At 37.9% G+C, this 260,171-nt stretch overlaps 14 protein-coding genes, 1 non-coding gene and 2 pseudogenes across 37 annotated transcripts; 4 read left to right on the top strand and 13 right to left on the bottom strand.

The window, feature by feature from the left end:
• Positions 1-5,170: 5,170 nt before the first annotated feature.
• On the bottom strand, positions 5,171-27,332 carry LOC149013637 (ATPase GET3A-like). The gene is made up of 8 exons (XM_089158475.1): positions 27,208-27,332; positions 26,771-27,088; positions 26,341-26,465; positions 25,625-25,775; positions 24,843-24,953; positions 5,988-6,123; positions 5,756-5,871; positions 5,171-5,678 (listed from the first exon to the last, which is right to left on the bottom strand). The coding sequence occupies exons 2-8, from the start codon at positions 27,029-27,031 to the stop codon at positions 5,502-5,504; spliced, it is 1,077 nt and encodes a 358-aa protein (XP_089014601.1). The 5' UTR covers positions 27,032-27,088; positions 27,208-27,332; the 3' UTR covers positions 5,171-5,501.
• Positions 27,333-27,872: 540 nt separating this feature from the next.
• Positions 27,873-30,921, bottom strand: LOC149013636 (protein HOTHEAD-like). The gene is made up of 6 exons (XM_089159567.1): positions 30,728-30,921; positions 30,436-30,553; positions 29,705-30,346; positions 29,232-29,626; positions 28,524-29,089; positions 27,873-28,434 (listed from the first exon to the last, which is right to left on the bottom strand). Exons 2-6 carry the CDS (start codon positions 30,518-30,520, stop codon positions 28,380-28,382), a joined length of 1,743 nt encoding a protein of 580 aa, XP_089015693.1. The 5' UTR covers positions 30,521-30,553; positions 30,728-30,921; the 3' UTR covers positions 27,873-28,379.
• A 2,516-nt stretch (positions 30,922-33,437) lies between these two features.
• Positions 33,438-49,713, bottom strand: LOC149013635 (SPX domain-containing membrane protein At4g22990-like). 4 transcript variants are annotated; one of them, XM_089158211.1, is made up of 12 exons: positions 49,264-49,713; positions 49,105-49,162; positions 47,343-47,416; positions 46,500-46,620; positions 44,914-45,225; positions 44,595-44,699; positions 43,976-44,430; positions 41,325-41,626; positions 40,930-41,114; positions 40,187-40,377; positions 35,222-35,355; positions 33,439-34,564 (listed from the first exon to the last, which is right to left on the bottom strand). In XM_089158211.1, the coding sequence occupies exons 3-12, from the start codon at positions 47,393-47,395 to the stop codon at positions 34,326-34,328; spliced, it is 2,097 nt and encodes a 698-aa protein (XP_089014337.1). In that variant the 5' UTR covers positions 47,396-47,416; positions 49,105-49,162; positions 49,264-49,713; the 3' UTR covers positions 33,439-34,325. The 4 variants fall into 4 exon arrangements, 3 of the variants coding, with proteins under 3 accessions (XP_089014338.1, XP_089014337.1, XP_089014336.1); XR_016173919.1 differs by having other exon boundaries at positions 33,441-33,882; positions 34,017-34,564; positions 49,105-49,713; XM_089158212.1 differs by lacking the exons at positions 49,105-49,162; positions 49,264-49,713 and adding an exon at positions 48,960-49,085 and having other exon boundaries at positions 33,438-34,564; positions 47,343-47,418.
• Positions 49,714-68,476: 18,763 nt separating this feature from the next.
• On the bottom strand, positions 68,477-72,643 carry LOC149013634 (sorbitol dehydrogenase-like). The gene is made up of 6 exons (XM_089158587.1): positions 72,343-72,643; positions 72,100-72,165; positions 71,734-71,972; positions 70,987-71,277; positions 69,181-69,368; positions 68,477-68,832 (listed from the first exon to the last, which is right to left on the bottom strand). The coding sequence occupies exons 1-6, from the start codon at positions 72,452-72,454 to the stop codon at positions 68,640-68,642; spliced, it is 1,089 nt and encodes a 362-aa protein (XP_089014713.1). The 5' UTR covers positions 72,455-72,643; the 3' UTR covers positions 68,477-68,639.
• An 830-nt stretch (positions 72,644-73,473) lies between these two features.
• LOC149013633 (zinc finger CCCH domain-containing protein 63-like) lies at positions 73,474-87,614 on the bottom strand. Its single transcript, XM_089158160.1, has 10 exons — positions 87,357-87,614; positions 86,465-86,925; positions 86,259-86,354; positions 84,931-85,020; positions 84,665-84,766; positions 84,355-84,501; positions 83,756-83,875; positions 83,566-83,625; positions 74,177-74,274; positions 73,474-73,992 (listed from the first exon to the last, which is right to left on the bottom strand). Exons 2-10 carry the CDS (start codon positions 86,921-86,923, stop codon positions 73,851-73,853), a joined length of 1,314 nt encoding a protein of 437 aa, XP_089014286.1. The 5' UTR covers positions 86,924-86,925; positions 87,357-87,614; the 3' UTR covers positions 73,474-73,850.
• A 2,110-nt stretch (positions 87,615-89,724) lies between these two features.
• NRPD1A (nuclear RNA polymerase D1A) lies at positions 89,725-173,160 on the bottom strand. 17 transcript variants are annotated; one of them, XR_016174151.1, is made up of 24 exons: positions 172,992-173,160; positions 172,775-172,894; positions 172,331-172,506; positions 172,055-172,182; positions 169,830-169,965; positions 159,234-159,354; positions 159,008-159,132; positions 144,092-144,160; positions 143,786-144,016; positions 130,967-131,113; positions 130,737-130,835; positions 128,660-130,552; positions 125,606-125,775; positions 125,451-125,517; positions 125,248-125,363; positions 117,617-117,762; positions 115,524-115,783; positions 115,255-115,428; positions 115,002-115,139; positions 112,146-112,459; positions 98,442-98,553; positions 91,171-92,467; positions 90,677-91,039; positions 89,726-90,581 (listed from the first exon to the last, which is right to left on the bottom strand). XR_016174151.1 is itself a non-coding variant. In XM_089160288.1 (22 exons), the coding sequence occupies exons 5-22, from the start codon at positions 169,914-169,916 to the stop codon at positions 92,303-92,305; spliced, it is 4,434 nt and encodes a 1,477-aa protein (XP_089016414.1). In that variant the 5' UTR covers positions 169,917-169,965; positions 172,055-172,182; positions 172,331-172,506; positions 172,775-172,894; positions 172,992-173,160; the 3' UTR covers positions 89,726-92,302. The 17 variants fall into 17 exon arrangements, 1 of the variants encoding a protein (XP_089016414.1); XR_016174153.1 differs by having other exon boundaries at positions 90,677-91,284; positions 91,428-92,467; XR_016174150.1 differs by having other exon boundaries at positions 90,677-92,467.
• A 10,681-nt stretch (positions 173,161-183,841) lies between these two features.
• Positions 183,842-187,985, top strand: LOC149013631 (calcium-dependent protein kinase 26-like). 2 transcript variants are annotated; one of them, XM_089159967.1, is made up of 5 exons: positions 183,842-184,012; positions 184,625-185,348; positions 185,448-185,744; positions 186,174-186,593; positions 186,686-187,985. In XM_089159967.1, the coding sequence occupies exons 2-5, from the start codon at positions 184,760-184,762 to the stop codon at positions 186,949-186,951; spliced, it is 1,572 nt and encodes a 523-aa protein (XP_089016093.1). In that variant the 5' UTR covers positions 183,842-184,012; positions 184,625-184,759; the 3' UTR covers positions 186,952-187,985. The 2 variants fall into 2 exon arrangements, with proteins under 2 accessions (XP_089016093.1, XP_089016091.1); XM_089159965.1 differs by having other exon boundaries at positions 184,620-185,348.
• A 269-nt stretch (positions 187,986-188,254) lies between these two features.
• LOC149013630 (SET domain-containing protein) lies at positions 188,255-207,118 on the top strand. 3 transcript variants are annotated; one of them, XM_089157908.1, is made up of 16 exons: positions 188,255-188,629; positions 188,712-188,802; positions 188,891-189,065; positions 189,141-189,246; positions 189,521-189,603; positions 191,136-191,162; positions 194,710-194,840; positions 195,014-195,127; positions 198,226-198,306; positions 199,118-199,182; positions 199,675-199,731; positions 199,947-200,018; positions 200,780-201,028; positions 201,732-201,844; positions 202,910-203,005; positions 205,826-206,478. In XM_089157908.1, exons 1-16 carry the CDS (start codon positions 188,579-188,581, stop codon positions 205,830-205,832), a joined length of 1,518 nt encoding a protein of 505 aa, XP_089014034.1. In that variant the 5' UTR covers positions 188,255-188,578; the 3' UTR covers positions 205,833-206,478. The 3 variants fall into 3 exon arrangements, with proteins under 3 accessions (XP_089014034.1, XP_089014033.1, XP_089014035.1); XM_089157907.1 differs by lacking the exon at positions 205,826-206,478 and adding an exon at positions 206,513-207,118 and having other exon boundaries at positions 188,264-188,629; XM_089157909.1 differs by lacking the exons at positions 188,255-188,629; positions 188,712-188,802; positions 188,891-189,065; positions 189,141-189,246; positions 205,826-206,478 and adding an exon at positions 206,513-207,118 and having other exon boundaries at positions 189,603-189,922.
• Positions 207,119-207,287: 169 nt separating this feature from the next.
• On the bottom strand, positions 207,288-207,359 carry TRNAG-UCC (transfer RNA glycine (anticodon UCC)). The gene has a single exon. It is a non-coding gene; the product is annotated as a tRNA-Gly (tRNA).
• Positions 207,360-207,640: 281 nt separating this feature from the next.
• LOC149013628 (ATP-dependent Clp protease ATP-binding subunit) lies at positions 207,641-208,862 on the top strand. The gene is made up of 2 exons (XM_089159465.1): positions 207,641-208,251; positions 208,335-208,862. Exons 1-2 carry the CDS (start codon positions 207,766-207,768, stop codon positions 208,608-208,610), a joined length of 762 nt encoding a protein of 253 aa, XP_089015591.1. The 5' UTR covers positions 207,641-207,765; the 3' UTR covers positions 208,611-208,862.
• A 623-nt stretch (positions 208,863-209,485) lies between these two features.
• PHIP1 (phragmoplastin interacting protein 1) lies at positions 209,486-213,521 on the bottom strand. The gene is made up of 4 exons (XM_089159463.1): positions 212,874-213,521; positions 212,567-212,738; positions 210,284-210,330; positions 209,486-210,205 (listed from the first exon to the last, which is right to left on the bottom strand). The coding sequence occupies exons 1-4, from the start codon at positions 213,368-213,370 to the stop codon at positions 209,698-209,700; spliced, it is 1,224 nt and encodes a 407-aa protein (XP_089015589.1). The 5' UTR covers positions 213,371-213,521; the 3' UTR covers positions 209,486-209,697.
• A 3,725-nt stretch (positions 213,522-217,246) lies between these two features.
• On the top strand, positions 217,247-223,383 carry LOC149013626 (uncharacterized). Its single transcript, XM_089158843.1, has 5 exons — positions 217,247-217,796; positions 221,296-221,557; positions 221,643-221,839; positions 222,200-222,387; positions 222,854-223,383. The coding sequence occupies exons 1-5, from the start codon at positions 217,702-217,704 to the stop codon at positions 223,138-223,140; spliced, it is 1,029 nt and encodes a 342-aa protein (XP_089014969.1). The 5' UTR covers positions 217,247-217,701; the 3' UTR covers positions 223,141-223,383.
• Positions 223,384-223,543: 160 nt separating this feature from the next.
• LOC149013625 (uncharacterized) lies at positions 223,544-225,063 on the bottom strand. Its single transcript, XM_089158844.1, has 3 exons — positions 224,667-225,063; positions 224,285-224,505; positions 223,544-224,200 (listed from the first exon to the last, which is right to left on the bottom strand). Exons 1-3 carry the CDS (start codon positions 224,875-224,877, stop codon positions 223,817-223,819), a joined length of 816 nt encoding a protein of 271 aa, XP_089014970.1. The 5' UTR covers positions 224,878-225,063; the 3' UTR covers positions 223,544-223,816.
• Positions 225,064-225,606: 543 nt separating this feature from the next.
• LOC149013624 (UDP-galactose/UDP-glucose transporter 2-like) lies at positions 225,607-227,887 on the bottom strand. The gene is made up of 7 exons (XM_089159174.1): positions 227,267-227,887; positions 227,042-227,070; positions 226,740-226,941; positions 226,396-226,638; positions 226,172-226,273; positions 225,960-226,067; positions 225,607-225,863 (listed from the first exon to the last, which is right to left on the bottom strand). Exons 1-7 carry the CDS (start codon positions 227,390-227,392, stop codon positions 225,633-225,635), a joined length of 1,041 nt encoding a protein of 346 aa, XP_089015300.1. The 5' UTR covers positions 227,393-227,887; the 3' UTR covers positions 225,607-225,632.
• Positions 227,888-231,717: 3,830 nt separating this feature from the next.
• Positions 231,718-235,329, bottom strand: LOC149013623 (uncharacterized). Its single transcript, XM_089158875.1, has 3 exons — positions 233,912-235,329; positions 232,762-232,879; positions 231,718-232,673 (listed from the first exon to the last, which is right to left on the bottom strand). The coding sequence occupies exons 1-3, from the start codon at positions 234,746-234,748 to the stop codon at positions 232,105-232,107; spliced, it is 1,524 nt and encodes a 507-aa protein (XP_089015001.1). The 5' UTR covers positions 234,749-235,329; the 3' UTR covers positions 231,718-232,104.
• Positions 235,330-244,678: 9,349 nt separating this feature from the next.
• On the bottom strand, positions 244,679-245,405 carry LOC149013622 (dehydration-responsive element-binding protein 1A pseudogene; annotated as a pseudogene).
• A 4,792-nt stretch (positions 245,406-250,197) lies between these two features.
• Positions 250,198-250,934, bottom strand: LOC149013621 (dehydration-responsive element-binding protein 1A pseudogene; annotated as a pseudogene).
• Between the last annotated feature and the right edge of the window lie 9,237 nt (positions 250,935-260,171).

The raw sequence follows: 260,171 nt of genomic DNA, 5'->3' as shown, positions 1-260,171 counted from the left end.
CTTGAAAACAAGAGATTCACATTTTCTTCCGATCACAGGTTTGCATTTAAGGTTGCGATGAAGACAGATCCAGTATTCAATATAAAACTATTTGTTGATATTGACCAGCATGGAAGTAATAAGCACTACCTGAGCATTGGATTCCAATGAAAATTAAGCTTGAAACAGTCAAAGCAGAGTGATCATCTCTTTTTGATCACCATCATCATCACCTGCTATAGAAAGCTACCTACAACTGATTTGCTTAGCAAAATTAACTCAACCAAGCTCATGCCTAGCTCGATCCACACTTCATCGCTTCAACTGGTTCTGGGTTGTGCCAAGGACCTATCATGCGAGATGAGCTTCATATTAGAAGCGCACCTGGCCGAGGTGGCAGATGGGAATGAATGAGCTGCACAGGGAACAAGGCAGCGAAAGCAATGAATGACGTACCCTTGAAGGTTATACCTTTGGATATCTGTAAATCTGTAATATCAAACCACTTCGAGACTTTCGAACCTGTGCGAGCTGGTTCGGCTTAGTCATTTGTCCAGTCGCTTCGCTCTCCTCGGAATTTAGCCTAAGGACTGGCCCCTTAGTTCTTTTTGGAATCCGGATTTTGGACTAGCCTCTTGGATCTGGATTAATCTTTCGGCACTCCTCGAAAAAGGGTTATTGGCCCAACCACTAGGCGGCAAATATTTTTCAATCACATCACTCAACTCATCTCTCGGCCACCACTCGTCGGCAAGACCGTACTCAGATTAGAAGATATTCTTATACAATTGTACGATGCTGAGGCATTAAATTCAACATTTAATACGCCGTACCTATGCATTTAATGAACTGTATTTATCAAGGGATAACGCAGCATGCCAAAGTTCCTCTGGGAATTGCTTCTAGCCATTTTTTCGGGGGATTAGAGCGAAATGTGTCACATTGGAAGTCAGTCTATGATAGAGATATTTTCAAGATCCTTAAGGAGTGCTTGAATTCAATTGCTTAGCACACAAGCAAGCCACTTTCGCCCTGGTTCTCCCCTTGGGATTTGGATCTAGCCATCCAACAGCTGGCATCCATACTCTCTATCATATCTTCTTCACCTATAAAATGGTCAAACAGAACCTTGTTAGGTAAGCTATGTTAAATATGCATTGACTCCGGCATCTACTAGAGAAAACTTCACATCTTCGGGCATGATGGGGCTAAACAATATGCTAGTGTAAATTAAAGAAACAAACGCAGCTGTAATGGATCAAGCATTCAACATACAAGCCACAATAGACACATAGGAATTTTTAACGTGGAAAAACCCGCAAGGGAAAAAACCACGGGACCGTTATCGGAGTCCACCCAAAACTTCCACTATCACTAAATGATAATAACAATGGGTACACAATCAATATCACATCTCTAGATAACGCTAAAGGAATTCAAAATCAGAAGCACATCATCAAATAAATGAAAATCAGATAGAATTGAGAAAAGTCATCCAGAGAAGCTTCATGAGAACTATGGTAGAATGATATTCTGACAGTTGGATATGAAGAGCTAGGTGTCACGACCATTCCCTTCAAATCTCACTTCATTTCAGCTTCCCTTCAAATCTCACTTCATTCCGGTAATGTATCACTCTCGGATTTGCCGAAGAAATTAAAAAATCCCTTCTTCCTTTTCTACTCCCGCTCCGGCTCTCTCTCCCTCTATTTCACGACTCTTTTTTCTCTCTCTCTGTTTTCTCTCTTTTTCTGTTTTGGCTCTGTTCTTCTCTCTCCCTTTTATAGTTATGTGGCTGCCTCTTCGTTCTCTCCTATTCTCTTATGCAGCAATAGGTTTTCAAAAGAAAAACCTATTGCCTTTAATTCACTTAAAAAACTCTTGGGCCCCACATGGGCCATGGGCCGGACCCAACAGGGCATTCACTCATCTCTACATGGATCTGTGTTATACAAAATCTAAATTTACCATCGAAGGCACCTTCCCGTCCACAGAGATAGCTCATTTTCACTAATTTCTTTTGATCCTCAGGTTCCAGGTTTGATACACTTCTCGCTGAACTGAAGCTAACAAATTTTGGAGCACACGGGCGGACCGGAGAACGGAGGGAGGCCGAAGAGGGGCCAAGGGGCCAGGGCCACCAAAAAAAAAACGAGAGCACAAAAAAGGAAAAAGAAAAACGGAGAGGGAGAGAGAAAGAAAAGGAAGAGAGGAAAGAGGGAGAAGAGGAAAACAAAGTGCAACACCAAGGAGACCGGAGGAAAAAGAGAAAAGAGGAAAAAGAGGAAACAGAGCGAAAAAAGAAAGAAAAAAAAGAGAAAAGGAGAAAAGGACGGAGAGAGTAGTAAAATTTAACCACCAAACGGAATGAAGAACCAGAAGAGATAAAGACATGCCCATCACTAAATTATTTTTGGGGGGGCAGGGTTCTAAGTGAGGGAAAACGGTTTCCGGGGGCCGGCCCCCCGCAACAATATCCATCCTTGATTAGCACCCTTCCGTTATCAAATGATTCATATTTTGCATTTTTGATTCTCTCCGTTTTGTGTTGCCTTGGATCTTGTCGGTCTGATTCATCATGGTTATAGTTTCAACCATTGAAAGAAAAAGCTGAAATCCGAATCAATTTGTTTAGAAATGGCTAAAATGGAATTAGTTCATTTTTAAAATGTATGTTTCATTTCTACTTGACGGTTGCCATCCTCTCCTTTCACATGTCATCCATCCAATGGTTGGACAGACGAGACTAACTAGAAGGTTGGACGATCCCATACTCTCTATGATATGAGAGTCTGGATTGTCTCCCCCGACAACTATTGACCACAAATTACAGAGGGCCAATAAGATTAAGGTGATGAAATACGAAGAGAGCAGTTTCCAAATCCTCCACACAAAGTTCAGATGTCAGCCAATGGAGGAGTAGTAGGATGGTTAGAAACCTACTTCTCAATGGAGAGGTCATGAGTTCAACTCCTACTGACGGCATATGTATTATCCTATTCTCATATATATGTATTATCCTATTCTCATATATAAAAAGCGCCTTTGTACCCAAAAAAAAAAAAAAATTCACATAAATTTGGTCCACTTTGCAAGGCGGATAAAACTGAAATCTTGATAAACAATCTTCATTGACAAGTGTGCCTTGTTTTGTCCCGCTCGTAAGGTATCAAAGTTGCCACGTGTCAAGTGATGGAATCAGAAATCTAGCATCAAATCTCTCACGTCCAGGTGACCGACCAGGCAAGTGCAGGTGCACCTTCCGCTCCACTCTCCTGCGGACCAGAATCCAGAAACCAGAAACCAGAATTCGGATAAGGATGAAATGACTCAATCCATCAACCCCTTTATTCCGGATAAGGTGGGGATAAGACTAGTAGGTCCCACGGGGTCCACCCATTTAAACGGTTTGGATTCATTAAAGACTCCGCATACGGTAATGGATAAATGAATGAATGAATACCTTTGACTCGCTTTACGACGTAAACGAACAACCGTTCCACTATACAAGTGGACCACGACGTATGAGAAAGTGACACGTGTACTCGGTAACAAAAAGACGGGTTTCTTTCACCGACCCAAGATCCACGCCTCCGTTCCGATTCCACTACCCAGATATGTATAAATTCTATAGTTTTCTTAACCCAAGCAACTAAAATTCAAGGGACGCAACTTGATTGCGAAGCTCTCAAAGCCTTGAAGTGTCGTTTGGGGTTGTTCTCAGAGGAGGTGGAGAAGACATGGAGACACAGAAGGTGGTGGCGGCGGCGGTGAAAGGGAGGTGTGAAGCGACGCTGATGGAGAAAGCACCGCCAAAGATCATAAGCTTCAAAAGGGTTAACTCAACGGAGCTAAAGCTTGACACTATATATGAAGATAGCACCACTTCTCAGGTGACTGAGAACATCTCTTGTGTGGTATCTCCAGATTGGTTGAAGACCAAGCCTACCATGATCGGTGTTCACCAAGGTGGTGCCAGTGCCACCTCTGCTTAGTTCTTCATTTGGATATATATATATATGTTTATGTATATCAGAGAGTGGCATAGATATCCCCAGATGGTCAAGAGAGACAGAGAGGCACACATATTTGTGTTCACTTATTTAGATGTGTTAGAGAAAAAAAAATGATGCTTCTCTTCTTCTTTCCAAATTGTCTTTGATTTTGCTTTCTTCTATCTTGAAGCTTCAATGGTTGGGGAAAAGAAAATTCTGTCTCCTTATCTTCTTCTTCTTTCTGGGTTCTCTTGGCTTCAAAACTTTACAAGGATTAACGTTTCCAGGAGTCATAATTAGGAAGAGAGAGAGAGAGAGAATTTAATTGCTGTGATTAGAGATGAGCTTTGTATCAAGGAATGGCATTTCCGCTGATTATTTTTTGAAGTGACCCAGAAGGATATTTGACAAGAAAATTACCTCTGTAGCTTATATCTAAATATTATTGAATATTTAAGTGGGAGACCAGCCATGAAGGCATGAATCCATCCATGACTTAACAGTTAGAAAGTCACTGTCATTGTTGGCCTAAAAGGCTCTGTTTGGTTAAACGGAATCAAACCATTACATACCAGATCAGTTTGCTCTGCCTTTTACACTAGTTGCTTTAAAAGACTATGACCTTAAAATAAAATACAGTACAGTAAGATTTTCCTGGGCAAATTTTTTAATTTTTTTAATTTTCCATTCCTTCGTTTTGAAGGAACAGCGAGAATAAGACAAAAGTAGATGGCTGAGAATGGAACAGTAAAGATAAGTTATGCTTATAAAAAAGATCATGCACACGTAGGGTGCTCAAGGTGCCAAGATCCTCTTCCTTCAATTAGTTCAAACTGTTTTTTTTTTTATTTTTTTATTGAATATTCTAGAAAAAAAAAGTTCCATCACTTGATGTTAGAGTGGCAACTAACTAAAATCCTTCTCACACCATCTGTCTTTTTCTCGTGAAATCTTGTTGTTCACAAGGAACAAAGGGGTTTTCTCACCCCTCATTGACATGCTCTCCGATATGTTTGTTTAGATATCGTTTTCTCTAATATCACTACCTACTGAAGTAAAAGATTGTTTTTTTATATGACATGAATTCAAAGATACAAGCTTTTTCATGGAAAATAATTTGATTCTATCCAATTTGCTACTTTCTCATTTTGCATTATTCATGAATAGTCTGAATTTGCTTTTTGTTCAAAAAAATCTGAATTTGCTGAGATACAGACTGAGAGGGTAATAGGATTCTACGTTTGCACTACTGTAGTACCCATATGAAATCCATGCAGAGTTTAGAAGATCCAAAAAACAATATTACAGTAATCACACTAGTAATGAATTTTCATTTGTTGATAAAAAAATTTAGCAATTTTTCTGCATCCGAAGTGTGATACAAAATTTCTTCTACAGCCATGAAATCATCATACCGAGAAGCAGAGAAAAATAATCTCTCACAGTGCCAGGCAGATGCAACAGGGCAAGCCAATGTTTGTGCAACAGAAATAAATAAATTGAATCACTGGCAAATGGAAAGATAGATCAGGCCTTTTCCTTTCCTTTTCTCACTCTCTCTAGCTCTGACTCGGCTTCTTGTAACTGTTCCGTAAGTATGGACGTTCTTTGCTCGAGCTCTTCAACAGTCCCTTTGGTCACAGGAGATTGATATGGAGTTAAAAAGTGATCTGAAAATGTTTTCAGAGCTTCAACTCCACACACCTGGAAAAACAACTGGCTGTCAATGAAGGTAGTAGAGACTGGAAGTGGAAAATGCATAATTTAGGATGGACATCGACCTCTCCCGGGAGTAATGGCAACTTGGTTATGTAGAAGTCATCATACAACATGTAGAACTGATCGAGATATTTCTGTTGCATCCGCATTCGTGCTTTCAGCAACTTGGATTCAATGGCTAAAGGATTAACCAATTCACTATTATTTCCTTTATTTTGAGACAAATATATTGGCACTAACATGTATGGCGAGCACAGGTAAACCATTCATATAAATAAAATGAAGAAAGTGCACCTTCATCAAAGAGTACTTGGTTGATGATAATATTGTGTGCGTCGATATCAAACTTCGTGAGTTCTTGCACCAACCTCTCTGTTTCATAAAGAGACAGGAATTCCGGAATGCAAACACAGACGAAAGTTGTCAAGTCCTGTTCAGGAAATAAAGAGTACCATAGGATTACAAAAGTATTTATACAAGGTAACAAGAATCAGGCTGGAAAGACCATACAAGTAACAATATTTAGATGTCAATCAGTCAAATTTGTTGACATTCCATGTTCACAAAGAATATTTGGAAAATTTTGGAAACATGCTGTAACATTTCAATCGCCAACTAATCCCTTTTTTTACTTGAGAAAAAAACACACAATTCAAACATTTTGAGTAAACAAAACCAATAGGTTCTGTAATGAATTCTGGCTACCTGTGTCCAGACACATGGAGGCAAACAACTGCCCTAACCCCCATGAAATGTGAAATGACAACCCCCTTGATGCTTCCATGCGCAGGGGCCATACTCGCCCACAAGAAACAGATCCCCTCTGTCTCTGTGTGTGTGTGTGTGTGTCTCTGTGTCTTTGACATTTTCTTTCTTCTCAACTCAAAAGTTATAACGTGAAATCAACCCTGAACGAATAAACCAGCAAGAGATGATAACAACAGCATCACCTATTGATAACAGAGTTTTCTTTACATATGAAAGAAGAATTAAAAGGGATACAACCTAGGATCACGAGTAGGCTTGGGGGACAGCAGCACTACCAATCCCAGCTTAACACTACCCCACAATAGAGCTGGAGCTGCATCAGCACTAGCCTAAAGAGGCAAAAGCCCAGTCTCCCATCCCTCAAAACCACAGGGCAAGTGTTCTTCCTGCCTGTACTTGTACAGTTAGAAGCCGTGTTACAAGAAGAGTAGATTTTCGCTACTAGGTAGCTCGTAAAATAGCAATTCTAGGAACGCAAAACTCTATACAGAACCACCAGCTTCTAGAGCACTCAAACACAGACACACAGAGGACACCACTAAAATCCTGAATACTAGGAGATTTAGGATTGGCCATTACAACAGTGAACCAAAAAACTTAAACCATTGGCCATACGACTTACCGGCGCTCCAACTTAACCATAAGTTCAGTTGGACTCAATAGACCATAAACCATATCGAAAAGAAGCCAATCGTATTCTTTTGCTGGAATTCTGCATCAAGTTTCATTAGTCCTCAAATTGTAAGGCCAGCAATGCCCATTAAGAATGCTGTTAAACTTCCTAATATAGAACGATAAACATAACTATAACTCTATAAGCTTCAAACAAAAAAAATTGATTCAACAGGGAAAAAGTTGATCATGGATATAACTCAGGCACTGTTACATAGGGTTTACTAGCAACCAAACTAGGCACTGATCCAAAGGGTTTCCTAGCAACCACACTAGGCACTAATGCATGGGGTTTCCTAGCAACCACACTAAGTTGAAAAGATGCAGACAAAGAGGACACTAGGTGTTCAGGACATCACTCAGATATTCAAGTCACATTAGAGGAGATGCACACACACAGAGCCACCCATCAACTCATTGTGGCCAGATGTCCCTTGTTAACTTGTGCCCAATGGGGATGCATATATTCCTGTTCAATTATATTTAATTTGTTTTAATTTATTTTATTTAGTGTCAAAAACTCTTTCATACAAATGTTTTACTGCTCAGGTAGTTATTTTGAAGCGACTGATGGAGTAGTAGTTATTGCTGGAAAAGTACCTTTCTGTTTTTGGATGAATTAAAAATTCATTACCAAAAGGAGAGGAGAAAAAGGGGGGAGGGTGATTATAGGGAGGGCAGAACCCAGCAAACCCAGCCGGCCCAAAGCAAAACAACACAAGGTACATCAAAAGAGAAAACTAAGGGCTCAAACCGTTGACCAAAAAAATGGTCTCAAACCAAAGAGTCCAGCCTAACGCAGAAGTGAGAACTATATGTTTTTTATTTTTATTCTTCTTCTTTGACTTCGAGGAATGGAGCTCAACCATGGAATGGGATCTCAGGAGATCTCGCTTTTAAAGGCCCCAATCTCATACGAAAGAAGCATATCTTGCCTCTCTCTCGCTGCTATGTCGCCCATCTAGCTGGAAACTTGAGTTTTGGTGGGTTTTTCTGGGGGATTCAGCTGCATTTCAATTTCCAAGCACCTTTAGTACATCTACAGCTTCAAATTAGCAACATTCAAGCTCATTTCAGCTTCATCTTCAACAAAGGTAAGATTCTTGCCCAAAATTTTAAATTTTCAAATACCATGTTGTACAATAGGTGCATGCATGTGATGTAAACATATGTTGATACTATTGCAGATCTACACTTTCACGGAAAAAATATAATTTTCTGATATTAGTTTATTTTTTGAATTTTCGTATTTAAAAAATATAATTTCTAAAAAATATAGAAAAATAACCTAAAGGGCACTTTGGTCCCTTCATGTTTGAAAATTTTGAATATACTTAACAATGACTAACGGTGTTCATCTGGTTGGGACCCACATGTAAGATGTTGCACTAAAGGGACCCAACATTAGTTTATGGTCCACTAAAGGGACCCACACGTAAAAAACTCGATAATTTGTTTTTACATGTTTTTACTTATGTAAAAATTATTCTAACGATTAATATGGAACATACATGTATGTATTTGAGTGTTGTCGCTTAAACGACAAGTACTAGGAGTGGCATTGGCAGTGGGGTCCATGACATCGCTTGAATGCTTGGCTACATGGGAAGCCATTGACTAGACAAGAAAATCCCGATGCAAGTATTGCCTAAAACAATTGAATTCTAGTGGTTCAACCAAATTGAAGCAACACTTGCCTAGTGGCTACAAAGATGTTGCCAAGTGTGCCAAGGTTCTTTATGAAGTGCAACAAGCAATTGCAGCAAGTTTAAAGGGAGGGAGACAAAAAAAGAATGAGAGGGCACAAAAGCAAAGGAAATTTAAGGATGTTTTGCTACAAAGACCTTCTCTTGATGTCAATGAGAAGAGGAGGAGGCCATGGGTATTGAGTCACAGACCGAATGTAGATAGATGAAGGCTGTAAGGGAAGCTAGCAAGTAGTCCTTCTATTTTGAGAATGTGAGGCAATACAAATAGATAAGAGGAGCAGGTGGTTCGGGGTTAGGGTCATTCATACCACCTAGACATAGTTTTCAGGGAAGTGGGGGAAGTGAAAGGACTCAGAGGAGGAGGAAGATTGCTCATTTGGATGCCACATTTGACCAAGACCTAACCTTCTTCAGGCATCGACACCTATCAAAGAAGCATCCCATATATGTTTGTTGGAGGTAACAAAGGCGGTAGGGCAGGTGTAGGGTTAAAGGCCCAACAGCCTGGGAAGTGCTGCATAAATATTTACTAAAGGTGAAAAATGAGGTGGAGGAATACATTGTTTCATTAAAGGAACCATAGGCAACATATGGTGTTATTGTGATGGCAGATGGATGGACTTGGTCCTACTAGACAGTCCATCATTAATTTTATAATGAACTGCAATGGAAAGACAGCCTTCCTAAAGTCAGTTGATGCCTCAGATAAAGTGAAAGATGTTGATTAGCTTTACAAGATTCTAAGGCAGGTGGTCCTCGAGGTAAGGCCAGACAACGTTATCCAAATTGTCATGGACAACATTGCTAACTTCAAGAAAGCTGGTGAAATGTTGATGAAGAAGAAAAGTAGCAGGATCCACCTCTTTTGCATACCATATGCAGCATACTTAATTGATCTCATGTTGAGGGACTTGGGGAAGAGGAAGTCGATCTGCGGTGTGGTTGAGAGGGCAAAAAGGGTCCGTAATTTTATTTATAACCATGGTTATGTGCTGAGGATGATGAGGAACCACCAAGGTTGATCAGATTGACTAGATTCACCATCAACTATGTGGCTCTGAAAAGCTTTCAGAAGAAAGTGGTGGGTCTTCAGCACATGTTTGCAAGTGAGGAGTGACTTAGTTCACCTAGATCTAGCCATCCTGTTGCAGTAGCAGTCCAATGAACCATTACTAATGATTCCTTCTAGAGGGAGCTTAATAGGATAGTGGGCATTTTAGAGCCTATTGTGTTTGTTCCGAGGTGGCGGATTCAGAGAAGAAGCCCACATTGCCCCACATATAAACTCCTCCAGTAAATGAAGGAGTTGGTTAAAGCTGTTGCCCCAGACTCCTACAAATCCTACTCGAGGATCATTGATGATAGAGGGAGATGCACTTAATGAATCATTTGCACCTGGTTGGTGAGTCATTTAAGTTTTTGTTGTATACTTTAATTTACATTGTTATAAACAAGTAAACAACTAAGTCACCAACCCAAACTTTTTATTTCCACAATATAAGCTAACTACCTCAACCCAAAGTACCACTACAAAAATAATCAGGGGTTTGATGTCAAGTTGGTGAATGTGTTGCAAGACGTGGTGGAAAAGCTCATATCAGATCCCATCATACAAGGGACAATTAATGGAGCGGTGAAAACTTATTCAATTATTTCTTCAACTTCTTGCATATACAACATAACGATTAAACAATTAGTATACAGATCAGGGAGTTTAAGGATGCCTCTGGGAGTTTTGAAAAGCCTTCTGCAGTTGCGACTAGGTATAAAACTGATCCTGGTAAGTAGTCCATTACTATAAATGATAAGTTTATAAGATTATAACCTATAAGTTAATAAGTATTAAGTATTAAGATTTACTTGCCCAATGCATTCTTATATTTGTTCATGCAACTGACTGGTGGGTGTTATATGGATCTAGTACACCAAATATGAGGGACATAGCAATTAAGGTCCTCTCACAGACTTGTTCATCCTTTAGTTACGAGAGGAACTGAAGCACCTTCTCACTCATCCATAGTAAGGTACGTAACAGATTGGGGAGTGAGAGGCTCAAGAAATTAGTGTATGTGCATTACAACATGAGGTTGAGAGTCGGGCACATACAAGATAATATGGATGACGACATTTGGGACCCAATCAAGTTAAATGATATATTCTATAAGCCCCCCACAGAGGATGAGGAGGAGGATGTCATACATTAGTGGGTTAGGGATCGGGGTGGCCCAGTGCTGAATGGGCTAGGAGGGCAGCCGGATCCTACTATTTCTGCTACCATGGGACCAGATGTTGTCCCTGAGCACATGCCTTCTGATGAGAGTCAAATTGTTGTAGATGCGACAAGACCAAGCATACTATTTGTGGAGCGACCTGGTAGACTTGATACAACTAGGTACTTTTCTTATGGAGGTTATGCTATTCCTTAAGACCCTGCACCTCGAGAGTTTGATATGGGAGTGAAGGGGGGCTATTGAGTGAATGGTTCAGAAACCCCTATCCATATATTCGACAACAATACGAACAACAAGAGTAGCAATGGCTCTGTCACCCCACCCACGATTGATGGTTTCCCCAGAGTGCTATTCCTCCAGTATTCTGACATGGAGACATGTTGGAGCCACATAAACCGATATGAGACATACTACAGTGATGAGTTGACTTAAGCGTTATATGTGGCCACCGTTCAAAATCAATTAATGGACAATGCTGAGTGATACCAACCAGTAAACCAGTCATCAATTTTCAATAATTAAACTTTAGACTTTTACATGTGTAGTTGTGTTAATTGTATACAACTAATTTAGTACTTTGAGTCATTACCATTGATTTCAATTGAATATGAGGTTTTATATTTCTATTTATACGCATAAAGGACAATGATGTTGTGCGGCAACACAATGTCCCCATGGATCCATGAGCCAAAGAATCACATGCAACTACTGGGAAAGAGCCCTCTATAGAAAAAATGCTGATTCACGTAACACTTTGCTGGTGGGAATTGTGATACACCCATGTGCTGTGATGTCCCTACTCCTGTGAGAGAATATATGGCAGTCCACCTCATGGAGATGGAGGGCTGACGTGTAGCTGCTGGTATACATCGTGGTTGTGGACCTCATGGTCATAGCGCTGCTAGAGCTGGTGGTGGAGCTGATGCTAGAGAGCCTAAAGTTGGTGGTGGAGCTGAGGATGTTAATTGAATTTTTATGATGTGATCTCATTCCATGATTGTCTTGTACTCTTGTGAACTTATAACTTATGGATTATGACTTACTAAAACTTCTAATCATTGTAAAATTTTGAAAACACTTTAAGTTCTTTGATAGTTTGATGTATTTGATAGTCAATATACTAGCTTTTCATTTATATGCCTTAAATGTTCTACATTATATGTTGTCTAACCTTGCATTCCCTAATCCTGCAACATTTCAATTTTGCACATAGAGTCAACTGAGAAGACATACTTAGGGTTATTTCATCACAAATCCAAGGCCACCAGTGTGTTCAACGGGCCTTAAATAGGCTATATACAAAGTTTGAGCCCAACTGGGACCCTAAAATCCACCGAGATGGGCCATCGAGTTGATGCAAAAAAACCCCCACATCTCGACCGAGATTCCATTTTTTGGGGTAGTGAGATCTTGCTCAAGAGCAAGGTCTTCTACCATGATCTCAACAACGAAGTCATTGCCAAGATGGTGATAGCCTCTAGTAGACCAATTGCTTCCCCTAAGATCCCGAAGCGGGGGAGAGTGAGTTTCAGAAGAGGAAAGGTCCTCATGCTTGGAGAGTAAGGTTGGAGATTTGGAAGATGGAACAAAAGGGCCAAGGGCAGGAAGCGGCACATGGGTGCGACGGCTGGAAACGTACTTATTATGGCGTTATTTCTCTTTTTCTAACTTAGGGTTTTAAAAGACTATATTTTGGGAACTCATTATATTTTCTCCCATTTCCTAAAGCACAAGTGATCGCTAAAACCCTTGGAGTGAATCTATCTTGGTTGAAGCCATGACCTTTTTCATCCCTAATTCTTCTCTTCGAATATCCACTCTCCATCTTGTTGTAAATGTATACAGGGGGTATTTTTGACCTTTTACTTGTCTTTAGGACTAGGCTGTCTTATTGATTAGTTTCAGGGGCAAGGTAGTCTTTTCCCTATTCTATTTGTATACATGAGTTGGGGGTTAGGGCTTTGTAACCTCATTCGATCATTCGGTTCTCTCTCCTCACTTTCTCTTCTCTCTTCTTCTCTGGTTCTCGGTTCTCTCAAGCTCTGCTAGCATCTTGCTCTCGGTTCTTGAGTGTTGCTCTGGTTATGCCCTAGATTCTCTTCAAAATTGATGCGATACTGTTGGATAATAGCTTCAGCTATTGTATGCGTTGAAGGCACTGTACAGAGGTGTTCTTGGCTTGCGCAGGAAGGAGAAAAGCTTCGGTTGGACTGTGCTGGTTACAGGTGTGGTCATTCCAAGTCTTGTATATTCTCTCTTGGTCCATGTATAAAGTCTTCTCATCTTGATTAGGGCTGTAACTTTGATTTGGCTATTTGATGATTACATGAGCTTGGTGAGTGCTCAACTCATCCTTGGATGTAGGTCTCTGACCAAACCAAGTAAACTGTGGTGTCTTGTCTCTGATTTCATACTTCTCTTTCTTTCTTGGTGATAATCCGCTGCGTATATTAGAGATTTCTTAACAGCTTTGGCATCAGAGCCTGTTTCGTTTCTTGGCTGAATCTGTTAACTCTTGATTAACCTGAAATACTATGTTAGTATGTGTTTCTGTTAACATTGAATACTATATGCTGTTTCATTGAATGATTCTTGAACCTCTCTTGCTTCGGTTATAATTTCTGCTAAACCCTAACTCTTGGCCGAAACCCTAATCTAGGGTTTTACCTAAACTAGTTTAGGGCTTTGTTGTAATTGATCAATTGAAGTTGTTTGCATATTAATTCCCTTCTTTATTCACTGAAATTGATTTTCAATTTGGCTATATAACCTGTATACTGGTTCGGCCTTAGGGTTCTCTTGAATATTGTTTGGGATTTTATGCAAGGCATATTGTTCATATGAAATTAATGATTGATTTATGATTATAATCTCAAATTAATCATAGTTTTAATTTCCGATTATAAGTAACATATGGTTTGAAATCTGATTCTCTGATTTGTTGCTTATTGTTAACAGCTTTGGTTAGTATTATTGGAGAATATTATTTTGTTTTAACATTAGTGATTTGTTATATAATCTCTTGAAATATATATGATTTTATCATACTATATATTTCAGAAAGTGTTTGATTAAATTCTGAAATTTATCAAGTTGATAATTGTGGAAAATCTTAGAATCATATCATAATATTTTATTAGTATCTTTAATCTAAGTAGATCAGATTGTAATATTCTATTACAGATATTTTTCTTATTATTGCAATCTTCTATTCTAGGTAGATTACTCATTGATTATAATCTTCTATTCTAGGTAGATTTCTCATTGATTGTAATCTTCTATTCTAGGTAGATTTCTTATTTATTCTAATATTCTAGGCAGGATATTCTTTCCTATTTCATAGACAGCAGTTGTGTATACATTGATTGTAAAGTTCTGAATAAGATACTGAAGAATTAAACATTTCAATTCCTATTTCGTCATGGTATCAGAGCCAACCAATCTAGGGATTGTTGTCCAGCTTTCAGGCCTTCATTGCCTTTAATCTCTGGTGTTTCCGCCACACAGAGATTATTCTTCCTTTGGCCTTTATCGCCATTCTTTATTCAGCTCTGTTCTGTTTTTTTTCCTTACCTGAAAAACAGATTTTTTATTTCTCCGCCTTATCTGTCATTCTGTTGCATCTTTGGTTACTGTTTCACATACTATTTTTAAGCACCTATAAAGAGTATGTCAGAACCAAGAGAGGTTACTTTCGGGACTGCATTTGATCAGAAAATAAAAAATCTGCAGAATGGAGAATTGCAAAACAGAGACAATCTATGGTGTACCTACTGCAAGAAAGCTCGTCTCACACGGGAAAGATGCTGGAAACTTCATGGTAAACCTCCTAGCCGAGAGTGGGGGCACAAAGGAGAGCAATCTGGAAATAATGGTCAGGCGCATGTTACATTTGCATAGCAACCTGAAGTCACTAATAAAGAGGTTGCTAGCCTTAATCAGGAGGACATAGAACGTGTAAAAACTCTTTTGAGCAACCTTAACAAAAAACTAGGTACATGTTCTTTGGCATATTCAGGTGAGTTTCCACTTTCTATTGGATTAAATGTCTCTAGTAATTCTCTTCCAAGCCCCTGGATCATAGATTCAGGTGCAACTAACCACATGACACACTCACCAAATCTTTTCACCAAATATTCTCCCTGTCCAAGTAGTAGGAAGATAGCTACTGCTGATGGCTCGTTAACTACTGTGGCTGGAACTGGAAATATTGAGCTTAACTCATCCCTCACCTTGAAAAATGTTCTACATGTTCCTAAACTATTTATAAGTCTTGTTTCTGTGAAGAAACTCACCCAAGATTTACATTGTAATGTAGTCTTTCACCATAGTCATTGTATATTTCAGGACAAGGATTCGGGGAGGACGATTGGACATGCTAGAGAAAGGGATGGACTCTACTACCTTGAGGCACCAAGCCAATCACATGCTACTAATGGTAGTCCTTCTCAAACCAATAAAGAAAAAATCTAGCTTTACCATCACAGACTTGGACATCCTTCCTTTAGGGTAATCAGTCTTTTGTTTCCTTCTTTGTTTCAAGGCATACATGTCGATGAGTTTCATTGTGATGTGTGTGAGCTTGCTAAACACAAGCGTGTACCACTTCCTTTAAGCAAGAAAAGAAGTTCCATCCCCTTTTATCTCATTCATAGTGATATTTGGGGTCCTTCTAGAATTCCTAATGTGTCTGGGGCTAGGTGGTTCGTGTCATTCATTGATGATTGCACTCGTGTCTCATGGATTTTTCTACTCAAAAACAAATCCGATGTTAGTTGTGTTCTTCCCAACTTCCATTCCATGGTTAAAAACCAATTTGGAGTTAGTATAAAAAGATTTAGATCTGATAATGCCATAGACTATTTCAATCAAATTCTAACTCCATTCTTTCAAAGGGAGGGAATTATACATGAGTCATCGTTCTTGATGTAACTAGAGCCTCCATATTCCAATACAATGTGCCTAAGTCATTTTGGGGGGAAGCAGTCCTCACAGCAACTCATCTCATAAATCGGCTACCTTCGAGAGTCTTAGGATTCAAGAGTCCAATGGATGTCCTTTCCCAGTTCTACCCAAACCTAAAAACGACAAATAACCTTATTCCTCGAATTTTTGGGTGTGTCTCATTTGTTCATATTCATGGACCACATCGGGGTAAATTAGATCCTAGAGCACTCAAAATGTTTATTTATAGGATATTCCTCCACTCAAAAGGGCTATAAGTGTTATCACCCTCCTTCAAAAAGGTTCTATGTTTCCATTGATGTCACTTTTCATGAACATAAGTCTTATTTTTCCACACCTCATCTTCAGGGGGAGCATTCAATAATGGAAGATAAGAATGGGAATTCCTTACTTGACTTAGAGTTCACTCCCAAATACTTCACTATGTCACCTAAGTCAAACTGTGAACAACCTAAACTTGTGTCAGACTCACCTGTGTCAAACTGTGAACAACATGAACATATGTCAAACTTTGAAATGAATGAGCCTATTTCTGATATTGAGCATGTGAGATTTGGCAAAGGAAAGGTGTACTCAAGGAAGAAGAATCTTGTTCCAGAATCAGTGCAAGTTCAAGACTCCAATCCAAATTCTGGAAATGAGGTACAAATGACTAATCCTTCACTAAAAACCGGTCGATGCCCACGAAGAATGAATAGACCTCCACCAGACCCCCGAAACCCAGACCCCGCCCAACTTGTCCTTAAACATCCCCATCTCATGGCCGTAAGTTAACACCAGCCATCCTAACACCTATCCGAGGCTTTATCCAATAAGGAGTGGAAGCAAGCATGAATGTGGAGATGGAAGCATTAGAAAGCAATGGAACATGGGAACTTGTAAGATTACGGAAGGGAAGAAACCTGTGGGGTGCAAATGGGTATATACATTAAAGTATCGAGCAAATATATGGATCTTTAGAAAGGTACAAAGCAAGGTTGGTAGCCAAGGGCTACACCCAGACTTACGGGATTGACTACCTTGAAACATTTGCTCCAGTTGCAAAAATGAATACTGTCAGAATCTTACTATCCTTTGCGGCAAATTATGGTTGGGACTTGCAACAGTTTGATGTTAAAAATGCATTCTTGCATGGTGAACTAAAGGAAGAAATTTACATGGAGGATCCACCGGGTTATGAGAAGGATTTAGCTGCTAATATTGTATGCAAGTTAAAAAAGGCCTTATATGGACTCAAACAGTCACCGCGGGCATGGTTTGGCAGATTTACTAAAGTCATGATTAGTATGGGTTACAAGCAAAGTCAAGGAGACCATACATTGTTCATCAAGCACTCATCATCTGGGGGAGTCACGGCACTACTTGTGTATGTTGATGACATAATAGTGACAAGAAATGAAGAAAAAGAGAAAAAAAATTTGACTCAATGCTTGGCTAAGGAATTTGAGATCAAGGCTTTAGGAAGATTAAAATACTTCCTTGGCATTGAAGTTGCTCACTCTCAACAAGGCATTTTCATCTCTCAACAAAAGTATATCACTGATCTTCTTAAAGAAACAGGAATGGCAGCGTGTAAACCAGCAAGCACTCCAATAGATCCCAACAGTAAACTTGGGAATGTAGAAGAAGATGTTGTTGTGGACCGAGAGATGTATCAAAGACTAGTAGGAAGACTAATCTACTTGTCTCACACAAGGCCAGACATAGCATATGCAGTTAGTGTAATCAACCAATTCATGCACAATCCAAAGGAAATTCACTTACATGCAGCTCACCGTGTGCGACAATATTTAAAAGGGACGCCAGGGAGAGGCCTTTTATTTAGAAGGAATAAAGGAATGATACTATAAGCATACACTGATGCTGATTATACAGGGTCAGCAGTAGATAGAAGGTCGACCACAGGATATTGCACATTTCTTGGTGGCAATCTTGTGACATGGAAGAGCAAAAAGCAGAATGTTGTGGCTCGGTCAAGTGCAGAAACCGAATTTCGTGCAATGGCTCAAGGAATATGTGAATTACTTTGGTTGAAGATTATCTTAGAAGACCTAAAGGTTGAATGAGGTGGACCAATGAGACTCTACTGTGACAACAAATCAGCAATCAGTATAGCACATAACCCTATTCAACATGACCAAACCAAGCACATTGAGATTGACAGACACTTCATCAAAGAGAAGCTGGATAGCAGACTGATTTGTACGCCATATGTGTCTACACATAGTCAACTTGCTGATGTACTTACTAAAGGATTGAGCAGCTCAGCCTTTCAAAAATGCATATCCAAGCTGGGAATGGAGAATGCCTATTCACCAGCTTGAGGGGGAGTGTGGAAAATCTTAGAATCATATCATAATATTTTATTAGTATCTTTAATCTAAGTAGATCAGATTGTAATATTCTATTACAGGTATTTTTCTTATTATTGCAATCTTCTATTCTAGGTAGATTACTCATTGATTGTAATCTTCTATTCTACGTAGATTTCTCATTGATTGTAATCTTCTATTCTAGGTAGATTTCTTATTTATTCTAATCTTCTAGGTAGGATATTCTTTCCTATTTCATAAATAGCAGTTGTGTATATATTGATTGTAAAGTTCTGAATAAGATACTGAAGAATTAAACATTTCAATTCCTATTTCGTCAATAATATCTAGTGTGTTATTGTTTAATAAGTTAGATATAATCTGACTACATTCTTTTGTCATGGCCCCAACCCGGTATGAGTTGGAGAAATTTGATGGCAAGGGAGATTATATGGTATGGAAGAATAGAATGCATGCTATTCTTGTTCAAAACAAATGCCATAAGGCTTTAAAAACTGATAAAGAGATCTCCTTGTCCATGACTGATGAAGAAAAAGAAGATATGCAAGATATGTGCTATAGCACTATCATTTTGCACTTGAGTAACACCTTGATGAGAAGGGTAAGAGATTGTAAGACTACAGCCTAGGTTTGGCTTAAACTTAAACAACTCTATATGGCTGCATCTATATCTAATGTTACCTTATTGAAAAAACAATTATTTAGTTTCAAAATGGATGCTTCTAAGTCTTTAACTGATAATGTAGAGGACTTTTATAAATTGTCATGTGATTTGGCTGATTTGGATGAAGAGTTATCTGATAATACCCTTGCTGTCCTATTATTGAAATCTTTGTCTGATTCTCATGTTAGTGTTAAGAATGCTATAAAATATGGTAGAAAGTCTATAACCCTTGATGATGTGTTGGAAGCATTTAAAATTAGGGATATAGAATTGAAAACTGAGAGGAAGGTAAAGCATGTTAGTGAGGGTTTGTATGTTAATTCTGATAATAAAAGTGTGTATGAAACTAAGAAGAAGTTCAATAATAATAATAAGAAAAGGAAGAAGTTTGTTGCAAAGAACACTAATTCAAGTGTAAATCAGAATTTTAATGGAAAGTTTAATAATAATAAGAGGGTTTGTTATTATTGTAAGAAAGAATGACATATTAGAAAGTATTGTAGAGAGAGACTTCAAAAGATGCAAAATGAGAATGGAAATGAGAGAATGGAAGCTACACATGTAGTTGATGTGACTAGTGATGCACTAGTGGTTTCTCCTTGAAGTTATCATGATAAGATCCAGGCTGTACCTTTCATATGACTCCTAAAAGGGAGTGGTTTATCACTTTTGAGTCCATTAGAGGTGGTAAAGTGTTAATGGGTAATGATCATGCTTGTGATGTTGTGGGGATTGGATCAATTAGACTTAAATTGAATGATGGAACTGTTAGAGATCTACAAAAGGTGAGACATGTATTTGGACTTAGGAGAAACATGTTGTCCTTGAGTCAGCTTGATAACTGGGGTTTTCATTACACCTCTAGGGATGGTTCTCTTAGGGTTATGAGGGGTAGTAGTGTAATTCTAACTGCTGATTTGAAGAATGATTTATACTTCTTAAATGGAAGTGTAGTTTTAGGGGTTGCATCAGTCTCTAGTGGGGTTCTTAGTGAGGTGGAGCTTTGGCATAGAAGATTGGGTCATATAAATAGTAAAGGGCTTGGACACTTGTATAAAAGTGGTCAGATAAGCCTTAAGAAATTTAGCCCTTTGACTTTTTGTGATGTGTGTGCCATGGGTAAGCTCCATAAGACTAAATTCCCTCATTCTTCATATAAGACCTCTCATATGCTTGAATATATACATTATGATTTGTGGGGAAGTCCAAATGTACCCTTGTCTCTTTCTGGTGCTCAATATTTCTTGTATATTATTGATGATTACTCTAGAAAGACTTGGCTATATTTTCTTAGGGATAAATCAGCTGTCTTTGATAAGTTTCTAGAGTGGAAAGTTTTGGTTGAAAATCAAACTGAAAAGAAAATCAAGAAACTTAGAACTAATAATGGTCTTGAATTTGTGAATGAAAAGTTTCTGATTTTTTGTAAGGAACATGGTATTACTAGACATAGAACATGCACCTATACTCCTCAGCAGAATGGAGTGGCTGAGAGGATGAATTGGACAATTATGGATAGAGTTAGATGCATGTTGATTGAATCTGGCCTAAGCAAGAAATTTTGGGCTGAAGCTACTAATACAGCTTGTTATGTCATTAAAAAATCTCCTTGTTCCTCCATTGACTTTGAAACACCTGATTTTAGGTGGAGTAAAGTTCATACTGATTACAATATGTTAAAACCCTTTGGTTGTGTTTATTTTGTTCATCAAAACAAGGGTAAACTTGAGCCTAGGGGTAGGAAGTGTATCTTCCTAGGGTATCATTTAGGTGTTAAAGGATATATGCTTTGGTGTTTACAAGATAAGAAAATTGTAATCAGTAGAGATGTTAAATTCAATGAACTTGAATTTCTGAAAGTTGATTCATCAAGCGTTAGATCTAACTCCCATGATCTAGACAAGACCATATTTGAGGTGGAGTTAGAGGATAAATCTGAGACTGAGATTGATGAATCTAATCCTAAGGTTGAGGATGATGATCTAGAAGCTGGTAGTGGTTCTTTAGAGGTTGAAGAAGAGCTTAAAGATGAGGATCCTTTAGATGGTTATTTATTGGCTAGAGATAGGTCTAAAAGAGAGATTAAGAGACCTTCTAGATATACTAATATGTGTGAATCTAATGCTAGTCCAAATCTGATTTCTTATGCTCTTAATGTGGCTGACCAGCTTGAGGGATGTGAGCCTAGAACCTATAAAGAGTCTCTTAAATGTGGGGACAACAAACTTTGGCTTGTTGCCATGGAAGATGAAATGGAATCTTTAATGAAAAATCAAACTTGACTCTTGTAGATAGACCCAAAGGAAAGAAACTAATTGGTTGTAAGTGGGTTTATAAATTTAAGGCTGGTATCCCTGGTGTAGAACAACCAAGGTATAAGGCAAGATTAGTAGTTAAGGGGTATTCTCAAGTTGAGGGAATTGAATATAATAAAGTGTTTTCACCTGTTGTGAAACATACTTCTATTAGAGTTCTTATTGCCCTTGTTGCTCTCTTTGATCTTGAACTTGAACAATTGGATGTTAAAACTGCATTCTTGAATGGTAAGTTAGATGAGCAAATCTATATGGTTCAGCTTGAGGGCTTTGTTGTGAAGGGGAGTGAGACTAAGGTCTGTTTGTTGTTAAGGTCATTGTATGGCTTAAAACAATCACCTAGGCAATGGTATAAAAGATTTGATGAATTCATGCTCAAGAATAGTTACAAGAGAAGCTCTTATGATAATTGTGTTTATTATTGTGAGTTTAGCACTAATTCTTTCATTTATCTTTTACTTTATGTTGATGACATGCTTATTGCATCAGAGGATAAATCTCAGATTTGTAAACTTAAGTCTATGTTGAAATCTGAATTCGAAATGAAAGATTTAGGGGCTGCTAAAAGGATTATTGGCATTGATATTCATAGGGATAGGCCTAGTGGTGTTTTGACCTTGTCTCAGATTGGTTATATTCATAAACTTGTTAACAAGTTTGGACATGATAATATTAGAACTATTAATACTCCTCTTGGTGCTCATTCCAAGCTCAGAATGGATTCTAATGTTGTTGTAACTAATAGACCATATCAAGAATGTGTTGGTAGTCTCATGTATTTTATGGTTTGTTGTAGGCTTGATATTGCTTATTCAGTTGGCTTTGTTTGTAGATACATGAGTAGGCCATGTGATTCACATTGGGATGCAGTTATGTGGTTGTTGAGATATCTGAAAAATTATGCATCTTATAAGATTGTTCATGATAATTCTTATGTTAATAAAATAGGCATTGTTGGATATTGTGACTCAGATTTTTCCTCTGATCTAGATAAGAGAAGATCCATTACTGGATACTTGTTTACTATTGGTGGGAATCTAGTGAGTTGGAAGTCCACACTCCAACATGTGGTGGCACTTTCAACCACTGAGGCTGAGTACATTGCCTTGTCTGAGGCTATGAAGGAATGCATGTGGCTTAAGGGGGTTCTAGGGGAGCTTGGTTTTCATGACTTGCATTCTCTTGTTTATTGTGATTCCCAGAGTGCTTTGTGTCTTGCTAGGAACAGTGTGTTTCATAAAAGAACAAAGCATGTTGATGTAAAGTTGCATTTTATTAGAGATATAATTGCTAAGGGTTTAATTGATATTTGTAAGATAGATACTTTTATTAACCCTGCAGATATTATGACTAAAGTAGTACCTGTTGATAAGTTTAAGTCTACTTTAAACTTGTTGAAATTATTATCTCTATAGTTTGCTTTACATTTCTTTTTGTGTTTATTTGATGGGTTGTGTTTACTCTCAGATTTATGCATTGGCAAAATAGCTAAGTCAAGGTGGAGAATGTTGTAAATATATACGGGGGGGTATTTTTGACCTTTTACTTGTCTTTAGGACTAGGTTGTCTTATTGATTAGTTTCAGGGGCAAGGTAGTCTTTTCCCTATTCTATTTGTATACATGAGTTGGGGGTTAGGGCTTTGTAACCTCATTCGATCATTCGGTTCTCTCTCCTCACTTTCTCTTCTCTCTTCTTCTCTGGTTCTCGGTTCTCTCAAGCTCTGCTAGCATCTTGCTCTCGGTTCTTGAGTGTTGCTCTGGTTATGCCCTAGATTCTCTTCAAGATTGATGCTATACTGTTGGATAATAGCTTCAGCTATTGTATGCGTTGAAGGCACTGTACAGAGGTGTTCTTGGCTTGTGCAGGAAGGAGAAAAGCTTCGGTTGGATTGTGTTGGTTACAGGTGTGATCATTCCAAGTCTTGTATATTCTCTCTTGGTCCATGTATAGAGTCATCTCATCTTGATTAGGGCTGTAACTTTGATTTGGCTATTTGATGATTGCATGAGCTTGGTGAGTGCTCAACTCATCCTTGGATGTAGGTCTCTGACCGAACCAAGTAAACTGTGCTGTCTTGTTCTAATTTCATACTTCTCTTTCTTTCTTGGTGATAATCTGCTGCGTATATTAGAGATTTCTTAACACGTCTCCTATGTTCCTTTTCTACTAGTCCCAATTTCCCCACTTTTGACTTAAATTATAGCCTAAAACACAATGGAAATTTATCAATTAACAGCAAAGGAATGTAGTGGAGTACAAGTGTCCATTAAATTTCCATGAATCTTAGAATAAAACTTCTGCACTCATATTGAAACTTTTATCATTTATGACTGTTGTTGCATCTGATTTTCTGCATACATTGTATTAATTTTTTGTTAGCGAACCTTCTCAAAACCCAAGTTCACTTAAGCCTTGAACTTGCATTAGATTTGCCTACCATGTCCTGGAACCAATTGGCCACAGCCCCAGGAAGAAATAAATAACATACAAGTACAAAAGAAATTGTAGTTGTTAAGTATTTAGACGACAGAAAATTTCTTTTAGAACAATTTGCACATCATGATAATGTAACATTACTTGGAATTTAATATTTAACAGCAACTCATGTGGTGGGACCTGTAATGTTGTACAGATCTGGGGGCCACTTGCATCTGTATATATGAGAGGATACAAGAACCACAGTAAATATTCACAACTAAAAGAATAACAGCAAATTTGTATATTTCTACATCAACTGAATGGTTAACAGAGTTTTTGAAGAGCTTCAAAACTCTTGAAATTAAAAGCTTAGGTCAGATGGTTCAAAATCATTTGTTGAACTACTTGTCTCTTGTACCATGTCTGATTTTGAGGTCAGACTCATTTACAGGTGTTGATTTTTGTGATAAGCAACATATGACAAGTATTCCCAAAACCAGGTATTCCCAAAACCAGTGTGCAGGTCCGCTGACCAGAGACAATCCCTAATTCAACAACAATAAGAACAAAAACAAGCCTTACCCCAAAAAAATGGGGTCGGCTACATGGATCCTTGCCTAGCGATCATCTCTATTTTAGGCTATACTATACACAAGGCCTAAGCCATGCATATTCTTTCCCACCACGTCTCCTAAGGTTACTTTAGATTGCCCCTTGCTCTTTTAGTGCCTTCAGTCTGATCAAGTCACTCCTTCATACAGGAGCAATTAAGGTCCTCCGTCAAATGTGGCTGTGCCACCTCAATGACTTTCTCGCAACTTAGAGACAATCCCTATTTCAACCATGTTAACAGTGATCAAGCATTCTCTGCTATACCACAGTCTGCCCAGATACTGATGGGAGCACGTAGGTTCCAACTAGCTGTATTCAGCAGTTTCTTAGTCCAACAGTTTAACTTCTCTTATTCAATCAAGTAGTTCACTAGCCCATATGCATAGAAAAATAAACAACGGCGTATCATACAGTGGGAAATCCATTTAACTGTAGAAATAAAATATAGGATGTCTCTTACTGGATCCTTGAATTGCCTATTCACTTGTTCAATCACATCTTTCATGCCTTCCAGCTTTCCCAGAATTGCATCATCACCGAAATCACCATCAATGCCGAACATGCGAGTCATCTGCCATTAACAGCTTGACATTGTCATTTAATGCTACGGGTAATTGATATAGATAAATGATCATTGATCACAATTATGAGTTTAATCATGACTTCAAGTATGGGTTTGTATATGACTCCCAATATGAATCAGGGTCTGTGATAGAAAAGATGAACTGAAGGAAAAATAAAGCCCAGATAAACCATGAAACTGTTCAATTGTTTTCATCTTAATTTGGTGAATAAATATGAGGATCTCCTTCACTACGAAAATCCAGAGAGGAAATAGTGCGTGACATGAATCTAGTTTTGAACACAACAAAAAGAACTAACAGGAACATGAAGGTGGCCAGATGTGTTATGACAGACATGAATAAGGTTTGGATAATATATTCAAGGAAACAGTGTCCTAGCAACAAAAAGAAAAACAAAAGAAACACAATATAACTCCCAACGTGAATATGTGATGGACACTCGATTCACCTGACAAAACTTGAAATGCACAAAACTACAGATATTAGGACATTAAGGAAATTGAGAATTATTGTTGCTCCACAAAAGTAAACAACAATATGTTCTATTCTATTCCCCACCCAAAAGGCAGAATTTGCAGCATTTCAAAGAACAAATTCCCTTCTTCAAATGATACAACCAAAGTTTCCAAGTAAAAGTGAGAGGATTTAAAACAAATACCTGATTCAAAAGGCCACCGAATTTATTTTTCAAGGCCATCATATGTGCTAGGCCCTTCTCTAATGTTGATGGAAATTGCAACAGCCGAAGTGTATGACCTGTTGGAGCTGTATCAAACACAATAACAGAGTAATCCATTGTTTGCACCAATCTGCAGGAAAAGAAAACAACTCAATGTAGGAGTAACATCAGATCAAGGAATGAAAAAATGCTCCAAGGAGAACACAGCCACAAATACTTATAAATGACCCAAGAACTGAAACCGAAACTGAAATCACCAAAGACAGACTATTTGTGCTTGCAAGTCACAACTATTCATAAAGAAAGAAAAGATCTATTTCATGGGACAAAGTTGATTCTTTCACACATACAGTCAGGCTCCAAAAGGGAAAGTCAAGCAAAAGCGTAGTGTTGGTTTTCTTAATAGTACAAAAACATTGTACATGGATATATGGCCCCCTCTATGCGTATCACCCAGTCAAATAATCCGGGTTTATACAAGAAAAATCAATAGTGTAATGATTAACTTCAAATGGAAGCTGTTGGCGAACTGTATTACTAAAACAAACCTAACATATGCAAAAAATAAATAATAATTAGATTATTATAATTACACTTTGATCCAACATAAAATATATGTAACTGGAAGAACTTAATCTCAGAGCTAACTAGGATTGTTGTTTTGCTTATCTAATGAACTTGAAAAGATAACCTACTTGAGCATCTCAGCAAAGCTCATAGCTTCATCAATTCCGGGAATTGCATTCGCCACCTCAGAAACAAAACTGTCCATTCCTTCCGCATTGGGCAATTGCTCATTTTCTACATTAGGATCCACCTCCTATAAAAGAATACATTTCTATTCTGATCAAAAGTCAATTCGATACATTTGAGAGCTTCCTACAACTACCAAAATTCTTAGGTGCCAGTTGGAAAAATATGAATTAAAACAATAATTCACAACAACTTCATCAGGAAATAGATCCTGAGACGAGAGAGAAAATATTCCAAATTTTGTACAAAGTTAAATGAATCCCTCCTCAGAACTACAACGAATAATGGAAGGTATTAGTATGCTAAATAAGCTTTTAAGGCCCCCAAATCCAGAGGGGAGAACAAATTATTTTTGAAGAACAGAAACATTACCATTGCGTAAAGATTCGGGAACCCATTGACTAGAGTGGGCATTTTGGTGAAGCGCTGCTGAAACGCATCGCTCAGATTATGAGCAGGGTCGGTGGAGATAATCAAAACAGAAGGTCGAACCTTAGAGAGAAGGATTGAGAGGATCGAACTGCAAGTCGTTTTGCCCACACCACCTTTCCCTCCAACGAAAACCCATTTCAGAGTGTCTTGCTCCAAAATGTTCTGCAACGTTCCTTCAAGCAAGTCCGGCTCCGTCTCCATAACCAACCTTCTTTTCTTCTCAAATTAAATTGAGATCGAAGAGAAAACAGCCACAATCTAATCAAACAACCATAAAAACCGAAAAACTGAAGAGATAGGAAAATAATTATTCGAAGGAAGGAACGATAGATGTGATTAAACGAAACTAATCAGTAGCTTAGTCGTTATCAGCATACATGCTTTGCCCGACGTGGTCGTATACGTGCTAGCGAAGCTCGAAATGCTTTGGCAACAAAACGAAGAAGTTTGAGATGGCATAATCGTCCAAAATCCGAATCGAAACCCGAAACGAGTCGCTACCACAATAGATCCGATACGAGTATCAAATATCACAACTGAAAACCAGATCTCATTCTCTTGTATAGAGTCCGGATCCGGACTTTAATGGCACAGGAAGGTGCTGCCGGTACTGCCGGCCGTCGGATCAAGTCTGGTCAAAATTTCTATCGAGATTTTGGTCCGAAGGACCATCCTATGCATTGAAAGCGCAGAAGCTAAAGCAAGGTCGAGAAAAATGTCAAAGGAGAACTCCGAGGGGTGACTCAGTAAAAGACCAACGCTTCCATATAGGAAGTTAATGTTCGAATCCCCTCAAGCCCAAGGGCAAAGCCTCTTCAATATTAGATTAAAAAAAAATTGTTAAGGGAGAAGAACCTTTACCAAACACCTAATATGTGGTGGAATGTAGCCATTCTGTCACTTGAGAAACCATCACAGCCATTGTGTCACTTTGACATCTAAAAATATTTTCCTTTCTTTCTTTGGTAGAGCATTGAGAACTAATCACTTGATATTCTTTTGCAATTTAATAGAAATGATGAATATTTATGAAAATAATTATATCAAGTATTATTTTTGGTGGATAGAATGAAATTACTTTATTGAAAAAACTGAGGAGAGAACCTCATGCTCAAAACTACAACAGGGCTTTACCAAAAAAAAAACTACAACAGGGAAGGAATAAAATACTAGTGGAACAGTTTAAAAGGCCCAATTGCCATGAAGTCTGCGAGAAGGTTTTCATTCCTTCTGATAAAAAGAAACATAACTTCATCAAATGCTAAAGAGAGAACAGGGATCTCCTCAACCAAAGCTGAAGCGTACGGTCTGAAAAACACCTGTACCTTGATCAGGTAATTTAGCTCTAGAGTCGAATAGAATTTCAAACAATTACAGTTATGGTTTAATTAAATATTGAGGTCCATGTAATGCAAAATCTTCTCTTGCACACACAAAGCCTCTTCCTTTTTTTTTAACAATTTAAAGTTGGACACAAACTAATCCTAATGCACTTAAAATCTATCTCCATAATCAATAGAGGAAATCCAACACTCCCTGTGACAATCTCTTAGGTCCTTCTGTTCATGGCAAGCCTCTCGTTTAAAATCCTGACTCCCATATACCTGCATCACCCAAATCAAACATTAGCAACAAGAACACACAGTTAAGACTAAAAAGTAACCACTGATCTAACCAAACCAAGTTTAATTACCTTCCAAGCATCATAACAGTGGCTTGAGGATTAGTACCAGGGGAGTCATGGAAGGTGGAGCCATCAATAACCCTCAATCCATCTATCCCCAAAACCTTGTAATCCTGATCAACAACCCTTCCCGTCTGGCAGCCACCATGATAATGCCATATGGTCATCACTGTGTCTTTGCAGAATTGCTCCAATGAAGTTGAATCGTTGTCGTGCTTTGGCAACAAGTTCACAGGGAAACTTGATGTCATGTTGAGGAGGGATTGAATGGAGAGGTAAGGGTATCTGAAATTGGAGAAAGCTTTGGATTGTATCACCTTCTCTATCACTGAAATCCCATCAACACACCTTCTTAAGTCCTCTGGTTCTTTGAAGTAATTGAAAGTGATCAATGGGTTGACTTCTGGGTTCTTATTTCTGAGCTCTAAATGCCCAGTTGACAGAGGCCCGATGATTTTCTCTATGATGAACCCACCTCTGAAAGCTTCATCAGGGAGTGCGTTCATGGCTTCTGTTGCTTTTCTTATGGCTTCTGGAGTTCTCTGCTTTGGGGGTACAACCGATAACTGCCCAGTCTGCAAAAACAGAATTCCATTTTGCTCTCAAGATTGCACAGATTTTTTTTTTTTTTGGTAGGAAGATTGCACAGCTTTGAGTAATGGTTCATGAGAATATTGAGTAATTATATTACCAAAAAAAAAAAGGGTAATTACGAACCTGTGGGGAGAACATCCCAAAGTCCCTTTGAGGGGCTGAGGTTGAAGACCCAAAATTGGAACCGCTAGCAGCTTCAACATAAGTTCCTAGGTGAGTAATGCCCACCACTTGTATGAGAGAAACCTCAACAGGGTTGGGAGAAGGAACGAAGATAGCATTCATGGGGTTGTCTGCCAATCCTTGACCCACCATTGGTTGATCCAAGTTCACCTTAATGTTGTGGTCCCTAAGGTGTTCTGCTGGTCCAATCCCACTTAGCATCAACAGTTGTGAACTTCCAATTGCTCCTGCTGATAGAATTATCTCATTCTCTGGTCCCTTATTCAGGTAGGCTTTGTGCTTCACTCCTGCTGCATCTCTGAAAATTACTCCATGTGCTCTGGGTCTCAAGTTTCCTGTAATACAGATGCAGTTAAAAGAATCATTCATGAGGTGTTGAGGGAGAAATTAAGATGGGTTTTTAGATTTCTTGCCTTTAGTCCTAAACAAGATCCTGCTAGCTGTGGCACGTAGAAGAACTGTAAGGCCTTTGGGGTTGGCATGTTGAAGCAGATCAGCAGCAGTGTGTCGATGGTTATTACGATCAAAGATGGTTCCACCAACCTTAGTTCCATAAATGTGATCATAAGTGAATCCATTGTAAGGCAATACACCAGCTTCAACTAACCCATCTCTTACTGCGGATTGCCATTGAAGCATGGGTGGTTCAAATGCAACAGTCTTCTCTACCCATTGGTAGGATTGGTTCACAAGTGCACCATCCCAACCAACGTTTCGGACATAATCGGTGTCGGCTCTGGTGTAAAATCCGGCGTTCAAACAACTTCCTCCACCTAAAACTCTTGCACGAGCGTTTATGACACCGTCCTCAGAGACGAAACGTTGGGAAGCTGAAGTAGGGGAGGTATCAGCCAATGTTGCACCGAAGGATGCCAAGTTGCTTATGTTTTGGTTGCCATAAGGAGAACCTCCTCTCTCTATTAACAAGACATTGGCGTTCTGAGAGAGTGTTGCTGCTAAGGGACAACCTGAAGTTCCTCCACCCACTATTATGTAGTCATAGTATGACACAGGCGGTGCTGAAGTTGCTTCTTGAACAAATGTGTAATTTATAACTGCAAATTGGAGAGCTCAAAACAGAGGGAATTTTAGGTACTACAAAGATCAAGTTGTCATAGAAAATGAAATTGTTAGATAGCCATACCTTTCTGGGCGTGACATAGACAATTAATGCAGAGAATTCCAACTAGCGCAGCATTGATGAGTCTCCACCAAAACCCAGAACCCATGATCGATCTTTGAGATGGTGATGAGCTTCAGAGCTTCACCAAAAACAAAGCAGTTCTTGCTCTTAGGACAAAACCAGATGCAAAGCTTTTTAATATCAACCAAAACCAAACCCAGAATCTACTAAATAAATCAATACAAATTCCAAACCCAGCTACATTAACGGCGAAATATCACATACGATGCAAAGATTCCCTGTTTTTACTCACTCGTCTTGAATCTTGACTCCAAACTTGGAAATGCAGGACGTGTGACACCACTTTCAGCACTCCTTTAACACTCTCCGACTTTGAAGCGAAGCAGGTGACCACTGTATGTCTGTATACATGGATAAATGAAATGCCCTTTGGCACGAGCAACTTTAATATCTGTCTCTTCAGAGGAAGAGAGAAGAAAAAGAAAAAAAGAAAGAAAAAAAAAAAGGCCATGAGAAAAGAAAGACAAGGAATTTAATTTTGATACGTAATCGAGCAGGAGTTAGTGTGATCTGAATTCAATAAATGAAAGGAAGCAGTTGGAGTATTAATGACCCTGCGAGCAGTATAACTCATCACTGGTTGAGTGTTTCTCTCCACTGCCATTAGCAGTGCTTATTTCCTCAAGCTTTTAATATTTGAAGAGAATCATAATGGTTCGCTCTTCAAAGAAAGCTTCCAGGGTTTCGCTTAGCTCTGGTCAATTTACGTGTGGTTGGCTGGTCGTTGCATTGTGCGTCAAGATTCAAGAGGGTCAGAGATACTCAAATGATGATGTGCTTCAGATTTGGTGAACTCGAAAACTGGGTCAGACCGGTGGAACAGGAACGATTGCATTGGTCCTTTTTTTTTTCAATTCTATTCTGAGATTATAGAAAAAAGATTATAACTTGAAGAAAAATTAGGGACTGTATAAGATACAATCCTCAAGATCCCATAGATCCGCATGAGATAAAGAGATAATATTAAGATCCTACAGCTTGGATTGCCTGGAATTGGCATGGCCGATTCAATCCAAACCCAATTCCTCAAACCTGGTTCGACTTCAACGTTAGTGGTCTACATGTGACTTCCCCTCAAGGGGTTTTGGTTTTATTCTAAACTTTTTTTTTATTATAAATTTATAATAAAGAGGGGATGCAGTAGTGGCGCTTTGCAACACCTGCTTCACAATGTTCGGACTTTCACTTAAATCACTATTTATTTTCAAAAAATATTCTTAAATAAACAGTGTCTCAAAGATTTTCAGTGATAAATTGGACAAATATATATAATGAAATGCTTTTTAAACATAAAGTGATGTGTAAGTGCTTTAAGGCTACTATTTTGGGGTGCCAGTGCAATTTGCTTTAAAAATTATACTTCAACAATTATCTAGACTTTGAATTAGATGGAAAAAAATTACAACCAAAGTGAAAAAATAAAAAATAAATATTAATTTATAGATTTGTCATTTCGTGTTCCTTTTGCGGGAGGGAAGTAAATGAATAATCAAAAATTCAAATTCGATTTGTTTTCGTATCCATTTAAGAGCATCTGAATTCGATTTTTTTGAAGAATTCAACTCAGATGATACAATTAATAATTGGATTCGAATTCAGATCTGCCAATTTTAAATTGGATCTTATCAAATTCGATGAAATATTCAACGAATATTATCTGTATTTTAATATCTATATCCAATTTAATTTTAGGGAATACATTATTATCCCATCTTTAATAGTAACTAATTACATTAAACTACCAATAGTTATTCTAATCGGATGTCGGTTATTCAAACTACATTTGGAAATTTTTATCCATCCAATTACTTTAAATTTGGATCGGATATTATCCAAAAATAGCGGGGCGTAAATGGATAACCGAAATCCGCTTCGAATTCGCATCCAGCATCCGTTTAGGGGTATTCGAATCCGTCCGATTACTAATAGGATGCAGATATGGTATACCTCCTTCTTACCAATTATTATTTGTCCAATAAAATTATACAATTAAGTTACTTATTTAAATTTATTTTTCTTATTTTTATAAATTTTTTACCCATGATATGTGATTATTTTTCTAGATTTTCTACTATAATAGCTACCAAAGTTGCTAAATTCTTAAATTTCAAACTTAGCCCTCACAAATAAAATGGTAAAGATGTAAATAGGTAGTCGAAAACTTGTATTCAATCTGTATTCATGCCCATTTAAAAGAATCTACTTAAGAAAATAATTATCCGATTATCATCCGAATCCGGTTGAATCCGTTCGAAAATCAATAGGATATTATCCGAATCCATCAGAAAATAATATGATGCAAATATGGTATTACTACTATTTGATCCGAATTTGGTCCGTTTACACCCCTAACCAAAAATCTTAATTAAACAAATTTGAATTCAGTTATAAATTTACACATCGGACGGATATGGTTTTGAATTCGGATAGGTCACCTCATGCCAAAAAAAAAAAAAAGAAGAAGAAAAAAGGTGTAATTTATTGGTACTCTTTGGTGGTAAGGTCAATTTTGCTAATAATTGAAATAGGGCCCTTTTCTTAAAAGTGAAATAGGGCCATTAAGTGTGTAAAGAAAGAAGTCAGAGCAACCCTTCCGTGGACGTTGCTTGGGTCCACCGTCAAGCCACCCATTGGATAGAAATTTCGATCAAGATTTCGGATTTGACAGAGCTTAACGGTAATGCGCGTGATCCAAGCAAAATTACCCTTCCATCGTCTACCAACTTTCCCTTTCTCACAAACTCACAGCCACCTCCCATAGGCGTGTGGCTTTCCCCTCCAAAATCACTATTACCTGTCTTAATTGGAAAAGGAGGTATTACAAGAATGAGATGGCAGTCCTTGCATTATGGAACACGTTGGGTTTTTAATTCAATTTTTCTTTTTGGCTAGGAGTTTGGTTTAATTCAAATTAATGAGATCCAACTGCTCTGTAGGACCGCATATTAACCTCTCTCTCTCTCTGTGGGGTCTTTGATTAGGTGAGGGGACCTCAAAGTGTTTTGCTTAACGAGCATTTCAATGGTCACAACTGTGAAATGTATCTCTATAAGAAGAAAAAAACTGTGAAATGGACCTCTTATTATTTTTGCCCTTTTGAAGCTGAGTCTCGACTTAAATGCATGGTCTCGTACGCTTCATCTCCAACCAAAAATCCATTAAATGATCCCAACCGCGCTTTAATTTTTCTTCTTTACCATTATATGAGTGGACCTGTGGTAAGAACTCTGGCCCATGAGAATGAACAAAGAGGTAGTACCAGAATTTATGAGTGGGCTCTGAATTAGGTGTTTTCTTAGGTTGGAATTTTTCTCTGCTCCTTATCACTTTATCACCATGGAGGAATGGTTGTCCAACCACAAAAAAACATCTAAAGCTCTGTAGGTCCTGCCACACCACAAATGAGTGCAAGAGAATAGATTCTCTATGAATAGCCAAATCAAGGGAGGCAAAAACTACTCTCCGTGGTCACATATGAACACGGCAGACGGTCAATGAATGCATTCTGGATGATTTTTCACCTTGTATTGATCACTGTAGTTAAGGTTGCGTGACTCCCATTGGATCCAACTTTCATGCCATCTGATTCTGAGCAGCCAGAAAGCAGCATTCCATATAAATAAATGAGTAGGTGTACCATGATTTCACAGAAATAACTGAGAAACAGCTAACTGAAGGAGGGCGTCCATAGAACCTCTTGAGAAATTATTATGATCCAAATCTGACAATTGGCTGCCAGATTAACTATACAATATGACTAATGAGGAAAAAAGCCCTTTTGGGAAAGAATTGAGGCAAATTCAGATGACTGGGAGAACAAGAGAAGTATATCAGTACAGGGAGTTGTAGGTGAAGCATGTAGCAGCTATGGAGGAAATGCAAATGACGAGTGAAGGAACTAGGGTAACATTCAATAGCCTACTCTGTCCCAAGTACCCAGCCAGTGTTATAGTGCCATCTGCAATTACCCGAGCCAAAGTCCCAGCTTCCGTTGAAAGTAGTCCACCGTTGTAGGTTCCACGAGCAAGCCTGGATGACATGACCCGGGATAGGAGTGATAAGTTCACACCTGCATGGATCGAGCAAATGTTAGTTCCGACTCAAGTAGTTGAGGGTGGATCATGCAGGAAAACTGATTCAGCAAACAATTATAACTAGTAACCCAGACTGCAATTCTTTGATACTCAATTCTTATTTCACTGTAAATTTCACATTGTTGAAAAGTGAAATGTTTGTTTTTTAAAAGAAACAAACACGGGGGAAAAATTGTACGTACAGATTTTTACAGTTGCGAAGTATAAAATAATTCATAAAAATTTCAAGCTAAAACAAATGAAGCCTTAATATAAGTGATTGACAAAAGGAAAGCAACCACAAATGGGGAAGTTGATGGATGGTAGTTAATACTGTCACTGTCTGGCAATAGCATAGCATCAAGAATGTTACTTGCCACATTTAGAGGAACTAATTCTCAAATTCCAGCGGAGAACTGATTCTCCATTATATCATGTATCTACATTAATTTTCATTCTGTGACTGGTATTCTTATTCTTTTCTAGTTGTAAGTATCTTGCACCAGATAGTAAGACTAAGAATAATCTTTCAGCAATAAAAATGATGGCCAATAGCATCTTTTTCAAATAACTATAAACACCAGGGGCTAAGCCAGGTAGAATAGATGATGAACTAAAACTTTATCAAGAAAAATGACGGATTTAGGATTTACCTTCAAGAACCTCTGCAGACACGAATGTGATAAGTGCAGAACATACATACTGTGGTACAGAATATGGACCTACTACATGGAAACTCAGGAGTATGCCTATTGCTACTATAATTTCTGATGCCAGTAAAATTTGCCTGCAGAGAGGTATACAAGAAAACACTTTAGTTAGTGATCCAAAGAAAAGGGGGGGGGGGGGGGGAAGACCTAGAAGAATATGTGTTATGAGTCAGATATCATGCATAGGATCAGAATTCAATAATTACTCTCTAAGCAACAAATCAAATTCCTAAAATTGCCATCCAAAGGATTTCTAAAATAAATTGTTTATCAGGAATAGGGGTAGAGTTCCATAATAGATCCAGCTCAAAGCACTGCATCCTCATTATTTCAATTGCATGCCATGCTGATCCCAAAAATAATGACAAAATACCGACACTGAAGTATAGTTTTTACTTTAGCTACAAACATTCTCTGTGCATGTAAATCAGGAACAACTAGTGAGTGCAAGCATATCAAAATTTGAAAATTTTCAACTGAAATGTACTAAAAGCATTTCCATGCTGGTTGTTAACACAGACTAATGGCAAAACAAGTCTTGAGGCATACCAATTTGTGAAAGGCATAAAACTTAATGAATCATAAGATGAAGGTTAGGGGGAAGGTTATTCAACAAGAAAGCACCAATTTGGCTGATGCAAGCTATTTACTTGTGAGACTTGGAAACATTTAGAGAGGGCAGGAAGGGTATCCATGTAGTCCATATTGACCAAGAAAGAGCCTACAACCAGATATTTAGGGAGCTAGTCTAGTATATACTAGAGAAAAGAATAGTGCCACGTAAATATGTTGACATAAACAAAGATATGTACAATGATGTGGTGACTGCATCAAGGTTCAGCCTTTAAGCCTTCTGTTTGTGCTGATCATGAATCACTTAAACCAAACAAACACATACAAGGTTCCTTGGTGTATGCTTTCCGCTGACAATATTGTATTGGTAGATGAGACTGAAGCAAGAACTAATACAGAGTTAGAGATATGGAGATCAACCTTTGAGTCAAAAGGTCTCAAGTCAAGTAGGACAAAGGAGTATATGGTGTGCAACTTTAGTTATATGATGACAGTAATGGAGGAGGTTAATAATTAAAAGAAACAAATTCTTCAAACTGACTACTTCAAAGTTCAGAAATCTGGATTCTGGACCACGAATAAAGAAGGTGACATAGATCTGTTGCCTAGGGAATCAAAACAGAATGCTTGAAGCAGAGAAGTGTGACCAAAGTGTTGTGACCAATGCATACCTTCAAAATTCAGAATGAAGATTTCATAGGACAGCCCTTCAAACAGCTATGATGTGTGGAGTAGAATGTTGGTAGCTAAAAAATGGCATATATAAAAACAAGATAGAGGAGATTGATTTACTTTAAAAAAAACGGGGGGAAGGATAAAGTTAGAAATGACTAGATTAAAGATGAAGGAGTTCCCCAATTCAAGATAAACTCCTTGAAATCCCGCTCTATTGATGGGATTTGGAAGGCCATCTATTTCGATGTTTCTTCCAAATTGTTAGCTATTCCCCACCCCCCGGTTGATGATACCCCAAGAACAAGTGCATTGTTGTATCCTGGGGTCTTAGTTCTTCATTCCGGTCTTCTTCTTGAAGGCCTTGTTTCTTAATATATTTATTTATTCATCAAAAAAAAGAACTCCTTGAAATTTGTTTGACATTGCATGATCATGTTTTATGGAAGCCCTAGATGCACTTCTGACAATGGACATTTAAATGCCCCTCAAAAGTAAGTTAATAAATCCGAAACATATAAAAAGCAGTGAATCCTACTCCAAAACAAGGGATTATTGCACTAGTACAAAATTTCAAATTGGTTCTAAATGAACGAACTAAAAGAGCCAAGGATGGGCCTAAAATGACCCTAGAAGAAGTTAAAGAAAGATATGTATGATTTAGGCCTTGTGATGTAAGCATGAAATTTCCCCCTGGCCAAAACCCTAGTTTGGGCCCCAAGGCCCAACCAAGATAGCACAATTAGGGGTTGGCTGAACCCCTGTAAGGGCAATTTGGTTGATTATTTTATTCCCCATAATTTTGTTTTATTTTTGTAAGTCCAAATCTGTTTCTAGTCCCTTCTTTGAGTTAGCTAAGTGAATTCTAGTGCCACTGTGAATCTATTTTGAATTAAGATTACTTGTGGATAATTAGGTCTTTTATTGCAAGTTAAATTCTTTAATTTACGTGGCTATCATTTAACTAAGCAAGGGGATCCTAGTCTATAAAGGAAAACCCTAGTTGAGTCTATTTCTAGTTCCTAGTTAGAGTCTAATTATTTATTTCTTTCTTTACATAAGGCTACAAATAAGCCATTCCCCTCATTGTGAACATAGACTGAATTGAATAAAGAATTAACTCTTGTGGGAAAACAAGTTGCCGCTGGGCCACGGCAGGATTCAAGGTTTCTTTCTTCAATTTCAGCAGACGTCTTCAAGTTCCAGCAACAGTTATTCATCTATGGCAGCCCTATCCCCTTCCTCAGCCTCCTCTCTCCATCACAGCCTTTCCCCTCCCCTTCTCTTGTGCAGGCCCTAGGAACCCGTCCACTCCCATCTCAACTCCCTAAGACCCCTCCCCCACCCATTGCAGCACCTTAGGAACCCTTCCCCATCCCCAGTGACGCCACTAATCCCCTCTCCCACCACCCTCAACCCTTGCGGCACCCCCTTCTTTCTCTCTTGCCCCCTCTCTTTCTCCTTTGACTTGCAGCAAGTCTGAAAACAGAACAAAATAATGAAAAGAACAGAAAGAAGAGAAAGATTCAAGAAAGATTGCCCAAGATCCATTCAAGAAATCCAAGAAACCTCCCAACCAAGGTTTAAAGTATCGGCATCAAGTATCGTATCCGTCAGGTGATTTTAAGAGACGTATCGTCATCTTGTATCAAGTATTGAATCGCTCTAGCTAATGTATTTTAGTGTAATTCAATGAAAAGACGTATCGAGATGTATCGTATCGGTTGGGTCAAATATGGATACGTATCGACAAGTATCGTATAGTATCGTGGGATACTTTAAACCTTGCTCCCAACTTTTGATCCAACCCTTTTCCATCATCCCTAAAACCTTCCCTAGCCACTCCCAACTATTTTTATTAAACCCTTTTCATCCCAAGGTCGATCCTCACTATTCTCTTTCAACCCTAGGGTAATTTTTGGGCTCCCAAAATCATCCCATGGGAGATTGTTAAAACCCTAATATCCACAAACACTTCCATAGCCCTTCCCATAGGATTCTTTGTTACCTTAAATCAACCCGTTAGATTTTTGTTAAAACTTTGACATCCCAAAACATACCCATAGAAATTATACATTGCTTTCTGATTTAATAGTTATTTGCTAGTTCAACAAAGAATATTCTAGGCTAACCCTAAATTCCCTGGAATTATTTTAAAGAATCCTTAACCCTAGAGTTGGATTACATCACGTTGTCCCTAGTCTGACTTCAAATAGAGCTGACTGGAGAGGCTAAGATTCATGTAGCCAACCCACTTGATGGCTTTGTCAAGTTGTTGATGTTGTAGTGTTCTCCTTTTTCCCCCTTCCCAGCTATCTATGAAAGCCAATACCATTTTAGTTGGGATAAGGCTCAGTTGTCATATTTTTGCAATATAAATGGAGGTAGAAACCTTTCCCCTTGCATCAGCAGCAAATTGAATACCATTGTGCTTGTCAATATACAAAAAACATGGAACCAAATAAATAAATCAAGAGTTTTACCCCCAAAAAATAATTAATTAAGTGAAGAGGAAAATAGCACTTGAAAAATGCTCAAATGGTAAACTACAATAAAGCTGACTGAAGTTGCTGGGTGAATAGCCTCAACTTCCTTTAGCTATGAAGGTTTAGAAATGCCTTTTTTTGTAACTGGTTACCCGATATTTCTTAGACCCCCCCCCCCTTTCCTTCTTTTTGATGGTGAGGGGAAAAAAGGACAAAGTTGAAGCCTGCTGCTCACGGGTCTGCCCCACCCTCTTCTGCGATATATTATCGGAGTGGCAACTGATCCACAATCATCCCATGCTTTTCCCAAACCTCTTCCAGGCTTCCGCCAAAACCTCTTGAGCCTCCTCAAGGAACAGGCACATTGTAGTTACCTGGGGATTAGACTCCTCTCTTTTGTCTCAGCCGCAGCCCTACTAGCTGGTCCCTCCCCTCTTTTCTCCCTTTCTGGGTTTCTTATTATATTCAACCCAAAAAAGAAAAAGAAAAAAAAGACCTCTATGCTGAAAAAGAGTTGACACCAAATTGCAAGCCTCATTTCAAGATGGCTATGTTTTGAGAAACACAATCGACAGGAGGAACCAAAATATTGGTTCCTTAACAAAAAGGAGTTTGTTTTTATGTGTTACTCAATTTCTCCATTTTGAGGCAGTAACAGGTGTAATCAGTGGTTAGAGTTACAGGGCAAATAGAAATTGATGGTACAATCAAATGACGGAGTAAACCACACATTTCTAATCCACGAATGTAAGAAACCTTTGCCCAGTTTCTATCTTGCTGCACAGATTCATGAAGGTTAATTTCTTCAAACCCTAGTCAGACTTCAATTTTTCTCCTACAATTTTATTTTGCATTTTCTCTTTTGACATGCAGTCACATGCAAGATTTGATCAATTTTTGCAAATTAGAACTCCCAAATCCATCATCCATACATTTAAGTTTTGATCAAGGGCTTCCAAGCCAATGATCCAATAAATCTGAGTTCCATTTCATTTATGGTTAAGTCCAATTACCATGAACTATTTATCAAGCTAGCCAAACTACCTTAAAATGTCCAACTATCTTAATTGAACCTTATCTTAAGTATTTGGTTAGAGCGTCATTAATAATTAGCAACCAACAATAAAGCAGAAACCTCAATGAACTTATAAAAGGCAACATCATTTAAAAAGCATACCTGTCTTCAAACATGTTGCTAATGTAGCTTCCAACAACAATGTTTACTGGAAGTACAGTAAGCCCAAGACAGGCAAGAAATATTGCAACTGTGCTGGTTGTCCAACTAAAGTAATAAGTTGTAACCACACTGGACTCAGCAAGTAATATCTCCATAGCGTATTTGAGCATAAAGTATATCAACAACTGCACCTGCACAGTTCAAAACGGGGGGGGGGGGGAAAGAGGGAGAAAAAAAGGAATCAATGACAGACCTGAAATTAGATACAAAAGGAATTTGATTAAGATGAATGACAACATTCAGGTTAATAGTGCCTTAGTTTCAATAAGAAATGGCAATATACAGGGTTCGTTTGGTTTGCTCCTAAGCTAATGACGTTAAGTAAAGCAAATACATATATGATGTTGCAGAACCAAAAAAAAATTTACAACAGCATATCTAAGTTTTTCTTTTTTAAGGGGTGGGGTGTTCAATACGGGTATCCAGTCATGGGCATTCAATATGGTCACCATTACACATCCACATTGACAAAAAAAACAATGGTATGATCATAAAAACCAGAATGATGGAGATGTAATTTCTCTTATTTTTAATATCACAGGTAATCTATCCAGAAGAGACAAGGGATGCAAAGCACACTAACTATAAAAAGATTTTTTGAAGTCTATCATTATCAAGAATATGCTTTTGTGAAACCTGGAAACTTGTCCAGGTGCAAAACAAACTTGGAATGTATTTCAAACCTTTACTGATGGTGTAAGCAAACGATATGCTGATGCAATTGAAGTAGCTGGTCTATGTGATTCCTCAGAAGCTTCTTCACTGCCATCACATTCCATTTCACCTTCTTCATCTTGTTGCTTCTCTTCTGAACTCAAAAGCAAAGGCTGTGCAAGACCTTTTTCCATTGTGTCATTTTCTGCTGGTCCTGACACAAAAGAATTGATTTTCTCTGTGTCAATGCTTCTATCAGAATTAAATGTCATCCTAATACCTAATTATCATTGATGGAAAATTAAAGTTTTTTGAATAATATTTCAGAATGAGAGGAGGGTTGAGTAGTATTAAAAAAATATGAATTGATTCATACTAATCTTCATAGAAGGAAAGAATAAGTATCAGCTTTAAGAATACATACGAGCACTAGCTTCCTGTTGTACATTTTTTGCCTCAGTCTCACGAATAGGATCTTTGAATGAAATCGACAACCATATTAAATAGATGAACCATGCTAGTGCCATAACCCAACCAGGTAAGGTGTTCTGATTAAATGTCAAATTGAAAATTTTAAAATTAGTTTGAAGTAGTCCAGCAAGAGCCGGGCCACATGCCATCCCAAGAGCACTAGCACTGACGAAACCTGCTGAAGCCTGCATTCGTATTTTAAGAGGCACCCAATCACTGATATAACGCCGGTTAACAGCTCTTGCAGAACCGAACCTGAAATATTGCACCCAAAAATCATTTTTGAAGGAACCCAGTCTTACCCAAAAAAAAAAACAACATACAAAAAACCAAAAAAAAAAAAAAAAAAAAAAAACACTGAAAGAGTTCTTTTTTTTCAACAATACTTCCTCATGATAACAGAATTACAAAGTGGAAGTGTGAAACGGAATTGAAAGGAAGTACGCAACTTCACAGTATAAAGGGCATGAAATAAATAATAATTAGAACAAAAGAAAAAATAAAACTTATTAAAATTAGTTATCAGATTACATTTCACTATTTATTTTAAAGGAAAAGTTACAAATACGGTCAAAGAAATAACAGACCAAACAAAACCATATAAAAGCTGTCATTTTCTGTATTTAGGTGCAACGTTTGTTCATAATTCTAGGCCAGAAAATAAAAAGGAAATCAGATGTAACTCTAGGTATTCACCAGCCCTAATGACTAACAATTATAAATCCAAAAAAGTGCACATAGAAGGAGTTGAAATTTAATTTCATAGATTGTGGGAGAACTGTTTCACATAAATGTCTATACAGATGTTCAGATCAAATCAAGTACATCTCAAGCTTTGGAGTTCTAGTATCTTACTTGAGTTGAGTTCCTCATTTAAGAGCAATCCTATTGGCTTTAGATGTATCTTGTTTGAATTAGAACTCTTGTGATGTCTATATAAGTCCAAGTTTAAATCTAGCAAATATTTTCAAGTATCTGTTGATCCTACGTAAGACCATCTCTATGGCATTGGGGTAGCTATACTTACTCCCCAAGTAAAATCATCATCTGCTTGTATAAGTCATGAATTGACTATTTGCTACACTGTTGACTTTGTAAATAAGTCCTTGAGCATAAGCATCTAAGTGGAGATATCAATCCTCCTGGGGTAAAAAAAGTGAGATATCAAACTATTGAAGAGGCTTTTGTCATGGAGTGGTGAAGCATAACTTGAAGATCAAGTGAAGCCTTGCATGTGTTTCAAGCAAGTAAAGCCAAGTCTAGAAGACATTCCAAGTTTGCTTCAATATGTCCTTGAGATTAGTTGTCATCTGTGAGTTACACAGATGATCCTAGGTTGTAAAGAATACAATTTCTCACAATCACCTAAAGACAAACAGGCAAAGCCAAGGTAAGTGGCAAATAGTGCAGACTGACTAAGTCAAACAAAGGTCATGGTTCATATGAACCATTATCCTTAGCTCTTTAGTATCCTTTAGGGCAATCGGATTGATACTTCAATTTCAAAGTGATATTTGTTGATACTGAGTATAAGGCCCAAATAGCCTGGCGGTTAATTAAGTGGCCAACTAATGGGAATGCAAGCAGTCAACTGATGAGCATGCAATGGCTGACTGGTACACTACCAATAATACCATTATATAGATGGTCAACATAGCAGTCCTTGTCTGGTACCGGTGAGAATACAAAAGGTCTTTAGTTTTAATTTAGATGATTGCAGTCGATTAGTGATTTGGAAATAGAGTGGCTAGAGGGTTAAACTGGAAGAAATTTTACTCTTGGAAATGCTCCTCCAACATAGGAGAAAGCTTTTCCTTTCCTATAAAAAATTAGAATAAAAAATATAATAAAAAGAAGAAGAAGAAAAAAGAAAGAAAAAAAACTTTCTGGCAAAGTGTTGGGAAACACTGCTAAGCTAAACTGCTAAGTTTTTCATAATGGACACAATACCCATCTAAGCACCTTGTTTTTTTTCTTAATTTGTCGTAAACTCCTACCTTCTACAGTTCTAGATTAAGATTATCTGGGATCCATTCAGAAAGGACTCATCATCTTGTCCAGTCTTTTTGAATATCTTTTGCATTATTCATCTTGAATAATCTGTGGTAGTTTCTTTCAACTCTACATAAAGAACAAAGCTTGTCAAAGTAAAGTTCCCAACTCCAGTGTCTTAGAGTTCATCTCCTTCAGTCCTTCCAATGCATGCTCCTGAGAAAGTAGAACTTCTATTCCCCTATTTCCTTTCTTCTCTCAATAAAATATGCATTTTCATCCAATGAGAAACCATAGGGCATGCTAATAAACCTATTTCTTCTTGAGAAAATATAACTTTCCAACAGCTGAAAGGGGGAGGTAAGACAATATGGCATTCAGGTATTTACTACACTCACATGAGACAAATTTCAAAATTTTTAAAATGACTTATAAATGCCACAGTAAACAACTTTGTGGTTCTGCAACTACGCAAACATTTGCTTGCTATACTCATCCAAAGAAAAATATTGCTATATGCCAAGTGTAAGTTAGTCACGAAATTTGGATAACCATAACCTAAATCAGAAGTTCCATCCATGAAGTCACTGGAAAAATAGAAGAATCACTTACCCACAAAATAGACGACCAATAAGAAGAACTGCAATGGAATCAAGATCCAAAGCCAGTGCATACAAAATATTTCCCATAAAAAGAACAATACTGCTAAATATAAGTGGCCTGAAGTACGACTTGTTTGACCATGCACTGAAATACACTGAAGAAACCACCTGTGCAACAGCCATGGACCCAATCACAACACCACAAACTGTTGCTGCCGCTCCTAGACTTAATGAGTAGTCATCCGCCGTTGGAACAACAATATATGTATTGACCATATAGAGGAAGGTGTTTGCTAAGTTCAAAAGAAGTGACATGAAATGATAATATTCATTATCAACATGATCCTCCAATGGAGTTGGTAACTCTTCTTGCATAATAAGTGCATGTTGTCCCAGAAAATGAAGGAAGTTCGTGGAATGAGTCAACCTGTCTACAGCAGCTTTAATTGAATCAACAACAGGATCCTGCAGAAAATACAATTAAATGGAATTAAACTCCGAGTCTCCAACTCATTATGATCTATATTCTAAACACCATCCTGTGAAAAGTAACAATAAAATAATAATGATGATAATAAAGTGCAGAGTGAAACTTTAACTAGTCATATATACATATATACATATATAACCTGGAAAGGAACTGTTGGCTGATCGTAAATTGACAAGTAGCTTCCCTGACGGTCTTCAAGATCAGCGAGGTTGCGTGAAATGGCTCCTGCAACAGCCCCTATCCCCTGCACGTACCATTGTCAATCAAAAGTGCTTTAAGTCAGATTAAGTAACAAATGCTATGACACATGGTTGAAATGAGAATTGACTCTTATTGTCTTAAGGCTAGAAGAAGTTAAGCACTAAAAACTGCATCATCAAACACTAAAGACAATAGAATCTCAAAATAAATTAAAAAGGAAGAAGAAAAAGGTTCACCACGTTAGATGAAAATATTACCACTTGTTTGAACACTTGCTGCAGCTGGGAATAAGGATGATTTGCACGAGTTGTGACATAATAATCAGTGAATCTATACCCAAAGCGTTTATCGAACTTCTTCAGTATCTTACGCAAGCCAATAGCATTCATCTCAACAAAAAACAGAAGCTTTAAAAGGTCCTGCCCTACTGCTCTATATGATTCTCGCAGTAGAGCCATTTGGGATATGTCTGGCTGCTGTAGGAAAGCCTCATGCTGTTTATTAAGTTCAGATATCCTGCTTGCAAGTTGCCCTTGTTGTTCCAAGAGAAACAAAACAATCTTTTCAATCTGTAAGCATAACAAACAGAAACAGGGATGAAGTGAACTTTGAAGTCAACCTCAACAACAAGATGATTCATTGTAATTTCTATCGGAATGCATGAATGGGAAAAGCAAGAAGCCCATATCAATGAAAGCACAACAGTTTACTCGAGTTACAAGAAATAGATAACTAACTCTAACAGGCCAATGCATCCTCAAAACGTGTAGAGCATTTGAACTTTGAATCATCAGGCGTAATTAAATCAGCAAACAGTATGATTTCCACGAAGTGCAATACCCATATCAGAGTAACCATGGTCACCTAACCACAGCCATTCATTTTTTTCAAGATTGTACATTTGGAGGTACTAAACACCTCTTACAATGAAATGATATATAAGCTACCTAAGGTCTTAACCACAAATGACCATTCACCATTATTATGTGATAGAATAGGTGAACAATATGACTTCACATAAGCTACAGCTGGTAAAAGGCTAATAATGGCTCCTCCCCAGTCCCCATTATTACATTCCCAATCGTAACTGTATGTAATAAAATGATGACCCATCAAGTGACTCTTTAGTAAGGCTAATAACATTGTCTGCCCTTGACAGACTATCACTGTGTCAAACCCCCCTCCTAGATGACATGCATAATAGTAAACTTCATTAGGGAATCTTAACATAGCATAAAAAAATATCACCTAAGAACCACACTAAGAGATTATTAAGTATCCCACTTAGTTCTTTTCAGATATTTGGTTAGATAAGCAGTGCCTTTCATGACATTTGCAATAATTTCTGATGATACAGAGATGAAAGTTAATGGAATAGATGTTTAATACATTGGAATAACCAATCGAAAAAAGTAGAAAACCATGAAATGTCTGGTCATTGTGGGACAATGGTATGGTTGCATATTTCAGATTAATTGAACACTTCTATCATTGCATTGATATCCTTTGAGTTCTCTTTCAGTCTGAATAAAAACACGTAGTCTGGCAGTGGCGCAAGCCGTCAACCAAGAAGCACAATATGAGACACAGGCCTACCCTCAATAGAGTTTATCAGATGCCACAAATGATCAAATTGAGAAGCCTACCCAACTGGCGTAGCAAATCAGATAACTATGATTTCTTTCCAATTTTAGACAACTATAAAATACCAGGCAGATTAATGCAATAGAAATACTAATACACAGGAAGGAATGGAGCCATAACATCTACAGTGCATTTAAACATAAATATATTTTCAGTACCACTGTGAAGATGAGTAATTTCTGATCTATAATTTTAGTACCTGATTATCAAGCATCCTTGAAAATTCTTTGAGAACATGACGGCGATCTTGTATGCCAACCTCAATTTGTTGAGCGTACTGCTTTACTTTCTTCTTCATTAATTTGTAGTTGATGTAATATCTGAATAACGTTAACAGAATCAGGCGTCAAAGTTAGATTTCACCATTGATCTGGTATCAAACTTACAAGCAACAGTACAGGATTAAAGGTGGAGGTGATGAGCCTAGAATAACAATTAAAAGCAAAAAGGACACTAAAGCAGATCTGATTTCATGAAGTGGCTAACCTCTAGGCCATTTTCTGTTAAAACTCTGACATTGGTTTGGACAGCAAAATTTAAAACCAAATATCCAATGTTCCATTACCAAACATGCCACATGCTAGTCCACTTAAGCATTGTAACACCACATAGACTCCGCCACAGTAATGATGATAGGGGATAGGAAATGAAGCATCATTCTTAGGGATACAGACATGAATGAGAAAGGAACCATTCACTCCAAAGCCATTTCCTTTAACAAAATTGTTTTACCTCTTTAGGATAGATTATTACTCAAATGAAGCAGTTCAATACTTTGAAGAGCGGAAATGAATATGCAGAAGAAAATACTAATGTCTGCTTGAATTCCAACAAAAAAATTTCTTCCATAACTTTCACTTTGCTGTGCTTCTACACATGTTGCTATTCAATAGTGTTTTTAAACCTAACAGATATTCAGATCTGGTTTACTATTTGAATAATTTCTGAAGTAAAATGGGGGTAAAAATTTCACTGAACAGCTTTAAAATTAAAAAAATAATAATGATATAATTAAAAACGTTACAGATATAACAAATTATACCTTTGCCATTCTTGAATATGAGTTTCTTTCAGCTTCTTCCCAAAGGAAACCATCTTAGAGTAGAATTATAGCAACTGTAGACAACAGAAAAGGGAGGGTGAAAACCCTTGGTTATTATAAGATTGAACAGAAAAAGGTAAAAACGATAAAACAACAATGAATTTCCAAAATGCAAATGAATATTCCAGAATACCAATAAATAATTTATGCCATATATAACATAGTAGCATAAGTTCTAGATATGAAACAATTTTAACCTTAACATTTTCTGCCGTGGCATCCATAGATGTTAATATAGAAGTAGTGAAGCAATTATACGGCTTCATTCCAAAGTGATATTATTAAGAACTTATTACAAAACTGAAAATAAAGATACATCACCAAAATTTCCCCAAGAACATCACTTGGATTTGGAAGTACACAATCCTAATAGGTGCATGCAAATGAAGCATGGTAAGTGAACCCTAAAACAGAAAGAGAAAGGAACTAAATTACCCAATCTTAATTCGTAATGCTCATATGCCAAAAGAATTTTGGGTGGGGACGCCGCATGAAAGAGGAATAAATCATAATTCCATGACTCAATCATACATTCAAAACTATGGAAATGCATCAGAGGATATCATTTCAGATAAATCTCATGGTTTCTTTTATTACTGCTTTATTTGCTGATTCAAATAGCAATCAGACACTTGAACACTATAATGGCTTCCTTCAAACAAATGTTGTTAGTTAGTTAAGACTCAGGAAGAATCCAGATGACAAAGAAGTTACACTGGAGCCAGTTAGTTATATGTACTCCAGTAGAAATCACAGAGGACGGAATTCCAGAGCACAATGCTTCCACTATTGCAGGTTATGGGAGAGGCACATGCACACAGCCTTACCCCCTGACTTTTCAGGAGAATGTTTCCAAGACTTGAACCCACAACCAACAGGCGAGATAGTAGAATTAACTGGTGCACCAAACCCTGTCCACTAATCACAAGCTACCACAGATCCTAGTTCCAGTTCTTTGGCCTAAAATGAGCACTAATTATGCAACTCTGTTACTGATTCAAGTTCCACACTAATTCCAAAATGCAGGAACTGAATCTCAATCTTTTGGGGCTAATGGTCCTGAAAGTCCAATGGCATTCACTCATTGTTAGAAGAAAGGATTGTTAAAAATCATGACGTTGCCAGCTTTCCATAACCAATTTTCACTGCTGACCCTTCAAACCAAGTTATACTGATGTGAGGCACTGGCTGACTAAAATATTAAATATATTCTCCGCTTCTTAGCTCTACCTAGGATTGATAGGGATCTAAACTAAGTATTTCCAAATTCAAATAGATAAACCAAGTCAATCTCCGGCAACAACTTCTTCTTCTTCTTCTTCTTCTTCTTCAGAGTGTAAGCACCCCGCTACTGCTGCTATTTGCATATAAGCACAGACTGTAAAGAGCATGAGCTAAAATAATCAGCAGAAGAAATGAAAAATCTAGAAATATGTAAAATGTCCGTTCAGACAAAAATCAGATCTTAAAGTTGCAGCACGCAACATTCTGGTTTACGAATCTAGAAGTTAGCATCAACAAACAGAAGAGATAAAGATTCAAATTAGAGAAACAACTCTTTACCGAAGCTGAATTCGCCATCTATCCGAGTGAATCCAAAACTTTGAAAACAACTTAGATGAACATCGACAAACACATTCTGGTTTACGAATCTAGAAGTATCAACAAACAGAAGAGGTAAAGATTCAAATTAGAGACACACCTCTTTACCGAAGCTGAATTCGCCTTCTATCCGAGTGAATCCAAAACTTTGAAAACAACTTAGAAGAACATCAACAAACACATTCTGGTTTACGAATCTAGAAGTAAGCATCAACAAACAGAAGAGGTAAAGATTCAAATTACAGAAACAACTCTTTACCGAAGCTGAGTTCGCCTTCTATCCGAGTGAATCCAAAACTTTGAAAACAACTTAGATGAACATCAACAAACAAATAAACCGGAGAGACAAAGCTCCTACTGAAACGGAAGAAACAAAGCGGATAGCTGACAATAATAACGGATCCTCCTGGTTTCACCGGACCATATGAATAACTTTCTCCGTGTCCGTCTGAGTTTTGAAGCTTTTCAATCACAGCAAGCGAGCAAGCGAGCCAGCGAGCAATGGAGAAAAAAGAGAGAGATAGAGAGTAGCACAGGCGGAATAGCTTTGAATGAAGATCGACAGAACGAAAGGTTTTTGAATCTTGATGTTTGAATCAGTTATCTTCAATATGAAAACCCCAATAAAATTCCGAATTCTCTTCGTCACAACGAAAAATCGGGATCTTCGGCAAAAGAAGTAAAGCGGGAACAACGGGATTATATAGGAGAATCAAGCCGACCCGCGGGCGATTGTCTCTGGTCTATGTGGAAATGATTTTTTTGAACCTTTTTTTTTTATCATTATCTTTCCATAATCAAAAAGACAAAAGTTTTCATTGTCTTTCTTTTTCTTTTCTGTTTTTTGCCAAAGCAAAGTAGCTTTAATAATAAAGAACACGTTTTTTAATGAAAAGGTTGCAGATTTAAGTCTACGCTTAGGTGTTTCCCCTTGAAACTGAAAATGTAATTGAGATGCATGCAAGCTGGTCTGGATAAATCTCAGCTAGTCTGCTAAAAGAAAAAAAAATAAGCTTAACATTTGATAGTCTAGAGATTTCAAATTATACAAGAGGGAAGATTTTTGAAAATGAGACATTATTTTATAGCGTCTCTCCATCCCACCTTCTCTCACATCTACTCGAAGTGAGACTAAAACTCTCAATAAATTTTCACTTCTTTTCGATGTGGAACTAAAACTTTCAAACATTTAACATTATTAAGAAGCCTCAATGTAGAGTTTTTAAGTATACATAACTCTTATCGTAACATTCAAATTTATTTAAATATCACTATAAATATATAAATGATAGGTAGAAAAAGTATCCATTCATTATCGTTGAGATATATTTAGTAATTTTACCAGCATTTAAGATAAATTATGATCAACTTTTATTACTTTACATTAAGATTTTTGAATTGAGATTCATTTGGAATTTTAGTCACTCACAATGTCTAACCTATATAATCTCACGTAACAAATGCTAGAACTTTATGACACCGACTTGTTTTTTTGTCGAAAATTGGAAAAAAAAAAAACTGACATTATGGATTATACACAAAAAAGAAGATAATAATTTTAAAATGAAGCTATATTTGATAATATAAATAGGATTTTGCTTGATAGATGATAAGAAAATGTAATGAAATATTTTTATATTTTTTAATGTAATAATTTAAAAGGCAAATGTCAGTCATATAAATGTTTTTTTTTTTTTTTTTGGTAATCACAGTCATATAAATGTTTAAACTATGACGTATATTTTTTTTTTTCAAATTTAATGATTGTGGTTTCTCTTATCTATGTAATCATACTAAGCTTTGAAAATCACATTTGGGATATTGACTAAAATAGCAAACAGAAACTAATTTTTTTTTTTATAAAAAAAAAACCTTAAATTTAAGTATATTCTCTGCAAATTTATTACAAAAGTACCATGAAATCGATAGGACCACAGCTACGATGGAAAGCGAAGAATCTATTGCAGTTGTTTGATAGATAAAAAAATAAAAAAAAAAACCTAATTGTTATGAAGTATAATTATCATTTAAAAGTATTTATGAAAGTACTTCATCACATGATTTTTTATTTTTTTTGGTAGGACACATGATTATATTTTTTCAAGAAAGATCATCTCTCTTGATGATTTTACAATCACAAGTTATGTGGGGTACATAAGTAAAAAATAATAAAAAATTTTAAAAAATTAATTACTTTAAATCTGTGGGTTCCCCTGTAATATATAGTCAATAGCCGTCGGATAGCACTCTGTATTTTTCATCAGAGGAGATGATCTGAACTCAGAAAAATATGGGCAGATGCAAGATTCTATAAAAAATGCAAAGGTCCCTTAAAAGTTGGGAAAAATAAAATATTGAATTTGAATCTATATTGAATTATTTTGGTTGAGATAAATCGTAGTATTTATTACATAAATGAGTGGATATACTTCTAGCATATTGTTGACAGTCTCTTATATAAAGACAGTAAGATCAAAGAGATTTTGGGTCTTTTTTTTTTTTTGTTGCCAACCCCGGTTTCCAAGGCTTCGCCTTGACTAATCCGGTGTTTGACCCGGGTCGCACACCTGGCTGTGGTGTGTGAGTCTCCCAGCGGGGTTTTTTGCATCTACAAGGTTTCAATATCGGAACCTTGCTTAAGCGGACCAAGCTACTTACCACTTGGGACCAACCCCTATTGGTATTTTTGGTCTTTCTACAAGAATATGGTCTGCAACCTTTTACGAGACATAGGTGGTTCTTTTTACCCTCCTATGTCTCAGTCTTCGTGTATACATTCTTCTGCAAAAGTTTCTTTGTGATGGCTGTATTATGTGGACATCATCAATCCATGTATAAAATTTTCATCTTTTGTCGGGAAAAAATCTACAATAGTCATAGCTTCTTGTTTCACACTAAGATTATTTCACAACCTTCCAATCCACCCATCCTACACATCACCCTCAATTATCAAATTGTCCAATCAATGGGGTCGGCTTCCGCCCCCTAGACCGTTGAAACCTCACAAACCAAAATGTAGGTTTTAATAAACTAGACAGTTGAAATCGAAATCAAAACGAAAAAATCACCGATAAAATTAATAGAAGTAAATGGAACAACACAAAAAGATTTGACGTGATTCACACATAAAAGAAAGGAACTTGAAAAGAGGATTACAATAAAATTCTTTCAGATTTCACAATAATGTTATAAAGACAACATAATAGATTTATAAAGTATTGAGTAAAAACAGATTGGTGCAAGGTAAACTCTCTGTTTTCCTTTACAGGTTTCAAAAGCAGAGCATTCCAATTGTCAAAAAAATGTTAAATGAATCGATCTTCAATATTGTGTAGAAAAATTCTAGTCACACATTATGGAAAGATAAAGAATTTCAGTGGAGTTACGGTCTCCAATCAATAGGACCACACTTCAAGGCAAAGATAAGATGTCAAATCATTTTGATCAAATTTGGCAATCGATTTCCAGAAGATTCAAGATCAAAATCTGGTATTTCCACTAGATTAAAATAAAAGAAACTCAGGAAAAGATCCCAATCCCCTCTTACCATGATCATCAATTTATAATTCAATATGAGCAATCAAAATGAGACACCATGCATGGTCCTTGAAAGTACTCTTTTAAGTTTTAAGCACTTTACAGATGAAGCATCTAATGCATCATGTGTTACAAGACTCAACTGGGGCTCTGATGAGGATTGCGATAGGTATTGAAACCCAGGTGAAGATGCTTCACTGTTGTTATTCTCTCTGTCGACCTTTATTGAGAACTGGACAAAAATAAGATGAGCTTTAACTAGTTGACAATAAGCAGAGATCTTGACTTACATATTGAGATCAAGAGCCTTGAGAGGTAAAACTGCAGAGGACTTCAAATCTCTAGAACCAGAGCATACATTCAAATAGGGAAGTTGGGTCCCTCTTCAAAGCAATTATTTCATATATAGGGAAGTTTGGTCCCTCTCCAAGTGTTCATCCCCCAAGTTATCAACTAACAGAAAAAGATTCAAGAGAATACAATCTAATGAGAAAGTGACATATGCTTACCAACAAAACCCAATTAACCAATTTTCAAGTCAGCTTACCTATAATTTTGGTGAGGAAAACTATTTCCCTCTCACATGAGTTTTTCTATAATTCTCTTTCTATCTCTAGTGATGAAACAGTTTTTTTACATGAAATCATACTTTTATCAGCTTTTAATCTTGAGGTTATCCTAATTAGCTAAAGGGAAATGCTAAACTTGAGAGTTGAATCCTTTCTTTTATGACTGTGGATATGTTTCTAATACAGTGGGGACATGCACCTCTTGTGCAGAAACAATAAATCTAAGAAGGTCTTGACCGAGTTCAATTGGTGGGAGAAAAGCATAACTCCATGCTTATAGAGATGAATAATGACTAAAAGTAAGATGTGACTTCCACTGCTTTTCTTCGATAGTGGAACAAAAAGTAAAGAATCAACTAGAAGGAGAAAAGAACACCCTTAATTGTCTAATTATGGGTTTGATTTGGTCAACCTTAAGAGTTAAAAAGAGCAAATTAATCTGAAACACTTCATCCAGGTTTGGTAAAAGGCAACTTTAAGGCACTAGTTGATAGATTTAACTAAACTTTCATATATTGCCTAGTATCTTTCACCTTATGTAACATTAATTGATGTTAAAGCTGGGTATGATCATGTCTCCATCTTTTCCACCATTGTCTGTTCTTTTTGCTTGGAATTGGAATCTCAAATGGCTAAATCTGAAAACATCAAAGTGAGAAGTAAAATTTTGATTGTGATAATATGACAACATTACAAAATTTGATTGCGACAATATGACAACATTATATGACAACATTATATGACAACATTATAAAATTATAGTGTTGTCATATTATCGCAATCAAATAAACCATTCTCCTGATAGTGAACTAGTGTCCAACAAATTGATTAGATATAAAATATACAAATTTGGAGTTGATTGAGATGGGCAAGCCTACTTTTGTTTCAATAGTGAAGTGGAATAGATAATTATGATCTATATGGTAGGTAAGCATACCAGACAAACCTGCCATTGTCTATTCCTATCAGCCAACCCTCACTAATATCATATTTACTTTTCTTTTCTAATGGAAGCCTACCTTCTTATGATCATCACTTACATGAATATTGTGACAAATTATATTAAACAGAGAACTAAAGTGTTCCTAACATGGCTTAAACAAACAAAAAATCCTGGTGCAAAAGGGTTTAGGCTCTCCTTCTCTTCTATTCTAAAGCAAGTTGGCCTTTGAAATATTTCTATTGCGCTTGAGATACTCATTCTCCAATTCCACCCAAAAAAAAAACATTCTCCAATCACCCTGAAAATGGGAATTCAAGATCAAAATTAGTCTAACCATGATTATTTTGTTAATCAAGAGAGGAGAGATGTTGGATGTAATCTGTGGAGGGAGTGTGGCCAAGAGGAAGAAACAATTACACATTGTCTTCTTTAATGTGACTTTGTCCGAGCGGTTTGGTTTGCATTATAGAGATATTGAAGGAAAACCAATGCTAGTAGTGTCAATTATCCCAAAGTCTTTCAGGGAGATGCTTCTGCGATAAGGGTAGGTCTTCTTGAAGCTTTGGCAAATTGTATCGACTACATTGAGGTGGAATCTGATTGCCAACAGCTGGTTAATTCAATTTTAGATACAACATTCCCTATTCCAACTTGGATTTTGCCTATTGTGAAAGATATTAAGTATCTCTCTACCAAATTCTTAGGCTTTAGACTTTGTTTTGTTTATAGAGGATCAAATGTTGTAGCTAATCTTCTTGCAAGGAAGGCCTTCTTGGTTTAAAGCCCGAGATATAGGCTGTGGTCCACTAACTGGTTGCTTGAGCTTTGCTTCAGCACCCTTTCTAGCATGCGTTGAATGAAGCTATTGATTAAAAATAATAATAATAGATAATTTAAAGGTTTTAATTCCCTTAGGGTTAGGGGGCAAAGACCTATTTTCTGTAATAGATATTCTATGAAGATGCAATCAAGGTGTATATAAGCTAATTGGACAAATTTCAGCTTTAAAAAAGAAAAATTAATGAATTTGTAAATTAAGACCTAAACTTATATAGTTACAATGGCTTCCCTAATGAGGAGAAAGAAACTCATGGTGAGTCCAGATTGTTTGTATTATGGCAGGGTGTCGTCCATTTGTCTAACTGTTAGATGCCATGCTCGTGGTATGTATCATTGGCAAAGCATCAAATAATCGAACGTATGGACTAATGCCTTGCCCAGACGCAGGGGTTGACATCCTCTACGGCCCGCATAGGAGCGGCCGCTCCGGATGTGGGCCGCGTGTTACAAACTTTAATCAAAATCGTTCAATTTTCATACAATGGTTCTTGTTGAACCACTAATAATAAAAGCGGTTTGGATGGAATGAACAACATGATTAAACCGAACTGGTTTTTTATACTCACTTTTAATAATTAAACAAAGAAAACTGAAAACCTAAGTCGGTCCAACTCCTCTGCATCATCTTCAATATTGACCTGAAAACTTGAATCGATCCAACTTTTCTGCATTTTCTTCCATTTCAAACCTAGTCTAATATTTGAGCTTGGATTACATAGTTGATTTCATCGACATGTGATGCATCCCGATCATTAGTTCTAAAACATAAATATTTTCTCATTGTTCGGATGAATGAATCAAAATCTGGAAAAGCATATGGAGAAGCAGATGGGATGCATGACTGGACCCAGCTCCTTTGATCGCCCCGACTTCGAAAAACGCCTTTATGCTACCAAACGTCTTCCTCTATCTCTGGTTAAAATTTCTTAAATATTTTTTCATTATTAGATGAATGAATCAAAATTTGGAAAAGAAGGCCTAATGAAACAAAATCTAGAAAAGCAGATGGAGAACCAGATGGAATGCATGACTGGATTTTTCCAGCTCTTTGACCATCACCAGATTCAATTCGAAAAATGCCTTTATGCTACCAAACGCCTTCCTCCATCTCCGATTAAATTTCTTTCTTCCTTATCCTAGTTAATCCACCTCTATTGGATCTATTGGAATGAAAATCATGAGGTGCGATCGGCTAACATGCTTCCTTCCTTTGAAGACTTTAGGTGGTTGATTCCACACCCAGTTTGATATATCAATCGGATCTCTGGTTTAATCTGGAGAGCTGCAACAGCAGCTACCACAGCTCTTTGATTGTACAAAATTTGAACGATTCTGATTAAAATTTGTGACACGCGGCCCACACCCGGAGCGGCCGCTCCTATGCGGGCCGCAGAGGATGTCAACCCCAGACGTAGAGGATGCTAATTCGAAAGTTGCCGTAAACAAAAATAAAAAACACGTGTGAAATAAAAAAGGTCCTAATGGTGGGGTCGGGCCGTTTTGGGTCCAACTTGCAATTCAAACAAGTCCAGCCGTAGCCGCCTCAATCCAAGTATCCAACATGTCGGCTGTGAATCTTATGATCTTATCTATGTTGGTTACCCTTTCCATGGACCCCATTGACTTCACTTGAGTCCACAAGTCCATTAGAAGCCATCATCAATATGTCGGATGGTGCTTATCCAAATGTCGCGGAGTCATACGAGGAAACAAATTAGTGGGTCCAGCCAACAGTTCTGCTGCTTGTCTAATGGCTCAACCAATAGATGGATAGGACTGATTACCCGGGAAAGAAAGAAAAAAATAGATGGATAGGACCAATTTAAATATTACTGTTGCCTCGTGAACATTGATTTTAAGTGAAATCAAAATATCATTGCTTATGCAGGATTGGTAGAGTGGTAAAGATTCACACTTCTCAATGAATAAGTTATAGGTCCAAACCTTGCAAAAGCATATGTAATGCCCCTATCCTCTATATTGCTTAAAAAAAAAAAAAAATCACAAGATCTAATTAAAATTCAAACTCGATTTGGATTCACATCTTCTCCTCTTTGTTTTTTTCATTTGAACTTGCTCTGAAAAGAAGAATTGAAAAGAAAACTTTCAAACTTGTTGAGGAATTTGCATGAACACTTGAAAAGTTATTGTAATCATGATGCTTCTTCAAAGTTGAAATGTACCAAAGGTACTTTCTTTAAGGTATTTAGACACCCTGATTTGTGCAATACGGGTTCCAAATGTGTCTTTACCCCAAGATCAGTCAATCCAAACCTTTAAGGGTTACTTAAGGTATAATCAAGTTATGTTCACTGCTTAATAGAATAACAAAGAGAGAGAGAGAGAAAGAGGAGGAGAAAATTAAGTATTAAAAATCAACACGAAAATGGGTTTATATAAAGCCCTAAAGGCTGTGGGTGAAAGGGTAAAGTCACCTCCCTTTGTGAGGGTATCTTTTAACTCAACTCCCTACAGGAGGGTACCTGTTCAGTTGACCTCCCAAAGGGAAAGTGCCTCTCTAATGGCATCTCCACACTTTCATCCAACAATGGGCTTTCAGGATTAGGGCCTATGACAAAATAGGCCTTTAGAATCAAGGTCTATGACCCAAGTCCCAAATCATATAGAATTATTAATATTAATTAATATATAGCTATATAAGCATAGTTGGGTCACACCAGGGTTCAAACTTAGTTTGGCGTCGCACGGGTTCGATCCTTAACCCTAAAGTTATATTAAGTAGGGCCTTACTATATATAAATGTGATAATTAGCTCTTTTTTGTCCGATGTGGGACTAAAAGTTTCCATTATAGAAATCATATAAAAAGACATGATTAAAAAATATATTTAATAAAATATATAAATAACATACATAAAATTTTAAACATATTTCCAACAATCCCCTACAATGGTTAAAACTTCAAATACAAAGAATGAAGACCCAAGCAACAATGAACACATTCGACACGGACACACAGTAGAACACTTCATTGTAAATGTCTTTCAAACTTGAATTATACTATAACTGATAAAGCACGAGCACGCTACAAAGTACCGATGAAGTCTGATTTTTTGAACCTATCATTTTCAGTGTAACTGGCTACTCCACCATTCATATCCAACCGGTCGACCTTCTTGACAACCCATTTACAAAGAAAAGTAGACATTTTATTGGCCATGTCTCGAATCTTGGTTTCATAGATATTTAAGAAAGTTTGCTTGTGTGAAATTTCCATCTAAATGTGGCATCACCTTCTATATTTGTTTAGGTCAGCATTAGGTGTGCACCACATCTAACACACCTTCACATTTTGTTCAGCATTAGGTGTGCACCACGATTACATCCTCAAGAGAGCTTTTATATAATTAATGCCGTCGAATGGGTGCGAACCCAAATACCTCCCTAGGAAAATTGGGCCTTTAACCGTTTTACTAATCTATCATTGACATTATTCATGTAGATTTTAAGGTAACAATAGTTTCACCACCATTAATTAATAAGATAATAACAATTAGGCACCATCAAATGAAAATATTGAAAGAATTCCCAGACCAAAAAGAAAATGTTTTTTTATTAAAAAGTAATTGATAACAAGTAACATTCAATTTGACATATCGAAGTCAAGATACTTGGTAAAGTGAATAAATGATTCACCCAATTTTTTGATTGACACATTTTGCAAAAGGAAATAAATGATTGACACATTTTTCTGGGATTAATGATGGATACATTGACTCAGAATTTACGTTAGCAAGTGGGGAGGAGTGGAGTGGAAGGTGCTTTATATCTGCGACCACATGATTTACAAAATGGAATTTACTATTCACACAGGACAAAAAGTCACATCCAAATGAGGCTTAATTTCTCCTCAATGTTATATCATTAACTTGCGAAATAGATGCATGAGCTCGGTAGCTAGTAATGGAACTTATGGGATAAATCAAGGGTTAATATCTAATCTATATGGATTGACCAAGGAACTTCCAGTTTAAATCACCATCAAAGGATTGTTTCACTTGATAATGCCTTATAGATCATAACTCATAAATGAAGATTACTAAGTTTAGAATCTCCTAAGAGTTGGGTTCATTTCGGGCACTCATGTACCAATGATTAGTTGAGCTACATATATGTAACTAATTTCATACGATAGGGGATATAAATTCAAAAGTTTACATAAGTTTGTGTTATGTTGTGACTCAATTTCTTGTACCTGTTTCGAAGATAAACTTGCACTGACATAATTTAGTGGATGACCCCGAATGACTCATTTTTTGAGTCAATGGCGGAAGTGGAGGGATTTTTGTTTGCGGCAGAGTGGATATCATTCGCTCGCTACCGCAAATGTGACATGTGTTCTTCTAATATTCGACGGTCAGAAGTTAAAATTGATATAAATGTTGATTTACACTTAAGGCTTTAAAGTTTTTTAATTTACACTCAAAATCCATCCTCATCGGGTTGTTCTTCGACTTAGCCTCCTCGTCTCATCCTCTGATTCTCCGTCAAGCAAACTTGATTTGGATCTTCGAGATGTTCCCTGATTTTAAGAAATTATGACGATTAGATTTTTCAGAGATATTCTGAATTTGCATTACTGATTTATCACAGATGCCAAGCAACCGAAAGACTGAATTTGAGCAACCTGGAAAGCTTGGTTTAGCTTTATCAGTCTAAGGTCAAATTTCAAGGATTTGGCCTTCTTTCTTCTTTCTGGCTGATTTTTTTTTCCAGTTCTTATCTCGCCTTTGAGATCTAGTCTTCTGATGAACGGTGACACATTTATTCTATTTGGATTGATTTGTATACAAAGATGAAGAACAAGTTAATGGAGCCCGAGGTAGAGTGTTGAATCTGTTTGTGCATGCTAAATGATGTTAACAATCTCGTTTGTTTCTCTTAATGTTAACTGATCCAATTCTGCTGCGTATCCATGGTTTCGAACCTATTGTTGATCATCGTCTTCATCTTTGATCTAATCGCCTTTGGTCTCGCCGTGGCTGCTAAGCACCGTAAAGGTAAGGTAGTTTAAAAACCTAAAGTGTACGATTGTAAATTTAAAAACTTTAAAACTTAAAGTGTAAAACAACATTTATATTTATGTTTATATCAATTTTAATTTATGACCGTCCGATATTAGAAGAACACATGTCGCGTTTGCGGCAGCGAGCGGATGATATTCGCTCTGCTCGCAAACAAAAATCCAAAGCGGAGGGCTTGAGACCCGATGGATTCACCAGTTTACCATATTAGAGTCTATGTATGTATTTTATGTTCGCTTACCACATTATTGAGAGATTTGAGAATTTTGGTTATTGTTTTGGGTGAGACTTCTTGTAATACCGTTTTTGACGATTGTTTGTGGGATCTCCTTTTACTCTTTTTCTACACAATGAAAAAACTCTTTCTATTCGCTCGTTGATGTAGCATACCCCATTTGTGTGTGAACCAAATTAATAAATCTCTGTGTGAGTATATCGATAAATCAAATCCCAATCCCGGCTAACCTAGGTTGACATGTTCATGTTGAGTTTCTAGGGCTCAAGCCAATTCTGACCAGTTCCTGACTTTTTTTTTTTTTTTTTTCCTTTTGGGGTCATCAAGCCCAGTTCCTGACTGATTACATCAAAGTTCACGAGATAAGGATTCTCTCACGTGCATGGTGGGAAACTGGGAATTGGATGTGAACCTACTACATCTCAAATCTGTTAGGTTAACAACTAATCTTTTACGAAGGCTCATGTGAAAATTAACCTATTCAGGTATCAGAATTCCTTGGAATCTCATAATCCAAACGGAAACAAAAAGAGAAGGGTTGTTTCATGTTTGTTTTTAGAGGTTCCATTGACTAATACCCAGGGCCCAGTAATAACGCTTGACCATTTGGCTCAGGAGAATTTTAGCCCATGCCCAGTTTCTAACCTTCTGGGCTTCGAGTCCAAGCCCAAATTCCCCTTGGTCACAGGTCCTAGAAGTTAAAGATGATTGTTCCCAGAAATTTTAGTGGCAAAGAGGATTCTGATGTGATAAGAGACCATCCAAATAAACCAATAACTGACCAGGTACTTCAGAGAATTGGGTTTCAAACTTCAAAGCAGAGACTGGAAAAGAGATCATTCAAAGTTTTAGGTTGGAACTGGATACTTTGAACTTAACCATCAAGAGATAAGTAAAAGTAAAACAGTGGTTGGCTAGTCACTTCTTCTCTTCACCCATCACCTTCTACTACAGAGTGACTCAAGTCAATAGTCATTAGATATCAGTTGGTGGGAGGGAGGAATCAAGGTAGTTGTTTCTCATAGTCTCACCAAGTCCGGGTATTAGGTCTACGTTTTTTTTACACTTTTTCATCACATATTAAGAGAAGAGTTCACATCTGCGTGATAAAAAAGTATAAAAAGAGTATATACCTCTATTCTGATGGATAGAGGATCTCAACTCGTTCACGCATATACACGTAATTTGTTTTTTACTAATAGTGGTAAGGTAGTCCTTATCTGTGGAACAAGCCCTATAAGTCAAATGCATTTTATGGTACTCAAAAGACTTTTAAAATAAATTCTTACCATTTTCCACTTTTCACCCTTCATAGCTTCCATGACTCTTTAAAATATCTGGTGATTACCTGATCTAGTGATACAGATTGGCTTTTATCTTATCTCTATTATGGTAAGCCCCAAAGGAAATCATAAGGCTGCGTTTGTTTGCAAAGGTGGGGTGGGAAAAAAGGGGTGGGGAAAAAAAACATGTAGCCCCGGGGGGGGGGGAAAAAAGGAAAGGAAAGGGTTTTGTGGAAAGTGATCGGTGGGTCCCACTTTTTACTTTCCCAACTTTCCCACAAAATCCCACCAAATATGTGGGTAAGGAAACTTTAAGGGGTTAAAGAAAGAAGAAAGTTTATCCAGAAACAAACGTGAGATGACTCTCTTCACCACAAAGAGAAAATGATCTTATTTTTTTAATTTATTTCTTGAAAAGGTTTCTTTAAATTGGTCAACTATCCTGTTCATGACTTCTCCAGATTCTCCACCATCCACACCCACGAAGAATGGCCACAACATCATTTTATCATTATAGAAGTTAAAAAAAAAAAAAAAAAGAAGAAAAAAAAGACACACGTCATTGGGATAATCTCTCCCAAGTGGTCATGCTGTAGACTCTCTTGCTTCGAGGGTTTGAAGCTTAAATTAATTTTAATGTATCTGTCTAGTATTAAAAAAATTATTGAAAAAAATAAATTTTTTGTGCCTCGAAGGATCCATTACTCAGAATATAGTAACTGAACATTCCTGAGTTCCTCACCAAGAACGCAACCAACACAATCTTGACGTGATCATCAATTATAACTTACTATATTTTAAACGTCTCTTCCACCAGCAACACAACCAATTCGATGGTTCACAAAAAACAGGGCAAAAACAGAGCACTGAAGAAACAGAGTTCAAACTAAGTTGATAGTCTTTGTTTTTCTCTCAAGTAGAGAACAACCAATCCAAAGAGTCAATCGAAACTGTAAAACAAAACCCATATGATGTTCAAGATCATTATCTCTTCTATGTAAAACTTATTACAGAAAACTGAAGCAAAGATACAGAGCAGATGAACTGAAGTTGTGTCTTTGACATCCTATATCCAGTCATAATACATATGATACAAACATGAAAAACTAAAAAGATTTTTGTATAATTCGTTTCTACCTCTGTAAGTGGTTGATGTTTGGTTCAGAAACAGGAGTGATCTTGATGACGAGACCAGGGAAGACATCATCAGGGTCGTGGATATGAGGATTCCTTTCAACTATATAAGGATCGTTGCACTTATCGCTGATGGTGTGAAGAGTCTCACCTTCTCCAACAACGTAAATTTCATCACAGGGTTGAATCAAGATCTGTTTTCCTCTAAGGAGTTCTTCTGTATTTGAACTTTCCCTCACGGAACCGAATAAGATGATGGCTACAAGGAGAAGAGAGCAGTACCAAGTAGCTGCATCAGCTATGGCTATGGCTGCTGTTATCGATTTCTTTGAGAACTTAGAAGCCATGAGAAGAATTGAGAGAGAGAGGAGAACTGGTACAAGACAGAAAGGGTGAAGGAAGTGGTTATATATTAAAAGCACAGAAGGGAAGTGATGGAGAATCCAGCCATGGAGGGTGGGGAAGGTGAAGTGCGTGAGCAGAAATTTTGGGCTTTTCTCATTGGGGTTGGGTTCGCTAGACACGTCGACGTGGGTACGGTGGAAACGACAGTCTTTTGGGTGGGTCGGTTACATACCTACATTTAGGAAACATGGATAACCTTCCCCACTCCAAAACCACTTCCATCTCTCATGATAAGTTATTAAAGTCTATTATGGTCATAAATAATCTAGGGATTAGTCAATTTGAACCGGGTTTAATTAATTTTAATCTGATTCTGTTCCAACTTTCGCTGGTATCAGTTACGGTTATTATTTGTGGTGCCCATCATTGGATGGTCGTCACCTAATCTTCATTTAATCCTAACCCTAAAAGCATTGTTTGCTTTGTTTTGAAAAAAAATTGAGTTTTTCCACGTTGTTTATATGTGCGTACAGTGTTTTGAGTATCTGAATTTTAATGAAAATTAGGTGGCAAACATCTAATGTTGGGCACCATAGGCACCATGATGTTATCGCACTAGTCTAGCAAAATCTCTTTCTCAACACCTCTCTTAAGCTTATCGTAGGTTTGCCGCTAGTTTTTTTAATTCCTTTAACCAGAATTATATCATTTATTTGTATATAAGCATTTATAAGTCTTCATTAAATATAGTCATACCACTTCAAACGACTTTTCCATAACTTATTACTCATCAGAATTACTTCTAGATTTTTTTGTAAAAAATTACTTTCAAATTAGTTCCAATATCAATCAGACTCTAAGATGTTGAATGATCATATATCGAATGATTTTGGGATTTAAGGTTTGTATATATGGGTAATTATATGAAATTCCACTAAACTGAAACCGAAAAATTAGGTCAACTAACACTTTAGAAAGCCCGAAATTCTAGAAGGAAAAATAATATATTATTGAATTACAAAATACAATATGCTTTTCAGTTTGACGTGGATTTTTGAAGCACGAGCGTAACAAGTGGACAGTAAGGATCGGTTGTGCGTTTTGAAATTTGAAGGTGGGTGGACGTCGGATCATCTCCCCTTTACAACCACAACTACATGAGAATTTACAATAAAAAAATATTAATAAAATTTTAAAAGTGAGACACATCATATCGGACTAATATCAGGTCCATTTCATTGCAGATGTGTACCATGTGTCTCAACATCACATCAGATGGTTGAAATTCATTTATCAGTCACATCAATGCATTTCCGACAAATAAATAGACTTGATAAATTTCCACATCACAATGCCCTATGAACCTTTTGTAGTCTATGGTTGACAAGCCAGGATAAGTACAGAGGATTTAGACTTAAGCGGAGTGGGTGGTCGTGGTGGTGACTTGTAAGCATGCACCAGCGCCACATAGCATAGAATCATCGTGATCAACGTGTCATCTTCGGAGGAACTGTCAGCAACCACTAAGTTGAAAATGAAATAATTTAGTTGCTCCTTATTGGGCGGCTCAAGACCACCTAGGGTTGCCCAAGTGTGAACACTAACATGGCTCAAAGTCATTAAACCAACCCAATAAACAATCCAATTAAATTGGACCGGATTTGAACTCTGGTTTAACTGTTTGGTTCACTAACATTTTTCATATAATGAAGTATTTTTTATAGGTGGGTCTCCTTACCGTAAAGGGTCCTATGTGTGAGTCCCAATCAGACTAATACCATTAAGAAAATTCAAATTTCAAAGTAGAGGGATCAAAGTGTTTTTCAGATTATTTAATGATTTTAAAAAAAGAGATAATTGATCATTAAACATTAATTATATGATTAAAAATATATATGCAAATAAATGGAAGAAAATATAATAATACAATGTATTAAATAACTTGAAGGACATTTTGGTCCCTCAATATTTGAAATTTAAATATCAACATTACAAGTAAACTAATAAGGATTAATCATGTTAAAAAACTATAAGGTTGTCAATGGTGGGATATTACATTAAAGCAGACTCCCAGGGAGGCGTTAGTTTGTGATCCACTAAAGGGACCCACATGTAAAAAACTCTATAAGGAATTATGTACATGATCTAGTTCGATCTAATGTACAATAATTGGATTGAACCGGTCTAATATGAAGTGATCTAGGTCCGATTTATGATTCCTTGAACCATGCCCTAGTCATCCACACCACATAGACCATCCTACATGACATGACCTAACTTCAGGTCCACCGAAGGTTGAACGAACCCAAGTCTAAAACCATGTCAAGGTATAGGAGAGTAAAAGCTGTATTATTTGATCATTCATAATAAATAAGGAAACACATATATTTAAGCAACCATTGATGGCACTTAAGGAATCCAACTATGTCACGGATTCACTAGTTCGGAAGGTATTTTCGGTTACGTATCGAACTAAGTGGTTCTGTTCTCTAAGTGGTTATTAGAGTTTTGTTGAACTACGTCTCTAGCATGTTCCCAATAAATGACTTCATTACCCCCCAAAAAAAAAAAAAAAAAAAAAGTCATTCATGGTCTACGCATGCTTCTTGTAAGGGAGGGCAATAACCTAACACTGACATGGACTGGTTTGAATGTTACCCATAAAAAAATGCATACATATGTTGCCCGAGTTGACCACATAAAGATATATTTGGACTTTGGCCCACTTTGGCCGGTTCATGTTGTGTTTGATTTGTAGATTCATCGTCATCAATTCAACTACCAAAGAATCCTTAGATAGGGGTCCAACAAATCCTTCCAAGTAATGATGGTTGAAGGGTTAACCACCACCTTAAGGGTCATGATATTCTCTATAATACTAAGTAGATAATATTTTTTTTTTCTTTTTCTTCTGGGAATTGATGTGTTTGAGTCAGTTACACGCATCTTCCTTAACCACTCAAAAACATGTAATGACAAATTTTCTCACTTGTACTCTTTGCTGTTCTACAGTAGTGGTTGTTAGGATGATTAATCACAATGCTAATATGTAGTGGGGAGTTTTCCTCGTTTGGAGATCCAAGGTTGAGATGTTGAGCACAACCTGTATATGTGCACTTCTATTAAGGATTAGAGCGATCAATTACATACAATCGAATAGAAAACAAGGAAGAAAGATATATGAATTTTATCCTGATTCACCTCAATATGAGACTATGTCCAACTTTAGGTTTTCACTATATTATTCTCAAAACAATTATTACAGAAGTTCTGTTCCAAGAGAATATATATATGCACTTAGAAATCCTAAGTCACAGCTATTCATGAGCTTAAACTGAAAGAAACTCTGCGGCCCAAAGAGATGTGGATCTTCTACAGGCTCCGGGGGCACTACCCCCACACCCCTGCAGAGGCGGACTCCCCGGAACCCATGTCCGTCGCAACACAATGTAAAGCATGAGCCATACTCAACAACTTTAATTACATCATTAGCATAGCTTTTATATACATTTTTTTTTTAATTTTATTTATATATACTTAGATATACAACCAAGAAGAATTGAACCCACGAACCTGTGTAGGAGGGAGATTGAAGTACAAGGAATTCAGATTATTGATCCTGCTCCTCAAACTTGGTTGAGTACAGAGTGCACAGTGATAAAGCTACACTCTTTTTGATAAGCGAGACAGTACTGTTCCGGAAGATTGGATTAGAACCGGTTAACTTATTCTAGAGGATTGGAATTGACTGTGATTGATCATAATTCTGGCAGATTGACACAGCTGATTCTACAGTTCTTGTTGATAGAATTTGAAGTCTCCATATATGAACACTGAATCTAGGGTTTTAAAACTGAAATTAGTCAATTTCAATTCGATCCGTATCGGGAATAGATGGGACCAAAAGCTGTTTTAAAGCACTAGAAAGCACCTTACCTTTGCGTATAGAAGATTGAAAGCACTAGTTTGAGCAATTGACAGCAATTGATAGCAATGTGAGTGCCAAAACGAAACGTATAGATGTTAAATTTCAAAACTATCATGCCACAGTTGATTGAAAGGCAGTTAGTGCACATTAATTCAAACCTTTCGCTAACAAGCTTGTAAATCAATCAAGAACAAAGAGAAATACCTAAATATGTTTTTCGTAACGTTTCTGTTAGTTCTGAGAGACCAGTTCCTATGCAAAACCATTTTTAATGTTTCTGAGCTAAAAAAACCGTTCTTTGCTTTGATATGGGCATTCGATAAATCCATTTTGAAAATATTTTCAAAACACCATTAGAATAAGTTGAGCTTGATAAATTCATTCTAATGTTTCAATTTGAACCAATTTTACCACTTTCGTTTATGTTTTTTGGTAAAAACATCTTTTTGATATTCTGTAAAAGCGTTCTTTAAAACATGACCTGGTTCATTCTTAAAGAACAGAAAAATGAACCATTTTAACAAGTGCCTCAAACCTATTCTTCCGTTTCCAAAAACAAACCCAAAAACGGAATGTTACCAAACAGCCCAAGCACTTCTATATACCACCCAATTTCCAAAAAAAAAAAAAAAAAAAAAAAAAAAAAAAACCCCCCACTCCTTTTTTCTTGGATAAACTCCCAAGATCCTTATTCCCTACCAGCAATAGAAGAAAAACCTCATCCACCCAAACATATTAAATTAAATAATAGACTCACATATATGGGCCACACATATTTGAAAAAAATAAATTATTGATAATATTTTTTTTTGACAAAATAAAAAAAAACCCCAACCCCCCAAAACCATTCCAATCATAAACAACAATATAAAAAAAACACACCTCAACACAAATTAGATGCAAACCAAAATCAAATAACCAAAAATTATCATTACACCACAACTATAACATTATCACATCAAAACAATAACAAAAATCAAAAATAAAAAACAAAAATAAATCAAAAAAAAGAATTACAAAAAAAAAAAAAGAAAAAAGAAACAATAAATAAAAAAAAACAAAAAATTCCAAATTTTAACCAAAAAAAAAAAAAAAGGAATAAATAGGATAAAGTTTTTTAATTATAAATAACATATTTTTAATCCTAATAAGATTTTTTTCAAAAATTTCCTTTACCCAGTTATAGAATTAGAAGAGAACTAAATAGGAAGAAAAACGGAGAGAAGAGGAGAATAAATAGTTGATGAATTATTTTTTTATTAGGAATGAGTTTATACCCAACCTTTAAAGTGTCCACAAACTAAAGGACTTTACTTCGGCAACGGGTTGGAATATGCCTCAACTTCTTACCACTCGGGGCCCCTCCAGCCCCTTCATAGGTCCTCCCTTCCACTCTTTCCATTGTCTCCCTGAGCTTGGGCCTTGTGGGTCCAAATATCCAACTGTACTAAACCCATTGGACTGGGGTGGAATGGGTTTTCTCTCCCAACCCATATGCAAACTGAGAGGGCAAATGGGTCCAACCCATGACTCTCCAGTAGGGAGTGGTGGTTTAAAACCATAGTCCTGAAGAATTGGTCAAATAAGAATGAACTCCACAAGGTGCATCATTTTATAACCAACAGTGAAGAGAAGTTGTCATCTAAAAGAAGTACAGGGATCACAAAACAAAGCAGAACAATGGAATTATTATTTATTTCTCAACATCCAGAAAAAGCAGATAGGATCACAGGAACAGTTCTAGCACAATACAAGAAACCACGGATGTGTCTCTCGTCTACAGATTAAACATCACTTTGATGGCATTGCCTCCAGCAGCACTGGTTTCAAAGGCTTCTTCTACCTGCTTTTGGGAAAACCCAAACCTGTGGGTAATGAGGGGCTTCACATCAATCTTTCCACTCCTCAGAAACTCAAGGCAAAGAGGCCAAGTGTTTTTATACCGGAATATGCCAATGATGTCCACCTCTCTAACAGCAAGAAAGACCAAAATCAACCATTATCCATTACAAAAGCTAAGTAAGAAACACATAGACTGCTGAGGATACATAGCAAGTGCTATCTTGTATTTGTACGGTCTATATTGTACATAACCATTGCTATAAATATCATACTGTAATTCTTATTAGTTAATGTGAATCATATTTCTCACATGGTATCAGTTTTGGTTTCTCTGAAGAGATTTGGTTCCTAGGGCTTTTTGTTGGGTCAACATAGACTAGTGCCATACTGGACTTTGAACCCAGGCAGGAGAAAACATTTCCCCTTTTGAGATCAACAGTTAAATCTAGTGAAAAAAATTAGAGAGTTAAATTTACCTTGCAGCTGCTGGAGTAAGAGGAACAGTCATCTCACTATGGCCCATTCCCACAAGACACACCTTGCCACCTGCACGGGTTGCACTAAGAGCTGTAGACATAGTTTTGTTGAAGCCTGCACAATCAAAAGTCACATCCACTCCAGCTCCCATAGCCTTGTTTATTTGAACCACTTCTTCAGAAATATCCTGCAGAGCAGAGCAGGTTAATTACAAACTCGTGACTGAAGCACAACAGCCCCACTGGAATAATAATCAGGCTTTATGTACCTAATATGGTAATAAATTTATGCGAGGCCAACGTGTCTTGCTGCAATGGTAAAAGGCTGCTCAGTTGAGAGCAACTGGTAATGGGTTTGAGTCTGAAAACAGTCTCTTTACGAGAAAGTCATTTGGGGGGGGGGGGGTAACGCTGCATACGTTATGATCCTTCCAGACTCCCAAGATGATGGAATCCTCGTGCACTTGTATGGTAATAAATTTTAGTAGATTATAGAATAATGTGGGGCAATGATTACAAAAGTTCTTTATCAAATTTAAAATTTTTCACTTTTGTACCCTTCAATTCCCCTTGCAACCAAATGGAGCCAAAGGTAAGACTCTGTATAAGAACTGTTATTCAAGAATTTTTTTGGATCTTGGTTACTATTTCATTTTTTTTTGAGTTCCCAAAGTGTGGAAAAATAGGTAGCTGAAACTCGAAACATGATATAATAGCATACCCAAGACAAACTATGAAGAAATGAGAAGTTGAACATGAGGGATTACAGGCAGTTCCAACAACTACCAAGTGCTAGTTACTGATCTTTCTTCTAACAATTAGAACATCTTTTCCTTTTAACTCAACCACAGATTTGTTGTAGTAAACATGCATCCACAACTCTAAAGTCTAAATAGCACATTAATACTTTGGATACCACCAAAACTGGTTAATACTACAAATTACTCCCCGGAGGCGAGAGAAACTTTGGGAAATTTAACTCTTCTGACGAGCCATTCTACAATAGAAGCATAGGCTACTCCTAAAAGGGCGAACCCGGTGCCAAAGGCTTCCACACAAGAATAGGCTACTCCTATGTATACCTTAATGCTATCTGTTTATTCTTTAAATTCTTTAGAGATGAAAGAATCCCCTACTTATTTCCTAAATTCTTGAAGTAAGCAATATCAAGGCTCCCTTTCAAGAAATGAATTCCTAATCAGTTTCATAGGATAGCATTGCTACCTTTGCTGCCTAACTCCAGCATCGCCCTTCCTGGGTTTAAGGACATTCCCCTATGCTTTCACCACTAATCTGTTTACTAATATAAACCTCTTCTGTCCTTGATAAGATTCAATCTTACTTGAGTACCGAGTTTCGGAAGAGGTCTCTAATATATAAATAAGTACTCATTTTGGTAGGGCATTCAAAGTGGCTGTCTATCTATTTATCCATAATTAAGAAACTAAGGCAATATAAATTAAATCCCATATACACTTCCCAATCTTGTCATTAACTGTAATGAAATGACCACTACTTCTCCAAGGGAATAGGGTGATTAAAAGTTACTCAGTAACAATCTCAATGGTACTTTACTGTTTTTACCTTCCTCAGCAATAAAATTTAAGGTTAGATCATTAAAAAAAAATTACTGGACTGATATCTCAGCTTGCTAGTGCCTTGCATAAAATGCAAAATGGATAGTCCAGCAACCATTAGTTGACTTGGTATACGTTGAGCATCTTGGGTAACTCATTCAATCAAAAAGCTGATGCCTTAACTGACACTTCATACAATGAGGAGTGAAAATTTAACAAGTAAAAATACCTGGATATTTGTTGAAACCTTAACAATTTCATCTGCACCAAGTTTCTTTGCAACTGATAAACGGCTATCATCAACATCCACAATGACAATCCTAGGGGCTCCAAAAGCTCGAGCAGCTAGCATGGTAACAAGCCCAATGGGGCCTGCTCCCATGATCAACACATTCATCTCGGGCCCAACATTAGCGCGGCGACAAGCATGGACACCAACACTAAGGGGCTCACACATTGCCCCTTCTTCTAAGGTTACGTTATCGGGAAGCTTGAAACATAGGTCTGCAGGATGCACAATCTGTTACAGGTAAAAACAGCATTTGTAAAACAATCTATGACAACCAAGAAACAATGAAACTGATGCTTAAAATGCACATTCCACATCAATAAAATTTTGTTTTTCTTGAAGCCCAAAATTTGAACCAATCTATTAGTGATACAATTTCAAGCATATGGTTTAGTCTGGACATGTCCATATAAGTGAAATTTCTAACATCAATGGAGTAGTCGCAACAGGCTTAGAAGAATGTCCGTTTGGGGTTGAAACAAGGGATATGGAAAGAAGGGAGGGGGAAGATAGATCCACTATAGTCGACTATACTGAAAAATTGATCAGTTTACTTGTATTACTTCAACATGGGATAGCAGGAATTAAATCCTTTCATTTAGCTAAGCATTGATCACTAGCCTAGCATCTGACCGAGTTCAAAATCTTATAAGTTTTTGTTTAAAATGCTGAAAATATTGTGAAAACCTGATCAGCCAGAGAACCATGAACAGGAGGAGTAGCAAAAAACTTCATTTCCGGGCATAGATTATAGCTGCCTTCTTTGCAGAAGTTGCAACTCCAGCAACTGATACCAGGCTCTATAGCAACACGGTCTCCCACAACGACATGCTTCACTTGAGATCCAGTTTCTTCTATTATCCCAGCACATTCATGCCCAATTACCATGGGCTCTTTGACCATGAAACCTGCACAGCTCATGGTCTGCAATCATGCGAAGCCAGTCATCAGAAAACAACAGATCATCACCAAGAAATAGAAGAATTCACATCAAAATAGATAAACAGATTCCTCTAGATATCAAAAAGGGATGCATAGATTTGAAGCATAACTTGAGGTAGTGAACATCACTTCCACAGATACCCACAGCTTTAATCCGAACTCTAACATCATTGGGGCCTGTGAAATCACGAAGAGAAAAAAGATCAATCTCTAAGCTGCTAAATAGACAAAAAGCAAATGGAAAGACGAACCGAGAGGGATGTAGTTTAGTAAGTAACATGTAATTGAAAAGAATAACAAAAAGCCCAAGATCAATGCAACATTTAATCTAGAAGAAAATGGATCATAACGGACCGATAGCTGGAAGCTTGAAAGGCTGAATTTTAAGATTATTGACACCAAGAAGCCAAGCGGCCATGTTCACTTGTCCATCGTCATCACCTTGGGACATTCCTCCTTTACCCATCTTCAAGTATCTCTTTCTCTGTTCCTCTGAGTGAAGTGAAGAGCGGAAGCGAGTTTACAGTCTCCGAGACCCGATCAAGCGATACCAATGGAGATGGCAATGGATTGAAGATTAAATAATATTCTGGGTTAATAGAGTTTTTTTTTAGGAAACGAGTTAGTAGAGATCAAGGATCACACCATGAATGAAATGACGTATGGAATCTCCAATAAATATATTTTCCACCTCAGCTGGTTTCGTCGTTATCATAAAATACTGCAAAATCCTTATCGATATACATACAGTTTACTGAAAAAAGAAATCATGTGCAAACTCCCCAACCTTGATCTAGGATGTCCCTGGCTAGTTTGGGTTTGATGGTGGTTTGGCTTTTTTTGGAATAGATAAAGTGAAGAAAATTATATGTACTATTGGAAGCTTTAAATCTATGACCTCTTCAGTAAGAACTGCACATCACTACTCATTGAACAACCCTTCCATGGTGTTGACAGTCATTAACAATTTCATCGGGATAAGCTAAGTTTACATCTGACCCCTTCTATCATGAAGGTGTGAAACATGATTTTAATACGTCAAAATTAGAATCTCTACAAGTATCATCTATCCATGAGACGCCAATTCTTAGAAACCATAATGTGAACTGTGAAGTTTTCCAATACTCAGAATCCATGATACAAAGTTTATCAGTATCAATATACTTGTTAGATGCTCCCATCCGCTTGTGTAGAAATACAAATATCTCTTGGCATCACGTTGTGCCCAAAAAGAGGTGAACTTCGAAAACAAAAGACAAATTTTTTCTCTCTATATAAAAAGAAAGGTTTTTCAAGAAATTTATTATTAATTGTGAGTTTTTTTTGCCACCTCCAGCTAGAAGCCTAGAATTGAGTTTCACTATTTCACTCTAACCGAGAAAAGAGAAGGAAAAAAAGCTCCACACAGTGATTACAGAATTAGGATTGAGAAGTAGATCAAACACAATCTTAACAATCCACTAAAAAAGAGGGGGGGGGGGGGGGGGGAATTCTTTGCTCAACCCTCCGAGATGATTTTTATTTACTGAAGTTTTCTGAAGCTACATGGAAAATGTTTCCGACCTTGTTCTAATACAGAAACAGAAGGAAAAGAAAAATTAAATTAAGGTACAAAACTCTGCTTCCCTCTAGCTGATTCTACACCATATGGCCCATAATCCAGGTTTTTCTCGAGCAACACCTCTGATAAGACCACCAGGGGTGCGAACCTTAGAACCGTGTTATGCAGGACCAAGACTTGCAATTTTATTGCGTTTGTGCTGCTCTCATACAGCCATACGGGGCTAAAACAAGTGTGAAACACCCCACCAAAAAACTTTTACAGAGATGGGGCACACAAATAATACTACTGTAGGTTTCACTCAAGATACTACAGCCGGTTCAGTAACCCATTTCCACACTCGGAGTTCACCCGTTCCGTCACCGCTAAAGAAAAGCCCACCTGGACCTATTTGTATAGCCCGAACCTCTTCTTTTGAGAATATCTTCCCCCTCTCGCTGAATCTAATCCACAGAGAACAAACGGGTGTCATTTGGTTTTTAGGCAAAAGAAAGATATATAGTTGCTTACACTTCGAAAAAGGACGAACACAGTTTACTATCCAAAAGGAAAAAGAAAAAACCTGCAAACAAAATGCCCATTCAAAAGCCAGAAACAAGATGGAAGTTGAAGGCTTGTTATACTCACGATGGTAGATCATAAAGCTGAACAGTGTTATTGTTATTTGCAGACATCAGGACAGGCTTTGCTTGTGCGTCATGCATTCCACAGAGAGTGATCACACCCTGCGATGAAGGAAAACCACATGATCCATAAACAATCTCATTGAATGGGAAAACAACAATCTGATTATGTATCAAGAGCTAAAAAATAATTCACATCAGCAAATGATGACAAACGACCAAAAGACAAAAGAGGGTGTAACGTTGACTAGGATTTTAAGTTCCTGATGAGGCAGCGTCCAAACCATTAGGAGTGCAGAAGAAACGGTTCCACAACCATGCATGTAATATCCAGTTACTCCTCGACAAGAAAAGCACTCAATCCTGACAAAGGGAAATCTCTTCCTCGCGACACAATCTACCCAGAACCAAATTTTCCAAAACCAACCATGCAAGTTTGAATCCCCAAACTGAGCACAGTACTGGGCTCAAGTTAAATAATTACGTTATTTTAGTTTACTTTCGACTTTAACCAGTTTTAAGTGTTGAATAAAAGTATAGCAGATTCTTTTCTTTTCCAGAAAATGGTCACAGGTATAAGCAAGATTTTTGAAGAGCATAAGCACAAAGGCAACCGCAGGACATCAAAACACAAAAACTAATTTCAGATTTGAGTTTACAAATCCCAAGTGGATGAGCCCAAAAATCTATCACAGATCACAGGGCTCCCTCGGACAGTAAAGGTTTACAAGATCTCCATAATCAAGGCATTTTGGTGACCACGGCGTTAAAGGGCCTTCTTAAGTGCCTTGGTGATATGGTGGCGGAATGGCATCATCTTGGTGAACAAGACGATCTAATTTTACCTTTTATATATAAGCATTTCATTTAGCTCATTTAGTACATTAAAAGTAACATAATTCTACTTACATGCTAGCTAAACATTAACAGAATCATTAAAGAGATCCTTAAGACTCAATACAATAAACTTTAAGTCAGCAATCCATACATAGAACATTAAAATAAGGTCAACAATCAAGGAAATATATAATCATATGCCCACAATTTTGCAGAATAAGTAAAACACAAAATCAGATAATTTCAGATTATGTAATCATATAACCTTTTTCCCAGTAGAAGATTATGTAATCAATAACCAAAGAATGATAAACTTAAATGAATTATTTCAGATTATGTAGCCTTTATTTCGGTAGAAGATTACGTAATCAATAACCACAGAATGATAAACTTCAATGAATTATAGTAACAGTTGTATAATTTGATTTGAATAGTAAAATCTTATACAGAATTAGAGCAAGCAGCCTCTATTGCTATGGAAGTGAGGGGAAGCAACAACAGTACATGCAATGTAACCAGCCAGGACCATTCAAGAGAGGCCGAAAGAAAGCAAGGACAGAAGCCCCTTTTCCGTGGCACCTCAAGGAAGGCCGAACTTGGACAAGCTCAGAAGTCCTAATGGGTCTGGTTGAATGTAGAATAATTTTGGGAGTCCATATCTACTTTTGTTTGTTATTTGAGTCCTTGTTTGTCAAGTTATCATAGAGTCCTGTCTAAGCAGGAGTCCTTTCAATTGTTAGCTTAATTCAATTAGGACTCTTTGTTTGATGAGTCCTAGTTTTTTTTTTTTCACTGAAAAAAATAATCTTAGTCTATAAATTCAAGGCCTAGGCTTGTAAACAAGTCAGTTATTGATGATTAATAAAATTGAGATGAGAGTTAGCAGCCAAGAAAGTGCAATGGAGTGGGTTTCCAAGTCAGAGGAAACCCTGCATCACCTTGTTATGAGTGTTTTCCTTCAGCAAATTTAGATTTCCAGCAGCAATAGTCAATTAAGCTATCACCCCACCCCACCCCTATCTCCTATTCCCTCTCCTTTCTCTCCCATTCTTCCCCTCCCTGCTTGTGGCATCTAGAAACTCTTCCCCAAAACCACTAGCTCCATATTCCCCCCTCTAAATCCCCTCCCATCTTGGAATTACCATCACCCCATTCCCTTTAACCTTCGACCCCAGCATCATCCCCAACCCTAACCCCAAAACCCTAGTTTCTCATCCCCTTGTTCCCCTCAAACCCTAAACCCCAGAATTAAATCTGAAATTGAAAAACAGTAAATTCATAATTAGTTTTACAATCAAATATCTTCATAACACTCCCTCCAACCTTAAACTCAACTCTAAGCCCTAGCAACCCCAGCCGTAGCATTTAGAAGTCCATTCCCTATGGTCGCAGGGTATAATCACCCCTAATTTGCTGCTGTTTACCTGTGAGTTGCCCTAATAAGGCGTAGTTGTTGAGTTTTAAGAATGCTAATTACTGCTGAATCCAATTGAGGTGATCCTGAAGACTGGCCCTCAATTTGGGGGTTACATCAAGATGGGTTTCTTTTGTGAAGAGAAGAGTCACTCTTTCAGTTTTGCTTGTTTAGATAATTCTAGACGACGCAATGTACACAGATAATATACACAGGTTTATATTTTTAAATATAGACTAAACGGTTACATTATTTTATTTGTTCCTTCATAGAGTATGAGAAGGACACACACAACCAATAGAAGAACAGTAAATAGAATAACACCCCCCCCCCCAAAAAAAAAAGAAGAAGAAGAAAAGATAATTAAAAATGCATCCACAAAGAAGTGCTTGCCTGTTGTGACAAGTGCTACAGTTACTTCAGTTCCCACAACATTCTGCCATCAAAACATCATTTAAACCCCTCATCAAACCTGAGTTGCAACCCAGAACTAGATTTCACAGTGGCAAGTGCTTGTCTGTCATTTTTTTCAATATTATACAGGGTTGAATTCATTATCTCTTACTCGCAAGGTTGTTCGTCTTCGCCTACCGTGCAACCCCTGTACCAACTTGGAGGTTCGAACTTGTGACCTTGATTGCATCACTCACGACAGTGATCAGTTTCATTCCACTGTTCTTCCTGGTTGGTACTTGGTAGTTATAACAACATAATGTTGGATTGATCTCCACCCATCAATTCTCTTCCCTCTAATATCTGGGCTACGGATGCCACTGGATGGGTGACCCACTTCCTCTAGCAGGTATTGTGTCAGCTCCAAGGTCTTTGTCTCTCAGTTCCCTCATTAGTTTCAGACCTGTTTCTCTTTTACCGCTACAAGTTTCAGATTTAAGAAATTGTCCTCAAGCTAATGCCTGATTTCTGAAACTAGCACAGGTTCTTCCCAAGTATAGGGATTAAAAACCCAGCCCAAGAAAGTCATTAGGATTGGCTGCATATGGAGGAAGCATTATCAAACTGTTGAGGGACTGGTTGTATTGTGCTTGTTCTTAATTGTTGCTATTAAGACTAATGCTTACACCCACCCACCCACACAGGGGTAGAGCTACATAGCGCCCCCCCCCCAACACACACACAACACACCAAAAAATATATATATTAAAGGTAAAGATGACATGTAAAAATGTCATTCTCAAATAATATCCAAGGGTTACAATTAAAACCCTATCTCAAGGAAGAAAAAGTTAAATCCCAATTAGAAACTAACTCATGAATCTCTAAATTTCTCTCTATTTATTCTCTCTTCATTTCAACTCATGAATCCCTAAAATATCTCCCTATTTATTCTCTCCTCTTTCCTTCCCTGTTTCTCCTGTTTTCTCTCCTCTTTCCTCACAAACAGTTTAGGGAAAATTTGGAAAAGCTAAAGGTTAGGGGTTTGTTCCTAAATCTTCTCCACAATCAGGTATTCACTCTCTCTTTCTCGATTTTTTTTTGTTCTCTTTTTGATTTTATATTCTCTCTTTCTCAATTTATTTTTGGTTAATATTTTTATTTGATTTTATATTGTGAATGGAATATCTATAATTTGTAGGGTAACAAACTACCATGATTCATTTGATTTGCATGCAGTCCTCATGTTTAATTTACCTTTATTTTGTAAGGGAAAAATGTCATTCTCAATAAGTTGCCTATGTTTAATGTGTGGGCCCACATATGAAAACAAAAAAATAATTCAGAGGTAGGACCCCCAATAGGTCCCACAGAATATGCGTGGGGTGAAAAAGTCGGTGCTCCCTTGACGGGGAGGTGATCCAGACTCTCATTATTTGTGCCACCCCCATGTTGAATCCCAGCTTTGCCCCTACACCCACCACCTCCTCTCTCTCTGTTTCTGATTATATTCTGTTTTATCTATCACTTTGACATGCCCATAGAGACTCAGGAAGTAGGATTTTTGGAAGATGGGGCTGTATTAATTGGCAATAGAGCTGAAAGTCCTTCCTACCTTATAGTGGTCTGTAATGAGGTTATCAGCAGCTCAACTTCCATGATGAAAAGTTCACAATACACTAAGCCCAACACCCAGTGAGGAGGATAAAATGAAGAGGAAAAAAGAGATGGTTTTCTTTGTCTCCACTCCCCCCCATCCACACCTTAGCTTTCAAATCATTACATTCTCTATTGGCTTATTGTTTGACCCTTCCACTTCTTTTTAACATGTACTGTTCACCTTCTTTATAGCCACCTGGAGTTCTGGTAGAAGGTGATTGCATGCAGGTAAGGATGTAGCCTTGGGTCTCTGCAAATTGCCTGCTCAAGTGATGGTCCAGTTAATCCCTTTTGTAGTCTTCATTTATGTCCATCACTTCGTCTTCCTCTCCCTCTACAGCTTTTTGTGCCGTAATGCATTGATGGAACTCCCAGTTTCTCTTTTCTTTTGTAGCTTCCCATTGGACTGTACTTATCCCTCTACAATAGCTCCTCTTATTGTTGGGTTGCTATTCTCGGTAGTGCTATACATCCACTGTATGGAAGAGCAAAGTCTTGTGTGTTTCCCCAAGGGGCTGCACTTTCCCTGGAACCCCTCTGTGCCATGCAAACCGTCTGCTGTGGATTTGAGCTTTGTTCCGCATACTGCTACCCAATGTAACCGTCACCAACCAGTGTGAATGTACTCCCCTGCTACTGTTGTTTGGCGTGTAAACACAACCTCTGGAATCTAATCGGTTTCTGCCTCTGATATTCAAAAGTCATGCTTTATCGTACCCAGATCCTTGTACGGGTACTGATAAGAACCCACGAATCAAATGCAAAACTGATATTATTTAATTGATAGAATAACGATGAACAATGATAAACTGATTACAATGGTGCCAATCACCCCCTCAGCCTATGGCTGCCCAAACACTCACATAAATAATCCTTTCTACTACTCACATCTTACCCCTATTTATAACCCATAATCAACCCAAATCTCCCCCCAAATCTCTCTCATTTAGTAGTAAAATAGTCTGCAATATTCTGCAAATCATTCACAATATTCTGCCTATCCCCAAATCCCTCTTATTCAGTAGTAAATATTCTGCAATATTCTGCAAATCATTCTTTATTCAGCAACCTCCTTCTTAGGACCAGATCTGATTTCTTTCCCTAACTGTTGTTCGCTAGATATTCAGCAAATCATTCCTCTCCCAATATAGCATAATACTGTGATCCCAGGGCTCTATCACTACCGGCCCCTCGAAAATCACCTTGTACTCAAGGTGATGGAAAATTGGAAGCTTGGTTTTTACATGTTTGCCACACAACCATGCTAGTTCGACATTCTGCACAACATACCTCCTTGAGAACTAATAACCACATAACTCCAAGCAACCCAAATGAAGAAAAACCTTGGAAATTTCAGCTGAATTAAAGAGTACACTAGGAATAGCCATTGGAACTGACTTCAGCTGAACAGCAATAACATATGGACCCATATAAAGCACAACTCCTGCTCCCTTGAATTTCGTGTCAATATATGAATTAAGGACTTGCAACAGATTAGCGGCATTGGTTACCATGCCGTCATTTGCAGCAATTTCCCCTTTGGCCTCGTTTTCACCCTCTTTTAAAATCTCTATCAATGCTTCATCGCTATGGTTACTATTTGCAATACCGTCACCCCTTGTCTAGATGGCTCCGAAATTTTTCAGAGCATTCTCCGTGATTTCAGCCTTTGCTGCTTTTATTTGTTCCTTTATTGATGGTTCATACACTGGGATGCCATTAACTTGCTCAAACCTAGTATTTTCTGCCTCTCCCACTCCTTCAGTCACTTGCTCAACACTGAAATCCAATTTCAGGGCTTCCTTGAAGGTTGACCAATTGAAGTTCGACCAGTTCTTCTGGTAAAGCCATGCTAACACACATCTCCTTCTAAATGTTGCAGTGCCACTCCCAATCTATGTTCATCATCGATCTGGGGTTCCAAACTAAATAACAAAATTTCAAGAAGCCATTCCTGCCCATCCCCTTCCCCGAAAAACATGGATAATCTGGTTTCCATTGCTTCCCGCAGATCAAAATGTGCTCTGATACCAATTTGATATGAACCCACGAATCGAATGCAAAACTAATATTATTTAATTGATAAAATAACAATGAACAATGATAAACTGGTTACAAATGGAGCCAATCACCCCTCAGCCTACGTCTGCCCAAACACTCACATAAATAATCATTTCACTACTCACATCGTACCACTGTTTATAACCCCTAATCAACCCAAATCTCTCTCATTCAGTAGTAAATATTATGTAATATTCTGCAAATCATTCATAATATTTTGCCTGTCCCCAAATCCCACTTATTCAGTAGTAAATATTCTGCAATATTCTACAAATCATTCTTTATTCAGCAACCTCCTTCTTAGGACCAGATCTGATTTCTTTCCCTAACTGTTGTTTGCCAGATATTCAACAAATCATTCGTCACCCAATATAGCATAATACTGTGATCCCATGGCTCTATTAGGTACCGTTTAGGGTTTCCAAAGCCTACTAGGGAAGTCCTCTGCTCCTCTCTTGCTGAAATTTGGGAGTTGTAGCCATTATTTGACTACAGGGTGAGTTTCAAAGTTGAATTTGCCAATGTTGCAGAATGAAATCATGTGCGAGCTCTTGATGTATCATGGAAGACCCTATGGCTCAGTGCAAAAGCATGGGATAGTTTTTCAACAGAAGACACATTTTGGTCAATTTGGGCAGTCCCAAGTAGAATTTTATTTAGAGTCCAACTCTGTTCTTATTTTGGTATTTGAGTCTGTCTTGTTAAGTTAATTAGCAGTCCTTGTATAATTAGGAGTTCTATTCATAACAGAATTCCTTTAGGTGCTGTCCTTTTCAATAGGAGTCTGGTCCTACTTTTATCATGTCGTTTGGGTCAATCGCAAGTAGTAACAGAAGTTCTTTTCTGTTTTGCTTTCAAAGTTTGAGTCCGAGTAGGACTCTAACAACAAAGGCTACAAAAACAGCCTATTGCTTGTAACCAAAGCAGTTTTGATGAATAAAATAATTCAAGGAGTCAGAGCAGGGATCAAGGGGGACCAAATAGGATCCTAGAGTTCTCAAGTGCGGGAATTTCCTGCAGCAGCAAGGTTATTAGGGTTCCTCCATCGAATCTTCTTCCAAAAGCAATCAAACTGGTAAGCCAACTTCAGTGAACTTTTGTAATAATGATAAAGTTGTAAATCAACTTCTCCTTTTGTTGTTCTTGGATATACAACAGGACCCAGAATCCAGTTGTAGCTCAAGAGCATTAGGCATGGTGCCTTGGTATGCATCACTTTTCATTCTAATGTATTTTCTTTTCTCTGGAAAAAAAAAATCCATAATGAGAACTAGAGCAGACCATTCTCATCTCAAAAACAGGGTGACCACCTAAAATAAAACTAAAAACTCATCAAGGGACATTGACATACATTAATACATTTTTTACTTCTATAGGCCCATGATTTCATTCTCACATGCTTCTAGTGGAAAACGGTGAGAATAAAAGAGTTCATATCAACCAAGGGATTGGTCTAGGAGTAGCTTCGATAAGCTACAAGAAAATCGTTTGAGGTGAAATGGCCATGTTTAACTGAGGCCTATAAATGCCCATGTACAGATAAATGATATATAATTTAGATTGAAGGAATTAGAAGAGCTAGGGACAAACCTAAGATAACCTTAAGAGAAAAGGTGAACATAGCTTAGGCCTTGTATCTAGCATGGCATCAAACAGAGCTAACTAGAAGGCAAGAATCCATGTAGCTGATCCCATTTAATTAAGACAAGGCTTGTTGTTGTTGTTGTATCAACCAAGCGATTCTATTCCACAAGCCCCTCACATGATGCAACACCATGACCACATAGAAGCTACCCGACCTTTTGAAGACAACTTCTATAGAACTGAAGATGCAGAATGGTACTGAGGCCAAACACCAATAACAAGGCTACCAAGACCTGCATCTTTCCCCACACTGATACCATACCATACATTACCTGTTCAAAATACAGTTTTATTTGCCATGAATATGATCATACAAACGTGGGAGAATACAGTTTCTTATATTGGATACTATATTTAGAGTTTTGGTGGTTGGCCGGATCGGAGAAAGGAATAACTGTAGGGGGATAGAAAAGAGATCACACAAATTAAACTCTCTCAAAAAGACAGATAGATTTTCTATCCAATTCATAACTCCTATTGTTGGGTTACAAGCATGAATTTAGTGAAGAAAATAACAGATCTCCTAGGTGGACTATGAACCTGAATATAACAACCACCGCTTCTAATTATACCTCTAATTGATATGTTGGTAACCCAAAACAATAAAAGGCTGAAACACTAACTACTAAAACTGAACAAATTCCAACCCTTGTTGGATGAAAACCATTATGGTTCTTCTTGGTTTTGGGTCTCCAAAGCTTAGCAAGCTGGCCAGCCAAACAAGTGGTACAGCAACAAATTGATTTTGGGAGTATCGGACTCATTCTTCCCTAAGAACTAGAGGTATAGTCGTGATCTAAAACCATCACTAGGTCTTAGAAATCATTTTATTAAATAATAAGTCATCCATAAAGTGCTCATCTGTATGCAAGTGCTGAACCAGGTAGGATATTTACATAACAGGTATCTATTGTTATGATTTACACATTAAATAGTGGCTATGTGCCTGATTCAATTTATAACCATAGATTGGATCACCAATCCACTAACTAACAACTTAAATGGTTAAATCAACAGATTATAAATCTTCATGAATCAATGTCATATCATACCATATATTTGTTTAAATGGAGCAGCCAAAATAGAAATTTTAGACAGTAAGCTACCCCCCAAACTAGAAATATTCAGATCTTGGTAACTGGCAACTACTGAAAGTTGTCATCAAGACAAAATTCCAAAGAGAACACCCCATGTGAATAAGCAAACCAAATAGTATGGTGATTCAATGTCCGCCTTATGGTAGGCTTCAAAAGAACATATTATGGATATGCCGCCTAGTACATAGAACAAAACCCAATCCAAGCAGATCTCGATATTCACTAAAAGAAAAGCAAGAAGAACAAAAATATATGAATAGCAAAAAGAAAGATCCAGAAATAGCATACATGATCTTCAGTGTGTGTATATGTCACTTCTAAGTCACCGCTTTCTGTAGCAACCCAGACCTGCACAAACATGGAATAAACATCTATACCTTCGATGCAGCACAACCATAAATATTTATTCACTTCATCAACTAAATAAAAGAAGGCCCCCACACACTGGAGGGGTGTTTAAACCCAGAAATTAACAAACCTTTATTGTTTTATCAAGTGAACATGATAACAAAAATTGGTCCCAACAAAGAACGGACATTACAACTGATGTATGGCCAGTTAGAGTCTGGATGCACTGTAAGCTCTCTAAATCCCAAACCTGAAAGGCAGTCGTGTACACTAAAGATTAGTTCTAACATGCATACCCAATGAAAGCAATGGTACCAAAAACATATAGAGAAGCAAAACTATAATTCCAACTATGAAGGACAAATTGATGATGGATTCAGTACCAAGGTCATCCAACATAATAAGCAAGAAGTCTGATGTAAAAGTTGATTTGTTTAACACAAGGGCTGAAACAATTCCACACTAACAAAAATACAGCTACAACCTATAACTCCACACTGACAAAAATATAGCTACAGTCTATTACACCACAATGACAAAAATATAGCTACTTCCCAAACTGGGGCTAGGTTTACAAACAACCAGTAATCCTCACATGACATTAGTATCTCACAATAAATTTTCAACAGAACATAACAAAGAGAACGAGAAGTCATGACATCAATAAACACCAAAATATGCACTATTTGCATCAATGAAGCACAGAAAAGGATTTGTCAGAAAACTTACTCTTATTGTTTGGTCCATTGAGCCAGAATACAGCCTATTAGCTCCGATTACTAGCGCAACAACACCAAGACTATGGCCCTGAAGTGATGCAGCTGGTTGAAAGCAATTACTTGCGGCATCAAATTTCCATGCCAATATATTACCATCCTGAAATGGAAATAATGGAAGAATTTGGTTATTGTCAGTCATGGAGGGACAGCAAAATTACTTTAATCTCTTCTATCTTTTACCACCCAGAGGGAGAGAGTGCTTTGGGAGGGGGGGGGGGGATCGCAGGTATTATAATATTCATAGTAACCCAAAGAATCACCTGGGTTCCAGCAAAAAGCATCCCATTGCCAACAACAAGGGCATGCACTTGTCCAACAGGTCCACTAAGACTAAGTTCAGAGGCAGTTTGGGTGTTCCATGCCTGCAATATCACCGATACAAGCCATCAATTTAGCAACCACAAGATAACTCTCAATTCAAGCTACTTTAAGCTAAAAATAGTTTTCATAGAATACATCCAAACAACTCACCGAACTGCAAAATAAAATAAAGAGAAACTGATCTCCCTTATGAAACTATGCTCACCTTCACAGCATTTGGAATTCCAACAAGAAGCCAAGGACCTTCACTGATCATGCATCCAATCTCACCTCCCAAATTGATCACACCAGCACACTGAATAAAAAAAGGATGTGAGATGATACGTCTATGAACTTCATAGATAGATACATTGATGATTCATTGATGTAGATAGGATGAGGACAACAAGAAGAAAAGGCCAGCCAGATCATAGAACCCAGCCCATTCAACCAGCCAGCCAGCCTAAGATTAAATGAGCAGCCTATTGGTCTACTATCATGGACCAGATTTAAGTCCATTGTTACACCTTTTTAATCCTTCTATGGAGGGCTTTAATAGCTTAAAATTTCTTTTAGATTCTGCGAGACATAGCAAATAGAATCTAATTAGTGACCACTTCTATTTTGTCAAGTAGCTACCAGTTAAATTCTATGTTGTGTTCAGTTTCTAATTAAAGGATCAATGTTTCATAAGCAAAGAGGGACCCTGTTTGCTGTTTTGGCCTCAATTAATAAAAGGAGGAGCTGCTACATACACCCCATGATTTAGACAGAAAGAAAACAATAGTTGTGAGCTATTTCCATCTAAGATACAGTTAGTATGACTTAACAGTGCATGGTGGTGAGATGCTAATCTAGGACTGGATGAGAGATTCAAGTCATGTCACTTTTTCCTCTTATAATCTTCTTCTACTTAAAAATATGTTCCTGCAATTTGAGCTAGATTTACATCTACTTACTTTTAATTACTGATTTGAGATTGCACAATTAATATCAACAGTTCAGCGATTTTTATTTGAGATATGTTAGCGCAAACTGGAAGGGAGTTAATTGATTTGATCTGCCACCCTGTAAAAAGCCTTTCAGTTATACTACTGTTTTGGAGAACAGTTAATACTTAAATTGTATTCTGAGTTGGCAACTCCTGGCCTTCAAATTGGCACAATACATAAAAGAGTTGGCCTCTCTATGCAAGGCATTTATGATCAGCACTGCTACTTGGGGGCTAAAGCTGCTTCCATATTTTATAGGAACCAAAGGTAGAATTTATGTAGTTGTTATTCACCAACATTCAGGTAGTAATATATCCTCTTCTGCCCATTGGTCCCATGGTGAGTTCTTGAAGTTCTTAATATTGGAACTTAACTTTATTTGGGTTCCATGAACCCTTGATTAGGGTATAATTGTGGGGCTTTGCCTGCTGGTTGTGAGCCATACAGCTCTACCAGTTGAATTGGAATCTGACATATTTATAAGATGGATAAGTTCCATCAAAGAGACATAGAGAGGACTCATCCATCGATTAGCAGCAACAAATTAAATGATCAAAATCACCTGCCCACTTTGACAGTCCCAAACCCGTACAGATTGGTCTTTACTCCCAGAGTAGAGCTTATCAGAACCGGTTGGCAGAGCAATCCCGCTAATAGCCTGTTTAACAAGTTCTAGTAGATTAGTGCAGGTGATTAACTATAAAACAAGGAATACTCATGTTTAGAAAGGAAATAATATATACGTCAAAGCAGCTAAGACGGAACTACCTTCTGGTGTCCTTCAAGGCGTGTCAAAAACGTGAAAGAATCGCTGAGAAACCAAGAATGCAGATATTTGCAGTTCTCTCCAAAACTACATTTTCCTTCCATCCAATAATAGCAAACCTTGTCCTGTACTTTGCGAGGAACCCTAGCTGGTCCGGATGCCCCAGCACCATGATTCCGGCCCCAGGTATTGGAAGCCACCGGCATATTCGAATTAGGTCTACGTGACATGGAATGACCACTGAAACTCCGGTCATTGGCATGCCCGTAAGGATGCTTCGAAGCGAAACCGTCATTACTCGGCTGCGCGGCTGGCAATTCTGAGTGAAGGAAGTAGCACGGGTTCCTAGTACACCTCCCAGCTCGCCAGTGGTAACATACTTTCTGGGCTTTATCAGGTGCACCTCCCAATCGATTAAACACTCGCTTATTTCCATCCCTTGCGGCTGAATCCACATCCATAGCTACCACAAATAGAAAACAAATAAACAAAAAAACCCTAAATTCAGGACCAAAGATAGATCTCTGCTTCAAGGCAGAAAAGTTCTTCCTCAATCAGAACTTGATCTCTGCTCCTTCAGTCAAACACCAGTTGATAGAAAAATCTCCTTCGCCTTCACTCCATAAACAGGAAGACGAAGATCAAGCCCTAAAAAAGCCCTTAGAAAACACGGAACACAGACGACACTGACACCGATACGCCGTTCCGGAACTCTAATGAGAGACGATAAACAGGTATCCTCCATGGACTTAAAAACAAGGCAGCAGAAATTTTAGATCCGATCATCACGTAGTGCACTGAGAGCTTCTTCAAACTCTCCGTTTGATAAGCAGATGATTATAGGTTTAGAGAAACTTGAAATAGAATAACACGGCAAGATGAATAGTATCAAACCTGGCTCAAAAAGAAATTACAGAATTCCTGAGTCTCTTATTCTTTAGAAATCACTATCTCCTCGATATGTTTCTTTGGTTCTCTTGTCGCTTGTCGCACCTGCAACGTCAGAGGCGATAGAGATCGAAGCTTTTCTAGAGAATTAGAGATTTAATAAAGTCAGCATTTGCAGAACATTCCACTACGATTCTTTTCTGCTATATATATTGCTGTTCCTGCTCGCGTGAAGATGCGGGGAAAGGATTCAACCGGTTCAGTTTCAATCCCCAACTCCAGCTCTCCAAGACACTTTTGTGTATTTATAGACGGTTTTGACCCAACCGTATTAGACCCATTAGCCAGACCAGACCAAGATATCTCAAGCTAACCCTTGATTCACCTGTAAGGCCCAAATTTGCGTTCTCTATTGTCGACATTATTTAGAAAAAGAAAAAGAAAAAGAAAAAGAAAAACTCCACTACAACAGCAACAACTGTCATTAGTTGTTTTTTTTTTTTTCTGTTCATTTTTTTATTATAAAATAGAGAAGAAAAAAAATAAACTGATTGCACACTGATAATGAGATAGGAAATAAGAGGTAAAAAAAAGTTTTTTTATAGGAAAATTAAAAATATGAGTTTTCATAATAAATAGAGGTATTATGTGTGAGTCATTAAGGCTCTTAATGGACTATAAACTAATGTTGGATTCCTTTAGTGTAATGTATCACCTGTGAATTCTGACCAAACTAATGTTGTTAGTCCGCCGTTAAGTATATTCAAAGTTCAAACCTAGAGGGACCAAATTTAGGCTATTTTTTGTATCAATTCTCATTCTCTATTATGCATATTTAAAAGAAACAAGTACAATAATTCATTATTGGTCAAGAAAGAAAAATGGTTTGGTGAATTTTATCAAAATAAATTATGGAATGAAAAATAAATTTGGTGTCAAAATAAAAAATTGATAGTAAATAATAGTGAGTAAACAATAAAAGAGGGAAAAAGTACAGTTTTTATATCAAAAAAATGTGTATTAACTATTTTACCCTCATCTTAACCATAAAATTTTAAGTAAACTTGTACATAAATGAAGAGAATGAAATTCTCACCATAATTCATAATAGACAAAAAGTTTATTATGGATTTTGAAAGTTTTTTTATTATTTTAAATAAAAATAAAACTGATAATAGATGCCAAACAACTTAAAATAATGAAAAAAACCTTATAATTGAGAATGATAATTGATACAAAAAAGAGCCTTAATATAATGTTATGACCTAAAATGATCTTCTCTAATCATTGTTTTACTACCCACTGTTCCACCATTGTCACTTCCATCTCCGGGGAGATTAACCGGCACGTAGTGTTCCACCACTATCACTTCCATCTCCAGCGAGATTAATCGACCTACCATTCCACCTCCCAATCCCCCCAAGGAGTCGAAGATCTCATTTTGGATGTAGAGGGGTGAATGGGTCAAGGCTGTGCATTGGAGGGGAGGAATAAGCTGTTGGGTTTGCCGCAAATTTTACCATAGTATTTCATATGTTTGTTTTGCTTGCTGCTATGATACCTTGAACCAAAGTTGCTGCCTAATTTCCACTGAATTGAATTTGAGAAGTATTACATGAAACAGTTTTTTTTTCTTCTAAATTCAACACTATCTTTGTTCACTATTTGATTGTGTAATCAATCGAGTTAGTTAGCGATAAGAAAAAATCAAGTGAATTTAGTGATTAGAAAAACTAAGTGAATTTAGTGATTTGGAGTTATCTTATCCTATCATGGTTTTCAAGGAATGAGAGGTTTGAAGCATTTGCTTTGCCAGCAGTCTCTCTAACGATAGAGAGATGCAAATTGTTAACTTGTATTTCGATTCTTATGCAGTTTTGCTTCTACCACCCTCCTTCGACCATAATGACTACACCTGGGTATTGATCTTGATCTTTGTTTATCTTCAAATTTCTCAGTCAAAAGGTCCATATCGGTTGATTCTTTCTGTCTCTATATATATTGTGAATAGTTAAAGAATATTTTAGTCATAACACAATATATTAAATATCGTATTTTGTCATAACACAATATATTAAATAACGTATTTTTGACCCTTTAAGCTTGAATTTTGAATATACTTAACGGCGACTAACGACGTTATTTTAGTTGAAACTCACATGTAATATGTAATATATTATACTAAGAGGATTCAACATTAATTTTTAATCCACTAAATGAACCCACATGTAAAAAACTACAAAAATCAAAATTTATCCCTCCCTATACTTGAAAAACAAGAAAAGTTTTTTTGGTTTGAAAATTTTGAAATGTGAATTTTATATTTTATAAGAAATAAAATGAGGCAAAGCTTCTCTCTCCCTTATATAAAACTTTTACCTCTGACCCCCCGCCCAAAAAAAAAACATCTTACCTCTCTTTTTCCCTATATTTTAAAATAACCAAATTATACTCTATTTTTGTCCCTTTAATCAACTAAAACAATTTCCAATCTTTTCTTCCCTTTCTTCTCTTTTTCAATACGAATTCATTATATGTGAGTAGGTGTGTTTTCCTTTTCAATTCTTCCTCTTCTACAGTAATTTTTTAATTTATTTCCTTTGATGGATTCTAAGAGAAATTGGGAAAAGAAATAAATAAAAATCTAATCATATTTAATAGATTCTGATAAACAAACAATATAGGAGGAGAAAAAACATAAATACATCTAATCACTTTCAATAAATTCGTACAAAAAGAGGAGAAATAAAAACTAAAAACTTTCTACAAAAGAGGAAGGGGGAAAAAATCATAATAACCACATCCAAATATAGATTCCTATAAATAAGTTTAGAAAAATCAACAGAATGGATCAAAGGGGGTAGAGGAAACGTAAGTTTAACCATTTTAAGTTTCAGTCACATTCTTAGACGTTTTCTTAAGAGGGTTTCAGGTAACCTGAAAGATGTTGTACTGGAAATATCATCTTTGCATAGGATAGAAGGCGACCCTGTGGCACTGGAGATGTCGTCTTTGCATCAGGATACAAGGTGACATGGTCCAGGCAGGCAAAAATCTTCATCATGTGAGACCACATTACAGCTCACCCAAGTATCGCTGTTCATTGAAACAACTCTTGCAAGAGATTACGTTAATTTGTGCCAAATAACTCAAATGTACCACGCCACCAGGCTCTTCATTGTCAACCCTGCCCAGTTTGATAGCTTCACCAACAGAAGAGTGATGACATGGCTGTGACTCGTATTCAGAGAAAAGAAGGGTGAGTGGGTAGACAAGAAAGAACAAGTTCATAGACAAGAAGCTGAGAAAAAGTACGAGGTTCTCACCTTAGTTTATTTCAGGAACTCCCTAGCATCCTTTGGGGGTGTGAGGTGGGAATCAAGCTCAGGTACAGAACCTACCGACTACGAAGCAGTATCTGCAAGTAATTGTACATCTTCCCAAACAAATCTTAGCATTTTACAAAAATCAGTGGACTTTTTCAATGACAAGCAACGTCCCAAGGATCTCAAAAAATGACACAGCAAGGTGATTACATATTTGTAATCAATACTTCAGCCAAGATCTGTTCTTGTTGCAGATAACTTCAAGGGGAAGGAAACTAGATATGGAGCACAGCTTCTGTTTCTAGTCAAGCAATGCTAAACAAGACCGTTCTAACTCCATAAATCCTTGCTCCCCTGTATGTCCTGTCCAGGCAACTGCAGAAGGTTAACTAAAACACAGAGTGATCAGAGACAAACACCTGTGGCGATGTACTTCATGCTGCCAACAACTCACAATACCAAAGGCAGCTGCCAGCACAAGTTACAGAGATAACCTGCAGGAAGATGTGCGTTTGTATGAGATGAAGGTTCAACTTTCTGGACTTTCACATCTCTCCCCAGTCCCCTCTTACAAGTATTGATGACCTTGTGAAATGGTAATAACCGAGCTGAAAAACAAAACAAATTACATAGTAAAGATAAACTGTCAATATCAAGCTTCAATCTTTGATCTGTTATGGCTGGGAAATTATCTATATGTGAACCACTTCAGAGAAAAGGTTGTAACCAAATTGCCACCTTGCATCCTCACCATGAAGATGAAATACATGATTGGAAAGACAGGTGCAACTCCTTCTAAGTCACTAGAGAGGACTGATTAGACAAAACAGAGAGGAGGCCTACAGTACTCCAGACGATCAGTCTGTCCAGGAAGCAACTGTGTGTCAATATAAACTGAACTCTAGGGTCTCTTTTTCCCCTGAAACAATTTACATTCGATATCCAATATGAATGTTAGTGGCATTTAAAAGCATATTACGCTTGCCCTCATACATGTATGCATCTATCAGCAACATGTGTAGAAGCATTTACTGCAGCCATAGATACGAACAAATTTGAAACATAATGACTTACCTTTTAAATGATTGATGTACACTCATAGAATCCTCAGCCTAAAATAGTGTAGAAAGGATCTGTTTTCACCCAGGAGAGAAAACACACTTTTGATTTCCAGAGAATTTGCTTACATGATTAATTAATAAATAGAATAGAAAATTTGACTTTTTGTTTTCATACAGCAGAGTCCTGACGGTGGTTCTTGCTGCACATGATTTATGATATGGAAGACTGTACAGCAATTCTATTATTGGTGGTGGGGGGGGGGGTTATACCATGAAACTTATGTTGGTCAGTTATCTAATAATCCTGTCTTCAAAAATTCTGGATGCAGGTCACTTTCCCCCCAAAAAAGGAACTGATATCAGCAGTCTGAACAAAATCAATCCGCAGAATGCATTGCCATCTAATTTACTTTGACATGATGATGATGCTCCAATCCAATCAGCAGATTGTGGGTATTTACATGTCATTATGAGCCACTATGTGCCTAGTATCTTTCTATGTACATCCAGAAGAACCAGTACGGACATCAGTAGACACTGTCGAAAATGCATATTTCACAAATTTTTACATGATTGAGGCATTTCTCATCTCAAATCTGGTTGCATCTTCAGGTGAAATCTTTTGCAGGGCCCCAAGAATGCATTTGCGGTATGAGAATTCTTCAATTGAACCATCCATCCTAACCAAAATAAAGCAGCGTGACCCACGATGCAATGAATGGTATCCAACCTATAATTATTAAGTCATTCATCAGGCGTGACAACAAGAGAAATGTATTTATTCTATTTTACATTGATAATTTGATACAACTGCAAGCAACGATGGTACTCAACCTATAGTTATTAAGGCATTAAAATCAGTTGTGACAACATAAGAAATGAAAATTTGTAATTTATGTTGAGTACAGATAATCATAAAACTGAATGATATTTATATAATTACTACTGTCTAGCCAAAGCTAAAATTATTCACACTGGACCAGTAGGAAGCTTAAACCTAGACTGCAGGATTTAACAGTTGAGTTGCAAGTGGTGGATGGCAGAAATTATTCCTAAACAATGAGTGAGTTCAAAGCAGTTCCCCCACCATATATAGTGGGGGAAAACAGATCTCTTTTACCTGGAGATACTTTAAGAAGAAAGTGAATTAACTTTTTTGGATGAATAAATTATTAATGTTGTTAAAGAGGCTAAAAGATGGAGGATACTTCAATACACCATTTAGCAACTTAGCATGCTTCTTCCAATTTGACATATCTACATTCAATGTAGACACAATCATGGAGCAATATCTACTGAGGATGAGATATAATGGTCTCCTACAAATATATCCATCTTGTCAGGTACCATGGGACCATAATCTTGGGGGAGCCTAGAGGATCTAGATACTGGTGAGAACCATCATTCACTGGTAGCCATGATCATGACACTACCTTAGAGGGCACTGGATCGCTACTATATGCGTTCTTCCATCGTCTTCTTATTGTCTCGCTGACCATTCTCAGATCAGGATATCTTTCTCATGTTGACAATGGGACCTATAGGTGGGTAGTTATGGACTACCAAAACATCTGGGCCCACACCATGCCATGGGATGTGTATGTTGCACATTAAGAGGAGAGGTTTAGACAGAAGCAATGGTATGTGGCTTATGGGCTTGATCCACCAAGGAACTTTTCATGGAATTAAAGCTCATGGAATGATGTAGAGACTTTGGCAATCATTTCTTTTGCTTCTCTATGTTATGGTTAATATCATTTTGTTTGTCATGGGATCTTGGTTGTATTAAAGATTTCAAGAGCAGTAGCCTCAAGGGAATGGGGGCCAGTTCTTCCAAGATCTTTTAAGAGAATCAACTCAAATGGGACCAAGAAAGCAATTCTTGAAATTCTGGTTATGGAAAATGGGTGGGTAATGGGTATGATTTCTATTGGATTTAATGTAGTGGCTGTATTTCCCTAGTGGATTAATTGGTATGGAGGAATATCAAGGATAATGGGTTGTTAGTTTTGGAGAAATTTAAAATGGTGGACTATTTGGTGGGATGGGTCAGGTTCTTGAGATATGGGATGAAAAGCTACAGGAATGAGGCAAAACTTGGAGGCAATGTAGCTAATGGTATAGGGATACGATTCCCCAAGTTTGCTTGGGTTTGGATGGCTAAATTAGAAGAGATAAGGGTTCTTATTTTGGGGGTTTTGAGTACGAAAATTCTAGAAAAAATTATATCTTGAAATTGGGTAGTCAGAATGGGGTCAAATTGAGTTCTAAGGTGACTCAGGTTGGTGAGATGATGTACTTAAAGTTTGGGACAGATCTAACAGTTAGAGTGGCATAAATCTGACCTTGAATTTTGGGTGTCTTGAAAAGTCTGAAAACACGGGAATGGAATTAATGCTGATTTGTTACTTACCTGTAAGGTTGTAACACGAGCCTTGTAATGGGATGCAATGGAGATGGAAAGAAGTGAAGGCAGGCAACCAGCATCACAACGGAGAATCATTCAAATAGAAACCCGAGGTAGCTTTATCACATGGAGATCCCTTACCATTGATGAGAAAGCGCTACTAACAGCTTGCTCTTAGGCAGCAAAATTATGTTTGTTAATTGTATTCTGAATTCTCCAAGCTGTTATATGCATAGGGATTTATTTATAGCCTTACATGAAAAGTCCTAGTAAAGTTAGGACTTAGAAACTGACTTTCCTATCTATACTCAACATACTAAACCAAATTCAAATAGGACTCTTATAACTAAACTTAAAAGGACTCCATATCATATCCTAGATTGACTAAAACATTAATAAAACTACAAATAAAACATAAAAGACTATTCCACCTTATAACTTAAATTGGGTAGAATTTACATAATTAGACTAATTAAACTAAAATAAAATCATATTTTCATACTTCAACTAAACACTTTATGGGCCCATAGAATGGGCCTATGACCACATAAACCTGTTGAACAAAGGCCCAACACCCATATCTATCAAAGGAAAATTGGCCAATTTGGTGCTGAACCTGCACCATAAAGTACATTAGAACTCTTTGTATTTGCTCAATTAGTAGGATATGAATTCTATCTTTTTAATTATTTTTAATTTAAAAAATAAATAGCTCATCCATTATGATTAAACCCCTTTAAATAGCCTGTATAACAAAAATCAGGTGAAAGAACATACTACATTGGTGTCAGAACCACCTGTTGCAATTTGCTGGGAAAACACCCTGGTTTTGGGCAGGTTTCCTGTGATCTTGGTTTCTGGCTGGTCAAAACCAATCTCGAAACCGAGATTTTGAACCACATGGTATAGATCTTATAAGGAGGAAGATGTCTTCCAAGTTTGAGCCGATTCCAATGGTTAGATTGATGCATATCTAAATTTGGAAATTGGAGTCTAAAGAAATCTGAAAATTATAAAAGAAATGTAGAAAATAAAAATAAAGGTGAAAAGAAAGAGGGGTGTGATGTAGGCTGCCAGATTCCGGGAGTCTCTAGAGCTGTGAAGTGAATAGAATGGCTTCATGAAGGCTGTCTATTCAGCCATAGCAAAGACGTGGCTTGATCTTACCAAGGACCCTGGGATCACTCAATGATTGGAGCTTCTCTAGCCAAAGTTAACATCCAGTGAACCAGCACAATCACAAACAATATCACTCAAGCTTGAAGGGATAATAATCCATCATTCAATTGTAGTCTATTTTAATTGATGTCAAATGCGGGAACCTTGGTTCTTTTCTTTTTTTTTGGTTGTTGTTGTTGGGGGGGGGGGGGGGGGGAAGGTTGCCTATTTATAGCCTTAAATAAGAAGTCCTAGTGAAATTATGACTCAGAAACTGACTCAAACTAGGACATCGACTAAGCTAATTCTAATTGACTAAGCAAGCATAATAGTGAGCTGCCTTTACATGAATTAAAAACTGGAAAAAAAAAACCATTAAATAAAGATCAAAATTACATATACACCCCTTGAGTTTGCAAACTATTACTTTTACAACCCTTTGAATTTATTCTATTAGGTTTGCACCTCCTATGTTTAAAATTATATATCAAATACACCCCTACTGTTAGAATAATATGGTAAGTGATGCCTCAACATCTATTGTATTCTCAAAATTCTGAAACTGCCTCCATTTACCCTCAAACCCATTTTGACTTTCAAGAAACAAGAAAGAAAAGAGAAAAATAGAGAGAAAGAAAGAAAATTAGAAGGGAGGGTGAAGACCAACAATGATTGATTTTTAAGTATTTTTTCCTCACTTTTAAGAACGTTCAGCAAGAGCATATATGTCTTTTTCTATTTTAAAACTAACGGAAATTTTAAGTACTACCCCATAAAATTAATGTCACACCGTGTTTATGACACCCCTTGCCATTACGAAATCACAGTTAAATGGCGACATAAGTTTAAATTTTCAAATGACAAGAGTAACCTTGAACAGGAAACCTTATGCTCGACTTGTTTCTTCATCTTCCTTTTTTTTTTTTTGGTACAAAGGGGCTTTATTAAGCCAGGGGGTGGGGATATTAATATGCCTCAGCGAGAGTTGAACCCATGTTCTCTTCACTAAGAGGTGTTGGTTTCAACCACTGGAACAACTCTGCGTTGGCCATCTTCCTTTACCATCTATGACTTCTTCATCTCCTAATCGTAAATCCTCACAAAATTTAGGAGATATGGTTCATGGGTAGTGTTTTTAAACTGATGATGTTGTGGTAATATTGAATATGGATAAATAAAAACTAACTGACACTATTGGTGTTAGTAATAGAGGATCTAACTGAAAAATTGGGTAACTGTAACTCAAATGGTGGCACTAATATTAGGGGTAACTTAGAGGGTGGGACTAAAAATTTCTCCTAAAACTAATGGTGTCAGACACAGGGGGACGCTTGTAATATAATAAATTCTAGGGGATGTCAAACGTAATCATTTGCAAACCTAGGTTGTATATGTAATTTACTCTAAACAAAAAGGCTAATAACCTAAATGACCTTGCTGTCCGTAGCTTAAAGTTGGGAGAATTACTAAACTCCCACTAGAACTACTAACACTAAGAAACAGAACTCATAATGAAAAACAATAACGACTTGAAGTGCTATTGGCTAGCAAGCCTAGGGGCTTCACCTAGGCTTTTAAGGGCAGGGCAGCAATTCTGAGGACCCAAATTAGGGGCTTGATTTGCATCATGAGAATATTGAGATGTGTAAATTAGAAGAAGTAGAAGAGAGAAGGAAAGGTGAGAAGCCACGATTTCTGTAGGAGCTTTCACTCTGAAAGTTGTAAAGACTCCAGCCTACTAATTCCTTACTTATAGAAGAAAATACATGTAGATCTTAACTAGCAAAAATAAAAGACTCAACTAAAGATTCGGCTTTCCAAATCCAACTTCAAATAGCACTTCAATGTAATCCCAACCTAGGCGCTAATTATCGATGGATGATTTCTGGACCATCTTGCCCCTTCAACAAGATGGATATGCAGCAAGACTACAATATATTAAGGACTGATCATATAAGAGCAGAGGTGGGAGCTGTGTCTATAAATCAGAAGCTAGAAGAGTGTTGCTTGAGGTGGCATGGCTATATCCAATGAAGGCCTTAGGATGCACCAAGACAAAAGAGTAATTTGATTCAAATTGATGGATCTAAAAGAGCTTAACGCAGGCATAAAATTATCATCGGACGAGTTTTAAAGGACATTGTTATGTACCTATTTGGGGTCGGTTAGTTATTATTGTTTAGATAATTAAGTTAATTGGGATCGGTCAGCTATTTCTATTTAGATAATTATGGTAATTGGTTATCATGTTGATTCTATTTGATCTATTTAATTATTGGGTGTAAATTCTATAACAATGTATTGAGGAAGTTATGGTGAGTGGTTTTAGGCATGAGAGATAATAGGAAAATTGGGGAGAATGGGTGTGACTGCAAATATTGTAGGATAAATAACCTTGAATACATAATGAAAATGGAAAGAATATTATCAATTCTACTCGTTGAGTAAGGAGGCAGTGTGGCTTCCTCGATAGAACCACAAATCATCTCTTTCCCTAATTTCTCTCATTCTTTTCTCTATTTCTCGTTCTTTTAATTTAAAAAACAATTTGCCAAAATTATTTGTGTACCTGATTTACATGGAAATCGTTCATCCGACGACCTAGATTACCCTGAGATATGGACGACTCTGATCATATCTCGGTATAGAATTTTTTGGTTTAAATATGTAACTCTTCTCCTCTGTAATTGGTTCTTCAGTTCGTTGAAATTAGTGGATTGTTTGGCGGCCATAGGTTTTCTTCCCCTTGAGGGTTTCCCACAAAAAATCTTATGTGTTCGAATTTTGATTGTTTCCTCTTTCTTTCGTTGTGTGTTTGTTCCTCGGTTTCAATCCCAACATTGTGCTCATAAAAGACATGCATATTTTGGGACTTGTCCCAAGTATGGCTTCAAATAGAGCTGCTTGGAGGGCTAACAGCCTAAGATTCATCTAGCTGATATTTTTTAGAGGGTCTTTGCTAAGCTTCTATTGTGTTCCTTCCTTCTCATTACTTTTTTAATATTTTTCCTGTGCTAGGATCAATGTACCCAATCCCATTTGGATGGGAAAAGCCTGTTGTGTGCATATAATATACCAAATGGAAATTTACACATTGTTATCACATCATTCACAGTCCAATTGTCTGCTTTTAAATTACCTTGATGTCTTGAGGTCCACATCCCACTTTTTCATCTCTTCTAGGGTGGAAATACAAAGCGCTCAACAGTATGGATTTGTCTCCTTCATTCAAGTACTCATCAATCTTGTACCTACATGTACCAGTTTTATAGCAGGTTACAGCAAGAAACAAGTAGGAAAACACAGAGACCCTCTATTATAGTAGTACTTAGATACAACCAGACCACCATCACAGGGAGAAAAAAATCAGTATCAGGTGTGCAGCTTATACAATCATGTCAACACACATGGGACCAACGATATGGTATGCAACTCATACAATCATCAAATGTCGGACCAATGCATATGTTATTTGTCAGTCCTACCTATCATGATATAAAGGCAGCACTAGTAGCAATTTTAAATTTGCAGTTGCGGCCTGAAATGTTCGATCATAGTAGGTATAAATGTATAATATCAGTTTATTTTTCATTTTTAGAATGGTTAAAAGTGAAAAATAAATTTTGACCTGTGGTTTTTGTTTTGAAAAATAAATTTGGAAAACACAGATGGGTTTCAATGGAGAGAAAGGAAATTGAGGTGAGGCATTACGTATTATCCATTAATCCTCTACCATACCATTACTGAAAAATGCTTAAATCACTTAACGTCTGATGGGGCACTGTTGTGGCTCACACTTTCTGTACCTTTGCAGCTGCAGTTGTCTCACCACTGCTCTCAGTGGTCATCCTTCAATCAACTGGACAAGGCTTAGAAATGCCCGCAACCAGTGATGGCCTTAATAAAATAATAACCTGTCTACTGTTCCTTTCATTCTCCTATTTCAACTGGATCTCTGTACCCCACTCTGGCATTAGCTTCAATGAACATCTTCAGCCACATCCATTATCTTTCCCAAGACAGGATTGTGACTATCATTTGAAACCAGAACTTAAATTCAGACAGGTTTCACTGAACGACATCAAGGACATTGCCATTGGCACCACCACGTTGACAATCAACAGCCAGATAATAATGATCAGAATGAACTAGATTTTGCAGATAGGACAGAATACTAGTTCTAAGGCAACTAGGCAATCTTCCTCATGCCAAGCAAGCATCTTGTCTTCCTTGTATACAATTCCCATCGATGGAGTTACTATTGTCCAGGCAAAGGGGGGAAAAAATCCTTGTCTTTGTTTTACTACTGTTGATTAACTGGCTCATGGTACTATTCACACGAACAGTGTCATGAAAAGCGTTCATAAGTACCTGTCCACGTGGACAGCAACTTTCTAATTTAAGCTATATTTCCTTCTCTCTTTCAGAAGTTTCTAATTTTAAGTTCCTAGCTTTTAGGAAGTTTTCTATTGCTGTTTTGTAACTGAACCTTGGGCTACACATCACATAAATGTGAACTAGAGCACCGAAAACCAGAGATTCATCAAACCTTTAATGCCGTTTGGAGAGTTGACTTCAACAAGATTTTGGTTCTACACAAAGCAATCCGTTGCGTTCTAGAAGTGTACGCTCTCTGTTTACGATATGAGTTAAACCTTCTTATTAAAATAGTAGTTACAGCCCTATTTTATGGAGTTTATGCCCGTTCCTGCTGTTTATGGGGGCTTACTCCAAAATTTCTGAAGCCCTTTTTGCATCCTAACTACCCCTGCTAATGTTAAGATTTAAGTTTGGCAAGCTCTCAGCCGAATGACATCTCAGTTTTTTGTGACCTTGAGATGAGACCAGGGGCAGACCCTAAAGAATTAGAAATCTCGGTTGAGATCTCAGTTTTACTGAGATTTTGGTCCAACCATGCCTTATATATATACCGTATCTTGTCGAGTCAAGTTGACATCGAACTCTACTCTCGTGACTCAAGCTCCGCATCCTTGCTGGTTTTGCTGTTTTGGCTGGATTTTTTGCCGGAAAAGTGGTCGGATCTCCCCCTAGACAGAATTAACACACCTCTAATGCAACCACATAGATTCCCCTTCCACCACTACTAAAGCACAACCCGAGGATAATTGATGTAAACTGTTTCCAGGGGTTGCATAGGACCTAGGATTACTTCCCCAAACCCTATGGCCACTAATTTGATCTCGGGGTATTTTGATCATTTTACAAATATTGGGGTGTCCTAGGTCAAGTTCCCATCGAGTCCACCTAGTTCTCAGGATCCCAGATCTATTTTTTTCTCATTTGAGTCATTATTTTGTGTTATATTGAAGAATCCTTCTCTAGGTGAGATTACTAGGTTGTGTTGGAATCCCTAGTTTTACTCTACTTTTTATTAGGACTTTATTTATATCTACTCTTAGAATCCAAATTGGATCCCTCTAGAGTAAGATATGCTAGAGTCCTTGTTTATATGAAAGTCATTAGCTAAGATAGAGTCACACTTAGAATTATAGAGTCAGTTGGAAGCCAAGTTGGTTTCGTAGTCTGAGTCTTAGTATGTTTCTTTTAGAGGCTACAAATAAAGCCTTCATTCTCAGTAAACACAAGTTGAGTATGATTAATAAAATTGAGATCGAGAGTTTTGAGGCAAGAAGGTCGTGTATTTCCTTTGGAGAAGCTTGGGGCAGCTTGTGAGTGTGTCTTCTTCAAGTTTTCAGCCATTGTTCTTCAAGTTCCAGCAGCAATTCAACAAATACAGCAGCCTAATGCCATTCCCAAGTAAGTGCAACCGCTACCCCTCCCTTACCGGCCCCTTTCTCTTTCTTCTCTAGCCCAAGCAACCCCCCCACCCATCCCTTTGTCTTTCCTGTGGCAGCACCATACCCCCTCCCCTTCAGCCCTAGATTCCCTGAACCTTCTTACCCCCTCCCTACCCCTAGAGGATTTGCACCCTTCCGTTCCCCTTATCCCCACTTTTAGATTCATCAAAGGCCATCATCTATTAGGTTTTCAAATTTCTGCAATTCATCTTCAACCTCTAGAAACCCTAAGCACTAACTTTACTAGAAACCCAATAACTCCCTTCAAACCCGTTTAGGATTACCATATCTGATGAGCACATTTCTGTGTGAAATCTTATGGCATAAAGCATGCATTTTTTTACACAGTTAGAGTGGAGCTACCTTGGGTTTTATGTTGTTTTTGCAGATTTTAGGATTTTTAGGACCCAAGCAAATATTTGGAGTTTTCGAGTACGATGCACTTAAAGAAGTCTAATTCAAATTCTCAAGTGCGAAAAGGGCTCGATTTGGAGCATGATGGGCTAAAAGTAGATTGAGATGCGACTATGGGCCAACTCTAAAAATAACTTCAAAATAAAAGAAGATAATTTTGATCAACGGCTGAAATTAGTTAGAATTTTATTTTATGTTGAAAAAGAAAAATATTAGTGTATGTATGGGAAGATTAGGATCTTCTAATTTGTTCAATTTTTCCATAGATTTTCTAGAATATTTCTTTTATTAAATTTAATTTCCTTCCTTAGTTGTTATTTTTCTCTCTCTCCACCCACTTTATAATTCTTTTCTTAATATATATATATATATATATATATATATATATATATTTCCTTCGCTTTCCTCACTCTTTCTTCTCCATGTTTTTATAATGCCATATTTTTTTCCCACTCATTTTCTCTCTCCCCTCTCTTTATTCCTTAATCTCCACTCTCAAACGATTTTTTTTTTCCTTTATTCTTTTTATCCCATGTTTCCTCTATTTATTCAATCATCATCATCATCATCATCATCATCATCACATCATTATTATTATTATTATTATTATTAGTTTCTTTCCTTATTTCTACCCCATTCATCATCCCCTATAAATACCCTCTCCTTTTAGACTTGGGTTACACTTTCTTTTCCCTTAGTAGGTTCTAGTTTTATAGATTCAATGTTTAGGTTCAATTTTCCTATGTAATGCAATAGTTATTTAAGTTGTTTAGTTTCCTTTATGCAAGTGTATTTTCTTCATTTCAATTGATGTAATTTCAATTTCAATTTCAAATTTAAGTCTCAAGTTTTAAAAGGATTCTTTTTTCTCTAGGTTTAGCAATTGTTGATTTGGATTCCTCCAGATCTGGTTGTTAGGGTCAATTGAATTTCGAATCGTTCAAGATTTTCTTTTGTGATTCAAGATTCAAAGATGCAAGTAAGTAGCCATCATCTGTAATCTTCTCTCCCCCTTCCATTCCCGCTTCTGTCTATCCCTCTATATTCTTAACTAAGGATTTACTTTTTAGCATTTCTTTACTATTTCCCTTTCCCTTTGGTCTTTATCAACGATGTCTACAGTCGTGCCTCTCTTTGGTTAAGGTTCCCATTTTATTTATTGCCTTGTTATTTATATTTTCTGTTATTTACTTTCTGCATTTTCTTTCTTTTATATTTGTTCCCCCGGTTAGTGGACTGTAAGCTTATAGCAAAAGGTCTACGATCAAAAGTCATCTTAGTTGCACTCCCTTCCCTTAATTCAGAGCTGACGTTGGATCACCTACCTTTTCTTTTCTTTTCTTTTTTTATTGTGATCAATATTTTTCGTCATTATTTATTTATTCATGCATTACTAGATCACCTCCCTTTTCTTTTATTTTATTTTTTTATTGTGATCAATATTTTTTGTCATTATTTATTTATGCATTTTCTTTTATTAGATAATGAATGGCTAGGTTACGTCTTTTTTTATTTTTACTTCCAATTCAATCCTATTATATGCATGTGTTAGGACTGTTTATTTAGATTTGTTAATTTAGTTTAATTAAGTAATTAAAATTTTTAATCTTCTCACTCTCGCGTTACCATTAAGAGGGTTAAGTTAAAGTGGTATATCTCCTTGAGATGAGACCAACCCGTTAGCTATACGATACCATGCGCCTGCGGTTACTTATATTTCACAAAGAATCTCCCACTCCCATTTTATTGCCCCCAAACCTTAATTGACTTTGTTAAGGCTCCTAACCCAAGTCGGATACTCAACTCAAACCCAAATCACTTAGTATTAGGTCTGAAATAATAAAACCTCAACCACAGCCCAATACCCTGTTACCTAAGCCCTAGCCTATAAACCCTAACCTGAAATTAATAAACTGTGGCAGCCGAACTATAATACCCTTCATCCTCAACCCTAAAACCCTTTAAACCTAAACCTAAGTTCAATCCCAGATCTGAAACTGTAATTACAGCATAGTAATAATCCCTAAACCCAATTCCTTCAATCCTAAGCCTGGCCAAAACCTACTAGGCCTAACCCTAGAAGACTACGGGTTCCCTGAGAGAGGATCCTAGAGTAAGCCCAATTCTAGGTCAATTTTTCTACAAGCTAACCCTATAATTTGGTTCACATCAGTAAGACTATAAAATGTCTAGAAAAGATTACATCCGCATTACCCAGTTTCAAGCTACTCAATCACAACCCTCCATCGCCACTTTTATTTAGACAGACAATGCTACTGCCCGCCGTTAATCAACATCTTGCCCTTGGATATTGTCCATAAGTATTTTTTCATCCTTTTGTTCTTCATCTTCAACTGTTACCCTAGCCATATCAAAGGTGTAGGCACTGTTCAGCTTACTGATTCTCTAACCTTGTCTCTAGTCCTTTACATACCAAACTTCCCTTTTAACCTATTGTGAACTGTCCTGTGGCTTTCTTTCCTGGCTTGTCTATTTCTTACCACAAAGAAGATGCTCTGAGGAAAGATTTGAAATTTCCTTCTGACTCGGTGTTACATTGATGTAACCCATAATCAGGGGCCAGTCTTCAGTCTAATAGAAGCAGCAGTGGATAGGGTTTAAACCATGCTGTTTAGGTCAAAATCTCATAGAACAGCAGCCATTTGCACTCAAGACACTCAAGGATCTCTGCAGCTAAGGTCTGATTTGGTTTCCAACAAAGTTTATGGAGAATTTTAGGCTTTGAACATGCTACGGATAGGCCTGAAGGTCAGGAAGTATTCTGCTTTTATTAGGACTGTAATTGCAGAATTTTCACAAGTTGGGTTTGTATTTTTTTTATTTTTTTATGAATAAATAATTTAAATTACGAAAAAAGAAAATAGAGTGGCCTCTAAGAGGAAAACCGAAGAGAAGAGTTAAGGCCCCAGGAGACAACAATAAGCATGTTCCTTGTGGTATCATCAATCACGGGGAGGGGAGAAATTACAAGCCTAGAAGAAATATCAAAGAAGATGGCATACTCAAATCATATATTTGGAGTGGGATTTGGAAGTTCATCTTCGAAGATTGCGCTCTCACCAAAGATGATGGACAGTGGCTTAAAACATGAGCTTACCAACTCAATCACATCTGGTAGAACCTGAAAAGTTTCTCAGAATCCAAGACCAGTCACTAGCAAAATTGAAGGAGCGCCTCGAGCAGGGCCAAATGAAAGATAGGGCTTTTTCCCAGATAGATTTGGAAAAAGGGCAAGAAAAGAAGAGGCGGGGTCAAGGTCCTCTAGTCCAAACCATCCCAACAAAGGATACAACTTGGGTTTACAGGGATATGGTGGCGAATAAGGATTGGGTGAGGAGGGCAAGGTTAAGGGCCCTCCAAAGGGTAAGGGAGTGCTGGGGAATGTAGCCTTTGAACCAAACCAGGGGAGGCCAAGGGGGTTTTGGGTTACGGGCACAGAGAAGGTTCTAGGCTAAATAGGTGGAGAAGGTTTTGGTAGGGGATGGAAGCCAAATGGTTTGGTCACTGGGGGAGTTGGAAAGGGTGGGAAGGGAGTCCCAAACCTATGTGAGAACGGGGAGGGGAACGGTGGTCCAAGAACCACCGGAAATGAAGGCGGACAAGGGGGTGAATTTGGGGATGTGGGTATCATAAACCGAGCGGGAGCCAAAAAGGGAATAAAGAATGCCCATCGGATGCCACAGGTCAAGCAAAAAGGAAGTAAAATAACCATTGGAGACTGAGATAGAGATGGTGGAGAGGGATGGGCATGCAACAAGAGGATTTTCCTCCAGATCCAAGAGGGGTTGGATGGCATGGGGACTGTCCAGAAGGAGTCAGACCGAAGAAGGAAAGAGTATACCCAATTGGAGTCATGTTTTGAGACAATTTTCCAGATAAGCTTGAGAAAGCTGGCCAAATTAACATCAGAAGATTCAGCGAATGCTGAGGACACCTTCAGAGGTTGGGCGACAGATGGTCGACCAATAGATAGGGTGGATGAAGCAAGATGCTTTGCGCCCTTTCTAGAGGACAAGCTGAAATTCATACTCAGTTTGGTATCTCTACCCGTATTTTTTGTAGTAATAATGCCAAAGAATATTTTTCTAACCTTTTTTATAAGTTTATGGTTTCTAATGGAATACTTCATCAATCTTCTTATGCTAACATACCTCAACAGAATGGAATAGTTGAACATAAAATAAACATTTAATGCACGTCATCTGCTCTCTCTTATTTGAAATGAAGGCGTCCAAACCCTTTAGGCTGATGTTGTCGTAAGACTCGTAACCGCATGTTATCTTATTAATCGTATGCCATCTTTTGTTTTACTAGGTGGTATTCCATATTCTTTGATATTTCCTACTTCACCCTCTTTGTTCTCCACCCCTTTTGTTAGGTAATGTTTGTTTTATTCATGATTATCATCCTGGGAAGCATAAGTTAGAAATCCGTGCAATATAATGCCAGTTCGTTGGGTACTTTTGTACTGAAAAGGGTTATCAATGTTATTGCTTAGAATTACAAAAAAAATTTTGTTATTGTCGATGTCTCTTTCTTTGGATCTACCCCCGTGTTCCATTGAATTTGTTAGTCTAACATAGCTTGACAATGATCTCTTTGTTCCTCAAAGTATGTTTCCTCAGTGTATACCTTTGTCACCACCTACACTGCTAGCCATAAAAAAAAGTTTGTGCTCGTCATCCACGAATGGATGCCACCCCCTAGTCCCAAGGACTCTACGTCTTTGCCATCTTTGTTTGTAGTCCTTGAGATAGTTTCCCCTTCCAATCTTGACATTCCGATCACCCTTTGTAAATGCACTCGTAGTTGTGTCCCATACCCCAAGTCTAATTATGTGTCCAATGCTAGTTTGTCCTCTTGTTTTACAACCTCTTTTTCCATCGTTGAGCAATATCCTCTTCCTAAAGTTGTTATGGAAGTTGTCTGATCTTGGGTGAATAGCTGCAATGATTGAAGAATTAATGGCCTTAGGAGAAAATCACACCAGGGAACTTATGTCTTTACCCTCAGGGAAGACTACTATTTGCTTCCAGTGGGTCTTGTGCCCTTAAAGTTAATCCGGATGATTCTTTGGCATAGTTGAAGGCCAGCTTGATGCTAAGGGTTATCCTCAAGTGTATGGAGTTGATTACTTGGATACATTCTCGCTTATTGCCAAGCTTACTTCTATTTGAATCTTGATGTCTCTTATTGCTATCAACCATTGGTCTTTGTATTGTTTGGATGTGAAGATGCCCTCCCTCATACAGACCTTCATGAGGAAGTATATATTAGAGCAACCATTGTGAAAATTTCTGTCGAAACCTGGAACTTTTTTGAAACTTCAACCCTAGGTTTTGGACCTTATATGACTTCCATTTCATCTATTTTCTTTTCTCCTACCTATTTAAAGCATAGTGAACACAATAGAACTAGTATTTTGCCATATAATCATTGAAAAATTTATCATTCAAGTATACTAACAAATGACTGGTTTCGAGAATTACAAACCATATTGCATACAGGCATAGAATCATTAGCATACATGAATTGTTTGATAGAATGGTTACACATATAAGAAGTCAATAAAATACAATGACCAACTAGATCAAGTGATGTATACATATGTATTTTTTTTAAAATACATAATTTAGAAAATAATTTTTAATATTAGAAAATTAAATAAAATACTAGCAACAATTAAAAAAGAAGTTTAATAACACACAATCATAGATCATAGTCCTAGATTAGACGTTTCAAAGAAATACAAGATCATTTAAGGCATGCAAGAACAAGAACAAAAAAAATGAGAAGTTTGGAATTGTTGGGTACAACTACTGAGGCTTAAGAGGTGTTTGAAGGAAAAAAGAGGAGCAAAAGAGGTGTTTGAAGGCAAACGAGATATGGAAATTAGGTGAAAATGGAATAGAAATCAACAAAAACCAAGTAAAAACAAGTTGGAGTGTCGAAACCTGCAAAATTTTGGTCTAAACTTGGTAACAATACAAAATATTGGGAATTTCATTTTCATTTGAGTTTTTGTAAGCACTTCGGTCAAAATTTCACGTGTTTCAACCAAAATTTATTCCATGGGAGCAACATTATTGCTCAAGGGGAGAGGTATAGTTTGTTAACCCCCCTGCAAAACAAAAAAAAATCATCATATGGCCTCATAGTTGCTCAGTCAAAGAAAGACATGTTTTTATGTTAGAGGAAAATATATGATTGATTTACTTTCTAAAACGGGTATGCTAGGCCTCTTAGATAATCTTCATGCGGTGGGACATCCTTGACAATCCTGAGAAATGTAGAAGACTTGTAGGTAAGTTGAATTATCTGTTGGATTCTATTAGGAGTCTAATAAGAGTTTGTATAGGAATTAAATTAGAGTTTGCATTCATGTAAACTTCTATTCCTTGTAATAGTCTACTTTCCACTTTATTATAAATAAAGGGCTTGAGATCATGGATCAATAAGCCATTCTGCCAAACATTGTATTTCAACATGGCATCAGAGCCTAAATTCGACCGTCTCGATTCAATGAATAAGAACAGAAAACAGAGGAAAGAAGAAGAGAAGAAGAGAAGAAGAAATCAGCAACTTCCGCTGCTTCTGCAACAACTTCGGCGCGCCCACAATTTTTTCTGTCTCGATTCTTCATCCGAAGCCTGCGATTCTGAAGCTTGGTTAGTCATCTGAAACCTTCGATTGGGGTTCTGCTATTAAGGTTCTTCGACTGGGGCTGTTCTCCTTAAGCCTGTGAAAGACCATAACGGATTTGTTATGGTTTGAATTTGATTTTTGAATTCAAGTTTTTGAATTCAATTTTTGAATTTAAGTTTTGAATTCAAGTTTTGAGGGTTATTTTGGTAAATTTGCTTTACAGGGGAATTCAAGTTTTTGAATTCAATTTTTGAATTTAAGTTTTGAATTCAAGTTTTGAGTTATTTTGGTAAATTTGCTTTACAGGGACTTATATGTAAATTTGTATAAGTTCTGAGATTTATTTGCAAATTCCGTTTTTTCAAGGACATATTTGTCATTCTTGGAAAAAAAAAAAAAAAAAAAAAAAAAAAAAAAAGAGGTAGATCTGTTTGGGTTGTTTGGCTATTGCATTCTGCGACATTTCTGTTACTTCGAAAGGGTGAAGACTGAAGAATTGCAGATAATTTTGTCAACATGACAACTATTGATGATACTCTTGCTCCCCTTTGGATCCGAATATTTTTCCACTTTTCATTCTCTTTCGGTAAGATTTGACGGCACAAATTACTTGATCTGGTCTCGATCCGCTTACCGACTATTCTTTGGAAGAGGACTAGTTGGATACATTACGGGCACTACTATCAAACCCACTACCGCTGGTGTTTTACAGGATAAATGGATATCAAACGACTCTCTTATTATGCCATTCCTTTTGAATTCCATGCATCCAAATATTGCCCGGGGTTACCTATTACTTGATACTGCAGCCCAAATCTGGAAGGCTACTACTGAAACATATGGACAGTTGGGGAATGATGCACAGGTTTATGAGCTACGAAAGAAGCTTCATGAGACTACCCAAAAGGAACTAACTGTGGCCCACTATTATGCTAAGTTGCGATCTCTTTGGCAAGAGTTGGATCATTATGGGGATTATCACCCCACTAATCCAGATGATGTGGTGACATATAAGAAGTACATTGATAAGATTCGAGTATATGACTTCTTGGCAGGTTTGAACGTGGAGTACGATCAGATCAGAGTGCAAGTCTTAAGTCATTCTCCCTTTCCTACACTAGAACAGTCTTATGCTTTGGTTCAGTGTGAGGAAAGTCGTCGATTAGTCATGCTTCATACTCCTATTATGGAGAAATCAGCTTTACAGTCTGTTCGCACTAAATCTGATCCGGCTAAGGAGATTATTAAGTGTGAGCACTGTCACAAACCATATCATACCAAGGAAAATTGTTGGAAACTGCATGGGAAGCCTGCTGATTTTGAGCAAAAACGAGCACAAAGACAGGGAAAACAAAAGGCTAATCTTTCTGAGACAGTTTCCACCACACCCTCTGCAGACGTTGGTTTTTCGCAGGAGGAGTTTGCTACTCTGCGACGTATTATGCAGTCTTCTACTACCGGTACAGCCTCAACCACTGCTTCCTCTACTACCCCTACCAACTCCTACCTAGCTACTTCAGGATCTGGGGAAGGAGATTGGTCGTGGTAAACGGACTTTATTTGCTCGAGCCGATTGGAGGATCTACTTATGCTTTGACTACATCTTCTAATCCGGTCCATTCGGTAATATCAGACCTTCATTAGTGGCACCGTAGGCTAGGTCAGCCCCCTTTCAAATTTTGTCATTTTCTCTAGATTTGTTTTCCTGATACTTTTATCTTACCATTACAATTTCTTCCTTTCCAAGTTTCCCCATTGGAATTTCCTTTGTTATTATCTTCCCACGTGTAACGCTACACGTGAGGGGGAGATTGAAGATGTCTACAATTCAAAGCCTTTCATGTAGACTTCCTTATGCAGAATTTGATCTTTGTTACCTTTGAAAGTTTGTCCCTTACCTTCGCAATCTTCTACTCCTTTGAAAGTTTGTCCCTTACCTTCGCAATCTTCCACTTTGGAGATCTAACATTGCTATAGATCTATCTTTTTGACTGTGCAGAACTTGATCTCTGTTAACCCTGGAGATTTGCCCCTTAACTTGACATCTTCCCTTCAGAGATCTAACCTTGCAAAAGACTTGTCGTTTGACCTTTGCAGAACTTGATCTCTATTACCTTTGGAGATTGTCACTTATCTTGACAAATTTTCCCCTACCTTTGGAGATTGCCCCTTGGCAAACTTTCCCTTTAAAGATCTAACATTGCTACAAATCAAAACTTTCACTTTGGCTATTTTACCCTAGCTATTGTTACCCCAAAAATATATTTTCCCTCAAATTTGCGCAGAAATTTAGTCTTCTCAACATTTGAAGATTCTACTTCTTTACTTGGGCGTTCTTCCTTGGAGACATAAAGTTGCAGTAAAGATGAGGACAAATCAAATGGAAGTCTATAAGGCAGACGTAATCTATAAGTTTGAAGATCATGTTTACCTTGATAGAGTTTTATACTTTTTTGGTCAAGTTGGACATGTGTGATATCCATGCCTCAACTTGAGGGGGAGTGTTGGATTCTATTAGGAGTCTAATAAGAGTTTGTATAGGAATTAAATTAGAGTTTGCATTCATGTAAACTTCTATTCCTTGTAATAGTCTACTTTCCACTTTATTATAAATAAAGGGCTTGAGATCATGGATCAATAAGCCATTCTGCCAAACATTCCCCCCCCCCCCCCCCCCCCCCCGTATTTCAACATTATCCGGCGGGGGCCCCCCCCCCCCCCCCCCCCCCCCAAAAAAAAAATGAGGGGGGGGGCAAAAACCCCCCCCCCCCCCAACCCCCCCTGGGGGTTTTTTTTTTGATAAAAAAAAAAAAAAAAAGGGGGCGGGGGGGGGGGGGGGCGGGGGGGGGGGGGGGGGGGGGGGGGGGGGTTTTGGGGGGGGGGGGGGCCGGGCCCCCCGAAAAAAAAAAAAAAAAAAAAACACACACGCGGGAAGGAAAGAAAAAAAAAGGGGGGGGAAAAAAAAAGGAGGGGGGGGGGGGGGGGGGGGGGGGGGGGGGGGGGGGGGGGGGGGGGGCCGCCCGCACCCCCGGGGTGTTGGGTTGGTGGTTTGGTGGTGTGGGGGGGGGGGGGCGGGGGGGCGGCCGGCCCCCCCCCCGGCGGCGGGGGGGGGGTTGAAGGAAGAAAAAAATTGGAGTAGATTGTCATTTTGTTCGTGAGAAACTACAATGTAATATCTCCCAGCCATGTTAGTACGGGGAAAAACTAGCAGATCCAAAGATTTTGGCAGGTGCAAGGGTTGATTATATTTGTAACAAGCTGTGCATAGACAACATATAGGCTCCAGCTTGCCAGGGAGTGTTAGAGGGCAAAAAGATCCAAAAGAAAAGACATTCTCGATAGAGTTATTATTGCTAAAAGTCCAAGTTAAATCTATTTCTGTTTTCCTTTCCCTAGTCAGAATTCTAGTTATAATTTGTCTTATAAATAAAGGTTTAATGGGCTGGAGACGTCACAACTTTAACAGTGAAACTCAAACATAAATCATGGCATCTCTCCACTCTCTCTCTCTTTTTCTCTCTAATTGTCGGTGGATAAAGAAGAGATTTTCCAACTAGCATGCTAAACACTCATGCCTCCATGTGCTAATGGTTCAGCCTTTTCTTTTTTAACTGTATTTTAGAGCTGTTCATATTTTACAGAGGTTTTTCTTTTTCTTTTACTTTTCTTTTTGGAACTTTTTCTTAAAACTAACCTAACATCATTATGTCCTTCAGAATTTATATTAGTCTTCAAATTATTCAATGATATCGCCAATGATATTTAGCATCGTATTCATATTTCCTTCTAATTGCATTGCTTATCTATAGGTCCAAGCAACAAGTCAAATTGTATGTGATTATTGTGACTAAATATAGACAACAGAATAATTCAACGTGAAAAACATCAGTAGTATCATAAATAACAAGAGATAAAAATGTAATAAATTTCAAACATCAACTTACTTATGCAAAATGTTTTTCAACCTAATGTTCAGCCTCCAAAAATCAGCTCCAGAATAGAACTTCCTCAAAACCGAATCTAATATGCTTTCCAAACTTTTATTTCCTTTATGTGGAAGAGCATGCAATGATGGAGAATCCCATTTCTTGCACATAATTTTATGATCTTTGAGCATTTGGAGTAGGTTCATTTGATTGGAGTTCAGTTCCGTAATTTTGTGACCATAAGATACCCAACTATCTGCATTCTCCCCCTGGGATTTCACTTGGCAACACAAGATATCATAGATATTCTGAGCTTCATGAACTTCATGACCCTGCTTACCAGTTGAAAGAGAAAGCATTACACCATGAAAAGATAAATGAAACAACTAGGGAGTTACAGAAATTAGAAGTCAAACATTGCAAATTGATATCACAAACAGGCAATTAAAGAATGTTGCTATATCAGTTGGGCTACATCAAGGGTCAACTTTAAGCCCATATCTATTTGCACTGGTAATGGATGAATTAACCAAAGACATTCAAGATGAGGTCCCCTGGTATATGCTTTTTCTGGATGATATTGTTTTGATTGATGAGACCCAAGTGGGGATTAATACCAAATTAGAATCATGGAGATTAGCTTTGGAATCAAAACGCTTTAAACTTAGTAGATCGAAGACAGAATATTTAGTTTGTAACTTTAGTCATGATCAGCCAGATGATGAGGTGGTGATACTTGACAATAAAGAGATTCCTCAAAGTGATTGTTTTAGGTACCTAGGTTCAATCATAAGTAAAAGAGGTGATTTGGAAGATGAGGTTTCCCAAAGAATTAAAATAGGGTGGATGAAGTGGAGAGTTGCGTCCGGGGTCTTATGTGATCGGCGTATTCCATTAAAGCTTAAATGAAAATTTTACAGGACCGTTGTTCGACCAGCTATGATGTACGGTGCAGAGTGTTGGGCTGTTAAAAAAAATCATATAGATAAACTCAGTGTAGCAGAAATGAGGATGCTAAGATGGATGAGTGGCAAAACTAGGATGGATAAGATAAGAAACGATCATATTAGAGTTGGTTTGGGAGTTGATCCCATAAGTGATAAGCTTAGAGAAAGTAGTTTGAGGTGGCACGGCCACGTTCAACGGAGACCTATAAATGCTCCTGTACGGAGAAGTGATATAATCCATATTGAAGGAACTAGAAGAGCTAGGGGTAGACCTAAGATAACCTTAGGAGAAGTGGTGAGAAAGGATATATATAGCTTAGGCCTTGTATCTAGCATGGCCTCGAACAAAACTGATTGGAGGGCAAGAATCCAAGTAGCCGACCCCATTTAGTTGGGACAAGGCTTATTGTTGTTGTTGTTGTTGCTATATCAATTCCACAGCAGCACACTGAGTAAAATCTATAAATAAATATAACTGGAAGGAAGCCCATAATCAAAAGAACAGAGAGCTCCTTGGTTGTGCTGTAGTGAAATCTGAAGGTGCCAGCTTGAGTAAAAGCAGCTGCCAAGTGCAAAAAATGCCAAAGGTCAGGATCATCTCCAGTCTACCCCTCAAGGACCCCATGAAAGTGGGAACTTTAGGATGATATGGTCCGTTAATTTTTTCAGTGGGCCATCCAATGGCTTGGTTTGACATTATTTTCATGGGCTCGGAATTACATTTCTCCCTGCATGATCCAGCTAATACTTGACTGAACCATTTTTCAACATCTCTCTTCCTCATTGAGTCCAATAGCATTGCTTCAATGGATAAGAAGCAACGGGACCAAGGAGAAGATCACCACATGAATCAGTTCAATAAATAAAAGCTGTTAGACTTTAGTCACAAAAGGAATATCAAGTGACAGATGGAATGACTCTTTCCAACATTAGGCAGCAACTATCCTTTACAAAGTAGATGAATGTGTTGTAATATAATAAGATGCAGTTGGACTTCATTCACATGGGGTGCTGGCATACTGCATTCTTTGAGCATACCAATCCTTCTCTTTTAGCTAAATTAGGGTTTATTTCTGTTTTTTGTCATATGTTAGTCAGATATTTTATTCAAGAAGTTCTAGTGCAAGAAGGACTTAGTTATGACTTATGAAACAGTATATTGAGTTCAGAGTTTCACTTAAATCTATAATTACCTTGATAATATGCCTAAAAATGTGATGTAATTGACATGCACAAATATATTATACTCAAATCATCAAGTTGTCTGATCTCCAGACTCCAGTTGCCTTTCAGAATCTATAGCAACCCAACTAGCAATTTTGAAGGTTTGTCTTGTGCCCTTTTTTTAACAAGCGAATAATAATGTCATTACCATACCCCAAGGAGGAAAGAGAAGAAAAGAAAAGAAACAAAGAAGGGGGGGGGGTGTACAAGAGAATGGTGGAAGAGGGGGAGGACAGCAGGGAAGCCAAAACCAACTAAGTGGGCTACAAAATAGATAGATTAAAGCCCCAGGTAACAACAATATGGTCTGTTCCCTAGGGTGAAAGATGGAGGGACATCACCCTTGAACTAACATCAAGACAGATGACTTTCCGAATAAATTCCGAAGTCCTAGAGTTGGAGGTCCAGCAGTCCATCTCCTAAGATTCTGCTCTAACCAAATGTCAGTGAGGACTGGCCCCAAACACCAGCTTGCCTATCTTATGACAAATAGTTGTACAAGCAAAGGATCTAAGGGTCCAGAACCGGTAATGGGCAAAGCTTTGGATGATTCTAAAGGGAGACCAGTTAGAAGAAATGCAATTCTGCCAAATGGAGTGGGTCAAGGAGCAAGAAGAACGATATCACCTTTCTTCAAAACACTGGTGATCAAGCAATGGTATCCTGTCTTGTGCATTTCATTAACAAAAACAATGGCATTTACCTCTCCAGAATATAAAATATCAAAATGTCCACTGGTTCCAATTGGAAGCTTCTTTCCCCAAGCCAGAGCATCCAAAGTTCCCAATAGATTGTCTTTAGCCCCTTCTTTAGCAGCCTTGATTAAGCAAGAACCAGGACTCTACAACAAGTTCCGCCAAGGAAAAATAAAATTAGAGGGCTGCAAGTACAAACTACTCCAAGACAAGGAAGGAAAATGCAATAAAACTTCACCAAACACATAAATGAGGACTAACAGAAAAGCATGCATGCATGAAGGGGGATGAGATGGATATCAGATTGCTTTGCTTTTTTAGACCAGATGCACTCAATCCAAGAAACTGTCCAGTAAATGAAAGAGAATTTGCAACAAGAAGCAAATGCTCTGGAAGTACGGTCTTCCCAACATCAGACAATGCTGACCTCAAACTCTGCATTTCAAAGAACAGAATAAAGGTTATAAATCATGTGATGGTTGCCCAGCCAAGGTTATATGATAATTACGGAATATAACAGAAAAACTCACTCTTAAGAAATATTCCAATGCAGAATCTATCCCATGGGTAGAAAATATGTCATAAATATTGTCTGGGTGACTGCGGTCCCAGTCAATCAAATCCATTATTGGAAGGCACGCATCCTGAAGGACCCTCCACATTTGTGCTTTCTCGCCACTTTTTGACATTGAAATCCTTAGATACAGTTCACCTGAAGAACACTTACGGGATTTCGATGCCTTGGGCAGGTGACTCCATAAAATATCTACAGTTTTGAACTCCAAAAACCCTAAACATGAGACATCACCACATAATGAATAACAAACTATGAATAAATCGTGTGTCGCATACATTCCAATTTGCACAACTGATTATTTTTTGTCGGCCACAGCACAAAGTGTTGCTAGATTTTGCCGAAAGTTTTTCCAGTTTCACCACGTACAAAACAAACCACATGCAATATAAAAAGTTTACAGATTTTAGGTCGTAATTTTAATCTAAGTGTTAGAAAAGCTATGTTATAATTACATAGTACCACAAGAAATAGGTCAAAATTTTCACCCATCCTGTTGATCTCAATTGGGTTAGTTCCAAAACTCCTATTTTCTTACTCTGGTCAAATCCCTCACATAGAATCTTGTAAACTAGTCACGGTAAAAGAACATAGTGGAAGCAACAATTTGCTGCCTAACAACAAATTTGTGCAAGTTGAAGCAATTCACTTTTCCCCAAAATTAACTTTTGTATTAAAAAAATCAAGGAAAAGGATGAATACTTGGTTCTTTGCATATTAAATGCTTTAGTCCACAATCTGCGACTAAAAAGACTTGGGATCTTTTTTTTCTATTTTTAAAATTATCCAAGTAAAGAAATATGATTTTCATGAAACAACATTTTTGAGGGAAGAAACATACTTCTGCTGCAAACCCAAGCTGACCCCCTCGGCAACTTGCCAACACCAACCTCCACTCCACTACACAACCCTTTCTGTGACCCCTCTACAATCCCCTACCTATCTCTGCTACCATCCCAACTCCAAACCCTGCAAAAACCACCACTCCCATACCTTTGAAATCCCCAACCCTCACACCACCATGCCTCTATTTTTCCTATCACCTCCTGTATGTTCATCCCTCAAGCAGCCCACTGTTAACCAGCCACCACCCATACCCCTGATACCATTCTCCCTGCAATCCCTGCTCCCACCACCTTTTGTTTATTTTATTTTAATGTTAATACTTTGTTTTTCAAGACATCATTTTAATCATTAATCGCAAAAAAGATTACTTTCTCTTTTCTTCCCACAACCTCTTCCCCCCTTTCTATATGATAAAACAGAATATTGCTCTCTCAGTTAATGGGTCTATTTAATTCAGAATGAGTTGTTATTTGAAACTTGAACCAATGACATGTATTGGACGAAATATTTCTATCAAAGTCAAAACGAATTTTTATTCAAAAGTTGAACCAGTGATATGTATCTAGAGGGATAGAGACAGAGTACGGAAGGTATTGTGAAAACGGTGTGGTAGGGGAAAGGAAAGGCATTGGGATTGTGAGAGGGGTAGGAATGGCCTTGTAGGGAGCATGGTGGGGAATATTAGGGGAGGAAAAACAGAGAAGTGAAGCAGGGTTGCAGAGCGAGAGGAACACAGGCAAATGTGTGGTTGGGATTGTGAAGGGGTTCTAGAGTGGTGAAGACTCAGAAGGCACCTGTGAAGAGGGAAAGAGAGCAGGGGATTGGGTGGGGGTGGGAGTTGCATATTGGTAGGGAGAGGTCACACAAACATCAGTTCACTAGGAAACACAATTGTCACTTTGAAACATGAAGCACCCTGTGTGTCCTTTTGAAAAACATTGGGTGGGGTGGGAGTTGCATATTGGTAAGGAGAGGTTACACAAACAGCAGTTTGACAAGGATACACAATTGTCTATTGAATCATGAAGCACCCTGTCCCTGTGTGTCCTTTTGTAAAACATTGGGTACGCCAGGGTGTGTTTTACCCCTTTAAAATCCCATCTACCTTTTACCAGTAAATTCTTGTTTGGCACCTACACAAAACAATAAACAGACAATAACAACAAATAACCAGATGAAAACAGCAGTCTGGAGCAGTATAACCTTTGACAACAGTTCCAAGAAGAACTGGTATCAGGAAATCTCGGATATCATCCAATTCAACAGAAGAACCTCTTGCAATTTCGACCACAACAGTGATACAAAGGCTCCCAATATCTTCCTTCTGAGCAACAGCTACTGGACAATTCCTATCATATCATTAAATAGGTCAGCCAGTATGATAATAGTGTAGACTTTTCATTCTAGCTAAGAACAATTGGATTCAAAAACAGCTCGCTGGTGCAATATATATATATATAATATATATATATATATATATAATGAGATGGTCAATTCTGCACATGCATAGAAACATGTCAGAGAGAATTTATCTTGTCAATGTAGTTTTTAGGAAAGAAAATATATTCCACATAGTATCTCAATTGGAGAGTGCAAAAGATCTTACAAAAACCAACATGTCAGAGAGAATTTATCTTGTCATTGTAGTTTTTAGGAAAGAAAATATATTCCACATAGTATCTCAATTGGAGAGTGCAAAAGATCTTACAAAAATGGTTTTTTTTTTCTTAATTTTTTTAAAATCCTACCAAGAAATTCAGCAAGCTGTTGATATATTTAAAGCATGTGATGAGTCATACTTGTTTCAAATTTCTCAAACAGAAAAAAATTCACTTAGTAAGAAATATTTCACCAGGTAATGGATATGAAACTTAAATATCTGGACCAGACATCAGAACATGACAATGATGTTATCATGATGATAAATGAACATATGAAAATACCTAATATTTTTTATTCAAAAGACCTTGCTCAAAATGACAACCACAGTTTACTATTACAGGATGACCAACCAATGAAACAAAATTTCACTACTAGAAGTATTTATTTAATATATGTTAAGCAAGAGATAAACAAAGCTATTGACGATTCCTCCAGTAAATTTAGAATTCTCTTATATTTCCACTTTCCAAAGATAAAGAACTAACTTTGTTGTCTCAAAGATGAACAGATATTGGCCACTTACACAATTCTAATGGCTAGACGGCAACAAAAGAGGAGAGGATGTGTTTAAGGGAGTGAAATTTTGAAACTAGAGATGAGAAAATGAACAAAAGAAGACAGATATCTGACCCCTAACTGTTAGAAAAAGTGTAACCTCAAGCATATATGTGAGAATATTACCATGTTGTCCTAGAGATGTACGTCGTGATCTTTCAGATTTTATTAGATTCAGCTTCCGATACTCAAAATAAAGAAGCAGGAGACGTAAAAAGAAATACAACATTTTGAAATCTGGGATTCTATCAAAGAAAAGAGAGAATTCTATGATCCAGTCGGCTGCACAGGCTTATGGGCAAGTCGGTCAGCCAATGCTCAAATCGATGCAACTTGTCAGGTTTCCCAGGGCATTTGGGGATTTTGGATTACACTCCTAAGGGCTGACCTAAAGTACCTTTTTGCATATGTGGTTGGTTCCCTAAAATGCCTAACTTCATTTTTCCATGCAATTATGTGTGCCACATTTGATAAATAAATAAATGAAAATTTAACGAAGTCTCATTAGTAGTCTTGAGCCTTCCATTTGTGCTTGCACGTGGTGAAGTCCATGCCATGGTCTTCAAAGCCTTTGGTCTGTTTGGAGCATAACTTTGCAGCTTTGGTACAGTTTCCATGCAGTGTACGCTCTCTACTTGGACATGTGTATATGCACTTATTATGCATGTCAAGTAGATGGTTAGGACATGGTTATATGTGTTTGTTATCATCAAAACACTTTAAGGTAGATGGGTCAATTTACAAGACAATATCCTAAGGGTAGTTAGGTTAATTTGCCAACATTACCAAATTCCTCCAACCCATCAGCTGGGTCAATATTTGTAGACACAAAGGAGAATGAGGGCTCAATATCCATTGGACCCGAGACTAAAACATTGCCAGCCTCTAAAATGTCATCTAGAGAATCTCTTCAAAAGAAAACTCTATATGGGTCAATTAGATCTATTCTTACCCCCTCAACAACGACTCCATCAAGAAGGCTCCAGAGTTGTTCAAGCCATCCTGGTTCTGAAGAAATCTCCTTAGTTTCTAGTGTCTTGCTCTTTCAACCTCCTCTATGATTTCTGTTGGCTCTAACATCTTCTTTGGCATTTTTTTCCCATATGGTGGGGGCTTATGTGGTCTACACCTCTAGTATCCTAAAGAGTACCCCACTATCCCACTTTGTCGCTTCCAGAATTTGGTCCACCCTCTCTTCCCACCCCCTAACCATCCTCTCCTTAATAAGCTTCTTTGGCTTTCGTATAAGAAGTTGACTACTTCCTTCACTTGGTTCCATGACCACCTTCCCCAAGGTCTCATCGGCACCCCCATCTGGTTTAAAGGCCATATCCTTAGACAAGCTTTCACAATTTGGAGATCCTTCACCCACTTCCTCCCCACCTAGCCCCTCATCCTCTCTCCACATCTTGATCCCCTCCTACTACATCCTTTGCTCTATTGTAAAAGAAGATAGCACATCACCTTTTCTTTTTTTGTCCTCCCACAAAACACCTTTGGCTTACTATCTGGTCCCACAACAAATGTCCTCGATCTTCCAATAGCAGATGTCTCTAGTTATCCTTGGCCTTCAATAGTTCCTTGATTGGATATAGTTTTGCACACCTAGTGTCTAGAGCATCCATTGCTTATATCTAACTGGAGCACAAACCCCACGGATGGACTCTATAAACCGAATCTCACAACCATATTTGGAAGGCTATCTACAAGGATGTTAGTTACAATCTCTCTTTGCTTTCATTGAAAGCTCTTATCGATTTCCTAAGGAACATGCTCATTGTTGTTACCTGGGGTAGGTATTTCCTCGGTGATACCTCCAAAGCTAGCTTAGCTTTGGTGTCCCTCCCTTTTTCTTTCTCTCTCTTCTTTCCTCCTTGTACTTTACAAGCTCTCTTTGTTTTCAATGAAAGCTCTTGTGAATTCCTCAAGGAACATCCTCATTGTTGTTACGTAGGGTGTCAGGATTTCCTTCTTAATACCTCCAGGGCCAGCTTAGCTCTCTCATGCCCCCCCATAAACCCCCCAAAAAAAAAAAAAAAAAAAACCTATTTTCTCAAAATTGGTGATTCATATATATATATATATATATATATATATAATTCATCAAAATTAGACAGGATCTAGAAAGCAGTGGAACTGCATGCAAGCATACAAGAAAAGATGGGAGGTAACACTTAGAAAATTGATGCACAAACAGTAGGCAGTGCACATCTTATCATCCCTAATTTTGTGACTGCCTATGTGCTATCTCCCATGCACCCATTTGCCGGGTATAGGTGCAAGAAGACAAGTATTCTTGACAGTGAGGTAAGGCATTTGAAAAACCGCCTTATTTGCCACCACTTTGTTGACATGCAATTTTTCAGCCGCTTTTTCGCCTAATCACTTGTCACCATGTGCTCCTTATTGCAGCCTGGACGCCAAAGTGATCTTTTTTTGCCATTTTGTATATAATAATTTTTTCTTGATTTTTTTAATCAAATTTTATTCAATGAATTTAATAGTTAGTCATTTCGAAATCGAGAATCAATGAATCATTAGATGGACAAGACACTTATTTGGCATCACACTCTCATAGAGGTGAGGTGAGGAAAAATGTAAAATAACTACTTTCATGTTCATACTTATATTTTGATATAGTTCATAGTCATATGTTATGATGGTTGATGAGATGAACTTATGTTTGTGTTCTTTTTTGGATAATCTTTCATAATTCTGATTCTTGAATGCTTTTTTTTTTTTGGGGGGGGGGGGGTGAATGTGATTTTTTGAATGTTTGTTTAACTTACAATATATTTTATCATTATAAAAGTAGTTATATTGAAAAAATTTGACCAACCACTTTGGTTGCCTTATTACCGCTTAGGCGTCACTTTGTTGCCAATCATCTAGGCGGAGCCCCAACCGCTTTGGTCGCCTTGCCGCCTTGACAACCATGTTGAAGATAAATCTAAAAGCAACAACAAAAGCAATAGACCACCAGCAGAAAAGAAAACAAATTTGCAGTCTAATCTGATAAAAAATAAATCTCACGAAGAAAGGTTGTAGTCGATTCTTGTGGTTAACAAGACTGTCAGCAATTCAAAAGAAATTGCAAAGATAATGGAGCACTAAAAAACCAAAGAAAAAAAATTAATAGAATAAGGAAGAGTAACTGAAGTCTATCCAAGATCCAGTGGGGTCTTCTATACACAGTAGACATGCAGGCGAGGATCAATTCACACCAGGAATGATCTAATATTGCAGCAATAGATGGCTGCACACCAAGGAGGAGGGGGGGGGGGAAGGAAAGGCTCTTAGAAGAAGTCGATTTGAACAATCCTAGTTTGATTATGAGTGCTCTAATACCATGTAAGAATGTTAGCACTAATAATGAACCCAAGACAAAGACAAAGAATTGAAGAGAGAAAGAGGAAGAAGAAAAAGTCATGCAGCCCTCAATTGAAGAGGTTCAACTAGGGCCAACTTTTCAGGATCTTAACTCAGAAGGTAAGGGTTTGGGGTAATAAGATTTTGGGAAATTTAATTGGGTTACATACAGAACATAAATTATAGTAGTTGGATAGTTTTGAAGACATGTGAAATTTGGAGAAAACTTATGTAATGGTATGTACGGAATATCCCTGAAATTTATGACAACTCTAACGGTTTGGCGTAGATTAAGTTTGAAATTATGGTTCTCTAGGGAGTACCAAAACTCAAGGCAAAGGGATTAGAACCCTTGGGTTTAGATGGTATTTTGATGTACTCTTGATTGGAAGAAACTCCACCTGTCTTTGCAACCAATCCCAAGCCCAGGTAAAGGAAGAGAGTTAGAGCGTCAAGTCTGCAGCCAACACATGGAGGGGAAAAAAGAAAGAAGAGCCAAACCCTTTTCACATCAAGGATCCATATAGCCAACCCCCTTTAGTTTGTGTTATATGCATAATTTACCACTTCAGTGGTAACCACATTATGTGGGGTCCACCAAAGATTGGATTATATTTTATTTTATTTCCTCAGCTCCTATATATTAGATTAAGACAATTACTTTCTATTTTCTGCACTTTCAATTTTTATGTAGCTTGAGTAGCAAGCAATACTTAGGGAGATATGTTTCCTTTCTTTCTTATTACTTGGGTTTCAAGCAAATCTATTTTAGGATAGTAATAGTTGAAGATATTTGAAGATCTTGTAACCAGATTTAGGGATATTTACAGATTTCTCTAATCTGGAAACCTTTCAATATTAAATACATTGTTGAGGGGAAGAGCTACATCTAGCACAACTCTCGATTCCCTCCTTCTCCATCTCTTCTCCTTCTCCATCACTTGTACTCTCTTCCTACAGTTCTCTATTATTTCTAGTTATTTTAAATTTTAAATTTTAATTCTGTTACAATTGAGAAGAGGCTTGTTATTGTTGTTGCATTCTTGATTGAAAAAAGGGGATGACAGATATAGGGTACGGGATGGATTTCTGATGGACTCTAGTGGTTAGTTTGGGCTAGAGGTAGTTTTTAATGGCTATGGTCTAATGAAAACGAAATAGAAAGAAAAAGAAAATTAAGGGTTGGGAAATTTAGAAGTTTAAGAAGAATAGATAAAGAAAAATTGGGGTAAGGGATAATTGAACTTACTTTTGTTGAAGATATTCATGAAGATAGGTTGAATGAGAAAATATATTCTTAGGAGAAAAAAAGAGAAAAAGAAGACACGAAATCACACCAATCTCCTTTCAGTGTCAGTGTTTTGTCATACATTCAGCTAACCATGAGGTCAAAAGATCCAGGCTTGTTAGAGAAAGATGGGGAAAAAATTCAAATTTCAATTCAACAATTCAACAATTCATGGCTCAACTAAGCAATGATATCTATACTAAAGGACACATCGACGACATAATTTCAAACTCAAATTTAGAAACTAACTCCAAAATAGAATCCTTCGCTAAAAAGGAAAGACCTAACCCAATACATAACCTATCAACTTAAATTGACTAGGAACTTGAAATATAAAGGAAATACATTTAAAATTGAATTTTAAAACAAATTAATGAAATAAATCCCATTTTCCTACTTCCTACCCATATTTCAGTCCCATTAAATTGACCAATTACAAGTAAACCCAAGTTTTCAAAGGCAAAACACATATGTGACCCAATCCTAGAGGAAGGAACCCAATTTGGTGATGATTCTAGTCATTCTGCATCAAGAAGAAGAGAGGTGATTGAATTGGCTTGGGAGGAAAAAGCTCCCTGCAATTCCAGATAGCCTCACTCTCTATATTTATAAAGCTAGATTACAAGACTGGACAGAATATTTTTTTCACTTTCCGAAAAGTAGAAAGACTAAAAACGGAAACCCTACCACTCACTCCAAGTCAGATCTCAATAAAAAAATAAAACATAACCCCAGCAAAACCCCTTAACTATCACAAATCTCAACAGATATCATACCATTCATACTCTGCACAGGGAAGCAACACGTTTTAATGCTTTGTCACTTTGTAAAGATCTTTGAGGCTGACTTATTACAAGATTGATACACTACAGCACATTGTAAATGGGAATTTCCACTGATTCTTTTTGGGCGCTTTACACAGTTTCAAAAGTTCATTAGATATTTCAGGGGAGCCTATACAAGCTATACATAAACAAATGCAGTGCAGTTGCATTTGCTTCTACTAAAGCCTGAGATTAACTGTATGTCAGATGTACGACATATTATGTGTACAGGTTGGTATTTTGAGTAGCACTAATAGAACATAATATTTCATTCTTTCCTTTCTCAAAAATCCCAATGGTCCTTTTCTGTCCACCTATTGGAGAGGCCAAAATGACCCCCCCTAGTTTATGACTGGAACAACAAACAATAGCAACAACAACAACAACAACAACAACAAGCCTTATCCCAGCTAAATGAGGTCGGCTACATGGAGCCTTGCCCTCCAATCAGCTCTATTTGAGGCCATACTAGAACAAGGCCTAACCCATACATATCCTTTGTCACCACTTCTCCCAAGTTTATCATATGTCTACCCCTAGCACTTCTAGTTCCTTTGATCTAGATTAAATCACTTATCTGTATAAGGCTATTTAAAGGCCTCCGTTGAACATGGCCGTGCCACCTCAGTTGATATAATTGCTGAAAATGTAACGGGAATAAGCTCAATTCATGGTGGTCGACCATTTGAATGAAATAGTAAATTAAATTGGACATATGGGGAATCTAGGAGGTATACTATATAACCAACAGTTGGATTGCTAAGATCAGCTTTCCACCGGGCAGATGCCGCTGATCCAGCCCTCCAAGAAGAACAAAGGGTCCACCATCATTTTGAAAGGGAGAACATATATATACCAAAAGTCAAAACAGAATCAGTTAAATGTATAAGGGAAAAAGGTTGTTTTATTCCCATTGTATGGATTTCCTTATACCCTCCACATAATAGCACAAGACTCCACATTGATCTTTCTCTTTCCTATTTAGACAATATAGGCCCCACGTAGGCCCCATATGGAGGATTCCAATTTCCAAGCCCTCATTTATTGTAGTGAACAGATTACTTCTAACACTAATCCTCTCCTATGAAGAAAAATCCATATTGCACACAATACAAGCATATCCCAAGTGATCTTACCTGCTAAAAATGTGCAAGTTTGGAAGCATACAGCCTTTGGCTTGCTTTGCCATGTGGTTTCTCATAAGAGCAACTTTAATAGACTCAATATTCAATTGTTTTCTCTTCATGTTTTCCTGAAAATGTATAAAACAATAAGAGAGGGGAATGTAATTATGCCAGAAAAATAAATATATCGCAAAGATTTTACTACCAAAATCTACCTCACATATATGAAAATGGCACACCCACGGACTGTAGGGTTTCTTTTGACGCTCTGCTGGAGAAAAGCTAAAGGCAAAGAATGTAACACATTTCACAAATAAATCAACACCATAATGGTTAAAACTAAAAAGTAACCATATGAAACAAAACTTACAGAATCATGACAGTAGAAACAACTTCTGAAAATAATACTGCCTCCAGATGGCTTTTAACTTCTAGAGCTCCATACTCTGAACCATAATTCCATCTTCTAAGCTTATTTGACAAAAACAGTGATATGGTTCGATCTGCCATACTTTTTCTTGGACCACATTCCAGTACCTTCTGTAAATTGAATTATAACCAGGAAAATATTGTAAGGTATATCAAGAGGAAATAATCACCAACATATAATAGTTGCAACAAACTTCAGATGAATGATTATATACAAATATAGAACTTCTAACACCGCCCCCCCTGCCCCCATAAAGACAAAGAAAAAGCAGCACCCATAACAGGTTAACATTCACAAGAAATAACTAAATTAAAGATGATAGATATTCTTCAAACTCCCTACAGTTTCTAATTGTACATATAGTATTAAAGCCTCTGTTCAATTCTTCCAAATTAATAACCTTCCAGTAAATCACATATTTCTCAAATATAAGAAACTTATGTTTGCTAGACAAAGTATCCCACTAAATACATACGGTATGTTCTGGTGATTATACCACCAATGAAAGAGTTTGGATATTAATTAAATTATTTAAAGAGTATTGTTAACAATTGCTATGCTAAAGTGTACTAGAGTCTAGCATACCATGGGGGTACACTTGAGTCAAGTTATATTGTGTATTCTCCATTTTACCCTGTGTCTTTTGTGCTGTGTTAGTCACAGTAGGATATCTATTTCTATTCAGTTGTAAAGTTGTAACAGGAATAGGAAACTATTCCAAAGCCATTCTGTGTTACATAGAAGCAACATGGCGAAGATAAAGACTCCCTTTAACTTTGATTCTGATCGACTGAATATCATTCATAAAGAATTGAAGGAAGACTCAACGTGTTTTCCAGTAAAACCCCAACAAAAAAAATATACAATATTCCTTCTTTTCTATCAAATCGATGAAAACCACTACCTATGTTCCAAAAAATTGTGCACCACAAATAGGAGCTAATGAACAGACCTGTGATACCATAGAAAGACATCACAATCCCTTGTGGGGGGGGGGGGGAACCATTTGCTGGGATGGAAATAAAGATATCAGATTCCTACCAAGATAACTGGAAGTTCCAACCAATAAGAACCCCAATTATCCAAATAAAAGGATAAAGGCGCAGGAGACCCTACTTGTTTTTCGAGACCCACTATTAAGTTCTATCCGTAAAAGTTCTGATCACCAGTTCATGCTAGATCCAGTTTCATTAATTGATTTTCAGAGAATAATAAAAAATTAACACAGATTTATAGTTTTCTCTTTATGCTTTTTCCAAACCTTCCACTTTCTTAAGCCATGATCAAGAATCCCATTGTATAATGGGTCTTTTGTTCCAACTATTAATTACTCTTTTTTATTTTTGGCTGACATTTCTAGAAACATACTTCTGCCCATGTGAAATGATAAGATTTCAGATGCTCATGTGGAATGAGAGGATTTATCCTTTGGCATAGTACATCTTATTTTAAAGAGCAAATTGCACTGGCACCCCAAAATGAAAGCCTAAAAACACTGACACCCCACTTTATTTAAAAAAAACAAACAGGTCCTATTCTGTTAAAATAGTTAGTTGTACAATTCCAAAGACTATTATACCCTTCTCTGCCATTTCATCCCTCAACCAATTCTCTCTCCTCACTTGGCCCTCCTCTCCTTCACCGTCTCTATCTTCGGCTCCTACCGGCAAGTCGGCAACCTTCTTCTTCAACTCCAGCAGCTCATTCAAAGGAAAATAATCTGAACAAAATGTTTCATCAAACTGCTGCATTTCTTTCAGGGTAGTTGCTCACTAAAATAGGGTCTCCAGAGTCAAGTCCGTCTCCATCGTCACCTGCTGTGGGTACTTGAAGAACAGTAGCTTACTGGAAATCCATCATTTATTTATGGGGAAAAGTGAACCCAACATAGAACTGATTCAACAATGCAGTTCACCTGTTTTTTTTTATTTGTTTCATGTCCCTTTTCTTGAATTAAAGAAAGAAGAAGAAAGGAGCAATCATCATGGTGAACTAAAAAGAATAAACCAGAGAAAATTAAACCAGCCACCATTGTGAGATAGTGATTTAGAATTGAGAAATAAGAACCCAGAGGTGTTGATTCATGGGAGTCCGATGTAGCCCTAATGGGATTCTGGGGACAGCAACCCAGATTTGTGCAAGAATCAGCGTACCGCCCAGATTTGTGTTGATTCATGATCGGAGTTTCTTCTCTAATTTGGTTTCCTTAATATTTCCGCCATCAATGTAAATTTTCAGTTCCATTTCTCCATTGAACTCTCAAATCTTAGTTCATAAGCTTTGATAACCAAGGAAACTAGGAACTAAATCAGATTGAACGAGGGTTTACTGCTGCAAACAGAAAGAGAAAAAAACAGGAAGAGGAAGACGGAGCGGTAATGGTGGTGGTGGTGTCGCCGGTGCTGCCGGAGCCAAAGGTGGAGTGCCGAGTGAGGAGAGAGAATAGATTTGGGATGAAAGCATGGCTAAGTGTTGGAAGAATAATGAGCACACGATTAGAATAAAACACGTGTCAAACATCTAATGGCTCATTTTTTTTATCTTCAGATTTTGGTAAGGGTATTTTTGGAATTAAAAAAAAATAAACAGTGGGTTAATGGTTTCACTAACAGAGTGGACTAACATGTTTAATGAATTGGGGTGTCTGTGTTTTTTAAACATAAAGTGGGGTGTCAGTGTTTTTAAGTCTCCATTTTGGGGTGTCAGTGTAATTTGCTCTATTTTAAAAGTTCAATAATTCACCTACATCTAATGCTACTTTATATAGTTCTCAAGTCCTTTCCCATACACAACTCATACTCTGGCAAGCAATTATTCACTATAGCAGACTGGCTGCAGATAGGACACATTACATTTTGTACATGGGAAAATGATAAGAAATAACCAGTGAAGTACTAAATAATAGCAACAATATAAAAATGGATATCAACAGGTAAAGCACAACACTAACTGGTGAAAACTATTGGAAAGGAAAAGCATGCAGCAGAGGAGAACCTTTAGCTTTTGCATCGGAGAAATTTCAAGCAAACCCATTGGTTGATCCAAAGCACTATATGCAGCTTCTGAAATCGAACAAGCAGCCAAAGAGCCGACAGGTTGACCACCGAATCCATCAACAGCATACCTATGCTCACCAAATATCTCACCAGGGTTTCTGTCCTTCGTAGATAAGTTACTGGAAACACCATAAGAGAATTGAAAAAGTTGATCCCCATAAGCACTTCTAACTGTTCCATCATAAGCAAGATAGAGATCACGCATGTAAAACATAAGCTTTCTTGTCAAAGTACCAGGGACATCGGCATTTTCACCAAAAGAATTATCTCGACAAGCTACCGAGTGAACAAAACATTCTAATGGATTTAGGCCATCAAGAAAAGAACTTTCAACTACAGCATAGGGAACTTTAGATTCATCATGTACAGAAGTTTCATATGCCTTGTGATGATTCCACATACAACAAGAAAGCCTCCCAGGAAATTTGAAAGACAATGGAACTGATGGATGCTGCAAACCAAGACACAGGCCTTGCTGAGCAAGTTTCAGAAGATTACCCTTGCTTCCAGCCTTTACCATTTCCAACAGTGAATTGTCCTCGCTGGAATACCGATGGATTAGGTTCTGAATGTCATGAAAAACTTCCCTAAAAGCACCAATTAAAACTTGATTGAGGACACCAGACTTTTTGTTTAAGTGGCAATTGTGCGAGTTGTTGAGAAACTCGGCATTTTGGTTTCCCTCACCATGCTTGAGAAAGTACTCAAAGGCAGGATCCACCATCAATTGTTTGGCTTGACAGACCTGCTTTGCTTCATGTAGAGCCAACTGTATATCATCAATCATATTTTTCCGAGAGCATGAATCAGAGCAAAAGAAAAAATCAGACAATGACACACTAAATCCCCTCATTGATATCCACTCGCAAAGAGCTTCCTGGGCAGTGGATAGTAAATCCAGAGTCTCACTCCCACAACATTTAACAAGACTTGAGAAAATGTTGCCGTCTGTATCACGTAACCAAGCAGACTCATCCAAGGAAGATAAAAGTTCTCCTCCTCTTATTTGTACACCACTTGCTGGAAAATCAAAATCAAAGCACTCTGGAAGAAACATGCTGAATAACTGCTTTCCAGTCCAAACACAAGACCGAAGTGATGGTACTTTCCAAATGGCAGGAGAAAGCAACCCATGTAAACACAACATTCCAACCTGCTGCATCTCAATCTTGTTCATAAAAATACCCTTATTTAGGACCATATGAGCAGCAGTTAAACTATCTTGACTTAGTGAAAGCAAGTTTTGACCATTTTGTCCATTAACTAACTGCCGCTCTAGAGAGACAAGCTCTCTTAACTCAACTCTAGATTGAACAGATTGTGCAACAAACCCATGAAGACAGTCTCCATCAAAGTCCCCACGTAGAGGAGAACAACAGAGAGGATTTATGGAAACAACCGAATTAATTGGAAGGACCCTAACTGATAAAGCAATTAGGGAGTGTTGATGCACTGACGGAGGCCTATTTATCAAAACAACATCTCCATCTTCTAAATGTCGAAACACGGTGTCCCCAATCTGAAGTTCACGTATACAACGTAGACGAACCACATCGCCTTTTCTCCTAACAAAGAACTCTCCCTTTTCAAGGAGACGTAAGCAACAGCAGATGAATAACTTCTCCCAATTCTGTTCATTAAAGTATTCTGAAATTAACAATCTCTCTGAGATGTCCCTCGGAATTCCAATTTCACCCAATGAAATCTTCGGATCACCAATAACAGTCATACGGAACACCTTGTCCGTTCTCTTCCCAGTAATTACTTCTTTCAACCATTTCAATCCAGACTTCACCGAAGAATCTGTGCTTGATGACTTATCAGCGTGCAACTGTAACAGCACACGTAAACAAAATCAGACAGTTATACAATTTCAACCAGCCTAAGGTTCTAAAACAAGAAAAAGTACCATGATCATTTTGCGTACCATAGAAACATTTAGGAGTCATACAACTTCATATAACCAGCCCAAAAGTCCTAAAAGAAGAAAAAGCACCATGAGAGTTTTTGCTTACCCTGGAAAGGTTTAGGAAGTCGCAAACACGTGAACCAAGTATGTCTGACTGTCCTTTGAAGTCAATCAGCAGTCCTTTATATGCCCTGGTGCGTTCATCCTGCAACCAATAACCAAGTTTGAGCATTTAAGAAATAAACAAAAATAATAAAAGGTTAGGGACTTGAATAAAGCAATAGAAAGATGAAGATGACTCTTTAACTAAATCAAGGAATAGGTAAATCTACTTACGAAACACAAATTGGAGACCATATGTGTTATCTCCATTACACGATGACAGTTGGGTGTAACAGGAAAACAAGAAAGTGCAAGGGATTCTGGTTGTAGGCCAAAATTCCCTAAGGATTCTTTATCAACGTCTTTCAACAAATCAAAAACCTGCCAAAAAAGGGGGCAATTGCAACAAGTTACCATATCAAAATTGTTTTCTAAAATGGGCAATTAGGATAAGCATAAGTATTTGTGATGTTGGTAGAACAGGCATAATTTGTGAAAGAATGTGGACAGAATAGAGACTCAGTTTTCAGTGTAACAGATTTGAATATAAGAAAAATCTTTAGTCTGAAAATGGATGTGATAAATTAATCTTTAATCTGAGTTACTGTCACCTATACTAGAAAAGGAGCAATAGGAGAATAATATGTTTATTCAATGTTCATTACCCCAGAAAACACAAGGACCATTAAGTTAATCTAAGTTGTTGTAAACTTCTTAAATATTTTCAGTTGAGATACATTCCTGCCCTTCAGAAATTAGAAAATTTCTCAGAAACATTAAAAGATGAGGCAAAGTTCCCAGCTTATTTGAAAGGATTACAGTAAACAAGAAAACAACATTAGAAGAGTTATTAAACTTAACAAAGTGCTAACTGGACCATCCAAAACACAACCCCCACCCCCAAAAAAGAAAGAAAAAGATCAAGTAGATTTTTTCTGAAAGTAAAAAAAAAATCACAAAATGTTGTTAAAACAGAGCAGTATGTTGCTATATCTAACAAAATGTTGTCAAAAGTCAAAACAGGCATGGTAAGTACCGTTCTTTCAGAATAAAGTAATGGTACTGATAGCTTCATTTTGTGACGGCTACATTTTCATGCACTTTCCACTGTTTTGTATCTATTTTGGTGCCATTTCACCCTAACATTACATGCAAAGAAATATTAGGTACTCTCTCTCTAAATTTCAATAATTATAGTAGGTCAAACTTGGCCAATTTTGATTCGGACTAATTGGTTGTGTTACTTGATAGTCAGTTATGGAAGAAAAGAGAAATTAGTGGAGAACTCCCACCAAAAGAGTTTGTGATCAATTAAAGAAATTTCGGACATGGGAGAATCAAGGAGCTGACCAAGTCCCTCACTCATGATGGTTGATACTTACTATATTGGTTGTCTCTAGAAGAGACGTGATTACTACCTTTGACTCTCTAATTTAAAGAGGATTTATACCACTAAAGAGGAATACAAGATGATGACACCACTTAAACACACCAAATCTTCCTTATTTGACTCTACCTTTGTGAAAAGAAAAGATTCCTGAAATCCCAGATGTATCTACACCATACATTACTTACCTAATTCATGAGAGATCTCTTAGGAGGCAAGGAATCCACAGAATTTTCTCTCTTTTCTACCTGTCTAATTGGAATTTGAAGACTTGATCAAAGAGGAATTTGCCCAAGGAAGAGTGAATCGTCCTCTATATACTGGGGTGAAGGGAAAAAGAGAAAGCACCCAACTTTTTTTTGGTGGAGAGCAAGGAGACACCCCAAGACTGTTGGAGTTTCTTCTTCCAAAGCGTCTACTAGTCTAGAGTGATGTTTTCTTACTTTATGTTCTACACTTCTTTCACATGTTATAAATTCCCCTCGCTAGGGTGTAGACGGATCCGTTCACAAATTGATTTGTTGATTTATTCCTTTATGTGATTCAATTCCTATTCTTTGCGTTCTTCAATTTTTATGCATAATGCGTGGATGCTTGATCACCATTCATGGATCTGCAACGTGTTTTCATCCATGTAAAAGTGTTGAATTCATGCTAGACTAAGGGGTTGAAGAAAACAAGAGACATATAATGCATAAGTTAGGTGGCTTGTTCGATGTTGCTGGCAAATTCCATTAATCAGTTTCATGCAATACATTAAATTGATCTTTATACATAAATTTGGAGTTTACTGTTCACGTTACTGTTTACGTGAACAGTGTTTTTACTGTTCACGTGCATAGTACAAACAGCTTTTACTGTTCACGTGAACAGTATTTTTCTGTTGTTTTGATTATATTTTCTATTTCTAATGTGGGAATCTTGCTACATAAGTTTTGGGAGTTTTTTAGAAAGCATAGTTTCTATTTTGGTGGTAGTTTATATTTTCAGAACTTTTTATTTTAGGAGTTAGGAAGTTACTAAAGCTGTAATATTTTGTTTCCTTCTTCTAGAGGACAATTACTTGTTTCTCAAGTTGTATTAGATTCATTAGAAGCTATAAATAAAAGTGCTCTGTGATTCTAGACTCTTTAGCTAAGAATCACAGGTCTTTTCTAGTAGTTCTTCATCTCTCTTCTCTTCTTCTTCTTCTCTCTTTTCTTTGTTCAAGTTCAACTGCTATTTTGATTGTTTAAAGCTTGTTTTCTAACATGGCATCAGAGCTTTTTTGAATCAAAATAGTGTTGTTCTCAATATTCTCTTCTGAAATTCTTTTTTTCTGTTTCCTTGGTGTGCAGCCACCTAATGCTGTATATTATGGACTGTTAGATCAGATATTCATGTGAACTGATCTTCTCTACCTATTACCTTACTCTTACAAGTTCCAAAACTTGGATACCTTTGTTACCTCTCTCTCTTTTTTCTTTTTTTTTCTCCTATTCTATCCTATAGTTGCAGAAATTTTCTTTTTCTGCTCATTCTACTTCAAGTTTTGGAAAACTGATTTGAGTGCTATCTACCTCAGTTTAATGTCTTCACTTACACGTGACTCAATCATGAGTACGGCTGAATCAAAAGGATCTCAAGGAGATCATGTAAACGTTCAAATTACATCTATCAAGCTCAAAGGTAGTTCTAATTACTTGTTGTGGTCACAAGTGGTTCGGGTGTACATACTTGCAAAAGGTAAGCTTAAGTTCATTGAGGATGAACCTCCTGCTGAGACTAACAAATCCTATTTTAGTTGGATCCAAGATGATGCAATCATCAAAATTTGGATGTGGAATAGTATGGCACCTGATATTGCAGCGAATGTTATGTTCCATAAGACTACAAAGGGAATATGGGATGATTTGCAAGAGACTTATTCCCAAGCTAAAAATATGACTCAGATTTTTAGTATTTATGAAAAACTATTTCAATTTCAGCAAGCTGACAAGTCTCTGCAGGATTATTACAACTCCTTTAAAGGCATGATGGAGGAGTTGAATGTCTTTCAACCTCTCACCATTGATATAGAGAAGCTAAAGGCCCAACGGAATGAATTTTTTGTGTCTAAGTTTCTTGCAGGATTGAACCCTGAAAAGAAATCTGTCAAAGGACATCTTCTTGCTGGTGAGCATGTCCCTAATCTTAGTGAAGCATATTCTAGACTTCAACGTATTGCCTTGTCTGAAGGGAGTTCTCCAAACAAAAGTTCTAAAAGAGAAAATTCAGCCTTCACTACCTCTTATGGAAGGGACGTGGTCGTGGTTCAAGGGGAGTTAGTAGGTCTTTTGGAGGTCGTGGTGGTCAACTGTCTGATAAGACATCTCGACTTTGTACTCATTGCGGTAAAACAGGGCACTTAGTGGAAACTTGTTGGGCCAAACATGCAAAACCAGAGTGGGCCAAGCACCTTGCCAATCATGCCGTTTCTGATGGTGGTACTAATACTGTAGCAAACAACGATAGTGGTTATGGATCTTCTTCAGGGGACTTGTCTAAGACTCTAAGAGATGATGTAAGCCAAATCCTTCGCCGATTGCAAAATATTGAAACTGACGCTTCCACATCCACTAGTACTTCTGCTGCCACACTTTCTCATGCAGGTAACACAGCACTTCTCACTTCTACTCCCACCCCTTGGATCATTGATTCAGGGGCCTCTTCCCATATGACTGGTAAGTCATCACTTTTTAGCTCTTTTTCTAAATCTACCACTAAAAATTCTGTTGTCATAGTTAATGGGACTTCCACACCTATTCTAGGCTCTGGAAGTGTTTCTCCTACACCTTCTCTTACTTTATCATCCGTACTTCATGTTGCTAACTTTCCTTTTAACTTATTACCTGTTAGTCAATTAACTAAAGCACTAAATTGCTCTGTGACTTTTACTCCCACTTATTGTGTTTTCCAGGACCTTCACACGAGGAAGACGATTGGTGGAGGGTGTGAAAGGAACGGACTCTACTATCTGGACTATGCTACCCCTATTGCGGCTCTTTCTGATGATTGTGTAGATGCTCTCCAGTGGCACTATCGTTTAGGCCATCTGTCTTTACCTAGATTAAAATTTTTATTTCCTTCTTTTAAATCAGTGTCTAGATTAAATTGTGAAGCATGTGAGTTAGGGAAGCATCATCGTGCCACCTATCCTCCACGCTCTATCTCTCATAGTGAGTCCTTATTTTCTCTTGTTCATTCCGATATTTGGGGCCCTTGTAGAATTAGTAATAAGCATGGTTTTCGATATTTTGTTACTTTTGTGGACGATTTCTCCCGTCTTACATGGTTGTATCTTTTAAAGGATCGGACAGAATTCTTAACTACATTTAAAAGTTTTATTCATGAAATTTGGACTCAATTTTCTCTTCCTATTAAAATTTTTCAGTCTGATAATGCTTTAGAATATGTGCAACATGATATATCTAACTTGTGTGATTCTCTTGGAATGATTCATCAAACCAGTTGTTCATTCACTCCCCAACAAAATGGAGTGGCTGAACGCAAAAATTGTCACCTCTTGGAGGTTGCACGCGCTATTTTGATTCAGATGAATGTTCCAAAGAGTTACTGGTGTGATGCAATTTTGATTGCTAGTCATTTAATTAACCGCATGCCTATGCCTTTGCTTTCTGAAAAATCTCCTTTTTGAATTGTTTTTCCCAATAGAGAACCGTTTTCAGTTCCACCCAAAATTTTTGGTTGTGTGTTTTGTTCACATACCACATCCTTTGGATAAACTTCCCCCCCCCCCCGCTATTAAGTGTATTTTTCTTGGGTACTCACGCACTCAAAAAGGTTTTTGTTGTTATGATCCGGTTCTTCGCAAACAATTTACAAGTGCGGATGTGACCTTTTTTGAAGACACTCCTTATTATCTAAGTCAATCTGTGTCTATTGAAAATGTTTTGGATGATACTCCTCCTATTCCCTCTTTAGTTCCTTCCACTAGCAATGTTCCTCTACAGGTTTACCAGCGAAGACATAAGTTGCCAGAACATATTGTGGATAGTAGAGTTCCTCCTAACAATATTAGCGGCTCTCCTTTAGTGGAGCCTGAAGCTGGCCCTACGGATGTTCCTTCTTCATCCTCTCCACCGGCGGATTCTTCTAGTGGAGATCCCACTTTGCCTTTAGATGACTTACCAATTGCTTTAAGGAAAGGTACTCGTACATGCACTTTACACTCTAACATTGTTTATCATGTTTCCAATTTTGTTTCTACCTCTCATCTCCCTCCTAGCTTTCGTTGCCTTGCTTTGTCTATGTCTATTGTTCATATTCCAACCCATCATACCGAAGCTCTTAAAATTCCTGGCTGGAAAGCCGCTATGGATGTGGAAATGGATGCTTTACATTCTCTTCATACATGGTCTTTAGTCAACTTACCTCCTGGGAAAGATATGGTTCGCTGTCGGTGGGTGTATACAATTAAGTACCATTCTGATGGTACGGTTGAAAGGCTTAAGGCCCGCTTGGTGGCTAAGGGCTATACACAAACATATGGTATAGATTATTTTAAGACTTTTTCTCCTGTGGCAAGACTTAATTCTGTCCGTGTCTTGATATCTTTGGCTGTGAATTATGATTGGACTCTTTTTCAGCTTGACATAAAAAATGCATTCTTATATGGTGATCTTCATGAAGAAGTTTACATGGAGCAACCTCCAAGGTATGTTGCTCAGGGGGAGGACAGTGTTCGTGTTTGCAGGCTTCATAAAGCGATTATGGACTCAAACAGTCTCCACGGGCTTGGTTTGAGAAATTTAGCAAGACTGTGGAGTCTTTTGGTTTTGTACAGTGTTATTCTGATCACTCTATGTTTGTTAGACGGCAGGGTGATTGTGTTGTCATTATGGCAGTTTATGTTGATGATATTGTCCTTTCAGGCAATGATGTTGATGCAATCCATACAGTTAAGGCACACTTACAAAAATCTTTCCAAACCAAAGATTTAGGTGATCTACAATATTTCTTGGGGATTGAAGTGATCCGTAGTAAAAAAGGAGTAAGTTTGTCACAAAGAAAGTATGTGTTAGATCTTTTGACTGAGACTGGCATGCTTGCTTCTAAACCTAGTGACATTCCCATGGATCCTCAGTTGAAGTTAGGACATGATGATGGTGACTTGTTAGATGATGTCCATCATTACAGGAGTCTTATTGGGAAACTTATTTATCTTACTGTTACTCGTCCTAATATTTCTTATTCTGTTGGTGTGTTGAGTCAGTTTATGCAGTCTCCTAGGAAGGCTCATTGGGATGCAGCGATGAGAGTGCTTTAGTACCTCAAGAGTGCGCCCGGAAAAGGGCTCATCTATCAACCAAATCGGAGTATGGACTTGGTTGCCTTTTCTGATGCAGATTGGGCTGGATCCGTCATTGATCGCCGGTCAACCACAGGTTATTGTACTTTTCTTGGTGATCTTGTGACTTGGAAGAGTAAGAAACAGTCCACCATTGCTCGATCTAGTGCTGAAGCTGAGTATAGGGCTATGGCCCACACCGTTGCTGAATTGATGTGGCTTCGTTCATTGTTAGAGGAAATAGGATTTCCAGTTTCTGCCCCTATGAAAATGTTTTGTGATAATCAGGCAGCCACTTACATTGCTAGTAATCCAGTGTTCCATGAGAGAACGAAGCATATAGAGGTATATTGTCATTTTGTGCGTGATGCAGTGAAGAAGAAGCTTATAGCAACTCCTTTTGTGAGCTCTACTGACCAACTAGCTAATTTGTTCACCAAAGCTCTGTTCAGGCCAAGTTTTCAATCTATCTGTTGCAAGCTGGGCATGGGAGATTTGTATGCTTCAGCTTGAGGGGGAGTGTTAAAGTATACATAAATTTGGAGTTTACTGTTCACGTGAACAGTACAAACAGCTTTTATTGTTCACGTGAACAGTATTTTGCTGTTGTTTTGATTATATTTTCTATTTCTAATGTGGGAATCTTGCTACATAAGTTTTGGGAGTTTTTTAAAAAACATAGTTTCTATTTTGGTGGTAGTTTCTATTTTCAGAACTTTCTATTTTAGGAGTTAGGAAGTTACTAAAGCTGTAATGTTTTGTTTCCTTCTTCTACAGGACAATTACTTGTCTCTTAAGTTGTATTAGATTCATTAGATCCAATTATGGGGAACCTATCAACAAAGGTAGGGAGGAAATTGGTTGTTTGAAGGAAGAGATCAATAACTCATGACGTGTTTGGTGAAGTCAAGGCTCTAGTGCCTCCAATTAATTGATCTATGATGCGTTGAAGGTAGAAGGGATTAGGTGCGTTAGGGATCCTTGTGCGTAAGAGGTGAGGAGATCCAATTATGGGGAACCTGTCAACAAAAGTAGGGAGGAAATTGGTTGTTTGAAGGAAGAGATCAATAACTCATGACGTGTTCGGTGAAGTCAAGGCTCTAGTGCCTCCAATTAATTGATTTATTTTGTGTTCCATTAGCGTAATCAGTAGATCAATCCTAATTAATTCACGGCAGCTAGATAACCATAAGTGTATTGGACGTTGGTATGTAACTAGCTCATTCAATCTTCGTGGGATGATATCCCTCTCATCATTGTATTACTTGGGTGACCTCGTGGACTTGCAAGTTGGATGCAACAAGTTTTTTGCAACATTGCAGGGGAACAACAAGCAATACAATTACTATTAACTGAATTTATTCTTTGTTAATCTATTATTTTGATTCCTATAATTAATTTAGGACAAACTTATATTAGTTAAAATGGAGTAGGTATAATAGCAGATAAAGATTTTAAGAATGATGTAGCGGATTTTAAAAGAGTAGGTGATAGGTTTATTGCTATCAAGTTTGTAATGGAGAAAGAGATTGTAAATATAATTTGTGCATTGAATTTTGATATCAACTAACATATGACGGACTTTTGTCGAACATGTGGTGAACCCATGCAGAATGCAGTCCACATGGACTGGTGCATATGCATTGAATTCATCCAATCAGATTTTGATAATTTGAATCCTAAGGCAACTAGGACTTGGGTTAGGGTTTCAATTAGGGTGAGGGATTGGTCTAGGGTTGCTGAAATTTCAGATCAGAACTATTGTCAATTGATATTCTTTCAACTATAATCAAGTCCAATTGACAAAACTTGAAGTGGACTCAATTTTCTGCACAACCAATGTAGAAGGTGAAGTGCAGGTTTTGTGAAACTTCAGCAATTGGGCAGATTCGGGAAAAGTGAAGTTAGGACTGGATTCTACAGGTCTCTGCAATCCTAGAGAGGTAAAAAGGGGGGTTAGGGGCAGCGAACTGTGAAATCCTAAAGGGACTGGGATATGGTGCTGCAGGTAAAAGGGAAGAAAGGGGAGGGCTCTAGGGTTTAATGGATGGACTGGGGTTGCAGGGAATTGAAAGGGGAAGGGGCTGGGACCATTTGCGATGGGATTAGGGGTAATCTAGGTCTCAATGTCTCAACAAGAAGGGAAAGGGGCTGGGAAGGCTACAGTAGCAGGGGAGGGGTGGGGAAGCTTGTAACTTACTTGGGAACGTGCTGGAAAGCTGTTCTATGTGCAGGAATGTCTTGACGGTCTCTTGAAGCTGCTGTAGTTGAAGAAGAAGCAGAAATTCTGAACTCAAACTCTCAACCAAGGCCCACCCAATGAAGGAGACCTATTCCTTAATCAATTCAATTAATCATCAAAACTCAAAATAAATTACAATGCTGAGGCCTTTTATAGCCTGAAACAAGGGACTTTGACTGACTCTGGGATTCCCTTAACTGGTAGGAACCTTCTAATTATCAAATTGGACTCTTATCTAATCTAAAAGAGAATCAAATTACTACGCAATCTCAGCCCTTAAGATCTGAGATCTCACTAGCCTACTTTAAGTTATCTAATTAAGCACATGCTAAAATAACTTAACACCTAAGCAACCTAATTACAATCAAGCACAACTTTGACTCAGGATAAAATACTCCAAACAACTTCAACTTGGACTCCAACTGACTCAAACAAAATCTGAAATAAATCCTAATTCATTGCAGGAGTAAATTGAGGGCCAAAATGCCTAAAATACCCCTCCTGTAGGGTTCGGCCAGCCTATGGAGGCTTCTTGGAGCCATCTTGGGCGCCCCACTTGAGTTTTCGGCTAGAGGGTCCTTGTGTTCACATCAATACCCCCCTTCTTAAAAACAGAATGTGTTGTTCTAGTGCTCTTGGATCAATACCCTGGTAGTCCTTAGTGTAGACTCTTCCTCGCATCTTGCAATAAGGAGGAAGTAGTAGGTAGAGGGCCACCAATACTGCTCCTAGACAGAACTCTGGAAGGATGTATACTTGAGGTATGTGGTCCTCAAGTCTAGGAGTCTCTCTATCAACAAACCAGAAGGGCGTAGGGAGTGGCTAGTGAAACTTATGGAGTCCTTCTCTGCCAACACTCTTATCATGATTGTGGCTATGGCTTTGAGAAGATAGGCAGCATCTTCATCAAGAACTTGGATATTAAGGGAGCACCAGTATGATGCACAGGAGGATCTGGTGCTGATTTGGACTTTATGGGCAGCAACTGTGGTACTTCAACTTTGAGGCCACCGTACTCTTCGATTGGAGGCATCTTCAGAAGCACGTCCTCTGCTGGTGTGCTTGCCTTGACCATGTCACTGTACTTCTTAGAGGCACTTTTTTTTGTTAACTAGGGCTTTATCTTCAACGGGCTAGATTCAACCTGGTTCTCTATGACTTGGGCTTCCTGGTCTTCTTGGGACTCCTCTGTAGACTGTATTACCTTAGAAATCAAGGGCAGTATCACTGTGCTAGTGGCTAATTGATTATGCTCCTATGGGTTGTCCAAGTGTCCTTCTCTGTCAGAAAATTCTTCTAAGTCTACTTCTAGAGGTGGACATTGTACTACTTCTGGAGGAGTTAGCTGATGGCTTTGGGAGACTGGATCTCCCCTTCTTTGAGAACACCTATTGACTGGATAGTCCTGTATGTAGTGGTCAGTGTTGCTGCTCCCCCTATTTTCTTTCATGCTTGCAAGCCAGGTATTCGTCTTAGTCATCTGAACAAGTATCTCTTGCTAGCCCTTGAGGATTTGGCTCAACCGTCTACTTAATACTGACTTCTCCATAATTCCGATTATTGTGAATGCATCAAGGTGGCTCTAAGGCTGCTGGAAACCTTTTCTCTGATACCAATTTATGTAAACCAGATCTAGGGCTAAAGGCTAGATTGATAATTCCCTAGACTTAGGGTTTAGCCCAGGAGTTTCCAGCAATAGTAGAGGGGTTTAGGGTTTCAAGGTGAATTTAGAGCCTGCTGAAACAAAATTCCAGATCTGAATCCTCTGTAACTTGAATTTCAGATTTTGAAAATTTGAATCCTAAGGCAACTAGGACTTGGATTAGGGTTTCAGTTAGGGTGAGGGATTGGTCTAGGGTTGCTGAAATTTCAGATCAGAACTATTGTCAATTGATATTCTTTCAACCAGAATCAAGTCCAATTGACAAAACTTCAAGTGGACTCAAATTTCTGCAATCCTGAATTTTCTGCACAACCAATGTAGAAGGTGAAGTGCATGTTTTGTTAAACTTCAGCAATTGGCAGGTTTGGGAAAAGTGAGATTAGGACTGGACCCTACAGGTCTCTGCAATCCTAGAGAGGGTAAAAGGGAGGGGTTAGGGACAGAGAACTGTGATATCCTAAAGGGAGTGGGATATGGTGCCGCAGGTAAGAGGGAAGAAAGGAGAGGGCCCTAGGGTTTAATGGATGGACTGAGGTTGCAGAGAATTGGAAGGGTTAGGGGCTGGGACTGTTTGCAGTGGGGTTAGGGGTAATTCTAGGTCTCAACAAGAAGGGAAAGGGGCTGGGAAGGCTATGGTTAAAGGGGAGGGGCATCCTAGGGTTGCGTGAGCAAGAGAGAGAGGTGGGGAAGCTTGTAACTTACTTGGGAACGTGCTGGAAAGGTGTTCTATGCGCAGGAATGTCTTGATGATCTCTTGAAGCTGCTGTAGTTGAAGAAGAAGCAGAAATTCTGAACTCAAACTCTCAACCAAGGCCCACCCAATGAAGGAGACCCTGGTCCTTAATCAATTCAATTAATCATCAAAACTGAAAAAAAATTACAATGATGAGGCCTTTTGTAGCCCGAAACAAGGGACTCTGACTGACTCTGATGGGAACCTTCTACTTATCAATTTGGACTCTAATTAATCTAAAAGCGAAGCAAATTACTACGCAATCTCAGCCCTTGGATCTGAGATTTCACCAGCCTACTTTAAGTTTTCTAATTAAGCACATGCTAAAATAACTTAACACCTCAGCAACCAAATTACAATCAAACACAACTTTGACTTGGGATAAAATACTCCAAACAACTTAAACTTGTACTCCAACTGACTCAAATAAAATCTAAAATAAGTCTAAGTTTAATTGCAGTAGTATTGAGGACCAAAATGCCCAAAATACCCCTCCTGTAGAGTTCAGCCAGCCTATAAAGGCTTCTTGGAGCAATCTGGGGGTCCAACTTGAGCTTTCAGCTAGGGGGTCCCTGTGTTCACACAAAATACAATTAATAGGAACATAAATGACACCATCTCCTTTAATTTGAATTCATCCCCTATACTATATTCTTCATGTACATGCTATGTTCCACCTAGAATTTTCTAAAATAGATACCAAATTGATCAAAAAAGTGGCACACTTCCTCCATTCAGTTAAGATCTGAAGAATCAGTTCCATCATGGAACTGTTATCACATAACCAAGGATCAATGCCCACACAGGGCCGGAAACCATGCCTACATAGGGCAGGGACCATGACCTTTAGTTCAAGACACGATTCAAAAACACCATCAGTCATCGACAATTTAATTGCAGGAGTAAATTGAGGGCCAAAATGCCCAAAATACCCCTCCTGTAGTTCAGCCAGCCTATGAAGGCTTCTTGGAGCCATCCCGGGGGTCCCACTTGAGCTTTCGTCTAGGGGGTCCCTATGTTCACATCAAATACAATTAATAGGAACATAACTGACGCCATCTCCTTTAATTTGAATTCATCCCCTATACTATGTTCTACATGTACATGCTATGTTCCACCCAAAATTTTCTAAAATAGATACCAGATTCATCAAAGTAACTGTTATCACATAACCAAGGATTAATGCCCAGGAACCAAGCCTACATAGGGCAGGACCATGACCTTTAGTTCAAGACACAATTCAAAAACACCATTAGTCATCGACAACAACCTCGTTGAAAGCATCAATATCCTTGTATTGACACAGGTACTCGACAAAATCCTCTTGGTGTAGAATTAAATAGAGATACCGACTTGCAGCATTAATTTTTTCATTTTTGTATTTTCACTACCACAATCAATCAAATATTTTACCAACAAAGTAAGACAGTTTCTAATCCCCATATTCAAAAAGTAGAAGTTGTATCTAGAATGCATAACAGAAGAAAGTGAGAGTAACAAGAACAAATACCAAAAAGAAATATGAGAAAGGAAAAAAAAAGTTATTTATATACACACAACACGCACAGGGGTGTAGGTGTAACTTCGTAACATACCAAAAGAATGTATATTTGTGTCTGGATAAATACACATTTGTATGTTCGCACATGAGCGCACAAACAACTTTATAACTAGAAAGTATCAAAGAGAGTAATCAGACCTGAGCAGCAGACAGCACTCTTTGGTTCCATTTTGTTGGTTGGTCTTCTTGACGTGGATCTTTGTGTAGAAAATCCCAATAATCCAAAGGAAGTACATCACTGGGATTTTTAGCTTGAAACTTCTTTTTGGATTTCTCAATTACTTCAACCATAATTGCAGTATTTTTCATACATCCATCTTTTGGAGCAAGTTTAAATTTCATGCGTGGATACCCATATTTTGAACTTCCCTGTGTTGGACAATCAAGAAATCAGATTTCTTAAACAAGATAGAAAAATGATTAAAAATAGCCAAATAAACTTACACAATATTTGCAGCCCTTTGATTGAACACTATTTGCGGTGGATGAACTGACTGATATTGTATCTAAACCCTAGAACATGCACGAAAACATCAAGATAACATTTAGTATGAAAATCTCTACTAGGTATATGTGATTAACTAGATGGATCTTCCACTTAAAAAAAAAGAAAGAAAAACTATGAGGTAAACTTTTTTTTTTATGAATAAATAATTAAATCAAACGAAGAACCAAATACAAGAGAGATCCAAGAGGGGATCAAAGAGAAGAAAGGAGTTGGGAGTTGAGGCCCTAGGAGACAACAATGAGCCTGTTCCTTGGTGAGTCAACAACCGGGGGGTGGGGAATAGAGCTAAGTCTAGTAGAAACATCAAAAAAGATAGCATTCCAAATCGAGTCAATGGAGCGGAATTTTGAAGTCCACCGTCTGAGATTACGCTCCCACCACAGATGGTGGATCTGGCACTAAAGACAAGTCTACCAATTTGGTCACAAATGGAGGTACCTGAAAACTTGCTCAAGATCCAAGAGCAATCACGAGTAAACCCAAATGATAGACGCGAGCGGGGCCAAAAGTGGGCAATGGCTTTTCTCCAGAGGGAACTAGAGAATGGGCAAGAAAAGAACAAATGCTCAATGTCCTCAGTACCATTCAAACACAAAATACATTTTGGGTTAGCAGGGATATGACGGCTAATAAGAAAAACTTGGGTGGGGAGGGCTAGGATAAGGGCACGCCAAAGGGTTAGCGAATGACGGGGGATATAACCTTTGAACCAAACGAGGGGGGGCCAAGGGGGGAAGGGGAAGGGGAGCGGACAAAATTCCATGCTGAAGAAGTGGAGAAGGACAAGGTGGAAGAGGGGAGCCAGACTAATGAACCATGGCCGAAGGAGGAGATGGGGGGAAGGGAATTCCAAACTTGCGTGAGACTGTGGTGAGGGAGGCGGACCCAATAGCCATTAGAAATAAATGCCGAGAGAGGGGTTGATTTGGGGATGCGGGTATCATAGACAGTGCAGGGAGGGCGGAGAGTAAGGAGAATACCCATCGGATGCCACGGATCAAGCTAGAAGGACGTAGAGGAACCAGAGGAAATCCGGGTGGTTATGGCAGAAAGAGCTTTGGGTCTTAAAAGGAGAAGCTTCCTCCAGATCCAAGAAGGGTTAGAGGGGATGGGGGCAGTCCAAAAAGAATTAGATTTGAGGAGAGAGGAGTGGACCCAACCAACCCAAATGAAGTCTTGTTTAGAAACAATTTTCCAAATGAGCTTGAGCAGGGAAGCAGAATTCACCTCTAGGATCCGGCGGATTCCTAAGCCCCCCTCAGATTTAGGCCGACAAATGTTAGACCAACTGATGGGGCGAAGGAATCGAGAGCATCATGGCCTTTCCAGAGAAAGGCACAGAAGAGGGATTCCATTGCCGAAGAGATAGAGTTGGGAATTGAGAAGATACCACACCAATAGAGGTAAGAGGATTGGAGAACATAACAGAGAAGTTCAACCCTACCAGCAAAGGAGAGGAGTCAACTTTTCCATAAGTGAAGACTCTTGCGAATATGATCAAGCATAGGAGAACAATGGTGCCTAAAGAGCCTACCAGGGATAAGCGGAGACCAAAATAAACAACAGGAAAAGATCCAGCTTTGAACCCAAAGAGGTTAAGGAGATTGGAGCGGAGAGGATCAGACACCCCAGAAAGGAAAAGAGTAGATTTGTCAAGGTTAACCTTGAGACCAAAGATGGATTCAAAAAATGACAAGGTTGCAATGATGGAGGAGATAGAACAGTGATCAACTTTGGAAAAGATCATGAGGTCATCAGCGAAGGAGAGATGGGTGAGCTTGAGGGATTTACATTTGGGAATGTGGGAGATCAAGAGCTGGTCAGTTTTGGATTGAAGGAAACGGTAGAGAACTTCCAGAGCCAAGGAAAATAAATAAGGAGAGAGGGGGCAGCCTTGACGGATACCAACACGGGAGGGGGAAAACCAGCAGAGGATCCATTGGTGATAAAGAAGAACTAAGGGGTGGAGATGCAAACTTCAAAGAACATCACTAATAAAATCCCAGCGGATGGAATCAAAAGCTTTATGGAGATCAACCTTGAGGAGGGCAGCAAGAGAGTGAGAAGATCTCTCAAAACCCCGGACGATCTCCGCACAAAGGAGGATATTATCAGCAATACTCCTCCCAGCAATAAAAGCAGTTTGATTGGCACTGACCAGATTAGGCATGACCTTCTTAAGACGGATCGCCAGGATTTTGGTGATGAATTTATAGAGGAGATTACACAAAGAGATAGGACGGAAATCAATGAGAGAGAGGCACCAACTTTCTTAGGAATGAGATAGAGGAAGGTTTGATTGATTGAAGAGAGTTAGGAAGGGTTAAGGAAGAAGCTACAAATAGCGCGAACAAGATCATCCTCAATAAAATTCCAAGCACTAGAGAAGAAACCCATACTAAAACCATCCGGGCCATGAGCACGGTTGGGTTTATGGGAATGAATAGCCAACAGGATCTCATCAGAGGAGGGGATAGAATGGAGGTGGCTAAGTGATAGCGGGTCCACAAATTTATTGAGGAGATCAAGGGGAAGAGAAGGACGGGACGGGACGGGACCAGAGGGAAGAGGGGGAGAGGAGATTGGTGAAGGAGACAACTTCAACTTTAATGCCAGGGGGGTCATAGATCCAAGATCCATTGCTGGAGAGAAGGGCAGGGATGGATTATGGTTATGACGAGCTTTAAGGGACCGATGGAAGAAAGTGGTATTGGAGTCCCCAAGCTGAAGCCACATGATTCTGGATTTTTGCAGAAGAAAATTTTCCTCGAGAGAGAGGAGAGAGGAGAGCTCAAGGGAATGGCCTTTCTCACTCTCAGCCAACGAGGGATTGAGAGGATCATTTTGGAGAAGAGTTTGGATTTTTAAGAGATTGGAGCGACAGTCGGAGACCCTATACGAGATATTTCCGAAGGTGATAGAGTTCAAACGACGAAGAGCATCCTTAGTATTCCTTAGCCGACAAGCAAAAGCAATAAGGGGTAGAGTGGCAGTGGACAGGCTTCTCCCAAGCATCTTTGACAGTGGAGAGGAAAGAGGGGCTAGAAGTCCACATATCAAAAAATTTGAAAGGCTTTGGGCCAAAAGAAGTGGAGGGGAAGAGATTGACGAGACAAGGAGAGTGATCAGACAAACTAGCAGGAGAGAACAAGGCATTGGAATAAGGATAGGAGGAGAGCCAAGAGTGGTTAACCAGGAAACGGTCAAGCTTCGAAGCAATTCTAGCCTCACGAATACGACAGTTGTGCCGTGTAAGGGGATGGCCCAACCATCGGAGTCTTCAATACAGGAGTTGAACACATCAACAGCAGAAGGGTTTGGGGCATGACCCCCAACCCACTCGTGAGAATAGAGGACAATATTGAAATCACCCCTAACTCCCCAGGGAAAACTCTCACATGAAGAGGAGATAGAACGAAGAGAGTCCCACAAGGGAATACACTCAGAAGCCTGATTAAAACCATATACAATGGTAATGAAGAAATTAGTGGCGGAGTTGAAAGGAGAAATAGAAAGATGCATGAATTGGGGAGATGAGTCGAGAAGAAAGACATTAGAGAAAGATGGGTCTCATAGAACCCAAATACGGCCATTGGGGCAGTGGGGAGAATTAGAGAGAAAGGACCAAGAGGGAGCAATATTTCGGGCAATCCAAAAGGAATTTTCAGCTTGGACATAAGTCTCAAGGAGGGCACAAAATGGGACCTTTAAGTCTTTTAGGAAATTCTTAACATCCCCTTGCTTAGCAATAGAATTCAAACCTCTAACATTCCAAATAATAAATTCCGACATAATAAATGGAAGGAGGGAACACACTAGCAACTGGAGTTGGGGTCAATCGTAGCAAGGTCGGGAGGAGGGAAAGTCTCACACAAGGGGGACTCACAATGGGAAGGGGTAGAGGGTTGGGTAGTGGGAGAAGGGTTCACAGGGTGGAGGTCCAAAAGGGACATGAGGCTAGATGGACTTCTATAGTTGTTATTTGGTGGGCCTGGGGACATTGAGGGAATAGTTCTGCGTGGAGAAGTGGCTTGGGGACTAAATGGGCTGTCATGGTTGGGCCCAGAGCTAAAAAGGCCACAAGATCCAAGAGGACAAGAGGAAGTCCTCGAGATGGGCTTGGATCCAGCAAAGGAAATGAGGTCCCCTTTACCGAAGGAGATGGGAAGGTGACGTCGTTAAGGTAAGTTGGAGGTGGGTTCCAACTGGTTGGTAGTGGGAGTGGATAATAAGGGTGGAGAGGGTTTTGTGTGGGGATTAGGGTAAAGGAGATTTGACAGGGAACCAAGGGTAATGACAGGGGTAGGCAGCGGCGAGGGTAGAGGTACAAGGCTCATACAGTCGCTATTTAGGCAAGGTAATTGCATCAATTCAGCAAGGGGAGAACCAAGCACCTATTTTGACTGTCGGAAATGCCATAACCAGCAACTGAGGGTGCAGGAGTAGTGAACTCAAAAACTTTAGCATCTTCGTCAAGGGAGCAGCCATAGTCAAAGCTCGACAGCTTCGTTGAGTGGTCATCATTAGGAGGGTGAGGAGGATTGACTAACAGAGGAGCAGGGAGCAAAGCAGCAGGTACAGTATTCCTTCTTCTTCTATGCCGGTAGGTGAAACCAGCCTGAAAATCTTTTCCGGCTGTCTTCGACGGGAGCAAACCAGCAGGAGCAACAGCAGTAGGCTTCGTTGAGGTTGTGATTTTCTCAAGGACATCTATCGTTTTCACTTTTAAGAGATCTTCAATAGTGAGATGCAGCAGCACCAGATGAAGTTGTCGGTTGAAGAGAGGCAAACGAGCAGTTCTTTGAATCATGGCCGAAAGAGGAGCATAGATTACAACGAGATGGAATCCAGTCGTAAACTAGCACTTGATTGTATTTGAGGCCATTATCATCGGCGATGGTGATAGAAGAGGGGAGATCCTTAGAGTCAACGAAGTCAACACAAATTATTGCATAAGAGAGACGGGTCATCTTAAGCGTCTTAGCATATGTTCGAAGAGGTTTTCCAAGAGCAAAGCCTATTCGACTCAGGCAATCAGAATTCCAAAACTCGAGCGGAAGGCCATGTAGATTAACCCACAGGGGAAGAGAACTGAAGTCGACCCTCTAGAGGGGGAACGAGGGAGTCCAAGGTTTAAGGAAGAGAGGTGATTTTCCCACAAACCATGGAGAGCCCTCAAGAGCACGGGATCTGCAGTCCAAAGAGGCGAAATTGAAAAGGAAAATGCCAGAATCAATAAGGTGAATGTTTAGAAGGCCTTGGGCTTTCCATTGTTTAGCTAGGGAGGATTTAAGGATGCCAAAAGAAGGGGGAGGGCCAAGGAATTGACCAAGAATGGCAAAGGTCCATCGGCAAATTCCATCAGCAGTAGAGCCAGAGGAACAAATTTATATGCATCAGCCTGAGGGTTTTGTTGTAAAAGGAAATGAGGACTAGGTTTGCTTGTTGAAAAAGTTTCTATTCGATTTGAAGTAGTCTCCTAAGCAGTGGTATAAGAGGTTTGATTCTGTCATGAGTCTCATGACTACTTTGGGTTACAGTAGGTGCAAGTATGATTGTTGTATATACTTTAGAAGATTTTTTGATAGTTCATTCATATATTTGCTCTTATATGTTAATTAATACTAAAGATATGAATGAGATCATCAGGTTGAAGCAACGGTTAAACATTGAATTTGAGATGAAAGACATGCGATAACCAAGGAAGATTCTTGGTAGGGAAATCAAGAGGGATAAGAAGACAAGGAAGCTATGCTTATCTCAACAAAAATACATGGAGAAGGTGTTAGGGCATTTTGGCATGAAAGATGAAAACCTGTTTGAACTCCAATTGCATCTCAATTTAGACTTTCAGCAGCTCTATCAACTCAGACAGATGAAGAGATGAGTTATATGTCATGTGTTCCATACTCTAGTGCAGCAGGTTCCATCATGTATGCAATAGTGTGCACTCAACCTAACATTTCACAGGCAATTAGTGTGGTGAGTAGATACTTATCATGTCCAAGTAAAACTCATTAGAAAGCAGTGAAATGAATACTTACATATCTGAAGGGGACCTCTGAAGTGTGTCTAGAGTTTGGGAGGAATGGTGACAAGTTTATAGGTTATATTGACTTATATTATACAAGTGATCTCGACGAAAGAATGTCACTCACTGGATATGTGTTTACTTTGGGAGGTTGTGCGATTAGTTAGAAGGCTACTTTACAAGCTACAGCTGCATTATCTATCACAAAAGCAGAGTATATGGCAGTGACTGAAGCAGTTAAATAAATTATTTAGCTCAAAGGCATGATTGGAGGACTCAACATTAAGGGTGTCAATCGGTACGGTTTCGGTACGGTACCAACTTTGAATACCTAGAACCAGAACCGTACCGTACCGAATTTTAACGGAACGGCACATTTCGATATTTGCAAAAACGGTCCGGTACGGTTTCAGTATAAAATCGGTATAAAAAAAAGGTTTTAATACGGTTTCGTTATACAATTGGTTTCACACTTTTACACACTGTCGCACCAATCAAGATAACTACACCAAATGAGTGAATGACCAAACTAATGAGATACACTCACGGTTATTGACTTGAGTCACTCAAAAACGCAAACGAATTGTGTATTGAATCATGATCAATCAAAAATTCTAGTTGCTGTATTTTTTATTCTTTTAACAATATATATATATATATATATATATATATATATATATATATATATATATATATATATATATATATATATATATATATATTAACAATATGCTTTGTCTGATTTAAATAGAAAAACATAAAAACTACATGTTCACAAATTCTTCACCATGTTCTTCATACTATCAAAGAAAGACCGAAGAACAAATTACAAATTAATGATCCCATCACCCATCTAAACTTGTAAAATGTATTGAACATGAAGGGGAGTAGTATTCGGTGTTGAGTGGATAGCAGGGGAGGATAGTCTTCCAACACCCATTTCCAAAGGACCTCTCCAGAGAGTAAAAATAAAACTATGAGGCAATAGAAAATTAAATAACTACCTTACTTTATTTATAGAATGTAACTACATATAAATGCCTAATCAGGTGCCCAAGACCAGAGATAATCTCAATTAATTATAAGAAAAGACTCACCAAATGGGTTATAACATCACAAGTGCCAGTTCTAAACTTGTGATTCTGCAAGTTCTTTCTCAGCTCTTCATGGTTGTATATCTCACCATTAACCTGCTAAACCCAGAATTTTGGAAGCATTCGATCATTCAAAACAATCCAACCTACCCAGGAAGCCAAGACCAAATAGAGAAGTGGAAAAACTCCAGGGAAATACTCTGTGACTTGGTAATTGTTTCTCCCATGGAATCAGGATTGAATCACTCATCATTCCTTCGAGCTTAGTACCCAGAAAACAAACTCAATTAATCACTCTCTTCCTTCTTCGCCTTCCAAGAACCTTCTCCTCCAATAAAGTTGTTTGGTTTTTATTCGAACTTACTATCATGAAAGGAAGGACCAGACATACCGTCACTTCGTTAGGGGAAGGCATATTCTGTGCTTCAATAATTAATATATACTTTCTTTCCTGGAAATATCCCTTCAATTGAAGCCTAGAATCTGAATTTATTGATTTGAGACAGAGACAAAACTAGAGACGATACATCTTAAGTTTCAAAGATAAATCAAGGGAGATACATTAATATCTTTATTTCCTGCTAGTCAGTTGCTCTAGTAACAAAACAAATACAAATCAAAGGAATTGCAGAAACACATCAATAGTAGAAATCAAACCCTTTTCCACTTCAGTCTTCAAGCTCACGATTTCTGCTCTGCACGATGAGACTCATGTAGTCATGTGAGACGAAGAAGATGAGAGATTGAGAGAATCAGTGATTGAGAGATTGAGACTTGAGAGATGAGTGAAGACACCGAAGACTCGAAGACGATGAATTGACGAAGAGGCAAAGAGTCCGAAGAGGCGAAGAGTGAATGAGAATCGCAAATTCGCAGCCTAGCCTTAGGGCAAACTAAACTGGAGCCTGGTGTAAAATTACAATTTAACCATGATTTTCGATACGGCATCGGTACAAGCAATTCGGTCCGATTCGGTTCTGTACCATCGGTATGTGCATCTGAAATCAGTACCGAACCAAACCGAATTTTCAAATTTGGTTTCGGTCCGGTATGGTCTGGAATTAGGCGGCGCGGTCCAGTCCGGTTTAACGGTTCCGGTCCATAGTTGACACCCTTACTCAACATAGTTTAAGAGGTGAATGTTGTCCATGTGATAGCCCAAATGCCATTGACTTGACTAGAGATTAGATACATCATGAGAGGATGAAGCATATTGATGTTCGACATCACTATGTCAGAGAGGCAGTTGCTGAACGCAATATCTAGGTGTTGAAGATTGGTACTAAAGACAATCCAGTTGATATGTTGACAAAGCCTACATGTACTGCTAAGTTCAAACATTGCTTGAACTTGATTGGAGTTAGTCGCATTAAAGCTTAGTCCATGAAGAGGCTATTGGAGAAGATGAAGATTATTCAGCTTTGTGGGAGAATTTAAGTCAAGGCAGAGATTTGTTATGTCCTCACTAGAATTCTTGCACCAGATTTTGAAGGTGGACCCACACCGAAATTTTTTGTGAGCAACCCGAATGATCCGTTTTTGGAGATATGTGATGGAAGCAAAGGATGGAGGTTGATTAATGAACCAAGCTTCCTCTGGGTGCAGGCCTTGGAATGGTTGTTCTATCTTTATCTGGACTGACCCATGAGTGCAGGATATTCCAGTGCATACTCTGCCAGAGGATCTAAGGGAAAGTGACTCCTCTACGTAAGTTTCTTCTTTTAAAGATGGTGACTCTTACAATCTAGATCATCTTTCACACACTCTACAGCACACTTTGCACATCTACCTTCGACATACAGGTTTTCTTTGAATCTGGATGCCTAAGTTTTCCTTCCATCTAAAGTCCGGTTGCTTCCAAAATAAAAAGAAGTAGCGATTCGCATTATGCTCCAACCCAGCAGTTACACAGCAAACCCAAAGATGGTGGACAATTTTTTGGAAATTCAAGGTGTTACCTAGAGACCGAATATTGTTTTGGAGGCTATTCAATAATGGCCTCCCTACAAGGAACATCACTTCCAAGTGGACACATGAAGAGCACCAATTTGTTTACTGTAAGAAGCAGGAGGAATCTATAGTCAATTTATTCTTTAAATGTGAGTGGTCAAAAAGAAATTGGGCAATTGGCCCCTTAGGTCTTTGAACAGAACGTTATCCTACCTAAACCATCCATGAATTCTGTATTTTTCTTTGCAACATGCATAGATGGGACTTCGTGACTCTAGGTTGCATCTTCAATATTCTATTTATTACTTGTTAAATGTTGTGGAACTGGAGAAATAAGATCAAGCATGGCATTCTACGATTGGAGCCTATCCCTATGTTTAATTATATCACTAATGGGTTGAAGTGACTAGGGAAGCATTCCAATCAACTAAGCAAAATTATGAAAGACATTAATGTCAACTCGAATCAGGGGAAGGGGGAATTACTCTTTCCAAATTGGAAGAATTTGACTAAAATTTCGGTTGTGATTGCAGACTAAGTGGAAGAGACCGAGGAAAAGCTGGTGGGTTTTTGGCCTTGTCAACAATGGAGTTTGTATGTGGTTGCAAAAAGGAGAAACACCCTAAAGAAAACTGTTAGAACTTCTAATCAAAGCACTTCACCAAGGATTTCAAATGAAAGCTGTCTTGGGACTTCAGGTCCAATGTGTGATTTCAGATTCTGTTCTTGGGAGACCTTGCACTATGAGGATACAAGAACATGGCCCAACCATATGGTTCATTTACTTTTGGATATTGTCAATAGAATAGACGTAGAATCTCAAAGGATTGTGTTAGAAAACACGCCCAACCATATGGTTCATTTACTTTTGGATATTGTCAATAGAATAGACGTAGAATCTCAAAGGATTGTGTTAGAAAACAAGCTTTAAATAATCAAAACAGCAGTTGAACTTGAATAGAGAAAAGAGAGATGGACTAGTAGAAGAGGCATGTAATTCTAGCTAAAGAGTCTAGAATCACAAAGCCCTTTTATTTATAGCTTCTAATGAATCTAATACAATTTGAGAGACAACTAACTGTCCTCTAGAAAAAGGAACAAAAAATTACGGCTTTAGTAACTTCCTAGCTCCTAAAATAGAAAGTTCTGAAAATAGAAACTATGCTTTCTAAGAACTCCCAAAACTTATGTAGCAAGACTCCTACATTAGAAATAGAAAGTAGAATAACATCATTAGCACAATACTGTTCATGTGAACAGTACTGTGAACAGTAACAAACAGATTTTACTGTTCACGTGAACAGTATTATGAACAGTAAAATAGCCCAAAGCGCATATACTTCAACAGGTTGAATTCAAGAAAGAGCCTACCTATACCTCTTTCCTCTCTCAGTTGTTATGTATGGAAGTTTAGTCTATTTTCTTTGTGTTTTTATCGTTCTCCTCCAACACTCAAAAAAAATAAAAAATAAAAAGAAGAAGAAGAAGACAACGACGAAGAAGAGCAAAGTAACCCTTAAAAAGTCGTCCGCAAATGTGGCAAAGATTGGTAACCCACACATCAGAGCGAACCAAAGAGAAATGTTTGTAATATATTTTATTTATACAAGAGGGGAAGCTAACATGATGAAGCTTTCCAAGCTGACAAGACTCACAATCTAACTAAAAAGAGAGTGAACACGTCTATCTAATAACTATAAGTTTTTCAAAAAGGGATGCCCACAGCTGGCAGTGTATTTGGCGTAAAAGGGAGATGCTAGAAAAGCAGTAGAAGATGTATGCTCGACAAATACAGCCCCTTGACACACAGCCTATACCAAGCGTCTTCTACATCATAAAATCTTCAAATAAACAAGAACCAAGAAAGAATGTTGCAAAACAGTTATCAGTGGAAGTAAATTTATGAATAGATAATGAGTTGAAAGGCAAATTAGGTATGTAAGGAACTAAAGATAAGGTTATAGATGTAGTGAGCTAAACAATACCCATTCCTTTAACATTGGTATGGGAACCATCAGCAAGTGTAACCAATGAGGACGATGGAACAAAAGAGGAAAAGCTACCTGTAGGCTGTAGCCCTGATCATATGATCAAAAGCACCTGAGTCAATGATCCAAGGGTGACATATGGTCGAAAGGCAAGTAGTAGCATTACCCATCTGAAAAAGGTGGCAATGGTGGATTGTGGTTGAGTAGGCAAGAACTGAGTAAAACGAGTGTAGTCTTCCTAAGTCATCTTTACAATCTAACCCACAAGTTGTACTTTAGTGGATGTAAAGGTTGGTTCAGAAGTAGTACTATCAATGTGTGGGGGCTTCCCATGAAGTTTCCAACAAAACCGTTGAATATGACCTGGACGACCACAATGGTGATAAGTCTTGGTTTGTCTTGTACTGTTAAAAGAGTTTTGCGAACTTGAGTTTCTTCCAGTATAATTTCCACGATTTCGTCCTGTATTTTGTCCGCCAAAAGTCTATCCTCCAAAAGTACCAAGGGAAACATTTGTCAAGGCTGAATTTTTTATACTATTATTGGAACTCTCCCTAGCAACACGAAGAACTCTCAAAAAAGTGTCAACAACGGTGGGGACATAATCACTACCAAGAATTTGTGCTCTAACTACCTCAAACTCCTTTTCAAGACCTCCCAAGAAAATCATAACAACAAATTGTTCTCTTTGATTTTGCATGGTTTTTACATCAAAGGATACCAGTAAAATAAAGTTCAATTCTTCATACATTCATTTAAAATCTACAAAATATTGAGTAATATCTCTACCCATCCTATCTAGTCAATAAAAATCCTAGGATAATTCATGGATTCTAGCTAGATTATTCTAACCAAAATACAACACATTTAGATACTCTAGAAAGTCCTTCACAGTTTGCAAGATAAGATAGTAACTAGATCAACAATATTATCAGCCAAAGAGTGTTACCAGATCAACAATATTATCAGCAACATTTGCCCAAGTATGCTGGCTCAGTAATTATCCTATTAGTGACAACAACTCTAACTATAGCCCTCCACTGGTGAAAGTTTGATACACCCTCCAAATTTTTTTTAGTCAATTGATAGAAACACAAAGAAATAGATTCAGTCAATGTATTTTTATTGTCACCCTTAACAGATGAGGTTTCTCCCATATCCAAACCGAATTGTTCTAGAATCAGAGAATAATCAGATCTCAATCACAATTCACAAGTTACCCACAAACAGGGTAAATATCTTCCTTCACCCAGCATATGGAACAAAGTATAGTCAATCAAGAAAAATCAGATTCACAATACTGATAACTCTATGAAATAGAGTTAAGATTGGTAACTTTATACTTGAGATGGCTTGATTTAGGAGTATTTTGTCTTTGTTCTAGTGATAGTATTTATTAGATTTTGTCTTAACATGTTGCATCTAGTTTAGTTCATTATTGTCACTTTTACATGAATTTCTCTTCAGATTTGTGGATGAATTTGACTGTTTCTCTTTCTCTTAAAAAATGTAGGTAAAGAGCCATAATAGGAGAAGAAGCTGTCCTCTAACTTTGCTGTGAAGTTTGCTGCAGCAATACGGAGAAGAATATTCTTAGATCCAATACAAGTGGAAATGACCAAAAGGGGCTAACTTAAGAGGACATTATTCTTGTAAATATATGATTGTTCTCAGCCCTTGATCTCAGGAGGAATGTTCTAATCCTATGGCCAGAATCTAACCTAAAGATTGAAGGCACTTATGGAAGAAAGAGAAGAGAGGCAAAGGAGAGAGGGGAGATAAAACACACGGCTGAGGGAAGAGGACACGGCTGAAGCGAGGAGAACCAGAGCTGGACTCATGCGGAAGCATTGAAGGCTGCTGGAGAAGTTGATTTGCTAGAGAAGAAGGCTGGAGCTCGTGTGGAAGCATTGAAGCTTTAGTTTCTTTTCATTTTTATAAACTTATCTTCTCATCTTCTAGCTTAATGTTAACTATAACTACTGTTGTGTTTTTAATGTCTGTTATGGGCTAAACTTGTGTTTTGTTGGGATGATAGTAGTACCTAACCTGAATTTTGAGATGTACTTATCATGTGTTCTTTAGTTTTACTACAATACAACTTGTTGTCAATGAATTCAGCATGATATATATTGATTAATTTCGGTTCTTGATGAATCTTTCATGAATGATTATTATGATTGAGTTAGCTGGAAAGTTAATGCAGTCTAGATGTTCGTTGAATTGTGTGAGTTAGCATAATCTTTAATTAGTTTGTGTTAATTATTAGGTTGGGTAGGAATACCCAATTACCTCACATTACCATTGATTGGATTGGGTTTAAATTGCATTCATATTTCAATTCTTCATAGGAATATGCAGATGTTGATTTAGGATGCTAGCTTATGTGTATTGAAAAATACCATATTGCCATTCATTCCAAGTTCTTGATATATTTTGGGGTTTTAGTATTACTTTAGTATTTGCATTATACAATTCAAGGGAGGGGAAACTTGATTCCCAACACTCTTTTCACTCACTAAGTTCCCTCTATTGCTTAATCTCCATTTTAGTTCCTTAGTTTTATTACCTGTCATTTAGTTATTTAGTTAGTCAATCACAAATCCACCGTGTTAATCTCGTTTAAATCAATTTTACTTTTACATTGAAAGTTAAGGATAGAATTCTCCGAGGGATCGATACTCTACTTATCATTTATTACTTGATTGCGACACGTGCACTTGCGCAACATCTTGGTACACAAGCAACAAATACCAAGATCCCTTCCCAAAATAAAACCACCTTCAGAATCCCAATTGCAGACATAAAATATGTCAAGTTCCTACTCAAAAAACAAGAAAATCTTCTAGCAATAATGACACTCATCGAAGCAACCAATCACAAGATAATTAACAACTTATAGTTCCAAAAATAAGGGTAAGAACATTCACCACTCAAGGTACCACTGAAACAACCAATCTAGGGTTTATAAAAAAAATAAAAAATAAAAATAAAAAGTCCAAAAAACTTCAAAAACAGGGGATTCAGAAAATGCGCAACATACAACAAGATTAAAACCAGAAAAAAAGTTTTAATTAATTTCTTATCTCATCGTCTCATTATCCAGAAATTTGCAGCTTCAGGTGCTGCTCCCCCTAAATCGCAAAAAGCAAATTGCTTCTTACCAGTCCCAATCAGCCTTTGAACCTCTTCTCTGTGTTGCATTATTGTTTTTGGATGAAGGAGAAGCTTGATTAGAGATCTACAGCAGCTTAAGCTCCGATATGAAATTTAGAGAACAAATACAAAGAGAAAAGAGGGAGAGAAGAAGAGAAGAAGTCACAGGAAGCCAAGTCTCTTATTTTTAAGCTTCCTTACAGTTGTTTTACAATAAGAATCTATTTAGGAACTCAAATAGGAATAAAACTCCTAAACTATTTAAATCTAAAACTCGCAGACTTCACCCTTTTGCCATGGTCCAAACTACTTTCCAATTTTGCCCGTCCTAACAAGATCCTAGCGATGACACCACAATACTGTCAACCATTCTAGCACATAATATCTATCCACTAGCACAATTTTCATTGCACACAGTATCAAAAGTATCATAGCAGGCATAAACAGAGGGTAGCAGAACTAATTGCAACATAGCTTCAGCAAAAACAGGAAAAATTAAAGAACAGCCCACCATAAATATCATCCAACACAACAGAAACCTAACATTGAAAACATACATTACTATGTTGTTAATTACAACACATTAAAAATAATAATAAAATAAAAACCCTCAGCAAGAGAGAAATACCTGACCTGGGAATGCAATTTTTTTCTAACTGTCTTACATGCTGGACAAAATGAATTGAGCATTTGAACTATCTCTGGCATAAAATATGGATGCAATATGTCAACAGGGAACTTAATTATCCCTGTATGGCCTGCAAATAAATAAATAAATAGGATTACATGCAACAATTATCAATGACAACCAAAGTATGTAACGCATTTTGCAGCATTCTTTTATGTATTTGATCCTCACCATCACAGTTTTTTATATCTTTCGCACCACATGTAGAGCACTGAGAGGATAGATTTGGCATCCCTAACCTGGGATCAGTAACCTCATTGCCTGCAGCTACAGTTTTCACAGAGTATTTTTCCTGAAATAGTTTTACAAGTTTCAGAATTTGATCCAACAAAATATTTCCCCAAAAGAGAAGATACAAAAAGTAAGTAGTTTTACTCATAGTGCGAAATTTTGGCGACCCAGTGAAACTACCGAAACAGCAAAATTTCGGCGATATTTTGCCTAAAATTTGGAACATTTCAGTAGAACTATGCCCCCAGTTTTGGGGGGTATTTGGAGTCATTTTAGGCTGGTTTTTTCTGTCTAGCCTAATTTAAGGCCAATAACCACAGTGGCAATGTTATGTATGCCTAAAATCCAATCTAAAGGTGTTCTTAATAGATCACATTATTCCAATTTCCAATTCATTCTCCATTTAATGATTCATTGATTCTCGAATCCGAAATAAATAACTATTAAATTCATATACGACATTGGAGAATAAAATTTGACATTAAAAAAAAATTATTATGTACAAAATGTCAAAAAAATAATTGTTTTAGGCTTTTAGTGCCTAGGTGGCAATACAACGCACAAGATGACAAAGCAGTAGTGCCTAAGCAATAAAGCAGCCGAAAAAATCTGCAAGTCAAAAAAGCAGTTGGAAATAAGGCAGTCCAAAAACCAGTTGGAAATAAGGCAGTCCAAAAACCGTCTTGCCACCTTGGCAGATGCATTGACAACAATGGCTTATGCATGATAGAATGAATATATATTGATCGTCTGTATTGTTTTTGTTAAATCTTGACCTTTCCATTTCCATGCAACTCTGCCCTTGTCCATACATATGTCCAATATGACACGATATGCCTCCTAAAATCACCCAAGCGACTCTTTTAACCCTGTTGCTTACCCTCTCAAGTTTGCATACGAAGAGCCTGGTTTGATAACTTTGGACATACCATGGAGAAAAAACAGATGCAATGCAATGCCAGGCAGATCACACTATTAACCAAAAAAGCATATGATTTAATTGACAATAGTTACCAGTTATGCTGATAACATGGTTGTAAATGATGAGGAGGAGGAATCAAGAAAAACTAAGTTGGCCCAACAATAGATGTCAAGCATCGTGGTATTTCTAGATATCAGCTATGTTAGGGTGCAAACATGGTGACTAACCAACAACAAGAAGAAGCCTTTCCCAACTAAATGGGGTCAGATGCATAGATCCTTGCTTTTCAATCAGCTATAGTGGAGGTCATACTAGATACAAGGCCTAAGCTATGCATATTCTTTCTCATCTGTCACCAGTTCTCTTAAGATTACCTTAGGTCTACCCTTATTTCTTCAAATTACTTCAATCTATATTAAAATCATTTCTCCGCACAGGGGCATTTATAGGCCTCCGTTAAATGTGGTCGAGCCAGCTCAATCAACTTTCATGTAGCTTATCATTTATCGAAACTGCTCCCAATCCAGCTCTAATATGATCATTCCTTAGCTTATCCTTCCTAGTTTTTCCACTCATCCATCTTACGTCCTCATTTCTCATCCATCTTACATCCTCATTTTTGCTACACTGAGTTCATCTATATGATGCTTCTCAACAGCCCAACACTTTGAACAATACATCATAGCTGATCACACTTCACACCACGGCCCTATAGAAATTTCCTTTGAGCCTTAAAGGAATATGTCAATCAAACAAACGCACCTCTCCACTTCATCCACCCTATTTTAATTTTTAGGGAAACATCATCCTCTATATCACCTTTTTTATTATGATTATGATTGAGCCAAATTACCTAAAATAATCGCTTTGTGGAATCTCCTTCTCATCAAGTTTTGCTACCTCATCATCCGCCTGATTACTACCAGTTACACACAAGATATTCTCTCTTCATTCTACTTAGTTTAAAGCTATTTTATTCTAAAGTTTCTCTCCATGATTCTAACTTGGTATTAATCCCTATGTGCTTCTTATCCACCAAAACAATATCATTAGTAAATCGCATTCACCAAAGAACCTAGTGACTCACCCATTAATCAAAATCACAAATTAGGTGAGGAAGTGGGCAACTGATAAGCGATGATGGGAGATACCAAAAGCTTTCCAACAAAATTTGAGATAAATATCACTCTTATGCAGTCTTTAGTATAGTTTTCCATTTTTATTTTTACACAAAAAATATTATTGGTACTATTTGGTAAAATTTATACGCCTATTTCTATTTAGAAATTTATGAAGGGTTGAAAAATACAAAAACCATATTTTTCTATGAAAATCAATTTCAGTTATTCTTGCGGTGTTTTTAAAAAACGCATGTGCTTCTAACGTATATAAGTAAGGTTATAATGATAAATTCGTAATCGTTTATAATTTTCATCTTTAAACCATGTATTGCTCGGGGTTTTCATTGTTAAACCATGCAACTGGATAAACGAGATCCTCAACCCGCGGTACCTGCTTCTCCACCAATCTCAAGCTCAATAGTGTCTATGGGCTTTCCCTTGGGTCATAGATCATCTAGCTAGTAAAGAACCTGATGGGAATCCTAGTTTTGCCCAATGTTTTCCAACCTCTACAACCTGGACCCCTCTTTGTGTGCGTCTAACTTCCATTTTGCATACCCAAATCTCTCCCATCTGCCTCTCTCTCTCTTGATATTTTGCTTAGCAGAGGTAAGTTGACTTCTACTGGAACTTCAATTGTGTGTGTGTATGTGTGGAGAGAATGAATTCTTGCTACTAAATTCTTAAGACAACTGATTCAAAAATTATATATACTGGACATATTGGAGTTTAATTCTGTCTACTGACCAGCTCAGTCTTCTCGCCTGACACCTACAGCTTCGGCATCAAAGTGAGTGAGACATAGACAAATGGTGATTCCTAGTGGAAAGAGAGTGCATCAAGTGGTGGGGTTTAGCAGGAATGGAGTGGGTCAGATATTGGCAGCTGTGGCAGCAGCTTTCTTTCTTCAATCATTCTCCGGCCCTAGCCTTGCTCTATTGCTTACAAGTAGAGGTGTAAACGGATAGATTCAATCAGATAGTGGTAATACCATATCCGAGTCCTATTATATTCGAACAGATTCAAATAATATCCTATAGGTTTTCAGACAGATTCAGTCGGATTCAGATAATAATCCGTAATTGGATAATTAGTTTCTCAATTAAATTCTTCTAAATGGGCATGAATACAAACTGAATACAAGTTTTTGACTACCGTTGACATCTTTACCACTTTATTTGTGAGGCTAGGTTTGGAATTTAAGAATTTAACAACTTTGGTAGTTATTTTAGTAGAAAATCTAGAAAAATAGTCACATATCTCAAGTAAAAAATTATAAAAATAAGAAAAATAAATCCAAATAAGTAACTTAATCGGACGGATAATAATCAGTAAGAAAGGGGTATACCTTATCCGCATCCTGTTAGTAATCGAATGGATGTGAATTCAGGAGCGGATTTCGGTTATCCATTTACACCTCTACTTACAAGTGAGGACGTTGATGACAAAGAGGAAAACAAGCATGATGGAGAATCTTATATGAATGGGCAAGACTATCCTATCTCTGGAAATTTTTTCAAATGACAATTCAATGGAGCAACATCACATGCTCCCTCCATAACAAATCCAACAATATTTATTCATTCTTCTTTTAGGCATTGAGATTCTTCAAATTGATTTGGGGGCAGGATAGGTATTTTTCAATCATCAGGTGTTTAGGACAATTAAATGACATTCTATCCACTATTCTAGCAAGTTGCAACCTTGGTATTTTATCTTTTGAGTACTATTCTACTTTAACATGATTGGAGAGAGGCAGAACCAGAAAGGTTACTTGTGATCATGGAACCATTAGGATTAGGGAAGACAACATTGCTTAAATTCTAGCTGGCCCACAGCAACACCCTGCCTGCATCTTTCAGGTCAACTGCTATTCAATGGATAAACTATGTCAAAGAAAGCCTATGTTGGATTCCATCAACCACACCTATTTGTTAGGCTTTATGTTGTTGACTTACTAGTTCTCTTTCATCTATTCATTATTTTTCTTCTTTCTGCAAGTTTGCTGATGTCAGACAAGAAGACCTTTCTTCTCACAGCTAACAGTTCATCACATGGTTGTCAAGGCAACTGATGTAACCAGGGTTGGGCCCCCTAAAACTGGGCCCAAAAACCAGACCCAAAAAAGGCACTTAAAGTTGGCCGAATACCCCAGGGGTATTTTGGTCATTTTCCCAGCCCCCTTTTTGGGGCTCAATATGGGTCTCAATAGAATTCCCTCGATCCAAGGGTCAGGAATCTACCTCTATGTTGCGTTAGTTAATTGGGGATCAGATTCCTCATCTAGAATGGGATCTTATATTTAGAGTTTGGAGTTAGTCTAATATCTCCAAGCATTGGCTTTTAGTTACTCCTATTATGGTGTTTGCTTAAGGGTCAAGTTAGATCCCAATTAGTTAGGGATTCCTTTTTAGAGTCTATTTTGGTTTTAGAGGCTATAAGTAGCCTAATCTTTTAATGTATGTTTCAGTTTTTGATCATTGAATAAAGTTTATTTGAGATTTGGGCTTGGAAGAGTTGTGGGATCCCCTTGGGTAACCTGCGGCTGGAATTTGCACTTTTGGTTCTTCAACTCAAGGCTGTCGTCTTCTTCTTCAAGCTTCCAACTACAGATTCCAGCAAGTTCTCTCATTCACAGGTGAGTTAAGAATCCTTTTAACCCATCCCCCTGCAGTTTCAGACATCCCGACCAAAACCCTAACCACCATCGCCCGTCCCTCTCTCCTCTTCTTCCAGCAATACAGCCTAACCCCCCCCCCCCAATTTTACTTTAATCCCCAACCTCTTAGAACCCTGTTAACCCTTCCCTAGCATCACCCCTAACCGTAGAACCCTTCCTATAAGTGACTCACAATTCAGCCCAAGCTATACAGTTCTGGAAATTTTATGCAACTCTTCTTCTTCAATTGAAATTGCAGAATTTTCCCAAACCCCTAATCCACCTAATTCGAGCCTAAACCCCCAACTCCAGCCTTTGATTGGACCACCCCAAAACCATTCGGCCCTATCCATTACTCTTGCAGGGCTTTCCTAGGTTAACCCTAAATTGAGAGGATCACTTAGAAACCCTAACCCTAGACCTCAGGTTTCATCAGCGACAAGGCGAGGAGAGGCAATAAAGGGCAACAAAAACCAATTTAGGGTTAGGCTAGGAAAGCCCCGCAAGAGTAATGGACAGGGCCGAATGGTTTTGGGGTGGTCCAATCGAAGGCTGGAGTTGGGGGTTTAGGCTCCGGTTTCATCAGCGACAAGGTGAGGAGAGGCAATAGAGGGCAACGAAAACCAAGGCAAAACCAAGCAAGGCAACTCCAAGTGGCCTTGACCCAGAAAGGGGCCTAGGCGCCTAGGCAGACACTTTGACAACTAGCGTTCATGAAGCACTACGCCTTCTGGCTGAACTTCAGCTTTCCTGTTCCGTTTGGGACTGTAAGTTGTAAGACTAGCATTGATTCTGTTGTAGAAAAATTAAATATAAAACAAATCCTGATGGTGACGTTAATCTATATTCACATTGGGTTAAAATGGGCTAATGTATCAATTAAAATAAATTCCAATAATTTGCCTAGCTAATGAGCTTCAAGGTTGTTTTTATTTTAATTCCCCTCCATGTTCTTGTTGTGGCTGTTCTTTGTTGTCAAAGGGGGTTTCTGCCTTTCATTACGGTGCAATATGCTATAGTTGATTGCTCTTTTGATCCTTCGAGAATTAGAAAAGTAGAGAACGGTCTGCAAAAATGAAAACTATTGTGATTCTAAGTATAGAGGGAAGAATCATCTCTAGGTTATTATTATGTAATATCCCACATCAGGAATTTATATTCTTTACTCTCTTATTAATATAAAGACTATGTCTTCTTGAAAAAAAGTTACAAGTTCTCAAATCACTCAACATGGTTTAGAGCTGAAATTTTTTGGAGTTTAATGTCCAGTATGAATAAGGGATTCATATAAAAGATTATTTTCCCCCTTTGTACACCCCTAGAGAGCGCCACGACTATTGCCCCCAACTACCCGAAAGAGCCGTAGGGCATTCCCCTACCTTAGCAACCCCCTTTAGGGCCTTGCCTCCTCTCCACCACTCTTTTGCGACCCATCTAGGATTTTCCCCTACCTTCTGCCTCCTTTTTTACCTTCCTAGGTCTATGCCTCCCCTCTCTAACATTGATCCCTTCGTGGTAAGCACTTCTTCTCCCACCAAGGGTCCTTTATACTCATTGATCGTGTGATTCCTTCTCTACAAAGGATCTTTGATTGTTTGACACCCTATTTTGGATCGGCAATATGTTTACCACATCTACTAGTTCGTATAAAGTGGAGGCTCGAGTTATCTGAGATGGTCTCTATCTATTGCTCTTCATAGTATAATAATAAAACCTATAATTTCTAGTCAAACTAAAGACAAATGGGAAATTGATGAATGTCTAGTGATGGGGTTTTTGCTCAACTCCATTGAACCAAATATTGCATAGAGTTATCTTCTTCTTTCTACCATTGTTGTTCTGTAGAAGGTCACCAAGGATACATAATACAACTATACAATAGTGGTAATGATGCATGGTGTTTTGAGATTAGGAGAAAAATCCATAAATTATAGCAGAAGGATCTCAGTACATAATAGTCCACGCAGTTAGTGCTTGGGTCAACTCTTGGTCCTTCTCTGCATTACCTTGATTGTTTGTATCAATGTCCTATGGTAATAGCTCTGGAGGGAGCTTCTAGATTGGTGGAGAAGGTTCTTCTTCTGGCTGTAGATCTCTAGCCTAGGTGATCAAGAGTAAACTCTAGTGGCTTTCTTTTCTGGGGCCTCTAAACTCTTTGGAGAGGATAATTAGAGGTTGTGGCTGGGTACTTATTGGCCTACCTTTTCTTGATCTCCTCCTGGAGATTTAGGGGAAGGAATACAATTTCCTTTCCTGTATGATAAATTTACATTCTCCCTACCCAAAATTGTTACATCATTATCAAATAAACATGGCCGCCCTAAGATTGTCTGAAAACCTCATGGGAACTACATCACACCAAATATCTTCAGAACAGGAATGAAGACTAATGGGTACAAAACAACCTCATAGAGAACTACATCACACCAAATATCTTCAGAACAGGAATGAAGATTAATGGATGTAAGACATCTAAATTTTACTTCGAGTCCTTGACATAATCATTGTTGAGGAGATCCACCCGATATGGGTTTGGAAGTTCTTCAATTGGAAGCTTGGCTGTCTGGATATAGAGGTCAGACACTACATTAGAACTGCAACCACTGTCCACCATGGCTTTAGCTGTGGATCCACCTGATCTAACTCTGGTGATGAATATGCAACTGCTCCTCCTTCGCTGTAATTGTCTGTTGATTCACCCATTTCTCTAGCTACTGCAGATTCATCTAGCTTTGATACCAAATTGATGTGAACCAAGATCTAGAGTTTGATTGCTTGAGGAATGCCTTAGATTTAGCCTCACTCCAAGATCCTCTTCAATAGAATGATTTAGAATACCCTATAGCTGAATGGGATGGGTTGGTTATGGGGGTTCTAGGGTTTTGGGAATTTAGGGGATATGGGGTTCTTTTGTGGGGTTCTTTTGTGGGGTTCTTTTGTGGGGTTCTTTTGTGGGGTTCTTTTGTGATATGGGTTGTGAAAGAATGATTTGCTAGGGGGAAAGGTTAGGTTAATGTTTTGTGGCTATATATTTTTTATGGATCTCAAATAGTAGCAAGATAAACAAATACAATGGAATGTTAAGAATGCCTTCCTTCATGAAGAAATTCAAGAGGGAGCGTACATGAATGTACCACCAAGATACACAACTACAGAAACTAATGGGAAGGTATGCAAGCTCAAATGTGCTCCCTATGGGTTGAAGCAATTCCCAAGAGCATGGCTTGGAAGGTTCCATAAGGCTATGGTGTCCATTGGTTATGAGCAAAGCAATGTAGAGCCACACCCAGCTTATCAAGAAGACCAACACCCACATCACCATACTAGTTGTGTTTGTAGATGACATAGTTATAGATATATACTCGCTTAAATGGGTCTTTACATCTCAGATCATTACATGGACTAGGACCCCAAAATCGTAGGCCTTTTAAGACTTAAAAACTAATAAAAAGCATAACTGAAATACCCCTCAGATTGGCGATAAATATAAATCTATCACTGCCCAATCGAACTAACCTAAAATTAAAAAAATTAACTAATTAATTAATAATAAATAAATAAGAAGAAGAAAAGAGAAAGAAATAGTGCTGGACAACAAGAGGTAGGGGCATTGCCTAGTCTTGGCATTCCGTTTGATGTGGGAAGGCTTGGTTCCTGCATTAGGCAAGAGCAATCAAAGAGAACCCTCACTTTTCCCCTTGCTCCCCCTCTTCTTCTCTTTCATGTTCAACTTACGACTTGTTTTCTAAAAATCTTCTTCTGTTGCACAGAACCGAATGATTGACCCAAAGTAGTCAAATGATAATAAAAGGGTATTTTCTAACCATCTAACCATCAGCTTGAACGGATCAACCCTCAATGTCGCTTAATACCATCAATACAAGGGCTTCAGAAATAGAAGCCACACGCCCATGTCCAACATGTGGCCGTGACATCCTACTACCGGACAACAGGCACAAAATGCACAAGTACCCTTACTCTACTTCTTGTCTGCTACTACAATCTTTAGCAACAACACATTCATCTATTAAATAAGCTTTACCACCTAAACAAAGCTAAACTAGACATGATAGTTTTAACTGAATAAAAATTAGCTATTCAAAAGCCTGGTACAAAAACACAGCAAAAGTTTTGTTAATTTTGACACGCCTGAGACAGAATAGGACATGAGACCAAGAATCAGCATTGTTTTCCCCAAATTTTACTTACTTCACTGACATTTCAGCCAAAATTCGCTCTTTCTTCATCAGAATTTCAGGAACTTATAACTCTCTGCAACCCGAGATGGCCAAGTGAAACTCATCAGAAATAAATACTGTTTCGGTGAAATCATGCTGAAATATCAGGTTCGCTCATTCCAGTCTTGACAGGAAGGCCACCTAAACAAGCTTCTGAATACCAGGCATCCACATACTATTTGTAAATAAGTTTGTCATCTGATGGACTTACTCATACCAATAGATACCATATATATGATAAGAAATTGAACTTGAAACAGTTCCAAACTGAGTTCTCTACGCCCCCCCCCCAACTTTGCAGCGAAACTCGTACAACCCCTCTTCCCCCCCAATTATGAAACCTTACAAAAAGGTAACCCACGTTAGGCACCGTTTACACATAATGATTGAAATTCAAAATATTTTTATATGACCAAAATGCCCCTAGCATGTTAAAAAGACTAAAAGAACCGTGACTTTAGATCCTATGTTTTAAGTTTCAACCACACTCATAGAGGCCTCCTTCACCAATCTTCTTCCTTCCTTTCTTCTACCACTAGACAAAAACTCCCAAAAAAACCAATGTCAATGAAGTTAAAATGCAAGGAAAACAAAGGGATTTAACTGTTCATGGAGCTCTTTCTTCCTTTAACCTTTTCCCTATTTTGCATTTCTGCTCTCAGGTGAATAGTAAGTTTGGGAGATTAAGGTCATTTGTAGAATTTGCTGCAAAGAGATTTTTTGAGTTGGATGTAGCACGATGATAAGATTGACAAAATCTCTAAACCTGATACAGCAGCTGAAGATCCAAATTCCTCACCTCCCACCATCTAAAATCTCCTCAGCGGATTCCCCCAAAATCTCCTGCAGATTTCAGTATCAAAAACTCAGATTTCCCCACCCTCCCACCGTAGTTCTCAACTCTTGGAACCCAAATGCCATTGCTGCTTCTGGAAGTGAATTCAAAATCTCGAATCATTACCAATTTGGTTTCCCAAATCAGTGAACGGAAAACCCTGAAATCCATTTTCATGAGCTTCATAACTATCAAACCCTAAATCCAAGTTTGAACCATAAGAAGAGGCGGTAGTGTGGTTTCCAGCAGGGCCTTTCATTTCCCATCAGAGTAAGGAACGAAGAAGATGGGTGAAGGGATTCCCCCTTCATCCAGCTGTATGGTTCAACTTTGAGAATAGGTTTGGGCCAAGTGACGGTGTTGAATTTGGTGGACCTAATGTTTGCAATTTATTTCTATTTTTTTTTGGGGGGTGGGGGGAAGAATCATGCAAAAAAAATCGTAAAAGATAAATAAATAATAGCTCTAAGTTCTTGAACCAAATTTTTTGGGGGCTTTGTCAATTTTTGACACTTTATGTCAATATATCCATGTAATATTATGGCTCAAAATGGTGAACCATGTGATGTAATCCACTCCTTCAGAGGGCAACGTGAATACATAAATTTTGTCCATACCATTGTGTGCGTTTGCATTAACAACTATTGCTATAAGAAGCAGTATTTAATCAACAAGAACAGAGGGAATCGCAAAACATTCTATAAGTATAACTTAATGTGCTTGTGCTACTGACAAAATAAAAACAAAAATACAATACTTACTATGTCTGCCTCAGTCAGAACATCAAACCTAATTCCACTCAATACCCCTGATGGCACCAGCTGCTCCCAAAACACTTCATCATCCATGATAATTGGGTCACCTTATTCACAGCTGACAGATTCTTTAACCTATACACTGTATAAAGTAGAACTTCAAACATTAAAACAATGAAAATCAGCAGGCATGGCCAAGAGCAAGTTATAAGAAATGAATGGACGTACCATATAAAAGACTGAATACAGGCAAATATAATCATGTCAACAACTCGACATTATTCACAGGACTAAATTCAAAATATCAAAAGTTGGAAATTTTAAACCAATAGAAGGATCCAAGTTGGAGAAACAAAATACCTAGTGCCTATTAATCTTCTTCCCCAGCAATTTAGAAATAACATTAAATGCAGGTGCTTTTGTCTGAAAATGTATCTTTGTTAATGTTGGCCCAGACCGAGAAGAATCCTCCCCTTGAGAGAGAATGGACAAAGGTGTGACTTTACAAGGCTCTTCCATATGTGACGTCAATGGAATACTTGTCTTTGCTGCCACTATAAATCAAATTCGCATTAAGCGACATCTCAGGAAATGGATCCCCAATAGACCTCTTCATTAAATTTAGAACTGGCATCCCCTTTAAAACAAAAAAATGTTCCTCTATGGCTGTTTCCTGCAATGATTCCCCCAGGAATAGGCACATTTGAGTCTCCTGTGGCATCTCCCCACCCCCCAACTTCTGCCCCCTGACAGAAAGCCAGTTTGACTGTCTACTCCTCTTTTGGAGCTTTGGTTTTGTCTTAAATTATTCATACACCCAAAGAACAGAACCTGAAAAGGTTGTTGAAATGCTCTCTTTGGCAGAGCTTTAAAAATAGTATTTATTGTTTACTAACAAGTTTCTAAACTTTTTAGATTTAGAAACATTTTTAACTTACTTCTCAAAATAAGAAAATGTTGAAATTGAGTATTGAAATTTATTACTCTGTGAGGCATGAGTGTTAAAATTGTGCAAGAAAGTAATTTCTAGATGAGCAGCAGAAAACCATATGGAAATAATCATTAAAAGATAAACCACATGAGACTAACAATGAAACTCAACTAGAAGTAAAATGCAATACAAAATTTAAACTGATGGAAAATTAAGTGAATTGATTCTTAAAGATTTAGAACCTGATACAAAAAAAAAAGAAGAAGAAGAATAGAGTAAAACTTAGTGATGAAGCATCAAAGCTATGGAATGTATTGAATTTTTCAGCTTGATTCATTAAATTGTATTTATTTTACACAGATTATTGTCTAACATGTGTTAATATAAAATATAACCATTCCAGAGTCCAGACTACCAAATCTCAAGTGTCAGCATATACTAATTATGTTCCTTATTAGAATATTACAGATCTATTCATCAGTAACCGTCAACCACATTTAATTCATTTAAAATTTTGCATCACATCAAATGAAAACGCACAACCCTGGACAAATAAAATCTAAATTTTTATACCTTTCCAATTCTACTATTTCTTTCTTTTTTTCCCCATTGGGGAGGGGTAGAGGCCGACTCTGGAAAAATACTTTGCACCGCATGTTTCAGATGTCAATTAGTTGCACTAGAGTCTAGTGCCCAAAATACATATTGAATAAGTAAATATAATACTCAGAATAAGTGGAATCTTCAACAGTGTGAGACAATCCTAAAGTATGAGTTGAAATATAGAGAACATAGAAATACTGTTAAAAAAAGCATGATAAATAAACATTCCAAATAGATTACTCAAGGAAGTTCACAGCAAGCACTATATAACCAACATAGTCTCACCAAATAATGTATAAAAACCCAAGACTGATAGATTAATGATGCTGCCGATAGAATACATGAAAATACAAAAAATGAGTATGAAATAGATGGTGATATGTAAAATATACAAATAAGGACAAAATATTTTAATCAACCGGTGCAAGAAGGATATATTCTGATATTAATGAATATAATAAGAAAATTCTCCCGAGATGATCATCCAGAAAAAAATTTAAAAAAAATCTAAATGAGCCAGCAGTGGGTTTCTCAGAGTAAATATATATTCTGACATTAATAAATATATAGATCTATTGAGAAATAGACATTGATCCGGTTTCAATATCTTTGAACAAGAGATCCCTAAAACCACTTAAAAGAAAAGAGGTGAATAGATAGGGCTGAATACGATGATGGGCTAGAGAAGAGATAAGACCCTTCGGAATGGATATGCAAAAGTGACCTCCGGCTCCGTTCACGACTTCAGGGTGGTCTAATTGATCCGCTTTTTCTTCCCCAGAATGAATTCGCCCGACCACGACGAATTCAATCTGCTCGCCCGCCCTATACATATAAAGATGCAGACAATCAGAGTAATAAAATAAAAAGATGCAGGTAGCTTTTTGAATCACTTTGTTATGGTATTAGCTATACCTAAACAATTATTATATCTAGATATGAGATAATCTACCACTACAAACATGAATCATACTTCTTGAATTTATTTGTCCATAAATCTCCTCCCTTTAAACAGCAGCATTGTCCAAAGCTATCCAAGTTCTAGCAGCGAACAGTAAACAGAGGAAACTGAGACAGGTATCGCTGTAGAAACCGATAATACAGCTAAATTAACACGCACATTGTCCAATCGTCGCAAACTGAAACCAACTGAGTGGGGAAAAAGAACGCAAGCATTCATCAATATCTTCCAAAATCACCCCACCGGAAAACAAAAAGATATATTCTTTTATCGAAAGTTTCCGTAACAAACCTAGACAACTAAACTCTAAAACAATGAACATGCAAAGAATCCGAATAATTTCGACGGCGATGAGGGCGTTCAAGAAGAAGAATCGAACATGCAAAAATACAGGAAAAATCAAAAGATAAAACTACAGAAAAGAAAAAAAACAAAGCAACAAGCAAAATAGACTACCGTACTGAATGATCGAGGTTCGAACAACTGAAACTGAAGAAAACAGTCGAAGCGATCGCTTAAATAGTCTGTCTTGTCACACTTCAGAATACGAAACAACGGAGAGTACGATATCAGGTTCTGTTTCGTGGCCATAACCTTTATTAGAGTTCAGACAGAAAGGAGGGAATTTTATTTAAAATAGTTAACAAAGAAAACGTTAAAATATCCAGTTTACCCAGTTTCGAAAAGACAACCTCTCTCTCGATAAAAGAGTGAAAACGGAAGCAAACCACAATCGGCGTGAGCGTCGAAGTAAAGCGCCGTCGGTTTGTTTCGGAGTTCGGACTGGTTTACTGAAGTCTCCGATTTCAGACGGAGAAGACCCAGTTCCACAAGAAAAGGAGTGTAACGTCAATCTACAGTTACTTTCGTACCCTCACGTTCTGTTTTAATTACAAGCTTTAACCATTCGTATCTTGTTCATGATTTTATTTTTTATTTTCTTTTTCTTTTATATCGGTACGAAATGTTGTACCGGTCAGATAATTTCTATTTTCTAGGAGAGTTGCATCGCCTGACACCATTGGAAAGTTTAGTATGTCATCTGCATATATATTAGGCACAGCTTAATCCTTGAAGCATAATGGTACAACATGGTTGAAGCATAGCCTCCAAAATCCTCATTTTTCTTTGGAAAATTTTGCATAACAAGGTCTCAAGACTCTCAACACTCTCGCTGCTCAAACACAACGGATGTCAAAGTATTCACAATGTGTTGTTTATGTGGATTTGAACTCAATCATTCACAACATTTTTTTTTAGATTGATTGGGAATTCAATAAACAGATCTGGCCACATTTACTACCATCTCTTTGTACACAGCAACTAAATCTCTTCATTCACATGTAAACATGTAGAGAAGTTGATTTTACATCACATCAAACAAGAAGTCAACAACAATAAAGTACAAATTTACATTTTCATCTAAATGTTTTATGGATAATTACTGTTGTCCCTTGTACTTTAATTTTATTACTATTTTATTTTCTGTACTTTTTAAAATTACTAATACAACCTTTAATTTTGTCTACAATGACTAATACTCCCTACCGTTAAGTTCCTTTAGTTTACTGATAATGTGCATCTATATATTTTTTTTCAAAATAAAAAATAACCCTGCAATTATTTTTTTATTTAATTACTCTTTTGTCAAGTTATAATACTACCCTTAATTAACTATGTGAAAAAAAATAACTTTAAATTCACTTCTTTTTTTTTTAAAGAACCTATTGAATAAAGGAAATATGTGATTTTTCTTCTCTAAAATAATCAACAAATAAATGAAAGATGTAATTAAATAAAACTTAAAATATTAAGTAAAATATTAATAAATATCAAATTTAATTCAAATTTAGGGCCTTTTGGTTACATGAATCTAGAGATTTATACCCGTTTGATTGTAAAAATCTTTGGATTCTTTTTTTTTTTTTTTTTCGGTACAAAGACGGGGCTAAACAACCCAAAGGAACAAACAGAACTTAACTTAAACAAGACTCTCTATCCACCATGGGAATTCCTTCTAACCCAGCTGGAGGATTTGGGAAGAAAGCCCATGGATCCAAGGGACAAAGTTGCACCCTAGACATCCAGTCAACGGCTTTGTTTGCTTCTCTACCAAGAAGAACAAACCTCACACTTTCATTAAAAACACTACACATTGTGCATTCACAATAATCACATCGATCAAATATTTTTTTTATGATGAATCCACAAATTTTATTCCACAACCAAACAATGAATACGATATATGTATCACCCACTAACGCCCAAAGAGGCGGGGACACACCATTAATGTGAAGATGGACACGCCACAAGGGTAGAGACAAAACACGTCATAAGGACGGAGACTCGGTTGTCACGGAGGTGGTACTAGTATTGCGCAGAAGGTTGTTGCTGCGATGGATCCAAAAGAGGATGAGTCCATCAGACAAACGGGATTGGATCTCGATTCTGAAACTGCCATTTGTCGAAGCCGCAAACATAGAGACAAGCAGCAGAAGGAGAAGACCAACAAAAGCTTGCTACAGCAGATCTTCCAGATCCGCAGAATGCACGACCAAAACTCGCATGCTTTCATGCATCTATCCTTTGTATTTTTTATTTTCTTTTTCTTTTTCTTTTTCCTGTGTGTATTTCCTTTCGAGTTTTTCTTAAAAAAAAAAAAACAAATAATAAAAAATAAAAAAACAAACAAACAAACAGACGAAAAGAATTAAACATGTTATACTATGTTACAGATGTGCTTATTGAATATCTTAGAGTTGACTGCAAAACTCTTCTATTACTGCAACTAGATCGATTTTATTTGAAAATGTATCCTCTGAATTTTATAAGCTTAAACACAAACCAAGTGGCATATACTAGAGAGAAGTATAGATGATTGCTTTTATTCTGCCATTAAACTAGATTGTGGTAGCTTAATGATTGGTTATCAATGTTCAGTGTAATTAACACATTGGAAATCTATTTGGATGGCAGTAAGTGAACGTCATCTACTTCAACTTTCTTTGTCTTTTATGATGAAATCGATCAAAAGCTTAAAAATTGATGGGCAACAAATTCCATCTCTTTTTCGCGGTCAGATCTCTTATGCGTTTTTTATTGTTTCTTTGCAATCAGATATAGGTAATGTATTGCGTCTCTTTTATGCTTTACTATTGGTGAATCTACAAATTTTGGATTTTGTCACACCTCTCCTCTTGCATTCTTTATTAAAAAATCTTCTTATTTGATCTTTTTGACCCATTAGGGTTGCTTTTTCCCTTTTTGAATTTGTAACAGTGTCCTTTATTTCTTAAATAACATATAATATGCCATTATTCTTCATTCTTTATGTGCTTAATTATTTTGTGTGTTTTTCAAGGCATTCTACAAAAATTGATAAACAAGTTCAGTTGTAGTTCTTGTGAATGTCTTCTCCTTTTTGTTTCGTTTGATCTCTCAAATGCATTCTGCCTTCTCTTTTTTACGTATTCATTTTGTCGCACATTGCTTCTCTCTAAAGTCTTGGCTAAATTATTGAGGATCCTTCTTTAAATCGTAACTCTCATCTTACCAAATGTGATTGTCTGCTGTGCATATGCACATTGTTGATCAATGTCATAAGTCTTCTTTTCCCTTAGTTTTCACTTTTAGTTTTTTTTTTTAAGCTGGGGAAAGGCTATATAGTTTTATATTAATCTGGTATTGTTGTATAGATATAAAAATATAAATAAAAGCCTTTTACATTTCTATATATGTCCACAGGTTCCCTTAAATATTACGGATTAAGTGTTGTTAGTATCCTTCATGGTGTTTCTCAATTTTTCATTCTTTTTCATGGAAGGTTGCTGCTTACTTTTCTTTTCATCTCAACTCCTGTTAACTTATGTTTAAATTGAGAATCATTGGAGTGACATTTTCCAAATGTAGCAATTCATGCTCTATTGGCTCAGTGAAGTCTACCATTAGAAACAACACCAACACAATACAAAGATAGAGGCTTTTTTAGGTTTAACCAGCCAATTAGGTATTGATGGCAACTTCTTTTCTTCTAGTCTCTTGCATCACATGCGTTCAATGTTGCAAGTAAGATAAGTATTAAGTAAATGTAACATGTTCATTTGTTTAGGGGTTACAGGCTAGCCCTCTAATATGTCTAAAGAAGGAATTTGCTTCTTGACAAATGAAGATAGTTACCATGGATCTTATTCGTTTGTATCTTTGGTTTAGATTTATAGACCAAATGAAACAAGGAATCCGGATCATTACTCTGTGCTCCCCGACGGTTTTACCACCACAAAATCAGTGGGGCCCACAATTGAAAAATATTAATAAAAAAAAACTCCTATCACCCACCCCTGGGCCCCTGTATTTTAGGGTCGTATATCCAGACTCGTGAAACAAGTAGCCTAAAAGACAATACTCACACTCTACATCGATGGTGGCCTCTATCATTGGGCAATTCCTAGAGTTGTGTTTGACAAATTTGGACCTATGTATAAATATTGTGATTAAAGCAAACTATTGTACATGCTACTCTCTCCTTCTCACGTGTAAATAAGTTAAGTGTAGCCTTGGTGGAGGAGATACAGTCCTTAGTCATTTATTTCATTAATTATAGTTTGTTATACCTTCTTTATGAGGATAGATAATATCCTTCCAGATTTCTTAGCATTCAGCTCTTTTTTTTTTTTTTATTATTGGTTGCCAACTCCGGTTCCAAGACTAATCCGGTGTTCGACCCGGGTCGCACACCTGGCTATGGTGGGTGAGTCTCCAGCTGGAACTTTTTGCATCCACAAGGTTTCGATATCGAAACTTTGCTTAAGCGGACCAAGTTGCTTACCACTTGGACCAACCCCCGTTGGTTAGCATTCAGCTCTCGGAAGCTCAAGATGTCTAAAACCTAGTGGGTAACACCACCTTTATTTTTATCTCATCCTGATGTAGTTTGTAGATGGAGTTCTCTCCAATTATTTTGAATAAAGTTATTTTGCGTTATTAAAAAAAAATTATATATATATATATATATATGTAAATAAAGAAAGCTAAGCAATTTCATTCAAATAGTTGTGAATATAAACACATACTTGGTTTCAAATATTGGGCTTTAAGGAGGTTGCCATCACAGTATACCTTCATCAGTTCTATTTCTAGAGGAAATAATTTTTTTCCCAGGTAAATAATAAAGAGTCAACCCAAGCTAAAGTTAGGCTTTGAGTCCAGCATAGACCCAATATAGAGTTGGTACAAACCAAAATTGAGTTTCTTTGAAGATTGTGATTTTTTTTTAATACCTTTTAAAGATATATATTTTTAAGTTGTGTTACAGGTGGCATTGATTGATAAATACATCATGTAAACATATACAACCGTCTTAGGATAATTGAATTTGTTTATTAATGTTAATTTACCTACTTGATAAGAGTAAAATTACTTTTCTAAATTTAAATATGGTAATATGTGCATGTGTACATAGATTTTCTTGTTAGTATATATATATATGTATTGTTGGTAGAAGATAATATATTGAAAAGTTTGTTGAAATTTTAATTTTATATTATATTATATATTCCTAATCTCACCATTTTGTATAAGAAAGATAAATATTATGGTAAATATCACCTACCTCCCCTTTTAGATGGACAAATAGCACTTACAGCCCCTCTTAGTTGGATAATATCATTTACCTCCCCTCTTACCTGGACAAATAGCACTTACAACCCCTCTTAGTTGGATAATATCATTTACCTCCCCTCTTACCTGGCAAATATATCAAACACCTCCACTTTGTTAACTTTATTGGTTAAATTTAACTTTTATCGTTAAATAATTTTCTAAAACTCCAAACTACCCTTAATTAAAAATATTTTTTATTTTAAACCCTAAATTACAGTAATCACCATAGCAATTAAAATACTAAATTACCCTCGATTAAAATAATTATTAAAACCAAAATATCATAGTTAAAATCCAATTATCTTTAATTATTAAAAGCCCAACATATCTTCTTCTTTTTTTCATTTTTTTTTATCAAACAATTAAAAAAATCCAAAATAGTAATACGTGTTTGATTTTATCTAACATACCTTTTTTTTTTAATTGCATTTTTTAATTTTACTTGACAGTAGTAGTTGTATGTGTTTTTTGAATAGTTTGATAAAATTTAAACAAAGAGAGGGTATGTTGGGCTTTTAATAATTAAAGATAATTTGGATTTGACTATGGTATTTTGGTTTTTAATAATTATTTTAATTGAGCATAATTTACGATAATTTAGATTTAAAATAAAAAATATTTTTAACCAATGGTAGTTTGGGATTTTAGAAAAATATTTAACGGTAAAAGTTAAATTTAACGGAAAAGTTAACAGATGGGAGGTATTTGATAAATTTGCTAGATAAGAGGGGAGGTAAATGATATTATCCAACTAAGAGGGGGTGTAAGTGCTGTTTGTCCAACTAAGAGGGGAGGTAAGTGATATTTACCCTATATATTATAAATTGACCACATGTGTAAATATCAACAAGTACACTATCATTTCTAACTTTTCATGGAACTATGGAAAACTCCATATACAGAATATGAGAGAAACCCCATAATCCGAGAAACAAAGAGAGAAGTAGCCAATGAGCAACTAAATGGACAAGCAAAGTAAGACATAAAGAAACACGAAAACAAAAAGAAGAAGCAAACATACAACTAAGCAGAGTAAACAATCCTGATACTATAAGGTTGTGTTTGTTTGCAAAGGTGGGGTGGAAAAAAAAAACATGTGGGTCCCATGTGTAGTGGGGTGAGAGAGAATGAAAGGAAATGAAAGGGTTTTGTAAAAAAATGATAGGGGTGGGTCCCACTTTTTACTTTTTCCAATTTTTCACAAAGTCCCACAAAATATGTGGGGTTTTAAAATAAAATGGGGTGGGAAAGTTGGGCTGCCACATCGGCAGACAAGTTTCCTTGAATCAAGGAAACTTGTCTCCCACTTTCATACCCCAAGCAATCAAACAATGTACCATTTTGGGATTTAAAAGAAAAGTAAGAAAAATTTTCCCACCCCACATTTATTCCAGCAAACAAACGCAGCATAATGGAATATTTTTTAACCAACAAAAGAAAAGACCAATATTTTTTCAAGAAAAAAAAAAATCAATTAATGATATGGGAAGACATGGTTGGTGAAGTTACGAAGTTATGGGTCCATATTGTTTTTTTTTTTGGCCAAATTTATTATTTTTTTTATAAGGTTATCCGGGCCAGCTTGCGCGCACCACGATTACATCATCAAATTAATGCCGCCGAATGGGTGCGAATCCAAACCTCCCGTGGGAGGTAGAGTTTTTAACCGCTTTACTAACCCATCATTGGCATGGGTCCATCTTGTTAACTTGGTAGAAATAACCACACAAATTATAAAAAAAGAGTGAAGGGGAAAGAAAGATTAAAAGTGAAGAAGAGAATGAAGGTGGAGGATACTTTATGAGAGTTATCTCTAAAGAATACTAAAAATTTATAAAAACTTAAAATAAGTAGAATATTGCTTTCTATTCTTTTTTTTTTCAACCCTTTTTTGTGTAGGTGTAAAACTCACATTTATATTAGGAGGACAAAACTGTAAATTCAGAAACTTTAATAAGACTAGTTGTTTTTATAAGACATTGTGATTTTCAATTTGGAAGATAAATTAAAAACTATTAAGCTACTTCACCCCATTTCTATAGATTCTAATGCTCAAAAATCCTATGTCACATGTTTGTGTTGGGACTATAACCCTGGTGTCTTACAATTTTGGCGTGATTATCAAGGTATTTGTCATTTATGCAATTGATAATTTTTTTTTGGGTAAACATTCATGCAAATGATAACTTACAACACCACAAAACAAAGATGAAGGCATCCATGCCTTCCTTCGCCCCTATCCATTTTGTAAACACAATTAACGGGATCCTTAGTCCTGGGGATGTTGTCATTGACAAGCATAACACCTTTAATCTAATTATTCAAAATGACAAACAGAAAACACTGGGTCCTAGTTGGTAGAAGACGAGATTCAGGAGGCGGACAATGAGATTTTTGTCAGGTCCATTTATGACAAAGAAATGGAACATTCATTTACTTATAGATAAAGGACACGCGCCCATTAGTCACATTCAAATGTTCAGATTAAATTAAAATAAAAAAATAAGCTTTCTAAATCATACATTAACTTTTAGATGTAAATGATAAAAATCGAATAACAATGGCCAACTAGTGCAATTTTTCATGGACAATGTCCTCAGAGAGTGACCAATAACATTCTTCTCCTCCAGAAATGTTAGTTATAAAGCTTAAAATTACAAAGTTCAAAACCCTATAACAAATTCCTATCTTAGTGGGTTAACAATTTCAAGGTGCCAATTACATTTAAGGCCCAAAATTAATTGGTGAGGCCAAAACACTTAGGACACGTTTGGTAACATTCTCATAAAAAGTTTTTGGTGTTCTTTTGCCCTTTTATAGTTAAATAATGGGCTAGAGGCATTTGTTAAAACGGTTTATTCTTTTGTTCTTTAAGAATTGATCGGTCAGAAAAATAGTTTGAATAACGCTTTTTGCAGGACATCAAAAATATATTTTATCACATAACAAAAATGAAAGTGAACAAATTGGCCCCCATTGAAACCTTAAAACAAGTTTGTCAAACACTAACTTATTTTAATCACTTTCTATAAATATTTTCAAATGCCAATTTTAAAGCAAATAATGGTCTTTTAGCACAAAAACACTAAAAAATAGTTTTGTATAAGAATTAGTCTCTCAAAACAGAAACGTTACCAACCGCATATTACATGACTACGATAACCACACTTAGAACACGTAACTCGCCTTTATCCAGTTTCTTTGGGGGAAACGGCTAATTCCGCTGTTGAGTGTTGAGCCTTGGAAGCTCATTAAAAAAAGAAAAAAATTAGAAACAAAATTTATAATGGCATGAATGTAATTAATTTATAACAGAGCATAAACAAAAGTGGCAGGGTCGTAATTAACTTTTTAAACGATCCTAATTTGTTATGGGTACTGTGTTGGAACTTAGAACTTGGAAGTTGAAACAGAAACTTCGAAAGCGAAGAGACAACCGAGTTGGCAATTGGAGAAGCAGCTTCTCCTCCCATCGGCTTTTCTATGAGAATCGTACTCTACGATACGGAGAATCTTTTGTCCCGCATTCTTTCTTTCTTTCTTAGCGCGGAAAGCGTTACGAGTGTTACGGAAAAAAATAGAAGGTGTTTTCAAAGGAAAGGCCAAAGAAGATGCTGGATGATGATCCGGGTCGGACTTTACGAGGCAGGTAAAACCGTAAAAGTAATACGAATATGCTTCTGTGACGACTTTCACGGGATATTTGTTTTTATCTTTACATATGATCAAGGTTCGGTATATCGTATGGTGTCGCCGTGTCAGTGGCTGGCAATACCACCGACATGGAGACATATCGCGATATGTCAGGCAACATTTGGAAGGGTGTTGATGAAAAATCAACCCCTAGTTTCGAGGGGTATTTGGGATCATTTTTAATCTGAATTTTGTTATATAGTCTAACTTAGAGATAAATAAACACATTGGGAGCGTTATTTTTAATTAAAACATCACATAAATTAATATTATTGATCAATACATGCCCGGTTTTATGCGGGTGAAACAGGAAGTCCGAAAATTCGCAAATTTGTCTGAAATCCTGCTTGAGCTATACAAACAATATAATAGTCGCCCATAATGAAGCAAGATGTACCCGTAAATTTCGAAAATTATAGCAAAATAGGGTTAAAAACTTAAAATACAAGAAACAAGAGAGAGAAGGGATGTTGGCGACATATCGGCAACATTAGCAATATATAGGCGACATGTTGTCGACATATGGTAAATATCATGTTCTGGGGGAGTCGTGTAGTCCCCCAACGACATGGCGATATATCGTTGACACTTTATACCATGATTATGATTATGCCATTTCTAACCCAACCCAAGCCCTAGCCCCCAACAAATACAAGAATCTGGATTAGCTCCCCGTCAGGAGTGCTCCCTTGACGGTTATTGACCACAAATTAAAGGGGGCCCATAGAGTTTGGTGATGGGTTTTTTAATTTTATTTTTATATTCTATTATTTTTTACTTGTAGATTCTACATGATTTGTGGTTGTAACACAGTGGTGAACACATAATGATTTTTTTGTGTTTTCTTCCTTCTCTTATTTTTCACAGTCAATTGATCCATTTATTTTTGATTGGCTTCTATTACCTCATAAATTACATGGCACTCACCTGTAAATTACAAATTCACAAAGGTGAGTCCCCTTTTATCAGTTTAAGAGTTTTGCCCCAAATGTAGTGAGTGCTCGATAATTTACTCATTAATCTATTGTTGTCTAATAAATAATGATAATAGTGAGTCCCCTTTTATCAGTTTACACGTGTACATGTACAGCTAAGTTCAACGTCACTCACAGCTGGCACCTGGCAAACAAGTTCATCTACTCACGGTTCATCGAATGCCGGTTGGGGGTCCCAGCAATCAAATATAGTGGGTTCGACGGTAGGCAAGCAGCGCTGAGTCCTTTGGCCAAAAAAAACAAAAGCAGCACTGAGTCCCATGACCTCGTGAAGTCTTGGTTCTTGATTTTCCAATATAGTCCTCTTCCTTTTGACTCTTTTTCCGGTTAAGAAACGTTTTTTCTTCGTTAAGACCGGCAGTTATTTTAAAATAATAATAATAAATAATAAATAATAAAAAGAAATTCATGAGTCATGAGTTAGGGGTGTTAACGGTTTCGGGCTGAACCTAACGATTTGGGGTGGTTTCAAGCTGAAAAACATTTAGCCCAAACACAACCATTAGCAAATTAATGGTTTCGAGCCGGTTTCGGTTTGGTGCGGTTTGAGTTCGGGCTAACGATTTAGACTCGGGTTGACTAAAGGTTTATGGTGTGTAAGAAAAAGAACAAGAAAAAATAATTTAACATCCTACAAAAAAAGATAAAATTATATGAAAAGCAAAGTTGCTATTGGTCAATTTCCATTAAAAAAAATCCACCAATCCTATAGAAACCAAGAACCTAAATATTTGAGTAATAGAATGACTATTTGATCTCTGAATTCATGCTTAATATTTTTAGTTGTCTATATCGACAACCTAGTAGTAATATAATGATTCAAATATTATTTAATGTAAAATTACAAAACGGGTTGTAAAACAGAATATAATAGGTTGCGGTTCGGTCTCTGGTTAGTGCGGACTCCGCCGCCCTCAACCCAAGCACGGCTCATTATGGTTCAATTCGGGCCGGTTTGGGCTATAACGGGCCGGTGTGCTTCGATTTTAACGGCTCGGGTTACAAATTAACACCCTTACTCCTGAGTCACAAAGAAAGCATTCGAAAATAACTCCCGGTCGGAAGATATTCTGACATGATTACATGGAACTCCACAACCTTTTCTTAATTTAAATCAAAGCCCTCATGTAAACTACAATTAAACCCGGTTTTCGCGTCTTCGCAGATTCTTCTTTCGCCTTACGAGGAATACGATTTTCAAAACAAAAGAAAGTCTTTCAACCCACCGGAAAACGGTGGGGAGAAGGGGAAACCATAGATGATCGGTCGCCGGACGCGGAGCTGAATTGGATTTTTATACTGTGGTTCTCTCTCCCCTTCTAACTTGTCTGAGTGTTTGCTTCTCCAGGTTATTCTCTATTTCCACGTTTGACGTTTCTTTCGTTCTCCTTTTTATGCTTGATCTTATGAACTCAATTCAAATGTGAGTTTTTGATTTAGTCGTATTTCCTGCTGTTGATTTTTCGATTAATTTTGTAAGAGAATGAAACTAGCTTGTCTTTTTTATTGTGGGTTTCTTGGAAGTCTTGGGAAAACTTGTTTTCCTGAAGGTTGCAAGCGGACAAGCGTATTGAAAAGTGATCTAGGGTTTTATGTTGCTACCTCTCTTACTTGAGGAGCTATCGAAACGTTTAGTACAATTTTGTGTTTATTTTTTGAGTTTAGGGACATTTTTCCGGTAAAAGACCCTTTTTTTTCTTTACCCCCGGAGAGAGTTTGATGGAAATTCCTTTGCCTGGAAGAGAAGTTTTTAGTGTTTCTGAAAAAAAATATCTTTTTTGCTAAAATTCAATCCATGTGATCAAGCATATAACTGGCATAGAGGTCCATTAAAATTCTGATCTGTTGGCGAGTGAAGGTTGTAACTTTAGAATCCTGTTTTCATACATTGGATTGGCATGGTTACCAGGCTACTAATACTATCTGAGGCGTTTTCCTGAAATTTTTTGACCCAGTGAAGATGTTACATGAAGAGGACCAGAGGGGCCTGGGACAAATGTTATAAATTTTGACTTGAAACGGCTCTAGGAATAGCAAGAGTGTAATTCGATCCTAGTGGTACATAGCTGCAAATTTATCACACAGAGAATTTCTTATGGCTGTTGCACAGAGCAACAGCTTCAGTACAACAGAAGCACCACCCTTCAGCTGTTACAAAGTTGCAAGCCTGTCTCAGACTATCTTAGATTCATGTCAGACCTTGAGATTAGAAGATCAATATGTGCTGGGGGAGCAATTAGGATGGGGGCAGTTTGGTGTCATCCGTGTGTGCTCGGATAAATTCACTGGAGAGGCATTTGCGTGCAAATCTATTGCCAAAGAAAGACTGGTCACACAAGATGATGTCCGCAGTGTTAAACTTGAGATTGAAATAATGACTAGGCTATCTGGCCATCCAAATGTTGTGGATCTTAAGGCTGTTTATGAGGAGAGCGATTATGTGCATTTGGTGATGGAGCTTTGTGCAGGTGGGGAGTTGTTTCACAGGTTGGAGAAGCATGGGAAGTTCTCTGAGTCAGAGGCTTGTGTTCTTTTCACTCATCTTATGCAAGTGGTTATATATTGTCATGAAAAGGGTGTTGTCCATAGAGATTTGAAGCCAGAAAACATTCTATTGGCTACCAAGGCCTCATCATCACCGATTAAACTGGCAGATTTTGGTCTTGCAACCTATATCAAGCCAGGTATTATCTTAGGTTTCCTTAATTTTGTCTGTTTTATTTAAACTTTCTGGAACATTCTGTCATTATATCCTTAGTTATTTAGGTTCTCTCTCTGAACAGGGCAGAGCTTGTATGGGACAGTTGGTAGTCCATTTTATATAGCTCCAGAAGTGCTGACTGGGGGATACAATCAGGCAGCTGATGTATGGAGTGCTGGGGTTATTCTTTACATCCTCCTCAGCGGAATGCCACCATTTTGGGGAAAGACCAAATCAAGGATCTTCGATGCTGTTAGGGCAGCTAATTTACGGTTTCCATCGAATCCTTGGGATCGCATCTCTACATCTGCTAAGGAATTGATTAGTGGAATGCTCTGTACAGATCCTGCTAGAAGGCTTACTGCAGCCCAGGTTCTTGGTATGTTGTCTCTTTGTTTGATTTTGTATTTGTGATCATTGCACTTTTACTAAGGATGGGTTTTCTTGTGGACATAGTTATTATGATTACCAGGGTCTTGGTATGTTGTTTCCTTTTTGATTGCTTGTAAGGATGACCATATAATAGAGCTTGGTTTCACTCTTCCTTTTTTTTTTTTTTTTTTTTTTGGGTGAAAGGTTTTCATGCTCCTCATTGTTTGAAAAGAAATTCTTCTTCATTGCTTTGTAATTTGTTTACTACCATGGTCATTGCACATCCTTTTGGATCCATATCTTTGCTTTTAGGATAGGGATTCAGTGTTAAGATATACTAGGCGTGGCTGTGGTTTGGCTGAAACTTAGCCTTATTTATGCTGCTTTCATGTTTTCCAGGTTTTGTTTATAAGAATTGGTTTTTTAACTTTCGCAGATCATGGCTGGATAAAAGATTGTAGGCATGTGGTTGAAGAACCATGTGAAAGCAATGGCCTTAGTTGTAGGCAATTGGACTTGGGTGGCTGCTCATTCTCTACACCATTTGTTTCAAGGGATCAGGATGTCAGCTTTAGCTCGGCTTCACCTCTGCCTGGAGACACTCAATTAAGCATTTCACCAGCATTCACATGCAGATCATCATTTTCTTCTTTCTTGCTTGATTCTCCCACACCTTGCACTGTATTTGGTGGTTTTTCTTTCCAGAGCTGTGGTGCATCAAATGTCTTGGAAATCTCTTCTCCTGTTCATTCCATGCCAAGCTTTGATTTTTTTAGCGCAAGCCCGGTAGTCGAACAAAGGAATAACTCATTGCATTTCACTGCCAATGTTTCTGGAGTTGATGCAATCCAGAGAGGTACTTATAAATTTTTTAACTCCTAATCTGTCAGGTTGCTTGTTTGCTCAAAACCTGGAAGTCCCTAACTACTGTCCGGTTGGATTGTGCAGAGGTGAGCTTGGGGAAGCTTATCATCTTGGATTCTTCTGCTTCGTTGGGGCATGAGGTGGGAGAGAAGGATCACAAAGCAGTAGTCCGAAGGGAAGCAGGGACACCTGGTTCTAGGGTATTGGAAATCCACAGTAGAAGAAACCACACGATTAGCCTCGGGGAGTCTGAACAGCTTGATCTCATGGTTACCGAGTCAGTCATCCGATGGGCCTCATGTACACATCTTCCTAGTACACCACCTCTTACATCGTCCCTTGTTTGTTGATTTGTGTGATGGGATGATAAACGATTAGAGGGCGTTGGAGCTGGCGTTAAGTTTTAAGCGGGTAGGTAGAGATTTGACCTAGGTCACCAATGTGATCTAACATGTTGCATTGTAGAGGAGTTGAAGGAGGTGAGCTCTTGCAGAGGTTTGAGTTTCAGCAAGGTTTGGTTGTGGTTAGTTACTCTGTTTTCTTGGTGTGAAGAGGTATTGTTTGCTAATACTGCTTACTCTGGAAAGCAGCCTGGTTTGTCCCGAACTGCAGTGTACCACGTTTACCAATTTAAAGTTGGCTTGAGAGTTCCTAGTTCAAACAGTCTTTATATGTAGAAGTTTTCCTGTGATCTCTCAAGAAAACTCAAGTGGCCATCCCAGTTTCGTCAATATTTTCAGAGTGTAGTTCTAAAGATAGATGGATAGGCTCACTGGTTGTACACACAAAGATAACCCTGTGGCCCTGGTGGTTCAAAATTTTAGTCCTTGATGCTACAAAACCTCTCACCCGTTCTTAAGGAATTTTGTATTCATTCTAACTGGGTGAATTAAGCATGCACAAAGATGTTTTGACGCACGGTAGTATAAGAGGTCAGTCGTGGGAAAGTTTGCAAAGCTTGAGCCTCACATTTTGTCAGAATAAGCACATATTAGGTACTGTTTAAGATAAATCATCAACAACATAGAAGCCATACAGATTAGGGAAAGTCACTGCACAACAGATGAACCAACGATATAACCACTTACCTGAAACTGGTGAAACGTTGATTTCATACTGCAAAAGAAGCATCAACCGAGTTGAGGTGTACATGAATATGCTTTTCTTAGAGGTATTTAGCCCAACGCACTCTTTGTCTGTGCCGTGGATATGATCTGTACGGGGATTTTTGTGTTTTTGGGCAGTTTATGCTCAGCTCTTACCCACACACCACATAAGAGCATGAGGACTGATACAAAGTCATTTTTGTTATAATTAATGTAGGACAAGATGTTTATAAGAAAAAACTAATATCGGACAAAATAAATGCTTGTATCAATAGGCTAACCAAGAAACGCGAACCACAAGTTTTCTAAGCCTGTGTGGTTGTGTGGTTATGGGATTTCAAAAGAAAATGTGATTTCAAATTTATGAATTTATGGTTTAAAAAATTAATTATTTGGTTAGCTTCAAATCTATTGAAGTTCGTAGAATTTTGTTAGGTTACTCCACTTGAATCAGCAAATTTCATTTATTTTATCCTTGGGTGAAATCCATGGATTTTATTAATTAATATTTTCAAGCAAAAAAATGAAATCTCTGATTCGTGAATCTAAGATTTGAAACCCATTAATTCATATAACCAAAAAGGCGTACAAATTACCAAATTATCAAAAGATGAAACTTTAAAAAATATTAATTTCCCAGACCCAAAAAAGAAGAAGAAGCTTTTTACCCCGAAAAAGAAAAAGAAAAAAATCCAACGCATTTTGAATTAAGCAAACTCGACTCGGTTTGGAGTTAGCAGCTAGGATCCAGACCGCGTTTTGAACTGATTGAAGAAACATCCACATTTTTCCAACGGCGACTTGGAGCTCAAGTTGGAATTCAGACTGCTCAGTGAGTAGTGACTGACTGGTGGAAGCAGCCAGAGCTATAATGGAGGGCCAAGAAGAAGCCAAGCTCGAGCTTTTCCTTAAATGGTTACAGGTCTCATTCTCTGTTATTTCTTTTTATTTGTCTGCTACTTTTTCGTCGAGTTGACATTTGACATTCGAACTCTTGAACGCAGGCGAACAGAGTCGATTTACATGGTTGCCATATCAAATATTGTGGTCCCAATAAAGGCTTCGGAATTTTTTCATCTAACGATGCCGCCGACGGTAATCGTGGCTTTGATCATTCCACTGGCGAGTGTTTAAGAGTTACCCAGGAATTAATGCTTAATTTTATTTTTATCACAATTTCCAGGGATTCTGCTTGTGGTTCCACTGGATTTAGCAATAACTCCGATGAGAGTCCTTCAAGATCCATTATTGGGACCGAAATGCAGAGCGATGTTCGAAGAAGGAGAAATAGATGATCGGTTCTTGATGATTTTGTTGCTAACTGTGGAGCGTCTTCGTAAGAAGTCGTCATGGAAGCCGTACGTGCCATTTATTTGATTATCCATCTCATTCGGTTTCTTTTTCATTGTTACAAATTGTTATCTCTTGATTAGGTACCTCGATGTGCTCCCAACCACCTTTGGTAATCCGCTTTGGTTCACCGCTGATGAGTTACAGGAGCTGAAGGGTACAACGTTGTACCGAGCAACCGAATTGCAGGTCAAGGCCTTAACAGTTATTTCGGCTGCATTTGCTGCGGGCTTCATAAATCCTCTTACTTTTTGCCATTTGAGGAGTTAGTGTGCTCAAATCTAATCACAGTTGATTGTAAAACATACCTACTCTGCCAATCTAGTCGCAATACCTTTCGTATGCTATGTCTACCCTGTTCTCATTGTTGCTATGCACTTATGAATGTGAATTATGTAAGAGACTTCATCCCATGATTCTATCATTCTTGCAACATCTGATAAGAGACAGGTCTCCATTGCAGAAGAAAACTTTACAGACATTATATGACCACAAAGTGAAGAATTTGGTTAAGGAACTTTTAGTTCTTGATGGAGACACGGAAAGGTAGGAAAAGGTCATATTTTCATCTTATCTTGATTTGCTGAAATTACTTACAACTTGGTAGTTATATTCTTCTATTTGCCGAAATAATTTGAGTTTTGGCATTTTGTGTTCTCGGTCTTCAGTTATGTATGTGGTTTGCACTATTCTTGAAGTTGTTTTATTGTTGTTTGGCATTCTACCTGTACCTTCTTCATTATTGCCTGATTAAGGACAACTTTAAATTTATGGTATCCACCCTGGTGTTGAGCTGGCGGGGGCCACTCAGGTGTTTGATTTTCATACTACGCAAATTTGGTGTCTCGATGCCAGGATTACTCAGGTAGCTCTCGTTCATTCTTTTCTTCATCTTAGGCCATTTATTTGGCTGTCGTGGATGCTTTTTATGTGCAAATTATGTATTTCGTAGAAACTGTAGGTTGAACTACCATTGAGATCAGCAGACTTGGACAGTTGTCCTGATGCAGTTGCAAACCCTGTGTTGTAACCCTAATATTCATTTGTTATATTTCCTGTTGATAGAGTCAATTCTTATCCTGTGTTAAGCATCCAAGTTGGGTAACACCTCGTAACTGGACTAAGGAATTCTATTTGGAGTAGTTTTTTTCTTTTCTTTTTTTTCCCCTGCTTCTTGAGGTACTTCTGAAATGAAAATCAGATATGAGGTTAAAGTATGAGCAATAAGCCATTTTACATTATTCCAAAAATTTGAATTGATCCTGACAACAATTGAGTCGGATGGACCTGAATCTATGGGTATGAATGTGTGATGGATGAAACTACTTTTTTTTTTTAGTTATTTGTACCATTAGGATCTCTTTTATTTTCAGTCCAAATAGATTGAGAGATTTAAAATTTTTTTTTTTACTCCAAATGAAAATATTAAGATAAGATAATATTGAAAGGATTCTACTTTCACCACTGCTGGGGATGAATTTCTGAGCCGAACAATTAATGCATGTAAGAAGCACTAATATCAGGGGATATCCAATGTGGAACCTCATAGATTTTCCTTTTCTCTCCTCTTGCTTCACAACTCTCTCTCTTCTTCTTTTTATTTTCCCCAATGGAAGGGACAAAAAAAATCCTTATTTCTTTAGCTTGTCATGTCTTCAAATCCATGATTTTTCTGTTACATGGAGGAATTTTGAGGTGCAAACATTTAGTGTGAAGGCACTATTGTACAGATATTCTTTACTTAATTGTAGTATTTGACACTACAACAACAAAGCCTAGTTTGAAACTTACGTGCTTTTTGCGTGATTTTGTAATTTCTTATTGGATCCTTTTGTGTTGTAAGTATAATTTCCTTAGCATTAGGCATAATATATTCTTATCTGATCATGTTTAACTAGCTGAACTCTGTCAGGAAAAGACTAGGCTGAGTTGAGTTAATGCTGCTTGACTTTTCCTTTTGGACTTTCTTAAGCTCTTATTTTATTTTGTTTTCATTCTTATTCTTTTTTGTTTTAAAGTTTTCCTTTATTAGGGTATAGATACTGAATTTGTGGTATTCTTCGTGTTCATCTTACCAGTGAGGTGCAATTTGAAGACTTCCTTTGGTAAGTATCTTCTTCAAGAACTATTGGTATAAAAAGATTCCTTTTCTATTTTCTTCATTTTTGTTGGAAACAGCGACAGTGGATTGTTGAAGCACCAGTGGACTCCCTTCACAGAAAAAAGAAAAAGAAATAAGAGAGACTCTTATTAGTAGTAGCATAAGATAGCATGGTTATTAAAGCGGCAAAGCGATTTGGGTTCCGTCTTGGTGATTAGGCGACTAAGTGGCGCTTAGGCGGCAACAAAGCGACAAAAGCGGTTTAGTCAATATTTTTAATGTAACTACTTTTTAATACAAATACTTTTTATAATAAACTAAAGTACTAAATAAACATTCAACAATCACATTCATAAAAATAAAAATAAAAAAACATTCAAGAATCACAATTATGAAAAATTATCCAAAAAAATAATAAAAACATAACTTCATCTCATCAAGCATCATAAGATTCATAACAATAATTATGTAGTATGTACTATATCAGTAATCAATGTGAAAAATGAAAATCAAAGTAGTAATTTACATTCTTACTTACCTCTATGATAGTGTGACGCCAAATAAGTGTCTTGTGACTTTTGTGCATAGATCAGTAATCAGAATTGATGTATCCATTTTTCCCTTTTTTTAATCAAATAGTGCCGACATGATAAATTAATAGATCCCATTATTCCGATTTCCAAGTCATTGTTTATTTAATGATTCATTGATTATCAATGTTGAATATGGCTCATGCTTCACATTCTATTGCCAACAGACACTTTGGGCCTTGGAGTTCATTTGCAAATTGGCCATCGATTCGAAATGGCTCACATATTTAAATTTATATATGGCATTTTAGAATAAATTATGATTAAAAAATAAAAAATATGCACAAATTACAAAATGTAAAAAAGCTGTTGCTTTAGCATCTAGGCGGTAATATGGCGTAAAAGGCGGCAAAGTGGTAGTGCCTAAGCAAAAAAGTGGCAAGAAATCAGCCCGTTAGTTAAGCGGCAACAATTTAAGCGGTTCAAAAACTGCTTTGCCGCCTAGGTGTGCCTAGGCGGACGCTTTGATAACCATGTAAGATAGTAGGTGCGAAACTCTTGCAAAAGATATTAACTCAAAATCCGCTTTAAACACTTCATTCAAAGCACACAACTAGCAGTGTTCAAGCTTATCACCCCCGCTTCCCAATTTCCTCACCATCCCAAAAATTCATACAACCAAGCAAACCAACTATTGGATAGCTTATATTGTTCTTTGCTTATTAGGGACATGAACTCTATTTTTTTTTCCTTTCTACATCTTCTTTTCCCTGCTGTTTCAAATATTGCAAAGCTATTTGATATTGGTTAAAAATCAAATATTTTGTGTGCATTTTCTTAGGTTGGATTCCTTTAGTGATAAATCCCCATCCCCCTAATACTAAGAATGAAAGATGAACTTGTTCATGGCTGATGTTAATTTCACCCAAAAAAAATAATGTCCTTTCTGTGATTTGCATCATTAAATCAGTGTTACTGTGTCTTTACACATTTTCAACCAAGAGCATTGGTATGTTTTGAGTTTCTTCATGTCAAAATTGAAATATTGTTGATTCCATGCCCAATATGCTGTAGGTGCATTTTAGAGTACAGATTCATTTATGTATCTTGTGTTTTCAGATATAAGATTTTTTTGTTTTTCTGAATTTGTGTTTTTTTCTTCTGCTAAAAGATCATTTGTATTATGAGCAAAAAAATAAATACAACATCATGATAAAGCCACTCAATACAAGGAACCAAAGCTACTTGAACCTGCAACAGCAATTGCAACCAATACACCCACCCTCACTGGTTCTTCTCACAATATGATGTCAAGAAAGCTTTGACAACCCCCACCTGTGTAACTGATTAAATTACAATATTGGGAGCCTTAGAATTGGAATCTAGAACAGGCAGAAGCATCCCACTATAATTCTCCTAACATTGTTTTGACCACTGAGTATCTACCTCTGAGGATTCTAGCCTTGCTGCTAATCTAGCCAAGTGATCAGCAACCACATTGGTTTCCTTGTAATAGTGTGACCCTTCCATTTTTTTGCTGTCCAAGTAACTACTTAGTCATCTCCAACGTGGTAAGATCCACCCAGGAAGAGATCTATTTGAGGACGACAGCAGCCACCGAATCACTTTCTACCCACAACATCTGTATCCCCAAATGCCTAGACCACTCAAGTCCAATTATAAATGCTTCCACCTCTGCCTCAAAATTTGTTTGCACCCCTAAAATACATTTGGTAAGTTTTAATTACCATTGCTTTTGCATTCCGAAACACACTGGCAGCCCCTGCCTTTCTTGGGTTTCCCAAGGAACTATCATCACTATTTAATGTCGTCCAGCCTTGTCGTGGAGGAACCCAGAAAATTTCAGTTGGGCATGAAGAGCCAATAATTTTCAGATTTAAACCAAGAGCTTTTGCTTGTAGGAAAGCCCTTTGATTCAATTTCTGACCTCAATTTTATATTCATGTGGGCCTAGATCATATATTACTTGTGACACCAAATTCTGAGGATCAACACCCACCTTCATAACGGTATTTATTATGGACCATCCAAAGATAAAATAGCATGCAGGCATCTATTCAACCAAACCAAAAGTAACATGTCTTTGCTTGCCTTCTCCACCAGATCACAATCTCATGCAAGGTTGGTTTTATTATCCAAACAAAGCCAAATCTTCAAGCCAATTCCTCCCCTCAGAGATGGGATACTGGACATAGCAAACATAATGTATTAAGTCATCTGTTGCTTGTAAACATAGATCACACAGAAGCCATGGAGACACCTCGTTGCTTTACTTCCTCATCTACCAGGAGTTTTTCATGCACCATAATACCATATGCCAACAAAAGATCTGTTGTCTTGGCAAAGATTTGATCTCCATACTGTCGAAGCCCAACATATTGATGGTAACTGTCGTCTGCGTAATTCCATAGCCGATCTGATTGTAAAGCAGCCATTTACAATCCCAACCCAATGACTAACCTCCTTCTGGTTAGAATCTGGAATTGATACAGACTAAGTGAGCTCAAATATGTTGTATAACGACGTCAATTGCATCCCTGGAAGCATGTATTCTCTGTGTACAATGCAATCCACAACTTTCAGCTTTAAAGACCTGCACATGTCATGATCCAAGCCAAGATGACCTGCAATAGAGAAATGTCCCAGCCACTGATCAGGCCAGAAATTTACCTCCCTCCAATTCCCAATGGTCCATTGCTCCTTTTCCCGAACAAAGTTCCATACCTTCCTTAAACCAAGAAAAATGGAAGAGTTTTGTACCAATGGTTTTAACAATCCCACCGAATCCACCAATCTGCCTCTCAAGAACCTGGCAAACTTTGATTCTTTATGCTTTATCATCCATGCTAATCTACAAAAACATGTGAAGGCTTTGTGAATTTGTATATTTTTTGTGTTCACTGTGATATGTACGTCTATGTATCTTATTTATTTCCTCTGATGTGTGTATGTCGGACTCAGATTTGACCCTACTGTGTATGTCCTATTGCATTATGATAGGGCAAACTCTGTATTTTGGACTCGTGCTTTGAACATTCCTGTTCCACGTGCATATGTATTTCCCCAGATATCTGAAGAACAAGAAAATTGCTGTTCTAGTAAGGCTCAAGTTCAGGAGAATGCTGAAAAAAGTGAGATTAACATCTTATTCTCCATATCTCATCTATTCATTCTTAATTAGGATTTCTTGCTCCTGAAAAGTGTGAAACAGAATGGGCTGTAGATGAGCTACTATTTCTGTCATTGTTTAATTTTACACATAATTATTTCTCGTTTAACTGTTTCTACATAATTCCATTTTTAGGCTGTGGTGTTTGTGGGGTACAGAACAAAATTGCTGCAGATACATCCCCTTCAGCACAAGGAGAGACAGTTTGGGTTGAGGGCCTTGTTCCTGGAATTGATTTTTGTAACCATGGTATGGTTCTGACTTCTAATTGTGTATAAGTTGATAAATATTTCTGTTTCTTATTATCTGTGTTTGTATACACTTGCTGTTTGGGACCTCTTTTGTAGTAGTTTAAGTTTTCGTCATGTGTGTCTAGGGCAGTTAACTGTTTTAAGCTTTAACCTACATGGCTTAAAGTGTTCTTACAATGAAGAGGCATTTTTCAGCTAAATTTATCAAGCCTTTGATGCCGATTGGTGATTGTACTAACTCAAAGCTGTGACCAGGAACAAGATGATATGTGTCCAAATCTGGTGTTGATTCTGTAGGATATTTAGCATTTGCATCATTTGGGATAGGCTGGTAGCTAGTGCTCTATTAGACATCTAGGGAAGTTTCCAATTTGAGTTTTATTCAGTTTCTGCTTTGTTACACTACATTTTAGGAAGTAAATGTGAGTCTCTTTTGGGCATTCAAAAAATAGATATGCAACTCATTGATTGGAATTGCTGACAGAGATGAAAGAGCAAGTTGGCCGAGTGTGTGACTGCCTGGCTTGGCAGCTTGATGATCGTCTCCTCGCTTCTATCCTGTTCTTCCCCCCCCCTCTCGCCCTCCCTCTCCCTCCTCTTCTTCTATCTCTTCCCTGCCTGACGTAGATGCCATATATTAAAGAGGAGCTCACAAAACTAGGACTGGTTCACTTGTCCAATTGGTGAACCACCCATTGGACCTTGGTGCTGTCCAACTTTCGGTTGGGTTCAGCCTTTTGGCTGGGGTTTGCTGGGGCTCCCAAACCCAGATTGCAGGGTACTTTTGTCATTGTTGAAAAATCGTATAAGTTTTTTAGTGAGGGGCAATGGTGACTTTCAACATCACAACATAAATGCTGTTAAGTATATATTTTCTGGAGCCCATTGTGCTGAGAATATATCCAATTCAGCTGGCGCAAGGAATTTCTAAAACAAGGTCTGGAAGCAGCAGCTGGAATCCTAGAAGACTAACGAAGACTGAATACATTTTAGGAGTTCCTAAATATGTTATTTTCCTTAGTTTCTATTAACTTCCTAATTACTTGTAAGATCCTAAATTTCAGAACTAGTAATACTATTTTCTTTTGATCAAGCCTTTGCTCTGCGTAAGTGTAATTCTATTCCTAGGGTTGAGGAACTTTGCTTTGAGAGCTGAACCACCTTTTCCTCTTTTATTCTCTATTTGGTTCCCTACTGTTCTTCTCTTTGTTTGATCCATACTGGAACTGTTCTTGTGTTGCTAATGTTGATTGGACAAAGGCCTTCAACTGAGAGTACTCCATCATCAAGTTGCTGTGCCAAGACTGCTGCTGATTTCCTTGTTTGAACAGGTGTGAGACTAAAGAACTTTTTGTTTGCTTCTCCACCTCGCCAGTCCCATTGGGTTTTATGAGCCTACCATTCCGTATCACCCCTGCTCTGTTCAATCCATCTTCCATCCCTTCCAGCACTTGATTTCCTCCATAAACATTCACTTCCTAATTTTATTCCATCTTCAACTTAAACTTCAATTTTCAGAACTCACTGAAATTTGCAGCTTAGCTTCATCACCATGATCCCTCCTTTGACCGAAGTCTAAGTTCACTCTGTTGATAATGTTGGCCTATAGAGATCTTGTTGCTCATTTGTTGTTTTTGGTTATACTCAGAATCAAGCCACTGTGATCTTATGAAACTTGCAGCAGTGTTTCATCTACTCACAACTCTCACTTGATGCTGGCCTGACCATGTTTTGCTGCTTTGCTTTGTTTAGAACCTTAATATTCTTGTTCTGTTTTTGCATTTAATTTTGTTTTCTGCGTATTTATGGGGCTAAATTATGCATAATTTAGCTGTGCATTACTGCCCCTGTAAAATTTTCTTCTGTATAGATCCTGAAATCTAAAAGGACAAAAAATTAAACTTGCAGCAGTACTCATCATCTTTCGGTGACCCTACCTCTCAAGATCCACCATGAAACACTGGAAATGAAGAGCTTCAAACTGATCTTGAAAATTGGTTCTGTTATTTTCCCAGCATTAGTTGCTGATTTTGTATCTTTTCTTATCACAACGTGTTGGGCCTATTGACATCGGATTGAGAGAGAACCCCCAGTTGTGATGCAAAACTAAAAGTTGCAGAGCTAGGTTGAGGTGCAGGGAGATCACTTGTAAAATCTCCTATTCCTGCTGGTTGTAGTATCTGGCAGTTGGGGTGATTTTTCCGTCCCCATGTCACCATTATCTTCTTGTATTCATCCATTTCCAATGTTGCCTGCCCTTTCTTCTTTTATTCCTTTTCAGGCCTTGTCTATTGTTACCTATGATAATGCATCTTCAAGATTTGTTTTTATGCGTATCCCTCCACTTTCTATTTCCGGAGAGTCATTTAAGATTCCTTTTAGTTACAATTTGTCACTCTTTTATAATTTCCATTCATTTGCTGTTTTGCCTTATTTTATTTTATTTTATTGTTATTGACCCAATTAGAGCTGGCTGGGAGCATAGGCAAAACTGAATTGAGTTTTTGACCTTGGTTTTGCATCTCAGTTTTATCTGGTATGACCACACTAGGTTTTGCATTCATACATGGTTTTTCATGTTTTAGAGATTATATTCCTGCCATAATCTGTTTTTTCTTTTATTTTTTTAATATTCTCTGCTCCATGCTTTATTTATTTCCTTTTTTACTGTTACCAAGCTTTTTTGAAAAAAATCATTTAAAAGAACAAAAGATATTGAAGAGCTTGCTTCATTGGACCTGCCACCTGTCTGTCATGTGTAATGGTCTACAAGACTGTAGTTGCTGTTTATCCCAAGAAGAGGTAACTGCTGTTACTGCTGTCCACTCATTGGTTTATCTTCTCTCGTGTCTCTTAGATTTATTTTATAAACACAAGTTATCTTTTTAAAAGCTTGAAAATTTCAAGTTATGTTAATAAGTTTGAGGATAAATTTGAAAAGATAATCTTTTTTGGGTCGAAATGAAAAGATAATTAAGTACAGAGGAAATTTATTCTGTAGAATTATCTTATTTTCTTGATCTTTTGTTTCATAGAGCAGAGAACATTTTTCATGGCTGAAGATTTTCACGGAAATGTGTATATATTTTGTTACAGATTTGAAGGCTGCAGCAACATGGGAAGTTGACGGAACAGGATTGGTAACCGGAGTTCCTTCATCTATGTACCTTCTATCAGGTAAAACACTTTCAGGTACAAATTTATTCAAGTATCCTTAAAAAACAAGAAGCAGAAAAGGAAGCCAATAGGAACCCTTTTGCTTATAATTTCATTTTGAGCTGTACCAAACACCTCTCTTCTATACTTTTCTTATCCTTACACCCAAAAAGTTGTCACCCTTCTGGTACTATGCAAACACAGACAGCTTCCAGAATTTAATGTAACAAAAAAATAGTAAAAATATGTTGACATCTACTTCTACTTTTAAACAACTTCAGCATCTCTCAAATAGCTGTTACAAATCCCCAAAATAAGACCTGTAAATTAACCTAATTTTTTAATTGATAAATGCTATAAGAGATTTTATGATTATAAAGGATTATGCTCATTGGATATGTCTCTTCACTCTTCACTTTGCTCATGCTGTTTTCCATCTCCTCTGCTCCTTCCCTCCATTTCAAGTTGTTTTGAACGAACTGTCCCCCTCTCTCTCTTAATAGTGCAATAGTTTGTCCATTGATTTTTTGGGGGTGGACACAAGGGGGAAGGGGGAGGTTGAAGTGGAAATATAAGAGAGAAAGTGTGAAGTTGGGACTCAATCTAAAGTCTTGGCTAGCCCAACCCAATGACTGTAAAAGCTTTGCTAGCCAGAACCTCCACGTGCTCCTGAGTCCTGAGGTTATATCAGGTTCATCTTTCCTCGTTTGGTATCTATGCATTAGAAAAAAACATAAAATATTTCCTGAAATCCAAATTTAACTGCTTTGGTTTTGTTTGACTTACCATATACTAATAACTTCATTTGTTCATCCCTTGTGCATTAAAAAAGTTGATCAGATTCCCTATCAAGTAGAGAAGGAGATTTTAATTAGCTATGGCAACAAAGGAAATGAGGTATCTTCTGTTTTGCTTGAAGTTGTCCTCTCATGGGCCTGTGTTTCTGTTACTACAACCCTTTTGTCTTGAATGTGCTGATGTACTACAGTTGGCAATGTCGTACCTCGTACCTTCAGATGTAGGGAATTACCCTCCCTAGATGCTTACTACTTCAATAAATCATAAATATCACAGTTGCATTATATCTATTTCTATTCTTTCAGCTTTGGGTAGGCTAAGGTGATGGGTATTCCTGAACAACTACATTTTTCTACCACTCTTGATTACTTGATTTCACTTATGTGAGAATTTTATTGGATGGTAACTTGTCTGTGTGCTTCCCATTTTGTATTGTGGGCTCTTTCATTACCATCAATCAATATGCTAGTCGGGAAATAATGTTTTTGAATGAATTGTTTCTTTAACATTTCTTCTTTCAATAATTACAACATGACCAAAGCTTATTTTCATCCCTTCTTCATGATTACAACTGTGTCCCATTTATGGCAGGAGCTACTGTACCTCTATGGATTTGTCATTAATAATAACCCAGATGATTTTCTCATGGTAATGTCCTCCTCTCATTGTTTTCGTATCCACTCAGACAGTTGTTATCAATAATTGCCTGTATTTCCTACCCTGTGAAGATGAAATGGAGTTACCTCATTTTTCTGATATTCTCTGGACAACTTTGAAATATTCTTGTGCATGCCACTAATTTGAAAATACATTGCTGAATTATTGGCATATAATTGCATGAAATGCAGTGTTGAATATTGCAGGTTCATTATCCATCAGAGGCCTTTCAGAATGTTCCATTTACGGAAACCAAGGCACAGCTTCTTGAAGCACAGGTCATTTATTTCCCATCTTTATTTCTTATGTGATATAGACAATCATATAAACAACAGCGGCGAAGGGGGGGCGGGGGGGGGGGGAACTGATAGCTTAAAGAAAGAGCTGAGGATGCAGCCCCAGGACGTGCTGTTCACGCTACAGAGGGGACAGACCTAGATGATTTTTTATTTGGTGGGCCCCAAGTCTAGCTAGCAGGAATAGAAATATGAATTGAGAAAGCTAAACCCCCCCCCCCCCCCCCCCCCCAAGCTTGATCTCAGCCCCCCCCCCCCCCCCCCTAGTCTATTGTGAGCTGCTAGGAGTAGCTCTAATACATGATAAGTTGCAAGAAGCTGTATGGGGTGGCATGGACATGGGCAAAGAGCCTTTTAAATGCTCCAGTATGGAGGGGTGTTTTATTCCAATTGAAGGTATTAACAAAAGTCAGGGTAGGCCTAAAATGAGTCATGACTGTAGAAGTGGTGAGGAAAGATACACTGAGCTTAAGATTAGTGACAATTATGACTTCAAATAGAGATAATGGTGGAATGATATGCATTGCTTAGCTTGATAACAAGGGGTGATTGTGAATAGAGCTACTTGAAAAAAAAAGAGAGGATCATGTAACCATTTAGTTGGGAGAGTTGTAGTGAGGACTAGTATTCACTCTTCACAGTATAATATGTTGCTTTTCCTGGAAGTACCATTATAATCATTGTTTTCTGCATATAGATCTCAAATAAAGCTGCCTTTTTCATACACTGTTTGGTGTTTACAGAAGGCTGAAATGCGTTGTCTTCTACCTAGAAGATTGCTGGACCATGGATTTTTTTCTACACTTCCCTTGCAAGGTGAAGCCATTGATAAATGCCAAAGTCGCTTGGACTCCACATATAGTTGGAGTGGTCAGCGCAAGAAGCCCTCTTACTTGAATAAAGTAATTTTCCCTGAAGAATTTTTGACTGCCTTGCGGACCATAGCCATGCAAGAAGAGGAGATTCTTCGTGTGTCAGCATTGCTGGAAGAGGTACAATTTTCACTTAAACACTGTTATGTTTGGGCAATTCTCTTTAGGGGTTTTATTGGCTTTATATCAATGTGAGATTGAATCTGAATTATGTCAGCATGGCATTGTTTGAGATTTAACAACAAAAAGAAAATTGCTGAGCTATGGCCCATGTGCATCCTAGCCATCTGTTGTATTTGAAAAGCTTAAGGCTATAAGATATTCCTACAACAGTAGCTGGAGAGAGGGATGGGTTTGTTTCATCATTGTTTTTGTACCTCCTTGTTATCTTCAGTGAACAGCTTCCAACACCTATTTGAATGCATTTTCTTAAAATGTTATCCGTAAAAATCTCTAATAGGGATGTTGCCAGTTTTACTTAATTGTTTTGTGACTTTTGTCAAATATTCATGTGGACATCCTTTTTAGAGCTAATTAAACTTCCTTCATTCTCTCTTATTGATGGCAAGGTGAACAATGAACACTGTTTGAAAATTTTAAAGAGGAAAGAAAAGAAACAAAGTAACCTTAAGTTTGCAATGAAATAAATGGATGAAAATGACTCCAGGAAACTGATTATAATATCTGATTGTGAACATGTGAAAATCAAAACTGGGAGTTAAATAAATAATCATTTTATGGTCAAGCTGATCATGAATCAGTTCTCTTATATAGTTCTTAATCCTAATCATATTTGTGTCTCTTTATTTTTCTTACCCCAAAGCTTGGATGTGGAGAGGAGAGGCAGCCATCAGCGGGAGAAGTTCAAGCAGCAGTATGGGAGGCTTGTGGGGATTCTGGAGCTCTGCAGTTGCTTGTTGATCTCCTTCATATGAAGTAATTGTGCACTATCTAATCAACAATTCTTTCCTGGTAGTTTTATTGTATAAATTTTGTTTTAGCATTCCAGTTGGTTGCGTCTGTTCAACTTGTAATGATAGTTGAAAAAAATAAAAATTAAATGATCCATGAAATTGTAAAACCTAATGAAGGTTAGAAAAGGGGAAAATACCACAAAATCCAAGGAGAAGGAACTCCTTTTTGAGAATGCATTCTTTGTAGGCATTGATCCTTGGATTTTCAGTCCTTGTAGAGATGAATATGATAAATTTAAGCATTTCCTACACCCCTCTCTCTCTCTCTCTCTCTCTCTCTCTCTCTCTCAAGTTTGCAACATCAATGTTGAACTTTTTGTTGATACTCCTAGGAATATGTGAAGACAAGTACCATAAGGAAAGAAAAGATGTGTAATGAGGGACTCTGTAATTCTGGAAGCTTCAAGGGTTGGACCACTTGGGCTCCACAATTAAGGGAAGTCCAGGGATTGACCCCTGGCCAGCATACAGTGCGATTGGGTTTGGTTCTTGGGCTTGTTGTTTGGGTCTAGTTCTGATGCAGACCAAAACAGCATGCAGGTTATTCTCCAGGCTTGATATTGCATCAGATAATGTGAATAGTTTTCTGTATTAATAAAAAGATGATGCATTTAAAAAATTTGCTTGTACTCCCTATCGATGTTATCTTTTTCAATTCCGTCTTCAACAAAATGTTTGTCTCATTTATTGGATGATTATTTAAAAAGGAACTTGGGTAAGGGTACGACACTATCATTGCCCTCAGCAAAAATTGTTGGGTAAGGCTGCATGGGAAAGTCCCCCCAACACCGCTTGCGTGGAGCCTTTGGCGCTGGTTCACCTTTTTTTTCCCTTCTTCCCATTAACAGAGTAAAATATGTTTAACTTTTTCTTATTTAGACTTTGGAGTTAGTTATCCTAGGACACTCACATTTGTGCGTGTATACATATGTTGCTTTGCTTTCGTGATTTCTTTAATTTCTTTTCTGAAAATTCTGATTGAAGTTTCTTAGCTTTATCAATGTTAAGAAGTTGTTCATTTACCTAGGATGATGGAGCTCGAAGAAGGTTCTGGAACAGAAAACTGTGACACTGAACTGCTTGAAAAGGCTAACATCATGGAGACGCAAGAAGAGTATGAAAGGTATGTATCTTTGACAAAAAGACTTCATATCTTTTTGAATTGAATTTCATAAAATGAAATCGTTTTAATTATAGCATTTATTTTTGGCAAGGTTGCTTGACATTAAACAATCCATCTATATGATAGTAGTTCTTAAAGGTGGCAATTATATTTTTGACCAAGAGACTATCACCTGTTATCAAATATTTAATATCATGGAGACAATCAAATTGGAAATATTGTTGATCCTGTATAACATTTTTCTTTTTGGGGAAGAAAATTCCTATTAAAAGCAGAGGCTTTAAACTTGTTAACTATTTTGTCTTCCATTGAGAATGAATTTATATCCATCATTTATAAGCTTGACTCTACAGTTAACGAGATTTTAACATTTCCATTCTGTAGAGTGATACACTGCTATTAGTTTGATACAACTGTAGGCATTTGCATTTCAGTCTCTGCTCCACGTCACCTCATAACTTTTTTTTTTTGTTTTCTAGCAAACTGCCTTTGTCCTATGGCTGTTGGATGATATTTATTTGTTCTGGAGGTAGGTTGCAATTGGTTGGGTTGGTGAATCACCATATTACTTTGACCTAATGTTGGAGAAATGCATACTGTGTCTGAACTAGTCCAACTAGTTGGGCCTTGTGTTAGGAATCTCCTCATAAGGAGAGGTAGGTGTTGACAAACCAAAATGAGCATGAGGTAGGTAGCCTCATTTTGGTTTGTCTGTTGACTCATAAAATGGGCTGGTGTTGACAGCCTCTTGTTTGACAAACCAAAGTGAAATAAATGCAATGGACGTTAGGTGCCAAATGAGGTGTTGATAGCCTCATTTATTTGACAAAAGCCAAGAATAATAAATGAGATGAAGACAATTGAGGAGAGAGAGTAAGAGGACAAATCACTCACTATTCCTCTCACATGCACCGAAATTGTTGAATTAATAAGGAGAGAAGTTTTCTCTCTCCCTCTACTACCCCCCTCCCCATCTATAAATAGAGGGAGTGGGTTTGCTTGAAATCCCAAGGCACCCAGATGAGGTGTCTTCAAGGTTAAGCGAAGCACCTGGAAGGGGTGTCTTCAGGTTGATTTGGTGCACCTGAAAGAGAGTAAGGTGTCTCCAAGGTTTGCTCAAAGGGAAGCACCTTCATAAAGTGGCTTCAAAGGAAGCACCCAAGGATATGTGTCTTCAAGGGGAAGCACCCAAGTGGAGGTGGCTTCAAGGGAAGCACCTGAAAGAGAGTAAGGTGACTTCAAGGTTTGTTTGTAAGCGAAGGACCTGAAGGACATGGCACATCTGAAGTGTATCCAGAGAGCCAAGTAAGGTGTCTTCAGGGTTGGAATAGTGAGTGTGAGTTGGTTGGAGTTTTGGGTTTGTAATCTCTTCAAGGGTTGAGAGAGTGAGCAAAGAGAGGGTATACAGGGGGTATTCAATTTAGGACATGGGGTTGGTTTTGGTTATAAATCCAAGCATTGTACAAGTCTTGTAATTCCACTCACATAGTGAAGAAGTCCATTTAGCCCGTGGATGTAGGCAACGCCGAACCACACATATTTTGTGTCTGTGTTCTTTGTGGTGAATTGCTGTTGTACTATTCACTTGGGTGCCACACAGGTACTATTCACAGGCACTATTCACACAAGTTAGTATTTACTAATACTTCTTTGTACGTTTCTCCATTGGTCTTATACACAAGTGGGAAAGGTGAACCGTGTGATGGTATTTGGTTTTTCCCCAACACCTTGTGCCTGGGCTGGACCTGACATTCAGGTCCAGAAGGCCTATCTGGAGTACAGGCTGGTTTGTGCTGGGCCCGGGCTTGTTAAATGATTTCAGTTGCTAATCAGTGAACTATTTTGCTTGGTTTTTGTATTCTTATAGAGAGCTTTTGCATCCAAACAGTGCTAAAAAAACAATGTGTCTTACCTTGGTTTGATGTCTCCTGGTAGCGTAGCCACTGGCCAGTGTGGCTACTGTGCCTAGATACAGATTTGCCCGTGAATGCTTGCGTGTGTTTCCATTGGATGGCACATGTGTACAGATGCTGGTGGCACAGGCAGCAACATCTTTTCCGCTTTATTTAAATTTAGGCATAGTAAGTAGTCTTTACACAAGCATGTAACGTAAGTGATAGAATGAGTGTTTCTGTTTGACATTGGAAAGTTTCTCTGAGCTGCCAGTGGAATGCTTCTGATGCCTGCATCATATTGACTGTTGGATGGGAAAGAAGAGATCCTACCTGTCCACTGCCTCTCACTGTTGCCATCATCACTGCTGCACCTTCCAATTTTCTCTCCTACCTACAGCTGCAAGCCACCCAGGCACTGGCCCTTGCGTTGAGTTCAGTGAACCCCAAAACTTCAAGGAATGTGAAAACTGAAGAACAGTAAATGATTATTTTCAGAATAAATAGAAGTGTGCAGTGAGCCTGCCAAGAGAACACTGAAAGACTCGATAAAATAAGCTCGGGACACTAATTTAAGCCTGAATTACCATGACTCCTCTAAGGTGGAAATGGAAATAAAAAAAATTGCTTTTGTTTCATTACAGTTGAGAAATCCAGTGACACTGACTCATTCAGCAGCAAATGGATTCACTCAAGGTCAATAGTAGTTTAAAATTTAACAGAGAAACAAAATTGATAGGTGGCTGATAAAGCTTCTAAATGCACTGAATCCTATCCTAACCTTGGATTCCAATGCCTCTATTTTTTGGAACCATTGGCTTTGGCAACCTACACTTCCACCTTCTCAGCTCTTGTTTTCTTAATACATAGTACTGTCTATACTCCGGATTCTCTTAAATTGAAATGAAAATGAATCACCACTTTTCAGTGAGTAGGAGACAGCAGGGAGATGCAAGGGCTTGTTCTCCAGTTGATTGCAGTGGAGGCAAGGGTGCTTCAGTGGGTTTCAGTGATGGAGATGAATGCATTCGCAAGAAATCAAATGGGAAGGATCTTTTCTTTTTCCACCCAACAGTCACTGTGGTGCTAGTTTGTGGAGGTGTGGGAGATTCTGGTGCACCCTCACAATTTAGAGAATTTTTCACCTTGTCATATTCTGATCATCATTAATGAGATATAAGTGTATATGCTTATATAACTGTCTTCATACTACGTATCCATTTTTTACACCTCAATGTTCTATTGGGCTACACTCCTAATTCAACAGGCTTCTCTCAGGCATGGGCCATGTTAGGTGTTCGCCCACCCATTGCCACCTCTACCTGGGAGTATCCTTGGATTCAGAAAGGAATTTTATTTATTTATTTATTTTTTGGAATGGATGGGTTCGTGTTAAAAAGATTTATAAAGTAAGGTGATTGTGTGTTCAAACACGTGAGATTGCTATATCCTACTCATAGATTGCTATTAGCTGCTTTGATACTGGAAGGAACAGGTGCATCATAATTTTCTGTATTTAATAAAGAAGCTGCATGAGACTTTCATAAAATATTGATATGGTTTATCTACTGATCTTTTGATGTACGTACTTACTGCATTCGGGTCATTGTTGCAGAGAGGCAGATCGCAGAGATGGAGGACAGTTGATGAGCAGGAACAAGTGGTCCAGTATAGTCTATCGACGAGGGCAGAAACAACTCACTCGCCTGTTCCTGAGGGAAGCGGAGAATGCACTTCAGTTATGCTTAAGTGAGGAGAGCTAGTCTTGATATATGTATTAGATATTTCTGTTTTGAAAATCATACCTGTGTGAATAATTTAGTTGAGTCAGCCATCTTCTGCATGGAACAAATTTTGTAGGATAAAAGTTGTAAGAATAGCCACGTCTTCTTGTCTGAAAGCAACAAATGTACGATGCCTTTTATAGGTGAGATGAACTTCCATTTACTACATTTACCAAATTCAGCAAAAACCTATGACTCATAAGAGTTCAAGAGTTCAAATCTCTTGTGGGCACTTCTCTCTCTCTCTCTCTCCTGCACCCGTTATTCTTCCCCGCAACCACCCTTTACCCCTCGTTAAATGCTAAATATTGGAGTCTTGTCTACATGGTGAAGAGGGTATCTGTTAATCGAGGAGTTGATTTGGTTGGGCAAAAGGTGTCCATGGATTGATACTTGATAGTAGTCAATAGACTTAAAGCTTAATTACCGATTGTTCTCAGCCAAGAGGATAAAAAGGGTTTGAGCCATGGACAGTCATGTAATTATTACCAAAAATTCTATTCGTTTTTATTACTCAATTTTTGTATTGTGGCGACCTCTATAATCTATTTCTGTGCTTTGGTTCAGAATCACACGAATGAGATCTTCCAACAAAAATGTAAATAATGCGTCTGCCGGGAGTCGAACCCGGGTCTATTGCTTGGAAGGCAATTATCCTAACCGTTGGACTACAAACGCTGCTTTGGTATTATCCCCTTGAAAATTAATCCTAAACTAATTTATACAAAAAAATGTGTTACATTTTTGATCGACCACATCCACTTGAGAAAATTGTTAAAATTTTATTCCCCTCACCAATTTTTATTTTTTAATTTTTATAGAAGTGAAACATTTTCTTGATTATAAATGAAAATAGTATTCTTAGTACCTAAGGGGCATGAGAGGAGAATCCTCCTTATGTCAAAGTAGTGTTCAAACAGCCAAAGCAAGATAAGGTTATAAACCATTTCCAGCCTCATAATAATCAAATTCAAAAGCCATGCCTTAGTTTGTCCCCAGCCCCTATCAACGTGATGATTCTTTTCGGAGCAAATTCCGTCACCTCTAACCTCTTCTCATCATCTGCTGAACATTAACCACCAGGATGGAGACCCAGCAGATGTATCAAAATCCTGCAAATTTCATGAAGTTCTCCCCAAATCCAGCCACCACTGTCTGTTTTTCATTTTGTCCCATCCGACCAAAGCGAAGGATCCATCATATAATCTTATCTTCCTCCAATCAAAAACCCCAGGAACTGGATACTGCTTCTACCACAACCATACAAACTCACCTGGAAAAATCAGGTCTTTGCAGTGTTGGGTTCAAGACTTTGAGCTCTTGCAGGCTTGGCATCTCTAGATATCCCAATTTCGAATACAATGCCGAAGGTGGGACTGGGGAAGGGAAGGGGATCAAGAATGATTCTAGCCCAGATGAAATTTCAGTGAGTTTTGACCTACAAACACTCTATATTCCACCACTCACAAGTGAAACCACAAGGTTCCTGGGGTTACCTTTGCCCCCATTTTTAAAGATAGATATTGTACCTGAGCTCTTCCATGGGACCATCAATGAAGAAACTGGAAAGGTAGATCAGTAACTGTCAGTAAAACTGCATTTCAATGGCCATTTTGTGAAGGAAAAACTTAATAAGAACTTTACTCATTCCAGGTTGATCTAGAATTCAAGGCCAACTTCTTGTTTTCTGTTGGAAGTATCTACAGGGCTCCTCCTTTGAGGGTGGAAACTATTTTGACGACCGAGGAATCAAGTGGAACAATAAAAAGTGGAAAAGGAGAGAGGTTGGATACCAAAGGGAGATGCAAATTGGTTGGGGTTGCAGTAGTAGATCCTGTTGATGATGTTTTCATGAATTCTTTCCTCGGTCTCCCCACTGAATGTCTTGCTGAGCTGATTGCCATCCTCTCCATCTCTTCTTCTAGTTGAAGGCTTGAAGCAGACGTGTTTAAACCACGTTTCACAAAACAATAGAATATATGTAAACATTGCATCTCAAACGTACATGCCACATCTCAAATGACTTTCACCTGATGATTTAAGCTTTATAATCGAAGTTGTGATCACCTCAGAAATATTAGTTCTGAAAATCTTGATTGTGGTCAATTCTCAATTAGGAATTTCCATTTGATTCTAGCTTCTGATTGCGAGTGGGTGAGCGTAAATCTAAAAACACAAGAGAATAGGTAAATGTTCTTTGTTGTTGCCAAGAAAGGATTTCAGGCTGGAGAATCACTAATATCCCAAATTGTTGCATTCTGCAGCTCTGTTAGATTCAATTGTCAATCACAACAAGAGCAGAGACTCAATTGTAGTTAAGGCTTATGCTCGTTGACACAGAGAAGATAGATTCATCTGAAAACCTCCTTTTCCCCTGCAGCTTGTGAGTGATGTGGTTGCAAGGAATGTACCATTTATTTATTCCAACACTCAATTTAGAATGCTTCAGCATAATTCACTGACCAAAATTATAATCCAATTCAGAATAGATGCTCACTCTGTATCAAGATCCTTGCAAGATTGGCAATAAAAGATACAAGGGTTTCTCATACCTGAAATTTTTACGGCATCAATTAGCTAACCTCAAGATGCTGGAATATATTCTACAAGACAATAAGTAAAATCACAAACGGAGCGAGAAGGGAGGAGGTTGAGGGAAGACAATCATAATAACGAAGCAATTTACATTTAACCTTTTCCTTTTTGCATAAGCAATTTACACTTGGGACAACATTTATAAGAAATATGCAATCGTCAACATTTTTTCAAATGGTTATCAGCCGATTCTAATCCCAAATAGTGTAAAACAAGTGATACTTTCCTGATAATATATTGTCTTCTATTAGTTTTAGAACCACGAGTGGGGCTTTGGCCGGTGGAATAAAAGTTGGGTTTTTCCAGGAGCATGCTAGAAAACAAATTTCACAAGACTTCCAATTTGCCGAAGACTAAAAACATCTCAACTTCAAGGTGGAAAACAACAATAACAATACTCTACAAAAGACTCCAAAAATGATCAATTTGAAGTAGAATTCACAGGTTCAACAACCTTTTTCTTAGGACAAGCTGAGGAAAGATGCCCTGGAACACCACACTCGTAGCAAGTGCGTCGCTTCTTCTTTTTACCACTGCTGGAGCTCAGACCATGATTCTCATTGTTCTTACTTGCAGCATCTGATCTTGGATGGGTTTTTGTTTCTTTCTTTGGAACTGCACATCTTATCTTCACAGGTCGTCCAGAAACCACCTTCTGATCCAGTTTTAAGGCAATTGCATGAGAGAGACTATCTGAGAAATCAACATGTGCATAGCCACGGAAGTCTCCTGTTTCCTTGTCTGTACCAAAACGGACAGACGATATGTTACAGTCAGAGAAGAATTTCCTCAGTTCATCCTCTGTGACATCCCAAGACAAATTTCCTACGTATATCCTATTGTAACCCTCCACCACAGGTGGGGCAAAATCTGACGAATCATGATGCATAGCTGTCTTGTAGGGTTGAATTTTCAGGAACAGTCCACCCCTGAACAAGAAGGAAGGGTCACTAGAGAAAAGCAGATAGAATGAGATAGCAGATTAAAATCATATCATATGTACTCACATGTCAGCTCCATCAAGAGCCAATGCTCTCTTGGCAGCAGCTTCAGTCTGCAATAGGCAGTAACCATTGAATCATAAAATCACAGTAAACTGATGAACTTCCATTATGAATTATGAACAAGCATAGTTTGTATAACCGTCTTTCATCCAACAATGGGTCACAAATCAAATAAGACAATCCATATCCATCAACAAAATCTTAAGTAGAAATAGGTTAAAACTTAAATCATCACTGTTCATATCCATATCTTGACATAAACATATTGGAACATAAGCCCACCAGAACCTTTCAATTTCTGCAAGTCAAGGACAAGGACGCTGAAATGGAACAAGCATAGATGCTTAGCCATTCATTTCTAATTTCTTTCCATCATGAACTCGAAGTCTTGTAAACCAAGCCAAAATTGGGGAAGGGTACACAGGGGTTCGACAGAGTAAACTATCTAGTGACAAGAAACAAATGGAAATATAACCTGTTTTATGGTAGGTAAAAACAATTGAAATTGCACTACTGCTCCACTAAGTAGCAGAGGAAAATGCACCACTGCTCCACTAAGTAGCAGAACTTCATGAAGATGGATATAATGGTTCCTCTCAAAGAAACAAACGAGACAGGGATAAAATGGCCATATTCTGCACACCTCGACTAGATTAATCTCTGTTTCTTATTTATCAAAAAGAAAATTCCAACTACAATCCTTATGACAAAAACAGGACAAATAAAATAAAATCTGAGGTTGGCAAATATCATTAGCAAGGGCCCCAAAGTCCAGCGCCACCATTTTCTGAAGAGCCACAAACCAAGAAGCAAAGCGGATATCAAGCCAACAGAGCCACAACCCAAAAAAATCTCCCACGCAAAAAAGCAGTGGTTCCTATCTGGCATGTCTAACTTCTTCCCCTTGAAAACTTATCACCTTTCTTTTAATAGCAATGGAAATTCCAAAGCATTCATTTACCAGCTGAATATTTACTTCAAGAAAAATCATCTTCCATTCATGGTTACATCACAAAACATAATAGATCAAATGTTGATCATGTAATTTCATTTTGCAGGTAAGTACTACCAACACCCGTCTTACTGTACTAAAAAATGTCCTGTAAAGAGCATACCCAGCATGAGGTTCTTCACCTGTACTTTGTCTGGGGAGGTAATAATGTACACAGCTTTACCCCTGTTTTTCCAGACTCAAACCCATGACCACTTGGTCACAGCGGAGTACCCTTATGGTTGCTTCAAGAAAGTGACAATAACCTCACTGCCCACCAAAAAATAAAGAGTTCATGCAATACTTTAAAGAAAAAGGAAGAAAAACTCAAATTCCTCTTTTGTTGTGTGCCATGTTCGGTTTAATAAGACACATGAAGAGTGAAAATTACATCCTTTAGTTGATCACACTATAGAAAGAAGAAAAAAAAACCTAAGAAAATAACCAACACTTTATGTCATGAAAGCATGTATGTTGTTATTTATAACTAAGTTTAATTGGTGCTTCCCACATAAAATTAAGAGAAACAAAGAGAATCAATATTTTACATACACAACTAATTATGAGAGATTTATCTTATCCCTAAATTATAGACCTTAGTACCTTACAAATCCAGTAATGTTTGGTCAAATCCCAATATAAGCATCAACTTATTCCACAAATATGAATTTCACAATCGAAAAGGAGGAAATTTTTGTTTTCTAGACTTTTTATTAGATATTTTCTTGTCTTATGAAACAATATTATTATTTAAGCTAAAATTTGGTAAGTTCATACATGTCATCAAGTTGAGCTGGTATGAAGCAAAGATTTCTTTTACTGAAATATCACATTAATGCAAGTCTTAGAAATTCCAGAAAATTTTGCGAAAATTGAATTGCAAAATTCTGTTGTCAACAGATAATAGTTTAGTGATTAAAGCTTGTGTTCAGTAAATGAAACCAAAGATCTAAACATCACTTAAATTTGTTTCAAGAATAAGCTTAAAGAACACATACATCTAACAGGATTAAATCATCAGTCACAGTTTCAACCATCCTTTCATGCTTACTTTATAAGTAGACAGATCAGAGGAAGGATGGAATCTTTTCATATTATAGCATGGTCTCCTGTTTGGAACACACACACACAAAAGAAAAGGGGCCACATGAACATCATTTCTTAGACTTCCAGACTTTTGGCATTTGGGTATTTCATCATCCATAAAGAATTGTCGAGGAAGATAAATTTGAAACCAAACTGGACATATTTGAGCAAAATAATAACGTAGATACCAGTATGGTGAAGAACTTAACCTTGAAACTAATCATGGCAATCCCCCTGAACTTGCCGGTCTCAGGAAACCTCAAACAGTCAACTTCAGTTATGGTGCCACAGCCCTCAAAGAAGCTCCTAATGTCGTCCTCGGTGGAGTAGTATGGGATGCCTCCCACATAAACCTTCGGAGGGATATCTGCACTTAATTGACTGTAACAACCCAACAGAACATGAGAAAACAACAAACAACATATAAAACCTAAATATTTAAATTAACAATGTTTCATTCTTCAATTCGAATAAAGCCCACTAAATGCGTTTCTTCCTCAGGGTTTAGGGTTTTACCTCTCATCGAGCTTTGCTGACCCTTCTAAGGCTTCTCCTTTAACCTCTCCATTCCCAGAATCAAGGCTTTTGTTCTTCTTTTTCTTCCTAAACTTCTTCTTTTCCTTTTTCTTCTTTGATTTCTTCGTTGGCTTCTTCTCTGTCAGTTCTGAGGCTCCATTTTCACTCTTCTGATTTTCGGTATCCTCTCTCTTCCTCTTCTTGTTATTCTTCTTCTTCTCGTTCGAATCCTCCGCAACAGTAACCTTGCTTGCTTCACGGGAATCGCCGTTACTTCCTTCAGGGGCCTTCAGAGGAAGATCTTTTCTTCTTTTTTCCCTTTTGGTTAACCTAGGCTTATGCGATGCAGAACCCAACAACTCTTTAAGAGAGTGAATCTGAGATTTTACATCTTGTTTCGTAGACTCATTCGATTTGTCTACACCTTCTGTTGCTGCTAAAGATTCAGTAAGAGTAAGTCTCAGCTTTTGTTTTAGCTTCTTATTAGATAAAACCATCTGTTTCTGTTCTTGTGAAGAACGATAATGGCTACGGGTTCGAGAGAAACAGCCACTCTACCTGCAGAAGCAGCCTCCACCAAGGTCTTCTGCTCTCGAATCGCTCTCAGGTTCAATTGGGCGAGCTGGGTCAGGAAGAATCTAATCTTGAGTACTCTCAAGGTCAAGCCGAGTTAACTCCGGTTGGCCCCAACACAGATGTATGGGCCTGGACCAGATTAAATTGGAGGCCTTAGCCCATGATTGCCCCAGCCCAACCACGTCCAACAATGGACCTGCAGATTTCAGCCTTGGCCCAATTTTCTGGCCAAAAACCCAAGCCCACGTCTTATCTAAGATGGGCTTGGGTAGCCCAGATGTCTACACCAAAATATCTTATTGGAGTCCAGATCGTCTCCCCTGACTCTGTGCTCCTCCTACCACTATTGACCATGAATTACAAGGGCCCACAGAGTTACGGTGATGGGACTTTATTTTTTATTTATTTTAATGTTTCATTATTTTTACTTGTGAGCCCCATATAATTTGTGGTTGTAACAACGTCAGGGGAGCATAGAACTCCTCATCAGGGGAGATGATCCACACTCATCTTATTGTGTGTCATTCCAATTTTGATGTGGAACTACCAACTAAATGGTCAAATATAAGAGTTTGAATCTTATTATAGCCTCATGTTTATTTCTTGCTTTTCAATATAAGTAACACCAAATGCGAAATGATTAAGAAAGCATTTGAAAAGCATCATATGAAATTTGACCCATAATTTTTACCAAAATATAATTTGACCCATAAGTGATAGAGATGTCATATCCATTGGATTAAGGCCTAATCCAAGTATTAATGTCTTGACCAAAAAAATTCCAAGTATTAATGTGAAAGTTTACTACCAAATTATATGAGGTCATATTCCATCTCCCTATTCCTTATGCACCTACTGCACTTGAAACTTATATAAATCAGCAAGTGTTGACAAATTAAACAAATTATAAAGGTCATTTTTCATAATTAATTGTGTCGTGCCAGCATTACCTTAGAGTAGAGAGAGTTAGAAGGTACTCTCATAAGCTTCTGTTTGTGTGTATGAACTCTAGAATTCTTTGTTATAAGGACTATTTACCAAAAAATTCAGACAAAATTCAAGGATTGTGGAGATATGGATAGGCTGAAACAAATTTGGAGTTATATGGCTTGGAGGATTTGGAATACTAATAACTTATCTATTTTTTCACGGTCTTGATGTCTCAATTAGATTTACTAGTTATGTCATACTTTTCTTTCATTTGTGCTGACATTCATAATTTATTGATTGTGTCATCTTTTGTAGGGGATTTTGCTCCTCCTACTATTAGTAGATCCTTAGAGGAAGTTGAATGATTTCAAGTGTTTGTGGATGATACATGGGAAAATCATACCAACAAAGGAGGTGGGAGCTGTATTTTATAGGATTCTCAAGGTTCATTTATAGCTGCTCAGTGTAAGAACTGTATTGGATGGTCAGCTATAGCAATGGAACTTCTTGCCATATATGATGGTTTACTTTTAGGAAGATTGTTGGGGGTGGAGATGATCCAAGTCAATTCCAATTGTATGTCCGATGATCTTCCTACAGGGTCTTCCTTCATCTTTGGATTGGATTTGTTTAAATTTAGTTTCAGATATTTTGAAGATTCTTTTTCAGGTTTTCGTTGGATTTTTTTTTTAATTATATATCTAAGTCTTTTAATGTTTTTGCAGATTTTATTGCAAAGGGAGCACGTCGTCTCTCTCTATCTAGGTCTTGGTGGAATGTTCCACCATTATTTATGATTGATATGTTTGTGTTGTCCAGGTCCACTGGCTTTGACTCTTTAATATAATTAAGTTTGCAGCTTTTGACAAAAAACCAAAAGAACCACTAATGCATTCGTGTGAGGTCTCACTTCTAAAAACCTGATAAGATGAAATCCCTTTTAAATGTATGGTTAAAAAGTAGGGGAAAGGGACTATGTGTTCATGTTGAAAATAACGTATGATACCATCTTTAGGATATCTAAGCCAAACTAAAAAATTATGACCACTTAAATTAAAAAAAAACCAAAATCGAACCCTTAAATGAAATCATAGGCAATGTAAATGCAAAACTCTTTCAAAGTTGATACTTTAGTTGGTCTCAACTTTTTGTAATACTTCTTAAATGAATTCATATGCCAATATAGTAATTGCTAAACCATTTCTAAAAGTTGATATTTCAGATGGTTATTTTATCTAGTTAATAATCACGTTTAAATTGTAACAAAATAATAATATAAAAATCACGTTCTAATGAAAAAGAAGAGAACAAGGACTCAAGTGGTTGTGGACCTTAGTATGGAGAAGCATCAAGAAATAGAAATTGTATGGATATTTTGATAGTTTTTTTTTTTTTTTTTTGGTAAACGCATTATTCCAAGCGGGCGAGGGTGTGTTGGAACATGAAATCCCCAACCACACTGACGGCGGAGGTCTTCTGGCTGGTTCGCTATAACAGCTCCTAGGAATAAAGGGGGATACACTGTATAAAATTAGCTTATATTCCCCCAACCTATTTATAAACTCTTCGGATTCAAAAAAAAAAAAAAAAAAAAGAAGAGAAAACACTAAATTTGTCTTATTTCATTTTAAATTACATGTTCTCAAAAATATTAACGGAATAGAAATTTAACCAACAACTAACATGCATCCGAGATTGGTCCAAGCAATGGAATAAAACATGGGGAGTTGTTTCCTCTTCCAAAAATTCTCACATAAGATCTACCCCAACTTCTTGGTGATTAAGTTAGATGTGGTGGAGGATCATTAAGCTCATAGAAAATTTGATTTTGGGCCATGTTTTACATTTCCATATCTCTTTCCAATGTTACTATCCTATGAGTTTTGGATAAAGGTGCGTGCAAAGCCAACTTTTATGCCTTTCACGGAGACTTCATCCACAACCCCAAAGAACATCTTCATTAGGAAATAATGCCAAGTTGATGTTTAAGATTGCATTAGCCTCCTCAGGTGAAAACCATCGAAGACGTAGTATTCCAAGTTCTTGATTGTTGATTTAAAATCACGTTCTAATAAAAAAAATACCAACAACAACGCATGTACTTCTAGTGAGCTGATCACCTTCCAAGAAAGGTATTTGAAATAGTCTTTTAAGGAATTAGAAAGTACATACCACTCTCTTGACATTTTTCATAAGGGCTGAAACCACATACACAATACACATGCTTGCCCGAGGGACCAATGGACGTAGCATCTTAAAGTGGAAGCAAGTCAAGAAATTAGAAATTTTTAAATGGATCATCTTTCTTGGAATAAGGTTTAGAGACTACAAATTCCGTGAGTCCAAGATACTTTGTTGGCCCATCACCATATGACTTAGTAAGAAATAATGAAATATTGAAAAAAAATATAATTACCAGTCATCGGAATGTGGGGCTTATAATTAAAAATAATGAAACCTTGTAAAAAATATAATTACTCTATTCCTGCGGGCCCCCTATAATTTGTTGTCAACAGCTGTTAGGAGAGACAATCCGAAAATGAAATAGTACGTACTTAGTAGATTGGGGAGAGGATCTAGATTCCAGACTATTGAAGAACGATTTGGATCATCTGATGTCAAGAGATCATTGATTCATTATGATAGGACACGTGTCACACATCACAGATTCACAGCTAGGGTGGCACCTTCAGTCGAAGGAATCGAGTTGTATGAACCAGATTTGACTCGCTATCCGGTCCGTCCGGTTTGTGGGGTCACAGGATTAATGCAATATTACGTTCAATTATTATTTATCAACTCTTTTAAAATATTGACCAATCAAACACGACGAGATGCTTCGCTTGAGGAGCCAAGAACCCGGGGACACGCGTACTCTAAAGAACAAGTGTTGGCGTCTCTTTGGTCCAGGAGATTGGGAAGCTTTAAACATTTTCTTTTTTTTCCTTTTCTAAACGAGCAACCAACACCTCATTGCTGGACTCCACAGCTCAGCTCGTTCTCGTGAGCTCGAAACCCCAACCTCGGTCGAAACTTGTGATTCGCTGCCAAAAGTCCCAACAAAGTTTTCGTTGTTCATTTCCTTAAATCTTTGCGTTCTTTAGGGCTTCGAGTTTCTCTAGTTGTTTCAACTTCTTTATTCTCTTCTTTTCTTGATTTGACCATAATTCTTGAATCACCGAGAATTGATTGTAGATGACTTTAGTCCCAGCAGCGGGAATTTTAATCACTAGCCATCTTGTTCATCTTGTTTCCTGATATTGATGTCCTTCCGGTGTTCTAGATTCACTAGTTTTGTGTTAGAGATTTCTTTTTGAACCGGATGGCAGATCGTTTTTGGATAGTTTTTTTCGCGACGTTTGCTTGTTTCATTGGAGTTCTCAACGCTAGCGTTGGTGAACTAGATCCAGTGTACAGGTAGATTTCTTTCTTTTTCATGGTTTGTTTCATTTACTTTTATCAATTTTGGATTCAGTTACTTTTGTTTTGTCAATCTTTTGCTGTGCTGGCTCTGTACCTGGTTTCGTTCTCAGATTCGTTAGAATTTTGGATTTCTAGCTAAATCATCTGAGAAACATTGACTTGTTGGATGAGAGGGTAATGAACCAGTTAAATATACAAATTGCTCTTAATCTTGGATGGTTTTTAACTACTGAGCTAGAAAATGGAACCCTTATTAACATTTTTCGCCGTCTACTGGAGAAAGAGTGTTGCTATGACGACCATGAAGCTTGGTTTGCCTGTTGTTTGCATCATTTGGCGGCATTTAGGTTGCAGCTGAAACTTGTTGGTGTTTGAACATTTAATTTATAGATCCCGCCTGACAGATTTAGGGGTGGAAGGAGGGGGTTAAGTCAACTCACTTTTGATGATGATCAACTGGCCCGCATCCATTAGTCAACCAGGGAACTTTTAAATAGGGGGTAGCTATGTTCTATGATATGAAGAGAAGAGAAGAAAAGGAAGGTCATGCATTTTCCTATGGGGTTGACCGTTTTTGGGGCTTGAAGAATGACGGATTCCTACTGGTAATACATTCCGTGGCTGCGGAATTGCTTCTTGATGAGAAATCTTTTATAATGTTCTTGTATATCTTATTATCATGTTTAAATTGGATTGAGTGGCGTAACTCACTTAAAATTCTACCTGCAGTGCTTCCTATGGAGCTTTCTGATAGGATCAAGTTCTTTAGACAGATAGGAAATTGGTTGATCTTTCTAGGATTCGTTTCCTATATCTACTTAGTGTTACCTCTTTTAGCCACTAGCAGAATCATGCTAGATTATGATGCCAGAATTATGTCTCTGATTCTGAATATTGGAGGTTTAAATACTTTAAAAATAAATAAAATCTTTGTATAGGTTTTCTTAATAGATAGTCCAAATTGCAATAGTTGTTCTAGCATCACAAATTGTTGCAAGATTTTATACCTATATGATAGATTTGGTTATATGTTCTATCTGAAAGACAGTTTAATATTTTGACCATATGATGTTCATGGGATTCCTATATACAGTGGGTCAACAATCTCTTACATAGTGTTGCTTTCCCAAATAATAATCCTGAAATTTCTCATATATTTCCATGCCATCAAAATCTGAGTTTGTGGCAGGTTTGAAATTCCACTGCTATGAAGACCATTGAGGCAGATGCACTTCATTGAGGAACATTTTGGTAAATATAAGTGCATAAATTATTCTGATAATGCAGTAAAAGCTCAAACTGCTAACACTGGCATGCATTTCGTGTAAAGGAAATGATCATGCTTATGGATGAAGGGAATGGTTGCACATAGTGTTTTAAGTAGATGTTCTTTCCCAATTGAAAGAGGTATAGTTGTGGTGATTAACAATATCCATTGGCTTTTATCAAAAGAAGCATGTGTAGCATTCTATGATGCATATCTTTTTGACCTTGTTTTATTCCTCTGCCCATGATGAAACGTTTTTAATCACTAGCGCCTGTACTGCTATATTTGCAATGTTGAAGATTCTGTTTTTTCTTATTTATTTATTTATTTTTTGCACACTTGGTTGATAGGGTCTAGATTGTCCTTGTCACAAACTTAGTGGTTTATTTCTCCATATGGCAATCTCACTTGTGGAGTCTGCTGCTTTGCATTTTCAGTGGCTTTTATATTATTACTATTCTATATATTTTTTAATATGAAGTTTCAAACCCTTCCTTGGCACATGTCAATGCCCAATCAAGCTGACATTTGGCACACGAGGGGAGAGTGTACAGACAACCTGGACCAAAATTTTATTGTCTAACCAAAATGTTTTGTAGTAGATTAAGCACAAGTGAGAAAAGTTATTTCAATGCTTGAAGTGTGGTGCCACTTCTGGTCTTCTTTTCTTAACTTTTCTTCTTGAGCATTTCACAGAACATGGTGAGAATCTAGGAGTGCTCTTTACAAAATGGAAGTTATGTTACTTTTAGCTACCTAAACTGAGCCTGTCTTCTCTATGAGCCAATTCGTTTAGGCAATACACTAGCGACTTCAGGGTTTCGTATTGGTTTGTGTGGTTGTATCATGCTTTTTCTGAATGAATATTTTTAGGTCTTAACAATTCTTCGCTTGGATTTTCTGGCTTTGGCAACTTGAAAGCATTTTTGCTCAAACTACTCTAATGGAAATTTTGGAATGTGACCTCATCGTAAGTTGTTAATCTGTTTCCGTAGTTAAGAGATTGATCATGGGAAGGAAAGCCATCTTGAAACCCAAACACATTACACAAAGGATTTAATTACCCTGTTTCATATCCCAATACCTGCAATGCTTTTATGTGCTGTCTTCCTATGGTGTTTTTCTTGGGAAATTCTTTGAATGATTTTGGAGACTGGCCCTGCTATTGTTTTGCCCGCAAAACACTATAATCTAAGTTTTTGTCTTTTTCTTCCTGTTTTCCCATAGCATAATGATTACCTGGCTGTTCATGCATCTGTGACAAATCAGTTTATTTGTAAAAGGCTTTTTTGTGAAGGCTTGATTTAGGTCCTTATCTTGTCTAAAACTTAAGATGGGTGCTAGAGAATTCCTTTTGTTACCTTGCTTCTGCTTGGTTTTCCTAAATAATTGTCAACTTCACGTATTTAATGCGTTAATTTCATTCCTCAGCCATTTTATCCTGTTAAAAACTGGCAAATAATGCATCAGTTTTCGTTGCTGGTCATTTTATGCATCTAATTTTCAAAGGAGGATAGACTAGGATCCAAGTTGTAGTGAATGCAGTTGGAAAAACAATTATACAAAGTCAGTAGTTAGAGATGTGTGTGTTTTTCAAAGTAAACTATAATTTTATAATACATGGGGTAATGAGAAATCTCCCCCCAGGCTCCTTGCCTCCCCACTTCCCCCATACAGATTACATCTTCCAGCTCAATATTAGGAAGGAGATCACTTACTATCTATTTGGTAATAATCCTTGAAGGGTTAACCCTGTCTGTCTATTGTATTATGCTGTCCATGAAGTTTTCTAGGTGACACTTCCAAGTTTCCTTAATGTATCTACTATCTGTTCTTATTCAAAAAGCAACCAAAGTTGTCCTGAAAATGTCAAATGTTGTTGCCTAAAGAAGTAAATTTTCAGTTTCATGTACTCTGGATTGATCACTTTTGCCGTTTTAGTTTGGTTTGACTAATTTATTGAGTGCAATCAATATGCAATATCCGTTTATTTACCTCTGTTGGTGATAATAAATTGATTGTGAAATAAAATTTGCTGGTGATTAAAGACTTTGTGTTGAAAGAGTATTCCAATTTCATTAGTGATTTTAGTTTCTGTATATTGTCATAGGGTTAGAAGTTTTTCTCTAATTCCGTAAGCTGGATTTAAGCATGATGGTCAGATGCTTCCTTGGCCTAATTATTATCATGATGATGTTGATGTTGTTGTGTATCTTTGCATACCAGGGCTTGTGTTGCAAATTGTGAGACGACTGGTTGTGTGGGAGACAAATGCTTTCAGCACTGCAGATTCTCATCCAATGGTGTCCCTGTTGATGGTCCGTGGTACATGCAGGAGCCGCTTTACTTGCGGTGGAAGCAATGGGATTGCCAGAGTGACTGTCGGTATAACTGCATGGTTGATAGAGAGAAAGAAAGGGAGATGGCAGGGCACAAGCCTGTCAAATATCATGGGAAATGGTCCTTCCAGCGTGTCTTCGGGTTCCAGGTTTGCCATTCTGCTAGGTTGTTATCTCATTACTAATGGGGGGCTTTCATAAGTTCTTGATTGCTTATGTGATTCATGTGTTCAGGAGCCTGCTTCTGTGGCATTTTCTGCTTTAAACCTTGCAGTGCAGTTTCATGGTTGGGTGTCCTTCTTTATCCTGCTGTACTACAAGTTACCTCTGAGGCAGAATAAGAAAATTTACTATGAGTATGCTTGTTTATGGCATATTTTCGGAGTCGTGTCTATGAACTCTTGGTTCTGGTGTGCTTTCTATCACAGTCGGTAAGGTTCGTTTTCTTTTACCTCTTTATACACCACCCTGACTGTAAATGTTATTGGAAGGAGAAGCCAAAAAGGAAGTGCGTTGGCTCCTTTCCATAATTGTTCTAAGCTGAAAACTTTGCTTCCTCATTGTTGCTCCATAGGAGTGTAGAGCAGAGATTATGATCACAGTTTACAATTCTATCTTCTACGCTTCTAGGTACCTCATATGCATTTGTGGATATTAACTATTTGAAACTTGAAGTCTGATGCATTCCAATGGCTAGAAGATAATTGACCTTGGTTTAAGTATTTATTTTTTCTTCCCTTTCTTTTCTGTATATTTTCTCCCCCGCTTAATGGATATTTTATCATACGCAGAAATGTGGATCTAACTGAGAGGTTAGATTACTCTTCGGCAGTGGCATTAATAGGTTACGCACTTATCCTGGCTATCGTACGAACTTTCAGTGTGAGGGATGAGGCTACCAGAGTGATGGTTTCTGCTCCAATAATTGCATTTGTCACAACCCACATACTATATCTCAACTTATATCAATTTGACTATGGTAAGCATTTTTTGCTCTCAAAGCTCTATTGAGTTGAAACATGTACTTGTAGCAGCATCCTGTTTGAGTTTCAGAGTGTGTATTTTGTATTTTGTGTTAAGTATTTAGAAGGTTGCTAGGACGTTGTTGGAATGCCTGGCTTGGTTTTTGTACAATCTATTAGAGCACTGCTAGTACTTACAGAGTTGGTAGCCGGAAACACCCTTATGTGTGAACCGTATTACTTGTCTACTTAGATCTCTCTCTGTTAATCGTGACTTGTCTGATGTCTAATTTTTCCTGCTTCTTACCGATTCTGTTCTCTAGCATGGTTGTAATTCGTTGCCTACCACACAATCAATGATTGCTGCTTATCCAAATTTACAGAATTTACTAGCAGTGCTTGAGTATCTCGGGAAATATATAATTGGTATTTTATGCTGTGCAAGTTAAGTAGACATTTAACCCATTTCTGCGAATCTTGCAGGATGGAATATTATGGTCTGCGGTGTAATGGGTGTAGCTCAGCTTCTAATGTGGGCAATCTGGGCTGGCGTTTCACGACATCCCTCACGCTGGAAGCTGTGGGTGGTCGTCATGGGAGGAGCGCTGGGCGTGTTATTGGAGATCTATGATTTTCCTCCCTATTATGGTTATCTGGACGCCCATGCCCTTTGGCATGCATCCACCATCCCCCTCGGCTACCTTTGGTGGAGCTTTGTCAGAGACGACGCAGAATACCGGACAATGAGCCTCATCAAGAAGGCAAAATAGGCATTCGTTTTCCTGATTCACGCATGCAGCGATTATATTTTGTCACTGCCATTCCTACCATTCGCTGTAATAATTGGAATCGTCTTTTCATCTTCCCCACCTTTGTTTTTGTTCCCTCTTGCAGCGTTTCCTCGCAGAAGTGCTTTCAGGAGCGAATCTCGTAGAATTTTGTTGTTTTAGGATCACAGCTTCTCTACATGGATGATAGTATTAGTGTTTGCAGACCCGATCTGTTTTCGATTCTCTTCCTGTTATTGACTGTTTTCTTGTTCAAGGGAATTGACCCAGCATCCAAATTCCAGCTCCATTCAAATAAGTCGCCCCTCTTTAGTCCATTTGGCAACGTCATTATTCCAAGAGAGCATTTTAAAATTATACGAACTGTCGGACACTCGCGGTCGGCTGTGTTGAGCTTTGCTTGAACTCAGCAATTCATTACAAACAAAATAGGAGCTCAATTGGTCCTGACTCTAACTACTGTACCTCGCAAGAAGACATAAAAGGAGCTACATGGTTGGTCTAGATTTTTTCTTTAAGTCTGAATTTGAGCACACATGAGCAAGGTACATTGTTCAGCATGGTTCAGTTCCAAACGTGTGCAGCGAATGCATGTGCAAAAAAAGTCAAAAAAACAGTAGTACGGTATTAGTTCAGGTATGTTCCATTGAAAAGAGATTTAGTCTTGAAGTCCTGCAAGGTCCCTGAGAGCCCAACCTATGAAGTAGGCGGAGGCAGCAGCAATGGCACCGTTGAAGAGCGTGCCGGCGACTGAGAGGCCATAGTTTTGTCCGGCAATCTTGGCCTTTGCCAAACCAAGAATGGCTAGAGCCAAGGCGGAGAGGGCACATGCACCCCAGAATTTGAAGGACTCACTCCTATTAAATGGGAGGAGTATGATGAAAGACAACAGAGGAAAACTCCCGAAGACCAGGAAGGCCACGAAGGTGACGACTCCATTCTTCCATGGCTTCTCCGATTGGTCTGGTGGTAGCATTCCTTTCTCGGCTGTCATCTTCTCGTCCACCAATATGTCCTTGTATTTGGAGAACACCTTCACTACCTAACAGAGTTCACAGCAATAGATTTGGAATTCAATTTATCAGAAAGATTAAAACAAGAAGAAGTAGAAGAAATGCGGACATACGGTGACAGCATCATGAAAATCCATTCCAAGTACTTGATATCTCTGGATCAAGTCTTCTTCCTGCTGTCGTGGGTGGCCATGCTCGTTAGTGATCTCCCACTCAGTCACCAACCTCTCCTTTGCGGCCATATCCCTCTCTGTGCTAGTCGAGACGAAATCTCCAAACCCCATTGATATCCCATCCGCCACTAAATTCGCAATGCCCAACACTAGCACATCCACTGGATTTGGTACAAATGGGAGCCCAGAAAGTCAAAAACAGAACAGAAAAGAGAGAAATCAAAGTTTTCATTTTCTTATTCGTCTTATTATGCAGTAAATTGGATAGAAACCCAAATGCAAGAATGTAATTTGAGATGGAGAAAGAGGAGAGGGGGCTAACCGGAAGAGAGACGACCGGCAGATATGGAAGAGATAAGGGCGAAGCAGGTGACAATGGCGTCCATGCCTGCATACACGATGCTTTTCACACATTCTCCTTTCCATGGTTCTTTCGGTTTTGCTTGTTGCTCTGTCTCAGCATTTTGCAATTGAGATCCATTTTCTGGTTCCTCTTGCGATATGAGCAGGTGGGTAGAAGTGTTGCTATCCATTGGAGTTCTCCGCAAGGCAGCAGGTGAGACAAGATTAACAGAAAAGAGACAGAAAGCAAAGCAGGGGTTGGGATAGTAAAACAGTGAAAAAGGTAAAGAGGAAAGTTTTGGTGTTGCCACGGAAATGAATCCGTTGATACGTGTTCAACAACGACAAGTGTTGCTCTGAGTTATTTTCTTATATCGACATGTGTCCTCAGAATAGGTTGACGTATGCACTAGGATCCTGGGTTCTGGTTCTGGTTCTGTATTTTATTCATGAACAGAATACTACAAATTACAATGGTATTTAAAACCCTCTCTGAGGGTCGGTTCTGGTTCTTCTTGAAAGTGTCAGCACTTTCACTACGATGCCTTCCATGAGACCTTCCCGAAGGGTAGGATATAAGATGACAAATGCTAAGCAATGTGGCAGTGTAACTAACTTCAAAGTATTGTTTCCAGAACGCATTAGTATTTGATGGGCAGGAAAACCTCGAGAACCCAGTATATCTGTTGAATTGCTAATGGGAGTATGACCACTTGAAGAGTTAAAACATGATTAAGAATCTAAAAGACTACCAAATGTACACAGAACACATTTGAATTAGTTAAAGAAAGACCTTAAACAATAAAGACTATTTGTTAGATATCAATATCACAACACAAAATCTTGCAAAAATCTCATTATGTTTTTCTTTTCCATTTTCGGTTGAAAATGGATGAATAATGAAAATCTTCAAAACAAATACAAAATAATGATCAATTTTTGTTCATTAAACTAAAGGTCTCCTTTCTGCATCTTCTTCTGGCTTGCTACTTAGAGGAATCTCTTCTTCTACTGTGGATTTAGAAGAGGATGGCAACTTCTTCTTGTTCTCGGGTAAAAGCTTCAACACAATGCCCATGGATATGAGCAATAGACCCGTCCCATGCTGTTCGGTTAATGGCTTCGTGAATATCAGGTAAGATAACAGTAGTGTCACACCCTTTCTAGCTGTTGTCACCTGTGTTTGACACAGACAAAGAAGCAAGCAGTTCAGAAAAATTTCAATGGCAAAAACCCAGGATCAAATTAAGATTATAAGAGAATCCAAACACACCATTGCTGTTGTAGCAGCCCCAAAAATGGCAATAAGAGACAACACTGAGACTTGACCCACAAAGGTTGCTATTGCTTCAAACACTAGCACCCCATACACATATGGATGCTGCATCAACACAATCAGTCAAACAAACAAACAAACACTTAATTCCCATCATCATGATCAGCAAAGAAGAAAAGAGAACGTCAATTCCTGTCCTCCTCCTATACCTGCCAACATGAATTCCAGGCCCTGAACAACTCCCCAGTCACAACCATGGGAGGAATCAAGAAAGGTAGGCCAACAACAGTTGAGCAAAAGAGCATCTCCATCTGTTCTTGAATACAATGAAACAGGAACAATCATCATAATTTTTCTTTTGTTCACCCCTGGAAGAGTTTGCTTCAAGTTCAAAACACATAAGAAAGAAAAAGTAAGAGGAAAGATGGACCACCTGTGTGGTTTCGGGGTTCATGGTAAAGATTGCTTCCTGGAAATTACCCAGGAAGGAATCCATGACTAAAGCACCAGTCACCATTATAACACCAACAATACTAAAGTTGGGAGAAGTATTAGCATCTGCTAAGGTGAACATGATCAGACCCACTACAAGAAGCAGAGCAGAAAAGTACTCCAGGATCGAGTACTTCCTTCTCAGACCTGGAATGAATGCACCCATTAGCATCACTGGCAGCACCTGTACTTCCACAGCCATACACACAAGAAGTACCCAATTAATCAGAACAAACAGAAAGGCTGGTAACATCTTTATCCAAGTTTAACTTTAGAATGACAAACCTTTGTGGACTTAAACATGATCTGAGCAGGATAATTCAGAAAAGCCAAAGAGCCCTTGGTTAGTCCATGGGATCCCATTAATACAGCCGAGAGTTTCACATAAGTCTTCCATGGATTCACCATCTTCTTGGTGGTGAATCCCTGTAAGTATAACAGTGGCAGATAGACGAAGCCTTGTATAAATGTGAAGTACCAACCATAACTAAAACAAGACCAAACGCCAAAACCCAAAAACATTTAGGATAAGTGATTTACCAAGTGTGGCATAATTGAATTATGCAGAATACAGAAAATTTACAAACCTGAACTGGAGACGGTTGTAGACGTATTCCTGAAAGAGATATAGAATTTATTAGAAATTGATTATTCATGCAAGAAAGTAAAATGAAGCAATTCAATGGAAAAAATGTGGATTAATACGAAAAGCCAACAACAAAATCGAGCTCTCATAAATCAGACGCAGAATGTTCAGCGACTTTAACGAGGCAACTGAAGAAATATTGAAAAACATTGCATGTGAAACAAACCTCACAGATGCCATTAACGAGGTAACCGAAGAAAAAACCCGAAGAACAGAGAAGGAACTGCTTCCACTTGGGTTTATCAGAGAGAGAAATCTTAAACAGTGAGCGAGATTGCTGTTCGATTTTCATCCCTCTTTAGTTTTTACTGCTAGAAAGCCAAATCTATCGAAGACCCAAAAGAGACCCTATTAAATCATGTCAAAAGGTGATGGAATTAGGATCGGAGTTTCTTCTAAGGTGGGTGAAGTTCCTTATGCTTCCCCTGCATGTCCAACCATAGAGGAAAAGCGCATTGTTCTATTTAAAGAACAAGAAAAGCATCTGAAGAAACTAGACACCAAGTATCTAAAAAGAGATAAAGACGTAATGCTTTTTCCTGCAAATATCGATTTCATGCTTTGTATAGACTGATCTGATTTATACCCAGAAGCTGAAAATAGATGAAGAGAGAGGGAGAGAGAGAATTTGGTCTTTTTGATCCCACTGCGAGTGAATATAGGAACTGTAGAGTTGAGGAGTAGCAGCAAAAGAAAAATGACTGGTTCGCACGGAAAATTGAGGAGGACCTTGACTGTGAAACAGATTAGTGGCGAAATTTCATCGTCTCTGTCACCAAAAAAGAAAAGAAATTTATTTCTTCTCAGATTTGATTATCAGTATCCTTCAACATTTATATTGTTTATTATTTATGATTTATGATAAAAATAATTAGATCCAATTTTCCTTAAAGGGTACTGATTCTTCTATCCTACGAAGGGGAAAAAACCCAGACAAGACCATTATATCAAATTTCTTAGGAATAGGAAAAAAATTCTATTTCTCGTTATGCGAGACGATGGATTGGTGATCCGATGTGCCCATGAGATCTTCAATAGCAACTGCGTCTCCTTCACGGATATGATTAAGTGCAGATTTGGTCAAACAGGGAATTCCATTGCTCGAGAGAAATGGAGCGAAACGGTTTTATTTTATTTTCTTTCCTTTGCAACGATGACACGTGGTGGTCAAGACTAATTGGATCCAATGAAAGTGGGACCCACGAGAAACCGTCAAACAAGTAAAAGTATATTTGACACGTCATAATCTCGAAAGTACGAAATTACATCTTTTAACCTTTATTATATATTTCATCAAGAAGATATCCATCTACACGTCAGGCTCATGGGGTTGGTCAACTTGATCAATTGCCACGTTGCCAAGAACTTTCCATTGTGAAGGTACAAGTGGCAAATTGTTAATGAATGTCGTTAAAGACTACCAAAAACAACGTCCCTGCTTTTAAGCTTTTGATGCACGCGTGGTGTTATGTGGCGACAAGTGGCTTTGTTGAAGAAAAGTTGGTAACAAAGTAAAGAGGGAGTGAGTCAATGTAGATTTGGTTGAATGGTAAAAATATATATTTTTAGGGACTCACCCACCACAGCCAGGATGTGCGATGCGGGTCGAACACCGGTTTATAAAAAAATCGGAGTTAGCAAAAAAAAAAATACATGCTTTTCAGTGGAGAGGTCTTGGGTTCGACCCTTTCGGCATTTCATTTCAAGTATTAAAAAAGAACCAGTACAAAACAAAAAAAAATAATATTTTACATATTACACAATATAATGGGTGAAATTAAAGACAATTCATTACTGTAAATTACATAACATTACTTGAAAAATTACAAGTTATTTACGGAAAATTTTGCTGATAAATAATAGGAAAAATTATCTAAATGTAAATACATTCGTTTTTTATACGTTGAAAGGTTTTTTATTTTAGAAATTTACAAAATCAAACCCTGAATCCTTTCTCGCATCTGCTCGACTGCTTCAAGCAGATGCTTCACCGTCAAGAATCCTTGAGCGTGTGGTCTCTATAAAACCCTATTGAACACTATCGTCTTTCTTTTGGTTTAGCATTCTCAACCTCATTCATTAGTACAAAGAGGACGACGAAGAAGAAACAGAAAAAGAAAGAGAGCCCTAGAACAAAACTCATCCAACACGAATCTACTCGCATTCAAAACTTCGAAGAAGTCACCCAATGAGATGCCTTCTTTCGTTTCCTTACCAGAAGCAAAGAATTCCTCTCCAAACACCCCGAGCATGTACTCTACCTCAATGACGTTGGCAAGCTCTATTGTGAACTAGGGTTCCTCGGCACCGCAAAGTCATTCGCTCTATTGAACGACATCCATTGATCTTCAAAACTTATCGTCACACAGATGGTAAAATGTGGTTTGGTTTCAGCGATCTGATGGAAGATCTGCCTGAGGAGGAGAAGTCCACTATGGATCAAATGGAGGAAGTTAGGGTTACTAAAGTCCGTGAGCTTCTCGTCTCGTGATGTCAGCGAATAAATGAATTTTACTGAGTAAGATTTATCACTGTGGACTTTTATTTGGGATTTCCAAAAATTTTAGAGACCGTGTTTCTAAGTATCTAGTTTATTAATCTCCAGTTGCTGCAAGCCTAGCATTCCCATCTGGTCGAAATCCCCTGGTCTGTTGCCGCACCGTCAGATCTATTAGAGGTTTTGACCGAAGAGGTTTTCATCGTGGTCGTGACTAAAAGATCGGACGAACCTCATTCAAAAAAAAAAAAAAGCTCTAGATTATTTCAAACGGAGTTTCGATGGAGAGAAGGATTCAAGGTTTGATTTTGTGAATTGTCTAATAGAGGTTTTCCTTGGAAGGTCGTGACAAAAAAAATGTACATTCATACACCTGTATTTTAATCCCAATTGTTGGATATTTTTTTCGTAAGCAGGGTGAAATCGGGACCATTGGTGACAGCCAAACGCGACTGCCGCAAATAAAAATCCCAAGCATAGACACCACTTTAGCTGAGATCCAGGCCAGTTTGGACAAGTAATCATGTGGCAGTCTTTTGCCATTGCTAACCTGTCTTGGGGAGAGGCCCAATACTTAATTATATGGGCTTCTTTTTCCTATTTGTTGCGTTGTCCATGTCATCCTTCAACTTGGACCCAAACTCATAATGGACCTTGAGCCTTTACACTCCCCTCAAGAAAACTTTCTTCATTTTAAGCAATTACCCCCATTTTGTATTGACATACATCTAGGGATGTAAATGGATAACTAAAATTCACTTTCAAATTCGCATCCGCATCCGTTTAGGAGTATCTGAATCCGTCCATTACTAATAGGATGCGGATATGGTATACCTCTTTCTAACAAGTTATTATCCGATAAAATTATTAGATTAAGTTATTTATTTTGATTTGTTTTTCTTATTTTATATATTTTTTACTTGAGAAATGTGAATAAATTTTCTAGATTTTCTATTAAAATAATTACCAAAATTGTTAAAATTTTAAATTTCAAACCTAACTCTCACAAATAAAGTGGTAAAGATGTTACTAGGTAAACAAAAATTTTTATTCAATCTGTATTCATTGCCATTTAGAATAATCTATTCAAAAAAATAACTATCAGATTATCATTTGAATCCGTCCAAATATAATAAGATGTGGACATAGTATTACCACTATCCTATCATTTTACACCCCTACATACATCCGCCGCACAACGCGCCCTTCACCAGGTGAACTGCAAGGATGAGCCGACCGGGAGGCAAGTCACCCCGACGATCTAGTAGGAATCCGACTAAGGAAGATAAGAAAGAATGAACAAAATAATACGAATAGTGAAGTTCTATTCAGCGATCTTCCTGTGCTCCCTACCTTTATAGATCCAAAGAGTTGGGTGGAACTCAAACCTAGTAAGTCGGTGGTAATGCGAATTTTAGTGATTGAGTACCACTTGAATACGAATAGTTGAATTCTATTGGAATGCTATTCTTCTTGGAGTACAATTCACTATTTTACCGACCTCACTTGGTCTAGTTTGGATTTACCCGACCTGATGGGTCTAGTTCGGATTTGTCCGACCTGATGGGTCTACCCGATCCAATGGATCATTCCGACCTGGTTTGGATTAACCCGAACTGGTTTAGACCAGTTCATATTTTCCCTTATCACATCCCATGTTGAGAATGACAGTATCCATTGTTGTAAACTCACTCAGCCCAAATGTTTCTTTTGTTTGATAACATGGTCTTTAGAGTACTATATCCTTGGCGTTGAGGGCTCTTCACTACTTCTAGTGAAAGTTGAGTCTTTCAACTTTGGTATGACCCTTTGGGAACTTAGATTCAATAATTACAAAGAGTTCAATCACGACCTGCTATTGAATAAAGGGTTTGATTCTTAAGCATAGTTTGGTCGATCTTCCAATAACCAAAATATGTTGCTTTTAGTTTGCTAATGTGGGTGATGCTTCATCAACTGAGAAGAGCTCATTGGGTCTTTAACCCAGTGTGTGGAAATAGAAACCCACTTCATTGCCAAAGGCTGTTTGTTTATTGGTAAAATCCAGGCAAGGGAAATCCTCTTAAATCAGTGATTCAGTATTTAAAAAAAAAAAAAAAAAAAGTCAAAAGAATTCATACTGTTCAAATAAGCTTGACATGACCTACACGGCAGGCATGTACAGTAGTACCAAAACTTCCTAGCTAGCAGTAGTAGGGCCGGAACAGACCCTGCCGCAGCTGCAGTCTTTAGCGAGGCACGAGTTGCTGCCCCTCGAGTTTTCTCCCTTCCCAAACAAGGTGCCTGCTGCACAGGTTCTCTTCACTCTCGCTGCTTGTCATGTCGAAAGTGCTCTGCTTGGATTCTGCAGCATCTTGTCTCCAGCCTCGAGGTGGTTTGGTCATTTCAACTCCTATTTCAAATGACGAGAACCACCTTGAGTTTGTATCAATCAGAAAACCTTCAGTTCATCCTCTAATGATGAACTGGTGCGGTCATCGATTGAAAACTTAAGATTGGAAGCTCTCTTAAGAGAAGAGATCAACCAACAGTTCATCTACCAAAGTACCCAACACCCCAGACTCTATTTCCGCTACAATTTCGCCTTGTTCTTCGTCAAACTTCCTCCACTTCCCTCTTTCACTCTCCATTTCTGTTACATATGTCTCCCTTCTGTATTCCAACCCCAAAGCCATCGGTTTCTCTTCCCGTACCCAATCCATTGCTACCTTCACTACCTCCTTTGAATCATATCCATCAACTTCTGCTACTGTGGCTGTCCCTATGGTTTTCATTTGATTAGGTCTTCCCATGGTTATTTCCTTGAAAAAATCCAGCAATAAACCATCCAGATTCCCTGTTGTCCAAGAGATTGTTGTTTTCATAATGTTAAGCAACTCAACTGCCCTATCTTCTGCTACCTTTGCCTCGCATCCTTGCTCATCTTCACCTTCTTGGGAGACTTGTAAGCCATCATGGGAGCTCTCAGTAGAAACATCCCCCTCCAGCAATGCGATCCTCTTGTCAAGGTCCACGGGTTCCAGTTCAGCAAGGCTTTCAAACCTTCGGATCTTCAGCATTAGCTTACGCCTCGTCCCTGTTCAAAAATTGTATCATTAATACCAAACTCATTGAATCCTAACTCTTTGATGAAAGATAAGAATTTGATGAGCTATGAGACATACTCTCAACGTTGGCAAGGCTCTGGTGGATTGACGATGGCGTCTCTGTCTCTCCATCATCTGGAAAATCAAGTATTGAAACTGGGCTAAACTGCTCTTTTTCCTCGCGTGGAGTGTCTCCCTGAAACCAAAATAGTAGAGAACCGTTAGAACTTCAAAAAGTTTCAAATGAAACTAAAATTGCAGAAATAGTTTTAGATTTTTCTTTCTTTCGGTGGAAGAAATAGTTTTAGATTAGATTACATGCTTCAATGCTTCGTTTCAACTTTCAACCCTATTTTTTTTCAGTCTCCGTTGTCCCAATAGTGGTCCAACGTTCATATAAAATACCCTTAATTGATCCACCAACTCATTTTAATTAGAAGCTTCAGAGCAACTGAACAGGAAAAAAATAATGCAATTTTGAAAACGCAAGAAAGCGACTCAGGTCAATACTGTCAAATGGAGTAAAAGATTACGTCCCAGGTGTATTTGACTTATTTCTAGCAGGGATAATGTGTTTTTCTCTGCAACCTCAGATTCGAATCCAACTAGCCATATTAAACTCTTGACCTGGATCTGACGGTTCTAGAGAAACACGTCACATGGGCGTTCTCACAGATGAGAAACGAGGAGAAAAGATTCAAGCAGCGGTGAATCCCATGAGCGATAGATTAGGGAGGGTCAAAGGAGTAATAGAAAACAATGCGATAATATATTAGCAGAAAGCTAATCTTACGAATTCGAATCTCTGAATCTCCGAATCCCCGTTCCACTTGTATATTTTAATTCATTTTTCTTCTAGGTTTGTCTTAAACCAGCAGAGGAAGCAACGGCGTACGGGAGAAATCAAGAACCTTATAAATTTAATTGAAAATTCCACCATTTGGACAAAATCATTAAAAAAATTCCACCAGACTACTTAACCCACCGACAAAGATGATTCAAACACACAGGAAAATGTGACTGTAAATTCAACTGAAGCAAAATTGAAGGCAACAAAATGAAAACTAATGAATTTCTGGAGCGTCGGCAGATGGAACAATGCAGATCGAATCTGAAGCTGAAAGCTTATGATTGTATGAACCACCCATTTTGAAGAAACCCTAACCAACAGACAGATAATAGTGTATCGTATTAATGAGAAGCATTAAATGAGTAGCCGGAAGCTTACCTTTGTGTCTGCAGAGTTAGTCGTTGTCTCCATGGAATCCTCACGGATCGCATTGTGTCCTTCGTTGGTCGTCGCTTTCTTGTCTATGGAGCATTCTTTAATGACCTCCTCACCTTCGTTTTCACCGGAATAATCAGAACTACCACCAGATGAGTGTGAATATTCCGACGTGAAATCACTACCAGACCAACTGTTACTCTTGCTATTGCTGCTGCTTATACTAGAGTCAGTGGTGATGGTAGTTGTGTCACCATCAGAGGCGGAGATGGTACTGATTTGAAGAGGAGAGGGAGAGAAGTCCAAAGCTACCTGCTGCTGCTTCTCTTCGATTAAATCCCTAAACGATTTCCATCTTATGATGTCCTTAATCATCACTTTCACCTTGATCTCTTTGATATTGTAGTTTTCCACTACAACCCTTTTCTTCCAGAAACTCCTCCTCAGCCTCCTTGAAAGGCTTCTTGGGAGGATTCCCTGTTTCTTCTGGGTGCTTTGTGGTTGCGACAGAGCCTTTGTGGAGGAAAATGGGAGATGTTTGACCACCTTAGTCACAAACTCTGATGCTTTGTGGAATGCAGTGATCGTCCTGGAAGCCGCTTTGGAACGGCTTCTCATTAGTCTTCCAGAGTGATTTGAATCTCTTGGTTTGAGATCCATTTCCACCAGATTTGGAACAGTTGAACAACATGCGCGTCGAGGAAAAGAACGGAAGCCATTAGATGAACATGAGCTCAAATCGTCCATAAGAAGATCTTTCAGCATCTGAGGCCTCCGTTCGACTGGGAACGGTTTCCTCCTTCTCGATTCGCTCCCTGGACCAGAACTCAAGTTAGCCATTGCTTTGGGAAACAGTGTTTGGATCTGGAATGTGGAGAAGAAGGCGAGGCGAAATAGACAACTAAGGGAGGGCAGAGACAGAAATATGGAGTGGGTAACAACTAACAAAGGCTGAACCCTGAAAACCTGACACTAGCTATCTTCTTGAAGATTGGTAAGATTTTGCAGAGAGCATTTAAGTTAAGAACGATTGGCTGTGAAACTGTGAGAAAGGGAAGACCATAAAGCCACCATCAATTCAGTTGCAGGAGCTTCAGAACCACTGTTGTAAACTTAGCAGCTTTACTGATTTGGCATCAAATGCAAAGAAAAGAAAAAAAAAGCAAAGAGAGCAAAGGAACAGCATGAGCAAACAAAGAGATGGAAGGATTGAGTGAGTGTAGTAGTTGGAGTTGGAGTGAGTGAGTGAAGTAGTTTGAAAATTTAAAGAAGGGATATATATAAATATAAAGGGAAAAGTTTAAAATGCAAATGGCTAAACAAGAAAGAGAGAGGTAGCTTCTGAGGGTGAAGATCTCCAGGTATTCCAGGTAAGAAACCCGGCTAAAGCCACGGAAGAGGAGAGAGAGAAAACAGAAACGAAGAACAGCAGGGATGGAGAGACGCACGAGCGCGGATGCTTCTTGTTAGGGTTTGAATATTAACCGAAGACAACAACAGTTGCAACGCCGGATTAGGTGGAGATCCGTTTCTTGGACTCGTGCAATACCGGCATGTCTCTTTGCGGAGACACCTAGTTGACCTAATTACTGATATTTATTTTTCCTTCCAACCAGGGCTTGCACACGTGTGTGGCTGAACTGTCTTTAACTTCCAGCGTCAGAATGGAATCTCAGACTCCACGATCGTGCCATCATTACTCTCTCATCCTTGTTCATTAATTTAGAATCTGTTTTTAAAACAAGACAATACTTATTTCACTTTCTGATGCCAATCTAATGGTCTAGATCATATCAGATGTGAGTTATAGAGAAATCATTGCAACTACACAAGAAGCCCAGATAAGAATTGGATAATAATTTGAATATAATTGATTTTCGATATGATTCGCGATTCGGAGCAGCGACATCGCATGGGCCTGGCGGGCCAGGCCCTGCATGCATGCGCAATTGCGCATTGCGCAGATCGTTCAGTAATGATAATTTTCCAATTTACACTTTCGAGAACCTCGAGTCTCCGGTTATTATAAAAGTATAAAGAAGCTTGAAATTATCTTCATAGGGCCCCTCCCGCCTGTAATAAAAACAAATACACGTGGCAAGATGTATAAGATCTCTACTAGGCATTAGGGTACTATAAAAAAAATTCGTCATGTATGGCGTTTGGAGATTGAAAATTAACAATAAAATTAAGCTTGAAAATTTGTTCCAAACATGTTTCTATTCTCCCGAGAAAATCATCTTGAATTCTTGATAGCAACCATCGGGGTGGAGATCTAGTGGTGCCAAGCTCAGTCCCAAGTGGTTTGGTAAACTTCATATTCCAAGTTTGAATCCCTTCTGCTTCTCTATTTCTTGCATTGGACAGTTGTGTCAAGTGTGCTATTTAGCCTAATTAAGCATGAGTGATATCGACTTCTATGGACTATACTAAGCTTCTGGTGGGGGCTAGATTGCTGCTACTGCATCTTCTCTTTTATTTACCAAAAAAATAATTTATTAATAGCAAAAATAATTAAATGGGTTTCTTATGTAACCACCAAACATGATTATTTATTTTCACTTACAAGTACATAAATAAAAGTTTTTTTCTCAGGTAAGGGTCACGTCGCTTTCAAAGTACACATGAACTATTCACAGGGACAAGGATCTTGGCAACCATGTGTTCTTGTCGGTGGATCGAGGAGGTATGGTAGAAGGAAGTCAAGGAACTTTTTTTGATCTTACTGTTTTTGTTCTTCTGAGGCTAACAAGATTACTATATTTGCCTTAGAAGCACATTCATTTTGTTAAATTATTCAAAACATATTACATACACTGTAAGCTAATAATAATTGAAACATGTTTTGAATGCCAAAATTCAAGAAAATTTATTTATTTTTCTTCTAAAAGTACATAATTCCCAAGGAAATAAAAGACTAGATGGTGCAAACTTCTTTTGCTGTGCACAGTAGTGTACATATATATAAAATAAAAGGCTGAGAAAACAAAGAAATTAAAAGGCTATTTTAGACGCAGTAGTGTACATATATATCAAATAAAAGGCTGATAATAAGTTTCTTTTTTCCACAAAAGTACGCTTGCTTGCACCTTGATTATATCATCAAGGGAGCTTGTTATATTAATGCTGCCGAATGGGTGCGAACCCAAGACCTCCCCTACGGAAGCTGGGTCTTGATTATATCACCAAGGGAGCTTGTTATATTAATGCTGTCGAATGGGTGCGAACCCAAGACCTCCCCTAGGGAAGTTGGGTCTTTAACCGCTTTAACATACCATCATTGGCAAGTTTCTTTCTTACCTAGTGAATTGTGATGCGACATGGTTGAGTGAAGAACACCAAAGGTGGAGTTGGATATATCATTAGGGACTCAAAGAGTTTACTTAATGTTGCTGCTTTGTTTGGTATCTTTTGCAGATCTATGTTTGTAGCAGGATCTCAACTGCCCTGTATTTCTCAACGATATTGCCCTGTATATCCAAGGGGGGATTGGATAGGGAAAGGAAAATCTGTGGAGGAAACGGACGATTGAACCATTGACTTTATTGGACTTGGGTTTTTTTTTTAAATTTTTTTTTATTAACCTCTTTGGATTTTGATGCCTCTAAAAATAGTGACTGGTACCCAATGTGCTAAAAGCACACCCTCAAAAATGGCCTCTAAAAATAAAAAATTAAAGCGGTTGTTAGACGTCTCTTCTGCAATTAAACTATAAGAAGTCACCATTCAGCCCTAAAGTGGTACTTCAACCCCCAAAATTGAATGGAAACCTACTATACACATGGGTCGTCAATTCTTGAAATTAAATCAAAAGATTTTATCGCACAATTGATTGCAGCTTTCTTATCACATTTTTATGTCACTGAGTTTTCTAGAGCAATTTCTAACAAATGCATTAAATACCGAACACAAATGTTTATTAGTTTCCCTTGATTTCTAGACCTTTGGGTTGCAAATTTTAGTTAGTAAGACGCATGCTTTGTTGGGCTCGACCCATCCCTTAGGTAGGATGACTGTTTAATTTTAGTTAATTTGAGGCATGCTTTGTTGGGCTCGATCTATCTCTTAGGTTGGATGACTTGTCTATTGCATGTACAACAACTTGATCAATTTTCGCTCCTTAATTTGAACCAAACATTGTATTGGCGTGCATCCTTCTTTTGAACGCAAGTCAATTGCGTATTTTATGTGGTTTCCATCTTTGATCAATAGGTCATTTTGGTAGCTTTGAAATGCATTTGCCCTAATCAGTTAAAAGATTATAAATTCCTATGCAATCAAGGTGGCTGGTATGTTAGACACAAGAGCCACCCAAGGCAAGGCGACAGAAACATCTTTTCCTATAAAACTTAACCATGACGGGCAAGGAACTTCATTTCTAATGGTGAGTTGAGTAGTAATAGGTATGTCTTTGTAAGTGGCAAAGGAAAAAACAAAAAACTGAAATCGAAGAACAGATGGACAATAGAAAAGAGTTCAGTAGAGTAATGAGTTTTGGAAACATTTTTGTTGGTTGTCAAGACAATCTGTAGTTATTACATGTTTTTTTTAAACAAAATTGAAAGCAAAAAATTAGTTAATGCAGGGTTGGTAGAGTGATAAGATTCATATTTTTCAGTAGAGAGGTCAAGGGTTTGACTGACAACAAAGCCCTTTCTAAGGATGGAATTGAAGTGTGCAAATTGGCTCGGATGAACCTCAGACACAAATAAAATTATCATCCAAATAAAATATCTAAGGGTCTGTTTGATTTCTAATCCTTGGAATCATGAATTGGAAATTTATGCCGAATTCAGTTGTAAAGCATCATTGGATTCATGAAATTCAGAAATTTTAATTTTTTGCCTAAAAAACATGAATTAAGCCATTCTTAGATTTTGGGTGAAATTCATGGATTCCACCCTAAGTATGAAATTGATGAAATTTGCAAATTCACGCGGAGTAACCTGACAAAACTCTACGAACGTCAATAAATTTCAATCTAATAAAAGATTAATTTTTTGAACCATGAATCTATATTTTAAATTTCATTTTATTCCAAATTTCTGAATTCATGTAACCAAACAGACCCTAAAACATATGATGTTTCACCAACTAACTTCCTAAAACCCTATTTTGACACAACTTTTATTGTCATCCCCTCCATACCCAAAGCACCAAAAGTTGTTGAAGTTGAAGGAATAAAGATACCAAAGCTATAATAGCAATTCTCCTACCCTAGGGTTGGCAATATCAGCTCCATTAATTTGTAGATCCAATGAAGGGTCCTCTCCCAATGGATCCCTTTAATGCTTTTTCTATTAATGCCCTAAAACAAAATATTGCTGACTTTGTACCTAAAACAGGTTGATGGACCTTATTACTTGTGTTGCCTACCCAACAAATTGGTTTTCATGAAATTGCTCAACTTGCTTTTAAATTTATGTCTTCCCACTCTAAGAAAAGCTCTACTGGCATGCCCCATGTACGTGTAATAACTTATTAGTAATTTTAAGTGGCAACTGTGATAAGGCCCTTGAAAAGCCTCTTTTTCTTTAAAATCCACACATAGTCATGTCATCGTCAATCTGGCGCCCATTAGGGGACGAGTTAGGTTAAGTCTAAGGGAATCTTCATTCTCATTAGTCGTTACTCTGTACAACATGTGTACTTCTTATGTTAGGGGCCCGAATCTTTTTATAAATGGGTAAATATCATTTATCACCCCTTCTTAGCTGGACAAATAATACTTACAACCCCTCTTACTTGGATAATATCACTTACTTCCCATTTTTTCCTAACAAATATATCAAACACTTCTCCTCTGTTAACTTTCTCGGTTAAATTTAATTTTTACGGTTACATATTTTTCTAAAACTCTAAAATACCATTGGTCAAAATACTAATTATCTTCAATTAAAATAATTTTTAAAAACCAAAATATCATAATTAAAATTATCTTTAATTATTAAAAGCCTAACATACCCTTGAACAACATATTTAAAAAACTTAAGTAAGCCAAACAAAACTTAAGCCCACCCCGAAATTCCACCCACCTTCCCTTTACTTATCCTGCAACCAAACAAAACTTAAGTAAACCAAATCGTTTCATGAGCTGGGCCGTGGTTCCTCTGCTGTCATTTAACATGGGTCTATGGAGACCTGGGCTTAGGTTTTTCATATGACCTAACTTAAAGCCTAAGCCCGGCCCTTGAAAGCTCTAATCAATTTCATGGCCCAGCAATATCGTCTTTCAAATAACCGTCATTTAAACCACTCTAACGAAATGCTCCAGATTTCGAGGGATTTCGATTCACGGCAAGGTTCACCGTAACACGCGATTAGGAGAAACCAAAGCGCCGTGAGCAGTGTTTCGATCTTTTTGTGGTAATGGTGGTCGTATATGATCGCATTAGCAGAGAGAATTGTTCGGTAGCTTTAGCAGATATGGGCGTTGATGGACACTTCTGGGATTAACTTAAACCCTACGCACGAAACGAAGGTCTCGGTTTCTGGAGGAATAAGAGAGTAGCGATTGAAATGTATGATTAATTGGTAGCCTTCTATACCCAGAAAGGTGAGAATCATACCTTTTTCTTTATCCCCCTGAAAACTTGTTAGCATATCTGTGCAATGGTTGGTGCAGAGTTTCCAATCACTACTCTGGCTATGATTTCGTGGACGATCTTGATCACCAGATTTAACTTCTAATTGCTTATCGACCCCTACTTTCTTGGATGATGAAAGATTATTTTCTGTAATTCCAACAAGAATTGATTGTTGGTCCTGCTCAACCTGCATTTTTTGGGGGGGGGGGGGGGGGCTGGGGGCTGGAGGCTGGGGGAAGGAAAAAAAAGTAGTTTTTTTCTTTCTTTCTTTTTTCTTTCTTCTTCTTCTTCGTCAATTCACGTTAATGTTAAGTTCGATGCAAAAATAATGAATCCATAATTCGTTGCTCCTTTGGGAATGCTGAAAAATGAAAGACACGTCTAACAATGTCTGAGAAAGGCCAAAGGCTGATTTTTGAAGGTGAGACATTTGATGAAATTCCCACATCACTTAATAAAGAAGATTATTTCTAAAGCTATTTTTCGATTGGACACTGAAATTTACTCCTTTTGTTTGTTTATGGCTTAAGATAGACGTCTAAGGTTTTTCTTAGGTGAAAACTGTACTGAAGGATCTTTTTATTTTTCACCTCAAATTGAGGTATAAGCCAAGCCTGTTTGCAGCATAGCTCATAGAAACTTGACATGATATATCATGGTTTTTAAATAGGCACTAGTGTCACTATCGCTGCCATAAATGAGTGAATGAGTATCATATGAAAGTTAAAAGGCATGACTGATACAGATAATTCTACCGTGGGTGCTCTTCAGATATGATGACAAAATTTATTTATAGAATTTTTGGTAGATATCTTCGAGGTTGTGCTGTCAAATTTGACTCAAACATTTGCCATGACTTATAACATTTTTTCCCCTGCAGGTAATGTTGGCCCTTCTCTGTTCTGGGAGGACCACCGGACAAAGATACTTGTTGACTTCCTTGATTACCACCGACGGTGGAAGCCATCCTACATGCAGCAGAGGATGCTATCAATGTTATATTGTTATCCACTATTTTTTGAGGAGACAAATGGCATCAAGTCCAACGAAAGGCTTGTTGCTTCATGGACTACATGACTTTAATTCTATTCATTGCGGAAAGATAGGCATGGCCAAGTATTTTATGTGATAAAATGGAAGAAATCCAACACTGCTTCCGTATGGTCCCAACTGAACCATCTAATCTCCAGACAGGAGAGTTAGTTGGAGTCATGGAGTCAGTGAATCTATTGAGGATGAGCCCTAATGCCCCAGAGATTATGGTTGCTGAGGATGGACTGATGAAAATGTGAAGCTTGTTCAGGCAGCATTTCCGGAAAAGGTTGATGACTTTTAACTGAAAAGGTATGCTACTCTACCTTCTTTACTTTTTCCTACAGACTTGTTATATGTGTTTCTCGAACTCTTGTACCTATTTTTGTTGTTCTTTGGTGATCTCTGTACCTTCTTCCGTTACATAATAAAATATCTTCAGCATTTCCCCTGGATATAGCAAATTGCATTGGTTTGTGAACGACATTATGTATGCCATCTTGCTCTGTCTTTGATCTATTTGTGTTCTCTTTGTTGTTTATTCTGACATGTCATGTTCATTTCCTTGTCACATGCCACTGGATCCTTCTTTTGCTAATCTGGAAAGTCAATATTTCCTTATGATGTTGGTCAAAAAACCATGGCCTGTTTATGTAGTGCTTCTATTGGCTTAAGAGGCTCTAGTCCTTCCTTCTGTTGGGTCTGTCTTATATGTTCTCTTTTTTCTACCCAGAAAGAAATAAAAAAGCTGGTTTGAACTCCATGTGGGAAGGGATTGAGAACCAAGAATAGGATCTGGATTAGTTCGGGCCAATTCTGGACCCATTATGATATGGATCTGCCTGAATCAGCCAGTTCTGTCATAACCCATGTATCTCTGCATGGTTTGATCGATCTGAAAGGGTCTGATTGGGATCAGCAGGTCCAGAATGGCCAGGTTGGATTGGATATTTTGATTCTTGCATCCATGACATGGGCAACATCCATCCACATCTGTCCCAATTCCAGTTCTGTGATATTTGTACCTGAACTAAGGAAGGATAGATAGTAAATATGAAGCAGGTTGAATAGTTGCAAGGCACCCTTTGCTAGAAGGGTCCATCATGTTGGTGTCACCATAACATCCAGACCCCCTCCAACATCTTGGGTTGCCCAGACATGGAGACAGCTATAGCTGGTTGGTTGGTTAGAAGGCTTGGCTAAAACAGTGCCCTTCGATTTGAGGTTTCACTCTGCTTTTTATTCTTTAAAAACCAACTCACAAAAGGATTAATATTTTCTGAAAAAATTAACCAAAAAATAATAAATAAAAAATTAATAGAACCACTTCGAGGAAGTACCTCTGTGACATTAGGACTGCACACTTGTATATTCACTGTAGTAGTGTACGGGAATTGATTAGTCCTTATATTGGTAGCAACTGAAAATTTACTAATTATCCAGGCATCTGATGTTTGGTATGATGGTGTATTTTTGGACCATTTTAAGCATTCATATTTTTCCATTTGCTCAAAGAGCATTGATATAAATTCTAGTTTCTGGGGGTCCAGCTTAGGGATTGTGGTGTACGGGGAAGTGAGATAACTACTTAACCATTGCAGAGTTCTGATTCCAACTTCAACCAAGTGGACTGGTACATCTGTGTAATTAAAGTAAGGGTAGTTAATTTAATTTGATGGTTTTAGGTCATTAAATTTGCTCACAGTTCACAAATGTGTACTGGAGAATCTAACCATGCTTTTCTTTATCAATCTGTATGTTTCCCTCCCCCCCTCTGATTTGGAGAAGTTTCCGTGCGAACATGGGTGAGACGGGGAGGAAGAAGACTCTTAAAGGTCATCTGCAGCCGCTCTTCCAAGCTGTTGCAGTGCCGGGTCTTCTAGACTTGCCAGGTTATAACTCTTCTTTTTTTTTTGATAAGGAAAAGAGGGGATGCAGTAGCGGCGACCTAGCGCCCCCCGCTACGCAATGTTCGGACTTTTTATCAAGTGCGACCTATGCCAGCATTAGTCTTGTGCACTAACAGTGCAAGCACTGGCCCCGTCAGAGGCCTAGTATAGTCCACAGAAGCCGGTAGCACTCATGCCCAGGCCAAAGAGCACACAACTGTCCAATGCAAGAAACAGAGGGGCAGAGGGGATTTGAATCTGGGACATGAGGTTTACCAAACCACTTGAGAGTGAGCTTGGGACCACTAGACCACCACCCCCGGTTGGAACTCTTCTTGGATCTGATACGTCAGGAGATGATAGTAATTTCAACTGTGTAATCTGCTTTATTGGAAAAAGAAATTCTAAAACTAGGAAACTAAAACAAAAATTAAATGAAAGACCAACTAAACTCAAAACCTAATCAAACTAGTTATTAAGAAACAAACCAAAATCCAAACAAACTTTACCTATTTGGAAACCAAATCAAACTGATATTGCTCTTTGTCTGTTCCTCATTTCGTCATTTCAACCTAGTTTGAGACGTTCCAGTTGCATATCAGTCCTGCAGAGATTCCTTTAGTTTAGCTTGAAAAGAGTTAAAAGTCTATTTTAGCTATTAGGAAATGCTATAGTGTATGCTATAAAGCAGAATCTGTAACCATTACCTTGCAAGTAAAAGAGAAAGGTGAGAACCAGGAGTGGAGATGTCTATTGAACCACAAAAGATTCATGGAAAGGAACCCTCATGAAATAGTTACGACAGTTAGAGTAGAACTCACAATTTAGAATACGACTCAAGTAATAAATAAGTGAGCGAAACTAAAACAGAAACATAAGTAAATCTAAACTCAACACCTAAACTTCACTGGTTCTTCTCTTACGATCAGTGGTTTTATTATAGAAGGCAATTGCAGATAACGTGTTTGTGTGCAACAAGTGATCATAACTCAGGCGATGAGTTGCAGACAAAGAACTTGGAACAAACCATCAAAAACATAATCCACAGAACTGGTTGGTTGGAGCAAAAAACTTTTATTTATGGACTATGTATAACAAATTTACAAAGATGCTCTAACACCCTTTTCATTGGTACAAAAACGATGAAAAGGGTTCATGGTAGTGCATTATTCTAATTGACTATGAGTAAATCAATTAAAAAATAAAAAACTCTGTTTCTCCCCCTGTTTTTTTTTTGCGAAGAATAAAAGAATGAAAAAATATCAAATGGAGTGACTCCATAAAGCCATGTCATCGACTTCATCGTCTTCCCAATGGAACCCATGGAACCCACCGCCTAGATGAGTAGGAGAGTGTAACGCCATATCTTGAAGTCGCATTCCAAACACCGAATCTGCTTCTTCTTCTTCCGTGTCAATTAAAATTTTTGAAAATCCTGAGGTAGGAGTCGTAGCCTGCAGTGTTGTCTAGTGAAGTGAAGGCAACCTCAACCTCATTCTCTCCGATGCTCATGCTCATTTCATTGCTACAGATTTCCTCAGTTTCCGCAGGTCTAAACATTTCTGCGGCTTCAGCAGCCGCTCTCTGTATGTCCTGAGCATCAGCAGATTCAGGCAAGCGTAACCGCCACGCAGAATCTGCAAAATTAAGACAAGCAGATCGACCCCTGAGTGCCAATGCTGCGACATCATGAGCCCTGGCAGCCATTTCCACCGTAGGAAAAGTACCAAGCCATATTCTCGTCTTCTTATTAGGTTCTCTACACTCACAAACCCACTTTCCAGAATTCCTCAGTCGAACACCTCTGAACACAGGGTGTCTCGTCTCCCTAAACTTTTTCCTACCTGCACGTTTTTTGGGTCTATCTGAAGCTAATAAAACCTCTTCGTCGGAGAGTGCTGTGCGGAAGCCGCAGCGCCTGCCGCCGCCTCCGCCGCCTCCGCCGCAGCCAGACAATTCGAATGATCGAGAATCTGAATTGCACGACATGGTATCCGTTGAAGTTGAAATCACAGAAAGTGTTTTTGCTAGTGAAGATTTGAAACAAGTATGAATTTGTTTGGTTGCTTAGTGAGTTTGTGGTTTGTGAAGGAGAATATATATAGCAAGAGGGAGACGAGGGTAGAGATTATCCTGATGAGTGAGTCACTGACTACTTGACTAGAGGAAGTGAGGACAGTGGAAAGAGGTGATACGATGAGGACGCGCACACCGAATTTTAGAATGAGGGAAATTGCTAGGGAGCAGCCCTGCTTCTAGCAGCTGACCCCAACATGAATTTTGGGGTCCCGATCAAATCTGGACCATTTAATTGAGTGTTCACTTAACGGTCTAGATTTGATGTGGACCCAAGAATACAGCACTACTTGCAAGCATAATCTAGCTGTTTTGTCAGCCAGGTGAATAACCGTAGATTTATGACGCGTGTCGACAGCTTCGTCGAACTCCAGACAACACCAATACCTTTTTTGGTAAAGAGACAAACAACAAATCAACAATACACTAGTACTCAACACTGGAAAGAAAAACACCCATATTTGTCATATCAACTTGAGAAGATATTTCCTTCAAAGCGGGCAATTCTCATCCATGTTCGAGGTTCGCAATTCCTCGCCGATTTGACCCCTTTTGGTATGGAGAGAAATGACACCGTATCTTAGAGGTTCTCCTTTCGGGGCCGTCCAATTAATTTATAAAAACATAAAAATAGAGATTTTTTTTTTAAAATGAAAAAAAATAAAAGTTAGGCTCATCTAAGTTCGACTTTAATTCTTGATTCCCCCACTTAAGTAGTAGGTAATATTCTAAACTATCTCTTTTATTTATTTATTTATTTATTTCAAGTTATCCAATGTTAAGTTTCTTAGGTTTGACGCCGTTAGTTTTTCAAATTTTAGTGGTCAATTGATCAAAATACACTTTGTTTGTCAAATTACAAAAATGCCCTCAGACATGTCCCTCCCATTTTCGAGTGTCTTCACGAACAAGCTTTCAGGAAGTTTAGAACCATCTCATCCTCCTCTATTAGGGTCTTGATGTGGTTAAATGGAATTCAAATGGCTCTGGCATGATCTCTACGAGAATCTAATGAGGTCTAAGATAATCGGATGCCAAATACTTGAAGAATGAATTGAATTTTATCTTTCATGATTGAGATGTAAAGAGCCGTGTTTACCAAGATGATGCAAAGAACACCATCAGATGGAGCAGGAAGACTTGAGAAACACATTTTAAATTATAAGATTTAGGTTTTGATATGGGGTTCCAATGTTTTGAGACCAGTTAAAAAAAAGTAGTGATCAGGTGAGAGGGTCACCTTGCCCAGAGGTTTTCTTGTTTGATATGCTGAAAAGCTGGAGAACCAGAGACAAGTCTCTCTACATATCTGCAAAAGGAAAGTGGGAAAATTAACATGAGATAATATCTAGAATATGGAACAAAGAAAATCATGGAATGCAGATGAATCAATTTTCAAAATAAATGCAAATCACCCAGTGGATTAAGTTTCAATTTGGTTCTCACAAGTTTCAATAATTAGAAAGCATGGATGAAACCCCTTCAAAATGTGTTATGATCACGCACCTGAGATTGGGTGAAAAGTGGGCTTTGAAATTTTACCCACTTAAGTGGACAGTCAAGAATTAAGACCCCACTTGAGTGGGTGCCATGAGAAAAACTCTAAAAATAGAATTAGTATATGGGGTTAGATATTATAATAGACTAGTTTGACGATGCATGGTCTCCCAGTTCAATCACAAAAACTAGAGAATATTGATGTAATTTTAGTATATTAAATAAATATATATAATTTTCTATATCAATTTTGCACATGACAAAATTAATTATTGTTTTGAGAATATTTTTTAATTATTGTTGTTGTTGCAAGGATATATATATATATACCATTTTCTTGGTGTCACATCAACATTCAAACCCCTCCAACATCTTCGGTTGCCCAGACATGGAGATAGCCATAGTTGATGGGTTGGTTAACAGGCTTGGCTAAAACATAGTGCCCTTCAACTTGAGGCTTCTATCTGCTTTTTACTCTGTAAAAACCAACTTACAAATTGTTACACCTAATTCGGATGAGGCCAACGAACCAGAGTGAACCATTTAGTACGAATGATTTTTAATACTAGTTCAATCAAAAAGACATAATGAACCGCTAGGTTCATTCCAAAAAGTTACATTTCGAGGAGGCCAGCTTTATGTAAGTGCCACATAGGCATTGTCACTTTACGGAAGAAAAGTTCATGTGATGACATCTGAAATGTTACTTCTCGGGGAATAACTAGATGCATCAAAGCAATAAATGTGCATAATTCCCAGGTCTGGAGAACTTAACGTCAGTTGCCAAGACATCAATCCGCATTGTAGGATCTAGCGCTTGCTATTACTCCAAAAGCTCGGACTTATGGAGAAGATGCAACTTTATTTTACTTATAGTTCAGCCAACGAGCATCATGGTTTGAGCCGGATCTAAGGCGAGATCTTGGGACACCTCAGTACGGCTGAAGTCCCAACAATTCCACCCCCAAGTCAAGCCACCAGGGAGACTCGTTCAAGCCGGGATCTGGGGCGAGATCTTGGGCCACCTCAGTACGGTCAAGGTCCCAACACGCATTAATTGAATGTCAAATCAAGGGAAAATGTGAAAGGATATTTCGGATAATATCTAAAGCCAGATATATTGCACTTGTGGCTTCTTGAAGAAGATTCAGGCTTTGGCTTCTCCAGCAAGTCAAGCGTTACATTCAATCTAGACTCTTCAACGAGCATATGCCAATCTAAGGGCGCAGGGAATCTTCTCCACAGGGACATCGTGGATTCTTAGTATAAAGGTAACAGATGAAAGATAGAATAGAGATGAGAACAAAAGAGCATTTACTCTCCTGCAAGAACTTTTAGCATTAAATGCTCTTTGAATTCTAAACCTCTCACTATAAAGTTTTGTGTTATTAGGAATTTGACTTAATTATTTGAGGTGGTTTTCCGTCCACAGAGGCAGCCCACTCTCGCAGTTCATTTCTTATACAGTCATCTAGTTTAAGATAAAAAAAAAAAAAAGTTCAGTTCATCTTTGAACTGACTCAAGACCAGTGCAGATTCGAGAGCAACACAAATGGATTCATATATTCTAAAAAATTATTAACCAAAAAAAAAAAGTTAATAGAACCACTTCAAGGAAGTACTACTCTGTGACATTAGGACTGCACGCATGTATATTCACTGTAGTAGTGTATCGGAATTGATTAGTCCTTATATTGGTGGCAACTGAAAATTAACTAATTATCAAGGCATCTGATGTTTGGTACTGGTGGTGTATTTTTGGACCATTTTAAGCATTCATATTTTTCCATTCGCTCAAAGAGCATTGAAATAAGTTCTAGTTTTCTAGGGGTCCAAGCTTTTAGGGATTGTGGTGTACGGGGAAGTGAGATAACTACTTAACCATTGCAGAATTCTGATTCCAACTTCAACCAAGTGGACTGGTACATATGTGTAATTAAAGTTAGGGTAGTTTATTTCATCTGATGGTTTTAGTTCATTAAATCTGCTCACAGTTCACAAATGTGAACTGGAGAATCTAACCATGCTTTTCTTTATCAATCTGTTATGTTATTTTTTTCTTTTCTTTATTTTCCCTTTGATGGGGAGAAGTTTCCATGGGAACATCAACATGGGTGAGATGGGGGAGGAAGAAGACTCTTCAAAGTCATCTGCAGTGTGGGTTCTTCTAGACCTGCCAGCGTAGAACTCTTCTAGTTCTTATACCCCAAGAGGCAGTAATAATTTCAACTGTGTAATCTGCTTAACTGGAAAGAGATTTTAAACCAGGAAACGAACAAAAACTAAATGAAAGACTACCTAAACTCTGAAACCTAATCAAACTAGTTATTAAGAAACAAACTTTACTGAATTGGAAACCAAATCAAACTAGTTATTAAGAAACAAACTTTACTGAATTGGAAACCAAATCAAACACAAATTGTTCTGCATCAGTTCTTCATTTCGTCATTTCAACCCAGTTTGAGACATGCCAATTGCATCTGTCCTGCTGAGGTTCCTTTTATTTAGCTTGAAAATAGGTAAAAGTCTATTTTAGGTGATGGGTCATTTTCTTTATAGCCATTAAGAAATGCTATAGTGAATGTTATGAAGCAGCGTGTGTAACCACTACCTTTCAGATGGAAAAGAAGGGTGAGAACGATGGAGAGAAGAGATGATCTGTTGAAGCCAGGAAAGATTCAACCTGTCTCCATCACGGAATAGGAACCTCATGAGATAGTTACAACAGTTAAAGAGTGGGAGTAGAACTCATAATTTAGTATACGACTCGAGTAATAAATCAGTGAGCGAAACTAAAACAGAAACACGAGTAAATGTAAACTCAAAACACCCAGACTTAACTGGTTCTTCCCTTACGATCAGTGGTTTTATTATAGAAGGCAATTGCAGTTGACGCGTTTGTGTGCAGCAAGTGATCACAACTAAGGCGATGAGTTGCAGGCAAAGAACTTGAAACAAACCATCAGAAACATAATCCACGGAACTGGTTGGAGCAAAAAACTTTTATTAATAGACTATGTATAACAAATTTACAAAGCTGTTCTAACACCCTTTTTATTGGTACAAAAACGATGAAAAGGGTTGATGTTCAAGCATTATTCTAATTGACTATGAATAAATCAATTAAAAAATAAAAAAGTCTGTTTCTCACCCTGTTTTTTTTGGCGAAGAATAAAAGAATGAAAAGAAATTGAGGAAGAAAAGAAGATCAAATGGAGTGACTCCATAAAGACATGTCAGCATCGACTTCATCGTCTTCCCAATGGAACCCATGGAACCCACCTCCTAGATGAGTAGGAGAGTGTAACGCCATATCTTGAAGTCCCATTCCAACCACCGAATCTGCTTCTTCTTCTTTCTCGTCAATGAAACTTGTTGAAAATCTTGAAGTAGGAGTCGTAGCGGCAGCATTGTTTAGTGAAGTAGAGGCAGCCTCATTCCCTTCGATGTTCATTTCATTGCTACAGATTTCCTCAGTTTCCGCAGGTCTAAACATTTCTGCAGCTTCAGCAGCCGCTCTCTGTATATCCTTAGCATCAGTAGATTCCGGCAAGCGTAACAGCGACGCAGAATCTGCAAAATTAAGACAAGCAGATCGACCCCTGAGAGCCAATGCTGCAACATCATGAGCCCTAGCAGCCATTTCCACGGTAGGATAAGTACCAAGCCATATTCTCGTCTTCTTATTAGGCTCTCTACACTCACAAACCCACTTACCAGAATTCCTCAGTCGAACACCTCTGTACACAGGGTGTCTCGTCTCCTTAAACTTTTTCCTCCCTGCACGTTTTTTGGGTTGATCTGAAGCTAATAAAACCTCTTCGTCGGAGAGTGCAGTACGGCGGCTGCCGCCGCCGCCAGACAGTTCGAATGATCGAGATTCTGAATTGCACGACATGGTTTCAACTTCAATCACAGAAAGTGGTTTTGCTAGTGAAGATTTGAAACAAGTATGAAGTGGTTTGGTTGCTTACTGGGTTTGAGGTTGTGAAGGAGAGTATATATAGAGCGAGAGGGAAGCGAGGGTTGAGTCGTAGAGACTATTCTGACTAGAGAGAGTGAGGACAGTGGAAAGAGGTAATACGATTGGGACGCGGGCCCTCAAATAACTGAGCTGCTTTCCCCTAAAGTGACCGTAGATTTATGACGCGTGTCCTAAACTCCTAATCTTAGATATGACGTCGGCATTTACAACAGTTTCGTCGAACTCTCGACAACAACAATAATACAATACTACTTTTTTCGGTAAAGAGTTAGAGACGACAACAATCCACTCAATTCAATCCACTAGTTCTCTTTTACCTTTTTTTTGTGGTAAAAACTAAAAACGATACACTTTTTCTCAACAGGAAAAAACTACCCATATTTGTCTTATCAACGATCGCTTCTGTTCCGTTGTTCCCAAAAGATTGAGAAGATACTTTCTTTAGAGTGGGCGATTCTCATCCATGACCGAGTTTCGCAATTCCTCGCCGATTTGATCCGTTTTGGTATGCGAAGAAGTGACACCCTAATTTAAAGGTTGTCCTTTCCGGAAGGGCCATCTAATTGATTTAAAAACATAAAAATAAGAGTAATTCTTAATTATTTACGTGAATAAAATTTTAAACTATTTTTTAAAATTTTTAGTTACCAACCGTTAAGCCTAAGTTTGACCATTAATTTTTCAAATTTTAGTGGTCAAATTATCAAAATACTTTTTATTTGTTAAATTACTAAAATGCCCTCACACATCTTCCTCTCATTTTTTGAGTGTCTTTACGAACAAGCTTCTGGGATGTTTAGAACCATTGCATCCTCTGCTCTATCAGGGTATTTGATGAGGTTAAACAGAACTCAAATGGCTCTATCATGATCTCTACAGAATCTGTTGAGGTCCAAGATAATCGGATGCCGACTACTTGAAGAATGGATCGGATTATGCCTTTCATGAGTGAGATGTAAAGAGCCGTGTTTACCAAGATGATGCAAAGGAACACCTTCAGATGGAGCAGGAAGGCTTGAGAGACCCATTTTGATTTATAAGATTTAGGTTCTGAACTTCTGATATGGAGTTCCACTCTTTTGAGATCAGTTCAAAGAAAGTAGTGAGAGGGTGAGAGGGTGAGAGGGTGAGAGGGCAACTTGCCCAGAGGTTTTCTTGTTCGATATGCAGAAAAGCTGGAGAACCAGAGACCTATCTCTCTACATATCTACAAAAGGAAACTGGGGAAATTAACAAGAGAGAATATCTAGAATATGGAACAAAGAAAGTGATGAATCAATTTTCAAAATGAATGCAGACTATCCAATGGATTAAGTTTCAATTTGGCTCTCTCAAGTTTCAATAATCAGAAAGCATGGATATAACCCTCCAAAATGTATTATGATCACACACATGAGATCGGGTGAAGTGACCTCAAGTTTTCCTTTAATGGAATTCTAAGACAAATACGAGATTTCATGTGATTGACCTTTTTTTTTCTTGCGTTTACCTATTTTGAGAAAACAAGAAAAATGACACCGAAATATTAAAGGTTTTCCTTTCGGAGGCTGTCCAAGTGATTTAAAAACATAAAAATAAGTTTTTCTCTTTTTTTTTTTCACTTAAGTTGGCCTTAATTAGTAAAATTTCAAATTGCTCATTTTATATTCTTCTGAAAATTCTAAGTTGCCTATTGTTTGGTTTTCATAGTTTGACCATTAGTTTTTCAAATTTTAGTGGTCAGTTGACCAAATTACCTTCTTTTGTCAAATTATTAAATGCCTTCAGACATTTCCTTCCCATTTTCAACTGTCTTCAGGAGCAAGCTTTCAGGAAGTTCAGATCATTGCATCCTCCTCTATTAAGGTAATTGATGGGGTTAAACAGAACTCAAATGGCTTTGGCATGATCTTCTACAAAATCTGCTGAGGTCCAAGATAATTGGATGCCAACTACTTGAATCAATCTCATCAAGGGTTTGGTTGGGGTGAGCACTGACTTTCTTTGTTATTATAAAAATAAAAAGCCATCTCTTATTAGTGGAATGGCTAGGTGAGTTGGAAGAACTGGGCGCTCTATCCTTGTTCACTTCCTAACAACCTTTATGCGGCATCAACAAAAAAATAATGCCAGAGAGCTTTCCTCATAGTTTAAAGGTATAAAATAATGGTTAGGAATGGTTAGAATGGATTAGATTATGCCTTCATGATTGAGACGTAAAGAGCCTTGTTTAACAAGATGATGCAAAGATTTATAAGATTTAGGTTCTGATAAGTATATATGGTAAACCGCACTTCATTCATATAACTAAAAGAAATACAAACATAACTGCATGAGAACACAAGGTTCGAACCGAACCAAGGAGCGGACAAGGATCAAACTGTCGTACATGCAATAGACAGGGTCAGCCAGGGTAAGGGTTGGGTCAAGCCCAAAATGGATCATGTCCATGAAACCCTTAGAACAGAAACACAAAAAAAGCACCAACACCCACACAGGGAGACAGACATATAACACCCACATAGGGGGACAAACAACACGCCTCAAGGGTGGACACATAACTCCTACAGCTGTAACGATGGTAGCAGCGAAAATGCGGATCGGACCTGCCATCCGGCTCTGCCGTATAGACGTACCTATCAAGCTCGATGCAAAAGAACTTGTACCCAAAGCTGGAGTTGTTCTGCGGTGTGCACCAAGGAAACGCTGCAAGCAAAGGAGCTGTTATGTGAAAAATAAAAAATAAAATAAAAACAAAAAACAAAAACAAAGTACTGCAGAAACTTTAAATCATTAAATTGTAAAATTTAAAAATATTTTTATATTCAAAAATTTAATAGTTCATATATTTATAACATGCAAATACCCCATTCTTTTTTATTCTCACTGTTGGATTTAATTGTGAAGACATGATGCAAATCTTACGGTAGAATAGATATGAGGGTATCTTGGTCATAAAAATCATAATTTATCCTTAATTGACCTTATTGGATACCTCAGGGAAGCAGATGCAAAGTGTCAATTTATTTGGATTAAAAATGACATAGATCAAACCTCAGGGGGTCCAGATGAAAATTACCTAAAAAAACGAAGCGGAGGGATTCATGGGTGGTGAAGGAAGAAACTAAGATTAAAAACAAAGGAAATGGAGTTACAGTTAGGGTTCTCGTGAATTGTATTGGCGAGGAGAGTGGGGGTAACTTGTAGAGAGAGGGTTTACGGTTGCCGGAGTCAGAGGAGGAGGAGGATACAGTGGTGAATGTTGTTCATAGAAGCTTCTTCGTGAAGACAGAGCAAATAAGAGGAAAAGGTATATGAGGGCATTTTTGCAATTTGACAAGCAACAGGGTATTCTAGTTCGTTGACTCATAAAATTTGAAACTTTAACGGTCAAATCTTTGAAACTTAACAATGGGTATTTAGAATTAAAAAAGAAAAGAAAAGTGGATTGTTTAGAATTTTGTCCATTTAAGTGCGTAGTCAAGAATTAAGGCTCCACTTAAGTGGGTGCCATGAAAAAAAAATTCTAAAAATAAAATTAGTATATGGGGGGTTTGATATTATAGCGGTCTAATTTGACAACACGCGGTCCTCTTTTTTTAATTGCAAAAACTAGAGAATATTGTTGTATTTCTAGTGCAATGAATAAATGTATGATTTACTATATCAAATTTTCTCGTGCAAATATTAATTATTGTTTTGATAATATATTTTTTTTAATTATTGTTGTTGTGCTACATGTTTTATCATATGTTGTAAGGATATAAATATAATATGTATTACCATGTGATGTATTTTGTTTAATGGATTTATTTTCGAGGAAGTACTAGTGTACTACTATGTGACATTTGGACTGCACGCATGGATATTCACTGTAAGTAGTGTATCAGAATTGATTAGTCCTTATATTGGTGTGGCAACTGAAAATTTACTAATTATCCAGGCATCTGATGTTATCAACAAAAGAAATTCTAAAACCAAGAAATTAGAACAAAAACTAAATGAAAGACCAACTAAACTCGAAACCTAATCAAATTAGTTACTAAGAAACAAACTAAAATCCCAATAAATAGAGACTTTTTCAACAAGTGGGACATTGGAGTCAATTTTAAACTTTTGGTTCCTAAAATATTGAAATGGGAACTGTCGGACATTGGCTGGTTATGTGTGAACTGCGATGGCTCTGTGCGAGAAGGATTGGGTGGTTATGGTTGTTTGGGGAGAAATTATAGTGGTGCAGTCATCTTTGCTATTACCGGTGCTATCCATGAGGACCGAATATTAGTTATGGAGTTGATAGCCGTAAAGGCAGGTTTAGAACGTGCTTTACAAAGTGGTGCTCGAAGAATTCAAATCCGCTTTGATTCTCGCGAGGCCATTCTTATGATATTGGGTTCCCATAGAGTTCCCTGGTGTATGTTGATTTTTGGTTGATGACATTCGCATAGTTCAACAGAGTTGTAGGGATTGCCTCATTTTACACCATGTTCGTGAGTTGAACCAAGGAGCAGACTTATTGGCAGGGTTTCTCCAAGCTCCTGGCGAGATACAATTTGACCCGAGAGGGTTACCTCCTGGTTTGGATATTATTGTCTGTAATGATATTGCTGGAAAACCATACTATAGATTGTAATCTTCTTATTTAGTTACTCTCTTAATAGAAGTTCTTTATTCCAAAAGAAAATAATAAATCCCAATAAACCCTACTAAATTGGAAACCAAATCAAACTAAAATCGTTCTTCATCAGTTGCATTTCGTCATTTCAACCTACTTTGAGACCTACCATTTACATCTTAGTCCTGCAGAGGTTCCTTTTATTTAGCTTGGAAAGAGGTAAAATTCTATTTTTAGGCGATGGGTCATTTTCTTCGAGTCCGAAACCTCACCCCGTCAGGGGAGCACAGACTGCTCCCCAATGGCTTCCCAACCACACAAACACGTTGAGGCCCACAGGTGAAAAATACTTTTTGAAAAAAAAAAAAAAAAACTTCAAAATTTCACCTGTGGGCCCCACGTGTTTGTGTGGTTGGGAAGCTGTCGGGAGCAGTCTGTGCTTCTCCAACGGGGTGAGGATCTGGACTCATTTTTTTCTTGGCCATTAAGAAATGCTTTAGTGTATGTTATAAAGCGGTGGCTGTAACCGCTGCCTTCTAAGTAAGGGAAGTGTGAGAACGATGGAGAGGAGATCTATTGAACCACAACAGATTTAACTTGTCTCTATCATGGAAAAGGAACCCTTATGTTATGAACCATGTTGGAGTGGAAGAACCCACAAGGGATGCCATGGTGGACTCCACGTCAAGTGCAATAGAAGCCCCCAAAAGGCATTCTAAAATGGTAGGAAGAGCCCCTACGTATCTCAAGATCTCCTGCATATCTCAAGGAATATACTCAGTAACAAAATAGAATGCCAGGTGTTATGTTTGTTTATATTATTTTGTGTTTGGGGAAACCCTATTTGGCAGATCATTTTTATGATTCGCTTGTAATCGTCTTGTTATTGTGTAAGTTGGGCAAAGGCAACCTAATGCATACCAAGATTAATTTTCCTCAATTCCTCTCTCTTAAACTCTGTTTCTAACTTCCTCCTCCATTTCTCACCCGCCGCGGGGGGGGGGGGGGGGGGGGGGGGGGGACGGGGGGGAGGGGGGGGGGGAAAGGAAAAAAAAAAAAAAAAAAAGGTTCTATTTCCTTACTTTTGCTTTACGTCTCTGAGAATCACAATAGTTTGTCCGACCTGCTAGACACGATGATGGGGGGGGGGGGGGAAAGTACTCACCTTAGGCAATTGGATGAAGTTGTTAAGAATTTGAACAATGCCTATGCCACTTAAGGGCAGCAGCTAACGAGATTCCAGCGAGGAATGAAATATCAGAGAACATCGTTCACTGCGTTAGCTCTGGAACTCACGGCTCTCTCTCGGAGACTTGAACAATTTGTTAGACCTACATCTGCTTCTCAACCAACCAAAGTTACCACACCCTTCAACTCTGCAACAACCTCAGGCAGCCATCCACACCCTACTCAACCAAACCTCAAAGCAATACAAACTAGGGCCACGAGGTCTGGTTTTCCCAGGTTTGATGGGAGTGACCCAAATGACCAGATATTCATGGCTGAGGGATTTTTTAAATATCATTCCACCACAGATGATCAGAAGTTGTTACTATCAAGTGGCTTCCTGCTAGTTTTGTTGGATGTAGAACGCAGGGCAATTAACAACTTGGGTAGCCTTGACTTGAGCTTTAATGACTTGATTTGGGCCTTTGCCGTTTGATGATCCTCATGGAGCCATTGCAAAGTTGACAAAGATTACCACCATCAGTGAATATCAGGTGAGGTTTGAGGAGTTAGCTAATTGAGTCACTGGGTTATCCTCAATGTTTCTTACCAATTGCTTTTTATCAAGACTCGAAGTCAGAAATTAGCCACGAGGTTGTAGCCTCTGTTCGGCGGATATGGCTGATGCCATGGGCATGGGCATGGGCATGGGCATGGCTAGGTTGTTTGAGAGGAAGTTGCAGGAAACTAGGAAGGGGCGAATATGAGTAGTTCTTCTTTCCATTTGACCGTTGCTTTCCAAACCACTCACCTTATTAGCACCCTTAGCCCCATCCTTGCCCATTAAGTGACTGACGCTGGCAAAAATGCACTCAAGATGAGAAAGGGGATTATACTTTAATTGTGAAGAACGATTTTCTCTAGGGCATCGATGCAAGACTCGACAATTACTCTTGTTAGAATCCAATGAAGTAGGGTAACCACCTTGAAACATAGAGCCACTGCTAGAGGAAGTTGCAGAAAATATAGTGATGGAGCAGACGCCAATCATCGGGGAATTATCTTACCACTCACTCACCGGCGCCAACTCAACCGCCACTCTACAATTCACTAGGAGTGTTAATGGAAGTTAGGTGTAGGTTTTGGTTGACGAGGGAAGCACACACAACTTCATGCAAAGGTAGGTCATGCGGGTGCTTAAGGTTGCCTATTGAACATCAAGAATCTCCATCTTAAGGTACAAGGACATTTAATTAGTATAGATGCTTATGTTTTACTTGTTTTTGGGGCTGATATTGTGCTTGGGGTACAATGGAGGGCTAAGTTGGGACTTATAGTATTTGATTATAGCCAACTTACTTTGCAATTTATGGATATGAGCCGAGAAGTATTACTCAAAGGGGAGGGCAGAGAAGGCCCAACCTAGCTAGATATTGGGTCAATAACACGCTTAGTAGGGGCCCAAAGTTATGTTACTTTATTTAAGTTGGATGTGCAACTAGGAAAAGCCCAGCCCATCGAGATTGTAAACCAAGACCTTCAATTATTATTGGATCACTTTAACAGTATTTAAGGAACCCAATGGGCTTCCTCCACCCAGAGCCCAAGACCACTCAATCCACTTACAGCCGGGGGCTAACCCAGTAAATGTAAAACTTATAGGTATCCCCACTTTCAAAAAAATGAGATTGAACGCCAAGTGGCAAGCGTGTTGGCCAGTGGAATCATACAACCAATTATCAGCCCATTTTCATCCACAATATTGTTGGTTAGAAAAGAGATGGCACTTGGAGATTTTGTGTAGACTATCTTGCATTGAATGCTATTACCATCAAGGACTGATTCTCAATACCAACCATTGACGAGCCCTTTGATGAGTTGCATGGGGCTCCATATTTTTCTAAATTAGACCTACGGTATGAATATCATCAAGCAAGAGTGCAAATGGATGTAGACAAAACGGCTAGGCCATTATGAGTTTCTTGTGATGCCATTTGGGCTTACAAATGCTCCCTCAACTTTCTAGGCCATGGTGAATAATGTTTCCAAGGCCCATTTAAGAAAATTTGTATTAGCTTTCTTTGATGATCTATTGGCCTACAATTCCACTTGGGCTTTGCATTTATAGCATTTAAGACTCATGTTGCAAGCCCACTAGCTTTATGCTAAAATGAGCAAATGCTTCTTTGGAAGAGAGGAAGTTGAATACTTGAAGGCACGTTTGTTTCTGAAAGTGAGCTTGAAATGGACCAGGGAAAAATTAATATAGTCATGGAGTGGCCATTCCAAGGAGCATTAAGGAAATCAGAGGATTTTTAGGGGTAACTGGGTATTATCGTAGGTTTATTAAATTTATACAATAGTGGCAACTCCCTTAACGGACTTGCTCAAGAAAGAAGAATTCCTTTGGAATCCAACGGCAGAGAGAACATTTCCAGGACTGAAACATAAGCTTACCCAGGTGTGGGTTTTGGTCTTCCAAATTTCTCCGAGCCCTTCACAGTTGAAACCGATGCCTTCAGCGTCAATGTTGGTGTTGTACTTACACAAGATGGACATCCAATAGCCTTCTACAGTAAGAAACTATCGCCTCGATTGCAAGCTACGCCCACTTACAGCAAGGAGATGCTTGTCATCACTCTTGCCATTGCACGGTGGCGTCAGTACTCTCTTGGCGGACAATTCTATATCCTTACAAATCAAAAGAGTTTAAAGAAGCTGCAATTGTAGATTATTCAAACTCCTTATCAACAGATTTAGCTAGTCAAGTTGTTACGGTTTGATTTTGAGATTCGTTCCAAATTGGGGAAGGAAAACTAGGCCGCCAACTCCCTATCATGAGTACCCAAAGCAGCACACACTGCTCTTTTTGTTGTCACCCGAACTCCATCAATTTTAGAAGGCTTAAAGAAAGAAGTTGCAGACTTTGCGCAATTGCAAGCCATAATCCAAGCGATATCAGAAGGGTCAAATGAGTTCTTTGAATATCAACTAAAAGATGGGCTTCTCTTCCACAACCAAAGGTTAGAACTTCCATTGAATTCTCAATACAAACCTTATTTCTTGCAGCAATTTCAAGATTCTTTAATTGGAGGGCACTCTTGACACCTACAGACCTTGAAGAGAATCAATGCAAATGTTACCTAGAAGGGAATTCGAAAAGATGTTAGGGAATATCTACGCATATGCCTAGTGTATCAACAGAATAAAATTCAGAACACCTCCCCTGCTGGTTTGGTACAACCTTTGCAGATTTCACAACAGGTTTTGGAGGACATTTCCTTGACTTTATTACTAGTTTACTGGCGTCCTACAGCAAGGTGGCAATATTGGTGGTTGTTGATTGCTTAACAAAATTTTCCCATTTTCGTTCTTTGACTCCAGGATATACCAGTCAATGGGTAACATAGGTGTTTCTTTAGGAAGTGTTGAAGCT

This window comes from Hakea prostrata, chromosome 6 (assembly GCF_041222555.1).
Source record: "Hakea prostrata isolate BN-2017 chromosome 6, UWA_Hpros_2, whole genome shotgun sequence".
Taxonomy (NCBI): Eukaryota; Viridiplantae; Streptophyta; class Magnoliopsida; order Proteales; family Proteaceae; genus Hakea; species Hakea prostrata.
Note: the sequence above shows the minus strand (reverse complement) of the source record. Positions and strands in the feature narration are given on the sequence as shown.

Bases quoted from the DNA above. Each gene is read 5' to 3' on its own strand.
- LOC149013637 (XM_089158475.1), bottom strand. From the start codon at position 27,031: ATGGAGACGGAGCCGGACTTGCTTGAAGGAACGTTGCAGAACATTTTG. The intron at 25,776-26,340 runs GTAGGTTATCTT...CTTTTCCTGCAG, and splicing joins AGCTTTGCTGAGATGCTCAA to ATTGGTGCAAACAATGGATT. The intron at 24,954-25,624 runs GTATTTGTTTTA...TGTTAATGGCAG, and splicing joins TCGGTGGCCTTTTGAATCAG to ATGACTCGCATGTTCGGCAT.
- LOC149013636 (XM_089159567.1), bottom strand. From the start codon at position 30,520: ATGGGTTCTGGGTTTTGGTGGAGACTCATCAATGCTGCGCTAGTTGGA. The intron at 30,347-30,435 runs GTATGGCTATCT...TCCAATTTGCAG, and splicing joins TCTATGTCACGCCCAGAAAG to TTATAAATTACACATTTGTT. The intron at 29,627-29,704 runs GCAAGAAATCTA...TCTGTATTACAG, and splicing joins GATCTTGTTTAGGACTAAAG to GAAACTTGAGACCCAGAGCA.
- LOC149013635 (XM_089158210.1), bottom strand. From the start codon at position 47,395: ATGGTTTCCTTTGGGAAGAAGCTGAAAGAAACTCATATTCAAGAATGG. The intron at 46,621-47,342 runs GTATAATTTGTT...AACGTTATTCAG, and splicing joins CATATTCAAGAATGGCAAAG to ATATTACATCAACTACAAAT. The intron at 44,431-44,594 runs GTTATATATGTA...TATTTTCTGCAG, and splicing joins AGCCAACAGTTCCTTTCCAG to GATCCTGTTGTTGATTCAAT.
- LOC149013634 (XM_089158587.1), bottom strand. From the start codon at position 72,454: ATGGGTAAAGGAGGAATGTCCCAAGGTGATGACGATGGACAAGTGAAC. The intron at 69,369-70,986 runs GTATTTTTACTT...TCTGCTCTGCAG, and splicing joins AGGTTTCAACAAATATCCAG to GATATTTCTGAAGAAGTGGT. The intron at 68,833-69,180 runs GTAAATTTAACT...TCTTGCTGTTAG, and splicing joins CTTACTCCAGCAGCTGCAAG to AGAGGTGGACATCATTGGCA.
- LOC149013633 (XM_089158160.1), bottom strand. From the start codon at position 86,923: ATGGATGTGGATTCAGCCGCAAGGGATGGAAATAAGCGAGTGTTTAAT. The intron at 84,767-84,930 runs GTGAGCATAGTT...GTGATATTGCAG, and splicing joins GAATTCCAAATGCTGTGAAG to GCATGGAACACCCAAACTGC. The intron at 83,876-84,354 runs GTAAGTTTTCTG...ACTGCCTTTCAG, and splicing joins CAATGGACCAAACAATAAGA to GTTTGGGATTTAGAGAGCTT.
- NRPD1A (XM_089160288.1), bottom strand. From the start codon at position 169,916: ATGGATGATGAAGTGTTTTGGGAGCAGCTGGTGCCATCAGGGGTATTG. The intron at 159,355-169,829 runs GTAAGTATTGTA...AAACTATTTCAG, and splicing joins TTCTGACTGAGGCAGACATA to GAAAAATACTCTGTGAAAAC. The intron at 115,784-117,616 runs GTTATACTGCTC...TCTCATGTTTAG, and splicing joins TCTTGGAACTGTTGTCAAAG to GGTTTTTGGAGTTCAAAACT.
- LOC149013631 (XM_089159967.1), top strand. From the start codon at position 184,760: ATGGCTGTTGCACAGAGCAACAGCTTCAGTACAACAGAAGCACCACCC. The intron at 185,349-185,447 runs GTATTATCTTAG...CTCTCTGAACAG, and splicing joins TGCAACCTATATCAAGCCAG to GGCAGAGCTTGTATGGGACA. The intron at 186,594-186,685 runs GTACTTATAAAT...TGGATTGTGCAG, and splicing joins AGTTGATGCAATCCAGAGAG to AGGTGAGCTTGGGGAAGCTT.
- LOC149013630 (XM_089157907.1), top strand. From the start codon at position 188,579: ATGGAGGGCCAAGAAGAAGCCAAGCTCGAGCTTTTCCTTAAATGGTTA. The intron at 189,604-191,135 runs GTAGGAAAAGGT...TCATCTTACCAG, and splicing joins CTTGATGGAGACACGGAAAG to TGAGGTGCAATTTGAAGACT. The intron at 201,845-202,909 runs GTAATTGTGCAC...TCATTTACCTAG, and splicing joins GTTGATCTCCTTCATATGAA to GATGATGGAGCTCGAAGAAG.
- LOC149013628 (XM_089159465.1), top strand. From the start codon at position 207,766: ATGGAGACCCAGCAGATGTATCAAAATCCTGCAAATTTCATGAAGTTC. The intron at 208,252-208,334 runs GTAGATCAGTAA...TACTCATTCCAG, and splicing joins TCAATGAAGAAACTGGAAAG to GTTGATCTAGAATTCAAGGC.
- PHIP1 (XM_089159463.1), bottom strand. From the start codon at position 213,370: ATGGTTTTATCTAATAAGAAGCTAAAACAAAAGCTGAGACTTACTCTT. The intron at 212,739-212,873 runs GTAAAACCCTAA...GGGTTGTTACAG, and splicing joins TCAGCAAAGCTCGATGAGAG to TCAATTAAGTGCAGATATCC. The intron at 210,206-210,283 runs GTGAGTACATAT...CTTCTTGTTCAG, and splicing joins GCTCTTGATGGAGCTGACAT to GGGTGGACTGTTCCTGAAAA.
- LOC149013626 (XM_089158843.1), top strand. From the start codon at position 217,702: ATGGCAGATCGTTTTTGGATAGTTTTTTTCGCGACGTTTGCTTGTTTC. The intron at 221,558-221,642 runs GTTTGCCATTCT...TCATGTGTTCAG, and splicing joins AGCGTGTCTTCGGGTTCCAG to GAGCCTGCTTCTGTGGCATT. The intron at 222,388-222,853 runs GTAAGCATTTTT...CGAATCTTGCAG, and splicing joins CTTATATCAATTTGACTATG to GATGGAATATTATGGTCTGC.
- LOC149013625 (XM_089158844.1), bottom strand. From the start codon at position 224,877: ATGGATAGCAACACTTCTACCCACCTGCTCATATCGCAAGAGGAACCA. The intron at 224,506-224,666 runs GTTAGCCCCCTC...TACCAAATCCAG, and splicing joins TGCCGGTCGTCTCTCTTCCG to TGGATGTGCTAGTGTTGGGC. The intron at 224,201-224,284 runs GTATGTCCGCAT...GAACTCTGTTAG, and splicing joins ATTTTCATGATGCTGTCACC to GTAGTGAAGGTGTTCTCCAA.
- LOC149013624 (XM_089159174.1), bottom strand. From the start codon at position 227,392: ATGAAAATCGAACAGCAATCTCGCTCACTGTTTAAGATTTCTCTCTCT. The intron at 226,942-227,041 runs GTTTGTAAATTT...GTCTTGTTTTAG, and splicing joins TACAACCGTCTCCAGTTCAG to TTATGGTTGGTACTTCACAT. The intron at 226,068-226,171 runs GTATAGGAGGAG...GTGTTGATGCAG, and splicing joins CCTGGAATTCATGTTGGCAG to CATCCATATGTGTATGGGGT.
- LOC149013623 (XM_089158875.1), bottom strand. From the start codon at position 234,748: ATGGCTAACTTGAGTTCTGGTCCAGGGAGCGAATCGAGAAGGAGGAAA. The intron at 232,880-233,911 runs GTAAGCTTCCGG...TTTTGGTTTCAG, and splicing joins CTAACTCTGCAGACACAAAG to GGAGACACTCCACGCGAGGA. The intron at 232,674-232,761 runs GTATGTCTCATA...ATTTTTGAACAG, and splicing joins GAGCCTTGCCAACGTTGAGA to GGACGAGGCGTAAGCTAATG.